Source organism: Polyodon spathula, chromosome 7 (genome assembly GCF_017654505.1).
Source record: "Polyodon spathula isolate WHYD16114869_AA chromosome 7, ASM1765450v1, whole genome shotgun sequence".
Taxonomy (NCBI): domain Eukaryota; kingdom Metazoa; phylum Chordata; class Actinopteri; order Acipenseriformes; family Polyodontidae; genus Polyodon; species Polyodon spathula.
This window is the reverse complement of record NC_054540.1, coordinates 5,462,432-5,750,789: the sequence shown is the minus strand read 5'-3', so window position 1 is coordinate 5,750,789 and position 288,358 is coordinate 5,462,432. Positions and strand designations below refer to the sequence as shown.

General features: G+C 38.6%; 2 protein-coding genes across 9 annotated transcripts in view; both read right to left on the bottom strand.

The window, feature by feature from the left end:
* LOC121318049 (synaptotagmin-1-like) overlaps window positions 1–11,788 on the bottom strand; it is a 193,955-nt gene extending 182,167 nt beyond the window's left edge. For both annotated transcript variants that reach the window (XM_041254284.1, XM_041254283.1), the window contains exon 1: window positions 11,541–11,788. The gene's annotated coding sequence lies outside the window, so the exon portion shown is untranslated. The remainder of the gene's footprint in view (window positions 1–11,540) is intronic.
* A 53,433-nt stretch (window positions 11,789–65,221) lies between these two features.
* Window positions 65,222–224,443, bottom strand: LOC121318047 (neuron navigator 3-like). 7 transcript variants are annotated; one of them, XM_041254274.1, is made up of 40 exons: window positions 224,011–224,443; window positions 172,262–172,379; window positions 171,566–171,618; window positions 163,081–163,153; window positions 160,112–160,295; window positions 154,782–154,850; window positions 146,672–146,814; window positions 134,886–135,921; window positions 131,183–131,298; window positions 126,098–126,206; window positions 123,647–124,036; window positions 121,552–121,671; window positions 98,133–98,271; window positions 97,240–97,507; window positions 96,318–96,996; window positions 94,299–94,772; window positions 93,599–93,640; window positions 91,693–91,853; window positions 91,166–91,357; window positions 90,770–90,822; window positions 89,514–89,537; window positions 89,168–89,245; window positions 83,245–83,328; window positions 81,863–81,974; window positions 80,924–81,045; window positions 80,699–80,719; window positions 79,900–79,923; window positions 78,981–79,147; window positions 76,378–76,531; window positions 75,009–75,198; window positions 74,398–74,495; window positions 73,885–73,983; window positions 73,211–73,379; window positions 71,448–71,683; window positions 70,356–70,510; window positions 69,271–69,342; window positions 68,467–68,663; window positions 67,635–67,753; window positions 66,930–67,133; window positions 65,222–66,310 (listed from the first exon to the last, which is right to left on the bottom strand). In XM_041254274.1, exons 1-40 carry the CDS (start codon window positions 224,254–224,256, stop codon window positions 66,191–66,193), a joined length of 7,110 nt encoding a protein of 2,369 aa, XP_041110208.1. In that variant the 5' UTR covers window positions 224,257–224,443; the 3' UTR covers window positions 65,222–66,190. The 7 variants fall into 7 exon arrangements, with proteins under 7 accessions (XP_041110208.1, XP_041110209.1, XP_041110211.1 ...); XM_041254275.1 differs by having other exon boundaries at window positions 73,885–73,980; XM_041254277.1 differs by lacking the exon at window positions 79,900–79,923.
* Window positions 224,444–288,358: the final 63,915 nt, after the last annotated feature.

Here is a 288,358-nt window from a genome sequence, read left to right as displayed (position 1 = left end):
CAGCTGTGCCGAGATTCAATTACTAATTAATCATTCACTTGAATCTCAGCACATGAAGTCATTTGTGCAATCTCGTGCTCACATACTATTACATACTTTATCTGCACGTAAAGTGATTGTGCAATCCCTGTGCCTAAATACAACTATGTATTTGAAATCACTTGTGCTACACAGATCCATTTATATCCTGTGCACCAATACCTATACACCAGCATTAACACACCACACACAACACATAACGCAAAATACACACATGGTCGGGGCACACTGTCACAATTATGCTTATGGTTTAGTGTTTTAAAGTCATGGATGAACTGCTCGATATTATTAACAAGTTAATTTGATCATTAGTGCCAAATGAGAATACAGAGGAAAATAAACCCTAAAGCTTACAGAGATAAAGAGTGTATATAGAATAAGGAAGTCAGTGCCCCCTTTACTCATAGAGTGAAGCTGCAATCTTCCAATTGCAAAAGGAAAGAAGAGATCTGTACATCTAAAATGAGGAATCCCTTGATTGGAAGACTGAAAGCTCAACGCCTTCATGGTTAGGCTAATTAGTAACACTCCTGTGGATGGGACAGAGGGTGATTTATTATAATGACACCTACAGTAGCAGAAGAATGTATAAAATATGTAAAATATAAAATCATAATTTGTCCGAGGTCATGAGTCAAAGGAACAACATGTATGAAATGCATACATTTTCAAGACTTGTACATGTGCAAAACTGAAGGAGGATATTGTCGTGGACTACATGGTTTGTATTAGCTGCTACCCTAAGAGTACTCAGCCCCACAGAGAGAGTAATGCTCACAATAACGTGAGATATCCAATATTGTTATTATTTCATTCTTTAGCCGATGCCTTTATCCAAATCGACCTACAGAAAATTTAACAAAATATAAAAGTATATAAATTACAGGCAATAAAACTGCAAAGCAAACACATATATACAAAATAAATATAAAGGAAAAAAACAAAAAGATATATAAATAGGAATTTACAAATAAAGATTGAATGAGTGAGTTTTGAGAAGACGGCAAAAAGCAGTAAAAGACTGAACAGTCCTGAGGAGAACCGGTAGCTGGTTCCACTACAGGGGGACAAGGGAAGAGAAGGAGCGAGCATGGGAGGAAGGAGAGTGGAGAGAAGGCATAACAGGTCAGCCAGTAGAGGATGAGCGGAGAGGGTGAGAGGGAATATAAGGAGGGATTGTAGATAGGAAGGGGCAGTATGAGGAATACAGTGATAGGCAAGAGCAAGGGCCTTAAATTGGATGCGAGCAGAGGTAGGTAGCCAGTGGAGAGTGCAAAGCAGAGGGGTAGCGTGAGAGCGATGTGGATGAGAGAATACCAGACGAGCAGCAGAATTTTGAATAAGAATGTTGAAGAGGGCGAATAGCCAAAGCAGGGAAACTATCAAGAAGAGGATTACAATAATTCAATCTAGAAAGAAGAGGAGCTTGGACTAAGAGTTGAGTGAAATAAGTAGATAGAAAAGTGAGGATTCTGTAGATGTTGTTAAGAAAGAAACGACAAGTATGTGTTAGTGAAGAGATGTGTTGAGAATAGGGGAGGGAAGTTTCCACAATGACACTTAGGTTTCTTACAGAAGGAGAAAGATTGATAGCATCATGGGCGACTGAGACAGAGATGTCAGAGGAGCGAGGAGAAGTAGAAGGAAAAAAATGAGTTCTGATTTAGAAAAGCTGAGTTTAAGGTGATGTAAATTTGTCCAAGATGAGCTTGCTGACAGACAATCTGAAATGCGAGAGGAGATATGGGAGTCAAAGGAAGGAAAAGAAAGAAAGATCTGAATCTAAATCAACAATCTCCCTCTCGACCCGTGAGAACACTGTACAACTGGAACTGCGTGCCTCATACTGAATGGTTGGGCAGTTTATTCCAGGGGCAGTCCGAAGCCGGCCATTCAGGAAGGGGACGGCATTACAGTACCAAGATTCATCGCCTAGTATGGTGAGCAAAGTTTCCGTCACTGGAGGAGACGTGATTGAACTAGCTATAGGAGGGGGTGGGGCTGAGGGTACTTTAGGGGGACGTGACGCTGTAATCGGTTCCTTTGTTGTGGTTGATGAGAGGAAACAATGACTGTGGGATCGGGAGTGTTTCACGTTTTGTTTGTTTGGTACCTGTCTAATTGTTCCTGCTTGTTCCTGTTAGATGGCTAAAACATTCGGGAGCTGTCGCTTGAGGTCAGCACGCAAATCCAGATTACATAGAGCAGCATTGGCAACTTGCACCCCACTGCACCATAGTGTCTGTTAAAAGTGCATGTTTTTTCTAGTATCATTTATGTTCGAGACTGTAACCCTCCTTTTAAGCACAGTGTAATTCACATTGTTGTGTAGAGCCCGTGTGTATTATTATTTAGCGTGCTATTGACGCACAACCCAGAAAAAATCAAGCTGTTTGAACTGTGAACTATCTTGTGTTTGTCTTTGTCTAGAGGACCTGCATCACCCTTTCACTGTGCATTGCAAACCACATGTTCACACATCAGCATATAGGTGAAATGAGAACCCAAAAGAGGAGTAACTACTACATAACCTTCATAGTAACCCATTATACCCGCTCACTAGTTATCAGAGTAACTAGTGAGCGAGTATAATGGATTACTATGATGGTTATTTTTCTCATAATTGAACAACATAGGCCGGGTTTCCACACAGTTTAGAAAGTTGTCACTCCCTCCACATTCAATATGTATGTGGTGCTACGGCAGCATACACCACACACATGCCGTGCACTAAAGGAAGTGCACACCAAACACATTGTACGACTGCAAACTTTTTTTTTTTTTTGCATGGAAACATGTCCAGAAGTTGTACATTTTGCATACAAGACTTCAGCATTGAAATCCTGTTTGTGACAGCTAGAACTGAAGGCTGTACCAAGGCTTTATTGACAAGTTTCTTTGACCAAATAATAAAAAAAAAAAACATAGAGTACAAGGGGTTTAGAGAACTCTTCATTCAGTGTTATTTTATGTTTGTTTGTTTTGTTTTGTTTTTACGTGACACCATCATTTCAGATTATTGGCATTTGACTCATAAAAAAACCTGCTTTGTAGTGAGACTACTACAAATAAAAAAATACCCTTTGCAATAAATACATAACTAAATAACAAAGCTCTTCTTTACACTTACTTTTGTTATCTTCCTAATTGGTCATTGCATAGATGATTGCTTTAGCCTAGACTGTTCTGTCCCTTAAATGAGATGCAATTTATTGTACACTAGCTTTAAGTAACATCTATCATTTGTAGAAAGTTGTACGTTTGTGCCAAAATATGTATCAAATTAGCATCGCTGTATTATTGCTGCTGTCTACCGACAACAGTTGACTTGAGCAAATTCATTGAGCAACATTTGTTTTATTTGTATGAAAACTTGAAAAAGAAAAATAAACATGGTTTTAACATCAACTTGCTACGGAGCCCAGGAGGGGACATGAGAGAAAAATTAGCTATCTCATGCGCATGGCTGACTATCTGTGGCCACAAGAGACCACCTCAAGATAGTAAGTCGTGCTCACAAGATATTATCTCATACGCACAAGATAGTAAGTTGTGCGCACGAGTAAGGTATTTCGTAGCCACTAGACAGTAAAATGTGCACAAGATATATTATCTATATAATTATATATATATATAATTATATATATATATATTATATAATATATATAATTGGTGTAAGGTGACCACTATTGGAACGTAACTTGCACGTCCTAAGTCTTCAGATGCAGGGATGTTTTGTTTGTTATTATTATTATTATTATTATTATTATTATTATTATTATTATTATTATTATTATTATTATTATTAGAACATTATGTCTGTTTTTTTTTGTTTGTTTGTTTGTTTGTTTTTTCCACGTGCTTTTTTATTTTGAAAATATGTTTTGGAAACCCAGTTCAAGAAAGCTGTATGATATCAGCCGATTTTAAGTCAGACAGAAATATTTAAATACACCCGCCCGTATTTTAATATTAATTAGGTTATTTGCATTTGGAACGAGAATTTCTTTGGCTAAAAGAAAACTGCATGGAAACACACACAACCCGAAAGTACTGCCACCATAGAGTGGGAAAAAGGTGAGATTTAATGATGAACTTTAGATGACTAAACACAGGTGCAACATTCTTTGTGTAGGTATATGAGAATACAGTGCTTGGTTGTATAATGCAAATCTAACTAAAAATCTGCTGTAAATCTACAATCGGCAACTGCAAATTTCCTGTTAAACAACTACAGCATAGTTAAAGGCATGACATAGTTTTCTCCATATGGTAAAGAGAGAAAGGTAACAGTGGAACAGAGGGAGTGCAATCTCCCTGGATATTTCACCTGAAGCCAATGATGGGGGAGGGAAAGTGGAGCGCGTCTATTTGCATAAGCTCTATCTGGCATCATTGTATGCTTCTTGTATAGAACAATCTGTAGAATGATAACGTAGAATAAGCAAGAGGACTGGTAACCATGGTTGCAAACAAGGATGTTTGCACCAGAACAGAGTGACAAAGATACTCTTTAAAACATATAGCCAAGCAAGAAAAAAGCCTGGTCTCGCTGCTGTCCATTAAAAACACATCTCAACCCCACCTTTCCTCAGATTGAGTATAATACTCATTCCCTGATTAGGGTCGCACCAACATTGCTCCTTGGCTCAAGGAATAGCAGCACTGAGAGGTTGTTAAGACAGTATCAGAGCCTATAACTTAATTATCTGTATGAAGTAGATTGATGCTGCCAAAACGCTGTGCTCACAAATTGCAACTGAAGACCTTCCTTGAGTTTATATTGCAGGATTATTATCCAGATTCAGTCATTTTAAAGAGTTAAAAATACAAGCTGAGGAAAAGTTCTGGACCACCAGTGGTAAATAAATGCTGCATTGAGTACAATACATCAGTACAATAATGGCTAAACATTTCCATTTGAGAGGTAAACCCTGATCATGTCACCTACAGTACATGCATCACTGCTTTACTGTCTGAAAGTATCTCTGCAACACATGGTCTTCTTTTTCAGTTTTGTCCCCTTCCTTGCCGAGATTTGAAATTATTTCAACCCACTTGACCTTCATTACTCTTGGTTTGTGGCATCCTGCACCTGAGCTGAGATAAGCTATAACACATTGCAATTTGAAACGATTCAACGTACAAAAACATTTTCTGACAGTTTGTCCATTGATGTTAACCACAAAAAAATGTGTTTATTTGTGCTGTAGCATCTAAGTGGAAATGTATATAGATGGCTATAGTTCATTCATTTGAAGACCTATGGGTTTGTACTCTTTAAATAGTTTTGTACATCTAGCTACTGAAGAACATTACTGCTTTAATACAAGATGAAAGACAATGTAAATATTTGATTAAGAACTCTTCCGCTGGCAAGCAAGAAGAACAATTTCTGTCATGGGAGTGGTGTAAATTGGTTGAATTTATTACTGGACAGTATTTTTATTTATTTTTTTCATTGCATTTAATTTTTCAGTTTCCTCTGCACCAGGCTAGTTAATTAACAACACAGTAAAACTCATTTTAATTTCTGCTTACTTAATTATTGAATCATGATACATTTTTAATACAAAACTTGAGTTTTAAAATGTGTTTGGTGTGACTTAGCTTTGTTTTGTCAACAGAGCAAGAAACTTTTATAAAAGTTGCACTGTAGATCCATACATTTTCTACAGAATATTGTCATATACGCAGGGATACATGTATCAGGTTATTGCAATTACTCAAATTTTGTTGTTTTTTATAAGTTTAGAGGCTGCTGAAGTGATGGTGTTGGCTCTAACTTACATAAAGACACTTACTTACCCAGTGTACAGTAAATTACTTATCTCTGTAGACAGCAACTAGAACTGAAGATCAGCTTCAAACTACAGCACTGCAGCACAGACTATGCCATCAAAAAATAATAATAATTACATCATTTCAGTAATTGCAATAAATTCCACATTGGGATGTTTGAAAACGTTACAAGATCAGGGTACAAATCTATGATAATGTAATTTGACATTACAGTAAAATTTTACCGTTACTTTTTAACCAAATTTCAATCCCCCAATGTTTTTCGTACTTCTGTTACTGATGCAGCCAAAGAAAATGATTACACATTTATTAACATGAAATAATAAAATGTGCCGTTTTTTAGGGATAGAGAAGAAGACATGCAACATATTGCCTGAAATATATCTCTGAGTTCACCGCTGTATTCCTTATTGCGTTCATACATTTTTAATAATAATTAATCAAAAAATAGCTACAGCTTTTTCATGGCCAATAAACAACATGTGGTGACACTTAAATCGAATAGAATGGCCTGTAGAAGAAAATGTCACAAAGAAACTATCACAGTTGAATCTTTATTAATCTTTTTGATAAAAGCACCCAGATATTGAGGTGCATGAAATTGCCAGAAGGCCCAGTCATTGGCTTGGCCATGTTAACGCAGATATTAAAAGAGGCATGGAAAAAGTAATTTCTGGTTTGAGACGTTTATATTACAAAATGGTGATTGACGTGAAATTGCTCAACTTTTTTCATATTGTCTTGATGATATTTACTTTCTCTATGATGTAAAACATTGGTACAAGACATGAAAAAATATATTACGTTGTGGAATTGTTGATGCCTGATAATTATCTGTAATCACACAATCTTTTTGTACTGTGACTTTCAGGGGTTGCCCTTCTTATCATTGCTCTCTGCGGGAGAACAGTTCATTAAGAAAGGCTAGCAATTCCTTCATGTTAAGTGCCACAGTCCCCATCACAGTGAGTATGGCATGAATCAAATCCAAATACATTACCATACTCCAGTAAAAGGCAATGGACTGCTGATATACTTAGTGGTCATGCATATAGGCAGCCACAGTACAATGTAATGAGTCTTTGATGGAACAGTACAACAGTGTGTGGTATCATTCCAGTACCCGTGCTATTGTGTATCAGGACTACTACAATATATATTTTAAAACACATTGTCCTTGCCATTACTGCTAAAATTGTCTTGAATCCAACTTCTTTACATGTTGCACAGTCGCACTTGAACATAAGTGGACGATACGAGGGAACCACGTATGAATAAATACATTCACAGAACTTGTATCATATTTGGGACAAATCTTCATTGAGTATTCGTTAATTAAAGGAAAATGTGCTGCTAATGAGGTAGCAAACCCAAATAGAAAAGCCCTTTGAAGATCCATTCCATTGCTGAGTGGCCCAGCCATGCAGCAGCACAGACAGCACATTAGCACTAGCCTCTAGCTGTTCTTATCCTCTCTTCCAGAAAGCCATTAATACTGGGGTACAGCTGTTCACCCTTTTAAATACTCCACTACTGCAGGAGTGTCAGAGAAACCAGCCTGGTGTTGCGCCTTTTGTAGTGGGGTTTCAGTTCAAAGGTAACTGCTTATTAATCGCCACCATCCCTGACAGTGTTCGTGAACAAATCCTGTCTGCTGTATTCCCCTATGAGTTTTTGTATCATCTCCAATGAGAACAGTGCCGCTGTTAATAACATTCCAGTGTTATGAAAGGAGTCCAGAGTCGTATTAATTAACAAAGGCTGCCTTTAATTGGGCACAGAAAAGATACTTCGGGTTTCAAGTAATATTTTAATTTGGGTCTTATCTATTGTGCACCAGGTTTTAATGACAGGTCTCCTTGGCTTCTGATAAAGACAACTTACACCCATTTTTTTCATTAAAAAACAAACAAAAAAAACCAGTAAATCTCAAGGCAGGGATAATTACAATACGTTTTACAGCAGTGTCAGGACACCAGTTGATACCATCCTTTTCCTTAGCTGAGGCTAATAATGATTAAATTAGACATTTAAATACCTTTTTCAGAATCTGTTCAGAGGGAAGACAAAAAACATAGAGTGGTGCTAATTAATGCCTGATTGTTCAGATGAAACTACTGCAGATATTAAACACTATATCTTGGTTTATGCTTGACCCCTTTTTCTAGTCTATCCCTTAATATGGCATGGCATAATACCTTAGGGCCTGGCACTTTCGAAAATCAATTTTTTACATAAAACATTTCTGATGCATCTAGGAAGATTGAGTTGCATGTACACTCACTGCATCAGTGAAACATGAATAATGAGCTGCTTTTAGAACAGAATGTTTTTCTGAGCCTTGGCAAATTGTGCACAATAATAATTCTGCATGCTATCTTACTGTATTGTGTGGCTGTTTTCAGAACAGCAGGACATTAGAATTACACAGTTTAAAAGGAAGTTTAAGCAGTTATTTCTTTTTTGTTTTCCTGCGGAACGTTAAATAGTGAGGCTGTTAAATGTCCACAAGATGTGAAGGGATGCTAATCGCTAGTTGACTTGCAGTTTAGATTTTTTTTTTCCCTTGGGGTTGTCACCTAAAATAATGTATTCCCATCATGCTACATGATCTGTTTCTGCATTTAGTGATGAAAACCCCGAGACGAAAACCCGAGACGAAAGTATATATATATAGATATATATATATAATATATATATATATATATATATCTATATATATATTATATATATATCATTATATAGTATACAAAGTGTTCTACATTTGTTTCCAGAGAACATAAAACCCCATTGCTCACAGCTTCTGAGACTTTGGGCGGGCAAGCTGAATGCTAAGGTACCTCTTATTAATAAGATTGTGATTTGGGAAATATGACAACAGTATCAACTCAAATTATGGAAACAACAAATGATTTAAAGCAAGACTAAGAGTGGGGATTTTACTGCCTATTTTTCCTCACTTTAAACCCCTACTTACTAAGCATCTTAATATCTCTGAGTAGATCATCCAAAATGTTCTTGTTTTTCTAGGAAAGCAGTAAAACTGGGATGGGGGTTTGTTGCCGGATAACCAGACTACTTGCTCATTAAATATCTTATTATCCCTGACTAGATAATTGTCTCCTCTTTAAAGATATGCAAAAGACTTAATGAGCTGTCTGTACCACAATTACAGTGGCAGCTCAGACATGATCATGTATTTATAACCTCCTACTGCTGTAAGTACCCAGATAATGGTAATTTGCCTCATAGTGGCAAGCAGGTTTAGAGGAGGACGTTTAGTGTCGTAAATAAGTCTTTGTGGAATATTAATGAAATATATATCAAATAGAGCCTTATGAATTTTATTCTGGTGTAACATAATTATGAGACACTACTAACAACACCATATGGAAACAGGTGAAAATAAAATGGAAATGAATGCAAGATGCATAGGATCTCAAAGACTCAGGATTTCCTGTACAGTGTAAAACAGTGTATCTTTTTTCCTAAAAGTCAGAAGATTAAAATCCTGCAGTCCTTTTATCTATATTAGTCCTCTAACATTGATGAATTGTCCCTCTTTTTAACATCACTAACCAATAACAATGTGATGCAGGTTTTTGAGTGACATGTTGACGGCATTAAGATCTGATCCCCTCTAGATCATTAAAATGACCCAGATGATGTGATCGCACACCTGGTAATTTACAGTGATATCCAATTTGGATAGCAGAGCAGACACTATGAATGGGAGACCAAGAATGATTTGCCTTGACAGATGGAAAATGCTGTTTTTAAAAAAGAATAATAAGCCAGCCATGATTTTGAATTAGGGCAGAGAGAAGCCTGATCCTGATTGACTCAAATTAAACCCAGGGCTTGGCTTTCAGATAGAGTAGAGCACACACACACAAAAAATTACAACAAACAAAGTCAGCCGTAAGCATGTCTGTGTGTGTGTGTGTCCATCATATCAGAAATGACCTTGGAACATTAACTCGGTCTTGCTGTGTGAACATACAGATAGACCACCTTTTCATTAATTTTTTTATGAACACAAATGATGCTCCACAGAGTATACACCATATTTCCCCACACAAATCATATTATTTCAATGTATCCATATCTCATTGTATCTACTACAACGCCAACATCGTACCTTGACCTGAAGTTGAGTTCCATGCAGCAATTATGGTAAATAATTCCCAATTTATCAACCAGTAACAAATTGAGCACTTGTATTCATCTAATAATGAACTGCTGTAGACCAGTGGTCTGTCTTCATACTCGCAAATGGATATTAAGTAAGGAATATAAAACATCCCTCTTGACAATAGAAGGAAATGATTGATTTGGAAGCGAACATCTATTTGATCATGGTGGCCAAGCATACGTTTTGTCTTGTTTTTTTGCTGATTTAGGACTCCACTTGGAAAGAGTGCCAGCAACATTTGCGTGGGGAGATCCCTCTATTGCCTCCAATCTGACAGCAATCACCAGACGGGTTCCAATGAATAACAGTAGAAGGCAGTGTGTATCCGTGCTGATTGAAGTACAGATTGTATAAACTCTCCTTTTTTGGAGCTCTGAATGCTGTACACTGTTCGACAGAAATACGGATGGACAGACAGAAAGTTGCCAATTCCAAGCCTGTCCTGCAGATAAACTGTAGTTTAATTTCTGACTTCATTTTGTTCAGCTAAATTCCATTTGAAGCCACTTTGTTATATATTTGACAAGTGCACAGAACTTGTTAAATCCTGATTAACTTTATTTATCCAGTCACCTACAGTAGCTAGCAACTAGAGCTTTTAAAAGGCTGATCTCTACATAAAAACCTCCCCCCCAAAAACAAAAAAAAAACATACTGACTGCCCTACTGACTGTTTGGTTCCAGATTTCTGTTGTAGCTGCTCATGTAGATGGAAAAATGTGGTATTCTCATGACGATACCATCAAGTTCAAAGACATCTTCATTAGCATACTGTACATACACATATTATGCCGTGTTGCTCCACATTGCAAAGAGGCATATATACTATAGTAATGTTTAATATCAAACCGAGTATACAGTATATTTACAATGTTAATGTAGCAACCATGATTGCTTGTTTCTTTATCTGTAAATTATCTCACCATCTCTATCTACATCGATATCTATTTAAGTGTGTTTCAATACCAGATTTTTCTTTAAACCGCTATAGAAGAAAAAGTGGGTGATTTTCAGTTAACACTGGTGGCAATTAGAAAATCAATAGTTCTTCCAATCTGAGCAAGTCAAGTGAAAGATAAACCCATCGTGTCTGAAAGCTGAAAAACAACCATTGCTGCTTTTATCTGATGGTAGGAACCAAAGGATTAGTTTCTCCGGCTGCCGTGTGCCACTTCCACAATCTCTTCCCACGCACCGTGCTGTATTTGAATAAACATCAGGCAGCAAGAGTACAGCATATATCACACTCCCATTATATGGATTCACCTGGACACAGTCCATTGTGGTAAACTGAATAATCTACAAATCCACCCACACACACACCCCCCTTTAAAATAAATGTATCAATTAATAAATAGACACACACACACAGATCAGGAGAAGCACTTCATTCCCAAGTATTGGGATCACAAGCACCCATTCTGCACAATACAGTTCTGAACACTTTGGTATCAGCAGCAGTATTCTAACTGGAACCTCAGATTCAGTAACTACAGTTCCTTACCTGGAAATGCTGTCCTTCTGGGTATTGGTTGTCTTTTAAGGAAGGCTCTTCTGGAAACATTAAAAAGAATGAGGTGTCTTGTCAATAAAAGCCTTACTGCTTTTTTCTTCTCCGGTCTGGTTTGCAGAAGGCTTCAAATACGCTGCTGTGTTAGCCCCTGTTAAATAAAAGACACTGGCTTCATCTGGAGCTGGGAAGAGGGAGTGAGATACTAGACTGTTTAACAGAGCATCATCACAATGCAGCTTCTTCGGAATCCCTCCAGTGAGAAAGGGCCTGCATCACTGAGCTCTTGCCTTTGATTGGTGGAAAGGAAAGGGAGCTGCCTGGAATATGAAGTCTGGCAACAGTAAACTAGGATGACCCTTTCATCTTGCATTAGCACCCCTTACGTTGTGTACTAAGGATCCCTGCGAATGACAATCAAGGATATCAAATAAACAATTTTCCTTGGGGGGTGATGGGGGGGGGATCCACATTGCAACTCCCTTCCCAACACAGAAACAACACATTGAGATTTTATTAGCGTATGCACATGAATAGGGGCTGCTGTGGCATGATTTCCCTTGGGAGGATAGGTCCATCAGTAATGAAAAACTCAACAAAACACAAACACACACACACACATGGTTGAACACACATCAAATTTTTAAGGGCAGAATTTCTTATCAAAAATGTATGTTTAGTTATGATTTTTTTTTTAACATGGAATAATGGAAAGGCCATGCTAAATTAAAGTGTTCACCTTCCTGTCAGAGTGCAGAAAATATTTTCAGTAAACCACTCTGTTGTGCAAGTGGCTGGCTGTACTCAATAGTTAAGTTCTGGATGGGTTAACCCTAATCCTTCCTGGTACAGTTGTATGAATGCATATCACTTCTCTAGTTAATTTCCAGAAACTTTGATTTGCTTCCGAACATAGACTGGCTATTAATTTAGCATAGGGTAAAAATAGGAGTATTTGGAAAAATGCAATACATGTTGTAGTATTATAGTGATAAGGATATTGCTTCTGATCAGTTTCCTTGTTTAAATAATTAGCAGGTTGATTGACAATATTACAAAATCAATTCTCATAAGAGAGGGATAAGAAGCAAATGTGAATAATTGCAGAAGTATGTACAAAGACACTCATTTTTTTTAGTTATACCTTAATAATTGGTCAACCTCTGACCAATCTGTGTAATTTATTTCATGTATTTATTTTCACACCATAGCAACTGTATTCATACACATTTAAACCTGTTCCTGAGTGTTCCCCACTGTTCTGGTTTGTTCTGGTTGAATGCGGAACACAGCGGGGCATCATCAGTACCTCCATTGTGTCAAACAGTTTACAGTTTCTCATACAACACAGCCTACTGACTGCATGGCCTCTCGTCACTTATTCATGATCTAATAAACAGAGTGGACCAGAGTGATTCACTATACTGTACAACACTACCCCTTTTGTCCAAAGTGCTTGGAAAAAGTTTGTATAAATGAGAGAGCTTATGCACCCCATAATATTGCTAATATAAGTTCAGATAAAAGGATAGGTCAGATAAAGTGGGTTCAGCTTTATTTGTATAATTTGAAAGAAATTAAATCTTTTCAGTCAGGAAGATATATACTCTATGCTACGGTACTGCCCTTTATTAAGAGAGTTAAATTTTTCATAGATATGCACTGTACTCTTTTATGTATATACATGAATACATACTACAGTATGTGATCCTACGATATCTATTGCTAACTGAGTGAATACAGAAAAAGTCGCACAAGGTGCTGCAGTTTAGTCTCACTGGCAAACAAATAAAACTTCTTAACGGATTGTCAAGTAATAAATAGGTCTTGTAAAGGTTAACATGTAAGCTTATGTAGAAAGGAACTACTGCTCCTGTCAAATCCTTAAACAACCCTTAAAAGCATTAGGGTATACCAAAGGAGGTGTGTCTACAACAACTGAAATACCCTAAATGAAAATGGTACAGGCCAGTGCCACTCAATAAAAATGTTTTATCTCGTTAACGTCTTTTGAGGAATATACCATTTCTTAGGGATATTGCCCTCATCTGCCTCTTTGTTGATGTGGCAATTCATTATTCATAAAGGAATTTATTTTAGAGAAATGACTTCCTGATTCCCAATGGGCACTTGCTCATTAGGAATTGATAATCATAGTAAGTGATAAAGAATGGCAAAATATGTTTACATTAGAGAGTGTTTTTCTGGGTTTCAAAGTATTGATCTGTGGAAGGGGTGTGGGTAATTCACTGACTAGGAGACAGACAGGTGTACTTGAAAACACCACACAGGTGCCCAGTTTTATTTTCAAACAGTTCTTGCTTTTTCCGGCAGAGGGCACTGTTGACCGTGGGCTGCCTATCAACGATGATAGACAGCACCACGGAAATACCACAGCTGGTACGTGAACAGCAAGTGCACTCACAGGTGCTCAAAGAAATAGTAATGAAAACAGAAGGTGAAAAGAACAATGGAAAATAAAACAGTAATAAAACTACAAATAAAAGGTGCTGCACTTGGCAGCGTTATCCTGGTCGTCGCTACCCGCACGACCCGGATCACCGTCCTACTCTGTAGGCTAACTAGCCTGTTCTGTCACAATACGTCGGGGTCTGCCCAAGTGTTCCCCGCTCTCTCTGTCTCGCTATGAAACTCTTTGTTTCGCCTGATTCCTGGCCCTGGATCAGTGCTTCCGCACTCTCGTTGCGTCTAAGTGGGCAGACCTGAGGAAACAACGGAGTGTTAATTTATAGGGCTAACAATCTCCCAAGACGCGCCTCTCAGCCATTCAGAGAGGGGGAAAGTCTACACATCCACTTTCCCACCTCCCTGTGTCACTGCCATGACTCACAGGCGGTTGTTGGACGACTGCCACCCTCTTTCTGCAGCCCATGAACACGCCAGCAGAGTCAGCACAGATCTCTCCCTGTTACATGATCATACCAGAGTCACATGTCTTTGCAATGCATTTAAGGAAGTTATATTATGAGGTGTTGATTGAAGAGCAGCTTGCTACCTACTCTGCACTATATAGGAGCCCACTAGTCTCTATGGAGCAAGTGTGCTTTATGGAGGAGGAATGACATTACAGAATACAGGTAACACATTTATGACAATAGTTTTTTTTTTTTTTTTTTGTATTGTTCATTTTACCTCCCGTTTTTTCTCCCCAATTTTACAAAGTCCAATTATATTCCTTCTCCACAACAATTGCCCACTCTGGGACCCTAATGTTTAAAGTTTTTGTTGCAATACTGTACTTAACAGATTTATTATGAGGTGCCATATATGCTGCTTGAAGTGGTTTGATACATTGACACATGACACTTCAGCTCTGTGCTACTGTTTCAAGCACTTTTTTTTAGAACAGGTCATGTATACAAATAAGATGTTTTGGGTCATTGTGACCCATGGTATTTATCTATGTAGATTTGTGTGCAGGAATAAAATAAACTTCTTCAATTTGTTATTTTATTATTACTATATTTGTATTATTATCACTGGAAATTGCTGCACCTGTCTGGAGATATTTATAAACAAAAAAACAAACACTACAAGGCAGAGCCTAATTTTCACTGTCAGTATTGCAACAGCATCTCACTGGTAAAGACATTCTAAAATGAGGAGCTCCCAGGCTGGCAATCAAAGAAGTTTTATCACAGCTCCTGGACTAAAAAAGTATACACAAAAGAGTAAAACCTTTGCAAATAAAAATGGTTAATCAATTTAAAGCTGTTTTAAATTAGTTTGAAATTGCATCAGGTTAATATAACCCAAAACATAACAGATGTACTTAAATTCTGAACATAATAAGAGGGTTAATATCAATACCTGTATGGGTCATGTTTGACACAGCCACTGGTTTGCCAGTCTCCTTAGTGCCTAATCTTATTTGAATACCTTTTAGTTCCTATGCTAATGAACAGAACTGCTTGCTGCCAAGAGAACTTCAGTGGATCTGCCTCCATTCATATGACTTGTCTATTTCTACTAACATTTTTAGATTGCTAGCTTGACTTTTTTCAGTGCCTTTGGATGTTTGTTCATGAAAGCTGCTATAGAAATCAAAATTGATATGTACTGCATTTCATCACTCTTTGTTGTAGATGGAGTCTGGCATCCAATCCATTTGATGGAACTTAGATAGCAGCAGTTCACACATGAACAATTCTTGTTGTGCATGCAGTGCCCATAACATTCTGTCAGAAACTATGGCAAAGAAAAGTGTCTAGCTGTAGTCTCTATTGCTATTGATGCTGCACTCTTTCTGTGGCTTGATTTCATTTATTACTTAGCCATTGTTATACATTGCTCACTATTTCCAGCAAATGCATTCATAATTAGGGCTTCTGATTTTTATTTTTAACCAGTAAAATTAAATCAGTGCATAGCCAATAAACACCAGAAAAGCACTGCAATGGTTACTCCCCTTTCTCATTTAAAAACAAAAACAAAAAACAAACCACCAGTGCTGCTGGGCAATGTCTCTCCCTCCTGACTTGTATCTATCATTGATTCAATCTGAACACTTTAACCCCACCCTACTATTGAGTGGCAGCAAATTCCTACATTTCTATTGGCGATTTGCTTGCTAGATTTAAGATAAAATTACAATTAGGAACAGAGACTTGTTCACAGGATTTAAAGCTATATTACAATTATATACAGAGGATTTAAAGCTAAAAGTGTGGTGAATGTAAAAACATGTCTAGGCACATAAAAACACCAGAAGAATGTACCCTTCACCATAAGGATTTTGTTCAGGAAGACAACAAAGGAAAGAAGCTACAACTTAAAGGGTATATATGAACCTTTTTATTTTATTGTGGCACATGTTCCCAGCTGTTTAAGTAAGATGTGTGTATAGTTTTATTTATTTTTTTACATGTTGACCACTTTTTGTACAATTGCATTCCTTCCCTCAAGATGGCTTCATATGTACTGCATGGACCACTCAGAACTACATCTCATGTGAGCAGGAAGATGATGGGAAATGTAGTTTTGAGAGGTCCCAATAATTTAAACAATACACAAACCTTAAGTAAACTGTTGTAGCAACACATGGGAACATATAACACAATTAAATAAAAAGAGCCTTATGTACACTTTAAGTGTGCAAGTACTGTCGAGTTACTATACATATTGTGTCAGAAAAAAAACACCCAAGAATTTTGGAAAGTAACTGAAAAAAATAATTTCATACAGTATATAAAAGGTAAAAGCAATGAAAAAAGCAATTTCAGGGTATCTCAAAAATAGCTAAAAATAAGCATCAAAAAATGAAATGAATAAAAAGAGAAGCACTATTCGTAATATATGCAGATCATTATGAGTTAATTATTTTATGAAGATTAAGAAACATTTTCATTAAACATGTATTTTCTATACTGAATTATAACACATTAACATTTATTACAACGTATTACATTTCAGTAGCTACATCATTCCATAATACATAAATCTTATATTCACAGATGCCAGCCTTGAGAAAAAAAGTTAGTTTGAATGTGGTTGCCATTGTTTTCTCTGAGCAAAATAACTTGATTAAGAATATTATATATATAGCAGCGTTTCACAGGCAGTACAAAGGAAGGAGAGAACATGCTTGATTCAAGTTCAATTGCTTTAATTACTCAGAGACCACTTCCCTGTCTGCTTCAATCCTGGAACAGTAACCATCTTTCAGAATACACAAACACACACACAATTGGTGCCGCAGTGCCCTCTTATAATGTAGCTCCGCCCCTTTATTCTAATCAGGTACTGGAGCTTACACATATCCCATTGGTCCTCAGCTGCACGCCAAGACCAATGGGCACGGGCAAACAGCAGCCAATAACAGGGGGACGCTGAAAGCACCACACGCGCAGGCTGCATTTACACATAGACACAGACAGTCGACCAGCAACTGCAGGGAATACAGAGGGGGAAAGGAACACAAAACAACGGGAATTACGGTACAGTACACAAGACACAATTACATCGATACACGTATCGCTACTACATATATATGTCAACTATATATATGGCAACTTCTCATTCTACTTCATTGCAGTTTACAGAGAATAAAGCCCATCAAGGTCAAGTGGTAGGCTCAGAGTCAGACTTAGTTTGTGGCTCAGCTGGGATTTGAACCTAAGATCTCTTATCTTGAATACTGATTACAGATGTGCATTAAGCACTCCTGAATTTGTATTCAATTGTTACTTAAAGATCACGAAATGGGACTGGCGTCACGTCTTCTGTAGAGATCAAGTGTGCCGTTTAATCCACAATTAACAAGACAGGAGTTTAAATAATGATATCAGTATTTTTTCTGTCTATTCTCAATAATTTTCAAAGGAGCTTTTGATATACAGCCAATTTTAGATACGAATTTCAAGGCACCAGCAAAAAAAAACCTTGTATCATCAGGAGTGGATGGTTGCAGATACCTGACCAGCTGTGGCCCTTTCTCAGCAGGCCATCTCACTGCAATACTTTGCGAAAGAAGGTATACAAACAAGTGCAATTTAAGTGATATCTAAGTATAGCCCCATTACACTGGAAAAATACAAAAATTGTATGCAGTCCTACGGGAGAGTGATGTCTGAATTGTTTGCTGTTAACACACCTAAGATGTCTTTTACTGTAGTACCCAAGGTTATTATTTTTTTTAAGTGGTCCTCGTTCTTTAAAATCTCACAATAATGAGTCTCACAGGACCTAGGTAGAGGAGCCTCAATATACAATAATGCTTGAATTACAACTATTTATACTTCATCAGATCAGCAGTGCAGCAGATTCTTACAGATGGAATGTTCAAATGTGTTTGCCTCCTTTCCAGCTGGTTGTGTAATTACACAAATAAAATAATATGGGGCATTAATTCCAACACAGAATTACTCACTCTAGTCGATAATAACGCCTATGGGCAGCTACTGTTCATATGCATAATTCAAATTATTATTATTATTATTATTATTATTATTATTATTATTATTATTATTATTATTATTATTACATTGATATTTTAATAATTTAGGAAGATGCAACATTTAAAAAAAAATCTTCTATTCAGTGCACAGTTTGCATTTTAGACAATGCAATGCAGTGTGGTAAATGCAGAGCTAAGGGCACTATACAGTAAGGTGTATTCATACACTAAACACAGGGTTGAATAGATTAATATTATCAGTTTAAAAAGTGCTGTATGATATTAACAAATCTGTATGGCATTCTTTCGAGAAGAACGCTTATAATTTCTTGATAGAGAGAGAGATGGAGAGTTGAGGGGGAAGCAAGTCTTTCTCCGTTCGGAAAAGCATGTACTGCTTTGTGGACACGCATCGTGCACCCTAATCTGTTCTCACTTCACCTGCCCAAAATCAGCAGGCAACTTGGTGCTGAGCTGAATGGCAGGGGGGTGGGGGGTTCCAGTCAGCATTTCAAAATAAATCAATACACTCCAACATGAGTCATCTTGTGACACAGAGAGGTAGAACCGCTGGCACAGATGACTGGCTTTCTCAGGGGAACAGATGCATTGATGGCATGCTGGGCTGCAGTTATTGCTGTAGTTAATTGAATATGCCAACAGAGGAGAATAACATCTTAATATTTTATAAGGTCTTAAGTGTATCACTATAACATGTGTGCTGTGCCCCATTGTGTAATCAAAATGGATGTGCATCACAACAAATCAATTACAGTACCTGAGTGAAATAATTTGATGGTCTTTCAATCTGTTAGTTTTTTTCAAATTGATTCAAGTTCTTGCCACAATAAAGCAGTGCCTCAAAGTGCAAGAGCTTTTTTAAGTAAATGAGTGAATTAAAAATACATTAGATTTGGTGTACTTAGCTAATTAGGTCCCTGTTGCAAGCCATACAATCAATAAATTTATCATGATGAAAAAACAGTATTTTATTTCAATAACAGCAGAAACAAGTCAGTTATGACAGAATCATTAAACCAAAGGACTAATAGTGCCGATATTTCTTTAGACCAGGTATTGAACATTTTCTTAAAGGTTTTCTAAAATGGACATGGACTGTATAGAGTCTGTAAGCGCTTTTTGCACACTTTATTATAAACAACAAATCAAAACAAACAAACAAAACACAGGAACAAAATAAAGGTTTGGACAAAACACTGAACCCCAAAGCAAAACTCCTCAAATTAAACACAGCCAAAACACTCAACCCCTAAACAAAACTCCTCAAATTAAACACAACCAAAACACTGAACCCTAAAACAAAACTCCTCAAATTAAACACAACCAAAACACTGAACCCCAAAACAAAACCCATCAAATTAAACACAACCAAAACACTGAACCCCAAAACAAAACGCCTCAAATTAAACACAACCAAAACACTGAACCCCAAAACAAAACCCATCAAATTAAACACAGCCAAAACACTGAACCCCAAAACAAAACTCTTCAAATTAAACACAACCAAAACACTGAACCCCAAAACAAAACTCCTCAAATTAAACTAGATGTCCCAGTTGCTGAAGGGCAAGCGGAAGTTAGCAACAACAAAAGCCCTGTCCCAATGTCTTCTCGTGTGTGGCAGGTGATCATCCTATTGTTGAAGTTTTACTAAAGGGGGTAAAATGTACATTTATTTTGGATACAGGATTGCAGTTGACTATGATGGCAGCAAGTGAATATAAAAGACAGTTTGGAACAAATGGGAACGAGATGAGTAAAGATCTTTCCTGGCTTTCTTTACGCGCAGTCAATGGTATGCAGGTTTCTTGCATTGCATATGTTTTAATTAATTTTTGTATTGATGGGTTACTAGTCTGCAAAAGGGGTAGATTGCGGCCAAAGACCAGTGTTTGCAACCAGGTCTCTCTTAGGAATTAATGTTATTTCTGCTTGTTGGAAAGAGTTATTTAATCATGACTGTATTCTTTCCCCAGGTGGATACCAAGTCCTATAAAGTGTGGGTGCAAGCACTGGCTGCCTGTCAATGGACCCAAAACTTTGTGGGGAAAGATGATAAGGTCGGGGTGATGCGGCCAGCCTGCTGTCAGCCCATTTGAAGTCCATGTGTGCACTGAATTGATCATTTGGGGGAGGGTTTCTTCAGGCATTGATGTGAAGCCATACTGCTGTATGGTTGAACCAATGTGTGAAGAAGTTGATTTTGAGATTGTCCACACAGTTACTAATGCAGAAGAAGGATGGATTCATGTAGGAGCTACTCTATCCAGGTCCAGAAATATCAAAGACTGGTTAATGTGTTTCTTGTTGAAGGTACAGATATTGAGAAGGCGGGAGGAGTCCAGTTGGTGACCCGAGAGTAGTGGAAGTGAGCCTATGCCAGCTGTCCCCAGTGGAAGCATCAACATTGGACCTAGAGGACCCCTGTATCCGAGAGGACTTGACCAAAAGACAGCAACAGAAGTCAGATGATCTTTTGACCAAGTGCCAGCATGTGTTTGCTATCTATGAGGAGGTCTATGGGCAAACCGATTTTATATAACACCAAATCCAAACTGCTGATGCTGCCCCTATTAGGGAGCGGTATAGACCTATACCCCCATGTTGCAGAAAGAGGTTAAGTTTTTGTTACAGGGTAGGCTAGGTTCTGGTGTAATTTGGAAGAGCTTTAGCCCTTGGGCAGCACCAACTGTGAAAATTAAAGATGGTTAATGGTATTTTTGTGTAGATTACTGGAAGTGAAATGTTGTAACACACAAGGATACCTTTCCGCTTCCACATATAGATGAAGCCTTGATTAATTTGACTGAAGCCCAGTGGTTCTTGACACTTAATCTAGCCAGTGGTTAATGGCAGGTTGGTATGGACCTTCGTGATCAAGAAAAGTCTGCCTTCACCACCCCTATTGGCTTATATGAGTTTGAGCAAATGCCTTTTAATGTAATGCCCTCGCCACATTTCAGCATTTGATGCAGCGCTGTTTAAATAAGCCTCACATTTCTTATTATTTGGATGATGTCATTGTTTATTCTGTAGATTCTGATTCTCATTTTTGTCCTTCAGATGCAGTTTTTGAAAAATTGGGTACTTATGGGCTGAAGCTACAACAAGAGAAATGCCATTTTCTACTGCCAGAGGTTTCCTACCAGGGACATGTGGTGAGTCGACAGGGTGTAAAACCTGATCCATCTAAACTAACAGCGGTACAAGATTGTCCACTACCCCATACTGCAACTGAGGTACTGTATGTTCCTTTTTTGGATTTGTGGGATATTACAGGAAATTTATTCCAAAATTTGAATCTATTGCAGGGCCATTGCCAGCCTTATTAGTTGGAAAATAGGTTGATAACAGAAGAGAACTCTAGGAGCCAGTGCTGCCGACCTATGCCTGTGAAGGAGCTTTTATATAATTAAAACAGATGTTGCTTTCAGCTCCCATATTGGCCTTTGCTGACTTTTCAATGCCTTTTGTAGTCTATACTGATGTCAGCAAAAGAGGGTTGGGAGCTATCCTTTCACAGCTGCAAGATGGGAAAGAACGGGTAATTGCCTATGCAAGTCATAGTTTACACCTGTTCATTGTTCATTAAGACTAGAACTGTTAACATTAAAATGGGCTGTCTCTGAAAATTCAAAGACTGTCTTCTAGGAGCCAAGTTTACAGTATATACAGACAACAATCCATTGGTTCATTTGAATACAGCCCAGTTAGGAGCAACTGAACACATCTGGGTGTCCCTACTTGCCAGCTTTCAGTTTGATGTTCAGTATAGAGCAGGAAAACATAATATTAATGCTGATCTGCTTTCCCGGTTAACAGCAAAACATTCACAAGATGAACCATTAGAGGAATCCCGGGATGGTCTAGAGATTCCTGCTTCAGCAAATATCTGTGGAAGTGGTGCAGGCTTGCTGTTCTGGAGCTGCTGGAGAGAGCAGAACCACTGAAGAGTATCCTGCATCTTGGGGATGGGCCCCAGGCTTGTGGAGACAAGTTCAGAAAGATGGTTGGCTAAGCAGAGTTTGCTATTTTTGATCATAGGGAACTCCCTACCCAATTGGAATACCAGAGGATGATTGCAGAATTGAAGCAAATACTTCAACAGTGGCCTCGGCTGGAATATCGAGGAGTGCTCTGTCGACGTTGCTTGGACCCTGCCTCACAAGAGGTAGCATATCAAATCGTTAGGGTTAGAGAAAACTCTTTCTACCATTCGGTATAAGTTTTTGTGGCCAAAGATGGAACAACAGATGCAAGATTGGCAGTCTCGGTTAATTAAAGAACTGTCCCTGTACCACCCACAGGGAAATGGGACCTCTGAACATTTTAATCAGACTCCCAAAACTTGTCCACACTTATAATGATTGTGTTCATTGCTGAACAGGATACTGCCCAATCTTTATAATGTTTTGCAGGCATGCCCGTGCACCACTGGATCTTGTCATGGGGACTACCGAAGAGGAGAGATTCCGAAGTCCAGATGACTTGGTGCAACAGCACTATGAACAGTTAAGTTATGCCTACGACCAAGGTGGGAAAAAGATGGGAAAAAGAGCAGAAGCTTCCAAGCAGCATTACGACAAGAAAGCCAAAGATGTCCCTTTCTTGTCTGGCGATTAAGTCCTGGTGAGAGCAAAGAGATAGCAACAGTTAGTTTACAGTAAGAGATTTACAGTCAAGCCTTAATAAACACCTGACCAGCTCCCATGGACATATATCTTTCCTCGTAAAAAAAAAAAAAAAGTTTACTGACTAAGGACCACTTGTAGACAATCCCTTGAGTGGTCATAATTGACAGGCTTGACAGTACCCAACACATCACAATCATTTACAGGTATGTTTACAGTATGTAGATCTATGGTGTATTTATTATCCCACACTGCTGAACTATTTTGCCCGCGGGTAATATAGCGAAGGCAGATGTCCATATTGTTTGTATGCATATATCTAGAAAAGCATTTGTTCAATTGTCACACATGATATGGATATGTGTAAACAAGTTATATCATGTATCATAATCTCTAGCATATGGAGGCTACCTAGCGAACAACTTGTCCAATTGTGAACTCATGTTTTTAATATATTACACTCATCTCTGGGTATATGGTACCACATTTAAAAACACTTCTGTCATTTTAAAACATGATCATTTGTGTGTTATTCCCAGTGCTGTAGGAAGATGTGGGTCTCTTCTAAGGAGCTGTTTGATAAGTTAATCTAAAAGCTTAACCAGCATGAAGACACACTTTAAACAAAGTGTAGTGTCAACCACAATGTGTGACAAGACATTGACACCACTGTTTCCAAAGCTGAAATGAGCTAAACTGCATGGTGGAAATGTAGCTCCACAATTAATTCACAGTAATTGAGCAGGGCCCAGGGTGTCTATTGTGCATATAATGACAGGTTTGAGAAGCTACAGGGATAAAAATAGCCACTGGAAACCACTGTACTAGCAAACACATGCCATTGGGGGTATCTGAAGGAAGCATTACATTTGTATCACACATTTGTGTATAGAGACTTCAGAGAGGGTGCAACATATTATTAGTGCTGTGTATTTGCCAGGGGGCATACCATAGTTTTCATATCACAATTCAAAGAGTATATAGAAAAAAATGTGCCTGAACTGATGGAATAACTCTTCTATTTTCTCGTGTTGCCTTGTATGATCTTAAAAAGCAAAAACCAGGTCAGGCGCTATTCATGTCTTCATTTGGGTCTTGAATGCTAAACGGCTTTGACATGTAATGCTTTTCTTTAATCAATGCATGCTGCACCATATTTTACTCTAATCTTTAATTCACAGCAGAAAATCCCATGTCAATGTTACAAATTGAGAGGGGAAAAAAGAATGCTCAGGCATTTTGCCACAGAAGCCTAGGTTTGAATGCAGCTTAGGATGAAATTAGTGGTCTCTCTGGAGTCCCTCATCACACAAAACCCACTACACCTAATTCAGCACAATTGAGCAGAACTGAAAATATATAAATAATGTTGTAATCAAACATCTGTCTGTGGTTAATTACTATTAACAAATAGTTAATCAGAATATTACATATTAATATCAAGAGTGATTAATTAATTAGCATGTTGTGTGTGTGTGTGTGTGTGTGTGTGTGTGTGTGTGTGTGTGTATATATATATATATATAGTGGTTTGATATTTCCATTATTAGTAACTAACAGCAGTAGTAACTGTATAGATGTATTTATTTATTTATTTAAATATATTATGTGCATAAACCCATTTAGATGAAAGATTGTTGTAACCTTAGGGTTTCCCGTCAAAATATCTGTCAATCTCCCTATTTAAACTCCAAGTCACGCCTTTATTCTCTGTCTTGTGTTTTCGTTTTGTCCCGTGAATTACATTTTTAAAGTAGAAACATATTTGAAAGGATTCAAAAATTATGTTTATTTATATTTTTTATTATATGCACAATGCTCTTTTGCCCAGCAGCGCATTGCTAGCATGCTCAGAGTGGGGGCCATCTCTCCCATTAGGGTTTTTTTCCTCTCCACTAAGCAGTGAGATTAGTCTTCCCCCACCAGAGTACAAAAAAAAAAAAATCAAATCAGCTGGACCCCTATTGCATTGATGAATAAGCACCTCCTAATGGCTCCTATGCACTACAACAAGATGTTAAGGGAGCTCCCTGGTCTCTCCTTAGTGAGGCTCCTTACGTAATCTGACAAGGATCTACCTGCACGTGCACAAGTCAAGTATTAGATATCTATTTGTTTAGCATTATATAACCCCCTTTTCTCCCTCATGGTTAGTTCCTGTTGTTACAGTATGCTGGAAGCAGTTGTGTCTATTGTTAGAAGGCAAGATGCTTAAACTTGTTACAAATGGTCCCAACGTTGTTTTCATTAAGATCAAGCTGCTCGCGGGGCCTCTCAATGAAATTAGATGCACTGTAACAGCATCGTTCGATTCAGTGAAAGTAGCATAGAATTGCAATGCAATTAGTGGAATATATATTAGCAGACAAAGTTGCATTGCTGTAAAGATGTTAGTCTTCAGTGCTCATCTTTCTCAGCAGCTTTACTATACTAGAGCCAGCTGCAGTGTAAATGCCACATTTCTGCTTATAGTATGTCTAAGTCTCCCCATACCCAATGTTGTTCCTCTCATCTTATACAGTTACAGAAGGCCGTTTAGAACAAACCTTATGGCTGCAGTCCATTTAATCCAATCCAGGAATCCAGAACTTTGTTCCACCCAGGGGATGCATTACAAGGGTTAATTAGAGACCAGGGTGGAACATGGGCCAGCACAATTCAATAATTAAGGTCATGGACTGAAAGGGATTGAAAGACCTACAAGCGAGTACAACTGATTTTGGCATGTGCCGTAACTGTAAAACAATGCAGATATGTTTAGAATTGTGTAAAACAAAATAAAATTTAAAAAAAAAGTAAATGTGATGTGTATACTTTTTATTTTATTGTGTTACATGTTCCCCAAAATGTAAAAAAAAATTAAAACAATACACACACCTTACTTAAACAGTTGTAGTAACACATGGGAACATGTAACACAATAAAATAAAAAGGTCCTTATATACCCTTTAATGCTGGTTGTCGCAACACGCAAATTATATTTTATTAGATTAAAATATAAATAGGGATGTAATGGGCTTGGTCTGCCATTACTGGAGAGAAAACAAAGCAGTGCAATAGACAGCAATATTATTGAATTGTCAATTATAAAATTACATTTTGCTGCTCTGTGTACAATGCAGTTTTCTTAACTCTGAAAGATCTACTGTATAAAGGTAAAACCCTGTAAGATAGCGGTACTGCTCGGTGTCACTTTAAAAGGAAGCATTTTTGCTGAGTCACTGACTAGCCCCAGCATTTTGTTAATCAAGGGCGGAACAGCCAAGTTAAGTGGAGTTTAAACTGTAAGGCATCATTTCTGTCCAGAAAATAAAGCAATGGGGAATCAATGTATCTCAACATGAACATTTCATAGTGAAAAAAGTGAGTTAATATAATTAACATACTGTATTTGGATTGCATTCAACAGTATAACAAATCTATTTAAAGCTCGAAAATCATGAAACACAAAAAAAAATGCCAAAGACCATTGACCAAGAGGGGTATATTGGTATGAACTGCACAGAATGGGTTAAGAAAGCAATGTGAGGGGGTCCAATGTGAGGGGGTACATTTACTTGTGATACATTTCATGATGGCTGGTGTTCGATTCGCTTTGCTATATTCTGAAAAAAGGTTAATTAGTTTGACCTTCAAGCAAGTCAAAATCTTGCTATGGTTTTCCAGCCCAGTTCAAAAGCCACAAGTAGCATAGTCTGTATCGATAGACATATTTCACTGGATGCAACTGATTTCAAAATTGCTTAATTCATTAAAAAAAACTCAAAACATTCTGTTAGGTTTTTTTGTATTTTTCATCTAGCCTTCAGTTTCCAATATCCACAGTAACATATTTGGATATAAAATTATAGGATTTCTTGGATATTTTTACTACTTCATACAAATATACCATTTGGTTACATTTCAAGGTGACAGGGTTATGTTATGTCAGCTGGACCATTACAATGTAAGTACTAAATTAATTACAGTAAAAACAACATGTTCCACATTACTATCTCAGTGAAGTGCTTATACAACTTTGATCTGTGCCCCTGGGCACATGATCCACACACCATTTACAACGCTGTAAAACCCAACAGTACCCTTTAACCATCCTTTTCAAGGTTTTACAGATTCAGTTTAATTAACTTGCCTTCATAGGTCATTCCCACTGACCCATAATAAGATTTCTCTGTACCTCTTCATGCATAGTAATGATGAGACCAAAAACAGGCACAATATCAAGGTCTTACCAGAGATTTGCACTGTATGTTGTTTATTTGATTGCGGTCCATATGATGCTTCACTAAACTGTTTTTCTAAGATGCATTGCACCCTAAATGTTCACCTTTTTATCTGGTCATGCTGCATCGGTGATCATCCTGAACTACTGTTGTGAATGTATTTCTTGTAGTGAACTACCGGACAGGTATCTCCTTAACTTAATGTAGAGGTATAGTGACTGAGGTTCAAACCATGGCCTCCTGGTTCAGAGACCATCGCACTGCAGTGCCCAAAAGAGCTTAGCTCCTTTTGTAGAGCGGGCAGGCGTCAACTTCCTGTTTTCTTCAACTTTTTTTTTTAATTATGTTTTTTATTGTAATTATTTATTGATATTGTTATTATTTCAATTATGATTTTATTTTGTAATGTTTACAATCTCTTGCTTCTGCAAACTTCTTTTTTGTTTTAACTGAGATACTGTGATATGAAAGGCACTTTATAAATACATAAAATTGAAATTAAAATAGAAAATTGATAATTCAGAAGCTGCCTCGGACACAGACAGAACTTTGGGGGCAATTTTTTGCAAAGGCAGATGAGAGAGGACATGGAGACATTGAAGACATGGAGATAAATGTACTTCTCGTTGAAACCTCTGTCATTTAATGTGTTACATAAATTCTTTAAGAATTTCTAAACAATTGTAACAGTAAACCAGTAACCCTATGAAAAGTATTTCTTTATGCATCCAAAGGAAGTTCCTCTGATAACCATTTTGTGAGACCCCTGAGACAAGCTATAAACGCAGAGGCAACTGGAAAAAAAAAAAACATATATTCTTCAACATCAATGTCCCTTTAGCACACTATCAGTTTTTTCAAATTCATTTAATAAATCTTGCACTGAATGTTGTGATTTTTATTTTAATTACAACTTTTTTTTATAAGCGGCCATTTTTGAAAAGAGCTTTAAAGCAGACTTTAAAGTTATAAGTGTATAAAAGTTGTCAGGATGTTAAGAATGAAAAGAAGAATTTACTTAAGCAGTTGTAGTAACACGTGGGGACATGTAATTCTATAACCCAGCTACTTGCTCTTTAACTAATATTGTTGCAGCTAAACAAAACATAACCCCTGAACATCATGAACAGCAAACAGCTTTTTCCAATAGGACCAGGAGACGATATATGTATATTTCTTTAGAGTTTTAAAGCTATTATGCCCATACATATACTTGTTATTCTGCTGGCGGTGTAAGCTGTGAGGTTTAATTGCGTTTTTTTCAGAGATAATTGTCAATCTATTATCTCCCCACACTGAGGTGGGTTTAAAGAAGAACTTCGTATGGGTATGAAATATCAGCTCTCTTAACTAATGCATTCTTCTCCTCGCTGAAAATCACTTTGCATATCATTTTCTGTTTGAGTCATCACATCCTGGTGACGCTTTAGTTTAAAGCAGCGCTGTGGCCTCTAAGGGACTCTCAGACATGTCTTACTCCCAAGTGCAATAACCGTTATCTTGTCCTCCTGTAACACTTTTGTTGATATTATAAGATACCACATGGAACAAACTATAGAACAAAACTCTTTTGCGAAGGCTATTTATTAATGTAATAATTTTTACGTTAGGGTAACATTACTGTAATAACAGAAATCAAATTAGTTTGAACCAACTCTGAAAAACATCCCTAAAAGTATCTTTCTGAATATTGTGGCAGCAAGAAATAAAACAAAATAGCATTCCACATTTTTTTCCCTTTTTTTGTAAATGTGTATTGTCATTATTATTAGGGCTACAAAACAATGGACACAGTGTATGTGTTGACATTGTGTTTTATTTATTCTTTTATTCTCAACTGTGGTCAGGTCCACAGGTCTTGGAAATGCATATTTTAAGAAATATTTGCAAATGTTTATAACAAACATGATTTTAAGGACTTATATCATCGTCATTTTAGAAAAAAGCTAACCCAAGTGTCGTTCTCTTCTGAGGCAGTGTTTGACTGACAGGTTGCTTTCTACTGTGGTGAGCAGGTATATTATGATTCCTGGGTGTTTTGACAATAAGTCAGTGTTATTTCAAGGTGTACTTTGATGGCCAAATTTTATTTCCAGGATGTAAATCAAAAATGCACAAATGGAGAAATGAGAAAACGGCCAAAAACTGAAGAAAAAGATACATTTCCAGATGTGGTTAAATGGTTTTTAACTGAAAAGAAGTACATAGTACAGCACTATGAAGCTTAAACTACAGTATTATACTGGATCTTTAAGACAGCAAGTTTAAAAGAACATTTTAAATTCATCAAAAAAAAAATAACACAGCATTTGTGGTCCAGTGGTTAAAAAAACAGGCTTATAACCCACAGGTCTCTGGTACAAAACCCAGCTCAGCCACTGACTTGTTGTGTGACCCAGAGCAAGTCACTTAACCTCCTTGTGCTCCATCTTTTGGGTGAGACATTGTTGTAAGTGACTCTGCAGCTGATGGATCGTTCACACACACTAGTCTCATATCTTGTAAAGCGCTTTGTGACGGTCTTCCATTATGAAAGGGGCTATATAAAAATAAAGATTATTATTATTTCCTCCAGGGCAAAGTTTGCATATTTTTTCAGTAAAATTAAAATACAACGACATGTGTCGATCATAGTGAATTATTTATATATTCATATTGTGACATAAAAAATGTTACAAACTTTACACTGGAGAAAATGCTTAGTGAATCTGCCCCATAGTGTATTATTCTCCCAGTGAGGGTAGCCTTGCCATTAGCGTGCCTGACAGGGGTTATCTATGACCTTGTCAGAGTTATAATAATAATTATGTAACACATGCTTGCTAGAACACGTTTCTTTAAAAACTGCACTTGCAGTAAATGCTACTGCAATCTGTTCAAATTGAATCAAAGTTTGGTAAACTGTGGGTGGGAAGATGCAGTAATGGGCATCAGCATTATACTTTAATAAATTGAGTTTAAACTTAAGTGCAAGTGCCAGCTCTCAAGAGCTGGATTAATGCTTCGACAAAGCAGCCCTCGCTTGTGGTGTGAATAGCTGTGTGGCTATGGCTGGAAAGAGAACACATATACAACAATACAGATGGAAGAGCTTGCACAAAGTCTCAGGTCATCATGTCATGTTTTGAAGCTTGAATCAAAGCTTCTCTAATTGCATTAGAAGCTCAGATAAGATTATATATTCCAGTTGGAACAGGAAGTGAAAGAGATGCTGCTGAGATTCCACATGGAGGGAGTCAATTTACCCTTGTGAATCCAATATGTCTGTCATTTCACTGGCTTCTGGAGAGAGAAATGATGCATTAACTTACAAATAAAAAGCCCATTTTATACTGCAGATCATTTCATTAAGAAGAAAGCCAATAGCACCCTGTGCTTGTGGTCGTTATTTTTGTTTATATATTTTTTTTTATATAGCGCCTTTCACAACAGAGTTATTACAAAGCACTGTACAATCAAGAATAAACTATATTGAAAAGGAAAGTTTTTAACCTACTTTTAAAAATCATAAGCAAGTCAGCCTGGTGGATATTCTCAGGGAGTGAGTTCCAGAGTCTGGGCACATAATTTAAAAAAGCTCTTACAACCACAGAGACAAAGCATAAGGAAGAAATAGGGCAAACCTCAGTTGGAGGAACACAGAGAGCGACCCAGGGTGTATAGTGTCACCAGCTCATGAATATGTGAGAAGCAGGACCTTGAGTAGGACCTTAAAATCAATTATCTGCTTTACAGGCAGCCAATGTGAGGAAGACGTCAGGGCTGATGTGCTGTCTTAGTTTGGTATGCGTTAGGAGGCACGCAGCACAGTTCTCGTGTAGCTGAAGTTGTGACAAGGTCAAATCAGGAAGGCACATAAAGAGATAATTGCAATAATCAATATTATAGAAGAGATAAAAGTGTCTCAGGACCTTTTGAAACAGCATGGGCAAAATTCTAGAAATATTCCTAATATGAAAGTAGGACCTTTTGGTAATCGCACGGATGTGAGGATTTTTATAATATCTCTTTGCTAACTGTAAAAATCATGGAAATGGTTAAACAGTACTGGTTTTAAGTAAATGTCTGAACTATGTCTTCCTTTTCAATTAGAATTTAATAACAGTAATTTCAGAGGCATGACAAAATGAAAAGGTACCAGTTGCCTTGTCTCGGTATACTGTAGATGCTAATTATATCATGTTAAATTTAAATTAATTCCCTTTATAACTCTGTTGATTCAGTTTAAATTTACATTTGCAATAATTTATTGTAGTTAGAAAATGGTGCTAAACATGAATTGCAAAATAGCAATCGATATGTAGAGTCAATAATCAAACACGATCAGCTGGTTTCAGGTTGACATTAATCTTGGACTACCTAATGTTACTGTAGGGAAAGAAGTCCAAGATTTGTGCTAGTCCGTATCTGTGAAACCAGCCATATGAAATAAAAATATCCAACATTAGAGCACATCAGAGATATTGATTGCTATTCGCAGATTGGAGGAGTGGATGTGCTAATTAGCTCCGCCCCCTTTCTAGATGTCCGCCTTCCACCAAACCCTGAGAATTAATTGAATGAATGAGTCCAAGGTACTCTGTTCCCTTTATACAGCACCCTCATAGGTCGGGGGGGGGGGGGGGGGGGGGGGGGGATCTAACACGAATTATCATTCGATCTCTGTCATATGGAGATATTTCTAAAAGGGGATTATACAAAAATGTATACAGTCTGGTTGCAGATTGGATAGTACAGCTATCACCAAAAGTTTTGCATCATCTAGACTTTTAGGATTGAGATATGATTTAAAAAATAAATAAATAAATAAAAATGATATGAACATAATTTAGACCTTTCATTTAACATCATGTAAACAAAGAAACTACAAAATCATATTGCAAAATTGTGCAGGAAGCCAGAACAGTAGTAAGGTATTTCTTGTTAGATGTCGAAATGTCACATCTTTCCATTTTTGTCAGGTCTTCGTTAAGTATTTGGAAATGTATAAAGTGGTATTTTATGCAATATGTTAAAGTAACATTATTCAGCAGGTTTCATTGAAATTTACGAAGCAAAATTAGTTAATTCCATAGGGTGAGGCAAGACATTTGGCCATAGTTTTAGAGTGCAGAAGTTTGATTTTGGATTGGGATGGGTGTTTTGCATTTCCATGATGCAGGTGGAAACACAATAGGAGGAAAACTATTTGACTCACAGATCTGAAGGGGAGATGATTCTTTTGTTCTACTATAAGGGAATATAAATGAACAGGACTGTTAACAAGATCAGTCACCTGATAAGGTAGAGGGGAATAAAGGGAAGTTGTAGTGACTTTCTTCTACGAATGGTGCAGAAAGTGCACTTCATGAAATATATTCGGTTCACAGAAGGGTAAACCATAGATACAGTACTTTTAGTAAACAGACACCACAGAATTATAGGATAGTAACCAGCATTAAGTATTTTTAAATTTAACAAAAATAAAATAAAAGTTTAAGGATTTGACTCTGGACTTGAATGACCAAAATTGTTTTTTAACACTGTGAACTGAGAACTCTTTAAAAAACTCTTTAATGACCATCAATTATGAGATTCATCTCATAATTATGATGCTGCCTCGTCAACAATTAAAGCAAAAATGACATGTGACAGATAAAATTAGTGGTGAGGGTTTAAAAAAGTATTGTACACTCACGTAAACGCTTGACAACATATAATTTTCATTTACAGTCCCGGCTGTAATTTCCTTCATTATGCAGCACAAAGGAATTTTTATCTTTAGTTTTCAAAAGTACTAATTAAAATAGTTTTCAAAAGAAAAATGTCGGCAGGTGTTCCACGCCTGAATAGCTTGGCTCATTCAGCACTATCTTTTCAATTGTCTGTAATCTGGAGGATTACTCACCATTATGGTCAGTCCTTCTCCCTTCGATCTGTAAAATACTCTCACTGAAAAAATAATGAACAAGTCCCTCTCCAGCACCCTATCCTGAAGTTATTGCTTCTGCACTCCTTTCTGTTTCGTCCTTTTCTTTAGTTTAAGAACAAACCTGTCATTATGTTTTCTGAGGCTATTGGTGCAACTCAGTTAGATGACAAGTATTTAGATCAAACAAGTTTGTAAACCAATGACTGTGGAGTATAAAAAAAATCTAGCGCTATACTGTACATGGTCCTTGAGCAAAAGAGCAGTGACTAGATGTGTTCCCATCCCCTAAACAAACTTCATTCAAAGTATAGAAATGGTTACAAAGCAGTGACGAGGTAAATAGCAGCTATCTGCATCTACTTAGTTTTTTGCTTATACTATACATCTATGACAAATGTCAAAATGCATTTTTATTTTGGAGTCGTTCAACATTACTTTTAAAGGGTTTGTTTTAATAAAATACTATCAGTACTCTAATTAGTCAAACACAAATTACCATGACATAGTGTTCTCATAGAAACATGTGTCTAATTGTATTACTAATAATTATATTATTTTAAGTGCTACCATATATCATCATTATATACAGAACCTAGATGGAAGTTATTGCTGTATATCTGGTCCATGGAAACTATGTTGAAAATAGCATCCCAGGTCTGTTGACTTCACTCTGTACACGTCTACACAATCTACAAATAAATATTGTGTGTCAAGGATTGTGTGCCAATAGAGACACGATGCTGTGTCTGGGTGGCCCAGAGACATATCATCCTAGCTCTGTGGATTTTAAATGATTCAGACACCAGCTTTGACAACTTGGAAACTTTCATAAATAAATAACCCTTAAGAACAGCTTAATGTTATGCAGTTACTATGGTGCTATGCACAGGAAGCCCACAGCAGTCCGAGCAAATTATATCAAGATTTAACAATCCAGCATAGTCTGATGCCTTCTTTTAAATTAAATATGATTGCATCCTTTAGTGAACGGTTTTGTTTTAGCTGCCTGCTTCTGCATTGCACAGCTGTATTGTTGGTATATCCGGTGCATTTCAAATGAATACCAGATGGAGCTAGGGGAATTTCTAGGACATTTTATTTTTAACAAGCAGGTTTATTCCACTCCCTAGGCAGGCTTTAAAGGTTATTTTATACAATACAGTATAAATATTCTGATTATTGGATTGAAATTCTTACCTGGCAAGTTGAGCATTGTGCATTACACAATAACACATTTGCACTTGCATGGGGCATGTTTATAACGAGCACCTCATAGAGGCTCAGTGTGATATTAACTCTTCACAGAAGGTTGCCTAATACCCTGACTTACAATTCACTAGTGCCTCCGCTTTCGGCTCGGGACACTTAACTCCCATTTTGGTCAACTACCACACAGTAGAGTCTTCTTCGACAGGCACTATCGCTTAAATAGTTCCATCCTTCCAATTCACCTATGTGAATTTTCCTGCAAAATGGACTCGGGTTTACTCCATTAGTTTTATTTTATTTCAGGTTTTCCTCCCAGATCAATCTTCTACCTCACAGCCATAACTCCCACAAGTGCATTTGAATTCAAATGTGTGCAATGACATCAATACAAAAAGAAATACAGTTTTTAACATACTGCATGTTAAGTTTACAAGTTCGTAATGCAATGGTGAGCAAGAATGGGTCCATCACAAAGAGGAAAAGTGGATTTCAGTTCAATTATCCATGTCTTTCCATTTAGCCCACATTTCTTTTGGGGTTTTTATTTTACAATTCTTTGATATTTTACCATGCTTTAATTTTCCCTTTGCAGTGATTTACTATACTTTAACCACGGAATACTCCTGTAAACTTTTATAAGTGAACACCAATCCAAGTAATCTATAATTCAAAAAGTCACCTTATCTTTTTCATCCCTAGCTATCATATACCACAGTTCCCCTGTTGAATTTGCCGGCTAGTGTTTCCTTCAGCACAGAATGCTTTCTGGTGAAGCATAAATTATTTTAGCTAAATTAAATAAAACATCTCATTTACAATAATTGTTCTAGAAGCAAACAATACAGATAACAGATAAATCAATAATAACTGTACATATTTAAACAGATACTTAAAAAAAGTGCTACAACGTCATTAGTAACATGAGCAGGAGCCCATAGCTGGGTTGATGTGCCAAAGACATTTAATTGATTTGTTTTGCTGCCCACGAATGTTCAGTAATAATTGACATTGAGAAGTAAACCGTGTAATTGTGAAAAGTGTAGGGGTCCATTTTCAGCATATGTGGCTGATAGAGGATATTAAGGAATTAGATGGAGACTTGAAACAGTGACCACAGACCCTGGAGACATGATATGATAAAATAAACTGAAATTAAAGTTCTAGTGCCTATTGTAGTTAACAAGGCTGTCACACTGTTGTATGAGCCTGTGACAGGGTAGCCGTGTGGTGACGTCAGGCCAGATGCAGGAACCAAAAACAAAGAGAAAAATACTGCAGTGTAAAAGATACGGCGTGAGCCATTTTTATTTTTAAATACAAAAATAACAACAACAAAAAACACAGCTCACAGAGAAAATAAACAAAACAAAATCACCAACACAAAAAACTAAACACACAGGTCGGGCTAGGCAGATCGCTTTCACTGATCCTATATATCTTTTAGTTTCATTTTTAAACTGCTTTCGCTCTGTTCTCTCCTTTGAACACCCACCCAGAGCAGGGAGAACTGCAGGCTTATGTATCGTGGCCGAGGGGTTTAACTAGCTAGTTATTATTCTATTACCCCTCCACCACAATCCGCACAAGTTTATGCAACACAAAACAAAACCACTCGGCTATGCCGTCACATAAATACAATATATAAATCATAATCCAAACACAAAATAATAAACTGCACAGGGGCGGAGGGGTACCCTGTTCTAAAATAAATGAACAATCTCCTCTCTAATGTACAGATTTATTTACCATTTCAACACTAAGCTTTCTTTCTGTTTTGCTTTTTAAAGCTAATCATTCTATCTGAAAATGTCCTCCACTGTGTAGTAGTACATTGCATTGGAGCATTCTGGCTGGTGGATTAAAGTTGTCAGGGTGTCATATAAGCATTTATGTAGCAACAGTTGGAAACAACTTTTACTCAGAACAGAATGGTGCATGTGAGCCTAATATAAAAAAAATACTGCCAGTTATGTAGCCAATTCCAAATTGTACTGTCCCTAAATGCTAAGTGTGTTCACACCACACTTTGTTCCCTGCCCTGATCAGTCACTGCTTGCGACCGAAGAACATTTAATTGCATTCTGTTGGTGCTTTTTTTTTTTTTTTTTTTTTGAGCCTTTCCAGCATTGAACTGTTCTGCTGTGTGTTGAGGGTACAGTAAGTTATTTTTCTTAGACTGGTCTAGCCATTTACAGTGAAGTTATTTTTCCATAGAGGTCTGAGTGTTGAAAGAGTTAAACTAGAGCCACAGCTCTCAGTTTGTGTTTTTTTTAAATGTATTTTATTTTTGGACACTTCTTCATATGCCAGCACTTAGCCAGCACACAGTTATTCTTTACTCTAATGGATTCTGTCAGTAGCTCTAAGGATGTTTTATGTGAAGGACACAGTTAGATATTTCCTGCTAGAAAATGCTCAGGCTTTGTTTCAATTAGATTGTGCCGACTCATGCAGATCAATAAAAGGATATTATAAAATTAGATGGTAATAAGCGATTTATTTATCTGACAAGATGGTAACTGAAAAGTAGAACCGGTAAGAAAGCAATAAAACAACACATCAAAGTACTGTAACGAAACCATTTAGACAGCTCTGACTGAAGCATTTCAATAGAATTCACAGCTGTTATTTGTGCTGTCCAAAAAGGCACATACAGAAGTTGTGATTAGATGTTTTTAAATTCAGTTAGCAGTAGACTGCCAATGCCTCAGGGTTGATTTTAGTTTTATAGATCCTATTTACTGGTGGTTTAATCTCACTACTTGAATTCACACATACTGGTAGAACACTGTTGACCTTGGAAGGGGTACAGCATCATAGTGGTACATGGCATCTGTGGGTATTTTTTGTTCCCACTAAAGACCTGTAAAGTTGGCCTAAAAGAAGACATAAGAGGTTATGACGGAAAGATGAGTTCTGGTGATGAATCTTCCTCCCGACCTGTGAGGGCGCTAAAGAACGGGAGGAAAAGTATCTGGAAGGGCTGGCCTAACAGTTCGTTTCCGGGTCAGGGAAGTGGGTCAGCCTGGAAAGAAGCGAGACTGTTGTAAGACCGTATTGATTTGAAAGGTAAACGAGAGGCAGCTGCAAGTAATAAGGCAGCTGCAAACATTTACCTAGAGATCATGCTGGATTACATATAGGGGCCAGGGTAACGCTGATCTTTTCCTTCGTTTGGGTTAAACAGTGGGAGAGAGAAGGATTGAGAGAGGAGCTATCAGTGTAAAGGATTTATGTGTTGTGTGTTTATTTTTGTCTGTGAGTCATTGTCTGTCTTTTTGTCACACTATTAGACAGTTAACGCACACCTCCGGAGCTGTTGAAAGAAAAGCACTATCCGGAGCACCACTGCACAGAGCACAAACCTGTGTCTACACCGAGCACCTGCACGTCTGCACGCACCCAGGACTGGTAACCGCATCTTGTGTTTTGTTCGGGACTGTGCCCAGTTTTTGTTATCTCCGCGCTATACACATTGGTGTGTATAGCCGGGGAGTTATTATTTATCGGTCACCAGACCTGGATTACGAATTAAAACACCTTGTTCACTGAATCACTGTTGTCTGTTCATCACTCCTGCACCGCATCACCGCTACACCTGTTCTCCTTACCAACCACTTTGCCACACGTGGTGTCAGATCCGGAATGGACCGCGACGCACTGGCAGAGTTGCTGCAGGCACTGGAGATCAGACAGGATGCAGAGGACAGACGGAGGGAGGAGCGCTATACGGCGCTCATTGAACGGGTAGGGCTGGCCATTGCCTCAGGTGCGACCCCTACCGGAACATCGATGTCGGCCCAGAAGGCACAGGCCATGCAAATGACGGCGGAGGATGATCCGGAGGCATTTTTGGTGGCGTTTGAGCAGCTGGCAACCGCGGCGGGATGGCCGCGGGAGTTCTTGGCAAGCCAGCTGGGACCCTGCCTGGTCGGGGAAGCGCAGGCAGCCTACCAAGACCTAGTCAAGCAGGCTATCCTCCGTCGTCTCAACATCACCACGGAGACCAACCGGATGCGGTTCCGTGAGTACCGGAGAGCCCCGGAGACAAGCCCCAGGGTGGTGGCACAGCGGTTGTGCGACCACATGGTCCATTGGCTGACCCCAGAGAAGAAGACTGCTCAACAAATGGGGGAAGCCATTGTGGTGGAACAATTCTGCCATGTGGTCGGTGCCAAAACCCAGGCATGGGTACGGCGCCACAACCCTGACACCCTGAAGGAGGCGGTCAAATTGGCTGAAGATTTTGAGGACTCGTTGACGTCGGCCCGGGTCGGGATCCTGTCAGTCCCTGCCCTGCTCAGGAACCAACCTCTCTCTCCTTCTCCTCCAACACCACCACCATCACCCTCGTTCCCAGCGCCCAGACCTTCCAGACCGCCGACCCCGTTGGGCCCCCTTGCCTCCCCCCCATGGAGACCGAGGATGGCCCCCAGCTGGGGTAGAAGTGTTGCCCCTGCCCCGTTGCCCTACCAGCAGCGGGACAGATATCTAACCTATGCCCCCTCTGTCCCCCAACTCTGTTTTAGGTGTAACCAGCCAGGACATAGGGCCAGGTCATGCCCCGCTGCCATGGAGTGTGACATGGCTGCGTGCAAATGGACACCTGGAACGGGTGAGCAGGGGGAAAACGGTTGGGAGGGGCCCTGTCTGATTGACGTGGTTTTAGGTAATGTGAAAACCCACGTGTTAGTGGACACAAGGTGTGAGCAAACCTTGATTAGGACAGCTCTCCTGGGCGGTGTGTCGTGGCGGCCACAAGGTCAGGTGGCCATCTCCTGTATCCATGGAGACGCGGCGGCATTCCCCACCCTAAAAGTATATTTATCGGTAGGACCGTTAAAACATCAGCTTGTAGTCAGGGTGGCGGAAAGGTTGCCATACCCAGTTATTCTGAGCCAAGACTGGCCAAAATTCAAAGAATTATGCAAATAATGGCAGTCTCAGCCACACACGTAAACGTGGCGGAAAAAGGGAAAAAGGAACGGATTGGTGATATGTTTCCTTTTCATACTGAAATGTTTTCCCCTCTGTTCCGTCCTAGAAAAACGAATAAGGAGAGACGGACCGCGAAATGGGAGGGAGCGTCTTTGAGACACGGCTGGGGTCTGGTGGGAGAGTGCTGTAATGGTAACAAACGCCAGTCGAAGGGAGTGGGAACGCAGTGCGACCAAGAGGGCGAGGTTACTGGACCGACTAGGGCGGAGGTTATTCCAGCCCCTCTCAATGTACCTGACCCGTGGTACTCAAGCGCAGACCTAGTGTGGGGCCAAAAGAACGACCCGTCCCTGGTGCACGCTTGGGGGCAGGTCCGGTCCATTGAAGGTAAGGATGTTGATGGCGCTGGGCCGCTAGTATATCCACATTTCAGTATAAAGGGGCAATTACTATATAGGGTAAACCTAGCCGCAGGCACAGGACAGCCTGTAACACAGTTATTGGTTCCCCCGTCTTGTCGGACCTAGGTCATGAGGCTGGCGCATGATATCCCTTTTGCGGGGCACCTTGGAGCCAAGAAGACGAGAGAAAGAATATTGGCTCGGTCTTCATACTGATGTGTCGAAATATGTAGCCACATGCCCAGACTGCCAGCGAGTAGCGCCGGGTCGAGTGCGCCCCGCCCCTTTGGTCCCACTGCCGGTTATTTCCACTCCTTTCGAGCGCATTGCAATGGACATAATGGGCCCTTTGCTACCTTCTGACTCTGGGTAAACGCATATATTAGTAGTGGTGGATTATGCAACACGATACCCAGAGGCAGTTCCATTGAGGTCCACTAGTGCAGCTGCAATAGCCACCGAGTTAGTGCAGATTATGGCTAGAGTAGGGATCCCCAAGGAGATTCTCACTGATCACGGAACCAATTTTTTGTCCAATATGTTACAGCAGGTGTACAAAATATTAAAAATACGTCCCATCAGGACGTCCGTTTATCATCCACAATCGGACGGTTTGGTTGAACGTTTTAATCAGACCTTAAAGTCGATGCTGAGGCGATTTGTAACACAGGAGCAGAAACATTGGGCATAGCTTCTTCCCTACCTCCTTTTTGCGGTGAGAGAAGTGCCGCAGAGTTCAACTGGGTTCTCCCCCTTTGAGCTCCTGTATGGCCGGCAGCCTCGCGGCATTCTTGACCTGCTGAGGGAGGGGTGGGAGGAGCACAAAAGCTCATCTAAAAATGTAGTGAAGTATGTGCTCCTACTCAGAGATCGTCTGGATTTGGTCGGTTGTTTGGCCCAAGACAACCTCAGATCGGCTCAGCACCGACAACAGCAGCATTACAACAAAAATGCACGGATTCGAACCTTTCGACCAGGGGACAAGGTAATGCTGCTACTTCCCTCATCTGAATCAAAACTGTGTGCTAAATGGCAGGGGCCGTATGAGGTGATTCGGGCTATAGGGAAAGTAAATTATTAGACAGCCCGATCGTCGAAATGAACGTGAAATTTATCATGTCAATTTGTTAAAGCCCTGGCAGGCAAGGGAGGTCTTATTTATAGCCCCAGGCAATATGGAGGATGATTTAGGTCCCTGTCCAGAGACCCCAAGCACAAGAATGATTTCTATGGGGGAACAATTGGTTCCAGATCAGCAAAGAGAGCTGCATAAGCTTACTGAGGACTTCAGCAATGTTTTTTCTGATGTGCCCGGCAGGACAAACTTAGTTGGATATGACATTATCTCTTCACTAGGTGTCACAATGCGAGAGAGACCGTACCGGATCCCTGAAAATCGGCGAAGTGGCGTTCGTAATGAGGTATGGGATATGCTTGAGCTTGGGGTGATTGAACCTTCCAGGAGCGAGTGGTGCAGTCCGATCGTCATAGTGGATAAGAAAGATGGCACCAACCGCTTCTGCGTGGATTTCAGAAAGGTGAACGCTATTGCTAAGTTCGATGCATATCCCATGCCTTGGGTCGACAAACTTTTAGACAGACTGGGAAGAGCAAGGTTTATTTCCACTCTGGACCTGACGAAGGGATACTGTCAAATCCCTTTAACCAGCAGCTCCAGAGAGAAAACCGCATTTTCAACACCAGAAGGGCTATTCCACTTTAAAACCATGCCATTTGGGCTACATGGTGCGCCCACTGCCTTTCAGAGACTGATGGACCAGGTTTTACGCCCACATCATGAATATGCAGCAGTGTATATTGATGACGTGGTGATATACAGCTCCATCTGGCGAGAGCATTTGGCTAGGTTTACAGCCGTTCTTCAGTCTCTAAGGGCAGCCCGGCTGACAACTAACTTGAGAAAACGTGCGTTTGCCAAAACAGAGACTCAATATTTGGGATTTTTAATGGGGAATGGAAGGGTGAGACCTGTAGTCACCAAAATCCAGGCTTTGGTTGATGCAGCGATCCCCAAAACCAAGACTCAGGTGAGGTCACTACTAGGCTTAGCCGGTTATTACCGCCGCTTCATCCCCGAGTACGCCACAGTGGTTAACCCGTTAGTCGACCTCACCAAAAAGAGTGCTCCAAATTTAATTAAATGGTCAGCTGAGTGTCAGGGAGCGTTTGATAGTATTAAGCGTACACTTTGTCAGGCCCCCACTCTTATCACACCGGATTTCACCAAGAGATTCATCCTCCACACCGACGCATCGGATGTAGGTTTGGGTGCAGTCTTGTCCCAAAAAAAGTAGCTGGAGTAGAGCACCCGATATTATACCTCAGTAAAAAAATGTTACCTCGGGAACGCAACTACTCCGTAGACGAGAAAAAAGTGTTTAGCCATTAAATGGGCTACTCACTCTTTACGATACTACCTGCTGGGACACTCATTTGATCTGGTCACAGACCACGTCCCACTCAAGTGGTTAAGCACAATGAAGGACAGCAATGCCCAGATAACTCGGTGGTATCTGGCATTGCAGCCCTTCATGTACCACATGGTACACCGTGCGGGAAAAGACCACCAAAATGCGGATTATTTTTCCCAGGAGGGGGGAGTAATGGGGAAGGTAGATTTAGCCGAGTGTTCCTTCGGCTCCACTCTGAGCGGTGGGATATGTGACGGAAAGATGAGTTCTGGTGATGAATCTTCCTCCCGACCTGTGAGGGCACTAAAGAACGGGAGGAAAAGTATCTGGAAGGGCTGGCCTGACAGTTCATTTCCGGGTCAGGGAAGTGGGTCAGCCTGGAAAGAAGCGAGTCTGTTGTAAGACCATACTGATTTGAAAGGTAAACGAGAGGCAGCTGCAAGTAATAAGGCAGCTGCAAACATTTACCTAGATATCATGCTAGATTACATATAGGGACCAGGGTAACGCTGATCTTTTCCTTCGTTTGGGTTAAACAGTGGGAGAGAGAAGGATTGAGAGAGGAGCTATCAGTGTAAAGGATTTATGTGTTGTGTGTTTATTTTTGTCTGTGAGTCATTGTCTGTCTTTTTGTCACACTATTAGACAGTTAACGCACACCTCCGGAGCTGTTGAAAGAAAAGCACTATCCGGAGCACCACTGCACAGAGCACAAACCTGTGTCTACACCGAGCACCTGCACGTCTGCACGCACCCAGGACTGGTGACCGCGTCTTGTGTTTTGTTTGGGACTGTGCCCAGTTTTTGTTATCTCCACGCTATACACATTGGTGTGTATAGCCGGGGAGTTATTATTTATCGGTCACCAGACCTGGATTACGAATTAAAACAGCTTGTTCACTGAATCACTGTTGTCTGTTCATCACTCCTGCACCGCATCACCGCTACACCTGTTCCCCTTACCAACCACTTTGCCACAGAGGTTTATTGAGTTAACTTTAGATTTCTGCATCTTCCAAACACTGAAAATTTCCTGTTCTTTTTTATGGTCTTAAAAAGGGGTTTATGCAATCTTTACCCCCTCCCCTCACATTACCCAAATCATGTAATTTCAGAGCTTGCTTGAGTAACTCTCCGGGTGATTGGAAGATCAACCACAGCCGCTCTGTGTATCTAATGCATCCATTTCTATCCCTTGGTGTACCTTGGGAGGCCACATAAGTACCAGGTAAAAACACTTTGGCCTAGTAAGCAGCAGGAGCCTTCAAATAGAGATTGGACTCTGTCCGACCAAATGCATTCAAATATCCATACTGCTGGGACTCCTGATGTGCAGCTGCTGTCTTGAAAATTGGTTTGCTATCCTCAGATGCACCACAGCTTCTTTCCATACATTAGTGCTATCTTGGGAATGCAAGGAGAAGCCAAGATGTGGTCCTGGGGCTTACATGTGGAAAACACAGATATAGTTCTTCTGTCTTAATTTGTTCAAATTACTTCTGCCTAAACAGTTCTGCAAAGAGTACTGCACAACATTACACATGTGTAGATAAATTATTTATAGCAATGCAATGCATTTTTGCTTCTAGGCACTGAAAGATTTACTTGCTGGGATGTGTGAACTTTATTTTTTTATTTAAATCAATTACTGATCTGAAAAAAGATAACAGAAAATCATACAAATCATTTGATCTCAAAAGGGACAAGTCTAGATTTTGGGTAAAAAACAAGCAATAATAATAATATGGATTTATAAAAAGATGCATTTAGTAAATATCTGCATATAGTATAACAACAGTACTTCTCTATAATATAAATCCACTTTTGAAATCGTAAATAATATGCATGTAGGATACAAGGGCAGTCCCAAATAAAGTACATGGTAATTGAAAGACACACACACACACAATACACATATACAGTCACCAGTTCTCAGTGAGTACAGTAGTGCTTGTGGTGAATATGCAATTTATCGTGCTCTGGTGCAGTGATGTTCCGGGTACGTGCTGGTCTCTGGCTACAGTTCCGGAATGTGTTAGCCGTCTAATAGCAACAAGTAACAATTAGACAAACAAACACAACACTCACAATACAATAATGTGGGTCCTTCTGGTTTCAATGCGTTAACCAAAATTAAGGAACAGATTACGTCGCTTTGTTCCCTATTTGTACAGTCACCCCCTTGGTAAACGATTGCAGCCACTCTTTCAATCCACGGCTGTCACATCATTTCCCTTCCGGGTCGATGAGATAGTGCACCAATGCTCTGCCCCCTTTCTAGATGACCGACTTCCCTTTAACCCTGTGAATGAAGTGTCAGGCCAAACAGTCCAGGGTACTCTGTTCCCGTTGCTTAGCGCCCTCACAGGTCGGGAGGGAGATTTACCAACAAAGATCATTCTATTTCTGTCACAAACACATATGATATTTATTGTATTTTCCCATCTGGATACCCAACATCCTATTTTCTGCCTTGATGTTAATGGTTATTTTTATTGGAATGATAAGTACCAGACTATCGAGCAGATTAGCAGGGGCTGGAAAACAGCACTAAGAAAAATATGAAGTATTACAAAAATGAAAAAGTATATTGAATACAGAGACAGTCTGATATAAAATAAATTCATTACTATCAAATGGAATGTTGGTTAAGTTTAAATTGATGACATTATTCGAATGAGAATTATGAGTGATCCAACCAGCATAGTTTATACTCATTAAACTGTCTACAAAACCATCATATCACATAACATACATTGTTTTCTTAATGAATTGAAACAGCAAATTCTGACATTTCTAAATGATATTAAAGGCATTGTCAATTGTTGTAAATAACATGCATTTGTACAGGTGTTAACTGTTTTTTTAGAATCTAGATTTAAACAGCAAATCAATGTCAGTGTTTGTTTTGTTTCTTTTATCTTGCTGTTTAACTTTTATAAAATCTGTTTTTTTTTCCACAAAATGTGTGACTGTTTTTTTCACTGAGAAGGGTTACCTTTACAAAAGCACTTTACTAGTCTGCATTATTAAAAAAAAATTGAGATTTCTTTAAATATTGTATTCTGTTTGATCTACAGTATACAACACTATAAAAGAACATCTCTAAGGGCCATTTATGGTATTGAGCTGCAGGTCATGTGTTTGGATAAAATACTCGCATTAAAGATCCAACCATGTCTTTAAGGAATTTTATAAACCACTTAAGAAATCAACCAATCACAGTCAGATGTGTCACAATTCCAGTTCCAAGTCATTCCGCGCACAGAACATACGCACAATTCTTAGAACGACAACATTGCTTATGTTTATTGGCATTTCTAAGTATGATCTTCATTGATGTATAATAAGTTTCTATTTCATGTGCAGAGTCTCTTATTATAATAGACGCCATTTCGCACAGTATGAGCAGCCTGAGCTGATCAGCTTCACTTCACTAGCATCCTCTCAATAAGAGACACCTGACAAACAACATATTAACATAATATACATTACATCTTCACTGTGTCTAGAGGTGTAACATGTTAGACACAATGGAATGTGATAACCCTAGAGCTTTTTTAATTTCTTTTGAATATTGCAATTTTAGTAATAATTATTTAATCATAATAAGCATGCTATTTTGTTCACATCTAATTGTAGACTATTTTTAATGACCATCATTGATTTTCTTCCATCCATATCATTCATATTAAAACTGTATGCAAGTTATGTTAGCCATGTTCTTTTTGATGTTTGGTTTCTAGCCCTTAGGAGATGTATTCAAATGAAAGAGAATTTGCTGGATTAAAAGTGACAGAAAGAACCCAGTTTTTTTTTTTTTTTTTTTTTTTACTTCTGTGAAGGTTACCTTACAAATGATATTCAGATTCTACTGATGTCTTTTTTTTGTTATGACAAGTATTACCCGATTATTTACTGTGTAGCTGGTGCTGTCAAGAGAGAGTTCAAATGTCACAGGCATTCTCAAATACAGGAAGCAAAAAAATCAATAGAACAGAACACTGTAAGAGCATGAAGACCTGCAAGCAAGATGGCAGTCAGTTAGATTGAGCAACAATGACTCAAATAAGCATTTAATATCAGGTGTCTCTATGTGAAGTGAAGGTTCAACACTTAATTTAAAAAAAGTTAATGTATATAGCAAAGTCTACTGCACAACTGAACCCAGCAGCTGAGCCAAGTGGGGGGGGGGGGTGGGTTGGTTTTATACTATGTAGATAAAAATGTAAACAAAAATCCAAGACTTTTACCTGCCACAAAATATCAAAAACAAACATCCCTCATATCTGTGTCCACAAGGTTTTTGTTTTTTTTGTAAAACTAACAGAAGAAAGCAAAAGAACATTAAGGTATGTTTTTAATTTGTACTGCATTCTAATTCAGAAATAGCAGTTGCACCTTCCTCGTTTAAAAACTTTTCTCAGATAAACTTTGTCAGGTTTTATAACAGGAGAACGTTTCAGCTGGGTCAAAAGGGGCAGCCCAGTCTTTCACGGCTGTTCCATTAGATTACCAGTAGAACAGATCTGCCTGATAAAGCGTTGCAATTAAAGCTGGATACCCATGAATTTCCAATTGCTATTAATAAACATGGGATGGCATATACATGGCTGTATGTGTGTGTGTGTGTGTCATCAAAGCAAACAAAACAAGTAAGCCTCCAAGGCCACTGTCAGCCCAGGCTCCTTAGGCAAAACCATGCTTCTTTCCTTCCAGAGAGCATGACCTTTCCTAATTTATTTCATTAGCTCTCTGGTGCATGCTCACCAGATGCAGTTTGCAGAGGCTGAAAAACCCTTTATGCCACCTCCCCAATGTTGTGTCATTGGGATTGGTGGTGTGAGCTGTAACTCAAGGGATCTCATAGATGAAGGACTTCTCTTGACATTTCACTCGTGGCAGTCAGGTGGTCTTTCGGCTCACTGTGTGGTGCCTACACCTGTCAGGTTTCACTGATTCATCTGCAGTAAATGCTTTTCTTTTACATCAGTATGTGATTGTATACCATACTATATAGAAATCTTAAAACATATATGTAAAAGCCTATAAATAATGAACTGTTTTCAGTCTACTGAACTGAATCTTTGGTTCATACTACATGCTTTTATTTGTTCTATGTCTCAGAAAAATATAATGGTTACTAGAAAGGACTTTATTTAATGCTGCCATCTGCTGCTCATAGGACAGTACTAACTAAAGTAACACATATATGATATAGTATCTTATAAATAACCAGTTCTGTTGTAATAATATAACTTGGATATCTAGGTATGCAGCTTTGTATTGGAAATTAGGTACATGCTCTAAAGAGACTGGTTGCATAACATAACATTCTCTGGGGGTGGAATATGTTTAACAATAAAATGCATGATAAAAGCCTGCACAAAACACAGTACTGTGTTTACCTCATTGCGTTATTTTACTTATCTGCCTGGTTATTCATCGACTCCAATAATTCCCAAACCTTGTAAATGAGATTCACATTATTACAAGTGTATGAAATTCTGCCATGAAAGTGCTTTAAAATAATTTGTCAGATTGGAATACCCATTAACAGTATAACTTGTTGCCATGACTACAATTAAAGCTATTTAAAAAGCTGTGTATAGTTGCTGGGAATTAGCCTAAAGTTTCTCAGTCAGTATCTGGCTGCAAAAAGCATTTTTTATGCAATAAGTTTTATGGCTGCTTGGTATTAAACCAATAAGAATATGACAAAGAACATACATTGTAACTGAATAAAATGTTTCAAGTTGAATGCACTCTGTACTTATTCTCATCTAGAGTAGCATGTGCTGGAATAGTACTGACAGAGAAACAAAGCTGTGCATTATAAAAGTGATGCTGAGTGCTGATGAAAATGTTCTGGTTAATTCCACTGAGAAAACCAGGTCCCAATTTTGTCACCTAAATAAATCCCTACAATTATTTTCTTGTCACTTCATATTAAAAAAATACAGCATGTTTTCTGATAAATTCTTGGAGGGTCAGGAAACAAACCACTGATGTACCCCTGTGGTCCTCAAAATGGAACGAACGCTACACAAAAAACAGAGAACGTTCCACAATACATCAGCTCTTCAGCTCCCTCTTCTGTCAGCTCCAAGCTCCACCTTCTCCAATGACACCTTCAACATAAAGCATGGAATCCCTGTTTACACATTGTATAGGACTTCTTATTGTTGACACTCTAAATATTAACCTATTTGTATCTACAGTTTTTGTATTGGGGGTTCTCTAGTAAACTTCCAATTCAATCCCTAATCAGTTCAATCCAACACAGTGTCTTCTTCATATTTTTCAGTCGTGTCGAACAACAATAGTTAGCAACATTGAGTCCCCACCTCTGTGTGAGGACAGGGCATTTTGAAAATAAATACTCATGTCCAAGGCCTAACATGAATACATTCGCGAACAGTAGAGACATGGCTACAGTCCTTTTTCACCAGCTTGTCTTGCTGTAGTGGTTGCTACATCTGTTAGTCACATAATCCTGCTGCATCCCTTTATAAAATATATTCCTCCTCAGGAAATCTGTCATGTGATTTAAAAAACACAGTAACAAAAGGGAGGGCAATCCATTGCACTTAGATTTTTTATGGAAACACATGGTAGGCTAAGTCCCTGAGGGATCTCAGAAATCTGTTCTCAAAGTGCAGGGGATGCACAATGTTAATGTCATACTGTGTCAATACTGAATCTGGTCTTTACTTTGTTTTTAAACCTTCTTTCAAAACTGCAGATTTGTGTACAAATCTAGGAAAGATATCTACCAACAAAAGAAAAGCAGACTGCTCTAGTAGTATAGGAAAGATAACTAAAGCGGCAGACCAGTAAAATAACCAATATTCAAATATTTTTTCTAAGCCTGTTCTAATGTGTTGTTTCAGCATACGACTGAAAGAGTTCAAATAAAAAGCCTAACTCAGTAAGTGAGTCTTCTCAGTGGGACTGAGCGACTACAAGCTCACCAAGCTGAACCCAGCAGCAGACAGGAACACGGCTTATGGGGGAAATATGGACTGAGAAAACACCCCTCCCTAGAGTTACTACCACTTAGGGATCTGGAAAAAGGATTCTTTCTTATGGAAATAGTAGCTTTGACGTAACAGTATAAGCTGGTTTTATAGCCTTCTATTTATAGAACCATCAGACGTTGCAAAGGTCAGCTAACATAACTAGTGCTCATCATGATAAAAATGAGTGTGCTGGTAGTGCTTTTTGACTAAGGTCCTAGATGCCCAATCTGGACTGTATAAAGCCTTCTTTAAGAGCCTTAAAGAGCATTGGCAGAGACATGATACAGCAATCACTTTGAATATGTCACTGTACAAAGTAATGCCCCTACTCTGGGCTTGGTCTTTTTCTATATCAATTCCTATTGATAAATGCAGGTTGATTTTCCTGTACAATAGAAAAGATCCAGGCCTTTTTACATACAGTTTTAGTGAAAGAATACCAAAGCGCTGCTTGTTACAGCAGCTTCTGATCTACTGGATGAGATCTCTGCTCATGAAACTCTAATGAGGCAGTAAATGTCAGCTGTAGTCACAATCATGACAATTTATAAGCAAAATGGGAAGTTAATCAAAAATGTTAATATAATGAATAATTAGAGAATATTTTCACTTTGTAAGATACCGCAGACTTACGTCATTGGGAAGTAATGAACCGATGGTGCTGTGTTGATGTTTTGCCAATATTAAAATTGGCAGCTACTAAACCATCGATTCTGGTGGCAACTTATCAAACTATTAATAAGGCACATTAGGTAACACACCTGTGATGTGCCTAGCCCAATACGATAAGTCATGGGAGCATTTAAGGTATGAGACAGCTCTTGAAAATTAACATTAATGTTGTCTTCTGTCATAGTTAGTTAACTGTGTTTTAATTTAGAAAAGCCTATTCAATCTCTAGTCTGATTTTCCTTAAGGCAGACTAAGGGAAGGGGTGGGGTTCCAGTTTAAAAACCCTCACCTGTGTTAATCACATATTTGATGTTTATAGAAACAGTATGTGTCCAGACAAAGGCTTATGCACAAATTGTTCTTTTGAAGACTCTTCTGTTCCATCTTCATGTTATTTTAATCAACTTTTTAAATTGGGTTTATTCTACTTATCAAGTCATGTGTTTTATTACACAGACTGGTAGAGGTTACCAAACAGAATAATGATAAACTGGTTGCAGACTGCAATCATGCACCCTGGTACAGTACATGATTAGCCTGCTTGCTGAATAAGTCTTAACAGTTCATAAAGATTGTCTCATTCTCTAAATGTTAAAGTCTATAGGAGTCACATAATCAGTAGGTAACTCATAGGCGGCAAAGCGATTGTAAGTAAGAAATGCCATTTGGCTGGTGTAAAATACACTTCTCCCCTGAAGTGTGGTTTTTTCATGATGACCATACATTAGAGACATGCATACATTTGCAACAAGTAGCATTAAGGCAGATTCATTTATTAGCTTATAGTGCTTTAACTGGTGCTGTGCATTTTACCTTTTGTAATTCTAGTCTCTGTTAAATGTTAACCTATAAGTGGGGTTCAGGGGGTGGAGCTAGGCACCAACAACCTATCATCTCCTGTCGTCAATTAAATCTACCTTATTTAAACATTAGTCACCTCTACCTAGCTGTCTTGTGTTTTTTCGTTTTGGCATAAACCTAAGCGATTTCAAGACCCGTCAACTTTTGTATACCTTAATAATGGAGTACTTACAGCAGCTGTCATCGGATTAAGAACATAAGAACATAAGAACATAAGAAAGTTTACAAACGAGAGGAGGCCATTCGGCCCATCTTGCTCGTTTGGTTGTTAGTAGCTTATTGATCCCAAAATCTCATCAAGCAGCTTCTTGAAGGATCCCAGGGTGTCAGCTTCAACAACATTACTGGGGAGTTGATTCCAGACCCTCACAATTCTCTGTGTAAAAAAGTGTCTCCTATTTTCTGTTCTGAATGCCCCTTTTTCTAAACTCCATTTGTGACCCCTGGTCCTTGTTTCTTTTTTCAGGCTGAAAAAGTCCCTTGCGTCCACACTGTCAATACCTTTTAGAATTTTGAATGCTTGAATTAGGTCGCCACGTAGTCTTCTTTGTTCAAGACTGAACAGATTCAATTCTTTTAGCCTGTCTGCATATGACATGCCTTTTAAGCCCGGAATAATTCTGGTCGCTCTTCTTTGCACTCTTTCTAGAGCAGCAATATCTTTTTTATAGCGAGGTGACCAGAACTGCACACAATATTCAAGATGAGGTCTTACAAGTGCATTGTACAGTTTTAACATTACTTCCCTTGATTTAAATTCAACACTTTTCACAATGTATCCGAGTATCTTGTTAGCCTTTTTTATAGCTTCCCCACATTGCCTAGATGAAGACATTTCTGAGTCAACAAAAACTCCTAGGTCTTTTTCATAGATTCCTTCTCCAATTTCAATATCTCCCATATGATATTTATAATGTACATTTTTATTTCCTGCGTGCAGTACCTTACACTTTTCTATATTAAATGTCATTTGCCATGTATCTGCCCAGTTCTGAATCTTGTCTAGATCATTTTGAATGACCTTTGCTGCTGCAACAGTGTTTGCCACTCCTCCTACTTTTGTGTCGTCTGCAAATTTAACAAGTTTGCTTACTATACCAGAATCTAAATCATTAATGTAGATTAGGAATAGCAGAGGACCTAATACTGATCCCTGTGGTACACCGCTGGTTACCACACTCCATTCTGAGGTTTTTCCTCTATTCAGAGGATTCCCAGGATTTTCTGTCATTACCAGATCATTCTCCTCCAGCTTCAATCCAGGGTCCATCCAGTCTCCATTTTTTCTCCCTTTCTGGTATTTCAGTTACATCTGATCAGGCTCCCGATCAGGCTCTAGTCCAGGTTCCAGTTCAAATGTTGCCTACCGTTCCTGCCACTCAAACATCGAATCTGCGCCGATCCAATCAATTTCAGCCTCAGAACGCCCCTCCGGATCGATTGTTTTGGAAGGACTGGCCCATGAATAAATTAATAAAAACCTTCATTAAAAACGGTAATGCGATTCCAGCGGGGAGTGATAGAGTCTCTTTTTATTCTCTATTGCAATTCAATCTCAGCAGAACCAGTCTTTCCTCCGAAAAAACATAATCAGCAGCGCCCAGCCATTCAGCGTCCTAAAACAGACAGCAGGCAGTCTATTCCAGATCAAATCACCTACACAACTAGCACCTCTAACCAGCAGCTAAGCCATTGAAATCCAACGTTTGCAAATATTTAACGAGATAAGATCACTTATGCAGCCTTTTGCCGATACTCTATCTTCGGTCAGTTCTCAACTGTTGGAGCTAGATAAAAGGGTGTCTAATATGGAACAGGGAAAACAATCTACAGCGCTGTCATTAATTCCAGCATCAAATACTGCAGCAGCACCTACAGCTTCTTCCAGTCCAGCCTTAATTTCAGCCAGCAAAGCAGATCCTCCAATATACGACCTCGCTACTGCATCTACATACGGATCCTCCTCTTCAACTGCAGCTAGACGTCACACTATATCTCCACAAATCAGACGTAACATTCTCGAAGGTAAGGACATTAATCCTGTTTCACTATTAATGACAACTTTGGAATTCTTGGACCATAGAGTAGTGGATTGTGGAGATTTGGCAGTAACTCTAAAATCCAGAGATCCCAGACTGCTTAAAAATCTTACATTAGGGGAATTTGTCCTTGCTTTCTCCATATTCAGAGATGTGTTATGCTCGGTATATCCAAACCACAGAGCTGAATTGGACTCCTATGAATACTACATCATGGAGCTGTCTGTCAGATACGGAGGGAGTGACTATGTTTTGAGTATCATAAAGCATTCTCTGCAAAAGCAGCAGCGATATTGGCAGCAGATAATCACATCATCAATTGTAACAGAATTTTTGGTGGTTTAAGAGCTAACGCATGTGGGTCTGCGCTTCAACAGCTCACTCAACATCCCTCTGCCCTAAAGCTGCAATTGCATCAACTTCTAAAGCACCCTGTTTCGCCGCTAATTCATACAGATCTTCAGTACCTAATCCTATACATTCTTCAGCTCCCCTCGATCAATCCACAAGGAAAGACAAATATGGGCACAGTATTAGATTTTCAGGAGGAAGACAAATCTGCAACAATTTCAATACTGGCTTCTGTTCGAATAGGCAATGCAATCTTATCCACATGTGCAGCAGTTGCGGAGATGCTGACGCTGATACAATCTGCCCTTTAAAACGCAAGTGACTTTCCCCGAGGCTCACAGTCTCTACTCCTATAAACATCCCGGCATTATCAACTAAATTACACAATCATCCCGACAGTAATTTAATCAATTATCTGATCGACGGATTAAAAAATGTTTTTTCAACCGGTCTTACTCAAATTCCTTCTTCCTCGTTCAAAAGCAAAAATCTTTATTCTGCGACTCAAGAACCACAATTAGTGCAATCTCTCATCAAAAAATAAATTATAAAATGATTTATAGTCGATCCATTTTTAGCTCCTCCTTTTCCAGTATATAGAATTAATCCTATCAGCATTGCCATGAGGAAAATGTCAGGAAAAAAGCGTCTCATTATTGACTTATCAGCACCACGGGGGTCAAGCACCAGCAGCATTAACTCATTAATTCCCCAAGATCAATATTCCCTGCATTACATCACTATTGCAGACGCAATACATTCAATTAAATTAGCAGGTCGTGGTTCCTGGTTAGCAAAAGCAGATATATCAGACGCATTTAAAGTAATGCCAATCCATCCGTCTCTCCGTCACCTGTTTGGTATATGCTGGGAAGGGAAGTTTTATTTTGCCAACCAATTGACTTTCGGCTGCTGCAGCAGCCCAAAGATATTTGATACCCTGTCAGAAGCATTATGCTGGATTCTTCTTAATGTCTATCATGTCCCATTCTTGCTCCACTTGCTAGACGATTTTTTTGTAATTTCTCCTCCTTCAGATGCACCACCAGAAGCGATTTCCATTCTTAAAAGCTTATTTTCTGAAGATGGCGTTCCACTTTCGGAAGAGAAATCAATCGGAAATCGAAAACATATCTCCTCATCTAAAATCCACAACTCTGCTAGAGATTTACCCAATAGTAGCAGCTGCCCAGCTATGGAGTCATCTCTAGTCTAAGAAATCAATACTATTTTACTGTGATAATTCAACTACAGTGCATATTATAAATAAAGGACGTTCATCTTCCCCTCTTATCATGCAATTGCTGAGGCGGCTAGTATGGATTTCAGTCCCTATTCATTTCCTAATACAAGCTCGCCACCTACCAGGCATTTTTAATAATGCAGCTGACGCTCTTTCTTGTTTACAGATTTCCAAATTCCACAGTTTGCTGCCCACAGCTACTCAATATCCAGCAGCAATGCCACAGTTCAATCAGCTGATTTTCAACTAAATCCAACTATTAATAAACTTCTTAATTCAGCTCAAGATTACATGGCATCAGCACTTGTCCCATCTACCAGATCCTCGTACTCTACAGGTTGGGCATGTTATGTAACTTTTTGTTTACAAAGCAGGATTAATCCTACTCCATTCAACCAGGACTGGATCATGGCGTTCATAGTGCATGCAAAGTACTCTCTACATCTGGCACCAGCTACAATCAGACTATATTTGTCAGGAATTCAGCATCAATTTTGCTTGATGTCCATCAATTCCCAAATCTATTATCAATTCCAGCAGTTCGTCTCCATTTACAAGGAATTTCCAAGTGCTCTCCGGCTCCTTCTTCTGCTCGCCTGCCTGTTTCTATAGACTTTCTCAGTAACTTGATTTAAATTCTCTGCCATGGCTGTTTTTCTCCATTTGATGATTTAACTATGGAAGTCATATGTCTATCTGCATTTTTCGGGTTTTTGAGATGTTCTGAATATACAGTTCCTTCTATTGCCAGCTTTCCTACCATCAGTATCCGTTGCAGTGACCTCAAGCTCATCCCAGATTCTCATTTCATCTTATTTCTTCGCATTTCAAAAACAGATCAGCTGCGGCGAGGACAATGTATTCAGCTTTCTAAGATCAACTCTCCTCTGTGTCCCTTCACTTCCATGTTGAAGTACATTGCAGAACGCAAGGCCATTTCATCCTCCGACCCTTTGTTTATCAATTCAAGCTGGTCCTTTGTATCAAGGCATTGGTTTTCAATACACCTTTCCACCGTGGTGTCCAGAGCAGGTCTTCCTTCGCAATTCTACACTCCTCATTCATTTAGAATAGGGGCAGCTACTTCAGCTGCAAAAGCCAACATTAACCAGCATTTAATAAAAAATATGGGGTGCTGGACTTCATCAGCAGTTGAAACTTATATTCGTTCTTCATCATCTGAAATATCCTCCGCACATCAGTCCATTGCTAGTATGTCCAGAGTGGGGATGACCTTTCTGCCTGGGCCACCAAAGATTTCCCTAAGAAATAAAATTAAAAGGGTTTTTTTCTTTCCACTGTGCAGAGGGTCTTCACATAGTCATTAGGGTACAGTCTACTAACCCCATTGTCACATTAAGTGTTTGTTTTCTTTCGTGCATTGGCCGTTCTCTCTTTTTTCTTCTTCACGTTGCGTCAGCGGGGAGCTGGGGGTCCATCTTTTGGGGGGTTAGTGATTCCACTTTCTCCAATCCTTTGTTAAGCTCCGCTTCATTTACCTCATAGAGGAGGGTTCTCCATGAGTCAGAGGGGACCCCCGGCCAAACCCTTCCATCTGCATGTATGTTTCTTTTGGGATTCTTCTTTCAGGTTTGATGCCTCTATGTGAGGGTCCCCAAGCGGTGGCATTCCTCGTGTTTGTCGGGTCTCCTCAAAGACGGTGGCCCCTCTCCTGTTTGTCAGGTCTCCTCAGCGATGGAACCCCCCCCCCTTCTATTATGTTGGGCTTTGAAGAGGCGGAACACCACGCATTATATGTTTTAACAAATACTAACTTTATGTTTTCTTTATGGTTCGCGAGCCTCTTCGTATGTAGGGTAACCTCAGAGACTGTGCCCCTCTTTGTATGTCGGGTCTCCTCAGCGATGGAACCCCCCTACTGTATATGTTGGGTCAGGAAGAGCCGGAACCTCTTTTGTGTTAACAATACTGTGATGAGTCAAAGGGTTTTCGGTCTGTGATTCAGCCTCCCGACAGTAGATGGCATCAAACCAACTCGGGACTTCCCTTACCAAGATCTCGTGACCATGGCAAAAGTCATCTTTTGAGGGGCGGCACCTTGGTGAGGGGCGGAAGTACGAGTATGTAAATTCCAGCCACTGGAGTCAAGTGAAGGATAAGGACACGTGTCGGTTGGGGATTGGTGTTCCACTGACTACAGAGGCGGGACATTACATACTAAAGGGAACGTACTACTGTGTTCGGGGTTGGTCCGAAAGTAAAATAGGAGGAGTAACGGGTGAAGGGAGAGACTGGTTTTGTGCAGCGGGATTTTTAAAACACTAACATTTCTTTTGTCTTTTTTTTGTTTATGTATGGGTCGCCACGAAGACAAATTAAAGACGAGTCATCACAGTTTGTTTTGGATCTCACCCCTGCACTCCTTCCCTCACACCATTTTGTTTTCGTTTGTTATTTAATCCTTTTGTTGTGTATAGAGAATAAAAATAAATTATTTTATTTCTGTACACATAAATTACTGTCTGGACATTCCATTTAATACACTCTCGCCTCACAAATACTAATTCATGTTTTTCTTTCCGGTTCGCGAGCCTCTTCGTCTGTCGGGTAACCTCAGAGACGGTGCCCCTCTCGTATGTCGGGTCACCTCAAAAACGGTGGCCCCCCTCCTGTTTATCGTGTCTATCGATCAAGTAAATGTTGGGCCTTGAAGAGGCGGAACCCCTCTCTCCATGTGTATATGTTTACTAACTCTGTCAATAAACACTATCAGGGGCCATAGCTCCGCCCCGTGAATTAGTATTTGCAACAGAGTGTTTCATACAGTGTAGATAGATATGATAAATATATTAGCTGATGCTGTACTCCTCTGACAAGTTTGCCAAGCTGAAGATGAGTTCTGTGTTCTGATAAGACATGCTTACCACCGGTCAGGGCACAGCAGGAGCAGAGTGGCATTCCGTCTAGGAAAGGATGTGGTATGCTTTTTTCATGTCAATAATTTTTTTATTCCCGTCACATGCGTTTTGCAAATAAGAATATCTATGCATTAATTTAAGCCTTTCAGTCTTTCTTATGTTATGAAATTAAGACAATGGTAAAAAGATGACCTTCCTTAAAAAAAAAAAAGATGTATCATTAATGTAAATAATATAGAATAAAAGCTTTTGATCGAGGTGTCAGGTGTATTTTGATTGAGTTTTGAATTAAAAAGATATCTTTACAGCTGAGGGGAATGCGATTTTCTTAGCCTGAAAAGCAGCCAATTGGTAACAGCGCCAATTAAGAGAAAATGTATCTTCCGACACTTCAGCAAGGCGCTTTATTACATAAAACTCCAGGGAATCGGCTCTCTAAGAAAGTTGTCAGGTAATTTATTTTCTTCTGATAAGAAATGTTAAACCTACACAAACATCTTGAATTAGTCATTTTAAGCTATGTTGTTCAGTTTACCTTCACACTGAAACACCTGCATGAAACACCTATGGCTGCAGCGTTACCATGGGGCGGAAGCCCTGCCAGTGCACGTGTGTATGTTGGGGTGAGGAATATTGGGTTGGCAGGGAGGCAGATACATTTCTCCCTGTCAAAACACACACCCTGTTCAGCCACGGGTGTGTAAAATAGGTGTTCACGGGTGTGTAAAATAGATGTTCACAGGTGGTTATTATAGTTGATGCTGGTGATAGAGGTGAAGGGCTGTGTTCGGTGTTCTGTGTTCCGTGCTGTGATGTTTCTTTATTTTTTTGAGTTTTTGTCAAACCTTTTGTTTTGGCCAGTGTGGTTTTGTTATTGTTTTGTCCATTTTGTTTCTGTGTATTTGGTTAATTAAAGAACACATTTGTGTATTTAACCATACAGCTTTCTGTGTCTGAGTCTCTGTCCCTGCCTAAACCACCTCGGCTAGGAGGCAGGTAGATTGAAGGGAATTTATTTCTAAATTAGTTACAGGTCCAGCTTGCCACAGAAACCATTAAGCTTTTAAAATCTATGCTCAGACTAATAGCACATAAAAGAAAGTGAATTCCACACTGATTGTGCATTTGGCATTGCACGCTACTAACAGTTATAATGAATATAACCTTTTGTATTTGGCAAGTTTCACTGATGTGTGATTTACCTGAAGCTACCTGCATGTGGCTAAGACACCCCATGCCATTCAGGGAATTATGAAATGTTGTAGGGTAAAGCAAGAATATGGTTCTCCTTATTATCAAAGCAGACCCATGCTGAGCTGATCTGTTACAAACAACACAACAGCTGGCATTATACCTTTTGTTCCCTGGGGAAAAAAAACATCTTTCTTAGACCTGTGCTATTGACACCTCAGGGTGTAATATCTAAGGCTTTAAAAAAAAAAAAAGCCTATCTTACCCCTTGTCAGCATTTATTTATTTATTTAAAATTGTATTATCTGGAAAAGTCACACAAGCTACAAACAGCTAATTGACAAAGGCATCCCAAGACAAATCTCACATTGTTTTTGCAATATAATTTTGGGTTTTGACACTGACTTAGAGAGAGAGCCCACTTATCTTGCTGAAACACCACAGTATACATTTGCAGTACCATTATTCTGACCCCACCAGATATTTTATATTGTAGCATGCCAGCAGAATGGCACCTACAACAAAGGATGTAAAACAAAGCTTGCCCGCCACACTGTGTTCAGGCTGATTGGCCTGGCCAGTAGCCATTGTTATTAGCATGACAGCTGCATTGACAGCACTTAGAGAAAAGCCCTGCATGCAAAGCTGATATCGGAGGTAATTCAATACAGAGAACGATTAGAAGGTAACGTTGCTCAAAACCACATTCACCCCAAGATGAAAGTAACATTACTCAAATCCACATTCACCCCAAGATGAAGGTAACATTACTCAAATCCACATTCACCCCAAGATGAAGGTAACATTACTCAAAACCACATTCACCCCAAGATGAAGGTAACATTACTCAAAACCACATTCACCCCAAGATGAAGGTAACATTACTCAAAACCACATTCACCCCAAGATGAAGGTAACATTACTCAAAACCACATTCACCCCAAGATGTTCCTCCAGTCCTGTGTTAGGTGACCCTGCTAGCTAGCTATTACGCTCCCGGGCCCCCAATAACACTTTTATAGGTAAATGAATTACAACACTTTGGCCCCAAATGCATTTCTACCACATATAGATGCATTACTACATGCTAATCTACACCAGAACCACAGCGCTAAATGCTGCCACCTGCTGGCAGACCCCTGGGTGGTCACAATATCACTGATTAACAAAAAAAAAAAATGTTTTTGTTCCTGGGTAGTAAGTGTTATTTCCTAATTGCTTATGCCTCAAAAGTATAGAAAATGGCTATTATTCCCCACAGACTTTGCTTTTGTGACCAGGACAGTGATATTTCAAAATATCACTATTTCCAATGGGAAAATGGGCAAATGTGTGTCTTTTTGTTCACATAAAGTCAGAAAAAAACAACATATGAATCCAAGTTAACATGTATTTATATTAAAGTAACACAATGATGACTACAAAAGATTTAGAAGTGAGAAGGTTTTTGAGATTTACAATTATACTGTATTTACCATTTGGCCAGTATAACTACTCACTTCTAAATCTTTTGTAGTCATCTTTGTATTACTTTAGTAGAAGGCAGGAACTGGCAGCAGTGAATGCAGGTACCATACACAAAACAATGTAAGGAAGTAGACAAGCTGAACAGAACACTCACCAGCACCATTGTTTTGTTTTCAAATCTAGAGTGTGCTCGTTTGCTTTAAAGTTTTGGGGCAAACCCTCACATGAAAAGGTTTTATTCTATTTGTTCAATAATTTGTGTATTGTCACTAGGTGGCAGCAAATCTCACATAGAGTTCATTGTACTAACCTAGGCAAGAGCTACACAGTGCATAACTGAATAATACATATAATTTATTTCTATAGTTAATAAAAAAAAAAAAAAAAAAAAAAACACACATTATAATACTTGTAGGAGAAATACAATTTGAATGAAGTTGAAGTTCATTTAATATTGAGAAACCCAAAGGGCAAAATGAACATAGATTGAATTTGAATAATTTACTACCTACAGTAGTCTAATACAGTGTGACTAGGGTGGACTGAGGTACAAAGAGTTCAAGTGACCTTCCCATGATGGGTTTGAATTCTTAATCATTGTTTTAACCGCTGGCTCAGGGTCACACAGAATAGGGCTTCATGAATATTTTCTGAAATCAATTGTCAGAAATGATCCAGTGAAAAAAAAACAACTTGAAGATCAGAATGCTAAACTCGGTTGTTCATATTTTAACCTAAATCTTAACCATGTTGTGTGTAAAGAATTGATGACTACACAGGGATGTACTTGGTATTTAAAACTTATAAAGCTATTGTTCTAGGAGAACCAAAACCTGTACATCCACACTGTCTTCATGTATTTGCAATTCCAAATACATGTATTCACATCATCACACAGCTTGTTAAATTACTCAAAATACACAACATATGGCAGCTTTTGGCATTGGGCTCCAAAACAAATCTGTGTTTGAGTCAGGTCAGTCAGCAGCATTCATTTCGATGACAGCTGTTTGTTACTCTCTGTTTGTTGTGCAACGATGTAATGAATGACCCCTACTGGCCGAATAGGCACATTGTATCTGTGTATAAAAGACAATACTACAAACCCACCTGGGGGGAGATTCCCCTTTAGCAAAACTGCGGCGTGTCTGCCTTTAGTGCCAAGAGTCAGCGGTTCAAATCCAGACAATAAAAATATAATAAATAAATAAATAAAACCTTACAACAGTACAAGTGATACAGTGAGTTGCAGCTCACTGTATCAAATTATCAACCATTCTAAGAAGTCAAGCAAGCTGTGAAAAAAGCAAGGGCATCATAATCTTCAGAGCCTAATGGAGTTCCATACAAAGTGTACAAGAGTGCTTCTGGAGTTCTACAAATCCTGTGGAAATTGATGAAAGTGGCATGGGGAAAAACAGGTTGTACCAAGAGCATGGCGCCGAGCAGGTGGAGTCTTTATACCAAAAGAAAAGGATTCTACAAGCATTGATCAATTTTGTCCTATTTCCCTATTAAACACAGAAGGCAAGATTTTCTTCAGCATTATTGCTCAGAGATTGTCAACCTACCTATTAAAGAACTGCTTCAATGACACTTCAGTACAAAAAGCAGGCATTCCAGGTTTTCCAGGATGCTTAGAACACATCAGCATAATCTGGCAACAAATGCAATCAGCAAAAAAGGAGAGGAAGGAGCTCCATGTGACATTCCTGGATTTGGCTAATGCATATGGTTCAGTGCCACATGAACTTCTTTGGGCAGCATTTGATTTTTTCAGCGTACCGATGACAATAACAAATTTAGTGAAAGCCTACTTTGGAGATTTGCAATTTAGTTTTTCAACTTCAGAATTCAGCACTACATGGCAATGCCTAGAAGTTTGAATAATGGCAGGATGTACCAATTCTCCACTGGCTTTTACCATGGCAATGGAAGTAATTATTAGGGCATCAAAATGGGTAGTGGGAGGAGAGCGCTTGGCTTCTGGAATGCGACTACCACCAATTCGAGCATACATGGATGACATGACAACAATGACTACAACAGTAGCCTGCACTAAATGATTATTGGGCAAATTAACCAATAACATTAAAGACCCCAGAGATTTCAGCCTTTTTTATTCCCCTCTGAATGGAAAGATCAGTTTCACTCATATTTTATTTGTAGGAGTCCACGAGGTCAACCAGTCTTGCATGTTAAGGTTACAGTGCACTCTTTGAGAATATGAATGCCTTGGTTCCATGTGCCACTGAGATTGGGTTGATCAGATCAATATGGGGCCAGTCAGACTGCCATCAGCCGTGAAGAATTCAATTAAATAAAAGTTCACGTAACAGTATTGTGATCACCTCTGAAGAGCATTGCTGTGTGCATTGATCATCTCTGAAGAGCACTGCTGTGTGCATTGATCATCTCTGAAGAGCATTGCTGTGTGCATTGATCATCTCTGAAGAGCATTGCTGTGTGCATTGATCATCTCTGAAGAGCATTGCTGTGTGCATTGATCACCTCTGAAGAGCACTGCTGTGTGCATTGATCACCTCTGAAGAGCACTGCTGTGTGCATTGATCACCTCTGAAGAGCATTGCTGTGTGCATTGATCATCTCTGAAGAGCATTGCTGTGTGCATTGATCACCTCTGAAGAGCATTGCTGTGTGCATTGATCACCTCTGAAGAGCACTGCTGTGTGCATTGATCATCTCTGAAGAGCATTGCTGTGTGCATTGATCACCTCTGAAGAGCATTGCTGTGTGCATTGATCATCTCTGAAGAGCACTGCTGTGTGCATTGATCATCTCTGAAGAGCACTGCTGTGTGCATTGATCATCTCTGAAGAGCATTGCTGTGTGCAATAATCACCTCTGAAGAGCATTGCTGTGTGCATTGACCACCCCTGGACAGCATTGCTGTGTGTTCTGACCACCTCTGAAGAGCATTGCTGTGTGCACTAATCACCTCTGAAGTTGACACTCCTGATGAATGTCGTCAACCTCTATGGTCAGCTCCTGCACAGAATGGAATTGTGTTATTTTCTTTATCGTCTTTTGTTACATCTTCATCCAAGCTACATATAGAAGACAACTGAGGCATTTGTTTCAATAAATAATGACTTTTAATGGCAAAGTAATAATTTAGACAGATACAGTGTGCACATCTGCTAAAAATATAGGGCAACCGGTTTACAAGCTAGAGGTATAGCTTAAAAAAAAAAAGAATAGGAATACATCATCCAGTTTACTCTGGTGACGTCAAATACTATTTATCAGGGCTTTATAAAGACTACAAAATTCTTCAGATGACTGAAATCACTGTTTCTGTCTATTTACATGGTATGTTACATACAAATGTACAAAATATAAAACATTTAAAGACAAATGTTTCACGACAAACTTTTTCAAAGTAGGAAACTCTATGCACTCACTGAGATGTATTGGTTGAAGTACCCACGATGGCCTAAACAGGTTGGTTTGAATGGTTCACACGACTGATCATTAAGATGTTGAGAGAAGGCAAGCCAGCAGGCTCTTCAATAACGCTGTTTCGCCTTATTGTTTTATTTTTTTTTTGTTTTAAACATGGTGGAAAAAAGTAGCCAATTACTGTTAGCTCTTACAATGTGTGACATATGTATTCTGTAGGTCTGCCGGCTGAATTAAAAAAAGGACTATCCTGAGGGATTCTGTTAGTTTTTTTGCAATCTTGTATTTATTTGTTTTGCCCAGCAGCAGCAGCATCATGTTTTTATAAATGGCCAGTGGTTGGCTGAGATAGTTGTTAGCACCTGTGTTTCACAAGTCCTAGTTAATGCACTCAACCTAGGCAGCTCTACAGGATACCACTGCCAATAAATGAACCCCTACCTCTGTTAAGAAATATAGGTTTGTAATTGCAGGGAATTGTCACTATATTAGAAAATATGCTAAACATTGCACACAGAAGCGAATATAAGATTCAGTAGAATATTGGAGTAGACTATAGCATAGACCGCTAATGTGTGTGTCTAATAAATCAATAGAAGACAACCACCTTTAAAAATAATCCACAGAAAGAGGCTGGGATTATCACCATGAACTGCAACTGCTGGCCAAAAAGTGTTCTTATAAATTCAATATGCACCCAGATGAATTTAGCTCAGTAAACCCTTACAAGTGAACAGAATGATTTGAGTAGCTTTCTTTGGAAGATTTCACTTGTAATAGGGTCTGCTGCATAGCTCTCTGTGGGTTAGGGTTAGGCTCGCCTGGAGGCCAAGGTTCATATTTCGAACAGGCTCAGTATTTGTTTTGCTTGCTTTTGTCATTGAATTGTTTTTCTCTTGGCTATTTCATTGTTTAGATTTTTTTGCTTCATTTCAACAGAGGTATTAAAAAACATGCTTGGCTTCCTTAACAGTGTATACATTTTTGTTTCAACGTAACATTATCAAACTGGCACATGCTTCTATATATTGCGAAGCCCCTGCATAGGCAAGACAACCAATCGTTACAGGACACCGCACACCTGTTGTACTAGCTTTTAGGTTTGCATTTTTCTTTAGAATCTTTTTTTTTTTTTTTTTTGCAAAGTACAATAAATCTCAGCAAGTTAAGCATAAGTTGACACCAATAGGGCAGAATGCATCGTTGTTTCACTGTGCAAGACTTCTTATTTACACCCCACCCCAATAAACTGTGCAAAACCAACCCGCATTTATATATTTATTTTCAAAACTAAAATGCAATAAACCTTCCACTCCTTCTTCTACATTGCTTCATTCGATTTGTAAAAGTAAAATTTTCATGTACATATAGAAAAATCAAAACAACATGCTCTGGAGCTATAAAATCAAACTTGTGCTCATGCTGATTCAAGTGCTCCCAGCTCAGCTGGGCAAAAAAAAAAAAATCAAAACACCCCTCCCTTCAAATGCTTGTTTTTAAAAGAAATCTTAACGTTTTAGTTATAGCCTATTTCAGATTCTAAAGTAAAAGAAACACATAAGAAAAAAAAAACACGTAGCATAAAACATGTAGCAGTAGATGTAAATTCTGGTAAAGTGTTGCTTCCAAAACTAGGCAGCCAACCCTATTCGCAAGGGTTGAAAAACCTTAATAACTACTCTCTCTTTTTACCTTTTTGTTCCTCCTTAAAAAACATGAGCTGAATATGAAGTTATTCTTCTGTGACACACACTATATATATATATATATATATATATATATATATATATATATATATATATATATATAAATATATTTTCATGACATAAGGTTTTTCCTAAAAAGAATAGTGGACACCATCTGTGTTGAAACATAAACCACAAGTTCTTAGAAATTTGCTAGGAACTTTAAGGCAGTGAGAAAGCACCATTATCAAACTTCTTCCCTTCTTGCTTAGGTTTTTAAATAATAATAATAATAATAATAATAATAATAATAATAATAATAATAATAATAATAATAATAATAATAAAGTGAATGCTGAACTGCAGCCTTTCACAGCTTTCTATTGGTATAATGCTATAAATCTGTCAAGGTTGGGTGGATGAAATGCATACCACGTGTGTCATAAATTATCAAAAGAAAAAAGAAAGAAAGAACAATGTCTGTTGGTAAACTACGCAGCAACTGTGGGTGTATACATCACTGTGCACTTGACAGCTCTAATAAGGTACGATTGGCACTTGTCCAGTGTTTCACAGTAGTGGTTGTTTGGGTTTGCACAATGCCGCTTGTGCTTGTCATGAACAGGTTGCATGGATCTCTGAATGGGCGGTGGTGTAAACCAAAGACTGGTATAGTCATGTGACCAGCACCATGTGGCACAACTGAGGTCCGGATTGGATGAGAACAGCGCAGGCTGTTCAGGTTAGACTGCACTCAAGAAAATAAACAGAGCGCCCTGTAAACGTTAGCAGTCAATAACAAACAACAGGAAATTCTAAAAGAAAAACTAATTCCAGTTTGTTCTTTTGTTTTTTTTAAACTGTATGTGCAGCCGTTTTTAAGTGCCCTTCATTTGGGCTTTTTTTCCAGTAGACAAATGGAAGTCTGTCATTCCATTATTACGGAAATACCTTGAATTCAGTGTGAGCTTTCAAATCTACTCCTCTTCTCTGATAAAAGCTCATGCCTACCTGCAACACCCAATTCCCGTTTCAAGTTTCTGGGGTGTTGCTTTTACTTGCACTGGCAGTGGAACAGGTTTTTTGTTTTTCTCTACGAACTCCTCAACCCCATTACTTCTCGCTTTTCCTATAGAGTAGACTCCAGCGACGAGTCCAGTATGTCATCGTGGTGGCCAGTGCTGTCACTGTCACAGCTCTGTGCACTTGAATAATTGGCAGCCTCTTGCAGTCTCATTAACATGTTCATCTGGAAAAAAATATATATAAAAATGGGCCACTGTATAATAAGCAAACAAAAAAATGTAATCAACAACTTGTGCAAGCTTCATTTCCCTTTACTGTTCTTTTGAATTTAAGATGAACCCATTCCAGAAGAGAGCTATATATAATTGCACAACTATATATATATATATATATATATATATATATAATATCTATATATATATATTAATATATATATATTATATATATATAATGAACGTGTAACTATTTTTTTATGTGCTTCATTTTTCTTTCAACGCCCTTGCTGTTACCAATGGGATCATAATGCATTATGGTTGAGGAGTTTTTCAATCTCACATAATGAGTACACAGTCATGAGAGAAAGCGGTCCAATAGAGAAAGGTGATTTTGTCTTGTCAACAACAAAAAAAATGTTTAGCAGCAAACTTTTTAAAATGAAAGCTAATCTAGTGATAGAAATAAATGGCTGCTTTTTGTCACAAGAAAACACCATAGGAAAAAAACAAACACATCCAGCCTGTTTGTTGTGGACATGCAACTAGCCAACCCTGTTGAGAAGTTTTTGCAATGCAAGGAGGTATCTACTAAGCGCTGCAACCCTTGGCTTGGCCTGTTGGTCTTACCAGTGGATCGCCCTCTGTGTCACTTTGTGAAACCTGCTTGGAGGAGCCTCCCTCTTTGGCTGAGGTGTACCCTTCATATCCCACATCTTCGGGCCGGAGCTGAAGAAGTGCCTGCCAGTCGTGCTGCAGGGATGCGGAGCTCCATGGATAGGTATCAATGACCCATTTTGAAGGGTCTTCCCATGCAGCTCTTTTACCATACAGCTGAAAAAGAGGAGGATGAGAAGTAATGGGGTGGTTGCAACTTTTTATTTAACATCAGCATGTGCAAGTAAACACAAATGAAATAAAAAAGATACGTTTGAAATGTACAGCTTTGGCCAAAAGTTTTGCATCACCCAGAATTTTAGGATTGAGATATCATTTAAAAAAAAAAAAAAAGTATATGAACATAATTGAGATATTTTATTTAACATTATGTAATCAAATAAACTACAAAATGATATTGTAAAAGTTTACCGGGAGCCTGTACAGTAGTACAGTATTTCATGTTAGATTTAAAAAAATGTTATTTATTAATTTTTTTGTCAGTTTTGTGTTAAGTACATGGAAAACTACAAAGCAGCATGTATTTCAATATGTTAACATAACATTATTCAGCAGGTTTCTTTCAACTTTTTGAAGCAAAATTAGTTAATTCTATAGGGTGATACAAAACTTCAGGCCACAGCAGTACACAGTGAAGTACTTTCTCTGTCCTCTTACCTGAAGCCCCTCTCTCACAGCCTCCAGCAGGTACGGTACCAGGGAATAGTTCCATAGGTCTGTGAACCACACTCTGCAGCCATCTGCATCCATAGGACAAGACAGGAAGAGTCTGGGACCTAGAGGGAAAAAGCATTAGAAGACAAGGGGGAACAAGGGCACCTCCAGTTTTAACCACTTAAGGTAAACAAGGAATTAAGCAGTTGTTGTTCCAACGATTTCTTCTTAAAATAAATTTGAGAGTGACTCAAGTATCGCAAGGAAAGTGACAATTTGGATGACCAGATCCAACCTCTCAGTACATTTTAAACCCTGGTTTGTGCACCTCCTCGCTGCAAAAATAATAATGTTAGCATTATTTTTATTTGTGGGACACATGTCCCTTGTACCTTGAAGGGTTAACTTCTCCCCTTATTCTTGTGCAATTCATTTTATATACTCTGAAGGTTCAGCTACAGCACTTGCTGTGTCAACACACATGCTGTGCCCATCCTACATTACTGAAACTACAAGCCATGATTACTACCTGCAGACTATCAGGGAGGAGGTGATTGCTCTAAAGTACCGGAATTTTAGAGAAGTAATAATAGATTACCATACATGAGAAGCTGAACCAAACACAAATGGGGTTAGTGAAACTGCTGACGCTGACAATAAAAAACCTTAGACATGGTCTTATTACAAAGAGCAGTGACATGATCAGAGGGGATAAATCCCACCACTCCCGATATAATTCAATCTTTCAGGGCTTTCTTAGCTCAAATGTATTATAAAAAACTGCATTCTGGCCTGTCGTGTTTTTTTTTAACGGTTCCTCATTTGAACGGCTTACCGATGGTGACATCGGAGGAACTATGAGCCTCGAGGAAGGTGTTGAGGTGCTGCCAAGTTTTGGGGATCCAGTCAATGATCTTGATGAGATCATTGTTCCTCATGTTCTTGTCGATCTCTGTCTCAATGAGTTTTCTCCTGAGGTATCGGCCCAGGAACCCCTTTACTGGTTCTGTATGATTGGTACACAACACCCACCTGCAAACCAGATTGAGTCATTACCACCTGTTAGCAAAATCCACAAGAGTCATTAAAAACAAGAGCACAAAAAAACAAAACAATAGTCCCCGGTAGTCAGGCTTGATTTTCTAACGTGAACACATGTTTTAAATCGATAACATCAACTGAGAAACAACTGACATTAACTACATTCTGATTTTACTGCATGATCATCACTCCAGGTACTGCAGGGTTTCTTAAGTGAACCAGATGGGTTCAGAAGTGAGATGAGGGGCTGGGGAGTATGAGAGTGGTGAAGGCTCAGTGAAGCACAAGTCATGGATTCCACTCATATGAGATAAATCCTGAAGGCTAAATCTGTGTCATTAATAGAGCTTGAATAAAGCAATCAACAAACTGACAGGCAGACACAGAAATGTGGAAAATATAATCCTTGTGTGAGAAAATGTGACTTTGATGATGAAAGCTTGTTTTATGAGCCTGACAAATGATAAATCGAAGAGACATAGCGCCTCTTTGCAAACAATTATGACCCAGTTTACATGAAGTTGTGGTGGAGCTCAAGGTTTGGTGATGGAGACATAGAACATTACAAGCCTTTGTCAACAACTGCGACTCAGTTTACCTGAAGTTGTGGTGGAGCTCAAGGTTTGGTGATGAAGAGACAGCCTGGTTCATGGTTCCAATAACATAAGGACTGTAACAAAAACAAACCACCAAATAAAATGCATAAATAAGGTAAGAATACAAATATATTAGACATTAGCATGTTACATTACTTTATTGCTCATTTTTTACACAATAACGCAGATAAAAGATCTCTTGTTGAAATGTTTGTTTGTTTAATTTTATTTATTCTCTCTGTCAATACTGCAGTGGGGCATATTTAAAGAGTCAATTCCTATTTTCTGAAAATGGTAAAACATCTCATTTTATAAAACTAGAACAAAACAATATGGGTTACACACACTGTGTATAGTATTCTTACGGGCTCTTCCTTTTCGGTTTTTATTTTTGATCACTTGATGTCCTTGTTTTTGAGCCAGATCCGGAAAAGTGTTGATTGTGAAACAAGTTCACTTTAGTTTTTTCTCCTGTAACTTGATTGTGACTGTGTTTCTGTTTCAATGATAATGTAAAAGGCAGCTCCTTATTTTTAATTAAAAACGAACGCAAATATTGAGTGAAGTTAAATTGATTTAATTAAATCACAATGAAGAGGAAACTATTCCTCTTACAACAAGTCATTAAGATGTTCAATCCAGGAAAAGCAATTTAACTGAATTAAAAACAAGGAGCTGCCTTTTTCTTTTTTGAGATTATCAATGAAACAGAATCAATGTCTGAATCAAGTTACGGGAGAACAAACTAAAGTGATCTTGTTTCACAATCAACACTTTTGAAAGAGTTTAATTAAGAAACCAATTTCGTTTAATATAACTTTAAAAGGGACATCACGTGACCAAAAATAAAAGCCAAAAACTAAGAGCCCTAAGTATTCTATATATTATACTACAGTGTTTTTGATAAGGCACTATACACAAGGAAAGCAATCCAAGGTTGCTGAGTCATGTGACTTATACACAGGGTGCACGTTATCCTCTATAAAGTACTGTAAAAAAGTCCTACTCTCAAGTTCATTAAATTCGGCTGATGACATAAGGAGTGCTTACACGAAGGCTTTGTGTTGCAGAATCACACAATACTTACCATTTATGGTATTTACAGTTCAGGAATCCATTAAAGATGTCATTAAGAGAACCAATATGGTGGAGGTTATCAAGTATAACCACTACTGGAAGATCAGCTTCATTTCCCTCAGAGTTGCATTGATCTGCAAGATTTGATAAGTACTGCCTCAACTCCTTAAAACAAGAAAAAACAAACACATATTAGAAACAGCTAGCCCTGCTGATGACATCATTATCAAATCAAATCAAAATGTGTTCATAAAGCTCCTTTCATGGCAAGCCATCCAAAGGCGCTTTTAACAAGAAAAAGGACATTCGGAAGAACATTTAGTACAATAAAAACCAATATAAACAATAAAAACAGCAAGAGATTCACAATATTTTAAAATGAAAGCAAATAAAAGTAACATATGAGGAACTCAAACTGAATAAACATTAATAAAACTACATAAACAAGATATATAATAAAGATATAAAAGCCTTATTATAAAAGTATGTTTTCACTTTTTTTGTGCATGGTAGAGCATTCCAGAGTTCAGGTAGATTCGGAGTGGCCGGCCAGGGCCATACGGGACTAAAAGATCCTTCAAATAGGCAGGAGCAAAACGGCGATAAGAAGAACCTTAAAGTCAATCCTGGACAGCACTGGGAGCCAGTGGAGGGCTGCTAACACTGGGGTAAATGTGCTCGCTTTTTTTTTTTTTTTTTTTTTTTTTTTTTTTTTAACATCCATACCATTCTGAAAAATTCAGTTTGTTAACAATTTATTTGTATTATTATTCAAATAGACTACATACATGTTATATCTATAGAGACAAAAAACGCTGACCTTCAAAATTACTTTAAAACACTTTTTAAAATCTCACTTGTATTTAGATTGTTTTTTTTTCTTTTCTTGTCTTTGTAAGCTGCAGTGGAATGCATTGCATGAAGGGCACTATATATCTGTAATTTGTATTGCATTTTGGTTATATCACATTAAACACTCTACCTTTATTGATTGTGCTGACGTTGCCAGCTTTAGGCTGGTGTTAAGATCCATCACTGGTCATGACATTCTTGTTTCCTATATAAGCCTAAGAAATGGTCCCCTCCATTACTTTTCTCTCACCTTGCTAGATTTTTGGTCCACATTAAAGCTTGCTATATTTCCTTCTCTGCTTTCCCTCCCTGATTTGCACACTACGTATTCTGCAAGCTTGTTGGCCAGGAAGGTTTTGCCGGTTCCACTGGGTCCAGACAGGATTATTCTTCTGTGTTCTATTAACAGGTTAAGGTATCGCTGTGAAATAGTTTTGGGGATTAGTGTGTCAAACACCAAACTGTCAATACTGTTCTCTTTAACACCTACAATAAGAAAAACAAAAAGACACAAAGAGATTATATTTCACCAGGTGGTATAGCAGCAACTATGATAGTGGCATATGCTAAAATAATATCCTTCTGATTTACTTGACTTGGAAATCTACTCTCTGTTGAAACCTGTGTGGAAAGCAAATGTTTTATACTGCCTTGGGAATATACTGTGCTCAGAATATGTATAATGAATCAATCGAGGTCTAAAATGTAGGTTAAAACCAGTTTTCACTCCACAGAATGTAAGGGCCCATTCACAAAACTTTAAGGTCTGTTTTTGGAAAAGTGTTAATAAACATTCTCTAAGCTTCTAACCCTTTCTAAAGTTGTAAAATCCAGTTAATTAATTGCAAACTAACTGAATTATAAAAAATGTGCTGTAAAAATAACCCTTAACAAAACATTCCTTAAAACAGTCTTGGGAGTAAACTCTTTCCAGGGAACAGTACAAAACCAGCTTGAGGTGGCAAAGAATAATCTGTCTACTGGCAGCGCTAGCTGTCTGGGCAAAGACCCAGCAGTGAGACTGGCAGCTGTATGTGTATCTGATAAGGTGGAAGGGTAATGGTGCTGAAACCTGATAGAAATAAGTGCCACAGTAATTGCTAGTTGATCCCATTATGACATGAATAATGGCTAACAGCTACACAGCATTACAATCTACTGACTGCGTAAAAACTCAATTAATTAGAGCCAAGTCCTCTCACATTGCATTGACGGGGCTCGTATAAATCAGGGCTCTGTCTTGTTCTCATGGAGGGTGCTTGTGGGCAGCATTCTGTGTTTGGGTTTATGCAGTTGAAACACTCCAAGCTTAATCTTTGTGTTTCTTTACACTCACAGAAGTGACATGAGAGTTAGGTGTCTTTTGGTATTCACACCCCATGCACAAATACCTGTTTTAAGACCTATTTTATCATCACATTGAAATCTGATTGATTGAAAATATTGAAACTGGTTTTCTTCTTTTTCAGTGATCCACCTTGGTTTGCAAAACCAGGTCCTTTATTTGGATAATCAAAGCAATTCCATATTATTAATATGCTGTCCAGTTTTACAAGACATATGAAACCACAGCACTTCCATCCACCAATCAGGAAGCTCCATTGCAGGGCATTAGCACACAGGTAGATGACCATGAACAATTCAGATAAAATGTTTATATTTAAAGTAATGAAACGGTAGGAAAGAAAAACATTGAAAAGGTGGATACATATCTAAAATGATCTATATAACAGTCAAGGCACAGTTTACCGGTTTTACAATTATACCCTGTTCATAGGACATTATCTTGGCAGTTGAACTTGTCTGTATGATAGTACCCTTGTCCTTGCTTGGGCTCTTACCTCCCAGACACGTTCAATTGCTTAATTAAAACTAAAACTAAAGGGATCAATTAGCTGCTAGGAAACGGACAGGCATCAGTGAGTCAAATGGTATCGTTTTCATAGCGTCTACATATGAAAAAAAAACAGGCTTGAAATATACAAATTTAATACGTGCAGAATAGGCTCATACCTTTGAGGTTCACAGCAATCACATTATTGACACCAACCAAGTATCCACATGGCAGCAATTCAGGGATTTCTACATTGTGGGCTCTGACAATATCCCCTATTCTGTAGCTCTCAATGCTGTCTGAGTTCAGGCCCAGGGTTGTTAGAGGATCCACACGCAAAATGTATTCCTATTCGACAAAGCAAACAAGTAGACCAGGGTTACAAGAATTGTAATAATTGCATTGGTTCTAGAAGATAATAAATGAGGGGCATATTAAACCCTTTTATTACAGTAATCATTCCATGTTTTGTTTTAGTATTAGTGAAAATAATTTTTAGCCAATTCTATTTTTTTTCTTTTCAATTTTTGAAAATATTTATACACATCTCTGATGGAAGGCTGGTGAAAAAGGAAAAAAAATCAAGTTCTTTCTTTCTTTCTTTCTTTCTTTCTTTCTTTCTTTCTTTCTTTCTTTCTTTCTTTCTTTCTTTCAGTCAGTTATGGGGGCAGGTGAGACTTTTAGAGGATGTTGACCATTGTGACCAAGAAGTGGAACTCCAAAAGTTGATATAATATGTGATCTTCAACAATCTTAACTACAGATGCTTAGAGGACTCATACTTCAAAATGGTAAAATTTGATCAACATAAAAAAGTTACATTTTTAAAGTTAAAAGGAGTCCCTTCAGGTACCTTGAATAATCGTCGGATGACTCCATCAAGTACATCCCATTTGGTCTTCCCACTGACACCTATCGACCCAATGAGATACTCCTGACACTTGACATCCTGCTAGCAGAAGAAAAAAGTTATTTATTCAAAAATAAAATACATAAAATAAATACAAATAAAAAGAGCTGAAGAAATTTATTTTGTAAACCAACACTAGGAGTTCCTAGTCCCAGAACAGTACTTGATCTCTTCCATTCATGCTAATTCTTGCATGAACTACATTCACACTGCTGTCAAATCTGATGCAGCTGAACCGAGCAGACAGCACATTTCACAAGTCATTTATTTAAACAGGATCATGAGCTGACAGTCAGTGGTTGAAGGAGAGCCCACAGCTACTCTATTCCCATCTGACCTTATACTAGAGGCGCTGCTGCCTGCTGATCGCCTAATTAATGGAAAACGGAGATGGACATCTGGAATGGTTTTATTGTTTCTATTTTTAAAAGTTGTTGACATGGACTGGCTCTTTACCTTTGTGTTATTTGAACCTTTATGGATTGTAACGACAATCCTCACGCTACGGCCTTCTTTGCGCATCGTTCCTTCATATCCATCATCCAGCAGAACATCTGCAAAATAAACAGATTGGCCTCCACAACTTTAAACGCTCAGTCATGCACTCTGAGGCAAAACTAGAAGATGTTAAGCTGAAGGAATTAGCAGACACCTTTCTTTAAGTTAGTAGTATTAGTGTACAGGAATACTTTATATTACAGTATTATGTTCTGCTGGAGGTATGATAGGTATTTCACCTATATGGCATTACTGAATTAAAGCTTTTGCTTAAGCCCATCATTATTTAAACTAATATCTGAATGCCAGACTTTAACTGGTAAATATTGGAATGGCAAACAGTCCAAGCAGCTATGGGTCTACCTCTGCAGATTGTACCGTTGATAGGCATGATATCCCACACATTGCATGCAGGCAGTGAGCAAGCTGTATTGGCTAGATCATGAGTTGGGAGTTTTTAACCAAGGACTGGTGATGTGGCCACTTTCTTAGGAACATTAATGTGTCACATTGTTTAGTGTTGCTCAACCGTCCAAGGTAACTGACGACCTGCGCTACGTTTGACTTACCCGACATGATGTTGTCTGTGACATTGAGGTTGTTGAGAGACAGTCCCAAAGATAGTCGGGAGGAAGACGAGGAGGAGGTGCTTGACGTTTCTGAGGGGGGGCGTCCAGTCTTTGACCTGGTGGCCGCAGGGGTTGGGCTTCCACTCAGCTTCAGCCTGTCATTCTCAGCTTTCAGTAGTTCAATTTCATTCTGAGGAAAGTCAGGCTTATTATCAGTTTGTGTTCTACAATGTCTATACATGAGTCAAAGCTAGTTGTCATAATGGGAGTATATGAGAGGGTACTGCAGACAACTATAAAAACCACTTGGATTTTAATATACCCTACTAGCACGGCTTCATAGGACTTCAGGGGTAAGCTCAGCTGTGGTAAACTACAGTGATGAAGCTAGAAAACTGGATCAAGGAAAGACAAGCAACTGGTGGATAAGGCCAGTCTGAACCTTGAAAGGAAAAAAAAAGTTCAAGCATTGAAAAAAGTCCAGAGCACCAAACTAGATTTTTTAATATGATTTGTATTCATAACTTAATTTAAATATCTACATTTATCCAACATTGACCTTTAAATCTGTCTGTTTTTCTCCCCCAGATGGGATCTTCTTGACACTAACGGTCCCTGACAGCTAAGTAAGCAAAGCTCTGGGTTTTCTGTTAAATCCTCGACGGTGCCAAGAGATTACTGTTCTTGTGCAGTTCAAATGAATAGACAGGCTCAACAGAGCCTAGCACTAGCTAGCTATGACCTCTCTGTCACCTCTGCCTCATATCACAAAGCATTTGCTTATTTCTGCAGAATCCCTGCACACTGCTTTAGATCCGTATTTAGGTACTACAGGAGTTGCTTGTCACATTGTCTTTCAAAATCGAATTTCCACCCTATTTACCTTTGTGATAGTGCCAACTCACCCTTTTAACCGCTGATAAGTCTTTTGAGTAATGACACTTTTACTGTCATGCTGTTAGAATACAATCACCCCCACCCCCCATCCCCCACCCAAGCAAACCCCAATATAGTCTCCATTTACTGCTTGACAACCTGAATGTGGGAACATTTGAGAAACAACTTGAATCATTTCTTCCTTGCAATTAATTTTGTTATATATATACACATACACACACACACACACACACACACACACACACACAGAAATAGAGCAGTAGGGGGATAGATAGATACATAAACAGTTACCTATAATTATTTAGTTATTTAATTTATTTGGTAGGTGCCTGTTTTACAAGTCAGTTGAGTGCAGGAATGCAATGCTAAAGCAAGCCAGCTTCACTTCAAGCCTTGTCAAAAGGTAATAATTTCTGATCTTTGGGTCACTGGCAGGAGATGAGCCTCGTGTGGTGATTGAACCCAGACAGACCTGCATTCTGTTCATGGCCTCCCGGATCTGGTCGAGGTGGTGTGCTGAGCTCAGAGCCTCTAGGCGGATGTCAGTCAGCTTAAGCTCCTTCTCTCGAAGCTCGTTCTTCAGCTGCAGAATGATCTCAGCCTCGGCCTCTGTGCACTCACACAGCCTGTGGCAGACATACCCAGTTCAAAATAAGAAATTACACAAGATACAATTCCTTCACAGAACCATCAGGGTGAGTTTACACTACAGTTGAAGATGCATTAAAATAGCACACCACAAAACAATACAAGGAATACTAGTAACATACATACATCCCCTAGCAAGAACATAAATAACACACACACAAACACACACACTTCAGGTGTCAGTATCATGAAAAAGTCGGTCACCAGGATGGCGAATGCCATCTCATAACAAATGCCCATGCATAGCTTTTATTATGTAAATGTTAATTTTTAAAATCAATCCTTTTCAGGCCTCAGTCTGCAACTTAACTGGTTTTATTTCATTCATATACATATTTACCAGCAACATACATTTTATATATATATATATATATATATATATATATATATATATATATATATATATATATATACACACACACACACACACACACACACACACACACACACACACACACACACACGGTGGCTTGCAAAAGTATTCAGACCCCTGACCAATTCTCACATATTACTGAAATACAAATGGTACATTGAAATTTTGTTCTGTTCGATATTTTATTTTAAAACACTTGAGAAGCATCCCCACAGCATAATGCTGCCACCACCATACTTCACTGTAGGGATGGTGTGTCTTGAGGCATGGGCAGTGTTAGGTTTGCGCCACACATAGCGCTTTGAGTTTTTGCCAAAAAGCTCTATCTTGGTCTCATCTGACCAGAAAACCTTTTCCCACATCGCAGCTGGGTCACGCTTATGCTTTCTGGCAAACTCCAGACGTGCTTTCAGATGGTACTTTTTGAGTAACGTCTTCTTTCTTGCCACCCTCCCATACAGGCCAGTGTTATGTAGTTGATATGGTTGACTTGTGCACCATTACTCCACTCCCAGCCACTGAACTCTGTAGCTCCTTCAAAGTGATTTTTGGCCTCTCTGTGGCTTCTCTCACAAGTCTCCTTCTTGTTTGAGCACTGAGTTTTAAGGGACGGCCTTTTCTTGGCAGTGCCTGTGTGGTGTGATGCAGCTTCCACTTCCTGATTATTGATCCAACTGTGCTCACTGGGATATCCAAACACTTGGATATTATTTTGTACCCTTTCCCTAATCTTTGCATTTGTATTACTTTATCTCTAACTTCTGTAGAATGCTCTTTGGTCTTCATTTTCCTTCAGATTCCCAGTCTTACCAATGATCCTTCAACAGTGTGGTTTTTATCCAGAAAATGTGACAGCAACTTTATTGGTTCACAGGTGGAGGCCAATGGTAAGGTAATTGTGTCCTCATTAGGGCAATTTCTTTCATCAGTGCAAACTGGGAGCTTCCACAGCATAGGGGTTGAATACTTATGCAAGCAAGATATTTTAGTTTTTTATTTTTCTTAAAAATATTTCCCAACATAAAACCAATGTCACCTTACAATAATTGATTCTGAGTTTCAGTGTTTAAAAATAAAATATCAAACAGAACGAAATTTCAATGTACCATTTGTAATTCGGTAATATCAGAGAATTGGTCAGGGTTCTGAATATTTTTGCAAGCCACTGTATATTCAGAAATACCCTAGATTTGTGACCAACATTATCAGGCTGTTTTTGTGTTTTCAAAGGGTTAAATAAAAAGGTCAAACACATAGGCACTCCACACAAAAATGCTAGGGCATGCAACTCCCTGTGCTTTACCGAGATCTGTGCTTGTAGCTCACATGGCCATTTTGCCTTTTCTTTGGTATCCAAATTAAAGAGGATTTAACACAATCACACGCACTATAGACAGAGAAACAGACATGGGGGAGATGACAGCTTCAAAAGGAAGAAATTAATAATTTAATACAAATTGAAAAAAGAAGAAAAGGTTCATATAGAAAAACAGACACGTGTATTTTTTGGGGAGAAGGAACTCCTATACTTTTGAAATAATGGGTCAATAAAAATTATTTAGGCTGTTGTTAAAGAAGACAACAACATTCTAGAACAATTTAATAATACTTAAGTTGATTTACATAACTTATGTGTTTAAGCTTTGTGAATAGGGTCCATTGCATAGAATACTGTAGTAGGGTAGGCTACTTTAAAAAGGCTACTTTATTTAAAAAGAACACAAAACTGTGACAAACTAATGAGCAAATAATTTGTTCAAATCCCAAGGACCAATGTAAACTCTGCAATAAATACACCTGCAAACTTCCCTTTTTACTATATGTAATTGTAATCCTTTTTTATTTATAATAATCTTTCAAGGAAAGTATATTTAAATTGGGAAATTCGAGTCACAGATATTAACCATCAGTAAAAAAAAAAAAAGAAAAACATTTTTTAAAATGTAAAAAATGAATTGGATCAGGTGGGAAATGGAGATGTTATATATTGCAGTGTTAGGTGATGGCATTTGCATGACACATGAATTAGCCTTAGTCACCTATCAGAAACTTACTCAGATGCAGACTGGGATGTTTTCATTGACGGGCCCTGCTTTGAGCTATGGAGCAGCTTGGGCGACGACGGAAGTGAGTGGTCAGTGAGCTCTTCAATGTCTGAATGTGGAGAAGGGGGCTTTGCAGATTTCTTTTTACCAAAAGCCTGTTTGAACGAGCTCCTCAGCTGAAAGAGAAACCCGTATTTCAGTCAGTTGGCCACGTGCTCATTCGTTAATGTTAACAAAGCAAGTGCTTCTTTGAGGGTTAGTTCATTTGAAGTTGCCATTCAACATTCAGCCTCAGGTCAGTAAAAGGGAAGCAAAGTTTAAAAAATGAAACCGTGCATCTCAGATGATGAGCTGCAGAGTTTTGATAGAGTGCTTTTAATCAGCAACATTGCAACATTATGTATGAAGTTGTTTTTACAATACCTGTAGATTTAATGCTTTGTTTGCAGGTTTTAAACTGTAAAAACACGCCTCAAATCTTACGCTTTTATAAATGTATCATCTCGTTTCTATACAATGCAAAACGTTGTGTTGGGGGTTAATTGGATGTCTTTATTAAAATATATCAATTTTTTTTACATAAACTTAAAAAGTACAGGGAAAAAATATTTGCATTCTTTTTTCATATAAACACATTCATTTTTTTTCTAGTTCTCTTAAATGGTGTCGAACTGAAAGCAATGGAGACTGAAGTTCATCTATAGCACCTGCATGTTCTTCAGCCCTGACTGTGTTAATGTTGTTCAGCACTGGGAGTGGGTTCAGTTACCATGGCTTTGATCTCTCTGAGACTGCCAGTTAGTTTCAAATGGGATGGTGGTTTTATGATGCGGACCCCTGTCCACTTCGAACAGGGCTGAGCCCACCGCAACTCATTTCACACAGGCCAACCACCACCAGTTCAAAATGACTTTCAAACACTACTGACCTGGGCTGGAATGGAATCTGCGACCTAGAGGTAAAACACACTCACTATTACAAATCCTGTCTACACATATGATCCCAAATGAAAGCAATAAACAGCAGGGGTCTACAGGATTGGGAAATGGAGTCAAATGACAAACAGGCAAGGAATTTGATGGGAACACATTGAAAGTTTCCCATTTCTGAATCCAAATCTTGCACACCCTTAAAATCCAGTAAGGTCACCTAATGAATGCAGATATCGCATGTCATACGCACATTATATTAAACATAGAATCATATTAAATCGTTGGGGCAGGTGTAGGGTGTATGGGAGGTATTGAAGGGTATAGGACTAATCACTATGCAACCCTTCAATACTTTATAACTTCCAGGATTACAAATGTATCACTAGGAATGTGCTACCATTATAATCAAAATGAATCAACCTAATCAACACGAACGCCATTGCCAATGACAGCTATACTATTTAAAAGAGTTGTGCATCTTTATACAGTACAATTATGAATTAATTTGTAATCACTAAACAGTGACAATGTCGTGCGTGTTTGTCATTGATGGACATTAAAATTAAGCGGAAGCCATTTCTTTTAGGTAAAGGGAGACAGAAATCAGTAACCTGTTTAGAAAATAAGTCACAAGAGCTCTTTCATACAGAGGGAAAAGCTCTATAAAAGGCAGCGAGAGGCAGCGAGGCAGAACCACACCTCTTCTCTCAAAGCGCTAAAGGCTAGCAGCATGCTTGTCTGTAACATTTTGTTCTGTGACCCACATGCTGACCTATTAATTCAGTTCATATTCACCTTGTGTCCTTTTGCCTTTGCCTGGCAGGGTGATATGAAAGATGAAAGAAGGTGGAATTACAAGGCATGGAAATGAAATTTATGACAGTTTAAACAGGTAAACAACAACAACAACAACAACTGGAATTTGTCTGCATGTTATTAACACACCACGCATCTACGGTTGATGTATTTGGGGGGTTGTTTGCTTGTGAAGGGGGCATGCAGCTCTGTGTAAATTCTTACCCAGCTCTTCTTCTTCTTCTTCTTGGCTTCAGCATCGTTTGTGCTGCCCACACTTGAGAGACTCGTAGCACTGTTCATGCTGGAGACGCTGTCCGAGGAGTGCTGCCGTCTGATTCGCAGGTCTAACAAACATAAAAAACACATATGGGATGGCTGTAAAGGATGTGTGGTGAAGCACCTGACTGTTTTTTTGAAAGAATGAATGAATACTACTACTACTACTAATAATAATAATAATAATAATAATAATAATAATAATAATAATAATAATAATAATAATTACAAGAAGCAGTTTTTAAAACAGTATTTAAGAAAGTTGTTTTCTATGTTTTTCATTTATGTACAACGTTAAGGGTATAAAGAAAACCAGCATTTGGAGAAAAAAAAAGGTTGTTATCTTTTTTCAAATTTCTGCTTCTTGAGCGATGATAGCACTTGAATATACTATTTTTAACCCTCCTTCTTCTGAAGGAAACTGTGGAAGACTGTAGCAAACATATCTTAATTGACTTTTAGATTAAAATTAAACACTGCACATACAACTACAATAGTAATCTCTAGTAGTAGCCTAAATAAACATGGCTGTATACTGCTACAGAACACTATTTTTTTCTGTGCAGGGAATCCTAATTTACTTGCAGTGGCCTGAGGTTATACCAGCATTGACAGTAGTCACAACGCTGTCTTCATTTTGAAGACATCTGGAAATAAAAGCGATCCCAAGATTATCAGCTTAAATGCTGACATCTGGTTGAATTAGGAATCACGAAACAGAAGGGGAACCGACGGTATAACGCTCTACATACTTGCACAAAGAGGTACTGCAGAATCAAACAATATCACAGATGAAACTGACAGTTTTTCTTCTGCCAAAGGGACGTGAGCAACATTCTCTTGTTGTGTTTGGACCCAGTGACATGTTTTTTCTTGTTTACGTACCTTTATGTAAGTGGTCAGGACCGTTCAGCGCTACCTGGATGGCCGTCTGTGCATCAGTATTCTGTGTTTTCAGACATTCAATGGTTTCTCTTAACTCTACCAGCTCCGACTCCTAAAGAAAATTGCACAAATACAAAAGATTACTTCTGCTCACATAGAGCAGAGCCCGCAGACCGTATGTAGCTCAGTTATGAAAATACAGACAAGCCTCTATGGAAAAAAAGAGACTACCTAGAAAAATATGCAGTTTAATAGACAGTGATATAACAAGAACATATATACTGTAAACACTAGGATTCTTATAAAGATTCTAACTTCTATAGAGAGTGTCTAAAGCAGGTTTGATTGAATGCTGTATAGATACTGTAGACTCTCTCAACATTAAGACATCTCTCTGTCAGCACCTTTTCATTTGAAAACAGTCTGATTTGAAAGAACACTGTTAAGTCTAGCTTTCTATTAGACCCTATTAATCAGTACCTAGAGCAGTGTTTGGATATTGACGGATAAAAGGCAGCAAGATGTACTGGACTGATGTTAAAGAAAGAACTGACTAAAGAAAGAACACATGAAACAGATGTTGGCTTTTTTGTAGTAGGTCATGTACAATACCTGCAATATGAAAAATCAAACATGCGTGCACATGTACACGCACACACACACACACACACACACACACACACAGACACAGCTGTTATCATTTGTCCTAAATGAATGCAGTCATCAGTCCTGAGGTTCACAGTCAAACCACTACGTTGTTAGTTTAGGTAGTGTTAAAATAAGCTACTTGTATATTAGGATCAAGGGTAACTTTACTCAGTCAAGTAGGACAGCCGCAATCCTGACTCTGAATCACTCACAGGCCGGGAGTAAAGTTTCATTTTAATTAAAAGATGGTCACCCTTTCTTGCCTTCTCAACAGAGATGTCTTTCAAGAATCTCTTTCGCTTAATTTAATACGGATTAAAGCTGCCAAAGTCCATAGATTTCAGCAGTAATCTTGTGGAAGCAGGGAGATGCAGCAGTAATTTTGTGGAAGCAGAGAGATGCAAGTCGCAGATTATCTTCAGTGTAACTAACACGGCTGCTTTAAGAGCTCTGTTCCAGGTTCATGGAAATAATCCCCTTGTAATAACTTGACTCTTGTTTTCATTGAGTTTGTTAGAACAACTACTTCTTGCATTACAGAGGAGGGTGAAACGCTTATTTAAAGCTGCAAAAACTGAAAGAAACGTCATCTGCGCACAGCTAGTTTTTGTAGAACAGTCGACTAGAAATGATATCTGGAGAGGAAAACTGCTTTTCGAATGAAATAATTTACTCATATTGAGGAAGATATTGTTTAAAAGCTGGGAATGAAGTCTGCCCCTGATGAAACCCACCTTTTGTTCAGCTGTCGTTGTCAGGCTGTGCAGGCGGCAGGTCATGTTGCTTAAGCTCTTTTCAAAAGCAGCTACTAGATGAGACTGAAAATAAAACACAAATAAAATGTGGAGAAAAATACATTATCTAAGGCACCGATAACAAAAAGAAAATTAAACAAAAAAAGATATTTCATGTCAAAACAATACATTTCTTTTTTGCACTTTCATACAGTAAATGCTATGACTGAGTGTTTCTTATGGATGACATAAGCAAAGGGATCAAGTAATTTCCTCTAGAGACTCTGAAAAAGGTTAAAGCTAATTATTTAAAAAGTAATTTATGTTTTTGTTAGTGTTTTATGTTCAAACCATTCAGTACTGTGCTAATAAACACTTTGTATACTGAGTTGTACTGAACCTAAGAGAATAGTGCCTAACTTTAATCATTTTCATAAGATTCAGGTTGTTGCTTCGTTTAGTGATTGTGACCTACAGCTCAAGTAGATTATTCTATTTCAAGTGAACCTTGCAGTACAATTAAATTAACCTTTTCTGTCTTCTTCCCCTATGCCTCAGTCAGCACTTGCCCTATAAAGTCTGATGTTGCATAGTTGCTGAGCAATCAAAGCTGTACTTCATAACCAAACAATACGGCTTTCAATTCAGAAGTGAGAGAAATCCGAGGCCTGGCATGCATTAAAGCAATATGGCTTTCAATTCAGAAGTGAGAGAAATCCAAGGCCTGGCAAGCATTAAAGCAATATACATTTCAATTCAGAAGTGATCAAAATCTGAGGCCTGGCACGCACTAAAAGGGTCTGTTTAATGAACACTTGCCACCAGTACCATAGCAGTATTTAGAACAGTCAATTAAGCATGGATTAGCTTTATTTCAGTGTCAATTCTGTTTTTATTTACATTTTTTACCAACATTTTTAAAAAGAAGCCAGACATCTTGTCTATCAGTTCTTCAAAATACTGTAGCCTCTCACTGGTGTACAATGATAGCCTTGAGGTAGTTTAATCGTAACATACCATGCAAAAGATGAGTGTGCACAGAACAGAAATTATTTTGTGGAAGACACTATCCCTATTAGAAAAGTGAGTCACTGGAAAAGCCAACATATACTAAAGTACAAGTAAAAAATATATATATATGACAGGTAGGTTAAAATGATATTATTAAAGAAATATATGACACAAAGGGGACAGTTTATGCCAGAAAGGGATGTATTCAAGTCAGACAGTCTTTTTCAAGGATGAGTGTAATTGTATCAGTCTGATGAGAGAGTAGTGTCTGCTCTGTTTGGGGTATGGCCTATCTGCGTGTCCCTGTCGACAGATCATTTCAAACGAGGCATGCAGTTGAGCCACACATCAGGCAAAGCCGATGTTGTACCCCTATTTGTTTCATACAATTAACTGTACTGCACATTCACAAATTATAACAATTAAATCAAATTCTGTTTTAAAAAATGGTTTAAAAAGAATATGGATGGCTAAATATATAACTAAAAATCATGTATATGATTGCATAAGTTTACTTGTATGGCCTTTTTATATGCTTCCAAACAATGAACCAACATTAAAAAACAAAATTTTCTAAATGCATGTCTGTAGGGTAAAATAGGTGTTTCTCAATGGAATTAAACAGAGTCCCGTGTCTTTACTGCTGTAGTTCATTTATAAAAGTGAAAATACCAAAAGGAAATCAAATCACAATAAAAATAAATGATGCTACAGCCAGAAAGCTTACTTTACAATTCATGATTACTCCAACTATACCTGCAAGTGTGTATAGTCTTCTGATCTTAAATTGATCTGATCTTAAGGTTTTTTTTTGTTTGTATTTTTTTTGTCATATATTTGATTTTTTCAGTACTGTGTACTTCCAAAATGACTGCATTCTCTTATTTTCTGTTCGGGCTATCGAACAGATATAAGAATCTCCTATCCTGATAAGAGATATCTGACACCTACCCTTCTTCAAAGCAAGATTGAAAGTTTTAGTTAGCCACATTTGCCTCCTCTTGCAATCCGTAACCCCTGCTATCCTCCATGTGGCATTACAGCAGCTGGGATTGAGTACAAAGAAATCCCCCCACCTGACAGGCCTGGTGAAAGGGCTGTGCAGCTACCCAGATGTCCGGACCGTGAGTGGCAGGCCCAGCCCTGCCTCTGTTGCGTCTCCCTGACCGCTTCCTGCAGTCCTGCCGCTTCGCAGTGGGATACTGATTTAAAGCTGGCCACACCACAGACTCTGCCAGAGAGCTGCCTCTGCTTTCCACTGACATTCTCTCTCTTCGCATACATAGCAGTCCACACTCAGAAATCAACTATTGCCAATAACTACTGAGTGAGAGAGCGAGAGGGGCGGGGAGAAGAGCTGTGATCCTTTGACAGTCAAAAACAACCTGAAAGCTGCTGATTGGTTACCTGTAGTTTGTCTGATTAGAGCCTCAGTCTTTCCTTCTACAGTTACACAAGTACAGAAAAACTTTGATCTTGCAAAACTGTAAATGTATAGCTTTTTGGCTTGCCTTTGTTTACATTTTAGATCACTTGAGCCACAATACAATAGGACCACTTTACAAGAGGTAAAAAGATCAGTGCAAAGGGTTTCTGCTAATTGAGTACGCATTCCTGCTAATGCAGTGAAGTCCAGTCCCTTCCAGTGCAACACAAGGAAACAGACCAGAGATTCAGTAAAGTGACCTGTAATCAATCCCTGCGATTCAGTAAAGTGCCCTCTTAGCAATCCCAATAGACAAAACAAAAAAAACAGATACAACTAAACTAAAATAAAATCCTTTCAAGGCTAAATTACAATAAAACTAAGACACAATTTGAGTCAATCCAATTCATTGCTGTTTCCTTCTTGAGTTTTCTACTGCAATTGCAAATGCATGTGCATTTCAGCTCACAGTGCTACATTATAGCATGCAGGTGGTGGTGGAACATTTAGTCTTAATAGCTGAAATTAGAAATACTAAAGGAAGTTAAAATGAAATAAAAATGGTTAGCCCAGAAGTCTTTTTGAATGAAAAAAAAAAAAAACACTAAAAAGTGTTTAATAAATAGGGATGAGATTCTACAGAAAGCTAAACTATGGAAAATGTTGGAAACAGACACCAAGATCATTTATTTTCAGTAAAAGCAGACATGATTGTGCGCCGTTTTAATGTATGCAGCTGCCGATATGCACATGTCTCATTCCTAGTCTCTTATCTCATCCAAACCCTGCACTGTTAGCTTACAGAGGTCATATCTTATCATAACCTCCAGAAAACTGCATCAGCTTTTCACTCTTGCAACTTGTTTCCATACAGCTATGGTCAAAGGTTCTGTACCTCCCTATAGAATTAACTTAATGAATTTTGCTTCATAAAGTCAAATGAAACCTGCTGAATAATGTTACGTCAACATATTGACTTGCATACCACTTTGTAGTTCCCATATACTTAACAAAAAACTGACCAAAAAAAATAAATAAATGTGACATTCGAAATTTAACATAACAAACTGTACTACTACTATGGCTTTAGGTAGACCTTTGCATCATAATTTTGTAGTTTATTTGATTATATGATGTTAAATAAAAGACCTAAAATATGTTCCAATAGTTTTCTTTTTTTTTAATTATGTCTCAATCCTAAAATTCTAGGTGATGTAAAACGTTTGGCCACAGCTGTAGAATAATATCATTTATCCTGCCCCCATCGTCTTCTCTTCCAGCCTAGAGCAGTTCTAGAGAAAAAGCAGTGTCTTTTTTTAAAGGGAATTATATGAGAGGGTCCAGGAGTTCAGGACAATAATGGAGGTATATTAATGACATTTAAACTAAACTCTACACACTGTGCATAATGTTAATTCCTGCATCTTTATATTGCACAGTAAAACATGTAAGCCAGTAATATAAAAGCTGTTTTATACAGTTTACAGCAGTGTTCAAGATCATTTGTTTCTTTAAAACTATCTGAGGCACCAAATCCTTTACTGGATAAAGGTTTTGACCTTGTGTTCCTTTACAAATCACAGTGCAAACAGATACAACTCGTTAATATCTTTGACAATAATCAAATTGTCTAAATCTTGACATTTTTTTGGAATGACATCATTAAGAGTGGAGTTTGATATTTTATTAACTTTGATATAACCTTCATTTAAAACGCAACTAAGAAAGTTTAGAAGTGTGGTCAGATATCCTGTTTTTTATGATTACTAAATAATTACACTTATAATTACGCTTTACTGTAAATAATTACACAGCTTTACTGTATCATCTGATTGTTTGCTTTACATAATTACAGCCAATATTAACACATTACCAGATACACATTCTATTTATTCAGTCCTGTATTTCACCTTCACCCGGTGTATTTCACCTTTGTTCCAGTGAACAGTCATAATCTATTTTGTACACTCAGGGGACTGTATAAGAATTGTGATTTAAACAAGGCTTAATCCATTATTCTCTTCCCCTGTGGTCTGAGCTTACAATGTCAAATTGCATGTGATTAGTATTAGTGGGGAAGCAACATTGTGACGTCTGCACGAAACTGGTTTGTGGCCCCGAAATTCTTCCCACCTACAGTCCGAGAGAGTTCTACCAACCGCAAACATCACACTCTCTTGAATGATCAACTGTACAGCTATGGCCAAAAAGATTTGCATCACCTAGAATTTTAGGATTGAGACATAATTTAGATCTTTGATTTGACATCATGTAATCAAATAAACTACAAAATGATATTGCAAAAGTCTACCGAAAGCCACAAGAGTAGTACAGTATTTCATGTTAGATTTTGAAATGTCAAGTTTTTGTCATTTTCTCATTAAGCATAAGGAAAGATACAAAGCGGTAGGTAATTCAATATGGTAATGTAACATTATTCAGCAGGTTTAATTTTGACTTTTTTGAAGCAAATGTAATGAATTTTATCGGGTGATGCAAAACCTTTGGCCCTAGCTGTAGGACAGCGGCAGGCGTAAATACCAGCACGCCCTCAAATGTCTTCACCTGCTGTGACTCGCACCTTTCAACAATACTGCTGCTTTATTTAGCAATGCAAATAATAAGTGCAGCCATAGACAATAAGTGCTGCAGTTCAGATCATTAAATCAGACTGGTTAAAAAAAAAAAACCCAAAAACTATATACTTCAGTGAACTAAAACAACACAAAAAATGTAATTTTAATTGAATGTTGACACATTACTACTCCCAGTGGAGATACTATGAACACAATTTGTTTCCACTAGAGATTTAACTTCTGACATTATAAACAACTGGTTTCTTTGAAATGAAGGCGCACACCATTCTCTTTGCTTCTAAGTCCTCAGAACCTCCCTCCGCCCAGCGCATTCTTGACTCTGTCATTCGGTGATTAAAAGGATCTGCGATAAAGAATGGCTTCATTTCTCCTTTTGATCAGCCCTTTCTCAGAGAGGCAGCTGATGAAATTAACTTGGGATGGAGCAGAGTAAAAAAAAAAAACATTTGGGTTTTCCAAACTCCACTTCAAAAACCTTCTCATTGTTGTCACTCTGATTAACGGTGTGTTTGGTTTCCAGTTTCTATCAGCTCTAGCAGTCGGAGCACCAAGGGTAAGTTCATTCCTATCTGTTGGTGTTACACGTCTTCATTTGCCAATGTCACAAGGATTAGAAATGCCCAGGGATGCACCATATGCATACAAGTTTCAAAAGCTATTTTGAAGAAAACGTTGGAGAAAATGTTTTACTTGGTATTTAAAAACTATAAACAGTGATATCTGTACTGAGCAAGGACATCAGGTAGTACTTGCTTGCACTGAACTTTATATAGAATTTCTTTTAATAGTAGGTTTGCTTTAAAATGCCCATTTTGTCTCCCAAGCATGCAACCCTCCAGTTCAGCTGTTTCTGTAGTTAAATCTCTTTTGTTTAAGGGAATATGCTTACATTTGATGACATCTGAGAAGTTAATGTGGCAACCTTTTCCTGGGAGGCATCAAGCTCTCTTCGCAGCTTTCTGATTTGCTGTTGGCAGAAAAGAAATTCCAAGTCACGCCCCCATTGGAACCTGTCAGCAGCAACTACACATAATATGGCTGAGAGTGCAGATCTCGCACTCAGAATGTCAATGAAAAAGCATTCTAGACTTCCAGGTAAAACTTCAGGTTAGAAAAAATGTACCATCATAAAATGGCAATGTACTGACAAAACGTTCATGTAAATGGGGTGTTAGTTTTGTTGGTTTTCGGGAATGTAACTCCAACCTTTAAACAAAGGAAACCAATGTAATTACCTCTGAATGTGCCTTTTCTTCAGTCTGCAATGAAAAGTAAATGATTAGCAGCTTATAAACAATGGCATATTGTACTGAAAGTAAAAAGGAATCACTGTGGGCTAAGGAGTCAGTTTAACCAACATGCATTGCAGCTACCACCCCCAGGCTGTATAATGCTCTAAAGAAATCCAGGGGTAACTTATCCCGTTTGGGTACAGGTTAATAAAATGAACCCCTAATTCTCAAACAAGTGCCTGCAAGTCAAACAAAAAGTGAACAGCACACAGTCCAGCATAACAAAAACATGCAGTGACCACAGTATCAAAAACTCCTGGCTAAAGTATATTGATCCAAGCAAGCTCTCTGCTTATCTGCGTATTACCACTTTATTACATTCAAGTATTACATTGAAATTAATTTGTTTATGGACAGGTTAACTTTCATTACATGCCACGGAGAGCTCAAAACACTCCTGAATGAGATTACTGCCAGCGCTGGCTTTGAATAAGCAATAAGGCACTGGCTCGCAGCCCAGCATGTCAGCTTCAAAACTGCATTTGTTACACTCTGATATTATAAAAGTAGCATGAACGTTACCTAAAACTAATGCAAACAATCAATTATTTGTGTTCTTCAGAACAGAAGTGGTCAACATGTCAATGGTGGCAATGGTGTTTCATAAAGGTTACTTCAAGTAACAAGATTTTCAAAGAGCTCCTTTTGAGATTGCATGTTTAAGAATCTAAATTAAAACTGCTGAATTATGATAAATCGCCTTCTGAAATTAATAAGCAAATTCAGAATTATGACAAATTCACCAGGAAGCAAACTGGAAGTAAAATACCTTTAACTGTGTGTGCTTTTTGCAGCAGACTGTGTGTCAATACTATTCCTTGGTTTTAAAATTAGAACATGTTTAAAAAAAGGAAGATCTGTTTTGAAAAAGAGATATTGGCACTTGACATGTTTATGAGCTTTCAGACAAAGGCATATGTCCATAATGTATCTTGTTAAAGGTAATCATTGCAGTTTAATCTGGCAAAAAATAATGGAATAAACTCTCCATGATGTTAAATGAAACTTCCTTTGTTTTCAAAGCTGCATGGTGTGTCAGATATCTACCACAACAACAACATACAAGCCTGGCTGAGCAACAGCCTACTACTGCCAAAGTGAAGAGAGGAAAAGCAAGTTATCAGATATACCATGTGCTTTGTATAAAAGCAATTAAAACTACCAAAAAAAAAAACACATTTTCATAGACGTATACTCACAGCTGAATACAGGGATGACGTACTGGAAACCAGTGACAACGAAGAGCCATGGACTGCAAAATCATAAGACAGGATTAATTACGAAGACAGCTTCAGAAACCAAGCTAAGCGTGAACATCCTGCAGTGAATGACAGCTTGATACAGCTGATGCAATTATTGTCAGTCAAGTTAAATGCAACAAAATACTCTGCTAAGTGACAAGCACTTTCTTTAAAACCTCTTTAATAATTGGCACTAGCCAATTACTAAAAATGACACTTACAAAGCCTGTCTTTATTCCTTACACATTCTCTGGCAGTATTCTCAGTGCATGTGTTTTGTCTTGAAAATGGTTGATTTCTAAATGTTCTGATGTCAGAATTCTATTGTTGCTGTGCACAGCAGCACCCCCCTACCTTCCTCCATGCTGTCTCTGAAAGACTCTGATCGGCTCATGCCTCTGGGCCGCTCCTCCAGAGACACGGCACTGCCACCCAGGACGTGTGAACCCCCGTACAAGTCAAAAGAAGACTCCTGTGCTGGAATACTGTTTGAGCGCATCATGCTGGGACCAGGAAGGTTAAACTGGGACAGATTTGTAGGGCTCACTGAAACACAGTAATGACAAAGATTATGGCTATGACAAATACTACTACTACCAATGCTAATAATTTAAAAGCAGAAATAAAGACGCTATAAAAGGAGTATGTTAAATTACGATTCTGACATGCTCAGATAAAAATATTTTATATTATAGATATTGCTTTACAATAATTTTATATATAAAAGCAGAGAAGTATAAGCCAGTGAAACAACAGACTTTTTCTGCAAAAACTATTGCGTTTTTGTTCTTTGGAGCTCTATGATACTAATAATACTATCATTGACCCGAAATGAATTCTGTTTCTCTCTTTCAATTTACAGCAATGCTCGTGTCACCCACCCAGGTTGGAGTAATGGTACTTCCCGGCTGTGGAAGAGGAGATAGCCAAGGGGGAAGCCAGGGGAGACTGGCTGCCTGTGTCCTGCAGTCCTCCGGTTGAGTGAGAGCGCAGCCACTCCTTCCCCTCCTCCTGTGAGGTCTGCCGAGACGATGGGGTGTACCTGAACAGCACACAAACAGAACAGTACTCACACACACACCACAGGGGGCACTGCATTTTAGTTTTAAGCAGGTTATTGTAAGACAGCACATGCAGATAAATCAAAGAACATGTGTTTGGTAAAAAATGATTATAATTTTGAACAGTAAAGCACAACATTGGCATATAATTTCATAATAATTGTATACAGTATGGTTTGTTACTATCAGTTTACCTACAGAGAACTATAGAGAATTTGAATATGAACAATAGCATACACCAACATATTTGAAGACTCTCAACACTGTTGTATTTAACTGTATAAAAAGATAATCACTCAACCCCTTGCACAACTCGTAACTTGGTTTGTATAATTGATTTAAACTTCTTATGCTGATATAGTTATACAAGTTCTCTACATGGGCAAAGTAGGAATTTTTTTAACTGGCCTGGTGTGTTGAGGCAAGTTTTCTTTTTTCTTGACTTCCGTACTCATCTGCGTAACTTGCAACCTTCATCTTACAATAGATAACACAGAATCTAGAAGTACACTAATGTAGGCTGCACTGATTTTGTAGGTTAACCAGGCCATACAATCTGCACTCTGAGCCATTTCTTTTAAAACTACAGTACTTACATCACCAGAAGGCAGACATCTGCTGTACTGAAGTCTGAATCCCATTTTAAGAATGCAACCCATCCACCCTAATACCCACTCACTGTAAATAAAGTAACATTATTTCTTCTGACATTGAAGGCTCCAAATTGCATCGGCTATAAAAAAATGTCTTACTTTAAGCCCCTGTTAAAGGAAAGGTAGCAATTTAAGATCAAACTGAATGGCTGAAGGTGACCGATCATTACCAGGAATGGAATAGCTGCTTGAAGAATCACATTACTGCTGCTTGACTGTCAACAGCAGAGAACTGTATCCTTATTTGCTGTCACTTTTCAATTTTAGAGGGCACTAGAAATGCAGTTGTTGTTTTATAGGACACATAGTGCCTCATTTACGAAAGGACACTACATGCAGCTGTAACGTGCACTTTAAGTAGAGAGCCTAACGTGCACCATCAATCTCAATGTACTGTCCCATGTGCAGAGAACGCATTCATTTATGAGCACGCGATTTGGCTAATTTACATACCATAGCGTGCACACTGCATGAATTGTGAGTGATAATTTAATGTGCACGATAATGTCCAAGACTTACCCGTGACCACCGTGATATAAAAAGCCCCAGCAGTCCAGTCTTTTGGTCGGTGACTTATTGTGAAAGCTGGAGGTGGCTTACAATGACCAGAAATGAGCAATCAACAGACACAGCACTCAGCAGGAGATAGGCAGAGGCAACACAAACTAAAACTGCACGCAGAGGAGTTAGAAATTCTACTGGAGGAGGTTTTAAATAAAACCTGTAGCCTTTAACAGCTGGCTGTATTTTGAAATGATTTTCCATGAGCGAGAAATACCACATTAATCTAAAAGTGGTAGACTCTAGATAAAACCTATAGACGGTGTCTTGATCGTATTAGGTTAACACGGTAGATGTAGCACTCATGTAGCATAAATGAGTAAATGAGTCATATTATTTGTCCACCGGCATTTATCCATAGGTTTTAGCTGATATATCTATATATAATAAGATATATTATCTATATCTATATATATATATAGGCATAAGTGGTTAAGGTACTCAGTGCGATATATATATATATTATATATATAGCTATATATAATATATATTATATAGTATAACAGTAGTACCTTAGTCCCTTTTTGGGGAGAGTGTTTCTGTCAAGCTGCATGCTGTTAAAACAAAGAAAACAGACAAAAAACAAATAATTATAACACATAGAACATATAATTTGCCTTTGGCTATCAAATATTCTTGAGCACTGGTGCCATTTATAACACAGCTGAGACGCCATGACTGAATACAAGTGGGGCTTGTCATTCAGGATTGGTCAACAACCGATTCTGCTGTCCTCGTCAGTGTGCCTACAGATAGACCACAGATTTCAGCTTGATTACAAAAACTAGATAGGGAAGAAACACAGAATATGAAGAACCCATTCTTAGTCAAATGCATCATGATTTCCATTCTGTGTTTTATACTGGGTGTTCCAATCACACACTGTGCCAGTCCATTTTAATGGTAATGTAAGAATAAAAGGGCTGTTTTACAAACAAAAGATATCACACAAATTATTAAGGTTACAAAAAAATCATTTCTTGTTAGGTTATATTTCAGTACTTTTTACAGTACAGTGAAACCCTGCTATTAAAGCAATCAAGGGACCAACAAAGTCTAGTCAGGGGATGGTTAGGGGCAAAGAGGTTCCAGGTACAGAACACGGGTTGACATTTACGGACTTTGCATGCTGTAGTTTCTTAATATTATTAGTGATGTTTCTCTTGGTTAACAAAAAGAAAATCAACACTCAGTAAGAGCAGTGCCACATACCCCTCTGAGACAGTGGACTTGACGCTGCCAGTTCTCATCAGCTGGCTGTGCACCTCTTTGGGAGACGTGGTCAGTCCACTCAGGGAGCCGTGGTGGCCGACGGGGAGGTCGATGGACTCGGAGCTGGTGTGCAGGCTGGTCAGAGACTGGTAGCTCAGAGTGTCTTTGCTGCCGGCCGAGGAGCTGCTGAGGTTGGTGGACCACTGTTTCCCCCCCGAGGTCAGGGAGTGAACGGACGCAGGGCTGGAGGCCAGGGACTGGCTCAGGCTGATCACGTCTGTGGTCAGGTCTGGGGGTTTACTGAAGAGGGGGCTGCTCCCTCCGCTTTGCCCACCCACACTGCCCATGCTGCCTGTGCCCGATGAGGGAGACTCCAGGCTTCCTTGCCATGTCAGTGTGGCATGAGGATTGCTGATCACTGTGGAGCTTTTTGACTCTGGGCTTGGCTTGCTGCTGGCTTTGGTGCCAAATAATCTGAAAAGAATAAAGAAACACTGGCTTCATGTAGCTCATTCACTGAAATTTAGCCTTGATGCTTTTAATGTTTTTTGGACCAATGGTATTTTTCACCCAATGGTATTATTTCATAGACTAAGCAGCAGCTATAATGCTTACACAATGCTTTATCATGACTATCAGTGATTTACAATGCTTGCCTGTGTACTTTTGCTATGCTTTAATAACCTTTGCTATGCTTTTATTGGGGGGGGGGGGTAGAAATAAAACTAAACTGAGTTCAGGTGTGACAACGTGGCCAGATTTCCTCTACCAGTAAGAACTTCACATTAGGTTTTATCAGTTTGAGTGCTTGTTGTAACCCTGCCGCTCCAATATTCCAGACAGCCGATTTAGCAGCAGCTTAATGAATCCAGTGGAGGCTTAACCTCAATGTCAAGTCAAGATTAATAACGCCAGAAGAAAGAGACATTAGTAGAAGGCTGCAGCACCTTCTTAAACTTTATTTCTACATTATTCAACATATTAGCTGCAAGTCCTAAAAGACGCCACAGGAGGGCATTCCCATTGCTGCTGCTCACTGTTCTGAATGCACCACAGCAGAAACTTGCACATACGAACATCTATACACAGTATTTATTTTCCAACAATCAGTCCTTAGAGAGTTGGCAGAACAACAAATAACATTCCTCTATATTTAGGACATTCCTGAGTTGTATATTGTTCTGCTGTAAAAAAAAAAAAAAAAAAAAAAAAAAAAAAATCTGCTTCTTATTCCATGCTGAATCACCTTATTCAAATACAAACCACAACATCCAATGAAAAAAATGTCACTAAATATATTTTCAGCTTTAAGCAACTTCAGTTCACCTTCTTGTATATTAATGAGTGTGACTGTTATTGATTTTGTGTGACCGTCCAGACAGTACAGGTGGCCAGAGGCCTATGTGTGGCGTGACACTCGGAACACAACATATAAAGCTGTGAAAGCCACGCCTTTGCTTGTTGGACACCTGATACAAAATGCTAAACGTCAGTTCTGTAAAGAAAGCCCACTTTGAAAAGTTTTAAATCAGTTTGACTAAGACAGCCATTGGTGATAAAAGCCCTGAGCAGGCTGACCACATCTCCCAAAGAGGTGCACAGCCTGCTGATGAGAACTAGTGTGTCAAGATAGCCAACATGCTTGAAACTTTTTTTTTTTTTAATGCCATATTGAAAAGTGGACTTCTTATTTTTAAGAGCTTCTGCTTTAGCGATGTGCACCTTGTAACACTATGCATGCTTGTTATCATGTCACTATGAGCCCTAATCACAAAACTTTAAGGACTGTTTGAAGGAATGTTTTTTTTGGTTTGTTTTTTTATGTGTTTCTAAGCATTCTCTTGGTTTAATCAGTGCTTTGAGATTTCATGAAAACATGTTTTAAAACAATCAGCTAGTGCTTTCAGCTGTGTTAGAGAGGGTTTAACAGTTTAATCTTATTTTTTTAAAGCATGATTAAAAATCTTTAGCAAAACTAATTTACTAAGACAGATCATTTCAAATGAGTCTATCTCTTACCTGCGGAAGGTAGGGGAGGCGATGTCTGGGTATTTGCAGCCTGGCTGTCTCAAGCTTGTCTGGCTGGTGGAGGTGGGACTTGATTTAGGAGAGCTAGACAGAGAGACGCTCTCCGAGTCCGAGACGGCCACTTTTTCTTTATCGGTCTGGTTGATTGTTACGGGGCTGCATCGGCCTGAACCCATCTTGGTGGGCTCCCTACGCTTGGTACTGGAAGTGGCGCTTGATTTGCTGCTAACATTGGAGTCAATACTGCTGGAGCTGGAGCGGTGCCCTCCCCGGGCCACAATCCCGCTGGAGCTGGACTTGGCAGGGCGAGGAAGGCTGCGGTACTGCAGGGGGCTTTTCGAGCTCACCAGCGAAACCCCATCATCCTGGTTCTGGGAGCCATCCAGGCTGGTTTTGCGCCCTCCGTTTCCCTTGTCGGAGATGGCTGAAGACTTGGGGATTTTCCCCAGTGTGGCTGAACCACTGGTCACGGTGGCTCCACTGGCAGTAACCAGAGCTCCAGACCCTGTCTTCTTAAACCCAAAAGAGCCAGTGGTGGGCAGTCTGGCTATGCCAGAGGGTGGCTTCTTCCCTTCATCCCCGCTGCTTTTCCCTGCATCAGAGGGAGACCGCTGTATGCTTTTGGAGGGAACCTTTCCTTTTTCAGAAGCCTTGGCATCATCTGTTTTACCTGTAACAAAAAATAAATAAGCCCTTCTCTTGAAACAGTCTGCAAGTAATGAAACTGAACTGTCCGCTACTAATAGGCTGGTACAAATATTTGAATATTATCATTGAAACAGCAGTTTAAAAAGAATGTTCAGCACCATTGGTTTCCGATTGAAAAATAAACATTTTTTAAAAAAAACACACTGTGCATTTAATCTATTTTTCATCATTATGCTCGAGACTGAATGAGCAATGAAAATCCTACCCGGTGTTTTGAGAGTGCCAGTTGCAGTTTTGGTCCGAGGTGGCGTTATCCCAACTTGTGCCGTCATGCCCCTTCTCCAGGATCCTGTCTGAGAAACAGATAAGGTTGTCTTCTGCCCTCCTTTCTCTGAGTCTTCATAATGCCCAGAGGAGTTACCCTTCCACTTGTTACTGGAATCCATACTGCTGTCAAACTCATCATCTGCTTTCTTCAGATCTTCAGGACTGGCCCAGGTATTCTGATTGTCTGGAACGGAGTCTGTCTTTAACTGAGAACATTAAAAAAGACACGCCTCTCATTATCTCATCACTATGTGATGATCACAAGCAGTACACATGAAACAAAACATACAACAGTAACATGCGTTTAACTAAATTAGGCTTTGTTTACAGGTTTCACAAACTCAGTGTAATTAAAGAATATGTCTAAGATGCAAATACTGTAAGAAGAAGAATATACTGATAAAGAAAACATAAGTAAAAATAATATCCTGAAATAATAACATAAAAAAGAGGCAAGAGGGAATTGAAATGAGGGACTGACCCACAGCCAGAATATTATCCGTCTCCTGAATTAGAGCGTATGATGTTTTTTATATCAGACAGAAAGGTTAGAGTCTAGCTATTCTGTATAGCAGAGCAGTCCTCTTGATTTAGATGTGAAAGCTGGATATTCGGTAATTTTTGGTAGAAGCAAGTCAAAGTGCAAAATGTTTAAGTGTCTAAACACATCAAATAAGCACAAAACACCTAAAAGCAGTGTGTCATCCAGTGAAAAAAAAAACTTTCGACACGTTAATGGCCTCTTTAAGAACTCTCCGGTCATGGGTCCCTTTCAAAGAGGTGTGGCAGCTCTGCTGTACAGGTGGATGGTTCAGTAGAAAGGTACGATACCTGAGGGTCCTTGTTCTTCCGTGGAGATGCAGCGATGTTGGAATAGGAGCTGACAGACGATGCTGTGTTCAGGTCATCAGTGCTGATGTTATCCAGGGTGTCACTGAGACCACTGCTCACCGAGCTGCTGTCATCCCAGCTGCAAGGGAAGACAGGAGAGATCCGAGCTCACTCTATAGGGTTCATCATGCTGCCAATCTATACACCCAGGACAGATGGTTCAGCTATACTATTCCATTCCCAATTTTACAGCTGAGAAGGCTGAAAGGTCAAGTGTGCAACATATTATATTGCACTGTACATGGTCATGTTAGAGGTTAACATTACTGGAGGAAAGCAGCATTGTTTAATTAAGAATATAAGAAAATGGATGAACGAGAGAAGGCCATTTAGCCCATCTAAGCTCGTCCACTTCCAAGTAAGTTGACTGATGTCAAAACTTTGTCAAGTTCGGTCTTACAGGACCCAAGTGGTTCTGCTTTAACAACATGACTAGGAAACCCATTCCATACCCTCACACTCTGTGTCTCTTTTCCTGTGCCTAAGTCTATCGCTACTTAATTTCCAATTGTGTCCTCTGCTCCTGGTTTCTGTACTGCACTTAGAAGTACTGGTTATTGTTAATTATGTACACTTAAAATTTTAAAGACTTGAATCAACAACCAGCTCCTAATTCTTCTTTGTTCTAGGCTGAATAGATTTAGTTATTTCAGTCTATCTTCAGAAAAAGAAAAAAACAGCAGAATAAAAGCAAACAAATTGATGGAAACCTCACAATGTAATTGGTTTGAATGACTAACGACGGAAGGCCACAGGCATAAAACACTAATTCCCCATGTGAACAGGTTATGATGAATTCAGCACTCAAGAACATCACCAAAGACTCAAGTATATTGTTTATCTGCATAGCATGAATGACACAGTAAATAGCAGTGCAAGACACCCCCACACACACACATCCACACACTTGCTGCTATGCCAACAGGCCTCAAACCCAGCCCTGGAGAGCCTACTCTGTGAGGCAGAGAGAGTGTCATTCAATCTCCACCCACTCAGTCATAATTAAACATGCGAAGGGATGCAATATTCGTTAACTTTTAATGGTGACAAGAAGCATTGACCTCCCAAAGAAAAGTACTTCGTTCCCACTAAGGATCAGGCTTGAGTAAAAAATTCATATTAACTCTGATTAAAAAAAAGGCCTAAGACTTTCTGCTGCACTTCCCCCTCTCCTCAGCTAAGAAACATATCGTCGGTAAAAAGCTACTTGATTCTTAACCCTACTGTTGCCCCAGTATCAGTCACTACAGGTTGTTGAGATGTTCAATCAATGTTGTAAAAATCTACTACACTTCAAATAGCATTTTATCAGTGCTGTGCCAGTATTTTAGAGCTACAAACCACAAAGGAAATGTTTTGGAAAGGTGTGTACGTATATAATGATTTGCTGTTATGTATTTAAAAAGCAATGTCAAGTTTGCCAACTTGAAGGTTTATTACACTCAGTGCAGTTTAAAAGCATCCGCCCCCCACCCCCCCCATTAGCTTTTTCAACTGCGACTGCATCTCTGATGTATTGTTAACTCCTTCAGCACTAACAGCATGCAAAAAAACAAAAGATAACTAACTAGTTTCAGAACCAGTTATGCTGTTGCTAGGCAGCCAGTGGGCTCTTTACTACAGTTGTTTCTCCAAACTGACCGCATCTTGCTATGCAGTATAACAGCATTTGGAGTGCCAATGAAAGTCAATGACAGAAAGATAGCCACATAAGATTATTTTACAGGTCAGCAGTTCTGAATATTCACCAACTGTATACTGCAACAGTAGTCTGCATGTTTTCAATGCAGTTTTCCTAAATGTACATACAGTGTTGAAGGAGCTAATGCTGGCTTTCATTAAAAATCCATGTGGGAGAGAGTTAACTCACTGCTGGTGGCATCAACAACTACAACAACAACTTGGGGCCTTCCTGATGATCTCCATTAGTTTAGTCGATGTTACTGTTTTTTCGTTCCCTTCCCCACCTGCCAGGCTCATAAGGGGCGAGGGTGGGGGAGAATATAAAGCTATAAACGACATGAATCTCATCATGGTGCACTGTGATGTTTCTACAGCCTTCCCATGGCTTTTCTGAGCAGCCCTTTTCTAGTGTCATTTGACTGACAACAGCTTTCAGCAAAGGAAGCTAGCAAAGGAAAACAAATCCTATTTACCCATTTCTCAGACCACTATTAAAAGCTGTGGCTTTCAAACCCATACCACGTAATTATGGATATGTTCAAAGAAGAAGATACAGTATCGAAGATCAAGAGACTCCCAATTTTGTTTTTAATTTAACCAAGATGTTAGGCTCTTTTATTTGTTTACCTTTTCAAAGGAAACTTTTTTTTTTTTCAAAATACTGCTGGCAACCAAATGTGATAATATTAAGTGTGGATTTCTGTACTCTGTGCCAGCTTGTAAAATCCAGATGAAGTCTGCACAGCTTCAGCTAAATCAATAACAAACCATCTGAAATCCTTATACTGTTTTCTATAATAATGTCCTCCTGTATGCAGTTAAGAAGTGTGGATTAAAGTCATATTTCATGTCTTGGAATTGTTCTGTATTTGCAATGTCTGCAGTAATGTATGTTCCTTTCTTTTGCAGTTTGCAAGCTATTCTCAGTCAACATCTGGTACTGCCACAACTACTTACAATCAAAAAACAGTGTGCGGGCCTATACTGTAGATGCTCCTTGAAATCAAGTTATTTTGTAACTGAGCAAACGCTTTAAAAAAAAAAAAAAAAAAAACACCTTACCCATCTTAACTAAACCCAAGATCTACTGGGTATAAATAATTTTTAATTGGATATTTTATGTATTTTTTATGTATGTATTTGACAGCGACAACGTACAATTTTTAACATTTATGACATTTATGATAAGATGCACTGCACCTGATTTAGCTATTGGGCAAACACAAAAAATAGAAAGTAATACAAAAAAAGCAACATTTACAGAAGGGAATATAACTGAGCATCAGATAATTGTATATGACTTGTGTATGATAATGGTGGTGTGACTATTTCAGTCCCAGGGCTTGCACAGTGAAATACATAGTTACAAATGAAAGAAAGATCCTTTACTGTATTCTCTCTATATTCTGTACAGAATGGTCAGCTTCAGTATCTGCCTATAGTTCAGATGATAGACAGACTTTAGATTAAGGACACATTCATGAAATATCTATAAATGTGTTTTTCTGATGATTATTAACACTGAATAATAGTTTATTACACAGTAAATGCCTCTAATACATGTTCTTCTAACACTACATAATTATAAAATGTCTAATATCATTTATATTTTATAACATCTATTAATTGTCTATAACAGATTACTACTACTACTACTAGTAATAATAATAATAATAATAATAATGTAATTGCTAATGTAGTCATTTTAACAACAACATGGAGGTACTTCATTTTCGTGATTCCTTTCATCTCTGTGTGTGGGTTCAAGTTAAGAGTATGGTGGTCTCAACTTAGCGCCCAGTGGACCACCACACAACTACATGATTTTCCCAGTTCAGGATTTAGATGTTGGGCAGGATCTACTGTATACAGTATGTCTGAAATATATAATTAACAATTGAAAGTCTTGTGAGCCGTTAGTTGTGATGCCAGGGTTTCTGGTTACGCTGCAGTTTGGCATGGTCAGAATTTGAGATTCCGCTCTAAGCTCTGCTATTGCAAACAAGCAAAATGTTGCCAGGAAAGCATAGGATCCCCCTCGTCCAAGCTGAAAGGCACTTTGTTTCAAGGTGTGAATATTTATTTTTATAGCTACAGAAATAGAGTGTCGTTCACTCCACTTTTCGTGGTGGCCTTGCAAAATAAAACAATGACACCTTTCTGTATTAATTTAAACCCTTCTATACCCCTGACTAATGAGAATAGCATTGTGCATTGTTTTCACCATTGTTTTTGGTCACAGTTAGAGCTGCTTAACCAGCTAGGACTGGGACAATTCAATTTAAATACAACATGTGTTTATTGCTCTTGTAAAACTGAACTAAAACTGGAAATTCACTGCAGTTGCCTTCCACGTTTTTTTTTTTTTTTTTTTTTTTTCTTGAACGTGATCCAACCCATAACCAAATTGACTCACAAGTCATTTTTATATGGTTCAAACAGATTCATTTAGAACAGATTACAGTTTTGAGGTAGGCGTCCCAGGACTTCAGTACGCTTTCCAGGCTTATACAAATGAACACCTGCCTAGAAACCAAGACACAAGGTACAGTTTTTCTGTAACAAACATGAATACAGATTATCTGAAGAGATCTTTTGGATGCTTCTTTTTGTTTGCCTCAGACCCAAAATACTAGACATGTGGAAGATTGAGATTCTATTGATTACACTATGTAACACAATTTTTGTTCCTGGGTAGTAAGTGTTATTTCCTAATTGCTTATGCCTCAAAAGTACAGAAAATGGCTATTATTCCCCACAAACTTTGCTTTTGTGACCAGGACAGTGTTATTTTGAAAGTTACCTATTTCCAATGAGAAAACGGGCGAATTTGTTTCTTTTCGTTCACATAAAGTCAGAAAAAAACAACACATGAATCCAAATTAACATGTATTTATACTAAAGTAATACAAAAATGACTACAAAAGATTTAGAAGTGAGTAGTTTTTCGAGATTTACGATTATACTGTAAATCACTTTCACGAATCAGCCCCCAAATGTAGTCTCCCATCATGTTCTCGTTATACTGTCCTTGGTAGCGGCATTCAAAGTCCAGTATATCCTGGTGGAAGCTCCTCCGAGTACGCTCCCATGTTCTCCTTGAATTTATCAAGATGAGCATCAAGGATATGGACTTTGAGGGACATCCTACAGCCCACTGTGCCGTAGTTCTTCACCAGAGTCTCAACCAGCTCCACATAGTTTTCGGCCTTGTGATTGCCCAGGAAGCCCCGAACCACTGCGACAAAGCTGTTCCAAGCCACTTTCTCCTTACTAGTGAGCTTCTTGGGGAGTTTATTGCACTCCAGGATCTTCTTTATCTGTGGTCCGACGAAGACACCGGCTTTGACCTTTGCCTCAGACAGCTTAGGGAAGAAGTCTTGAAGGTACTTGAAGGCTGCCGACTCCTTATCTAGAGCTCTGACAAATTGTTTCATAAGGCCCAATTTGATGTGCAGTGGTGGCATCAGCACCTTCCGGGGGTCCACCAGTGGCTCCCACTTGACGTTGTTCCTCCCCACAGAGAACTCGGTCCGCTGTGGCCAGTCCCACCTGTGGTAGTGCGCCTTGGTGTCCCTGCTGTCCCAAAGGCAAAGATAGCAGGGAAACTTGGTAAAACCGCCTTGGAGACCCATCAGGAATGCCACCATTGCAGCCTCTTGATGCCATCTCAGAAAAGTACAGATATGTATCCACTTAGGCAGCTGCAACTAAATTGAACTGGTGGGCTTAAGGCCCCTGTATTTATACTACTATTTATATTACTGGAAAGTTCTAGAAAGTTCTAGAAGTTACTCAGCACTGAATCTATCTGGAATGTTATGGAAAATAGGTAAATTTCAAAATATCACTGTCCTGGTCACAAAAGCAAAGTTTGTGGGGAATAATAGCCATTTTCTATACTTTTGAGGCATAAGCAATTAGGAAATAACACTTACTACCCATGAACCAAAAAAATAATAATAATAATTGTTACACGGTGTTATTATTGGTATGGTGTAAATCAGGGACCCTTTAGATCTAGTACCCCCCCAGTTTAGATCCCAGATTGAGATAAAAATAAAAAGTATGACAAATCATTTTCGTTTTACATTTTTTACAAATTAGTACCAGTAATACCCCCATTCGGAACCCCCTTTTCACAGTATGTAATGCTTTCTAATACTGTGGTGCAAATTATTTGACTTGGGTGACCTTTTCCATAATGTGCCCATCCCTCCCACCCCCGTAGTGCACTCTACTGCCGAACTTGGTGTAAATAATCTAAATATACCACATTCAAGGTGGTGATGAACACAGCCAAAATGTTGACTTTGAATCAGTTTGTCTGTCTAGATATTAAAGGCAGAATAAATAGGCAAGCAGACACAGCACCACTGATGGTTTAAAGCTGAAGATGCACCACTGAATTCACTACATATTTTATTAAGTTGACATCCCGAGACACTGGCAGCTGCCGAAATCAATCTGTAATGTCCAGAACAAGCATACTATTCATAGTCTCGGACATTACATACTGTATAATGTAAACACACTTTTCCCTCCTATTGCTACAGCTTGCCTTTAAATGGCACATCATACGAAAATCAACAACTGCATCAAAGAGTGAGCACTCCAGGCGCAGTGTAAGGAATCACAGCTGCAGTAAACTGGGGAAGGGTCAGTTACCTGCAGCCACTGGCCAGACTGCTGCACAAACACATAAAACTGTGATGCTTCCCTCACCCTCTTATTACTCAGCCAGTGCTATGCTTCATCTGTCAGACTCCTGCCTTCCTCTAAGTGCAGTGTGAATGGTGCTGTTACTCTGAACCAGCTCTTATAAACATTGTCATATTTTTTTAATACGTTTTTATTTCATATTACCATGTACATATAATCATTCCACTTCTGTACAGAGAATTACAGGGAAACCAAGTAAAAAAAATAACACATTAACAAAATAAAGGAAGAAAAAATAACAAAATAAAGGAAGAAAGAAATGGAAAAAGTATGCAAAATTCAATACCAAAAATGTACAATTTTCTTTGGGGAGATTATTATCTAAGGAAAATCCTTTATCTTTATCTGTGAAAATCCAAATACGCCTAGCCCATGCCCCATAAATATGATTGAAATTGATAGTTATTGGACAGTAGCATGGAAGACTAATTCACTGTTTTGGTAATTGTCAAGTTGCCCTGTTATTGATTATACAGTACTAAGCATCTTTTAGAGATATGTCATGTCATAAAATTACTGCATTCTGAAAAAACGAAGTCAAATGGACAATCAATAGATGAAAAAACCCCTGAAAATGTCATATAAAAGAAAAGGGCTCAACCTCTACCACATGAGCACATTAAAATATATTTCCAAAATCACACACACACACGTTGCTCTTTGAACACCACTAAATACCAACCTGAAGACCAATAAATAATAGCTTAACAGCTGTATGCAAACAACAAACATTTAAACAACAAATCATTTAAACAAAGAAGTTAATTTCTTGTTATTTTAAGAAATTAAAAATCTAGACCACATGCTGACACATGCAATTATCAACCACCAACATCAGTTATTGCACGACATGTGCAACCTAATTTATCACACACACCACCCTTACAAATGCAGGTCAACCTCATTGATCTTCAATTATACATCACTTGATGCCTAGCCAAACCAAATCCTTACACAATCGCTTAACTTCCATTTACACAGTACACACTAAAAAGAACTTAAGGAATAAAGACCACTCCTTTCATCTTATTTTTAACCATCTTGAACTAACATGCCACCCAACAGAACACCACAACAACAGAATCTAACAGAATTCTGACAGGTTTTTTTTTTTTTTTAAGAGCCTCTAAATAAAAATGAACTCACCTCTCAGACTGATCTATGCGTTCTCAGTTTTTGGTCTGTTTTTATTTTCACAGCCAAGTGAAGGAGCTCTAGAGCGAGACAGCCCACCTGCTCCTCCTCAGTGGAGGAAAGCAGCACCACCTCACCACATCTCCACACTGGCTGCCCACGAGTCACTGAGCTGCAAAAAGTGCCGGTGTCACAAAAAGCCAATCAAAGCACTCCACATGCATTCAAGTGAACTAAGAAAAAAAAAAAAATACTCTACTTGAGAACGTCGTTCACTCCAGTGATTTACAGCCATCCTACTCATTGTTAATGGAAGATGAAATTCTGTTGCATTGTCAGTCAATTAGTAAACAAGTACACTGAAATACTAGTATGTATTTATAAATATTTAGATACTTTGTGAACACCTTTTATCAAAACATAGCTAATGTTGCTGCACTATTGTACTTGTAAATGAGTTCATCCCATTAAGGCCAGGAGTGGAAGGGGCAACTTTGTCCCTGTCCCTGAGGGCCCCCCCCCCCAATTTAAAGGGGAAACCTTTGCAAAGTTTCAACTTCTGCCTTAAAACTGTAATCGAATTTTACAGATCAACAGCCGGTCACAGTTATCTGTTTAAGATTACATTATTTGTTATGTAATAAATATTTTTTGTGTTGTAAAATAGGTAGTGAGTGATCTTTACCAGTGGTCTCTTTTCATTTAGAGTTGTCGATTACTTGAGCTGAGCGGTTTGCAGGCTTTAGTCCACTAGGTCTGTGGTTCCAGCGCTGGCGCCACCACAAGAATAAATATATTTGATTAAAAAAAAATATCTCAGCTGTATTTCAGATGCCTTGGCACGAGGCATTTTTTTCGCAATGACTGTATATAATGCATCCTTATCTCCTCCTATGCATTACGCTCTCAAATAAATACCACATATTTGAAACCATATGGGGAAAAAAGATCCAGATAAGTAATTACCATTTTAACAAGAGAGAAATCAACAAAAGTATTTAATAACTCATTCATCCTTCCACATGCAGCAGCTGCCTGATATATGAATAGTCTTGTAAAACAATAATATTGAACAAACTGCATTTAATTCAGCTCAGCAGTTTATAGGATTCTCGGTGCTGTATGTGATTTTTGCAGACCTCTCATTCAGTACAGTGGAGTTTTTTTTTTTGTTTGTTTGTTTTTTCGGCTTGCCCAGACTCTGTTTATTTAGTTTTGTAGCAATTTATTAATATCAAAGGGTTAATGGCATCTTGCAATTACTTATGTCAGAGATCTGAAACAGTCCAGTGCATGCCTTTCTGACTTCAGAATTTAAAAGGGACACTACTGAGTATATGTTTTTTTCTATATTGTTTTATAAAAATGAATGCCTGTGACACACCCTGGGATATATCATATTTGATATTATATATATATATATATATATATATATATATATATATATATATTATATATATTTTTTTTTTTTTTTTTTCTGCAAGCACTGTTACAAATGCCCTTCCTCTACAGTCATAAATAATCGAGCAAAATGAAATATTTAAACATCCTCGGCCTCTATACTATTTTTTATCCAAATGTTTCAAGGCAGCCTGTGTTTGATTTAATGAGGCTTAGATCTCAGCGGAAACCTTTAAATCAAATACAACAATATGCATTGATTTTATCTAAACACAATACAAAACACTGACTGTGGCGCAGACACGTGGACTCTTTGTGGGGTACTAAGGTTCGTTAGGAGAGCACCAAAGTGTTGGCTACTCTCTTAGATCTAAAGGTACGTGTGGCAAAGTGGTTGGTAAGGGGAACAGATGTCGCAGTGATGCGGTGCAGGAGTGATGAACAGACAACAGTGATTCAGTGAATAAGTGCTTTATTGCTCTTTTCCAGGTCTGGCGACCGTCAAAAATAATAAATCCCCGGCAATACACAACAATGTGTAAAGCACGGGGATAATGAAAACAAGGGCACAGTCCTGAACAAAAACAACGGTACGGTCACCAGTCCTGGGTGATCGAAAACGTGCAGGTGCTCAGTGCAGTGGTGCTCCGGATAGTGCTCTCCTTTCGACAGCTCCGGAGATGTGCGTTAACTGTCTAGTGCTGAATACAAAAACAGACAGTTACACGGACAGACACAACAATACAAAACACGAACACAATCCACTCTGAGAGCTCCTCTCTCAGTCCTTCTCTCTCTCCACTCGTTTAACCCAAACGAAGGAGAAGATCAGCGTTACCCTGGCCCCTATATGTAATCCCGCATGATATCGAGATAAACGGTTGCAGCTGCCTTATTACTTGCAGCTGCCTCTCGTTTACCTTTCAAATCAATACGGTCTTACAACAGAGTCGCGCTTCCCTCCAGGCTGACCCACTTCCCTGACCCGGAAACGAACTGTCAGGCCAGCCCTTCCAGATACTTCTCCTCCCGTTCTTTAGCGCCCTCACAGGTCGGGAGGAAGATTCATCACCAGAACTCATCTTTCCGTCACATATCCCACCGCTCAGAGTGGAGCCGAAGGAACACTCGGCTAAATCTACCTTCCCCATTACTCCCCCCTCCCGGGAAAAATAATCCGCATTTTGGTGGTCTTTCCCCGCACGGTGTACCATGTGGTACATGAAGGGCTGCAATGCCAGATACCACCGAGTTATCCGGGCATTGCTGTCCTTCATTGTGCTTAACCACTTGAGTGGGGCGTGGTCTGTGACCAGATCAAATGAGTGTCCCAGCAGGTAGTATTGTAAAGAGTGAGTAGCCCATTTAATGGCCAAACACTCTTTTTCGACTACGGAGTAGTTGCGTTCCCGAGGTAACATTTTTTTACTGAGGTATAATATCGGGTGTTCTACTCCAGCTACTTTTTGGGACAAGACTGCACCCAAACCTACATCCGATGCGTCGGTGTGGAGGATGAATCTCTTGGTGAAATCCGGTGTGATAAGAGTGGGGGCCTGGCAAAGTGTACGCTTAATAGTATCAAATGCTCCCTGACACTCAGCTGACCATTTAATTAAATTTGGAGCACTCTTTTTGGTGAGGTCGACTAACGGGTTAACCACTGTGGCATACTCGGGGATGAAGCGGCGGTAATAACCGGCTAAGCCCAGTAGTGACCTCACCTGAGTCTTGCTTTTGGGGATCGCTGCATCAACCAAAGCCTGGATTTTGGTGACTACAGGTCTCACCCTTCCATTCCCCATTAAAAATCCCAAATATTGAGTCTCTGTTTTGGCAAACGCACATTTCCTCAAGTTAGCTGTCAGCCGGGCTGCCCTTAGAGACTGAAGAACGGCTGCAACCCTAGCCAAATGCTCTCGCCATGTGGAGCTGTATATCACCACGTCATCAATATACGCTGCTGCATATTCATGATGTGGGCGTAAAACCTGGTCCATCAGTCTCTGAAAGGCAGCGGGCGCACCATGTAGCCCAAACGGCATGGTTTTAAAGTGGAACAGCCCTTCTGGTGTTGAAAATGCGGTTTTCTCTCTGGAGCTGCTGGTTAAAGGGATTTGACAGTATCCCTTCGTCAGGTCCAGAGTGGAAATAAACCTCGCTTTTCCCAGTCTGTCTAAAAGTTCGTCGACCCGAGGCATGGGATATGCATCGAACTTAGCAATAGCGTTCACCTTTCTGAAATCCACACAGAACCGGTTGGTGCCGTCTTTCTTAGCCACTATGACGATCGGACTGCACCACTCGCTCCTGGAAGGCTCAATCACCCCAAGCTCGAGCATATCCCATACCTCTTTGCGAACGCGCTTCGTCGACTTTCCAGGATCCGGTACGGTCTCTCTCGCACAGTGACACCTGGTGGAGAGATAATGTCCTGCCGGGCACGTCAGAAAAAACATCGCTGAACTCCTCAATAAGCTTACGCAGCTCTCTTTGCTGATCCGGAACCAATTGTTCCCCCATAAAAAATCGCTCTTGTGCTCGGGGTCTCTGGACAGGGACCTAAATCATCCTCCATATTGCCTGGGGCTATAAATAAGACCTCCCTTGCCTGCCAGGGCTTGATATGAAAATTGATATGATAAATTTCACGTTCATTTCGGCGATCGGGCTGTCTAATTTCATAATTTACTTTCCCTATAGCCCGAATCACCTCATACGGCCCCTGCCATTTAGCACACAGTTTCGATTCAGATGAGGGAAGTAGCAGCATTACCTTGTCCCCTGGTCGAAAGGTTCGAATCCGTGCATTTTTGTTGTAATGCTGCTGTTGTCGGTGCTGAGCTGATCTGAGGTTGTCTTGGGCCAAACGACCGACCAAATCCAGCCGATCTCGTAGTAGGAGCACATACTTCACTACATTTTTGGATGAGCCTTTGTGCTCCTCCCACCCCTCCCTCAGCAGGTCGAGAATGCCGCGAGGCTGCCGGACGTAGAGGAGCTCAAAGGGGGAGAACCCCGTTGAACTCTGCGGCACTTCTCTCACCGCAAAAAGGAGGTAGGGAAGAAGCGATGCCCAATGTTTCTGCTCCTGTGTTACAAATCACCTCAGCATCGACTTTAAGGTCTGATTAAAACGTTCAACCAAACCGTCCGATTGTGGATGATAAACGGACGTCCTGATGGGACGTATTTTTAATATTTTGTACACCTGCTGTAACGTATTGGACAAAAAATTGGTTCCGTGATCAGTCAAAATCTCCTTGGGGATCCCTACTCTAGCCATAATCTGCGCTAACTCGGTGGCTATTGCAGCTGCACTAGTGGACCTCAATGGAACTGCCTCTGGGTATCGCGTTGCATAATCCACCACTACTAATATATGCGTATACCCAGAGTCAGAAGGTAGCAAAGGGCCCATTATGTCCATTGCAATGCGCTCAAAGGGAGTGGAAATAATCGGCAGTGGGACCAAAGGAGCGGGGCGCACTCGACCTGGCGCTACTCGCTGGCAGTCTGGGCATGTGGCTACATATTTCGACACATCAGTATGAAGACCGAGCCAATAGAATCGAGCCAATATTCGCTCCCTCGTCTTCTCGGCTCCAAGGTGCCCCGCAAAAGGGATATCATGCGCCAGCCTCATGACCTCGGTCCGACAAGACGGGGGAACCAATAATTGTGTTACAGGCTGTCCTGTGCCCGCGGCTAGGTTTACCCTATATAGTAATTGCCCCTTTATACTGAAATGTGGATATACTAGCGGCCCAGCGCCATCAACATCCTTACCTTCAATGGACCGGACCTGCCCCCAAGCGTGCACCAGTGACGGGTCGTTCTTTTGGCCCCACACTAGGTCCGCGCTTGAGTACCACGGGTCCGGTATATTGAGAGGGGCTGGAATAACCTCTGCCCTAGTCGGCCCAGTAACCTGGCCCTCTCGGTCACACTGCGTTCCCACTCCCTTCGACTGGCGTTTGTTACCATTACAGCACTCTCCCACCAGACCCCAGCCTTGTCTCAAAGACGCTCCCTCCCATTTCGCCGTCCGTCTCTCCTTATTTGTTTTTCTAGGACGGAACAGAGGGGAAAACATTTCAGTATGAAAAGGAAACACATCACCAATCCGTTCCTTTTTCCCTTTTTCTGCCACGTTTACGTGTGTGGCTGAGACTGCCATTATTTGCACCAATTCTTTGAATTTTGGCCAGTCTCGGCCCAGAATAACTGGGTGCGGCAACCTTTCCGCCACCCCGACTACAAGGTGACGTTTTATCGGTCCTACCGATAAATATACTTTTAGGGTGGGGTATGCCGGCATGTCTCCATGGATACAGGAGATGGCCACCTGACCTTGTGGCCGCCACGACATACCGCCCAAGAGAGCTGTCCTGATCAAGGTTTGCTCACACCCTGTGTCCACTAACGCGTGGGTTTTCACATTCCCTAAAACCACGTCAATCAGACAGGGCCCCTCCCAACCGTTTTCCCCCTGCTTACCCGTTCCAGGTGTCCAGTTGCATGCAGCCACGTCACACTCCATAGCAGCGGGGCATGACCTGGCCCTATGTCCTGGCTGGTTACACCTAAAACAGAGTGGAGGGACAGAGGGGGCATAGGTTAAATATCTGTCCCGCTGCTGGTAGGGCAACGGGGCAGGGGCAACACCTCTACCCCAGCTGGGGGCCATCCTCGGTCTCCATGGGGGGGAGGCAAGGGGGCCCAACGGGGTCGGCGGTCTGGGAGGTCTGGGTGCCGGGACCGAGGGTGATGGTGGTGGTGTTGGAGGAGAGGGAGGGAGAGGTTGGTTCCTGAGCAGGGCAGGGGCTGACAGGATCCCGACCCGGGCTGACGTCAAAGAGTCCTCAAAATCTTCGGCCAATTTGACCGCCTCCTCCAGGGTGTCAGGGTTGTGGCGCCGTACCCACGCCTGAGTTTCGGCGCCGACCACATGGCAGAATTGTTCCACCACAATGGCTTCCCCCATTTGTTAAGCGGTCTTCTTCTCTGGGGTCAGCCAATGGACCATGTGGTCGCACAACCGCTGTGCCACCACCCTGGGGCGTGTCTCCGGGGCTCTCCGGTACTCGCGGAACCGCGTCCGGTGGGTCTCCGCGGTGATGTTGAGACGACGGAGGATAGCCTGCTTGACTAGGTCATAGTCAGTGGCGTACTGGTCGCTCAGGGCTTGGTAAGCTGCCTGCGCTTCCCCGACCAGGCAAGGTACTAGCTGGCTTGCCCAGAACTCCCGAGGCCATCCCGCCGCGGTTGCCAGCCGCTCGAACACCACCAAAAATGCCTCCGGATCATCCTCTGCCGTCATTTTCATGGCCCGTGCCTTCGGGGCCGACATCAATGATGTTCCGGTAGGGGTCGCTCCTGCAGCAACGATCAGCCCTACCCGTTCAATGAGCGCCGTATAGCGCTCCTCCCTCCGTCTCTCCTCTGCATCCCGTCTGATCTCCAGTGCCTGCAGCAGCTCCGCCAGTGCGTTGCGGTCCATCCCGGATCGGACACCACGTGTGGCAAAGTGGTTGGTAAGGGGAACAGATGTCGCGGTGATGCGGTGCAGGAGTGATGAACAGACAACAGTGATTCAGTGAACAAGTGCTTTATTGCTCTTTTCCAGGTCTGGCGACCGTCAAAAATAATAAATCCCCAGCAATACACAACAATGTGTAAAGCACAGGGATAATGCAGGTGCTCAGTGCAGTGGTGCTCCGGATAGTGCTCTCCTTTCGACAGCTCCGGAGATGTGCGTTAACTGTCTAGTGCTGAATACAAAAACAGACAGTTACACGGACAGACACAACAATACAAAACACTAACACAATCCACTCTGAGAGCTCCTCTCTCAGTCCTTCTCTCTCTCCAATCGTTTAACCCAAACGAAGGAGAAGATCAGCGTTACCCTGGCCCCTATATGTAATCCCGCATGATATCGAGATAAACGGTTGCAGCTGCCTTATTACTTGCAGCTGCCTCTCGTTTACCTTTCAAATCAATACGGTCTTACAACAGAGTCGCGCTTCCCTCCAGGCTGAGCCACTTCCCTGACCCGGAAACGAACTGTCAGGCCAGCCCTTCCAGATACTTCTCCTCCCGTTCTTTAGCGCCCTCACAGGTCGGGAGGAAGATTCATCACCAGAACTCATCTTTCCGTCACAGTACCGTACTTTGAATAACAATCAAAGCTCAAATGTTTCTAAGAACAAGATAAATGATACAAGTCAAGTTTGGTCTATTTTATAATACCTGCTAGAATACTTTAAAAATGAACTGCTAATATTTTTGTATTATTGTTTTCTCATGATCGAGAAACCATTATAAATGATGCATGCACTGTATTAAATTATGGAGATGTCAGACGTGGAGCTCTGAGCTTTCAGGTCATTTATGGATTTCTTCAGCGTAACAGGATTATTTATACTCTATTAACAAAGCTGACCATCTCTTTAGAAACCACAGCAATGGCTGTAAAACATGTAGACCCTGCTATTGATTCTTCAGTTACTCTTTGTCTGCAGTGCGCAACAGTGCCTTTATATCGCTTATTTTTTCATGCAGGACAAGGTTTGGGACAGTTTGGGAGTTTCAGTAATAATCGTCAGTAGAACATATCCATCTACAATTAAACTGCGACATGCAACAAAAATAATCAAACAATCCGTACTTCTTTTCCTTTCAATGATTTATGCCGGCATCATGGTACCTAATGATGCTGACAGAATAATCATTCATTTGAAAAAAAAAAAAAAAATAGATTTTACGTATAATATTTCTTTCTAATTTCCTTAGGGTTACTCTCGCTAATGATGTAGAATCTTAACAGCCCCACCTAATAGCCGATTTTATATTTATTTTTTGGAGAAGCTTTCTGATTTCACGGTATTTTTGGTTTCCCTATGTAATTCTATATGTCATGCTTAAATGATCCACCGGGTTCCAAAACCCTGATATACATGTCTGTCACAAACAATTACTGTCTTTTCCATTGAATGCAACCAGTACAACAATCTTTGTTCTAAAATCTGGACTTGGGGATTATTTAAAGATTGATGAAGGTCAAGGGGGGTCCTGAAGGCTCCTTGCGTTTCTCAGTCGACCCCTACAGTGCGGGGGTCTGGAGTGCTTTCAAGCTAGAACTAGTGCACTGCAGGTGCACACAAGATTCGCTTTATTAGCTCATGAAAATGATTTGTCTTTTTGTCTTGTTTCGATTTGTTTTAATGAAAGGAGGTTGCAATGATTGGACACAATAAATGTAAAGTCTGCATTACAGTCTGTTCTCTTGGTTAGCAACATCCACCACCTCCTTTTTTTCCCTCCTACAGATGCATTCATTCTTTTCTTCCTTCACAAAGGCTGGCAATGGCTAGTTTATGCAGGACGTCTGAAACATAATTTGTTCTTGAGCTCAGTTACAGAGTCCTTCAGGTTTGTTAAGGCAGACTTTGGTTTTTTAGCTGGTAACTCCCTTCCACATCCGTTACCGTACCGTATAACAACGCATCATAAAAGGCCTGTCAATCTCCTGATTGTATCTGTCACGCGGAGCCCTGTACAGTATATCGCTAACTGAATCATTACGCATTTATAAATGTATCAAGTAAAGAAAGTCCCTGAATTATCCAAGATTAATTGGCCATTGTATATAGTTATTTTCCCCTTCAATTCATATTCTTTTTTTTTTCAACGGCAAAAAACAAACAAACCTAAGAATGCATTGAGTATTGCTATATCTTGCTAGCCTGTGTCACAGTTCTTAAACAGTTACTTTTCCAGAAATGTGACTTCCAAAGGCAACTCAGCTTCCTGCCACTACAGTGATGAGAGTTTGGCGTTTATAATCTGCGGGCAGGAAGCCTTCAGTTTAATGACCTTGACTAAATGAGACAGACCATTCGCCAGTTAATGGGAAATGCATTTGATCCCTCCCCCCTCCTCTCTCTGTCCCTCTACACTGGCCACATCAGCTTTTCTTTGAGGACTTCCACTGGACTGAGATAAAGAAAGTTTCTGAGGTACACAGCAGTAAAACCTTTGATACAGATAAAAGACCTAATATCTAACTGGCACACTTATTGCATGTAACACCCTTACCGGATACAACCAATTGACTTTCAAATTGTACTGCAGTTTCCCTATTTAATAAATACTAGGCACAGGAAAATTATAATAATGTATATGCAGAATTTTTTTTTGTAAAACGACTTGAGATGGGTTTTTTTTTTTTGTTAGTTTTGGCTATTTCTATTATATATCTCTACTGCTGTAAAGTTGTGAAATGATATTAAAAACTAAAATCAGGTCAACAAGAACATCACCTACCAACTGGTTGTGGCCAACACTTTACTTCAATAGGAATAGACCAGATACTGTATTCTCTACACTGATATTTTGATGTAATCGCTGAAGCCCACACCAGGTTGTAGCTATAAACAAACAATACTATACTGCCTGGACCGCAATGTATTTCACCGTCAGGTTTTTAAAAAGCTTGCGATTGAGACACACACTTTTTTTCTCCTTATTAAATCTCAAGACAACTGCACAGCCCAAGTCAGATTCTGTCAGAGTCTCTACAAAAGGGATGCTCAAGAGGCTTCTAAAAGGAGAGGCTTTTATTAATTCATAACTCGAGAGGGAAATGCGCTGCTATATTTTCAAAAGCAGTTGTTAATGCTTTACTGAATTTGCCCATCAAAAACATTGAAAAACTTTGTACTGTCTCTGTATCTATAAAGCATAGTGGATATAGTTAGAGAAAGGGGTGGGTTAGAGTACTCTAAATAATTATAATTACTCAAACATATATACATTAAAATAATTGTAGCAAAAGTTATTTTAAACTTAGTTCCATAAAATGTGCCTGCCATGCACACCACTTACTTCTGCAAGGTGCAGTTTTAAAAGAAACACACGCTATAGCAAACATGGACTTTCCAAACTTGATATCTGGTACTACACTAGGTTAAAGAAAACTGCACAAAACATGCTTTTATACTGTCTTGTATTTGCTGGGTCATTTCACCTGGACAATGAAAGTGTCCCCACCCCGTCACTGGCTTCTTTCTTGATAATAACCAATCAGCTGCAAATAACCAATGTACTGATAAAATATAATTTAAATGATTGTCCAGCATTTATTTTTTCATCATGCATTTAATTAATTAACTGACTGCATCTTTTGCACATTAAGCAACATGGTAAGCTTGGTCCACCCCTAACCCTCAATCATGAATTTGGAAGTAAAAACAGAAGCCTTGACTTTCTCTGAGTTCTACTCCGCCCTATACTGGTAGCAGTACAGTATTCTTTTTACTTGACTCTGAGTTCTGCTCCACCCTATACTGCTAGCAGTACAGTATTCTTTTTATTGCTGCTTGTTTTACAGTTCACTCTTCATTCCCTGGGATTACAGCTGGGATTCCCAATAGTGTTGATGTCTAGTGAAGTCAGGGGGTCTGCTAATATCACCGTATTAAATATTTGGATTAATCATTTTCAATGACATGTTGGTTCACTTTAATTTCCCATCTGCCCACCTGGCTCGGGGACAGGGCAAGAAACAGGAGCTCTGGCCAATCCTCTATAAGTACACCTAACATATTTTATATAAACTCTCTAGCTCTGGAGTTTCCTCATCCTGTCAGGTGGCATATTTTAACTCCCAGATAAATTTAGCTCAACTAATACAGATAAAATTGCCTTTACTGATCGCCAAGGGAGGAGCCAGGCAAAAGCAGCCATGAAAGATAAAAGCTCTCTGCAGAATGTTTATTTTAAATGAGCTTTCATTTTCATGTTTTTATGTGTCATTTACAGCACCGCATGTATCGTGTATGCCATCTAGTCGAGAAATGGGAAACCAAAAAGCTAAATAAACATTGCCTTATTTAATATTACCCTGATGCTAAATGTTACATAATATTACACCCCAAGAGCTCCCCCAAACAAGCAGTCATAGGATTAGTATCTGGGATTTAGCAGGGTGTCTTTTTCAATATTTTCAGAATAACATCGTATTTAATAGGTGATGGTTGTAGCCTTGGGCTATATTTGCTGCATAACCAAAATTAATCCAGACCCTCTCAAAAATTCTGGTTGTAAGTTAAGTGTTCTTACAAAAGTGTTTGAAAAAGTGTTCACAGCTTCAGTAATGATGTACACAGACAAAAACAAGTGAATTCACAGCTTGAGGGAAAAACAACAACAAAAAAACTCTCTCCAGTAAATTATCCACAAGAAAATGAAAGGTTTTGTATCAGGTCCTCTGTATCAATGTTAAACACCTGCTTGAGCAGTGAGATGTGAGGAGCCACTGTAGTAAGATTTTCAGTACATAATTATCTTTCATTTACAGCATCCGCCCCACTCCCATCAGCTTGAGCTCTGAGAACCACCTTTGCTGTATTACACCCCCCACAATGACGCTGAATTTACTAGACAGTTTAACAGGAGATCTCTGGCAATAATATCAAGATGGGGTTTGTAAGTGTATGTGAGATTCAGTGCCAGTTGCATTATGTGCAAAGAACAATGAGAAAATATATTTAACAATCAATGTTCATGATGTAAAAAGAAAACACAGCATACTAACCTTGAGAAAATCAATTCAAATGCAATCTATTTAGAGCTATCCACTGATGGCAAATCAGACTAGGGTGTTAGTTTGAGCATTTGATCACACACAGAGAAAACAGAATGAAGCTTTTCAGACAAGCTCTGCTAGACCAGAACAGTATAATGCACGCATTCCACAGCCTTTTACCAACAAGTACTGTGCTCTCCTCTGCTGAGAAAGCACTTTTACAGTTTAGGTACAACCTTCTACAGAAATCGATTGAATTTCCCAGTGTAAGGTAGAATCGAAGACAGACTTCAATGAGCTCAATCCATTTCTAAAGCTAGGTTTGTAATGAACTGATAATAAATCAGGCTTCATGGAAACAGCAGACTGTAAATGAATTCCGGGTTAGTAGATAAAATGTCATTAGGAAAAGATGTATGCTAAATGAAGCTGTGAGAATCTCACACTGTAGAATTACAACAATGACTGAAGTGAATTAAGGTCATCCCTAATCACGAGTTTAAATGAAATGGTGTTACTAGGCTCCATTTCTTATTAAAGGGCTCAAGAAACTACTGACAAAACTGGAAATGTATATTTTTTGTAAACATGTTTTGGAAGTGCATGTGAAAGGTGTTTGGCCAGTTGTCAAAGCGGTGTGCCCTTGGTAAAGTGGTTCCCACGATGGCACCTGATAGAATCATGGAAACTCATTACAGTCTACTTACACTGTGCGCTTTGCTGTGATGCCAGTTGAGAAATGTCTTTTTATTTAACATTTTGGGAAAAGTAGGCTGCTACATATCTCAAGTGGAAATTGACCATGTCCTCAGACTTACATGTGTGCCTGTGGCCCAAAAAAACTTTGAGGACCACTGTGCTAGATTGACTTGCACTGAACACTGTTCTCTACTTATCCATAGTGCAGGAACAATTTACCCACAATCTCCCATGGATGTGCCCTGACCCCACCCACCCTAATGCCTAGCCTCTCTGAAAGGCAGTATTTTGTTGTTTGCAATAAAGATTACTATGTAAAAAGGAGCTTAACCTTTATCAATAACCAGAACAACTACAGATTACTATCTGGATTTGAAACAGTTCAGGGCTTGAATTTAAGCACGGGATCGTGAGAATCGCGCATTTTCCAAGTTGCTCCAGCATATCTGCAACTTTCAGTGCGGGAATATCCCACAGAGATATTTTAAGACTTCAAGCTACTGTATTTTCCACCCAGTTTAGAATCCCTGAAACGCTACAACAATCTCTAAGGAAGTGGGTGTCAGTGATGAAAGCACTGTGAGCCACATTGAGTAGTTCTGCTTAAAATAAATAAATAAATAAAAGTAGTGCTGGATATTTTAAGTACCGCAAGACTTTATTCTTTCTCTTACATGATTCTCAGCCGCTATCTTTAAGCATCACAGAAACTCAGTACACTGCAGTAAGTAAACAGCTTTGAAAAAAAGACAATATTAAAGTCAATCTAGGTGTTGTTTTGCAAGCAGTGACTTTCGCTTTAACTCACACATACTACTCAGGCATCATAAAAGCCACCTATCTGGTTCATGTCTTGTTTAAAAGTACAGACTCTGGGTTTTCCAAAGACATATTCAATGTATGTATGCGGTACTCCTAGACAGAACTATGATCACCTGAAGTTAAGCCTCTCATCATGTGACAGAGTTCACAGCTTAGGTTTCGTTTTGAGTTTATTGCTCCATCATTGTAGCAGACTAGACTGAAAGGGGCGGTATCGCTGGAAAGCTTAGAAGATCAGTCCCTCACCCCATGTTCATTTCATATTGAGGTTCAATGGTGCAATGGGGTTTTTTCATATCCAATTAATTTCCAATGCAAATCCACTGAGCCAACAAGCTCCAGATCTGATTTACTACTGCAGAAAAACCACTGAGGGGCTGGGGAAAATGTAACCTGGTGCATGGCCTCTGTCTCTTTTGCTATACTTAAACTTGATAACAATACATATGAAACTCTTGTAAACTTCTGTTTTATTATACCATCAATGATCCCACACACACACTTAATGAAAGGAAACCAAGTTAAAAACAACACAAAAAAATACAAGTAAAGCATCTGACATAATAATGAAAAGTTTTATCAATTTATATTCCAGCTGTTCAAATGTTTGTAACCATCAAACAAACTATGAACTATTTAGCAAATCATCTGAAGCTCTATATGTAGTGCCCAGCAAACTGGGTAAAGCATGGGTTAACAGCGTTATGAACTAGAAACATAACATATCAGAAATAGGACTTCCGACACACTAACAGATTAAAACATGGCAATCTGGACCACCACATTTAAAACTGAGTGCGCGGGATGCAAGCAACGTAGACTGGCCTGTAACCCTAAAATAAATTTGCAAAATAAAATTTAAAAAAACACTTTTATGCAGATGCACAATCTAAATTGGCCACCATTTGTCACTTAATCTCTTGACACCAATATATTAATGTCTATTGCCACCCGCCATTAAATCAGACATCTGCTGCTTACTGTATAAGGTATAATGTATATCTTAAACACAGCATTACAGTCACAACAGAGCTTTTAAAAGGCAGCCATGAAATATGGCAACATTCATTTGCAAAGCAAATGTGAACTTCTAATTTCATCAATCGTTCATTTAGCTGACACCTGCTGTATGTTCCAATGTATAGGTGTATTGTTACAATGTACAGGTGCATTGTTACAATGTATAGGTGCACTGTTACAATGTAGTTTCCAATTTTGGTTTTATTGACAATCTATGCAGTCCTTCTACAATTGCAGAAAGCAAACATTGTTGATGGTCCAGTCTGAATTACATTCTAAAAAGCAAAGGTAGTTTTACCTGCAGATAACGTAAGGTTAATTAAGACCCACCTCTATTTATATTCATATTTAAATTAATTTGAGGTCACAGCACTTAATAAAGAACCGTGTATGATTTCAAGCAATGGAAATTGCATCAGTTTACAGTAAAATGCAGACAGGGACTGTTCACACAAAGATACATATCTGTAAAAACTACTAATTCAACTGTTTTAAAAACTTTAACATTTGTCCTTACTTAGATACCATGTCCCTTTATTTCAGGCAAGAATAGACTGAAATGAGATGAATGAATAATGCATGGTCTACCTGACTGAAATGTCACTATTGTTAAGCATGCAATTTGTCCTTACTTTGACTGCATGTCATGCATTTGACTTTGCATTTCGAAGAGGAATTGGGATTTGAATTTAGTCACCGAGGCAAGGAATTAAAAGGGCAAGGTCCTACAGGTTTCTCCGATGCATTTCTCATTTGAATGATTTGCAGATTCCTCTAAGAACCCTAGAAGAATCTCAACACTTATCTCTGAACAACAAAGAGGTACCATTCTGTCAACAGTTCTGTCAATATGTTATAATGAAAATTGCATTCAAAATAAAAGTGAGTGATTTAAAATAGCAACAAAGGGTATTTGGTTGGGGTTTTTTTTTTTGCCTTTCTGACAGCACTGAAGATGAATGCGGTACATTTGTTCGTAAAGTGATGTTACCTTATTAATTACAAACGTTTTTTCAGTCATTTGAAGGGTTTACCCCTTCTTGGTTTGATATTACTGGACATTATTGCATGTTATTTATTTTTCTCTTTATTCATGCTCTTCCACTATGCATTAACCTTGCTCTGGGCGTGACATCATGCTCATTTAATGTCTGTTGCTAAGGTTACAATCACTGCCAGTTGTTGCTGCAATTTACTCCTACCCGTTCAAGGTGAATAAAAACCAACAGCAGTATTCAGGCCAAGGGAGCGGTTGATACTGTATAAGACAGTGGTTTACTGTACCTGTCTGTCTCCCCTATCCCCTCATTCACCCCCTTCTGGATCACATCACGTGAGGCAGCCAGGTCTGGAATGCGGTTCATATTGCGGGAATACAGACTGAGCCCTCCATCAGTCAGATATCTGAAAAGGAAGCATCACTTAGTATTTAGTAATTGTGCCATGTTGTTAAGTTTCCTATCTATGTATCTATTTTATAATGCATATATGTTTTGTTTTGTCAGAATTACGGCAGGGCAACTTCTCAAACTCCCTAGGATTCACACAAACTGTTTAATTAAATGTGTGACTGAAGGGGTTAATTGACATCTATTAATTAGCAATTGATGTTTACAGAAACAGGTTGTTTTGTTGTTGTTTTGTTTGGGTTATTTTTGCAAAACAAATAAAAAATCTCATGTTTTCAATGAAACAACAACCCATTGATGTCCATACAGTTTTAATGAAATCCTAATATAGTATTAGGGACGAAGGGAGATACAGGTGAAACATGCTGTTTGCACAATAAACAAACAAACTACACAAGTATCGTGCTACTACTGCAGAAGTCGAGGGATTATTATAGTGAAACAGACTTCTTTGATTGCGCTCCACAATCATTTATAACTGGGAGAGATGGGCCAGAGACAGAGTACAATGACATTTTGTCTTTTATACTATTAGCACACTGAAGCTCAATGTTCTCTTTTCAGCATCTCAGAGCAGAGCACTGAAAATTTGTCTGGATTCAGTCAGATAGGTATTTTAAATGTTTACACCTCATTGAGACACTGTACATTTACCTATGAGTTGAACTGTACTTCTCAATGCAGATTGGCTATCGGCTTGTGATTCTTGAGAACAATGGACATTAAATTGCAAACAAATTTACATTTAACTCACCCAGACCTACACAGTAAAAAAAATATGACAAGTTTCCCTTCGTTTTACTGAATGGTTGATGCAGAAAAGCCAAGACTATAGTGCAAGTGTTCCTAATCAGCACATATTACAGTTTTAGCATGTCTGGATAAAGTCACCAGTGTATTTTATCATTGTAGTAAAATAATGAGTTTGTCAGATAATTTCCACCTCTAACAAACTCGCAGCTTCAGTGGTGAAGAAATTACCAGTATGCTTTTCTAGTGGTCATCTCATTACAAAAACTACTCTTGCTCAGACAAGCTTAAACATGGCAAATATCCATGAATGCTAAAACAGTAATAAAAGATGATTGGCTGAGTATGTAGACAATTATTAGTGGTTCAGCATGGTATTAGCAACTCACAGTGTTTCCGTCTCTCTTCCATTTCTTTGATATTCACACATTTCAATGTACACACTAAAGAAAATAACACATGAATTACCTGTTCCTAACCCTGATTGCTTTAATATACAGAAATGTTATTTTTGAAATTGCAGGTTTTGCATGCAAATTACAAAAGTACCTCAGCAAAAAAGAAAAAAAGTGGGAATTTCAATGTTGCTGTTTAATAGAAGTGTAATCCAAAGAGAGTAAGAGAGAAAGAATGTGTGTGAGAGAGAGAGAGAATGCGAGAGAGAATGTGTGTGAGAGAGAGAATGTGTGTGAGTGTGTGAGAGAGAGAGAGTGAGAGAGAGAGAGAGACAGGAGAGAGAGAGAGCGAGAGAATATAAGACAGAGAACATAAGAAAGTTTACAAACGAGAGGAGGCCATTCGGCCCATCTTGCTCATTTGGTTGTTAGTAGCTTATTGATCCCAGAATCTCATCAAGCAGCTTCTTGAAGGATCCCAGGGTGTCAGCTTCAACATTACTGGGGAGTTGATTCCAGACCCTCACGATTCTCTGTGTAAAAAAGTGCCTCCTAGTTTCTGTTCTGAATGCCCCTTTGTCTAATCTCCATTTCTGACCCTTTTTCTTTCAGGTCGAAAAAGTCCCTTGGGTCGACATTGTCAATACCTTTAAGAATTTTGAATGCTTGAATTAGGTCGCCGCGTTGTCTTCTTTGTTCAAGACTGAATAGATTCAATTCTTTTAGCCTGTCTGCATATGACATGCTTTTTAAACCCAGAATAATTCTGGTCGCTATTCTTTGCACTCTTTCTAGAGCAGCAATAACAGAGAGAGAGTTACTTACCCACTGCTGATTTCATCTGTCCTCATGTTCTTGCTGAGGAGGTCACCATCGCTCATGTAACCCGTCACATCCACCTCCTCAGGCACTTCAAGGTCCCCTCCTCTCTTCTCGCTCAGGTCCATGTGAGCCAAGTTCCCAGCCCGGGCTCCCCCCGTAGCTCTCCGCAGGGGGGTCGTGTACATGAAGCGTGAGGGGTCCGTGTGCATCAAGCGACTGCTGTTGCTGCGAGGTGGGTATCCACTGGGCAGCGAGGGGGCGTCGCCTGCCTGCAGCCTGGGACTTGACTGACCCAGCCTCCAGGCCATAGGTGACGATCGGTTGGTCAGGCTCGGTATACTCCTGCCGTTCACCTCCGTGGTGACTGTGCTGTCAAATGTCGTTTCCAATGTGCTGTCGGGGCGCAAACCCGAGAAATACAAGCATGAGAGTCACAACGATGTAGTCTAGTTTCACAGATCAGAGAACTGAAGAACAGTATTGGTTTTTATCTGGTTTTCTGATTTCTGAATATTTTATTATTCATGTTGTCACAAACTCTAAGACCTATGACTAAACTTAAAACATAAACTGATATTCTTTACAGCTTGCAATAATTGTTTTTTGTACCGACTGTGCTTTTTAACTTTTGTATTGTATTTAGTTAAAGCAGATCATATTCCAGTGCTTTGTTTCTTATTATTCTATTTTACTATTGCAATTAGACTAGTGTGCTGTTCAAGCTAAAATCAACCAATTGCCACAGATAAAATGCCTTTGCAGAAAATATCTGTTGTGACTGGCAATGGGAGATAACATGCCACCTGCTCATGCAAAATAAGTGTTCATCTCCAGATTCCATTATGGTTTACTACCCACTGGTGCCCTCCACAAACATTTGGGACAAATGACACTCAATACACTCGCAAAATGATCAGACAATGAGCCAGTGATTGCACTGGTAGTTCTAACCACTCACCTGCACACACAAAAATTATCCAGAAGAGTTACATTATAAAATAGCATTATAAAATATTCCTCTTGGTGTGAAATGGAGCATGCATGGGAAGCTACTACACAGATTTCTGACTCTAGTAACTGGATGGGTTCCACAATGTGTAACATGTCTAGGAATTTAATTTTGATTTATTACCAGCGCAAATGGTGTTTTGTTCAGCCCCCAATCAGTGACCACATATACCTACACCTTAGGTGACGACAGTGAAAAGTATCAAAAGAAGAATGCCAATGAACAATAGTGTGCTGAAATGAGTGTGTGTTCTTCAACCAAGCAGCCAAAACACAACAAGCTTGGGAGACATCGCCCATCTTGCAATGCTTTTCCCACAGATTGTTCTTAGAAATATGCTGGATAGCCAAGATATTGAATTTATGCAGTATCAAGTGACTGACAGACAGATCTTAGACAGGAACTGGCAGCTGATGAATACTGGCACAAAATTACACTCTTGTCTACACCTAGCAGAGAGACATGTTTTCCTACACTTGCCAAGTGTCCTCATTAATGTGTTGGCTTTGCCACACTGCAACATTAGAAAAAGTTTTTTCTCAAATGAACCTTGTAAAAACAGACATAAGAAATCAACTCTCTACAGACATTCTGGATCAAATTCTGTCTGTCAAGGCTGCTGTTACAAATAGCACCAGATTCAGACCAACAAAGCAAATGAACCAATCTGCAAATGTGTCCATGTATGACCATAAGTAAAGACCTAAATAAATCTAAGTACATTCAAATAACATATTTTATTATGTATTTTATTGTTTCATTTTTTTTTAAATTGATGTCAGTAAAAACAATATAGTGTCAATAAAAACCCTGGGGTTTATATGAACACAACATATGTGTGTTTCTATTTAAATAGATGCTGCTGAATTGAAAGTAGCGCACTGCAATCTGATCAGGCAGCTCAATCAATATTCATACATTATGTGAAGATGACTGGAATGAAAATATGGGCTTCATGAAGGGAAAGACAAGCTTGACAAATTTTACAACAATCAGTTTGATTCATTGTTTGATGGTTGTAACATGACGGCTTGCAAATGGTCTGCACAGAATTCCTCCACACAAATAAGAATGATGGGTCTTATGAAATTTCCCCAGAGTTAGTTGTTAATAAACAAATAGATTGACAATCCCTACACTCTATTTTTTATATCACTGTGTCCAAATCTATACTTGTATTAATACAAAGTCATACAGCTCAATTATATTCAGTGAGTAAGAGATAGTTAATTGATTACTTTAGAAATATGATGTCAACGAGGTAGTACTGATGATGCAGCAAGTGTTGGGTCCCACAGCACAGTATCGGCTCCTGACCTACTTCAGCATAATACTCCTGTAATGTTGTTTAACATCAACAAAGAGATAACACTTGTGTTTCCCCCCTACAGTCTCCCAGTGTTCTGGTTTCAACACTGCTTGGAGGTTTATGTCTGGTACAGTACCTGTGACTGATCTGGGTCCCTCTAAGGCTGGACATTGTCTCTTCTAAGTTTTGCCTCAGATCTGCAATGTTCTTCACTGTTCGCATTCTTCTCGTTTCAGGGTCCTCCCCTAGAAAACCGAAACAAGACAAAACTGATCATGTTAAGTAAAAAAATAAAATAAAACACAACATTGGTACCTCTTACATATAACAAACAAGTCATTCAAGTTAACACCAAAAACATAAGACAGCATTTGCAGTTTGTGACTTTGAATAGGGGAGTCAAGTTAAATATAAGTCTCAGTTTATACAGTACTGTGTAGCAATTCACTAAATGTGTAATCATAAGAAAACAGAACAGCCACCTCATTAATTTGGGGTGTTGTTGACGTGTTTTCTTGTTGCATGCTGTCAACCCAACTCTAAGATAATAATGCATTGGCTAATCCCACTGAATAACATAAAAAAGATACATGAACAACAAAAATCACCACAGTCATAGTATGCACATGTAAAATATGTGTAGCATGCAGGTACAGAATGGACAGACTGCATCTTTATTCTGGAATTTTCAATAATTGTGCTAAAGAATGTCTGGAAGCTCTTTAGATTACTGAGCATGACTAGTCATGTAATTACATTGTAATGGATGGGTAATTACCATGGACTACTACTCTTCCTTGGTAACTACTGTGCAATTACATTATTCACTCATTCCACCAGCAGTAAAACTCGTGTTTGATGTACAGGTGACCCCTCCATGCATTCACTAGCTTATGATACCCTTTGCCTTTAGCAAGCTTGAAAATAACTTGGGTTTGAACTTTGAAAAAAATCTTTGTTAAAAGGATGTGTTACTGCAGCTTAACAAATAAAGCTGACGCAAAGAATCGAATCTCTTACTGTGTCAAAATCTGCAGTCCTAAGAGACTGTCTACATTCAACAGAACACATCCTGTTCATGCTTCTCCTCCTACAAATACAGTTTTACAGATCAACTAAAATTACCCATTTCTGGTGTGACCAAGTACAGCTGGAATGACCAGATACGGACTGTAGTCAAGTCTGCATCACATTCAGTATTGAGAGACTAACAAAAGCTACACAGCACTGAATTGCTGTTTAAAATTTCGAACGGGGTACAGTAATTACATTCTGCATATCAAAGCATGCCAACGCATTCTTTCATCTTAAAAATGACAACCACCAATGTATTCAATACAGTACAACTTTTCATACAGCAGAAAAGAATGCTTTGGTTAAAAAATAAACACATTTAGACAGAGAACATTTAAATAAGTAGACAAATGGACATATACATCTAATGCTGACTGAGCTACTGGATAAAACATGCAAGCAAACAAAAAAAAAAAACACATCATTTGCACACAGTACAGTGTCTTCCGCTGGTGTAACGAGGAGGAAAAAGCTTCATCTCTCCAGCAGCAACACTGACTATGCACTGCATTCTGTTTACTTCATACAACTGGGGTTTGTTGTAATGGTGCTGGATCATATTTTATAAGACCTGAACAAAAATGCTGTTATGCTTTATTATATTTAAATGCTTAGGCTTCAATTAAACATGAGGAATTAAATATCACAAAAATACAGTAAGATGGACGTCACTTACCATTATCTGCAAATAACTTAGCAATGCTTATTATTTTTAGTAGTAGCATTACAGGGAAAGCTTCCGAATGTAATTTATATGGAAATATATTAATATGTATTTTCTGACAAAGTATTATGGTTTACAGAGAACAAAGTGCATATTATTATTAAAAACAAGTTCTGCATTATCCTAGAGAAGAAGGATTCCTAACCATATGCAATGTACTAAGCATAATTATTAGACCAGAATGTGATGTATACATTAGGAGAATTGTTCATGCTTCATCACAGACATATGAAAGCTAAAGCATTCCAATGCAACATCCACCAAAGTCACACAACAGCACTTACTCATTATGTTAGTGTACAGGGCCTGCTCTAGGTCCCCCAGCATTGTCAGTATAACCTCCTGATCTAAGTGAGCGGTCCCCTCACGCTGACAGCCAGCTTCCTCGTCTGCCCAGTACTGGCTGCCGGTAACATTAGAGCCACAGAACAGGGCAGTATCATCATCTGACCTGCTGCTGCTGCCGCTGCCTTCCTCGTCCGTGACTTCACAAACTTTACTGGGAGCTTTTACTTCAGCCCACTGGCATCCCAGACTTGTGCTCCGCTTTCTGCTGCCGCTGCTCACAGCACACAGATCCGTTTCACTGGCTCTCTGTGCTGCTGCAACCCTGGCAGGGGGGCTACCGTGGAACAGAGAGTGCTCGGATCTGGATAGAGTCCTGGATAAGGAGCCTGCCCGTTGTCTTCCATCCTTTTTGAGGAAGTTGCAACTGGTCTGCCTTGGAGCCTCAGTCTCTTCCAAATCAAAGGAGTACACCCTGTGCTCCCCCTCACTCAGGCGTGTAAGGTTAGTCAGTGATTTCTGCTTTCGGAGACTGGACTTTCCCCTCCCCGAAGGGTTCCTGCCTTGGAAAACTGATAACTCTGTGCCTTTATGCATCCTCTGAGCTATGATATATATCCACCTGTTTTGTTTTCACACGTTTTTCACTGCAGTAACAGCAGCAGCCTGTTCTGGCAGCAACGGATCAGAAAAGAAGCTTGCTTCAACTGAAGGGCTTGCTCAAAGCAGTGCTACAGCCTTCGGGGTTTCCACCTAGGTGTCCTGTGCAGCCCATTCAACATTGTTCACAACAAACAGCATCCTAACTAATTGCAAAGATCAAATATCCATCCAGACTTTATTTTACAGTGTATACTGCTGCTTTACCCCAGCACCAACAGCACTAGAATAATCCTCAAGCCACAGCATACTTATGGTCACTTTAACCAATAACTAGCAAGCTCCTGTCCCTCCAGCTGCAAAATTTTTTCAATTTCCTCTTTTTTCTTCTTTTTCTTTTGCCATTCCAAGGATTTGATTTTGATTGGGGAAAGATAAATATAATATTATCTTTCCCTTTCTCCAGTTCAAGTGAGTTTAAAAGCACAGAGCCTCTCTCATTTCAAATTGCTGCTACACTGAAGCAAATGGGTCTTCCATGTCAGAGCTCAATAAAGAGCTGAAATGAGCCAGTGAAGCAGAGCTTAGCACAAAATTCGCCTCATTTTTAGTATTCAGCCTGCATTCGCAGATCTATGTCTCCCTTCTCCTGCTGCAGAGGCTGCTGCTGCTGCTGCCGCTGCTCCTGCTGCTGCCGCTCCTGGCTACCATGGCAGCAAACATCTTGGCGAATTACAAGAGCTGCCCAGTTTGTTACAGACAACAACATGTCTTCCCAGAGTCATGACTGCTGAGGCTACAAAGGTAAACCAGGAAGGGATAAAAGCAAAGCCCTTAAGCATATGTTGAAATATGTTACATGACATGAGGCTATTTCTATCCACGCTGTTACACAGTATACATATATTTAAAAAAAAAAAAAAAAAAAACTTGCATACGGATTTATATGAACTTGAACACAATATTAGTAAGCCAACATGATGGTTTTGATATGCTAAGTGAACAGGGTACTTGAGAGTGGAGGTGATAAGGTTGAAAGCAGGCATAATAAGGAGATTTTGTTAATGTATTTATTTAATTGTTCTTCTATGTAGGATAGCCAAGCTAAGATGCCTGACCTTAACTACTGCCCAGTGAGGTCCTGCTTGTTTCTATTTATTTATTTTTATTTGTTTTACAGTTGGGTGGGACCTGGGCTCAAAGATGTAAAGCCAATTCTGACTGTGGGAACTCAGTCAGTCAGTGGCTGTTGGAATGGCTTTATAAATAGGGCTTTTAAAGCTCCCTGTCCTCAGCTCTAACCACCAGTGCCACATGCCAAGGAAAACTCAACAAGTGAGGATTTTAACCCAGGCCTTCCCATTGATGTTTGATGTAACTGTGGTATACTTAAAGGGATAGGTTTAGTTATCAGGAACAGGTGTTTTTAAATACAGTGATATAATATTACAGGGATGGAAATGTCATATTGCATAGCAGTTTCATGGATTCCAGGTTTTACTACGAGCTGGACTGGCCACAGTGTATAGGTAACAAGCTCAAGTGTGTCTGATTACATTTTTTGTAGAACCCTGATGGATCAAATCGCTATGCAATGGGAGTTTTATTTCCATCTCTGTATTAGAATACAAGGGTTAGCACTTACATGTTGAAAATACATCCATGTATTTATTTTAACAGTAAAATACAACCAACTACAGTACACAATACACACTGTAAAAAATGAACATACTGCATATATGAACATAGCAGGCTTAAGTATAGGGAGGCTTGGGCGTAGTCTACTCCATAAATAAAAAGTAAAAACAATACACCTTTAAAACAAGGGCCCTTGCCCGAACGCTTAATAATGTGCAACAGAACCTCCATGTTAACAATTATATATATATATATATATATATATATATATAGATATATATATATATATATAGATATATATATAGATATATATAATTGTGCAAACTCAAAAAAAGCCAACAGATTGATTATAGATTGTCAATCAATTCCATTCTATCAGAAGATTAAAAAAGGCTCAAATAAGCAGTATCAATTATACACGGACAGAATTGGAGAGCACAAATACAATGAACAAATACAGAGAAACAAAGACAGACAGACAGACACCTCCTGGGTATATCTGGAATGGCAGCGTTAATAGAAAACGACCAGTAGAACGTAGAACTCTGGTCACCACCAGCCTCGGAGCTCACAGACGTACGAAGCGTATTGTGACAATCAGCAGGCCCGCTACAGACCCAAATAACACAAACCTTCAACACTGGACATGACACACCTGTATCTACCAGTACAATATTCCACAGGCTGTGCATTGTGGGCTGTAGTAGGGGGTCACTCTCATTTTGCAACTGCAGTGTACAGTGACGACACAAGAGGTTATGCTCAGTGTAAAACTCTGTAAAACTCAATAAAACTCTCGGACATTTCTCTTGTGTCACCTTTACACAGATCTGAAAACCAGCCAACTAGTGTTAGTCAACAAGTAGGCCTGTATTCCTGCTGTCAAGTGCCATTACCTACCAGATATCTCCTCCAGGCACTGTTTGGCAGTCTTGTTGTAATACTGATCTGCTTTCGTGGGGCTGACACAGCCGTCAGCAGGGCCAACGGCGGTACAATCATTTTCAGAGTAGGTTCTGAAAGAGAGTCACAAAACAAAAGCTTTACATCTGCAGCAATACCTTCAGAGGAGGAGGTTAACAATGGTCAACCATTTTAAGGGTTAAGCTAAAGGAAAATGTAGACATTGTGGCTAAAACCACTTCTCCTTTAAGATGATAATCTTTACCTTTGATTCCAATGTGGATTTGTATACAGGTAGTCATTGTGCTTATTAAATGCTTTTCTTAACGAGAAAGTTGCAGATTTCCATTTCTGCACATCTCTGTTTCTAAGTTAATATCTTGTTCACATTAATTTTGGCTGGCTGTGGGTTAATGCTGCAAGTGCAGAAAATTATAATACCATACTTACAAAATGTAAGATAATAATTCTTATCTACAAATGTGTTTGTAGCAGAAAATCCCAAACCTGCTGTAATATGGGAGGCAGGGTTCCCATAGCTACTACAGAACAGTCCACAGGCACCTGTCTATTTGAAGATAAATATTCTTTTGTGGATGATGGTCTATAAAATGGATAAGCCTGCACTATTATGAAGCTTTGGAAATTTAACCGTGCAGTAAGTAAAACAGTGGACTTCCTCAATGTCAAAAATACTGATACAATGAAATGTGTCACAAACAAAGACTGTGTATAAAGAGGTCATATCATCACAGGTTATATACATTATATTTTGAACTCCTTAAGCAAAATGTTTAATCGTATTTGAGGTCAGTAATGTGCGCTCTACAGTGGTGCACAAACACACGTCACACAATATGAAGCTTGACACTTTCTTTTATTAGCCTCTGACATTTATAGGTGTCAAAGATTTAATTTCCTCTCCCACGAAAAGACGGAAATAAAAAAAAATTAAGTAAATATGGGCAAACTTGTAAGACATTTAATTACAGAATATGTGAACCTTCATGACACAGCACAGCCCTCAAACTTGTCGAAACCAAATCCATTCACTCAGATTTACTAGGAAATGCATTTTTTTTCATGGCATCTAGATATGACACTGTGGGCTCTATTCAACTGATCTAAACAAAGGCAGATACTGCCACTGGTTAGATAATTCATAGGGAGAAAACAAACCATGCGAGTCTCTTGTTTTTAGTGTTGTGTTAAGCCACATAAAAACAGTATATACAGTATGATAAATGAGGCACATACAGTATGCACATTCTACATGGGTAGCATATAGGGATAAGGAGAAGTGCTTAAAAAACTGTATATTAAGTTTCTTTAATGCAGATTTTTTTTTTATTAAGCTAACAAATGCAATGCACGCTAACGAAAGCAATGCACACTGTAAGCAGGATGCAGCTGATTGTGTGCATATGGTGGAGAATCTGACTCCAGATGTTCAAGTGGCAAAAATAGAGATGCTCTCCCTGCACAATAAGATTAATAACCCATTAATTTGTGGATAAAAATATCAGAACAGAATAAGTGACAGCGTTAAAGCCTGCACAGTGAAAGCCTTAGCGTAGGTAATGTAGCATAGTTAATATATAAACCCAGAATCTTTGCGCTTTTAAGAGTTTATCTTCAAACAGGAGGAGACAGCGTTATGTAGGTTTAAAAACACATAAATAAAAGCAATTCACAATTCATTTCTTCAGGCATGAATTACTCAAGGCCCATGATGCTTAATCAATGGAGTGCAATTTTGCTAAGCCTGAGTGGCAGGTCATGGAATAAAAAGTCTAATTGCTACTGGAATGACACTACATTGTGAAGCAGCAGCGGTTCTCTTTCCTAAGAGAGGGAGTTAACAGTTTCTCCTGGAGTGGGGGGTTGTAATTATCAGAGACCGTGTGCAAGAGACAGGGCTAGAATGTATTATATGTTATATACTGTTACTCTGTTCAAGTGCAACCAACCACTAACTACTATATTTTACAAGGTTACTGTAGCTAATTGTTTACCATATTTCCTCCTTTCCCATACATTTCTGCACATGCTTTATCTTTCATCATTCTAGCAAACCTCCAGCAAACTGGTTTAACTTTACATGTTCACTACAGCATTAGTTACTTAACTGCTGTCTTCTTATGATTTATAAAAGTTTGAGTTTTGTAGGTATGAAACTGTTCTAGGTGATTGCTAAAGAAACCAACAGTACAGTTTTAAGAATATCAAATTTGATTAACTCCATCATAACAGGCTTTACCACCTACTGTATCTATGCTGGGCTTGCTGTTGAAGGATCATGTCTGTGGTTTTCCACTGAAGTACTGTACATTTCCTGCAAGCACATTACCAGAATAGGTGTGCTTTGTGTGGCTTCTGAATCTTTTTATCAAGGCCCACTGTACGCTACCTCAGTGATTCAAGGTCTTATGGGCTTTTTTGAAAGTTTGCCAACCACTTAATCACAAAACATGTCTGTATGCCAACCCCAATGTGTTGCTTTGTAATCAAGTTTAATTTAAGGCACCACTTCTCCTGCACACAGCAGTAGCTGCTTTCCCTATTAGTAGGCCTCTTGTAAACAGGACAGAACACACAGTAATGAAAGGGGGATGACACCAACTCATGGTTAGTGGGCAATAGCATGGAGCTTCATTCCCAGCCGTGATTGGCCAGATGTCAGCATGTGGTTTTTCAAAATAAATCTGGTAAAGCAGTTATTATCATAATACTACGTGTGACTTGAAAGAACTGGAATAACAATATGTAAACAAATTAATTCTAGCGCATGTTACATGACGTGGCTACTCAGGCTGTAAAGGGAGGCAATGTACTGACCCATATTTGCCAGATCTGATTGCTTTTTGTTTCTCTAAATGTCAAATATAGCCTTCTTGGGTTTAAAAAAAACCCCAAAAACTACAAAAATCCAGTTCCTTGTTATTTGGTTTCTTCTGATTACACTTAACATTTTCCGTCTTGTAGATTCCCAGAATGCCCTTCTGCAACCGTACCCTTTTCGTCTCTTAACCAAGCTGGGCATGCCAACTCTTTCATAATCACAACGAGCCGGAGAAAAGAAAAAAAAACCTACACACATTCTTGGACAGAAAAGGTTAAGTAACCACTTTTGAACAACGTAAAGACAATGCTATGTTTTTCATTCTTTATGTGCTTTGTTGTTTTGTGTTTTAACCAATAGCATATGAGTGGAAAGTTACATCACAGTGAACTCTAGAATGCACTAATAAATTGTCATGTGCATCGGTTTATGTCGCCATTTATTGTACAAGGTTAAAAAGAAAAAGCCTCCTATTTACTAATGGTTTTGTTAATTGTGTAATGCATCATTACATTACATTTTAATAAATGTATAAATAATTTCAGTCAGTTGCCTTGAATAACCTTATTTATGTGCAAGGAATGTTGTGTAATCACGGAACCTTTTTTTAAAAAATCTGAAACAAGAAAAAAAATCAATGGGTATGTAATTTAATTCAGTTTTTTTGAAAAGCACCTGTTAATTGTAAATAGAAAACAGCTGAGAAATACATTTAACTCTAAAGCTGTTTAAACTTTTCTTTGTTTCTTCTGCGTTCTCTTTTCAAAATTATATGCTAGATTAAACATTCCAATGTTGTTTGGCAATATCAGCAATATACTATTTAACAGAATAACACTTCAAAATACTTCAGCTTACCTGTACATAAAGGGAGCAACTGTGGCCGTGTTGGGGTGGTTGTACTGCTGCTGCTGTGGGAGCTGGACAATGCCGTATCCCCCCAACTGTCCACATGCCATCACCATGGCAGCCGAAAGTGCGGAAGTGCTTGTTGATGAAACCATGCTGGTCCTTCTCCCCTCCGCTGAAGCCAGGCTGCCTGGAGTCCTGCCATCAGACGGGGATTTCTGAACATAGAGGCTCTGGTTCGCTTTCCCCATCCTTGACTTCTCAGTATCTTTGGCCCCCATGCTGGTAGGGCTGGCTGCTGTTTTTCCCGTGGGTGCAGCCACTTTCAATCCAGGTTTTGGTATTCCACTTGAAGCAAGGAGGCAGTTTTCCTTCTTGACTGCAGAGGCCTTCCCTCCCTTTGGGATGAGGCTAGCAATTTTTGAGGTTTTCTTTGCAGGTTCTACAGGCAGTTCTTTCTCCTCTTTGCTTGGTGTGCCAGCCTTTCCTTTGCTCTTACTCTTATCCTCTTTGTCCTTAGGTTGGGGTAGAGACTTCTTATTGCTCAGAGTTTTGCTGGAAGTCTTTGAAGGTGGTGTTGTCACCTTGGTCGGCTGCTTGGAGCTGCTACCTGTAGAGCCCCCACTATTCAGACCACTGCTGACACCATCTGTCTCTCCGCACTCTGATAAAGCACTGTCTTCCCTGCCTCCTCCCTCCCCGCTGGGCCCCGAGCTAGGGCACAGGGGTGGCCTGGAAGCAGTCCTGCTGTTGATCAGTTTGAATTTCTCCAGCATGGATTTCTGTCCAGTGTTTGAGGCCTTGGCTGCCTCAGCAATGGGTGGTTTGAGCTGGTCTGAGGCAGGGGGTGGTGAGGTTGCCGGGCTGGGCTGCTTCACGGACAGCATGGAGGATGTGGCTGTGTGTTTCATGTTCATGGATTTGCTCCGCCAAGGCTTGTTGGCGCTGGGAGAGGGGATGGCAGAGGCCTGCTGCTGCCCAGTGCTGGTGGGGGTTTGGACGTTCCCATTCATGCCTCCTGGCTGTGGAAGTCCTTTCACTGATTCTGAAAGAAAGGAGAGTAAAATAAAGGTACTCAACATGCAGTAGGAAGGCTAAGGTCACTATCGCATTTTAAGTTTATTGATCAGATTTACAATAAAAACTAAAAGTTCTATGGTATTGTGAACCATTGCTGCATCTCTGCATTAAAATAAAAAGTTATTTCTATTGCACAGTAACAAATATAGTGTCATATCAACCCAAGTTACATGTGAGTATATTAAAATGTTAGTAATATTTTGATATACAGGGAAATATAATAAAGACAGTATGTAACTTTGCCTTGTCGCTATAAAAAAAAAAAAAAAAAAAACACAAAAAATATAAAACAGTATGAAGGATGCCATCCGTCAAGAGGCTGGGTTGAGCATCCTGCTGGTATTAATGTCATCTCAACGATGGAACCCAAAGAGTGCCCACAATAAAACACACTGAATGGTGATAACCACAGAGTGCCACCGACAGCCCAGTTTGATTGCTCAGATGTGGATGGGATTTCCACAATCGCGTTACAAATGTACCAGACATCTTTACAATCAACCCGTGTTGTATCAAATCCACAATCGCACTGTTCTTTAGTTCCTTTAAAATACAATGAATAAAATGACTACGAAACTAAATGAAACATGTACCCTTTGATTACACTATGTAACACAATTTTTGTTCCTGGGTAGTAAGTGTTATTTCCTAATTGTAAATTTACAGTATAATCGTAAATCTCGAAAAACTACTCACTTCTAAATCTTTTGTAGTCATTTTTGTATTACTTTAGTATAAATACATGTTAATTTGGATTCATATGTTGTTTTTTTCTGACTTTATGTGAACAAAAAGACACAAAAGCGCCCGTTTTCTCATTGGAAATAGTGATATTTTGAAATTTACCTGTCCTGGTCACAAAAGCAAAGTTTGTGGGTAATAATAGCCATTTTCTATACTTTTTAGGCATAAGCAATTAGGAAATAACACTTACTACCCAGGAACAAAAAAAAAAAAAAAAAAAAAAAAATTGTTACACGGTGTTATAAGAGCTCGCTCTCCTCCTCTATGGCTGTGTTTCAGTGCTCTGATGCAATACTATAAATCTACTCAGTGTTAAGGCCGGTATAAGGACCTGGCCCCTCTAGGGAAAAATATGCAAAGTAAATCTATTAGTTCCCCAATGGGACCATGCACTTATTAAAATTGTATGACTGCAATCCTCTTGCTTTTGTTTCACATGACCGTTGCTCCACTCAGACAAGCTTCTGTGTTAAATGATCACAAATTGCAATAGACACTTCCAAATTCGCAGAGGTTGTAGAACATGGAGAAAGATTCACAGGCAAAGTCTATTTTCTTCAACATGAGGATAATACATATATATATATAAATATATATATATATATATATATATATATATATATATATATATATATATATATATATATATATATATATATATACACACACACACACACAGTACTGTGCAAAAGTTTTAGGCAGGTGTGAAAAAATGCTGTAAAGTAAGAATGCTTTCAAAAAGACATGTTAATAGATTATATTTATCAATTAACTAAATGCAAAGTGAGTGAACAGAAGAAAAATCTAAATCAAATCCACATTTGGTGTGACCACCCTTTGCTTTCAAAACAACATCAATTCTTCTAGGTACACTTGCACAAAGTCAGGGATTTTGTAGGCATATAGTCAGGTGTATGATTAAACAATTATACCAAACAGGTGCTAATGATCATCAATTCAATAGGTAGGTTGAAACACAATCATTAACTGAAACAGAAACAGCTGTGTAGGAGGAATAAAACTGGGTGAGGAACAGCCAAACTCAGCTAACAAGGTGAGGTTGCTGAAGACAGTTTACTGTCAAAAGTCATACACCATGGCAAGACTGAGCACAGCAACAACACACAAGGTAGTTATACTGCATCAGCAAGGTCTCTCCCAGGCAGAAATTTCAAGGCAGACAGGGGTTTCCAGATGTGCTGTCCAAGCACTTTTGAAGAAGCACAAAGAAACGGGCAACGTTGAGGACCGTAGACGCAGTGGTTAGCCAAGGAAACTTACTGCAGCAGATGAAAGACACATCATGCTTACTTCCCTTCGCAATCGGAAGATGTCCAGCAATGCCATCAGCTCAGAATTGGCAGAAAACAGTGGGACCCTTGTACACCCATCTACTGTCTGGAGAAGTCTGGTCAGAAGTGGCCTTCATGGAAGACTTGCGGCCAAAACGCCATACCTCCGACGTGGAAACAAGGCCAAGCGACTCAACTATGCACGAAAACACAGCAATTGGGGTGCAGAAAAATGGCAGCAGGTGCTCTGGACTGATGAGTCAAAATTTGAAATATTTGGCTATAGCAGAAGGCAGTTTGTTCGCCGAAGGGCTGGAAAGCGGTACACGAATGACTGTCTGCAGGCAACAGTGAAGCATGGTGGAGGTTCCTTGCAAGTTTGGGACTCCATTTCTGGAAAAGGAGTTGGGGATTTCGTCAGAATTAATGGTCTCCTCAATGCTGAGAAGTACAGCCAGATACTTATCCATTATGCAATACCATCAGGGAGGCATCTGATTGGCCCCAAATTTATTCTGCAGCATGACAATGACCCCAAACATACAGCGAAAGTCATTAAGAACTATCTTCAGCGTAAAGAAGAACAAGGAGTCCTGGAAGTGATGGTATTGCCCCCACAGAGCCCTGATCTCAACATCATCGAATCTGTCTGGGATTACAACTGAGGCTGCCTAAATCCACAGAACTGTTGTTAGTTCTCCAAGATGTTTGGGCCAACCTACCTGCCGAGTTCCTTCAAAAACTGTGTGCAAGTGTACCTAGAAGAATTGATGCTGTTTTGAAGGGAAAGGGTGGTCACACCAAATATGGCTTTGATGTAGATTTTTCTTCTGTTCACTCACTTTGCATTTAGTTAATTAATATAAACTAGTTGATAAATATAAACTATTAACATGTCTATTTTTGAAAGCATTCTTACTTTACAGCATTTTTTCACACTTGCTAAAAAAACTTTTAAAAAGTGTTTTTTAACGATTTTAAAAACGTGTCGATTGACACACACACCACCACACACAACTTTACTTTATAGTTTATAATATATCTTAAGATATAATATATTATATATATATATATATATATATATATATATATATGTGTTTTTATTTTATTTACTGATAGTAGCAACATTTAGATATCTGACCCATGAGAGAGAAAATTCTGTATTTAATCCTCAGATGTGGAATGCCAGTATAATTACTATCTTACTTGATATTTATATGAAGGCTTTTTCAGCAAAATAATAGGTAACCATATTTTTTTAAAATATTATTAGAACTAATATTATAAAACAAAACTTAAAGTATACATCAATGAATATCTATTAATACAGTGCTAGAAGGAATGAACTTTCAATAAGGAGCAATGAAACTGTATACAGTACTTTAAATAAAATACATGTAGACAATAATTTGTAATCATCCAAATTTGCTAAAATATTTCTCATGGAATAGATTAAATGAAACTTGTAAAATAGAAATATTGTCCCCTATTCTTTACCATACTTCTATATGCATATAGTACAGTATACAGCAACTGTGATATGTATTAATGCGGCAGTGTAGGTGATACTGTATTCAATGCATAGTGCTTCCGAGTTATTGGCTTTTACTCTATATGATGTGATTGTCATCCAGTTTTAAACTGGATGATCAATGCTTTGTTATTAAACCTTGTTCAATATGTGATGCGTTGTGTGAATCTGTGTCCTCACTACAAGCGTCAATGCTGTGGCATCTTTGGCATGGACCTGCAGAGCAGAATGCATGCTATCCAAATCTTTATTTTACTGTCTGAGATTGCAAACAGCTAGAACGCACATTTATAAATTCAGCGAGGCAGAAAATGAACTGCTCTCAGAGCAATCTCTAAATATTGATGCCTTCCAAATAGCAGTTTGGAAATGATTTACCCTTGGTGCTTACCTCAGTGGCCTGTATACTGTTCACTAGTATAAAATCACCTTACACTAAAGGATCAAACAACAAAAATAATTCATGGAAAAAAAATAAGCACGCTCTGTCTCTTATCCCGACCTTACTTTAGTGTTATAAATTGTGTCTGACGCACTGTTCTCTATAATCTTTTTTGGCTGAATTTTATTTAAAGACAGTCCTACTGACTAATTCTGTTCACTGTTCCCCATATCCTTGTGTACTTTTCCTCCCATCGAAAATTCAAGTTAAAGGGGAAATACTTTGGTCTGCACCTATTAGAGTTCCACATCTTTCACAGAGATGTTTCAAAGAAATTATAAGTTCAACTAAGCAATAATACGGGTGGTAGTGAAATGCATACTAAAGCTATTTCATGGGCAAGAACACATGGCTACAGGTTTTATTTATTCTAAAACTTAATACAATTGGGTTTTATTTATTCTAAAACTTAATATAATTGAATGTAATATATATTAACTGGCATCTTATCATACAAAAAATAAGCGTTTAGTTTCGCAGTATCACAGCACAGCAGTTAAAAATGACCACTGGTTCAACCATCAATGTAGTTAAACAGCAGTTCAACTTCAATGTAACTGCACCCAAAGGCACAGTAACTATACTAAAATCTCAGTGAACTAGTCTTACTACAAATCATGCTCCTGTTTGGGAAGCAGAAGTATGAATGGGCTCATTTTTGGATTGGCACAGCTACTGCACAGACTTCTGTTAGTTGCATTGGCAAAACTGGATGAATTAGTTGGGTCGGCTGGAGGGCATCCACCAAATATTGGTGGCCGTGCCAAGCTGGCATAGATTTCAGGTAGACGTCATAAATAGGAGGCATACATTACCCTGCACTTTCCTTCTGCCCACAAACAGTCATACTGTAAACTGTCAAAACTCACAAATGAAAACAATAATAAACCGAGTAAACCATCAACCTAGATTTGTTGAATGCCTCGTTTCAAACCTCCCAGGTGTATTATTTAAAGCGGAACAGAGTGATGACTGTACAAGAGCAGCCTCTGAATCCAATATGCATTAAAAGCAATTTATTTAATACAGTCAATCATGTCAGGTACTACAACCAAAATGAGAAAAAACAGACATTCTAACCATGTAGCCATTATCTCCACCAGTCAAATAAATCTAACATGTTAATAATAATAACACAAATAAATCCCTCGCATGCATGTATATAAGTTATGTTTTACAAGAACACAGCAATATAAAATAAACAGAAAAGTGAATTAACAATATTGCATTGGGATATGAATTGGATGGGATATCTAACAAGGTCTTTGGAGATTGCAGCCACTGTAAAATAATGTGTCCATTGACTGGATTACAGGACACTAACACACTTTTACAAATAGAGCAATAAAAGGCTGGCATTATAAACTGCCATGTTTGTAATGTGCAGTGAACCAGTTTTATGAGTCTGACCCATGGAGTCAGAAAGGAAGCTGTTAATTGGAATCCTAGGAATGCCTATTTAGTAACTATTCAAAATCACTTCAGCAGTTACAATACATCACTTCTAAAAACTTACCATGGTACTCTGTGTTTACCACAGTTTATTGTTCATCATCTGATTTCCTTCTTCAAGAATGGATTATATAGACACAAGCAGCCTTTATACCTATCTGTCTGCCTCTAATGATACAGTCATTAGGTTTCTATGGCAACACAACTGAGCAAAACTCATTCTATCTAGTGAAAATAAAATGTCAATTCAGCTATGCAGAGATGCCTTTATATGTATTCTAGGAAGTATTACTTATCCACTTGACTTAAACTGCCAGATTATGCTACAGTTCTGAACTTTAAATTTGCCGAGTCTGCTACGTTCTGAGTAGAGAAATAAAATTACTGGGGAAGTCCTCAGGGAGTACCGTACCAATTTAGCCAATGAATACGGAAACTTACAGGCATTTTTATCTCAACGTTACTGCAGTTGTTAACTGACATATAGCATATATATATAATATATATATATATATATATATATATATATATATATATATATATATATATATATATATATATATATATATATATATATATATATACACACATACACACATACAGTGCCTATAGAAAGTGTACACCCCCTTTCAAATTTTTAGCCCGGAATTCAAATGCATTAAAACTGTTTTTTTTTTTTTCCATTTATCTACACATCCTACCCCACAACTTCCAAGTGAAAAAAAATATTCTAGAAATTTGTAGAAAACTAATTAAAAATAAAAACTGAAATAGCTTGGTTGGATAAGTGTCCACCCCCCTTGTAATAGCAATCCTAAATTAGCTCAGGTGTAACCAATCGCCTTCAAAATCACACACCAAGTGGGCTCCACCTATGTTAAACTGTAGTGATTCACATGATTTCAGGATAAATTCAGCAGTTCTTGTAGGTTCCCTCTGCTGGGTAGAGCATTTCAAATCAAAGATTCAACCATGACAACCATGGCGCTTTCAAAAGAATTCCAGACAAAGTTGTTGAAATGCACAGACCAGGGGATGGGTATAAAAAAATATCAAAGGCCTTGAATATCCCTTGGAGCACAGTCAAGACGATTATTAAGAAGTGGAAGGTGTATGGCACCAACAAGACCCTGCCTAGATCAGGCCGTCCCTCCAAACTGGATGATCGAGCAAGAAGGAGACTGATCAGAGAGGCTACCAAGAGGCCAATGGCAACTTTGCAAGAGCTACAGGCTTTTATAGCCAGGACTGGTCACAGTGTGCATGTGACAACAATATCCCAAGCACTCCACAAATCTGGCCTGTATGGTAGGGTGGCAAGAAGGAAGCCATTGCTCAAGAAAGCCCACCCTGAATCCCGTTTGAAGTAGGCAAAAAAAAACACTCAGGAGATTCTGCAGCCATGTGGCAAAAAGTTTTGTGGTCTGATGAAACTAAAATGGAACTTTATGGCCTAAATGCAAAGCGTTATGTTTGTAATAAACCCAACACAGCGCATCACCCAAAGAACACCATCCCTACTGTGAAGCATGGTGGTGGCAGCATCATGTTATGGGGATGTTTCTCATCGGCAGGGACTGGGGCACTTGTCAGGGTAGAAGGGAAAATTAATGGAGCAAAGTACAGAGAAGTCCTTCAGGAAAACCTGCTGCCCTCTTCAAGAAAGCTGAAAATGGGACGGAAGCAAATGTCCTTGAGTGGCCCAGTCAGAGGCCTGACCTAAATCTAACCTAACATTTGAGGCATGACTTGAAGATTGCTGTCAATCAATGCTCCCCAAGGAACTTGACAGAGCTGGAAGAGTTTTGTAAAGAAGAATGGTCAAATATTGCCAAATCTAGGTGTGCAAAGTTGGTAGAGACCTATCCCAACAGACTCACAGCTGTAATTGCTACCAAAGGTGCTTCCACCAAGTATTAACTCAGGGGGGTGGAGATTTATCAGATCTTTCAGTTTTGTATTTTTAATATATAATTTTTTTCTCAATAAAAACTTTTTTCCCCTTAACAGTGAGGAGTATGGTGTGTAGAGAAGTGGGAAAAAAATCCTCATTAAAATGCATGAAACTCTGAGGCAGTGACACAATAAAATGTGAAAAAAGTTCAAGGGGGTGTAGACTTTCTATAGGCACTAATATATATATATATATATATATATATATAGAAAGTCTACACCCCCTTGAACTTTTTATATATATATATACACACACACACACACACACACACACACACACACACACACAGTACCATGAAAAAGTATTTGCCCCCTGTCTGATTTTCTGCATTTTTGCACATTTTTCACATTGAATTTGGTCAGATCTTTTTGTGGGTTGTAGTAGTATATATAAAGAGAGTCTGAGAGAAAAAATGACACCAACGTTTGGTGCTTCTTTCTTTTGTTTTGTGTGCAAGGTAATCAAACATGCAATCTTCAGGTGTGAAAAGGTTATTGCCCAGCCCAGTTAACTTAACCCAATTAAAGGGTTAGTTAGGGTCAGCTGTTTGAATACTTTGGTTAACAATCAGGCCTGATTTGGGCCACCCCTGCCCAATATAAATCTGACTAACTTTGGCCCTTACCATCAGAGTGAAGTTGTCAGCACACAGGTTCTAGAGGCACATCATGCCACGATCAAAAGAAATTCCTGACGACCTCCGGAAAAAAAGTTGTTAATGCCTATCAGTCTGGAAAGGGTTACAAAGCCATTTCTAAGACTCCGGGGCTCCACCAAACCACACTCAGAGCCATACTGTCCAAATGGAGAAGGTTTGGGACAGTAGTGAATCTCCCCAGGAGTGACCGTCCTGCCAAAATCTCTCCAAGAGCAAGGCGTAAAATCATCCAGGAAGTCACAACTCTATGACTCCACCATCAGAAAGACACTGGGCAAAAATGGGATTCATGGTAGAGTAGCAAGGCAGAAACCACTGCTCACTAAGAATAACTTGTCTCAATTTTGCCAAAAAGCACCTGGATGATCCTCAAGATTTCTGGAACAATGTCCTATGGACAGATGAGTCAGAAGTGGAACTTTTTGGCCAACATGGGTCCTGTTATGCCTGGTGAAAACTCTGCATTTCACAGTAAGACCCTCATACCAACGGTTAAGCATTGTGGTGGAAGTGTCATGATTTGGGGATTATTTGCTGCATCAGTACCTGGACGACTTGTCATCATTGAAGGAACCATGAATTCTGCTCTGTATCAGAGAATTCTAAGGAGAATATCAGGCCATCCGTCCATGAGCTGAAACTGAAGCGCAGCTGGGTCATGCAGCAAGATAATGATCCAAAACACACAGGCAAGTCTACATCAGAATAGTTGAAGAATGAGAAATTTAAAGTTTTGGAATGGCTTAGTCAAAGTTCAGACCTAAACCCCATTGAGATGTTGTGGCAGGACCTGAAATGAGCAGTTTATTCTCGAAAACTCACAAATGTCACTGAGTTGAACATTGCTAAACTCTAAAACAGTTATTAAATTGTTCATTGTGTAAATTAGTCATTCTGAACTGCAGTAAGAGCCACAAATCTGAACTTATAGCGTAACTGTACAAACTTTTACAGTTTGCTCTGCATATCGAGGGAGACATAAGTGACAGAATATCATTAATCACAATTTAGGATAGGGTTAATATAAAGAGTAGCTTGAGAGAAGGCAGGACAGTCTTCCCTCTGCACACACATATTCATCAAAGGAAGCTGTCTCAGAGCTTCCACACAAGCACAATATCTTACTTTATGTTGTCTGATTTTGTGTCCATTGAGTCATTGTAAAAACATTACTTAACAAAAACAGTGAGTGTAACAAGGGATTACAATCCTGTATAAATCTGGAGCACTGGGACTGCCAAAACAAACTCTGAGATATATTTTATTCAGCTGGGCCCAATCACGTTTATGTTTTTTGGTTTTATTATGTTTTCTTTCCTTATTATTCACACCACTAGTTTCTGCAAGTTGTACAATGAAAACTGAGGACAAAATGTCAACTCTAAAACAAAATCTCCCGCTAGACAATTTCTGAGTCATTCTTTTCTATGAGTCAGGGAAGAGGAGTCTCACTTATTCTACAAATTTAGCATCAGAGTAAGAAATCAATCCCTATAGCTATACAACAAAGCACTGAGGGTGCAGTTCAATTGACTTTTAGCTGGGGAAAGGGGTATTAGGAAAATGCATTCTATTTTAATTCATCAATGATGTTGTGTGTAACAGGGCGGAGGCTGGGCACAAACTAGTGACCCGCACACTGCAAGCGAGCATCTTAACCACAATGCAAAAGAGCCAAGCTTAGAGCTTTTAACCTCATCTCACCAACAGGGGACAGAATCCATAACGGAGATGGATCACACAACACTGCCGTTACACTTCGGACAATCAAAACAAATAAATTAATGTAAAACTGGATAAACATTCACTGGATTCCTATTTTCCTAAAATGCATTCCCTCAGGTAAAAGTTAATTGCATTGGGCCCTGAGTTCATATCAACAGACCGAGCTGAAGGAAGACATGACTGACAATATCAGTTTAACTTAATAGCACCTATTTATAGGAATGTCATTTGTATGCTATGACACATCATCATAAGCAGCTTCTTGACGTTAACCGTTGTCCATCCTTTCTGTATATGCACTCCCCCATCATCACCATACAAATATTTCTTGCCCGTTACTAAAAAGTAGCGCTTTTTTAGACCCAGGCCCAAGCACCAGAATGCAAGTTAGAACCAGCTACTGTTATCACATATCCATGGCAAAGCGTAAATGGCAGCAGCCAGAGATTTCATAATGCAGACTGTCAGCATTCGTAATAAGCATTTGTGTAGCCTTTATTCTGACAGTTGTGTTTTTGCTCTAACCTTAAATGTCACGTCCTCGGATTGTGTACCAATTTAGGCACGCATGCTTTTGACTATCAACCCTGTCCTCACATCACTTGCTGCCTACAATGACACTCTTGTCTTAGTCAAGGTAATACAGCACTGTAATGTTTTAAATTGCATAAAAACACAACTGACTGGACATCTTTTAATTTTAGGTATCTGGTCTTGGTTTAAAGAAAAAAAACAAAAAAAACAAAACAAAACAGAAACGTATCCAAAGGCTGTTCTCAAATCTCAAATATTTATTGCCTTTATCCTTTGAGAGCTAATCATTTTTAATTCTCATAACAGATTGAGTTTCATTGCATTTCAGCACTACTGTCAAATTGAATTACTTACAGTGCTACTGTCGTTTCCCCATCCCTTACCTTTCTCGGTGCCGCTTGCATATTGGAGAGGCTTGCTTTTGTCTATGCTGTTAAAGCTCTGGCTCCTCCTGTTCAGGTTTGAAGCTCCTTGGACCTTGCTGGTACTGCTGCCTGCAGCTGGCACCCTTGAGGGCCCAGGAAGCCTGGGAAGCAGGAAGACATGTATTAGGGTCATCAAGAAAAACACCATTCCTGTGGGGCAGCGAGATTCAGGTCAAATTTTTTTTTTATATTATTCCGCTTCATATATATTGAATAAACAAAGCTGGCAACAGAACAAGCCATATGATACAGCAAAGTTCTCTTCATTCGGTCACGATTATTAATGTGCACAAGTTATGTGCCGTTACACAAACGTAAGAGGCTTTTCAAACCTACTTATTGCTGGCTGCTGTTATAGAACGAATCAGCCATTGTAAACCTGGTGCTGCTAATTTAAAGTAGCATAAAAACCTGGGTGTATTGATTTGGCTCAACACTACTAGCATTAATATTTTACAACCTGTGATTCAAAGCAGGATTTTGCTAGGGGGTTTAGACACCGCCAGGTACTTATGCAAGCCCCAGATTACAAAGAACAGATGAAGTCAATAAACCGTTAACAGGTATTTCTGCATTGTCTGTTTCAGTTTCTCATTTGTAGACTTAACACAGGGATGTTTGCAAGTTCTACACATTAAACGTGTGTTAGATAACATTGTCAAACCTGTCTGGAATATTAATTCTGTAGGGCTCATCCAGCCCTTCTTGAAATGCATGTCTTTCATGCCTAACAATGTCTGATTGAATGGTATCAGATATTTTTGGTTAGAGGTGGAGCTGGGTCTACAGTAAATCCAGTTTCAAGTTCTTAACATAAATGAAAATGGAAACTGACGATTTTGATGAATGCGAGAGAAATTTAAAAAAAAAAAAAAAAGTGAAAAAAAGGTGTGTGCACACAAATCCTCACTCTCTCGAAATCAGGGCCTGTCAGCTGAGTATCAAAAATAATTCAGTTACATTTAGTTGTCAAATACTGCCACCTGCTGAGAACGCGTAAAAATGCTCTCTACTTATTCTATTAAAAAACAAGAGTATTAAAACACTGTAGGGGTGGTGTGTTATTATTTGGGTTGAATTATTTAGCCTTTTTGAAGGCAGAACATTCTGAACATTATTGAGAAGATGGATTGTTTTTATATATCTTTATGCAACATACTTCTCTCTTTTTTGTAAGTGACACAATATATTACATACTATTAAAAGGAGTTACTAGGCTCATAGTTCTGTAGCAACAGATGGGACAAAATAGATTTTGCTTGCAATTTAATGTGGCTCTTCTGGTACAGACAGTTTAGAGCACACTTTCTAGATGTCAGCATCTTCACTGTTCCTTAATCAGCACTGATGCAGGTACTGAGCGTCTTTAAATCTTACTGCAGGTACAGCAGGCTGAAGAAATCCTGAACAAAAACCAACGTGACCCCTTGCACAGAACCGTAAAAAAAAAAATATATATATATATATATCAGTACTTGGAAATTCTTGGAAATTACAACATTATCATAGCAGCAAAAGCAGATTGAACTACTGCCCTAACGACCACAATAGAGCACGTAATAAGGATTACTACAGATGCAGAGGAAGCATTGAGCAATAGATCAATACTTACAGACATTTATAGACACTCATAAAGCACATGATATGGTATGGAAAAATGGCTTATTGTATAAATTGCATAAAATGTGATTGAAAGGGAGCATGTTTTGGTGGATAAGAGATTTTTTAAAAGACACAAATTTTAAGGTTAAAGTTAAAAATACACAATTTGTAGAACATTTCAGATGCAGAATGAAACACCACAAGGTACTGCAATTTTATTTAATATAATGCTAAAAGACGTAGTACATGAAATAACTGGAAGTGGAAGTAAGATGGGTCTTTTGACTGATGATGGGGTAATATGGTTTGGGTTAGGATTATAACATGATAACAGATAAGTGTAAAGGAAGATTACATTTGTTGAGAGCAATAGTAGGTACCACCAAACGGGAAGCAGGTCAAAAGAGTTGTAGGGAGAATGAATCAACAAATGATTTTTGATCAAAAATACTTTATATGCATAAAAGAAACACTGTTAATACAATCATATAAACATTGGATACAAGCAAGCAAAGATGCGCAGGTCACAGCAGGAACCAATGCATACGCTTGCATCAAAACACAGACGTCATGTGTTCAATTCAACGAAGTGACTGACAATTAAAAAAAAAAAACATTACATTAAACACTATGAATATTAGCAGTCCCACCCCCATTTCTTCCAATCAATATGGATCCATCCTACTATCACACACCTTCAACACATCTGGTAAGGAGGGGAAACTCATCCAAATCTATAACATTCTATAGTGCATCACATCTAAGCATTTCACAGACTGTCTTAACCTAATCTGTTCTTTGTTTGCGGTGTTTTGTTTTCACACTGTGTCCACACATCTTGATTAGATACCTGCTAACACTGGCTATCTGCCCAGACGCCAAGATATGAGAGACTGCAAATGTCTTGCTTAGCTAGTAACACGTGCTTTAAGCTATATCAAAATATGAAAATAACATATAAGTAAATGTACTTATAATCAAATACATAATTAATACTTTATGCAGAATGTCATCTGCTACAGAGTATTTTAATGATATACAAAGGTAGAATAAGAAGTGTACTAGACTATGGAAGCCAAGTTCTAGAGGCAGTGAGTCAAAGTCAATTAAAGAGTTTAGAAGCAATTCAGACACGGGCATTAGGAACATGTACAGGAACAATGAGGTCATCAATCAAGGCTTTGCAAGTAATGACAGGATGCCACTAAGATTAAGGAGGACATTACTGAATATAAGATAGTGGAATAAGATTAAATCTTTTAGTGAGGAACATCCTGTGAGGGGGAGTATTGGGACAACTGGTATCATGAATATGAAAAGGGGAGATGGGAAAAAGTTGGTGGAACATTGGCATTCCATATGACAAATTGGGAAAAATAGACAATGACAAAAATAGACAATTTATTTAAAAATAAATAATGAGAAAGAGATAAAATATCGATACCAAAATGGATGTTTAAGAAACCAAAAATATGTAAACTGTGAACCACAATAATTAGCAAGAAATGAAATTAAATGGAAACTAAGACAAAAGGACAGGACTATGTTAAAAATAAGAAAGAGATGTTACAGATATACACAAATGGATCAAAAGACCCTAGATCTGGGAAAACAGGATATGCTTGCTATATACACACATTTGAAATTTGTAAAAGGGGAAGATTATCAAATAATGCACCAGTATTTACTGCAGAGCTGACTGCAATACTTATGGCCATAGACAAAACAAAGGAATATAAATAAAGGAATATTGTGATTTTTGCAGATTCTCTAAGCTCGATACAGGCACTACAATCAGCAACAGGAGATATGATAGATATCACATATGAAATTATTCAGAAATTACATTCCAGCTATAACAATTGTAAATATTCTGGATTCCAAGTCACTCGGGTATCTTAGGAAATGAATTTGTGGATTTTGAAGAAAAAAGAGCAACTCTACATATACAAATAGAAATAATAATAATAATTTTGGAGTCCTGCAGAGGTGAATGCTGTGGCTAAAGAAAACATAATGCACAGTATATATATAAAAAAAAAAAAGATGTAATGAAAAATTCTCATATCCTTAATTTCATTACATTAAGATGCCTGTACAAGCAGCTTATTCTATAGCCTTCTCGATATTAGCCTCCGAGGTCTCATTCATCATTTATTTTTATGGCCCTTGCTGGCTGCTAGCCTGCTCTCCCTGTGGGGACCTCAGCAGGCTGACACTGCTCTGCAGCTGCACACGTCACAACCTTTTGCCTGACCCATGAGTTCTACTGATCTCCCGTTCCCCCAAAAGAATCCGCCAACCGAAACACACACTTAAAAGTCCATTTGTTCTATTTCATTAACTTAATTTGACAGGCTCGAGGAGTACTTGGTTCACTCGTTTTAGGTAATGAAGGAGAGACAGTAAGAGAGAGGGGGGGATGATGGATTTGTGAGAGTCACTGTACTGAAAAAATGATAACAAATCAAAACAGAAATTGACTAATATCCTCTTTGTCATCAGTTTGTCTTTCAGGTTTTCTTTTGTGTCTTAAATTACAAATATTACTCATGTTTTTACTGCAAGCTCCTAAAAAAGGGGGTTTTATTTTTATTGTGTAGACATATCCACAGCAACAAAATCTATGAGACACTAACTTAATATTACTAAGGAAACATTTTTACAAAAACACATAGCTTCACCAAGATCAGTTTCCTCATCAGATCAGCATATGATGTTCTCCCATCACCACAGAACCTAAACCTGGGTGGGTGAGGATCCCTCATGTCCTTTGTGTTTATCACCTGCAACATTAAGGAACATTTTGACAGGATGTAAGGTTGGTCTTAGCCAAGGATGTTTTACTTGGCGCCATGATGTTTGCCCTTAGCACTGGAAGACAAGCATAACCTGACCAATACGTTGCCACCAGTTCCATCAAAGCATTACACACAAAAGACAATATTGCATCAAGACATTGTCTTGTGGTCTGGATCAGCACGCCTTGTTCATCTGGTAGAGTGAACAGTGCCATGGGAAGATACTGTGGATGAGGCGTATGAGAGGAAGAAACTTCGGTATGCTCAACTAGCTGCTGAAGCGGAACAGCGAGGATGGAGGGTCCGGGTTTACCCAGTGGAGGTGGGTTGTCGAGGATTTGTGGCACACTGTACAACCTGGTTTCTCACGTCGGGTTCACTGGCCAAGAGTTGCGTCGCACAGTGAAGAACTTATCTGAAGCAGCAGAAAGGAGCAGCAACTGGCTGTGGTTGAGATGGAAAGATTCTGGATCTGGATCTCAAGCACAAAAGAAAGAAAGCAATGCTGATGTACAGGTAAGTAAGCTGGGCTGAGCTGAGTGGGGGATGCCAGAATCACTGTTGAGCCCTCTTGAGGTGTCGTGGGCTAGTCAATGAAACACCGAGGAATAGAATTTACCCACAGTTGAAGAATTGAAGACCCCAGAGATGTACCCTACTTAGCTCAATCCAGATGGTTGTCATGCTGATGCGCTGGGGAGACCGCACTGGGTTGATCCCCGGAGCCAGCATCGCAGCCGTTGTGTGTGCTGATGTGCTGGGGAGGCAAAATGAGCTGATCCCTGGAGCCAGCATTACACTTCAGCAATCAACACCAGACAGAAGGATATCTACGTCATCAAATGGAAAACAACGCAAATGGATGGAGATGCAGATGGATCACATTAGTCTACTGCAAAGCTACGTCTTAGTTGGTGCTTATCTTGGCGAGAGCCTAGTTCAAATCAGCATGAAGTTCAGCATCTACTCTCATGTAATGGAAATCAATCATGACCCATATAAATAACATATTTAAAAAATATGTATTTTTTGCATGGGTACCCTGCGGAGCAACTTGTAGATTAATGAAAGACAGTGGTACTGACTATTAAGGTTATTGAATTTGAAAAATTTAAGCACTACCACATTATTTTCAGGGCAGATTTATTTCCACGAACAGCAAATGTGAGACATTCAGCTGCTCTGCTGGTAATTTAAACTCAGTGCTATGTAGATGCACAGTGTGTAGTTTACCTGTAACTCCCTGTGAACAGGATGGCTGCAGTGGAGACGTCAGACCAGAAAGGAACACACACAGGCAGCACAAGTGGGTGAAACTGAGACGCTACAGTGTTCAGTTTTTATTAAATAATGAAACAAAAAGTCACGCTGGCAAAACAGACAAACAAACAATAAACAATAACAAGTATCATGCAGGTTTATTAACCAGCACATTCACCAATTGTTATTTTTCTGTGTTTACTTTAGTACCTGCTCTCCACAATTGTTCTCCACTCTGAACCTCTTTCACTATGCAGCCAAAGCTGCAGGTTCTTATAGTGCTTTTTAGAATATAAACAGAAAACAATACCATGGAGGACAGCATCTCGCTCGTCCGGCCAAACAATAACTCAAATACAAAATATTGGCTTTCGCCATCAGGATAATATATATATATATATATATATATATATATATATATATATAAGATATATAGTTATATATATAATTATATATATATTTGCAAAAAGGCAGGACACTCTGCCACACATGCACCCACGATAAGGATTTAGGTCTGGGAAGGTGGGTAATGGAAACATACTACTCTTCACGAGTTCACAGATTCTCATAACATAAATCTGTGATTTATTCCTCATACTCTACATTGTGAACTCCCTTCATACCTCAAACAATACTGAAGTTCACCATGAAAACCAACCCTAGAGCAGTTCCCTTATGTGGCAGAGGAATGAGATGCACTGTAATCTGGTCAAGCGGCTGCTAAAATATCACAAACTATTTTCACTATCACAACAGAAATATGAATCAAAATACAAATATTAGATATACATTTTATATATATATATCTTACTTTTCTAAATCACCCTGTGTATATATATATACTGTGGCAGGAAAGGGCTTTGCGGTTTCGTCAGGCCAGAAGGCGTAACAAACACAGACAGGCAGGTACTGCAGGTCAAAGACGCGGCATGCGCCATTTTGTTTAGTTAATAAAACAGTTAAACAAAAACAAACACTTGCTCACAGAGCACAAATAAAATATTTAAACGAACACAAAAACACAAGTCAGGCTGGGCAATCGCCTTCACTGATCCTATACATAGTTTCATTTTGTTCCCCCCCCCGCTACCCCTCCCTCCCCTAGAGCAGGGAGAGCTGCAGGCTTAAATACCGTGGCCGAGGGGTTTAACTAGTTTGTAATTATTCTATTACCCCTCGGCCACAATCTACACGAGTTCATTAATTTGTGTGACCGTCAGCTAGTTTAACAACGCACTAGCCGACAGCCACACATTAACCCAAGGTTTTTAATGTGGATGGGGCTTTCCATCCACGCTACAAAACATATACAAAACAATAACACACATTTTTCAAAACAAAACACACGGCGTTCGCTGACATTTACATAAATATTAAATAAACAAACACAAAACGCAGTACAGGGGCAGAGGGGGAAACCCTGTTCTAAAATAAACAATACTGTACAGGGCTGCTCATCCTCATTTGTCATCCCAACATTCTAAGAAAGCCTTTTTAAACAGTCAATGAGAAGAAACTGTACTGCCATACAAATAGTAGTTTTGGTCATTTATTCCTAAATCGCTGCCATCCTTTACCAGACAACAGCATCACCCACTATGTCTGAGACCAGGTTAATCGCATAAACTTACAATCTCACATTGTTAAATCTCACTGAAAATCAATAGAAGGCAGAAATAATGCCCAGTCAGAGAAATCAAATCCAAGCCAGTTAAAATCACTCAAAACAAATAAGCACAAAACAGAAGCCTATGTTTGTTTACTTATCCACAGAAATGCCCTGCTAACAACTTGTTAAGCTAATACAATTGGTTATGGTATTAAAACAGTTACAATTCACATCACAGTAGTTTTAGTTCTGAATTATTCTCTGTACCAAGTGCTAGTCAGTATTTTTTGTCTACAGTATTACCTAGAGTTTTAGGATTGAGAAATAATAATAAAAAAAAAATTAAAAAGCGTCATGTAATCATGTAATCCAAGAAACTACAAAATGACATTGCAAGTGTCTACCGGAAGCCACAATAGTAGCACAGTATTTTATGTTGGATTTCGAAATCAATTAATAAATCAATAGTTATTTTATATTGCGCCTTTCATAGTGGACAAACATCACAAATCGCTTTATATTCATATCCCACTTTATATCATATTTTCCAATTGTTGGCAGATTTTCATTAAGTATATTGAAAACTACAAAGCGGTGTGTAATTCAATATGTCAACATAATATTAAATCAGCAGATTTAATTTGACTTTATGAAGCAAAATTTTTTAATTCTATAGGCAAAACGCTGGTCATAGCTGTATGTCAAGAACTAGGCAGCATGTTTTGTTGACAGCATTAAAGTGAACCCATACACACTTACTTACTCACTGGGATATATCAAAGATAAAACACTTTACCTTGTGTTCTTTTTCTGACTGCTTGCTATCCCACTGTGGCTGGACTGAGTTGCATATCTGGCTGCCATACTGTTCAAAAAGAAAAGAGGGATACAATTTAGCCTTAATAGGTTTATTAAATCTTGGCTGCAGATATATGTTTGTGAGGCGCTAATGTAATAAAGAAAAGTCCATGATTCAATCTTAGGAAGATGAACACAAGAACAGTAAGCACAGCTCAGTTACACAGTACAAACAAAAAACAAAAAGCACCAAAAAAAAAACAACCTCACATGTTCTATTGTGTTGGGATGCTGTTGCAGCACAGCTGAAACAAAAACCTTGTAAAAGATAAAACATTAGAATCCACCTCTTATAGTTCCATTTTCATTTAATTTGATAGATTATCAAACCACAGTGCGCACAAACAGATGCACACACGCTAGTAGCTGGAAAGAATACAAGTTCTGTATCCCAGAAGCTCCAGTCATACACACAGAACTGTGTGTTCTGAAGAAAAATGCAACCCCACTTCTGAATACATTCAACTCCAAACAGGAAAAGGAAATACTTCATAATGAAGTCACTGTTCTCCAGTGACTAGTCATTCTTAGTAATTTTGATGGTTAAAGTATTGGTCTTTTGGACATCTTATTTTTCAGCCTTTGCACAACATGGTACAGGGCTTGGTTTCAGTGTGGGATTGTGTCTACAAAAACCCCTCTAAAATGATGAACCCCAGAATAAATAGTGTCAATTGTGACCTCAGAAAAAAAGATCTCTTTTTGTAACCAACAGAATCTATTAAAAGCATCTGTAAAGTGGTGGCAGTGTAGTTGTGGGTTTCATCCTCAATTCAAGAAAACCTCCACACACCAGCTGGTCTCCTAGGCAACAACCCTGCATGTTCGAAGGATAAAATATGAACAAACAGTAAATAAATAAATTAAAGGAGGTATAAATGAAAACCATTAGCCTATATCTCATGGTTTACTCCTGCAAGGTTAACCTTGTTAGGAAGCAAAATGGAATTTGACCTGCCCACAAATATTCCTTCCCCCTTGTCTATTTCTATTTCAGTGCTGCACACAGCTGCACACGGTAGCTAATTCATACTCTCACTGACGTATACAAAAGTTGGTGGGGTAGATACAAAAGGCTTCATAGACCGATGATCTTTTATTTCAGCTCTTGATAACCAACTCTGTCAACAAGTTAGGAAGTTAACACTAATCATCCAAGGTGAAGTAGTCCATTGGATCTAGATTACTGTCTCGTTTAATATGTCTTTAATAGCTCGTTGTCTGGGGGAATGGACAAGGCATTGGAAAACTGTGAGTGTTAGCTGGTGGCAAAGTAAAAAAAAAATCTCTGCAATTACTACACTTGCTAAAACATAAACCTCATTTTTTTTTATCAATAAAAAAGCAGTGTTTTTTAAACCAAAATCTACTGTGATCTGAATTTTGTGACTACACTGGTGGCCACAAAGTCATTCATTATCCCCACTACAATGAGGCCTGCTATTTTGGAAATGAGTCTAATGGGTTCACTCTGCGCATACAACTTTAAATAAATAAAGTTTTATGGAAGACCCAGTATAAATAATTATTATTTGTGGCCATCAAAGTACGCTCCCGTTCCTCACAAAAATAATGCTTAGGTCCTTAGGTAAGCAGGCTCTCCAATACAAATGGAGGCTCAGGAAAAGTGAACATGCTCATGCAGAAGAGTTAAACTTTCACAAAACCTGTTACAAGTATTATTTCAAAACAAGACCACATCAATATTATTAAACCAATAACAAAAAAAAGCACTGAACCACAATATCCAAGACTAAACCAGTTAGCGTTATAAGTCATATAAGATTACTGTTTCCACTCTTCGGATGGATCATGGCTTCAGATAAAGGCTGTGTTAACGGTCTCGTATAAGGCGTGGAGCTGAGAACCCTGCTTAAACATGCAGAAATAATTAATGTTCACTGGCGTTCCATTTTATATGTTTGACTCCTTTAAGCACAAATGAAACAAGGCTGTCGTTGGCTTTCGCACTCCAGATAACTTGTTGGGAATTGATTAATGAGTCAAGCAGGTCATTGAATAAGATTATACATATGGACATAGCAGCATAGCTTCTGAGTTGAAGGTGAACGTTTGTGCATTGCCGGTGGCCTACTTTTTTTTTTTCTTGAACAAGAGTACTGCTGGCTTTTGGTACGTTATTGGTACATTTGTACACCACACTTTCTTTTTTACAGCTCGTGATCATAGCAACATAAATAAACAGGCTGTGGTGATGAGCTATGAACCTCCCAGCTGGTAACAGAAAACATATGTAAATTAATGCTGGAAATATGTCACAGATACTATAGAGCTATTGGTTTAAGAGAGCTGTTAGCTACATTCCAATACAATGATCTCAAATGAGGCACACCGAGTTACCAAATGTAGAAATGACAAGCACAGGTAGAAAATCTTTTATTTAACAATGGTACTGGCTTCCCAAACCCAGATTAAATCCCCTAAGTGACCTTATGAAAATAATTTTTTCCATTCAGCAAATCAATGAAATAATAGTTCCAGCAAAACTTTGAAATGGGAGACAGTTTGGGTCCAACATAATAGTTATCCTACCTTTCATACTATTGTCACCCATTAATTGTATTGGAGCAGTCAGCTTCATTTTCAGTGGTTTGACCTCTCAGTTCTCCTTCTTCTTCAAGGGAATCTGCAGTCACATTGTGTCCAGCTCAGAGAAAGTCTCCCTTGCTTAGGACTGTACAGGAGAAGGATGCTTTTCTATACTGGGAGTATAACAGCCTCAGATGTCTGAGGTAGTCTCTTATCTAATAATAAACACATGCTCACAGAACAACCACCACAGAGACAGCTTGCTCTTTACCATTAGTTGTGAATGAGGGCAGCTGAATTTCAGCAGTAACAACATGTCAACAGTTTTTTTTTTTTTTACCCTTTGCCCTCTGGTCCTGGTTTGTGCATGCGCTGTCATCAACTTCAATCAAGTCTCCACTAAACCATACTTGTTCTATGATAAATATATTCATTTCCCTTAATTTATATTCATGATTCATTTCGTTTAGCCATGGGTTTTATTTAGTGAATCAAGTGTTGGTCCCTGTTCATGTGGAACAGAGTTGGAAATAACCTTGTAGAGGGCTGGGGGTTGGGTGTGAACCAGTGACCCCATACACAACAAGTGAGCATCTTAACCGCAATCCAAAAGAACCTGGGTCAACTACTATTCGTGGTTTTAGAGCTTTCAACCTCTCATCTCACGACAGGGGACAGGACAGACTCCACAAAGGCAGTGTATCACACAACACTGCCCGTTACACTGGAAATAGTCTGCAATACAAACTAAATACCCACTTGCTGTTTGAAGACTGCAGGACTGAAAGGGTTAAGCACTGAACAATGAAAAGGCTGCTCCTTCAAAATCAAAAGTAAAGAACATTCATAAAATCTTGTGCATACACTATTTAAAAGAACTGTCACCACAGAGGTGATTTAGACATGTGGTGCTGATGTGCTAATCCACTATCTAGCATATTTCGAAGACTTTAAACCACGCTGTTGAAAGAAGACGTTGAGTTGCTCAGTAGGTTTCATTCAACTTTAGGAAGCAAAATTAATTAATTCTATATGGTGATTCAAAGCATCTGGCCATAGCTGTGCATCACAGCATGTGAAATAACTTTGCGTTGGAGAATAGTCCTTAAAAGAGAAAAGTATAAGTGAAAAATGAATGCCAACATGACATAACAGGGATTTATAGAAGCATACATTATCATTTGACGGCACATGATTGTGCACAAATTGACAACTGGGTTAAGAAGGTCAAGCTATTTGACCTGGGTGACTGAGTCAGTGTGTGGGACCTGTTGTATTCCTACTTCCAAGTTCTTCTATTTCAGCAGTTAGACTCACTGGCTCCATGTGTCTGGTATACTGAAGTAGAACTGTGCTGGCCTCTGGTATTGTGCACAGACTAGCAAGTGCTGGTTATTCAGTAGAGAGGCCTATTGGTAACTAAAGTCCTGCCCAGTTCAGTATTTATTTTAAATTGGATGGACATACTGTCGATTCTGCACGACCCCAGGCCACTGTTAATTGATAGTGTTAGCAGTATCCCAAGCCAATTGTAAAGATGCTTAATACACAACAAGGTGGCATGCCGATTAGAAAAGCCTATCGGTTAACAGCTTCCATCAGCACAGTCTAAAGACTGACGCTCATTTCTGTATCGTGACAACGTCTTGTTAATGTCACACTTCGATTAAGTGGTCTACAAGTTATACTATTTAATTGTATTACTGTATATTACTTTATTTTTAAGGAGGTGTATCTTAATGTGCTCTAAGTGCATGTGACATTGTCAGTTTGTTGTCTTGACATGAAAAAAAAGGGTTTTGACTAATTGTTCAATTAATTGAATCCATCAATAATAGACGTTGAAGAACATAATTTAAAAAAAAAAATGTTTTTTTTGACAGGGTCACTAATATCTCTTTACCTTTTTCTGCATCATTCTATCTCACAAAGCAGGGAAGCGGAAATGGGAACATATTAGAAAACAAGTCAAAAGAATAGTAAAATAAACACAATGTTCCTCAACTCCACATTTTCTTACATCACATTTAGGACTCACATTTGACTGTCTCCTCAAGGTTTTTATTTATGCTAAGCTAATCCAATATGAATAAAACCAATGACCTCCTTTTAGTCGACAACACAAGATCCTGGCATCACACTGGTAAGCTGCTGCATACCTCCATAACATGTTTCAAATATTCTACTGACATTGCTTTTGAGACATACTCCAACCATTCTCAGCAGCAAGCTTAACACCTGTCGCTGACTATAAAAAGGCGTTATATAAGGAATGAGGCAGCTGCATTGACTCACAATTTGACAGAGAAACACACCAGTCAAGTCAGTAAACAGCGCAAAGCAGCGTTGTCTGAAACATTGAGCCTGCATAGTTTGCATGAAAACCACAAAGAGGAATGGGCTTGCATGCTCAGGACTCATTAGGATATTAGATGCCGGTTTATTTATAATCACACAAAAACATTATATATAATAATCCAACAGTATTTAAATACAGCAAGTTAAAGTAGGTCAAGCAGCTGTTGTGCTAGCTAGTTCCATTTTTTACTTGATCTTTCACCTCAAAATTATGCTAGATTAAACTAACCTGCTAAATCAGGCCCTAGTCAGCGCTTCTTTAAGAGACTCTTAAATCCAACCGTAGCTCTGCAGATTTGCAGGAGTGAATGATTTCTTCCTCTGTAAGCCCTGCAGAAGCTTCTGGCTCGGGAGACCCACCTGGATTGCATGTCTTGTGTCTTTTGCTGGCTGCTTGGAACAGCACCTGAAGACTGCTGGGTTACTTGCTGCTGGAGTTCCACCAGGGACTGATAATACTGCTGCTGCTGCTGCTGCTGCTGCTTGTATCGGGACAAGCTGAAAAAGAGCCCTAAAATGGCTTTCAAATTTCCATTCCTTATTTCTGCAAAAAGAAAGAGAGGGCCAAAGCACAGTTCAAAATCAATACCAGTAGCCTCTTGTAGCATCTTCCATAAATCTGCAGATTTTGTGTATTTTTGGCTCTGTGCTGCATGTACTGCTTTTTACTTTGCATGAAGGATTTGCAACATGTGTGCAATACAAGTTATATAAAGCATATACTGTTCTCTAAAGTTACATGATTGATTGAAGGGGAGTTTATATGAGTTATATTATATAACCCTTTCCTGAGAAAATGTATAAATCTGTATAGAAAATACCAGGGGAAACCTCTGTTTGCACACAGCCCCCCTGGACTTGTAACCTGTTATTTGGAGACTGTAAAAGCTGAGGTAATTATATATTATAGTGTATACTAGAAAGCAATAAAGTATAACCTATGAGGCTTGAGAAAAACAAACCAGACTTGTAAAATGTGACCCACAGAAATACCACAATACAGTATACTGGTCATTCCAATCCAAGGTAATGTCCGTGTGCACTAAATGATGACATTTTTGTGTGTGCAAGTCATACCAGAACCACACAGTACTGCAAAGCAGGCTGAGTAAAGCATTCTAGCATAGACATTGTGTCCTCATTATCGCTAGGACTCAAAATGCTCAAGTTGGTATAGCTGAAGGAAATATCTGAAGTTTATAATGCAATAGCAATTTCTTTACACTGTATATAGTGAAGCTTTCAAATCACAGTTAATTTTAAAATGTAATTTCAGGAATACAGACAAACACCCATAGTATATACACATACTGTATACACACCAAGCACATTTCACAAACAACACAGACAAATACCCTACAGTATATACATAATGTATTCACTTTGAAAGAGAAAAAGTGGCACAAAAAAGCTAAAAGTTGTAAAAGGCTTTTATTGATTTATTTTTTACTGTTTTGTTGGTAGTTATACAAGCTTGTTGAGTTTAAGGGGGATTCATTTGGCCTGAACTTCTCCCAGTGAATCTTTTCAGGATCGTAACTCTTTTGTGTCCATACTCTGTCACAGTACCCCACTGAATTGCTACTCTACCCCCTAACCAGGATAAAAGCTACTTTGGGCTTACCATAAATCTATTTAACCATAAGGGCCACACAGTTGACATGATTAAATACACATTAAAATGGAGAGCTGGAAGGCTTGGCGCTATCTTGGCCCTGAATGCATGTGAGCAGCATTGTAATGACCAAAACTGAAAGAAATCTACAATCTGTGCATTCATTTGATTTCACAGCTATATCCCTGAAGAGCCCCAGGTTAGCATCATTTAGATCCATGTCCTTCAGTAAGGAAGGACAATTGTTTATTAATATGTTGGCTTTGAGACCGTCAAACTGAAATGAATGAAAAAGTTTCAGAACATGTTGGGATTTGCTTTGTAACATATTCCTTTTATTATTTACCAACTTTGGTAACACAGAATAAAGGGGGAAGTTTAAATAAAAAACAAAAAACAAAAGCACTGGAAGACACAAGTATTCGCAACTTCTAGGGTTAATATATTCTGCATGACAACAGTGGATATGATTTTTGGGCAAAGACCTAAATCTTTTGGAGCATCAAAATATAGCAAAGCTACTTGCATGTATGAGAAATCCTTAGCATGAAGCCGCGCTGCTAATTTAATTGCAAGTCGATTTTTTCCAGCTTGTGAAAACAGCACATTCCGTTAAGCTGAAGAACACATGGCTCCTAATAAAGCATGCTCTATATAGGATACATAGATATCAACCAAAATAGAATTTAAAAGTAACCCTAGTGTCTTTATAATAAGAAATCTCTTAAAAAGGTCAGTCTGCAAAGTTGCTTTACTTTCTGCCACAGTTACGAGGATCACTTGCTGCTCCCGCTGTACGCTTTACTGTATCCGAAACGTGAGAGGCGAAAGGGTGCCCTACTCAAGCAAAGTTAAACCAACATGCTCCCGGAAGACACAGCAGCCTTAAATACCATTCGGCTGTCAAAGTTAAGCCAAGAGCAAACAGAAAAAAAGTTTAAACAGAGCTGATGAAAATCCCCTGGATTCTGTTATTTTTAACTCAGCAATCATTGCTGGATTTAGACTTTCCTTAAAAGATGAGGCTTGTGTAAAATTATGAGAAAACAAGTTTTCAATTGCAATATGAAAATAACAGGGTTTATTTTAATGATCGACGCAGTGACTATGAATACCGTCGTCTGGCGTGTTCCTTCAATCCCTTTCATTCAATCCCTTTATTAACGTCAATAAATATAATACGGTCCATGCTCCAGCAGGTTTGTAAATTCACAGTATTGCAAACTTAGATAAAATCATTAAAATATCCCCACATTTACTGTAAAATTATGCATTTACAGTAATAACATGTATAATCCCAAATTTTAAACAATCAATTGCAACTTCCTTTTAGTATTGTATGCACATGTACACAATGAATATACACATTTAGACATACATACATATGTATATAAAATTAAGAAGAAAAGTAATTGATACAATGATAACTCACTGTTTTAAGTATTAGCTGCAAAGTTTCAGGCTTCTAGACTGATGAAACATTGTAGTGATTTTTTTTTTTTCAGTTAATTCAGTTAATAATGATTGATGAGTAACCTGTTGAGTCCTGATTTTCACTGGATATAGAGCTTTTAGTTGTTTTTGAATTCTCTGTATATATAAATACTCAAGCAGGCAAACGACACATATTTTTTTGGGAAAAATATACAGCTTATATACAGTAATATATGACAGGAACTTTACAATGCAGTGTGGTGATAACATGATTTCTTACCTTCTGCTGAAAGTCCCTGTACATTCACCCCTCGGGCTGCCAGAAAGCTGAGGCAGACATCAACATTCTCAATCTGCAAATGGACAGAAACAACAGGAGCCTTAGAACTGAAAAAGTGTCAGGGAGAGAAAGATGCATGAATACTTCACATTCATCACATACTAGAGCACTCTGCAAAATTTAACAAGAATGATTACTGCTAATTAGGGGATTGCTATAAAGCTTTCATTGTCCACTTGCGGTTGATGTCCAACAATTCATAAAAGGGCCCTATCCTGAACGGCATGCCAACTACTCAAGAACCCACCTACTTAACATTATACTTGTGTACTACAAATAGGGGGGGCAGCATGCATACAGAATGAAACGGCAGGGCGTATATCTAGAGATGCGGATCACTGCCTCGGTGAAAGAATGTGATGAAAAAAGAACATTCAGATGTGCCGACATACTGTACAGAGAGACTGTTTTTGGTATGAACAACATTTCTCAATTTCTAATGACAACAGTCTCTTTGCATTTACATATTTATTACTTTCTCTCCCTCTCTCTTGTTCTGATACACTGTGCTGAAGAGCTCTTTTGTATCAGTAGTGCAGACAGTCTGCTTAGACAAGGCACCAGCCAAGGAAGCTGGGTAGTGTAATGGGCTCTCTGTCTACACACACTGGCCTGTCACCTTGAGGGACCTTGGAGGCTGGCCAGCTGAAACATGACTGGCCGCTGATAAAATGAACTCACAGACAAGCACTCAGGTTGGTACAGGTTTAAATGGATCAGGCCAGTGGGGCGATCGTACTTACAATGTGGAGGGATAAGCTTCAAGGAATGATAAAATGATTGTATCTTCATCATCATAATGTAGAGATGCCCTCTTTGCCCTTACTTATTGCACACAGAGAAATCACTGGAGTTGTTGAGTTTTGAAAATAAAAAATAAAATAAAGTCTGCTAATAACTTTATACAGTCGCAAACAAAAAATATTTGGGCAATTTAAAAAAAAATAGTCAAAGCATGAAATTCGTTTTTTCATTTCATGCATGTTATGTAACAAGTTGTTGTTTTATTATAAAGCTGAAGCTCTACTTTATATCTTTCAACAGAACAATCAGAAATTGTAGAAAATCATTTTCTTTGTGACTTTGTGCCCAAATACTTTTGTCCATAACTGCAAGTACTGCAAATGTGAATACACTCAGCCACAGAGGTGCTTATACTCGCTTACAGTATACAGTACACAGAAGCAGATGGGCCTATATGTGAAGAATTGCTTATGATATAAAACAGAATAAACCCAAGTGCAGTATAACATCAACGGTATACTGTAATGCATTCTAACTATGCTTCAGCATATGCTTTTGTCTGATAGACAAATATAATATTCACTGTTGTGTGAACATATTCTGTACATATGCCACATATTTTGTCACAGCAGCTGAATGTGTAAAAACCAACAGACACGTGCTGATTTGGAACTGTATTTTTTCCTAACATGTGGCTAAACTCACATTTTTTATCACATGTGCTGAAGGTCTAACAGCCTAATTGTTCAACATCATAAATTGCACTTAACTCGCATACATATTTCTAAACATCTCATTCTTCATGGCACAGGAGAAAGATCAAACGTGTAGAGAAGCTTTCAAGCTAACTGGAGGCGAGGGAGAAGAGAGCTGCCAAGTAAATCATTTAAGAATGGTTTCTAATAGTGTCGTGTGATGCCTGTAGTAAAGAACACTTTGTGACAGTTATGTTTTTTTAAGTTAAATAGGAACTGGTGCTTTATTAATTAAAGCATTATGTATCTTTCATTGAATTCTGGGTTGACATCAGTGGGGAATGAAGTCCTCTTTATGACTAAGAAGTTACTAGGTATTACTAACTTCCCAGCACACATTGCTGGCAGTGTGCCTAGACTATGACTAGTGAGGGCATCATAGTTCAAATTACTTATTGATGCAGAGACAGGGGCTGGTTGTGAGGTTGGTTTTGTGAAGTAGAGCGCAGACCTCGTCTTTGGCCATCAAAACTCAAATACTTTCACTACCAACCTCAAATGGAATTCAACCAACAGCCTAGAATTCAAAGGACTAAATCTAAATGCCCTGACAACCCTACAATACTTCTTGAAACAAGAACTGGCAGAAGGCACTGCTGTCATCCAACCTTTGACCGTTGTTCTATAGTCCAATTTCTGTGTTCTTGCGCATATTTTAGCCTTTTAGTCTTGTTCCCCTTTCTTAACAGAGGTATTCTTACTGCAACACATCCTTTAAGTCCTGATTTCAAGAGTGACCTTAGTACTGTTGATCTGATGGACAACAACACATGTGCAATACACAAGTATTGTGCATCCTTGTTAGACAGCTTTTTGTGTCTTCCAGTCCTGGGTTTGTCAATTACAGATGATGTTTCTCTGTACTTGTTGATTATGCTTTGTATACCAGACCTTGAAAATCGAGTGATGCGAGCTATTTCACTCAATGTTTTTCCTTCTTTATGCAAGTAATGTTGCTATAATAGTAGAAAACACAAGTGGCTTTGAGTAAATTGTTGATGCTCATAATTCATCACAGTAGAGAAATAAAACTTTTGCACAGCATTATATATATATATATATATATATATATATATATATATATATATATATATATATATATATATATATATATATATAACATTAAGTAATTGATGTATCACAGTAAAGTATGTGCAGTCTAAGCAATATTCTCCGATAGCATGTGGCAATATATATGGTGACAAGCCAAATATGAAAATAACCAAGGAAGTATTGAGTTGCATCAAACTTAAATCTGATAGTATGCAGATGGAAAATGTTACTGGACAAGTTAGCTGAAGAGGCACTCTAGAAATTCTCTTGAAATGTAAAACAGCCTCTTACTCCTGGTTCCTGGTTTGAATCCAGACCTTCGTTTTGGTGGTCCACATCACAAAAACCGCCATCAACGAAAATAATGATATAAAGGTATGTGACAGTTTCTATTACACAAAAACATATTCCTCTCATTTACTGTGATACTGCTGTTAACGCATAATACACATAGGATTACAACATCATGAACCGCTTTCTTGGCTGGAAATTCTTGGGATCACTTAAATCTAATTAGTAACCCACTCATTTATATTAAAACCTTACATGTTGCAGCGTTTTTCTTGTATGAAGCCATTTTAATGACCCTGAGCTGAGCACAGTTGCTCTTTGAACCCAAAACATTAACAGCCCTGATTCCCAGTGAGTGAAGGTTTCTGCTCTACTTTGTGTAATAAAACCAAGGCAAATTGTCACAGGTAGTGGAGTGGAATTCTGGCAATTACTTTTGCTACTCGAGCTATGCCCACATTTACCTGCTGAACTTTCTATCTTGCAGTAAAGTTTGCTGCTCTTACAGTCCACCTGCTCGTTTCCTTGGTTACCGAGATGCCATCTATTTCATATTACCCTTTGCTCTTCCTTCTCTTATGCCTTCGTCCATACAAAAGCGTTGTTCATCACAACAGACACCTGCACCCTAAAATGTGACAGGCACATGGTCCATTCTCAGGCCTGTGCTTTGCTATTCTTATAGGCCCACAGCACACTCTGCACAATAATGTTTACCTCATAGAGGCTGCTTATTGATTATCTGTACCGTGCATGTTAGCTGCAGTGCTCCCGGGATCCCAAATACAATAGAACAATGGTTACAAATGCAGAAATGCATTTCAATTGATTATTTTGTTTATAAAATATATACACTGATGGGTCTCAATGTTGTAAGGCTACAGGAGGCAGGGCTTGAAAAACCGCACACACATAATTTTTTACCTCTTATGTGTGCCATAGTTATTAATAACACACAGCCAAAATGTTGTTTTAAAAATAAATTTAGATTATCTACCATACTATCTACTAGGCAAATATGGAATACAAAAATCAGAGAGCTAATGTTTTTTTTTTTTTTTTTTTTTTCTTTTTTCTCAGAACAAATACATTTTTTCAAACTGTCATCAAGAGATAAAAGAAAAGGAGTGCCCCTAATTGGGTATCTGCATTAGTCAGAGATGCAAGGGTGAGGTCCTTGTGTAGGCTAGCTAGGGTTGTTTCTGCATTTTCCTTTATCTGCTCTGTGAATTCGTGGACATCTCTAACAACTTCTGCTAAATGCATCCCAGGGTGATAAGCGCCACACCAGTCCAGTTAATCAGCTGGACTACTGTATAACCTCTTTGAATTAATCTAACCTATATCGATACCCTCAATGCCTGCCTATAAATGAAATTATCCAACCCAACTCCTGTGACTTGTTTGACTTATGGAAATGGGTAGAAGAAAGAAGAAAGCCCTAGGAACTGTTCAATAAAATGGCACTGTCCAGTTGACAGATTCAATTTGGAACGCGGCAATTCCACTCCAGCAGAAACCTGAACGATCATGACAAGTTAATCATTTTAACGAGGCGCAGAAATGTCATTAATAATTCAGCCCACTTCTGACAAAACTCTAACTAAGGTGCCCAGTGACAAGTACTTGAAGTGCATAAGGTCATCCCGGTGACCTCGACTGAAACTCTTACACCCACCCCTTTTTCATTCTAGCAGTTCAAAAGAACAAAACATAGTTAGTACCCTTTAATTGATGACAGATAAACTCAACTTAGCATCAGACATGAAAGTCTGCCGATAGTCCTTTAGCTTAATATGACCTTCACCGCTGCGAGGTTCCACATAAGCAGAGCTCATCAATGTCTCTCTACCTTCTACAAACCAGTAAACGAACTTGAAAAGCTATTGAGCACAGAGAGCTATTGAGGACTTCAGTGCATGTTCGCACTTGGCTTTCCTTTACTGTTACATGTATGGAGATGAACGGTTTTAAAATGAGGGAGATATCCTGGAAGTAAGCTTTCATACAAGCTATCAAGCCAAGTAAAAAAAACAAAACTAAACACAAAAAAGGAATAGAAAAACAAAGTCAGGATGCCTTTTTTTAAACTGACCAACTTCTTTACCTCAACTTTGCAATTCTGTAGACAAACCACGTTTTATTAAGACTTGTGCGGCACTCGTCAGATGAGTACAAAAAATATATTTTAAAAGCTCAATAAAATCGATAGTAATGTGTATCAGAGAGCGGTCAGACACCGTGTGGACTGTTAACAGATGGAATACAGATGATTTCTTCTTCTCTACAACTAACGAACACTTACTTCCATTAGACATCACATGCTGTGCATTACAAGGAGGACACCAAGTGAAAATGTAACGCTTCCTGCCAACTTGAACTTTTGCGTTTTACAAGAACCACTGCATTTTTATTACTTTCTTTTACATCGTCCCACCTGCGGGTAGCAGGAGGAGTAATAGGTTTAGGACTCCTTATAAAACAAACACTCTAATAAGTTGAGAAACATTTTAAGCAATTAGGTTTAGTACATTGTCCTCCACCAAATCTGAATTAATCATATGTTCATTTAGCAGATTAGTGTTCTTTTATTTTTTTTTTTTAGTTTTTTTTTTGCTAAACAACGTTTTTTAAATAGAGTATGTATAGTAACTCCTTCCCAGTCAGAGAAAAAACAATTGAGAGAACTTTTCTGTTCCCAGAAACGGATTGCAAGACGTTGCAGTTGGTGTCCAACAGCTTCAATTGTTAAGAGGACGTAGTATATTTTAAGTCCAATTGTCCATTTTGCATTACTTCCTTCAAGAGAGTAGGAGACACTTCTGTACACAGACATTGCTGTGGTTATGGAATGTGTTATCTAGTCATGCTGTTGATGCTAAATCATTGGGGTCCTTCAAGACGCGATCAAACAAAAGTTTTGAGATCAATCAGCTACTAGGAACTGATCAAGCACTGATGGGCTGAACGTGAAAATGCAGATTTTTGCAGTGTGTAATGTTACCTTGACTATGGATGCTACTGCCAACAATACTAAAATTACATGATCTGTGCTAATAGTATTACAATGTGGTTGCCTGTGCTGTGGTGCCACCATTTCCCAAGTTTCATGGCTCTGTAGTGATTGAGAATGGCAAAGTGGTGAACAAACTTTTTAACCATCTTCTTGGTTTCTACTATAGAACTCATTTTGTGACTGAGTAAAATCCTGGATTAAATAGTTTTAATCATCAAATTCTTTGATTCTTTTTCTATAATGTCTTGTACTTCAATAGTTCAGCTCTGGTGTTCTTATTATACAACTGTTTGCAACATTACAGTACAGTAACTAAACTGTATGAAAATATAAGCTTCCTCATTATGGAAACGTCTTGTTCTATACAATGTTTTGCTCCTCAGTGGAACCAGGATGGTGTACAGTAAAGATGTTAAATATCAAAGCTAAACCATTTTTGATTTGTCATTAACAAAATCTTTATGTACTTATAAAGCAAACATTGTGGGCACGCTGTGGCTCAAGCTTCAATATATTAACATTCGTCTTCCAATACCCATATCTCACTGTAATTTCAGTTTAGCTGCATATTCTAAAAGGCATGCCTACTATCCAGTAAATTAGAATGCGGCTGGAATTAGAGCAATTCCTTACATGCAAGTTATTTCCCTCTGCACAACTTTGTGTCAGACCTCAAATGAAATAACTGACTACACATAGCACTGTAGAAAGAATACACAGTACAGGGGCAATTTCACGTCAAACTAAACTACACTAAAGGAAAAATACTAAAGAAATCAAAAATGCAGAAAAGTTTGATAGAAAAAACATTAAGTTCTTTTATGGTTACTGCACTGAACAACACAAAATACTGTAAAACTTTTAAACTCAAGATCAACATTATGTATTAGTTATCGCCAATTAAAGTACTGATATTACTTTTCATTCTCAAATTGTACACACATGCTGTAGTAGCATGAATTCATAGCATACAAATGTCAATATAAAAAACTCATTCAAAGTGTGTATGCCCACGTACACTTTAATTACAGATTATGGTGGTTAGTCCAGTGCTCTGCCCTTTCACACAGGTGCACACTACGAAACCACAAATAAAATATTGTACTCCTGTTGCAGTTCACATATTAGCCGGTATAATTAATTTGCTAGACCTAGAACCTAGACTGCCAGCATTAGAGTTTCTGCTGTTCTCCTCATTAAATAGTGAAAGGAAATATATTCATTAACATTTCACTCTTTGAGATGATGTTGTTTCATCTGGCAATATCTTGACTTGCATAGATACATTTAGAAGACGAACTTGTTTTGTCATTCAAGTACGATAAGTCAGCAAAGCATAATATAATAGTATCTGAAGCATCAACAATGTAACCAAATGAATCTGCCTTCCTTAATGTGTATGGAAATCCACCCACAATCCTAATGCTCCCATGCCTAGGGTGCTCTGCAACACCTTCCACCCACACACCACACTCGCATCCAACACTAACAAACACAGGAAACAACACTTCATAGCAATCTGTCATTACCTTGTAGCTGAAAGCTCGCTGGTGACAGACTAGATAGCCCGACGTTCAGCACAGGTGTGCAATAGCAATCCAACAGGACCACAGAGCCACAGCACCAAAAAATGACAGCGTGCTGACAGTACCAAATAACCCCAGGCAAGATCTGCATTGAGCTGCATTCACTTCGAAAGCTGAAGTCAAAACATGTGAACAGTTCTCACTTCCTTTTAATGGAGTCTCATAACGCTCAGTAGCAAAGAGGACAGTGTGAACTGGAGGGTATACCTCTGTTTCAACTGTAAACAGGTTGCCTTTTCATGAAAAAAAAAAAGTTAAAACAAAAAGAAAAAAAAAAAATGCTTCTTCCAGTCCAGCCCCACAGAGGTGTGTGCTGGCTCCTATGAGACTCCCAGTGCTATTTGTGAAAGCCCTCAGTGGCCGGAATGGACTTGTGGATAAAGTGAACGCTATGAATGCTGCAGCAGGAGTCCATAAGTATTGCACCCTACTGTTAAGTCATTTGTTCTGAGACACAAATGCAGCGTAGAAAATCTCTGTTCAGAGAAAGGAGTGGGGCTCTTGAAGCAGGAGTTTTGCCATCAAAGAGCAAAACAGGAACACTTTTAAACCCCCTTTAATTAAAAAAGGACTTCTGACAGGTGGCCTGGACCACAAGCACACCCCCACAACAATTCTGCCCTGCCGTAAGGATTAGGGTGTTTGGCCCCTGTGCAGATACAATAAACAAAGATGCAGAGAAATAATATTTGTGTTGTGATCTGGCTTGATAAATATCTGTATCATTAGGACATTCCGTTCACAATGAATGGTGCAGATTGCACTTTGGTATACAGAACTTGACAGATATGGCCTTTTGGTTAAAAGATATCAAAACTACTGAGACACAACTGACAAGCAAAACATTGCACCTTTGGGCCTTCATGTCAAACAAGAGCAAGTATTTCAACTGAAATAACAACACAGACTAATTGTACAGAGGCAGAATTCTAACCCATAGACAGCAGAATAAACCTTCAAATAATAAATATATAACTTACCATTTGAGATTGACTCCCTGGACAGCCATTGATGTCTTCAACCTTCTCATTGGCTAGAAGACACAATAATAAGTGTTGGAAATAAAAATCTATACATACACACACTATAAATATTAGAGAGAGAGAGAGAGAGAGAGAGAGAGAGAGAGAGAGAGAGAGAGAGAGAGAGAGAGAGAGAGAGAGAGAGAGAGAGAGAGAGAGAGATCTATATATACATACATTTCAGGCTCAACAATGCACCCTTGCTGTGGCTGCTGCAGTACTGAGTTCAGCATGTGTTAGGAAATACTAGTCTCAGAAGCACTGAGTTCCAAATGCAGGGGATATAGTAGGAGGAAGTTAAAAAATAACTGCTAATACATCAACCATTGCCAAATAACCGCTAACATCAAATCCACAGCAATTGTCTTTTTCAAGGGCTGGAATAAAAAGTTTCAAGACAGCCCAGAATAAAAAAAAAAAAAAAAAAAAAAAAAAAAAAAAAACTAATAAACAAGCTGTATGAACCACTTCAGCTAGCAAAACACACACATGGGAGGCACATGGTTTCATAGAACTTTTTTGTTTTTTTTAACAACACAGCTTCACGTGTTGGACGACATATTGTGCCATTGCTTGAGTCAGCTAAAAAAGGGCACCTTCTCCTTGGATTGAAAGATTCTCAAGACATATTAGTATATTTACAATGATGTTTACCAATGATCTGGATGATATCTGCCAATAGAACTCCGTCTGCAATGTCCTGCTGTAGGTCCTTGATCAGCCTCTTGTGGCCGGACTTGGCAAGGTAGTGATTGGCCCAATCAGTGTAGATCTGCATTGGGAGAATAAGGAGGATAAAGAATGATGTTTCAAAAGTGAAAGAGGAGGTTATTCTGGATTTCATTATCCAGCTATTGCTGAAAAGGAAACCCTGTGCTAAATAGATTTTTATGATTTTCCTATTTTAGAAATGAGTCACTTTTGTTTAAATACCAGGGCCATTCTGACCACACACGAAAACAAACACAGCGTTCTTTAGGAAAAGTGCTGGTCGCAAATCAGTCAGCCCCTACTCTCTGCAAGTATAACTCGCAAGAAACAGGAAAAGCTTACCACAGTACAGTGCTTAGGGGAATTGTAATTCATCTCAGACTCTGGAAACAGCACACTGTTTAATGACTAAGCAAGAAATATTTATCAACTTGTTTACAAGATCACTTCGGAGTACAAACATTAACACCTGTCTGGAAACCCGCATGCAACCTCCAAATTCTGATTTAAAAAACCAACACCTAACGTACTGAAAAGAAGACAATAAAACAACCTCATTTAATTGTATAGTATGGTTCATATGAGGTTCAATCTGGACAAGTCGAATAGGCGTAGTAGAGCTTTCTGAGGTGTGTAAACTAATGCAAAATTACACTCATATTTCCCACAAAACCCAAGTTCCACAAATATAGGGTATATAAACTCTGCAGATGTGGTAGCATGGCTCCAGGGTTGCAATAAAGTAAACAATATATTGTATATGTTTTCAATTCCTGTAAAACTACATACCTTTTAAGTCATATCACTCGTTAACGTGAGGGTGCTAAGAACCCTCCCTTCCAATCCCACCAGCGATGTTCCTTTATTTTTGTGTTAATTTATTTATTTATTTATTTAAGTAGCAGAGAATACATCCCCCTATGCTACCAATCTTCTTGACCGCCTTCAGAAATATGCTGGGATCTCTGGAACCTGTCCCTCCTGGATGTCCTCTTACCTATCCGGATGCATGCAGTCTGTTTTCTATGCTGGTGTTGCAAACCCAGGTCACTTGTGGTGTCCCCTAAGGATCTGTTCTTGGGCCACTTCTCTTCAATATCTACATGCTTCCCTTGGCTCACCTCATCCGCCAACACAGCCTCATGCTTCACTCCTATGCTGACAACACCCAGCTCTACTTAAAACTCGACCCTGGTAGCCCATCTGCCATGGTCCGGATCACGGCTTGCATTCAAGACAGAGACCTGGATGTCTGACAGTTTTCTTCAGCTGAACACCAGCAAATCTGAACTCCTTCAACCTCTCCTTTGATAACCAACATGGTCAAATCTTCCTTCTACCATCTTTCAAACATCTCCAAAGTCCGTCCCTACCTTTCCCTCCCAGATGCGGAGATACTTTGTCATGCATTTGTCTCCTCTCGACTCGACTACTGCAACTCTCTATATAGTGGTCTCCTGGCACGCACCATAAACAGACTGCAGCTAATCCAGAATCCAGACCCAGACCCTTACTAGATGTAAAAAACGTGATGACATCACCCCCCTATCTTGGCCAGCTGCACTGGCTACCTGTAAAGTTCAGGATTATTTTTAAAACTCTCCTGCTCACCTACAATACCCTTCATCACACATGTCCCGAGTACCTCCTCAATCTGCTGACCCGCTATGTCCCTGCCCATAAGCTGAGGTCCTCCAACTGGCCTGCTTGTTATCCCCTAGGAAAAGTGTATCACCCTTGGAGAAGGAGCCTTAGGCTTCATAGCTCTGACTCTCTGGAACCGTCTCCCAGCTTTGGTGTGTGATGCTCCCACCATCGCTCGCTTTAAATCAACTCTCACTTGCTTAATGTGCTCTTTAAGCCTGATATCTGCTATTAGCTGCTGTGTTGCTGTTACTATTTCATGTATTACGTTACTATCATGTATTATGCACTTTCCACTGTATTTAATGTATTATGCTTTTTTTTTTTTTTTTAAACTGTACATCATGTATTATGCATTTCTCTGTATTTAAAGTATTATGGATTTTCTTCTTGTTACTGCATCTTGTAAAGTGCTTTGTGATGGTGGTTCACGACGAAAGCCGCTATATAAAATAAAGATTGACTGATTGATTGTTTGAACGTCCTCTACTGATCATTAAAGGCATGCAGTGTAAATGTAATCCACTGCTGCAGTTAACGCTGGCTTCTTCAGAGAGCAGAACTCGTGCACTCAATACATTTTACAGAAGACTAACTCAAAGTTTCAGCTTACCCATCAGACCAAAGTAAAAGTTAACCCAAGCTGGCGTTCCAACTGATGAAAGGCAGTGATTCGTTTGTGGTGGGTAAGCATTTCACACTATCTCATAAGACATAGCAGGAGGTTTAAACAACTCTTCATCTGGGGGACTTGATTACGAAATTTGGGCTTCCAGTTTCAATTCACGGTGTCTGTGAAGTTATCCTCTTCGGGATCCAAACAGAGGCCTGTGGAGGTCCATCAGGTGTCTGAACAATAAAATCTGGGTAGTCTTGCTCTGCACTTTTCGGTTGTTGTGGTCTTTAGATTAATCCAAATTGCTAACCAACTGTTTACTCAGTTCCCACCTAATCTGTTTAGCTATGTGGCAGCCACACCAGTTTATTTTAGCTAGTTTAGTTTATAAAACAGGAAAACCCACTTCAACGTATACAACGCTGATTCAATAAGGAAACACTAAACAGCATAAACAATATCAGTTAGCAGGATTGCTTTTGGAAAAATCATTTCCATAGCTGAAGTTGGTTGGTCACTCACTGTTAACTGTTTTCTGTTACTTCTTTTTCTTCTTACTTTAATAAAACAGACATTTATACCCCCTCCATGTCTAATTAACGGTATCCCTTTCTTTCTCTTTTGATAACGTATCTCTGAAAAGCTTCAAAAGGGCACAATTTCAAAGGCTTATTTGTTGTGGTTTTTTGAGCTTTTTCCATAAAATTGAGTTAAAAGGAACAAGTGAAGTGCCACAGTCACACACTTCTTACATCAGAACAGCTTCTAAACCACATTCATACAGTCTCATTAACTCTACGCTGCCTGATACTTCAACACAGATTTCTCAACTTCCTCCAAAAAAAAAAACCTCTGATGCATTTTATATACATAGTTTTAAATGATCTGTTCATGACTAATCTGTCAAGTGCAAGGCTAAGATGATTCGACAATGGCAATGCCCCGGCACTAACACAAGCTTAAGGGCAGGAGCTTCATTCTGGCGTTTGTGTGGTCCTGTTTGCTTCCACAGTCTTTTCTAACCTCAAAAGGCACAATAATTAAAATTGCAATTTGAAACTGCTAAAAAATATAGATCCAAGCAGGCATTTCTGGGAAAGGAGCAGTCATTCAGCATTGCTATGGTGTCCTTTACACATTCTTTATTCACCCCATTTATTATTCACAGAGAAAGGAAGCAAATTAAACAGTGTAGCAAATACCCAAATATAGCAATACACTTCTCTGGCATCTACACGTGTGCTGGAAGAATAGTGCAAGGCACAAATGAGCCGGGTATACTGTTCCTTTCCAAATCATTTTCTGCTTGTTTAACTTACTAATTGTTTAAGCATAAGAATACTTTTGATGTGACTTGTAGGAAATTGCCACTAATTATTGTTAAATAAATTAAGTGTTGTCTTTGAAATTCAGGTGAAACGGTTATATACTGAAGAGCATTTATTTTTTTCTTTTAGGTTTGTTTGCAGGCATTTTTTGTAAATATTTTAAGCTAATGTACACATACTGTATAGCTTTGTTCTCACTTACGGGGGCCACATTTCAAGTACAGCATCCTATCATGTGTTTCTTTTTACTGAAACATAATCGAAAATAATGTACAAAGTACATTTAAAAAAAGTAGTATGCACTCCAATCAAAATAATACTTTAGAATTAAATTATTTCTGATATCAATACAAAGCTATAATAGTATATATATATATATATATATATATATATATATATATATATATATATATATATATATATATATATATATATATACACACACACACACCCCCACACACACACACAATTAAAGCACCACAGAAGCACAACAGCTGCATATCAAAATGATCTACAAGGCATTTCTAAAACAAATAACAGAAATGCATCTGACCCTGTTTCCTACGCGACCCAAAACATTCATAAAATCACTCCAGCATCTTCAATTCCAAAGATGGGCTTTTGTTGCAGCAAGAATCTGCAGCCTTTTAAACAAAACTGATCCGGTCTCTCAAGTCTCTGAACTGTGGCTTACTCAGTTAGGAATGTCATACTGTACCCCACTGTCTCAGTCCGTGGACTCATTTTCTGTTCCTGGTAATAAGCATGACTCGTTTTCTTTCTAGATCATATTTTGCCCTAACCCTGCCTCATTTTTGCACAGCACGGCCGGCACAGAAGTCAAACAGAGAAGCTAAGTCTCACTAATCAATCAGCAGTCCGTCCGTCCGTCCCCCCCCCCAAAAAAAAAAAAATTAATCCAGCCTCCCCATCCATCTCATTGTACCTTGCATGTGCAGAAGACAAGTCATTCTTCAGCATACTCTCTAAAGAAAACAATCTGTTCCACGCCAATGTGACTCGGCTTTGCAGATAGCAGATGGATTGCTTTATAGTCTAGTCACATTGCAGTGCCTATCGGTTTTGCAGGTAATGTAAGTAACGTGCAGTAGCTCCAAACTTCCATTGGGAGGTGTTAGCTAACTGATGGAAGTGAGAAGCTTCTGGCCACAGAACATGCTAGTGCTGAAAAAGAAGCATATATATATCAGCAAGGCCAATGCACGGTTTCAACGCAAACGAATAGTTTTACAATCAAATTCGCAAAATGATCATTGCATTCATTGCCACCAGTCTCTTTTGTTTGTCCCTTCTTTGCAGTAGGACATGAAAGAAAGACACACACAACTACTGTATATTGAAAACAGATGAATTTAGTTTTACTGTCCACATTCAGACAGATGCAAGCAGTTTGCAAATACAGTAAAACTTACAGTATGAGCCACTTTTAGAAGCAAAGCTTATTGATAATCCAGTTTGTTTACCTCAAAAGTAGTTTCACCTCTAGCTCCCCTCCACCCTAGTTAATGCTTCAGGGATGACAGGAGGTTATACATGACTTCACAAGCTCTGTTTTAGCTAAGCTGGCTTTCTGTGTCTACAAAACAGCAGCAACTGTTTAAACAAAGTTTGTTCAGCTATAAGCTGACTTCAGCAATCAACTCAAGCAAGCCATGCAGTTGTTGGAGTGTAGCTTGTGGAGCCAGGCTATATCTTACACACGCAAGTCTTTATTTTCAGAGGAAATGGAAGCGGTCCATCAATATGTGCTTACTGCATCTTAAGTGGTCCCCCAGCTACACTCCATCACTAAAGTAGCCTGCTTTCGAGACGTTCTTTATTGGAAGCCAACTTGTATGGCAATTACAGTATCCAGTTAAGAAGCTATAATTGTAACGAAGTGAAAAATCTGTATTTTCTTTTTTTTTTATTTGTACAAAGTCCTGTTAGACTATTAATGTACCATGAAGTTAATGGGCTTGGTTTATTGAGTGGCATTTTTGATCCAGTGCAAACAAGGAGAAGAGTAATGTCAATGTAGCAAAACTATAGTCCTAGCAAACATTGAATAACGTCTTAGGGCTGCAAGTAGTTTATGAAAAGTTCAGCGACATTAACATTTATTTTTTGATTTTTTTACAAATTGTATACAAATTATAACGGTGACAAAAAATAAATAAAAATAGGCTTTAGCATTTTTTTAATACAAAAGTATTAAAGCAGCTGTGAGTCTCATATCTCTCTAGTGTTGATTTAAATCCCAGGGGCGAAATTCCATAACCTCAGGGATAACATAGTGACTGAAATGTATTAAATTTCATTTTTAATACATAGTACTGAATAAAAACACAATAAACACCTATAATAACTAGTATAGACTAAATATAATATGACACATACATATAAAAAGAATAATACATGTACAAGCATGTACAACACATGCTACCAGTCTAACAATGTCCAGTAACAAGCCTCTATTTCCCTGGTTTTCCCAGAAAATGCTCAATATTCAAAATACTACAATGCAGCATTCAGTAAATGACACTATAGTTGGAGATGTACAATCCTAAATGTTAATACCACCTTAAGCAGTTTGGTAGCAGTGGGACACAGGGAGCTCTTATACCCAGAAGAATATCGAGGAGACGCAGTTCTTAAGTTCCGCTCCGGTATACTTGCACAAAAGGAAAGTAGGCCACAGATCAGAAATCATATTTTCATTTGTATTTGTTTAAAACTGTTTAACCAGGAACACCTCAGTGAGATGAATATATTGAATCGTTTTCTGCAACACCCCAGAAGACGTGCACAACACTTTCAAATGATATCCATATTCATGCATGTTAAAGGAATTCTGCAATACAGAGAAACTATATTCCCCAGTGGGCTGAAGCAGCACTTTTTACTGCACTGTTTAAAGGTATACAGTCTTGTGTATATAGAGTGTAGAGTGTTTTATATATTTCCTTATTTTAAATAAAAGTAAAATATAAAAAAAAAAAAAAATTGCTGTTGGATTTATACTGTATATATGCAACTGAATTATAATTTTATATTGCAAAATTTAAAAAGAGAACAAAACCTGACAGATTTTACTATTAATGCATACTTCATTCTGCAGCCTGGATGAGTTGCTATGCCGATATGGGCTAAGCCTGAGGGCACTGAAAAGACCCCTATAAGCAAAAAAGAGCATTGAACACTCAGAGCAACTAATATGATCTCCAGAGTATCCTGTGAGGATCCCTCAAGAGCAGACATATGAATTCCTTCACAGGCCGAGGGAGAAACAAAGCTGAAGATATGCAGTGCTTCCTGTTGGTGGGCTGGAAGTACTTCACAGTACAAGAGTAAACAGAATGTGTACCTTTTTCACCTTACCCAGGCAGTGAACACAAAAAATTCACAACTGGACTTGGCATAACTGGCATGCAAGCCTTGATACAAGTGGCCTTACCGTCTGTGCCTGCGAGCACACTTTGCACATTTTTGGATTTTGTGTATTTGATGAAAAGCACTTATTGGCACAATCGATGCATGTGTTGTGCACATCTGCCCCCTCCCCTCCCCCTCCCAGTGTAAAGATTAATTTGTGGCCTCCACCTGCTATGACCTCAACGCTCCTCTAGGTCACATCATTAGCTAAACCAGCAGAACCGAGATTCATCCTTGTGACCTGGAGCACATAGAGAGGGATGACATATATTAAAATAGCAGTGGTGTGCTGAACAGTATCCATGCTGGCTTATGCAGGACGAACTCACAATCCAAAAGTTAAAAAGCTGCAGGGTAGTTCCCCCCGTTCCACTCCAGCAAAATCAATCACATTCCAGAACACTGCATTAACGGGGCACTACAAAATTTGGACGTATTTTCTTCAAACATGTCAGTCAATAGTGCGTTGCACACTTCAAAAGACCCTATGAGAAGCCATGCTGGAGCACTGAATATGACTTGCTTGGCCCAGCCAAAGTCCTTAATTAGGACCAGTTACTATAACGGTTTCTGCTGGCAAGTGGATCTTAAGTACTTAACCACTTCAAAATGAGAATGGCCGTGGAACAAGAAACCCAGACAAGGACATTTATCCGAGGAATAAACACCACAATGGCCTTGGCTTTTCATTAGTTCATTTTTTCTCTGAAATGACACACTGACTTTGGGCAATGCAGAATGTTTGAATAAAATTGTTGCGCTTCATGATTTTATATAAGCAATCCTCATACTGCTAGGGGACAAAGGTCACACCACTATTACCCTTTATATAAATCTTACAGAACGTCTTGCAATTAGTATATAAATTACTCTGGTATTTAGTGTGCGTCTTTCCTAGAACAAAGCACCGATGCAAACAGACCCTGATCATTCTTTAAAAGAAATCAAATGTCCTGATTCAAACAGCAATCCTACTGCAGTCTGAGTTTTTACACTACTAGCAGAAAAAAAACATTACTATCAACTATGATACTTGATGCATTTGAGGCATTTGGTTCTTCTCTCACTTGGTATTCTGGTTCATATAGTCAAAATATGAAAAAGCAGTAGGGTCATTCCGTGTTAACTCAACCAGAGCTTCCCACCTCAAGATTTAGATTTTGCTTATATTTTGTGTAGTAGAAGATACAGGTCAGGTATGAAACCAGGCCAAGTATTTAAGTCCAATGATGAAAATTTGCCTTCAAACGCTCATCTATAACTCATGAATGCTTGTTTCAGAACTTTGCAAGAATCCATTTTTAAAGATGATAACAAAGAATAAATAAGAGGTCAACCATACCTCTGTAGCCCTATGACAAACCACTTTTATACACAGATTATACACATTTTATGGCTTTAGTTGTATGGATTTATTTATTTATACGCGTTATGGTTTCTCTTGGTTTAAACTAAAACAACATAAATGCGTGTTGTTCATGTTTGTACATTTATTAAACTGTGAAGGAGACAGAGTACAAAGTCAATTATTTTACCACAAGTCCTTCAAATCCTCATCTATAAGCCCACCAAAGGTCAGTTTAACTCTTGTCTCACATGGGATTTCAGCCCTTCAGCCCATTTTCCATACTTTCATCCTGAGGCCTTTTTGTGGGGTCATTAAATCAGACAGTAAAGTAGGTAGACAGTAGCAGAGCTGTATATAGAAAGTCAATTAAATTATGAGCACATCTAAGCAATGAAAAGTGATATCTCTTCTACTTTAGAAGGAACATGCCCTTAAAAATCACTCAGGAATTTGACAATTGGACAATCTTTCAATTTTAAGCCCCCCAGCAACACAGAAATACTTAAGCAGTGGTACTTATTTTGCATGAATTCTACAGAAGACCTACCTGACTATCTGTACAGAAGCATTCATAGGGCTACTGACAGTCTAAATGTCATTTTTAGATCCTCAAAGTCACTCCAAAATGAGGCGTTTCAAGTATGACCAACCCCCCCACCCACCACCCACCACCACCACCACCACCACCACCACCACAAAAGGGGGTGTATCTCAGCAAATCTTCACCATTGAATTTAAATATTTGGTTTGGATTCATATCTCACCTGTATCTTCCACTACACAAAATATAAGCATAATCTAAATGCTGAGGCAGGGATTCTCCTGGATTTTGGTTTGACACTGAATGACCCAGCATCCCCAACGTCGTTAGTAGTACAGTAACAGTTACAGGACTTAAAGAAACATGGAGTCTTTAGACTAGAGGAAGCTTGTTTACAATATCCAGAGTCTAGCAGAGAAGCAGCAGTGTAAAACCATATATTTTTATTGCATTTTAAAGCTTCCCTTTTAAGTTATACACTTCTTATGCTTTCCTAGTTAGTTTCTCGTGGTACCAAACTGCATGTAGACTCCCCACCCTAGCTCAGAGTTGGCTTAACTCCCTCCAGTTTCTGTCTCAGTTAAAACTTTAAAACAAACCTCTTTCTTGGCTGGCATCCTCGATGTACATACGATGTGGCTTAATGTGTAACCCCTCTTTGTTCTATTGTTGCCAGAGTAAGCCTTGTAATGAGAATGCAGCAGTTTATAGACCTCTTGCTCTTAATCACAGTGAATGTGGATTGTGCAAGAGAACAGAGATTATATCTCAGCGCTTGTTGGTCAGTCTAGGTGAGCCACTATAATACAATTGCGTATTGGGTAATTTCCTAATTTTCCATATCAGGGAAAACAAAAATAATTCTATGTCAGATAACTTAACTGAAAAGGGACTGTTCCAAAACCACTAAATATGCATAACGAAAGAAAATCCTCTTCTGAATTCAAATAAATCCTCTGATGATACAGGGAAACTACAGTATGGTAGCTCAACATTATTATAAAAATGTCAACTAATACTTATTTAAAAGCACACAGAGCTAAATAAATCACAGTAATTCTTATCTAATATTATCATAACGCCACTTTGTACATATATATATACACACACACTTTTTTAAAATTTCATTTAAGAAATGTTCATGACAGGATTGGTAAAGAAAGAATGCAAAACTAAAATGACAATGGTATTCAAGGGGTGCTCTGTGAATGTTGCTCAAGTCACTGTGAAATACGTTTGTTAAAATTTACTGGATTTTTTTCACTACCTTTAAGTCCTTTAAATGAATATTCAGCATCTTTCTCTGTATAGTTAACACCATGGATGTCTTTGTACATGTACCTGTGTTGCAGCACAAGTGGCACAACGCATGTCAGACCTGTTTCAGTTCTCACATTATTGGTAATTCCCTGAAATCTGGTTCATGTAGAAAGATAGAATACAACAGTGCAGGTAAAGTGGTTCCCAAATTTGAGACTGCTCCGAGGCCACAAAGAAAAGAAGAGATCGAAACAAAAAAGACACAGAATAAAAAATATGTCTCAATGGATGCCAAAAACAATACAACCAAAGTTAACAGTACCAAACCAACAACTTGGTGCTGAGAAGTTACAGGCATTCCTTTTTAGCCAATGATAGATCTTTTGGGCAGCGAGCACACTGTAATTAGTAGCTTGCTCGGAGGTTTGTGCGTTTTTCTGTAAATAAATTATGATAGTGCAATATGGAAACAGAAAACATGCAATTTGTGGTCACGGTTCCACAAAGGCCTGCAAACCCCAGTGAGGAGAAAAACTGGAGACCATATGTAAAAAAAAAAACATATAATAAAAAAATAATAAATAATAATAATAATAATAATAATAATAATAATAATAAATAATAATAATAATAATAATAATAATAATAATATAATAAACAAAAATCTGACATTTTTTCTTGGCATGATTCCACAGGCAAAAATAAATCAATAAATAAATAAAATCTTGTAAAATGTGGTGCCTGTTTTTCTTCCAGATGATATACTCAAAAAAACAAAATTCTGTGCTTCCTCTATCTGGCAGCAATATGCTAAACGTTTCAATCATGGGCTTCCACAAATGAAACAATAAGCTCTGTGTCATAAGGTATGCATGATAAAATTAAAATGAAACCGGCAGGGTCTTTTTCTCCTCATCGTGCTACAGTGAACCCTACTGGCCAGATACCGAGCACATTCAGAGTGGATACAAAACAGGGCTGATCTCTGTTCTCCGAGATCGGTAGCCCACCCACCTGCATTGCTCATTGTAAAAGCGATTCTGGCTTTAGGCGTGTGAGATCGGAGGACGCACAAATGCCCTCAGCACGTCTGGGCTGTGTGGGGACCCGCAGTGGTGAGATGAAAAAATGTAGTTGGACATTCCAAATTGGGGGAAACAGAAATAAAAAATAATAATTGGTCACGAAATTTAAAAAATAAATAAATAATGTGTGACATCAGTTTATACCCACATGCAGAAATTATATGGCTAAAGCTTCCGATAACGTGGAGATTTGGAAGCACATTATCAATTCATCTTTATTATTACTTTATTATTATTTATTATTTCAAACACCTTGGATGCCAGACTATATAAAAACTGGAACCCATAATGACATTCTGCTGGTGGAAGGTGGGATGGGGCTGTGTACATGGCCTTCATTATCACTGTAGGATGTGTTAAAATATAATTGCTTTTTCTCACACAAAAAAAAACCCTTGTATTTTAACAAACCATGTCTTGTATTTTTAAACTATGCCTTGTAAATATTCAGAGATTGTCGCGAGTTGCCTTATGTGTCACTTGAGTTCCTGTCGTGCCTCCCAAAAGCGCTAGACTGTCCCTCTCCTTGACTCACAAGTCTGAATCTCAATTCGAGCTGGCATCTCAACAGTCCCTCACATGTCTTTGGAAGCATTTCAGTTGCCAGCTCTTAACAACATAAAAAGAATACAGCATCTGATCATAATCCACAGGGGGAGAGAAAGGTTTGCCAGTACTCTTTCTCCAATTGTTCTGTCTTTATGTATTACCCCTTCTTAATACTCAATACAAAATCCCATTGCTCTCAGAGCACACAGGACAAAAAAAGACCATTGTGAGTGCAAGGTTACCCCATGTTTTTGTTTTGTTTTTCTGTGTTTTTTATCTTCTTAAATGCATTGAAAATTTTAACTGGTAAGAAATAATTCAGAGCTGTAATTTAACCATTCCTACCAGCAACCGAGTTGTGAGGGCTACTAGCTGTGCTTTTCTGGTCATAACAGGATTACCAGCACAATCTGTACAGAACCATATGGGGTCGCACCATAAACTTCCTAAGAGGAATTAGTATTTCAAAATCTCATTGAAACTGCAGTTAAGATCTGGATGAGCATGTGCTCTCTGAAGATGGTACAGGAGCAGTGCCAGTGTCTCCACAGATTCAATTTGGCGGCTGATGTAGCTAATGCTCCCAAATGGAAGCTCCCCCGTGGACTGGGCCATGGCTGGTTTGCAGGGCAGCAGGTGGAGAAACTGCGTGTGCCATGTCTCATCTGTAGATGAAACATTAAGACTTTGGGTTTTCAGGGCCGTACATCTTAACAGTGATGTATTCATAGTAATCTTGCACTTAAGAACCACATATGTCACAGAAGAGCTCAGTCAGGTGACCAGTTAATGGGATTCCTAAAAACATCATCATCACCAAACATTTATAGCCTAGAACCATTATGTACAGCTATGGCCAAATGTTTTGCATCACCCTTTAGAATTAACTAATTTTGCTTCATTAAGTCGAACAAAACCTGTTGGATAATGTTACATTAGTTGCGCACATAAGTTAATCATGAATTCTTGACAAAGTCCGCCCTTATTCATATGAAAAGCTTTATCCCAGACCCTAATGATGTGAATTGTCTATTGTGTTCCCATTCATTGCCTGAAGTGTTACCATCAATTAATGCAATTACATTTGAAATATAAAAGGGAGGCACAGTGAAGTCATACAGCATTGTGATTCTTGTTACAGTGTCACAGCAGTCCTAAACTGTGATCTTTGTCCCAAGAACACCCACACACATGGCCAGTGGATACTCCCCCACCTTGTGCTCACATCACACGACTCTGCCACAAACTATTCAAAAGCTTCCCCAATTACACAAACATAACACACAGCATTTCCCTTGAGATCTTAACTTCCCCTATTTAGGAAGGAGCATGCCATGTCTGTTCACCAAACAAAGTCGTGGTTCCTATTTTTCTTTTACCAGCTGTGAGCATTTTCAAACCCTTGCAGTCCAAAGCGTTTCAACCATCCTCAGATGAATCGCAAGCAGCCCTTCCAAGCTGAAACACTGCTAACGCATTTAGCTTTCTGTATATTTCAATCTTACCTTTCTGTCATCTGGAGAGCTCAGTTCTTATCTCAGTGAGGGCAAATACAACGCCTCTAAATGTTATACACAGCCTCAAACCAGCAAATGGCCTATCAGGAATATGCACAACTGTTACCACCCCCCTAACCACCTAGCTCCACTGACTAAAGTCTATTTCTGACAGCTGTATCAGATTTCTTTTTTTTTCCTATGCTGTCATACACAAAATCTGAAAAATAAATTGTTGTAAAATGATGTTAATCATTCTATACACTTGTAGGATGGAACACATGTGAATATAGGGGGTGTTTTAGGCACTGTTCTTCAAGTAGATAATTGGCCTGCTGGGGAATTATCATGATGGCAAAACCAGCAACAAAAAAAAACAGGGTCTTTGATCACCCTGTGTAAGATGAGGTAATCTCCTCTCAGTGTCAGACAGACCCCCCCCCCCCCCCCTAATGGTACCGAAACTGTTTGTGTTTTTTTGACAACACAAATGGACCAAGAAAGCAGGTATAACGTACGATGTCTTGGTCGACCCAACGATGTGCACACCAAAAGGAGTTATTTCCATCAGTCGTGTCATAACAATATATATATATATATATATATATATATATATATATATATATATATATATACACACACACTCTGTAATTTCTTATGATTACTTACTTTTGAAGGCGTGTGACCATCTCTGGGGCTGTAAATCTTATTATCAACAGTTCAAAGTTTTTGCTAAACTGTTCATAGAAAATAAATCAAACAAACTGGAAGCACTGTAGCAGCATATGTATATATAATGTACACACACACACACACACACAACAGAACTGGCAGAAGAACACAGAAATTGGACAATGGAACAATGGTCAAAGGTGCTTTGGACTGTTGATTTGATGGACAACGACAGCTGTGCCTTCTGCCAGTTCTGTTGTCAATTCAACACTTGTCTTCTTTCTTTTCCTTAAGGATGTTATCTTCAAGTACTGCGCCTCCTTGTTAGACAGCTCTGTGGGTCTTCCAGTCCTGGGTTTGTCAATTACAGATGATGTTTCTCTGTACTTGTTGATTATGCTTTGGATACCACACCTTAAAAATTGACTGATGCGAACTATTTCATGCAATGTTTTTCCTTCTTTATGCAAGTCAAGATTGTTATAATAGTAGAAAAAACTAGTGGAGGCTTTGAGTAAATTGTAACACATCTAAGACCTTTGCACACACACTATAAACATGGTAACATTAAAATAATGGCTGCAAATTCACAACGAACCACATAATGAACGCAGGTCATTAAATTCACATGACTTCACATGAAGTTATTCAGGTGTTATTCAGACAGAATTCATTAATTTGCAGCCATTATTTTAAAGTGTCACCATGGAACTGCGGGTGTAGTCCTGATAAACCTCCAGCAGGGGGAGCTCAATACCTGCAGACAGAGGCGATACAGAGCAGCAAAGCCAGACAGCTTTCCTGGTACTAAACCAGGGTTCACTGTGTATCACAGCTCTCTGAAAACCCGGTGTTTCATACCAGGTACTTCTTGCACAACATCAGCATGGTGTTTTAGATTCTGAGTCTAAACTTATGGCTTCTATGTAAAAGACCTTGCTGGAGGCGTAAGCTGGCGAGAGCTGACAATTTTCAGAATAATTTATAAAAAGAATTTGTGTTGAATACAAATACTTATATCGATTCCACTTTGAATGCTGCCTGTAAAACAATAAAGGATCTTGTAAATTCTCAGAAATGAACTCTTTCACAGCTTTAGCAAATGCCATCACACCAAGAAACACAATGGTCAGGTGGAGATACGGCATCAGCCTAGGCCACAGTCATTCAGGATTTCCTTTCGGGCCTTCTAAAAATTCCCCTCAAAAAAGTAACAGGGCTGACTGAGGGAAGCCATCCTGGATGTGCAGCTCTTTGGAGACTTCCTCCTTGCGCTTTTAGGTGAAAAGTCACCTTCCTGTTTATGTTCCAATGTGACATACCGCAACAGTTTCGAATTAGTGCATACAAGTGTGTCACTGAGAACGTAGACACCATAAAGTGGTTGCTACTCTCTCAGAGCCATTGTATAGCAGCAATAGACGAGTCAAGGAAATGTGCTTTTCACAGAAGGAACATCATACTTTCCAGCTGGCAGTTCTTATATGCTGGATTCTATCCGTTGAACACAGGATCGATTTCAATGGTAAAGAAAGATCCAATTTCCAGGAATATTCTATTCCCCTCATTTATGAGGATAGAGAAATCTGAAGAAAGTTAAATTTGCCAAGGAATTTGTGAAGGACAATGAGGCTACCATCCCTGGTGTTCTTTTAAAGAGTGCCAGTGGATCTCTATAAACATTAGTAGACCTTGATTTTAACAGCTCATCCAAATGGGGCATCTAAAACAGCGTGGTGCCCCCTAAAAAAAACTTTTCAATGAAGAAACCAATTTTCAAGGGCACTACAGTATTAATGTTAAAAGAGCCCCAGCTGTTTTAAACTATTATTAGGTTTATTAGGAATGTGTCTTTATCCAATGCAACTTACAGGTGTAACCATTTTAGGATTTTTCTTACAATATTCTTATTACAATGACTCAAGTATTGTGTGCTTTGAGTTCCGGAACTGCTGTTTAGTTCTTGTTACCTCCATAGATATACATTATATAGGTTAGATCATCCATCCATCTATCCATTATCTGTAACCGCTTAATCCTATAGAGGGGCACGGTGAGCTGGACCCTAACCCAGCACACACAGTGAGCAAGGTAGGACTACACCCTGGATGGGACGCCAGTCTATCACAGGGCAACTAAGAGGCAATTTAGAGAGGCCAATCCACCTAGCCAGCATTTGGACTGTGGGACAGTCCAGCTGCAAGACAGCAGAGCTAACCACCATGCCACCGTGCCGCCCCAGGTTCGATCAGCCGAAGTGAATTATATCTGTCGTGTGGTGCTGGCTCTAACTGTGCTTCCATAAAGACGCTGGGGATCTAACCAATATAACATATATCTATAGCAGGTAAAACAAAATTAAACCAAATTGAACAGCATCTTCAGAACTCGCATCGAAAGCACCAAACACAGATTTATACAAAGTTAATCACTGCAGTAATTTTAATATGCACTGTGGGTAATCCCTTTGTATTAAAAAAAAAGGACTGTCATAAGTACGGACGGATCTAAACTGTGGTGTACTAGCCATCCACAGACTAATACTGAAGACACTGTCTCCATTCCTCTTTAAAATGTCCTCCAAGAAACAGGCAAAGGCCTAAGCTGCAATGAAACACATTTTCATTTTGGGGCTGCTACTAGATCAGCACAATGCACGTTACTATCTGGATTTATGAACACTTATGAACAACACACAAGTAATTTCCTGCAGAGTTTCCAGTACTCCCAAATTTGATCTTTTCTGTGCCAGGTCAGAATGACAATACAATATGCACTCATGTTGGCGGTCTGTAGAGGTTAAAATGAACTATTTAAACGTGAGAACTCTTTCAGGTTTAATGGTATCAACAGAGAGACAGAACACCCAGTTCCTTCCACACTACCACCTTTGATCATATAAGCGGCCTACAACATTTCCAAGTGATTTTTTTTGAAAGAGCAAGACAACAGATCCACTGCTCTTTTTCAGCAATGGAGTCTTACTGTTATATCTTCCTTCCTATTGATTAAAATGATATTACCAGAGATGGTTACAGAGATTATTATTATTAATTTGTCATTTAGCAGATGCTTTTATCAAAAGTGACTTACAGACTAGGGTTGAACTATGCATCAACAACTACTGCAGAGTCACTTATAATAGGGCCTCGGTTTTATGTCTCATCCGATGGACGGAGTCCAAGGAGGTTAAGCGAGAAAACGCGGCTACTTTTGCTCTGATGAGGAGACTTCACTTTTATTGAGGATTTCAAAGCCATAACTCAGCTTGATGGAAAGAAACAGAGATGTGCAGAAGTGTTTAAAAGGATGGCAGAAACAATCATGAAGGGGGATTTAAAAGATCTGTGGATCAAGATCGTCATCAGTGTCATGTTTTAAAAGCACAGCACTATAAAGCAACAAAAAAAAAAAAAAAAAAAAAAAACCAGAAGTGAGGCGAATCTATCAATTTTTCTTAGTTCAACCTTATGAAAATCTGGGTAATTGCCCTTTGTTTTCACCGGGTCTATCTCATGGAGTGCACTTTCACACCAACATCAGGTTTGAGTAAAAGGTTACTCTGACCAGTTGACTGAAGAGACTGAAGGAAAATAATTATGTCAGTATGTCATCACATTATAATACATTAACCATCACATACATATTATCTATTAATTTATTTTTCAAAATTTCTAAAGTGCCACTCACAAGGAACAAGTTTTTATCGTGGCACTGTCATCCCATGCACCGTGACATATCTCGTATATTCTAGTAGAAAAAGAAACTCATGTTTTCTTATATATCTTTTATTTTAGTTATGTATATCTACTATATATATATATATATATATATATATATATATATATATATATATATATATATATATATATATATATATATACACACACACACACACACACACACACACACACAGTATTTGCTTTATTTATTTATTTACTATGGTTATTATTCTAATGTACATGTGTTTACTGTACTCTGTTGACGATGTGCTTGGCTAAACAGGGGCAACTCATCTTCACTCTGTCTCCTTGTTGTATCAATAAAGACATTAGCATGCATGTCTGCATGAACATATTCCACTGAATTAAGACCCACAAGCATCTACACAATCTCAAAATATCAGATTCCATATCTGAAAAAAAACAAAACAAAAACAAATAACAGAAATATACAACACCACCAGCTCTTTACAATAAACTATTCCACTACAATCAGCACTCTTTTGGTTTGCAGTGGGAAGCAAGGCATGCATGCATTAATGGTATAAAAGGAATATTCTGTTTACCATGTAAACGCAGAATATGAAAAGAACAAGAGAATTCCGCCTGCAGGTATACAGAGAATTCAGAATAATTACAGTATTCTGAATACTTGTCGATGTAAACGTACCAATTGATAAAGTGGCAATAGATGCATATTCCAGGTTCAAATTGGGGCCAACATACACCTGTATAGAATACCTGTGCACATAAAATGGAAAAGTGATTTGTTTGGGAGCTCTCTCTGGTGTGTAAATATCACTGAAGTGCATGAGGGCTTTCATTTACAAGCCTTAAATGTCTACTTCAAGCTCTGTATGTGGTCACCGGGCAAAAAGAACCAAAACATTTAAAGCATGTTGAGTCTGCAAATATTCCCTTTTAAGTGCTGCTATGTGCATCACTCGAGTCGTCTACAGGCTGCACACTCATTGCTGGACTCCCAATTCTTAATGGAAACCCACTTTACTATGACTCTCTGAGATAATGTAAATGTGAAAACCTGGTTAACGTTACTTCTTGCATTTCAACACACTATGCCGACCACACGTGAGCCGTAGAGGAAGCTGAAGCTGAAGTACTATTTCATTGACATCTTTATATAGAGTACTTGCATAGTCAATGTACTGTAACATTAATTGCAGCGTGGTCACTCTGGGACACACAGCACTTCTTGAGAATGAAAGCTGTGCTTTTGCTGGCACTAATGTCTTCATCTTTTTTCAGTGACTAGGATTTGTAATTGAACTGTTTCTGCAGCTTATCAAAGTTTGAGTGGAAGAAATAAAAACTGACAATGTGGCAAAGTCAAGGGATACTGTTCATAAGATGCTGAAGAGAAAATAGGTCCTTGAACAAACTCACCTTTTTCATAAGGTTTTGTCAGACAGATGTAGGGTCTCTCACAACTCACTACATTTCTCCTCACTGCTACAGATGTCAATTTCCCTGGGAAAAGTGATATGATTGTCCATGCCGAAGGCTTTTTGACAGGTCAACAAAAATGTCCACCGGTCCAGCCTGCATGTCTAATAATAGCAGCATGCTGACAGACCAGGAAAGGTTGATTATCATTCCGCCTGTGGCTGTATCAGCACAACATGCCTGGGAAAATCACAAAATTAATCCATAACAATTACAGCTCACACTTTCAATAAGCTAGTAAGCTGAAGGCCTTCCAAAGAAAAACATAGGCAGTAACTGCATGATGCAAACTTTTGCAACTAGCCAGAAATCTCTAATCAGTCAGCTAGAGTGCTTTGGAAGTTTCAGTGTGACTAATCTTTGATATTAAATACGCCGCTCACATCTGATGAGTATCTGTATACATCACAAAACACTCTTACAAAGAGGGACTAATGGTCTACCTCTACTGTACTGAAACCCATTTTTCACTGTCAAAGACTTGCGTCAAGTTTAACTAGTATGCTACTTCTATTACTGTATTTACTCGTCCACGAGGAACCAAGTTGCCATGTATCGGCAATACTTAATTATTACTTAACTAGCATAAAGTGCATTAAGCAACCAGGTGATTTGCAATTCTACATTTTACTATAACAGTAATCCGTCGTGTATCTGACTGCAGTGGGACCAGAGCAAGGGCGGAAATGTAAAAAGTGGTGATAAATGAATCCTGTTTTAAATACCATTATGCACAGTTGTAACAATTACTATATTCACAAAATTATTGTTTTGAGATTCAGCTTTTATTAGGGAGCTCCCCTAAACCCCTTGTTTAGAAAGATACAAGGTATTAATGCTTGTGACAGGGTAGCTGTCTGTCGTGTGGGTGGCTGCATTCACTGCTGAGTGACAGGCATGATATGTCCCACAGGTGAGCAGCTCACGTGACAAAACCAGCAATTGTAGCACATGGGAGTACATACAACACAGTGTGCTAAAACTCTGGTGGTATCTACACTCTTTGAAATAATCTTCTCTGTTCAATAATAAATGAACTCCTGCTACTCGCCCAGCTGTCGGCGGTTTTGACTTGGTTACTCACTCTTCGGTATCCAACTCTGGTTCTGGTTCTCTCTAGCGCACACACACACACACTCTGCGGAAGAGCTTGATCATGGTGGATAAATGGTTAAGGAGGATATGTGATGGGCGGATACACGACGGATTACTGTACTGATATTTCTTCTGCGTGGCAGTAGTACTTAGGTACTGTAGTGACTAGAAAGTGCAACCTAAACACCCTCCATACATCACCGTACATCCTCCATGGTGTGTAATGGCAGATTAAACACTAGAAGACCCATATCCTCTGCAGGTAAACAAACACTTTAAAAACATAACTTCAATGACTGGCAAACGGCTGAAGCACTGGAAGACCAATGTCTGAACTAAAGTGTTTTGACGTCAACAGGAATTCATAAGATGCTTGGGTTGAGCCTCATGATCCGGTCCTTCAACTGTACCGTCATTCTTTTAAGCACCAATACATTAAGCCAGGATGCTTTTTTTGATTCTCATTTTTTTAAATCAATTCATACATCTGGTCCTGCTAGCATTACCCCTTTTGGGCAGAATTAAATTGCCTTCCGTATTCCAGCTGTTTGTCTGCAGGATTTTTTCTTAATAGACTTCAGAAAAAAAGGTAAAACATTATTTTAGCCATATTACAACTATACTGCTGGTTTCCTTCATCCACAACACTTAATCCTCCCAAGGCTCTACTTTGGTTCTGAACAGTGTACTTTATGTCTTTGTTTTGGTTACCAAGCTTTCATAAACCAGAGGAGATGTATCTCATAGGCTGTGGAGTAGGATTCTCTAGTGATCAGTGTGAGAATAATCAACACGGACAATAGGAAGGGAAACCAAACACTGCGCATAACCTGCTGGCACACAAAGATACATCAGATACTGCAAATGAGGGGGCCAGTCCATCCTCATTAAAATGAACCGTCTGTGCCTCATACAAAAATAGATATTTCTAACAAAAGGTTTGCCACAGAAAAGGGTTTCTGAAGCATTTCACCCGTGGTTTCGGTTGCGTGTCTCCTACTGTTGTGAAGCCATCTCGAGTCTGTAGCTGTCTAGATAAGGTTATTCAAAAAAGAGAATGCATTCTGAATAAATAAATCTGTTGTTAACACTGTGCTGTCGCTTTCTAGACAAAGGGTACTGCTGAGTGAATTAAGTAAACAGCAGCTCTCAAAGACAGTAACACAATGTTTTTAATACTCAAGAGAGATTACGTCATGCCTTTTGTGTGGAGTTGTGTGCAAAACTGGGCTTTTTATTTTGTCATGTGTTCCTACAATACATGGCAGCAAGCCAGAAGACAGCCCAACAGTGTAATGTGCAAAGATAAACGTAAACCTGGCATAGGTACGTTGTGTTGTGGTTTGTGAGCCGTTGTCTGGAAACTTTACAATATCCGCCTAAATACAGTATGCCAGACCCAAAACTAAAGGCAGTAACTTTGAATGTATCACACAAACACACACACGTGCACACTACAATACATCTTTACTGGCAATACAATAATGTATTCTTGCTTATGGACTACTATAAATTGCCAGGTGGATGATTTTAAAGGCAGGTTATTCCACAATATAGCATACATCCTAAAGTCACATCCCACAGTCGGAATTCTCAGCTTCATGTCTGGAAGAGCTGGGCTGATGAAGAAAGCAGGTGCACCACACTGACATAATCTAATATAAAAATCAGTTTAGACTACAGTAAAAAAAAACACAGGCCTCCTCTGAAGAACTGTTATAAAACTTGATTGGACGACTGGAAACATTACCCATTTAAGTGCAAAATTGATTTTGCAGCTTTAAAAAAATAGCATCAGGTTTTACATATGATTTAAACGCCTGTTACACCAAAACAACTATATATATATATATATATATATATATATATATATACACACATATACACACACACACACACATATTTTCCTCCGTTTTATATATGAAAGCTCTGGTGTATTTTAACGCTGAGCGGCTGATTGGATGTGCTTCTGCAATACGCCTCCAAACCTTCCCTGATGAACAAGCACTCTGCAGTGAGCTGACCTTCACATATGACCTCCAAAAATATAATCCCCTCCTGAGGAATCGTACACTGTATTTTCTCAGGCTCTGGCTGTTTCTCACAGCAGCCCCTAGATCATAACATTGATTTCAGGCCCTCTTTCATATCGCCTGCCTCTGTACATATGGGGGACTGAAAAACACATTAGGAATATGCCATATGCAGCAGAGCATCTTGCAGATATAGCTATGCAATTATGTATTCCGTAGTATATGAAAGCTGCATCTCCCTGATCAACGATCACGATCAACAGCTGATCTGACAGACTAACACAGGGCTGCTAGTAGGTGCTCTATTGCTAGGTTATTCACTATTTACTGCTCTAATTAAATTAAAAGATTTATAGTGTTAGTTCCCAAGCCTTCAATAAAAGGTGTGCTGTACCTTTGTCGCAAGTGATCACATGCAATTCTGTATTACTTGCATGCAGCACAATGCTGCTATCTCACACTGAAACAAGCACAGCAGCACAGCATACAGGCTAATCCCACTTGTGAGTTGCAGAAAGCTACAACACACTGGTGAGGTTCAAGCACTACAAAGTGAAGTGCAAGTGAGTGGCCTGTGGAGGATAAAAGGTAATAAGGTCTGTAAAACTGTAGCAGCTTCAGTTCATGCTCCGGACTTAGCAGACTGGGTGTTTATATGGATCACAATCCACTTTATACCATCAAAATATGCTTCTAAAAAGATTTCTCATGGCTAATTGTGAGGAAGCAAATTATAGTTACACAGGCTAATATGTAAAGTTTCCCACAACTAGTTTGGAGTCAAACAATATATGAGCAAGTCCAGTATTGTTACAAACACTTCAACCAGAAGAGTAATGCATATTGCAGTTGACATTTATAAAAACATAAAATATAGTATACTATTGCTCTGCCAAAAATTACATTGCAAATGTTATTTAATAAGGGGGCCTGACAATGCTATACCACAGTATACTATTGTTTCATATGGGTATTCTAAGTACCTTTAAGCAAATGTGTTGTTAAATCTATCAATCTGAGCATTTCCTTGGACAGAAGCTTTTGATTTAAAATGAAGTGTCATATTAGCTCTTTAAAATGCAATCCTGGGGAACGCTTTGTAAATGATACTGTGCTTTCAAATAAAGGTTTAAATCTATGGCTTGAAATTGAAGACTCCCTGGTGAGGTGGCATGTGTCAGTGATTCTCCCTACTCAGGGAATGGGATATTTTGCAGCCTTAGGGAACGCCACCACAGACTTATCCTTGTAATTATTACAGAAGATTTGCGATTTCAGGAAAGACTACACAGCAACAAAAAAAAATAAAGAATGTTCTCTTCTTTATGAATTATGCTTACAGGCTGCCATGGCTGCTTTACATGTGTTAGTGTAGCATAAGCTAAGATGATTCCACCACACATTGAACTTCAAAAGACATATCTTGTCAGCGCGCACACGGTGCTAGTCTGCATCAGACGACACAGACAGTTTGTAGAATGTCTATTAATTTTGCATCAATTTATACGCCACGAGATATCAATATAGTGACATTTTAAAATTGAGCAGCACCTGCAATATTACTTTCCATAATTCATGTTGTCAGCATAATTTAGCAGATGTGTTTTTTTTTTTTTTTTTTTTTGTCTAAACCTTTTTCTTCTAGTATTTTGATGTGGAGTTATTGGCTACTATCCAGCAGAAAAAAAGTCTCTGTACTCAACCCAAGTGCCTTTATCTGTTCCTTTAACCATTAGATCTCATTGGCTTCCAGAATGTCTGTAATTACTGCAGAATACTGGAGTAAAAGCATTGCAGAGTGTAAAATACAATGTAATAACAGGTGTGGTAGAGGAGCAGCACAGTGAAAGATTTGTAAAAGTTTCAGAAGCATTTCATACCCTCATCAGAACCTGATAACATACTCTGTACTGTAAACAGGCAGCGTGAAAGGATGCACAGTAGAGAGGGTCGAGGTGACGTTTTCTGGCTTTTGTATTCTAATTGGTTACCACAATCAAATATGGAGAGGTCAGTTAGACATGTCATATGCTCTCCTGGTAGATTAAACATTGCTGAGCCCCAACACTAAACTATAACACTGATCCCAACTGAACTCATTCCAGGAGACAACAGAGCGTGAGATCCAAAGGGCTCAATTTCAGCTCTGGTCCCAACGGCACAGGCCAGCAGGTAATAACTGCAGACCTCACAACACAATACAACCTTCATTTAGAAAGGATCTTTTGTGAGCCTTACAAAGCACTTTCCAGATTACAACCAAATACACAACATGCAATAAGGCAGCAAATAAACATGAGGGCTCAGTTAGTTGTGACATGCAAATGAGACTGGCAGTAAGGGAAGTCGGTTCACTAATTGCATACTGTTGAAATTAATGAAAAAGCCATCTAATAGTATGCAAAAAAAAAAAAAGGGGAAGGGGGGTTAAATGGTGGCAGTATTAATTATGCCACTGTTTAGCTAATTAGTTAAGTAAAGTTTTGAAAGATTTAACCAATATTAATTTCCAGATATCTTTGTTTCCCACAATTATGAAGTTATCAACCCAGCTCTTTACATACTTCCCTAGTACCGCTCTGGAAACGGGGTAAATGGCCACAACCATCTTTAATCAAAAGTCTGTTTAAAACAGGAGATTATTCTTTCTTCGCTGCATCGCTGGTCACTTCCAATGATCTTTAGTCTTTGTTCATGTTCAGATTAGAACTGCAATAAAGAGCTTGTGATTTCCTTAATGTTTGCTAGCTGTCAGTAGTTGAGTGGGGGCTCTCTAAATGCAAGCTGCTCACACGACACGACCCTGCCCTAAAATAACTACTCTGGTAGGTTAGACCAACACCGTTCCTGTAGGCAAGTTACTCAACCCCATTGAAAACTGCCTAGACAAAAAATCTAAAAGCACTAGTGTAGAAATAGACAGGGACCAGGTGACATGCATCATCAGCAACTGTGTCACTTGTTTATAATTCACAACTCCAAAATCCAAGCAATGCAAAAATGTCAAGAAATATAGATGTTTTTGCACTGGTAGAAACTCAATGAAAAGTGGGCCTAATATATTAAAACTTGAGAATGCAAGTTGAAATCTTCCGGTCTAAAAACTATAAACTACCTGCCATAAACTAAGTTTCTTTTTTGTTGATCCTAGACAATGAATTTGGCTTTGGTTCAGTTACCACAGCACAATGAAATATGTACTGTAATGGTTGAAGACTACTGACAGGATGAACTCTTTAACTCGTTTCCTCCAAAACACAAATCAGGAGCACTGCTGTTCACATGACCTCTCCCGTGAGCTGCTCAGCGCTCTCAGCACAGTCCCAGACACCCTTCTGAAGTCTTGGATGGGCTGGCGCTTTGAACATGCACTGGAAACATCGCAGCAGGAGAGGCTAATCAGCCAGGGTGAAGAGCAGCTGCTCATAGTTCCAAGTGGGGTTTTTTATACTGCAGGAGCCAGAATAAAACACAGAGTGAGCAAACCAAGATCCCCTGGGCTGTCTGTGGAGGCCTGCAGTTCTGACTATGAACAGGGGTGATGACACGACAGGATGTGAACATGGCCAAACACTGAACTGCCATGGCCCTCTTACAATTATTTATGCATGTGTGGTCTGCACACAGCTTTTGTTTATTTATTTATTGATTGATTTTTTTAAGGAGGAGTGTTATTCACAAAATAAAAAAAGACAAGACAGCCCAAGTCATTCCCATATTTAGAGAACAGTACTACAGATGCTGTGTTACTCAGCTCTCCGTAGTTAGTGCCGAATTACACAGCACATTAAAGTATTGGGCTTCAAAACATAAACATTCAGCAACCCAGCTTACAATAACCCAAGCAGCCTACTCCCTGACACTCACAAGCCCCCTATTTGGGTATACTATTCAATCATTTTGCCAATCCCTTTTTTGCAGCCTACAGACTGGAGGTTTACTACCCTGGAGAAGCATTCCCAAAACTCCTAATGCTGATCTAATATACAGAGACCAGTCAATAGCAGGGCTTTCAAAGTTCCGATTACGCAACTGCAATATATATATATATATATATATATATATATATACACACACACATACACATACAGCTCTGGGAAAAATTAAGAGACCACTGCAAAATTATCAGTTTCTCTGGTTTTACTATTTATAGGTATGTGTTTGGGTAAAATGAACATTATTGTTTTATTCTATAAACTGCTGACAACATTTCTCCCAAATTCCCCCAAAAATATTGTCATTTAGAGCATTTATTTGCAGAAAATGACAACTGGTCAAAATAACAAAAAAGATGCAGTGTTGTCAGACCTCAAATAATGCAAAGAAAATAAGTTCATATTAATTTTTAAACAACACAATACTAATGTTTTAACTTAGGAAGAGTTCAGAAATCAATATTTGGTGGAATAACCCTGATTTTCAATCACAGCTTTCATGCGTCTTGGCATGCTCTCCACCAGTCTTTCACATTGATGTTGGGTGACTTTATGCCACTCCTGGCGCAAAAATTCAAGCAGCTCGGCTTTATTTGATGGCTTGTGACCATCCACCTTCCTCTTGATCACATTCCAGAGGTTTTCAATGGGGTTCAGGTCTGGAGATTGGGCTGGCCATGACAGGGTCTTGATCTGGTGGTCCTCCATCCACACCTTGATTGACCTGGCTGTGTGGCATGGAGCATTGTCCTGCTGGAAAAAACAGTCCTCAGAGTTGGGGAACATTGTCAGAGCAGAAGGAAGCAAGTTTTCTTCCAGGACAACCTTGTACTTGGCTTGATTCATGCGTCCTTCACAAAGATAAATCTGCCCGATTCCAGCCTTGCTGAAGCACCCCCAGATCATCTCCGATCCTCCACCACATTTCACAGTGGGTGCGAGACACTGTGGCTTGTAGGCTCCTCCAGGTCTCCATCTAACCATTAGACGACCAGGTGTTGGGCAAAGCTGAATGGACTCATCAGAGAAGATGACCTTACTCCAGTCCTCTACGGTCCAATCCTTATGGTCTTTTGCAAACCTCAGCCTGGCTCTTCTTTGCTTCTCATTGATGAAGGGCTTTTTTCTAGCTTTGCACGACTTCAGCCCTGCCCCTAGGAGCCTGTTTTGAACCGTCCTCGCAGTGCACTTCACCCCAGCTGCCGTTTGCCATTCTTTTTGTAGGTCACTTGATGTCATCCTACGGTTGCTGTGTGACATTCGAATGAGTTGGCGGTCATCCCGGTCAGTGGAGAGTCGTTTTCGCCCTCTGCCGGTCTGTAGCTTTGTTGTCCCCAATGTGTGCTGCTTGACCTTGTTCTTATGAACTGCCGTCTTTGAAATTATAAGGATGGAAGCAACCCGACGCTCACTGTATCCCTCTGCCAGTAAAGCCAGAATTGAACCCTTCTTTTCCTCACTCAAAACTTTCCTTTTCAACTCTTTGGGCATGGTCAATAGCTATTTTTTGATTTCAATTACTTTTGAGGTACTACTAGCACTGTTTTGCCATCCAGTTGGTCCTATTGCAAGAGGATAGTGATGACCACAGGAGTGGTTTTTATACTTTTCCTCGTTAAATAACATTTGGTTCAGGTGATCCCCTAATCAGTACCTCATTCAGCAGAATGAGGTGTGCCTGTGTTGGAATTCAACAGACACTGGAATGGAATGGCTGCCATACATGTAGAGATGCTGATTTAAGAAAAATTTGCAGTGGTTTCTTAGTGGTGTGTCTGTATGTGTGTGTGTGTGTGTGTGTGTGTGTGTGTGTGTGTGTGTGTGTGTGTGTTGTGTGTGTGTGTGTGTATATATATATATATATATATATATATATATATATATATATATACACACACACATACAGTATAGGGTTCTAGTTTTTTTTGTTAAAAATCTATAACACCCCATAAAACATTTCAATTTCAATTTTGTGGAGGTCTATCCCTGTGCAGGAACATAAATATACTACTTACATTATTTGAAAACATTACATTCTAATCAAGCTTTACTCATGTAAAATATAGTACAGTAAATGGAAAATACCTTGCTCAGTGTGCAATTATTCAGGTGCAAATATGCAAACATTCCAATAAAGCCGTCTATTTGATCTTGCTTGATGTTGCGACAAATCAAAAGATGATAAATGAAGCTTTTTGGCACAGGGCTCCATTGGATGTTAAACTTCAAATGCTGACTTTCGAAAAATAGGAAGGCTGACATTGACAGAAATGCATGTCTTTCCTCACCTCTTTATGTACTGTAAACTACCAGGTGGCCTTCAAATCGTATTTACCACAGGCAACATCAGAGCAAAGTGACTGTTACAAGTGAAACCCATACATGCTGCTGATAAGATCACCCTCTCAGAAAGCACTGTTCCTCTGATGTATTGGGCTGTAAATGTACTGCTCATGACCTCGAGGATGCCAAGAAATGACAATGATGATGAAACAAATACGGCTGTGGCTTTGATGGGTATCCGTAGCTTTATCTGGCAGGCTTGACTTGGAGTTGCAGATAAAAGTTCACTGATGTGACAATCACCCAACTAAGGGAGGACGATCCTTTTTTATGCCTTCTTAGCCCAGTTTCCAGTTAAACCACCTAACTCTGTCCATTTGCCAAAAAGATTCTCTCCACCCATGGGGAAATAGTGTATAGAGGTCTATGCAATTCACATTATCAGTGGTGGGTCTAAAAACAAACATACCTGTAGTGCTTGTGAGACTCCTTGGTGGATTTCTGTCTAAGAATGTGTAACAGGGACGGCCACATTTTAAAGAGTAGGTAGCAGGATTCAGAAAAATATAGTGTTGCACGCCCCCACGTGTTGCTACAACTGTTTAAATGACGTACCTGCAATTTTTCTTTTCATTATTAACATTGTGACAACGTTTTACACTTATAAATGTAAAGTCTGTTTCTCAGGTATTTTCAAGCGGTCAGCCAAGTGCACTGGGGTTTGAGAACGGTGCTCTGGCTTTGTGTTCTGTGTGACATCATGGGATTGCTGTGTTACCTGTTTGGCAATGTGGGCAATAACCCTTACACTATCAGCTATAATAATAATAATAATAATAATAATAATAATAATAATAATAATAATAATAATAATAATTATTATTATTATTATTATTATTATTATTATTATTATTATTATTATTATTATTATTATTTTCTTTATTAGTTTACTGTACACATTACGGTGTCTGCAAACAAGCAAAACCAGCTTTCTGTAAAAATATATATGCACCACGTATTAAATTTGTAGCAGGAAAGGTTTCTTGCATATGTTCAGGCCTGGGCTTCCTATCTGGTAGCAGGTTGATTCATTCAGGATTAATTCTAAAGATCGAGGTCCTGTCCCAATCCAGCAGCAGCAGCAGCAGAGACCAGCACTACTCCTGAGGCTCTGCCTCAATCCAGCAACAGTAGGGAGCAGCACCATCCTGGTCCCTGGCTCCAGGCAGCAGGAAAGCTCTGGACTCACAGAGGCCTGCAGTTTGCCAACACAAAACTGTTGCATTCTACTGGAGAAAGGGAGTTTTACTCTCAGTTGCTGACTGATTGTTTTGCCCTCAGTAAAAACACAGTTTTTACAGATGTGACAACAGCACTGAGGCTGGATCTGAGGCCTGTTCTCCAGCATCTTCCACCAGCAGCAGCACTGAGAGGCTGGATCTGAGGCCTGTTCTCCAGCATTTTCCACCAGCAGCTGTACAATAAAAGACACTGTGTGGAGCGATGACGTCTTTAAACCCTAATCACAAAGCTGTGCAATGTACTTCATGCTCTATGTTTACTGTTGTTAGCTGTAATGATTATCTGGATACCTATGTGTTTTCAAACTACAATACCATTCAGGAATTAAAATCGGTAAAATAACAAATCTAGAAGAACAAATTTTCAGCCTCAAACAAATTGCTCAACTCGAACAGTTTATTGATAATTAACTTACTAGCACTACCCACAATGAGACAGTCAATATTACAAACAAAGCAGTGGAGGAGGAGCATGCCTGAGCAGACTTCACATCAGATACAGGGGTACCCTCCCCTCCCACCTCTCTACCACCACACTTCCAAGACAAATGGGTCTATAAAAAAAAAAAGTCGAGAGCTATGATGTCCACAGCTATGTCTTCAAAAATCAATATTTGCAATAGATTTAGCCCCCTCACCACAGAAGATAATTCTGATACCACCTCTAGTGAGGTGCGCCTGATTGGAGACTCCATTATTAGAAATACCAACATGTTGTTTGCAGACAGCCAGAAGGTGTCTGTTAAGAGCATCTCAGGTGCTAGAGTTCTTGGCATTTCAGCCAAACTAAAAAACTTGGTCAAAAAACATAGCAAGGTTCCAACTATAATTATTCATGTGGATACAAATGACATTAGATATAGAGAATCTGAGACCCTTAAAAAACACTTTGAAACTCTATATTTTCTGGCCCCCTACCTGTTATCAGGAGAGGATGCAAAACTATTAGCAGACTATTTTCATGAAACAACTGTCTAGCAGATTGGTGGTACTCTGAGAATTTAGGGCTTGTTAATAATTGGGAAAGCTTCTGGCAAAGACCTGTGTTTTTTTTTTTTTTTGTTTTTTGTTTTTTGAGAGATGGACTGCATCCTAACAAGAGTGGCTCAATCAGACAAGCAGGAAATATACAAAACTGTTATAAAAACCTTTGACTCACTAAAGCTTCCAGGAGACTTTATTGTGAATTCCCAGCCACGCATACAAATCCCAAAAACATGCTGCCCTATCGTTATAGTATCACTTCCTTTTTATCTATTTCCAGCTTCTTTCCAGGGATCGTGTTCAAAAAAATGCAATAAAAATTTAAATTGACAGCTAGTGAAAATGTTATTAATTCAACAGCAACCTCTTTTCGCGAGGCATTACTGAATAAATGATCTCTGGGCAATACAGCTCTCCAAATTACTGATTTTATTCTGGAATTAGAAATAGACATCCTGGCTCTGGTTGAGACATGGCTAAAATAGGAAGAGGCCTGTCCATCCGGTTTCTCCTTCTACCAGAAGGCGCGTAACCAAGGCCAGGGTGGTGGCATTGCTACCATTTTTGGTGAGGAACTCGCTTTTTAATAAAGATAGTACATATGGTTATACATCTTTCCAACTACTTATTGCTTCTGTAAAAAAAAAAAAAAACTCAATCTATCTACATCATAATTATCTACCAACTGCCCAGACAAAATTCTCCTTTTTTCTCTGAATTTGCAATGACTGATGACAGAATGATACAATACTGAGTGATTTTAATATACATATTGATTTGGCTCTAGATCCCTTTGCTAGGACTTTTAGGTAATTTGGGTTTTTCCAACATGTTACTGGTCCCACCCATATTCATGGTCACACTTAAGATTTAATTCTCACTCATAGTTTAAATATTCAAAATGTAATAATTACAGATCTTGCATTCTCTGACCACTCAGCCATCCTTTTTTAATTATCACTGCCTAGCTCTATTAAAAAATCAGTGAGCTTTGTTAAAAAGTTAGCCCTTATAACTCACAAATTACTGATTTATTTCTGGAAGCACTGCCTACTCAAGCGCCCATCCATGCAGAATCAGGGGATATGCAGGTGGATTACTATAATACTACTTTGAGCACTATTTGTTATACTATTGCCCCTATTAAAACCAAAAGAATTACTGTCACAAGATTTTCTCCATGGTTCAATGAAATTACACACGCACTTAAATGTGCATGCAGAAAACTAGAACGCAAATGGAAGGACACCAAACTGCAAATTTTTCTTCTCACTTGGAAAGATAGTATTCTCAAATACAAGGCAGTCTTGTCTTCAGCAAGATCAGCTTATTACTAAAACCTAATAGAAACAAATAAAGAAAATTCATGTTTCCTATTCAAAACAATAGCCAAACTAACTAATCATCAGAAAGAACGCTCTCTGGGTGCACCAGCTTCAGCTAGCAGCAGTGATTTTATTAACCATTTCAACAAAAAAAACTAATGATATAAGAAATCAGATTTCTAATACTACTGATAACTCAAACTGGCTGCTCAGCAGTAAAGACAGTGATTTGCCCGGGTCCTGCTTTATCAGACCACACATTTGACTCTTTCATTTTAATCAAATCAACCAGATCTTACTGATCTAATTGGTAAGACTAAAACAACCACGTGTGATTTGGACCCCATTCCTATGAAAGTGCTCAAAGATATTTTTTCTAAAATTCACTGTCTTAAATATAATTAATAGCTCTCTCTCTCATCTGGCACTGTTCCTGAGTCTTTCAAGGTTGCTGTAACATGACCACTGTTTAAAAAACCTACCCTTGATCCACAAACACTGAACAATTTTAGGCCTATTTCAAATCTTCCCTTTCTATCTAAAGTCTTAGAGAAAGTGGTAGGTAACCCATTAAATTCCTTTTTAGCAGCCCATGACATATGTGAGAAATTCCAGTCGGGTTTCCGCCTGGGACACAGTACTTAAACTGCTCCAGTGAGAGTACTGAACGATGTCCTTATGTCCGCGGACACGGGTTCACCTACAGTCCTTGTTCTCTTAGATCTAAGTGCAGCTTTTGACACCATTGACCATGCCACCCTGACTGACCGTCTTGAGCATCTTGTGAGATTGTCAGGCACTGTATTGTCCTGGTTTAAATCATATCTCTCAAATAAGCAACAATATGTTGAAATTGGGGCGATGGCTTCTTACTATCTGAAGTTACTTGTGCTGTTTGTTACTCATGATTCAGTTCTTGGGCCAATTCTATTTTCATTATATATGCTGCCCTTGGGTGACACTGTCCATAGACATGAGGTCAACTTTCATTGCTATTCTGATGACGCCCAGCTATATCTGTCTCTAAAACCAAGTGGTATCTCATATATACAAAATGTGATCAGCTGTGTTGCTGACATCAAGGCATAGATGTCTAATAATTTCCTTATGTTAAATTCAGATAAAACAGAGAAAATGATTTGGGGATCAAAAGATTAAAAAAAAAAATCTTAGATCTGTCCGCCTTCACAGAGGATAGTTTCCCATACTCTCAGACATGAGGACTCTGGGTGTAATTTTTGACCCTGACCTCTCCTTTGAGCCACATATTCGGAATATAATTAAAGTATCTTTCTTTCTCCTTAGAAATATTGCCAAGGTGAGGAGCTTCCTTTCACAGCACGATGCTGAGAGACTGGTGCAAGCCTTTGTATCTTCTAGGATTGATTACTGCAATGCCCTGTTCTCTGGAATCCCAAACTTTTCTGTCACAATTGGACCTTGTACAAAATGCTGCAGCCAGGGTGCTAGCCAAGACAAAATAAAGTGAGCACATTACCTCAGTGTTAGCAGCCCTCGACTGGCTCCTGGTGCTATCCGGGACTGATTTTAAGGTCCTTCTTATTGCCTGTTAAGCCCTAAACAGTTTGGCTCCGTCCTATTTGAAGGATCTTTAAGTCCCGTATGCCCCTGGCCTGCCACTTCGATCCCAAGATGCAGGGCTGCTATCTGTCACAAGGATTGTAAAGCAAAGGACAGGTGGTAGAGCATTCAGTCACAGGGCACCTGAACACTGGAATGCTCTACCATGCACAGTGAGAGACGCACCGACACTGGCAATTAAAAAAAAAAAAAATCCTACTTTTATAATAAGGCTTTTATATCTTTAGAATATTTCTTTTTTATATAGTTTTATTCCTGTTTATTCAGTCCGAGTTCATCATCTGTTGCTTTTATTTGCTTTAATTTTAAAATGTTGTTTCCTCTTGCTGTTTTCATTGTTTATAGTGTTTTTATTGTATTAAATGTTCTTCCGAATGCCTTTTTCTTGTTAAAAGCGCCTTGGGATGGCTTGCCATGAAAGGAACTTTATAGATAAGATTTGATTTGATAAATGCATTCAGTTAACATTATAGACTCGATGCAGTATAATTTATCAGATATGCTGCTTTTTAAAACGCTACTTCAGTAATGGTAACGTAGTTTACTCAAGAAACGTGAAGTGCTTGAGCTAGTAAAAACTTCATAAAATCTGCAATAGTTTCCATGTCTTCAGCAGAAGACTAAAGTCAAACGTTTGTTGTTTTATGAAGTTTTTATTTGCTAGTATAATGAGTATTGCCCACGTTGTCACACAGCAATAACGACTCATGATGTCACACAGAACACAAAGCAACAGCGCTTGTAGTTTTTTTTTTTTTTAATCTCAAACCCAAGTGCATTAGAGTTGACATCTTAAATACTTTTGAAAGACTTCAAACGTTTAAGTGTAGAAAGATGTTCATGAAAGAAAACTACAGGTATGTCATTTAAACAGTTGTAGCAACTCTTAGAAAGCTATATTTTTCAGAACACCACTACTTACTCTTTAAGACAACAATTAAACAATATAATATTATATATAATAATAATAATAATAATAATAATAATAATAATAATAATAATAATAATAATAATAATAATAATACTATATCTTTATTTTTATATAGAGCCTTTCATAGTGACCCACTATCACAAAGCAGTTTACAGAGGTAGGCTGTGAACTGTTCATTATATGCAGAGTCACTTACAACAGGACACTGATTTAACATCTCATCCGCAGGACGGAGCGCAAGGAGGTTAAGTGACTTGCTCAGGGTCACACAGTGAGTCAGTCAGTGGCAGAGGTAAGATCATTAATATAATTGACTAGACCCTACAATGCGAAGAAGGGGACACAATAACCCAGACAGAATATGGAGGTTAGTTTTTTTTTTTACCTTTCTGTAGTGTAGTGTACCGTACCTCCCTAAAAAAAATGTGTTGTGAGAAAACAGATTAATTGAAAGGGTCCAGCCCACAAAGTTAGTGGGTGGCATGGTCTCATCACATTGTTAGCCAGCCCCACACCCTATCTACCTGTCTAACAGGATTCCAATCTGAACATGGATTTGAATATTATACAGTTACAAAGGAGTGGGAAAGCACTTTGTTTGGTTCATAAGATACATTACGTGGTTGCTTTTAGACAGTAATTGCAAATCCCTTGCATCTAATGGTACTGTATCCCCACTATTGAAACTTACCAATCAACTCTTTTTCTAGCACTCTTCCAGGGCTTTCTGATATCACTCCAAATTACAAACTGATTTCTGGCTGACTTATACTTTTGTCTCCACTAATTCTTCACTATAATCAAATGCGTGCTTCTGATAAATGCTTTGGTCGTAACCCAACTGCTACTGAAGTCTTCCAGCCTTCAGAAATGCATACAGTAGTAGACAGGAGATAGCAACAGTACATAGTGAGAATGCTGTAAAAGTCACATGTTATTTTCTGACACTTATCAAAGATAAAAAGCTACGTCTACTATTATTTGTACTAATTTACTGCTGCGTAGAGTGGTTACAGCTAATGGAATCGTGTCGCATGTCTACCCCTTTGTGTGCTTCTATTTACTATGCTGACCTCACATGTTTTTTTAATGTTTTTTTTTTTTCAGGCAACTACATCTGGTATTTTAATTTTAATTGTTAAAAGCAGCTCTCATTTTGCATGCCTTACTTTCAGGTAGTTCCACTTGACCTGTCTAGGTCATTTCTGGGTCAAGGCATGTCACTGGCAGCAAAGGATATTTTTAGGAAAAGCAGCTGGTTGTTTAATGATAGGAAAGAAGGTGTTATTGGATGGAGATAAATTTCCCTGCTCAGGTAAAAGGAGATGCAAGTGCAAATGCTTGTATTCATCCCACACTGGTTCACCCCCCAGAACAGTTACTGTAGGACTAAAGATGCAGGAAGTTTAGGAACATGTCAAGTGTAGATGTTGCAGTATAATAAACATTTGTGAGAGGCGATGTCATAATTTTGTGGCTTAGCCATTTCTCCCTAGCTGTTGTGCTTATTCTTCAGAAGAGATATCAAAGCGCCCAGGTATCTCCCTGCCAAAGCCCTGAGCTAAACCTAGACCTTGCATGATTAGCATTGCTTCGGCACCTCAGCCCCCATTCCAGCCCTCGCAGTGCAGCAGAAACTGGGGGGAAAAAAAAAACAGTTTCCTTCTCTCTCTAGCTCACTTGACTATTAAAATAAAAAGCAGTCAATCAAGATTGTCAATAACACATCACAGAAGATAGTTGATCAAGGCAAACTGAAATGAAAGAAGCCAAGCTATCTAAAGTTTTGGGATAATTGGTTAAATTAATGAAGTCCTTTGAATTATATTTGTTGTTAACATGTGATATTTTGCTGTCGCTGCCAAGTCCAAAGTGCAAACAGACACCACTGCTATTACAACACCTGATGGTGCATTGGTGTCATGAGATGCAAAAATACACGACTAGCTGGTTCTGCTTTCCAGGTCACAAGTAACAGGTTGCCTTCTGCCTTTTTCAGATTTCAATTGTACAGAAGCCCCCTAACAGCTGATTGAGACTCACAGGTGAAGAACTCAAGCGCAGAATGAATGCCATCTCTGCATAATTCTACCGAATGCCACGTTCACAACTTATTAAAACAACCACACCTGCAGTTTCCTTAGTATTGCCTTAAAATACAGCAGGCTTTTCTCTCAACAGTTGTGAGCCGATAAGGAGCTTTTCTTATATATTCTGACTATTGTAAACAGTAAGCACTCTGGATAAAGAGAACTGTGTCCTTCACTTTTAAAAACAAGGAGAGAGCACCGCAAGCAGCAGTCCACTTCACTCACATTTCAAAGCATTTTAAAATTCATCAGCTCAGGGACAATACAGTTACACACAGGGCAAAATAAAAAGACAGTTGTATACTTTTTCTATTAGTGTAAAAGTGTGTTATAGTTTTGTTTTGTTTTCTGAACACACTGCAGATGTTAAACAAAAATATAAGAAACAATGTGGTTATTATTATATTAAATAAAGAACATTAGAAGAAGACTAGTTTTACTCTTGAACTGTCTTAAACAAAAAGAAAAAGAAAAAGGCTGTATTGAATCAATTCTGCAACAGAAACCTGCCTCAGTCTGGTCTGTGGAACAAGCAAACATTTATATGTTCCTTACGTAGGATCTGCAAAGCCAAGTCTGCACTCAGAAAGGGAGCAGGTGGCGTCTAGCGCACAGAGAATGCAGTGACGAGCAGCTGATTGAGTAAGCAGGTCCATGCCGATGAGCATTTACAATACAGACATCCAGAGCAGTCCATCTACTGGCACACTCTGGGGTGCTGTCTGCTGTAACCAAAACAAACACTGGCCTCTCATGCATTTTATTAAACATCAGGTACACGCAGTAACAGAACAAGTGCTTAAAAGGAGCACAAAAACTAAATAAAAGCTTAATGATGGGTACAAAATGTAATGTGGTGCCAGTACAGGGTAAGCAATGCCACCTGAAAGGGAAGCAGCTTTTTTTCCCCTCTATGTACTGAAAATAGCTTCTTAAAAAAAAAAAAAAAAAAAAAAAAAAAAAAAAAGACATCCGATGTTTTGGAGGGAAAAGTTGTAATTCAAACTGCTGCCGTTGGAACTCTTGTGACTGAAGTCAGCTGACTTGGTGTTTACATTAGCCACATGTAGCACTGGACGTGTTACGTTGATTGTTTTGAAAAAATCTCTTTCCAACATCTAGCTCCCCGTGGATCACATGGCAATGTGCCACCTTTCTCATTGGTTAAAGCGGTTCTCTTTGTCTAGAAAAGCTTTCTTATGTTTCCTGGCTCTCTAGGAAGCTACAGTTAAACACAGAGACAGTTTTTCTAACATTAGACCATTAGAAAGCATGACTTTTCCAGAAAAAACCGAACACTTCCATGACAGTCCCATCTTCACAAACACACAGGGATACCAGAATAATGCACTAATTTTAAAATAAAGCAAATGTACTCAAGAATGGTTTGAAAGCATTATTGTTTAGTTGTGTTGGGCCCAGAAGGAATGAGTTATTTGTCCTTTACATTTCAAGGACAGTCACTACCAGATCTGCCCTGCATCTATATTATTATTCCCATATCGTACATCAAGAGAATTCCATGATAATGTTTAAAATTCCTACCCAAACTATTTGAGTCATTAAACTAAAATTTTCATGCCCCGGCCAACATAAACATTCTCAAATGATTTGCCAGACTGTGTAGAGTCTGGCTGCTCTGGCATCTGTACTGTACCTCCCTTTCGCAGATGGGTGCAAATCTACTTTGTCACTAAAGGCTCTGAACTGAATACAACCGAATGCTCTCATTAGGACCTGACTCATTTGGCTCTGTAACATCGTTGACTCCATTAAGTTTACCTTTAGTTGATCCGTTCCGCAAAAGTCTGAAGACTGCAACCCCACAGAGTTTTCTCTTTTAGTCAGAACCGCATGTGAAATGAGCTAACGGCTGTCCCTGCTTTTCCACGCTACATTTTACTGCAGCAATGAGTCTTTGCTCAGTCTAGTGTAAGGAAGCCAATCAGTCGTGATGGTCTCTGTCTTTCTTATACTCTCTTTCTGTCTCTCACAGCTCAATCATGACTTGTAAACCTCAGCACAATTTTAAGTTGGGAGTCAACATCTGGTGAGGCCTCTGAATTGAACGCCAAAGTGCCCTCTAAAGAACTTGTGAACCTGCACTTAAGTACCAGGTTAGCAATGGCGAAAAAAGCACATTGCTCTATTGTGTCCTCATAGTGAGGTTATCCAAGGTTGTTCTTAAGAAAACCGACTGCTTAATTGTTTTCTTTAATTTTTCTCAGATTTAAATGACCGTAATTTATATTTATATATACAGTGCCTTGCAAAAGTATTCAGACCCCTGACCAATTCTCTCATATTACCGAATTATAAATGGTACATTAAAAATAAAATATCAAACAGAACGAAATTTCAATGTACCATTTGTAATTCGGTAATATGAGAGAATTGGTCAGGGGTCTGAATACTTTTGCAAGGCACTGTGTGTGTGTGTATATATATATATATATATATATATATATATATATATATATATATATATATATATATATATATATATATACATACACACACACACACACACACACACACACACACACACACACACGTTTATATTGTCAATTTATGTAAACAATACTAGATGAAAGATTTTTCAGCAAGAATATTAGTCCCTGGCTATATTTATTTTGGCAAAAACAGAAAATCTAACATTTGGCAGGCACACATTTCCTTTCATCACCTCATGTACCTGATTAGGTCTGTAAATCTATACAAACCGCTTACATACTACATGAAAAGCTCTTTGATACTGGTAATTTCATGCAATCGTCTGGTCTCTGTATTTTACATAGCCAACAATATCATTGATTTCCAAAATAGTAGTCATTTGTTTAGTTTACCCAACAGAGTACCTGAAGTTTTTGCATGCAGCCAAAATTCCCAGGCACAGTTACATAACCTCTAGCTATACTAAAATGGCACAGTTTGAATGTGGGTCGTAAAGCCACTTAGCGAAGGAAAATTAGGCATGCCATGCAATAAAAATACCAGGCCGTTGCCAAGAGGGAAACGGTAACCTCCCCAGCATTGGCTGAAGTTACGATGTATAAAAAGAAAACAACCGGTGTGTTAAAAGGTAACAGCTTTGGTCCTGCTGCCATGAGCTGCTAGAATGTACAAAAATCTGCAAAAATGACATGCAGAGCATGTGCAGATCCAACAGTCTGCACCCACTCCCCCTGGCCTTTCTACTTCATTTACACTAACGTGGTTTTTGTTTTTATTTTATTTTTTTGCACTAAACTTTCACAATTCATTTTGTTTTCTACAATTTTATGTTACTGTTTTTACACACATAAAATAGTTTCTATGATTTTTGCAGTGCCTGCTGGATACCAGCATTTTTTATTGTGTCAATTTCCTTACAGAATCTGCCTTTTCATGAGCTTTCAACTAGTATGTTTAAAAAAGAAAAAGAAAATGAAAAAGTTGCTAACTATTACACCCACCTCTCCTCACAATTCCTATGTACATGCACATGTGTTATGAAGTAAATTTTATAAAACTTTTTTAGGTTCTTACATTCCTAGATAATCTGAATGGAAGCTTTTATTCTAACATATAAGCCAAGTTGAGGGAGGGCAAAAATTCCAAATGTTGTACTGTATATTTCTTGGAGCTATCTCATATAAACATCATTAGGGGTTCCTCTTGACCCCCTCCTGAAGCACAGAAGACTCACCACAAGAAGCCCCGGCAACCCTAATCCCGGAGCCCCCTCACTGGTACTGCAACAAGGGCAGGCGTATTAGACACAAGGATATTATTTCAGGCCGACTACAAGGAATCAGTTGCTAAAACATAATGACCTGCTCACGGAAGATGTGTTTTTGTTTTCAGTTAGTGTGCCTCAGAAATCATTTCAAGCTTTGGCAGGAATGACTGGGCCATGCACTTACCAGTTTTTTTCTGTATGCATACCACAGTTCTTTATTGAATCTGTAGCCAACGTAGCTCCACGCAAAAAGGATCACAATGTTTTAAAAAAAAGTTTTTGTACACTGGAAGGCCCAAATTAATTTCAGCGTGAGCTTATCCTCGAACAAGGAAAAGGAAGATATTTTACAACCCTTTCTACACTGTGACGGCGACTCCTGCTCCTGTACATTTCCCAATAAATATAAGCTCAAGGCTTGTTTAGATCAAAGCCAAGGAAAACAGACCAAACTGATCAAATAGACCCACTTAAAGCAAGATGTTTTCAATTCTCAAGCCTTTCTTTCCTTTGTAGCCTAATTAAAACAGTTTGACTTTAGATTACTGAAATACTAAGTTCCTTAGCATTCAGAGCTCTAACTTACGATCATTGCCAACATCCCCCCCACCCCCCCCCCACCAACATTCCCATCTAAAAACCATATGCTGTCCTATGAAGGGTTTAAAATCTGAATTAGGTATCTGCAGCTGCTTCTAATATTTCGACAGTTAAATTCTCTGATCCACATCTTCTTTGAATGAAGTGCTGTTTAACGTGCCAAGCAACACAAGTATGTCAGTCCCGTACTCAAAATTTGAAAAAATGTTTCTCGATATCAACAGGTTTCAGTGGAAAGGTCACGTGCAATGGAACGGTGGTTACTGTATCTCTTAAACATAAGCGACTGCTGCTCATGGAAAACAGCCAGTGAAGAATACAGCAGATGTTTTAAAGCACCACCAATCGTGTGCTACATGTTATAAAGAGATGAACTACAACTGAGGTCAATGTATCCATGCTCTGAAAGCTGGAAGCAATACACAAAATCCATTCATTCATTCTCAGAGGACATTGCACCCACTCTCTCACAAGACACTGGACATCTAGATTGAATATGAGAGTTTGTAAGAAGCACTTCACATTTCAAATAAGTCAAATTAAAGACTATGGGGACAGAGTTGGAAATGAAGTAGTGTTGGACTTCAGATGAACAGTTTGAGGCAGGGTCCTCCCCCCCCACCAAACAGTGGTGGTGGTATGGAATGGGTTACCTAGACATGCTGTTGCTGCTTAATATGTTTTAAAAACCTGCTAGACAATTTTGGGATCAATCGGCTCTTTTGAACCAGATAAGCATTTGGCTGAAGGCCTCCTCTCGTTTTGGAACTCTTGTTCCAAACAAAAAAAAAAGTAAAGAAAAAAATGGAGAGACGTGGGAGCACAAATTCACGTATCATTACAGCTATAACCCGCTTTAATGGCAAAGTGATTATGTCAAGTGTTAAGATGGAAATTATATTCTCTGTTTAAGCGTTCGAGATGGAGCACAGTGTAGAAAACAGTGGAGCTGTGTGATTTCCGACAAGTAAACATTAAGAAAAAAAAAAATTATCCAATTACTCCAGATGCCCTATTTAATGAAACATATACTTTCACAAAATGATCCATGTCTAACAGTTGTCATTTATCCAATGCAAGCAAGGATCTGCTTTGTGTCTAAACAACACAGCCCAGCCGTCACGCTGCATTTTCAAAGTCAATAGCCCATTGTATCTCTCCTGACCTCTGCCCCGACCACAGACCATGCATAAAAGGGCCTAGATTTGTCAGCATTATTGTTAAACAGCTGGTAGATTTCAACAGTAAAGTGGTCTGAGATAAATATAGACTATTCCAACATTGATGATAACATATGTTGTACGGGTATTATCATTTGTGCTTCAGAATGTTTTTCTTCATTTTAAAAAATCTAATATGACCTGTTCTGAGAAAACCCAGCCCAAGACAGGTGAAGGGATTAACTTTTTCACCTGCCAGTCCTGGTTATTCAAACTGCCTTGTGATACTAAATTGAACAATTAGGTGCCAGCAATCTTGTCAAGTGTTCTCTAGCCATAATAGAGTTACTATAGGACGTAATTAGTCACACCTGACTGTACAGTAGGTCTTCAAGTGATTGCTTAATTAAATGCAGGAATAGCTTGAGGGGTAACTATGGGTGCGTTTAGCATGATTAACGCTCTTAACAAGAGGAGGCCATTCAGCCAAATGCTCATCCAGTCCCAAAGAACTGACTGATTCCAAAACTGTCTAGCGAGTTCTTAAAATATACATATTAAGCAGTATCTGAGTTCCTGACCACCTTCCGGCTCCTCCTCAAGACACATTCGTTCAGAGAGCATGTGTAAACCTCACAACTTTCCACTTTACTGGACTATATGGCACCCAATTGTACCAGTACTTGCATCAGCTTGTACTTGCACTGAACTGCTCCATACTTTGGCGTATTCTACTACTTCTCTTATTTCTAACTACTTCCTATATCTTGTACTTGATTTTACTCTTATAATAATGATAGTAACACTTCAACAAACTAGTTCTAAAAACCCAGACTGGGTACAGAAAAAGCAGAATCAAAACCAATTATAAATCTTGTTCTTTTTTAATATACAGTACACATGTAGTTCAGCAGCTTTCACACTGAAGCTATAAAGTCACATGGACACTTTGCACTACTGCTGTGGGGGGAAAAAAATTAACCACAGATCAATAAAACATTTTATTTCAAGCATGAACATGTCTTTTTTATGTAGGAGAGATAAATCAAAAAAACTAAAATGTGTCTTTTTATTGTGGATAAGTGTGTGTGTTTATATTCACAATAGCATGTGTGTGTGTGTGTGGATATAGGGAAATTGATCAAATGAGTCATCTTGGAATCTTGGAAGTTTTTTGGCTGCCCCTCTTTACATTGTGTTTTCTAGTCCTATGTTTAATATGCCATGAGAAAGCTGTTTATGGTGCCGTTCAATGGCCAGGAAATCCCATGATTGTTTTTCTGGCGAGTAACGCTACATACTGTACATGCATTCCAGCACACAACGTCTTACTCAGCCCTGACCAACTTTCTGAATGACTCACACAGTCCTTTCCCGCTTTGGTCAGTTTTACAGCCTGCAGTGTAATGTCAGCTATCTATTCCAGGCCTGTCTGATTACTAATTACCCCTGTACTGTGGTTTTACAGATGTTCCCTGCAAATCAAATCCTGATGCATAACAGGAAGAGCCCGGGACCAAAAATTCTCTGTGAATCTATTACATTACTGTGCAATCTAGATATAAACAGACCCAGGTGTGAGTCTTTTGTGTTAGTTTAATAAACAAATCTTCAAAGGAAAGACTAATGTTTGGTGTACGAGACCTGCAGCAGCTTCAGTCGAGCGCATGCATTAATCCATTACGCTCTCCCTTTTAATCGAACAAGAATGTTCCATACTATGAAGCAAGGAGTACTGAGCATTAGCAATTAATGTTTTCCCCTTTAAAGTATGAACAAATATTATTCATTTAACTATTACCTTAAAAACTAATAGACACCACCAAGAAACAGGAGCTCAAAATGCCATTGCATCAGTTTAGTACAGTCCTGAATATTAGCAGTAGACTTGTAATATTACAATAACCATTGTGCATTTTTATCAGTTGGGGAAGCTTTGCTGTTAGATTGTAGAAATGTTAAGGCTGATATTCTGGAGACATGGTGAAGTGGCAGTGTTTATATTCACTAAGATCCAGAGAAAATAACAGTTAAGCTGTTCCATGCAATCCTTGGAGAGAAAGCATTCTCATACTGTGCTCCGTGGAGTTGGAACAGACTACCAGTGGCCTTGAGAAATACAAAGCAACAACGATATTTTAGACAGTATTGCATCAATAACACAATGACCCATGTAACAGTTAGCAGTGATCATCCAGTATCCTGTTTTAACCATTATATGTTTGGTACAGTGCCTATGGGATGTTTTCACAGTTTGTGTTACAACCTGAAATCTTGATGTATTTAAATGGGATTTTTTCCCCTTTGATTTACACAACATACTGAACACTTTCAATGTGTGAAAAAATGGGGGTGGGGTGAAAAAACAAATCAATTAAAAATAAAAATCTGAAAAGTCTTCGTTAGATAAATATTCACCCCCTTTGCTATGACACTCCTAAATAAGCTCAGGTACCACCAATTGCCTTCAGAATTCACACAGTATGTTAAATGGAGTCCATCTATGTGCAATAAAAGTGGTTCACATGATTTCATCTGTCTCTATAAGGTCCCACAGTTGGGTAGTGCATTCAAAGCAAAGATACTACCATGAAGAACAAGGATCTTTCAAAACAACTCTGGTAAAAAGTTGTGGAAAGGAACAGATCAGGGGAGGGATATAAAAAGTTTTCAAAGGCATTGAATATCCCTTGGAGCACAGTCAAGTCGATCATTAAGAAGTGGAAGGTATACGGCACCACCCAGAATCTGCTTAGAGCAGGCCGTCCTCCCAAAGTGAGCAGCTGGTTAAGAAGGGCATTGGTCAGAGAAGCCACCAAGAGGCCAATGACAACTGTGAAAGACCTACAGCATTCCATGGCCGAGATGGGAGAAACTGTCAATGTGTCAACAATAGCCAAGGTACTCCACAAATCTGGCCTGTATGGAAGCGTGTCAAGAAGGAAGTCATTTCTGAAAAAAAGCCCATGTAAAATTTGCTTGGAATTTGCAAAAAGGCATGTGGAAGACTCTGAAAAGATGTTGCAAAAGATTCTGTGGTCCGATGAAACAAAAAATTAACTATTTGGCCTAAACGTGAAGCGTTATGTCTGGTGCAAACCCAACACAGCACATCACCCAGGTAATACCATCTCTACTGTGAAACACGGTGGTGGCAGCATCATGCTATGGGGATGCTTTTCATAGGCAGGGACTGGGAAGATTGTCTGGGTAGGGGCAAAATGGATGGCGCTAAATACAGGCAAATCCTTGAGGAAAACCTGCTTCAGTCAGCAAAAGACCTAAGACTGGGACGGAGATTCACATTTCAGCAAAACCCCAAGCACACATCCAAAGTGACACCGGAGAGGCTTAAAAACAAGAAAGTGAATGTTCTAGAGTGGTCCAGTCAAAACCAGGACTTGAATCCAATTGAGAACATGTGGCAAGACTTGAAGATTGCTGTCAACCAACGATCCCCATCCAACTTGACAGAGCTTCAACAATTTTGCCAAGAAGAATGGGCGAATATTGCACGATCCAGATGTGCAAACCTGGTAGAGACTTACCCCAACAGACTCGCAACTGTAATTGCTGCCAAAGGTGGTTCTACCAAGTATTGACTCAGCGGGGTGAATACATATCTAACCAAGACAACATTTTTTTTTTTTTCAATAACTGTTGTTTCACCATAAAAATTTTCTTGCCTCTTCAAAGCATTGAGTAGGCTGTGTAAATCAAAGGGAAAAAATCCACTTAATTGCATCAAGATTTCAGATTGTAACACAACAAACTGTGAAAACTTCCAAGGAGGTTGAATACTTACTCTAGGCACTGTGTGTGTAAGGAAATGCTTAATTAAGGGATATCCAGGTGACATAAACAAATAAATAAATAACACAATAAAATCACCAGGTCACCTGAGGCTACGCTCTTCTGAATCATATTTTTATGAAAATGAGTGTAACTAATTAAGTGTGCATTATTTTGCCATCAGTGAATTTCTCCCTTGTCTGGAGGCCATCGTTGTTTTTTACACTTTCCTTCGATGGTGATCTTGTGTTACAGATTTCATTTTGAAACAAACAACACTGTACGTGTCCATCCTTATTAACCACAGTCTGACGTTTGTTCTGGTCGACAGCAAGGCTTACACCTGCTCGTATTTAGGAGTGCAATGTTTTTTTGGCCTATGCTGTACAATTGGTCGAACAAAGATAGCATGTGTGTCAGCTTGAGTCCTCAGGTATTATTACAGGTTGCTCTAGGAATGTTTAAGCCATCAATAAAAGTGAACGCTTTGGACTGTTTGTGGTATTTATTTAAAACTAATGGGCTGTGCTTGGAAACTGTGAGGCACTGCTGAACGCTTCTGGGGATTAACCATACTGAACAATGTTCACAACCCATTCAACGCCTATCATAACTATCTTAGGTGCTGTACATGCTATCTCTAACAATCTGTCAGCATGTAGACCAGGGTCACAGCAGCTATATCAAGTTGTACCAGAGTGACAGGAGAAACATCAAGTCCCGACTGAACACTGCAACATGTTCGGTGACACTAAGGTTCTTAAGTGCCCGTCTCCCCAAATCCTCACTTACCTATCGCCCTGTGGATTATCAGCAAGGAAAGTGATCATTCCATCAAATCATATTTCATTTGATAAAATAATTGCAATTCAAATAGATTAAGCCCCTATTAATGTATGACAATTGAGGTGTTTTCAAAAGGTGTTGAGAATCAGTGTGTAGGAATAATCTTCATTTTTATATTTCAATAATAACATTACATTGTATAACTGTGTGTGTGTATGTGTGTGTGTGTTTAAATGCACATTCTACAGTTCTGTAACCTGCTTCACTTCTATAACTTGCAGATAAGCCATATATGTTAGTAAATGTAGACAATTGTGCTGGGTGCCAAGACAAGAAAGGACAGGTCAAGCCTTAGGAATGACAGGTCAGCCTTTAGGCCACCCGCACCCACCAGTGTTATAAAGGGACCAGGGTGGCTAGTTCAGGGAGCTCCTGAAATCGAGGAACACGGACAACAGCAGAGTTGTCAGAGGAGCTCCTGGGACACTCAGTAAATATTTCCTTTATTCTGTACTAGAATATTTACTATAGACCAATATGTTTATATGGTGTTGCGATTTTATGTACCGTGCCTACGAAGTTAATTTTTAGTAATAAAGTGGCCTGAACTGAACACCATGTGGGATTGTAAAATTGCCTAGTCCATGATTTTTTTTTTTTAGTTTATCACTGTTTATCATACTTGTAACTGTTTTGTATCTGTTACTTATGAACTTGAGACAGAAAGTTGAACTGGACCAATCATAGCAGATAGCAGAACACATTATCAAATTAATCCAACAAGTGTAACATCCTTTTAAACTATGGGTTACAGGTGTGCGAGTTGAATTTGCCTTTAAGGAAAACGTGGCTGGGCTCCAGTATTATGGTACTATCTTTAGCTGCCCAAGCTATTTTCAGAAACATTCCCAATACCACTTATCTAAAGTTTCCTCAACACAAACATTAGCAAACACTCTCCTCTAGAAATATTCACAAATTACAAACCGGACCTTTCTAAAATCCTCTATTAACACTGCACCCTGCTATGAGCCTAATATTTTCCTTCCTGTCCTTTCCCAAAGTTTCCGTCTGGCGACACAGTTTCACAAGCGGTATTTACCCACCATGGCCACTCTATAAACAAGATAATCTCCACATTTTCCCTCTCTCCAAAGCAAAACACTATTTCCGAGTCACCGCCACTCATCCAAGAACAACACTGTGCAAAGAAGTACGTTAACATTAAGAAATTAACCTAGAAAAGGCCCTTGCTGTCCACAGTTTTTGCTCTCACAAACAACCATGACTGAAAAAAACAGCAGCTCTTCACAAAAGCCTTCAAATACAACCAAAATCATGCATATGCATATTACTATACACTTAAATAATACACGCACTGAGAAAACTTAAGCCATGCAGATCAATAATTAATTAATCAAAATAAATTTAAAAATATATAGATTGTACAGTTTTTCAGCCATCTAATTAAAGAGGCAGTGTCCCACATTCATGTTAAAAAAAGCAACAGTTTAGCATGTGCCTTTGCTGCCTAACACTGGAAGCTTACTAATCATTCTGTGAGCCGCACACATACTGTACTCCAGCTGATATTCTCAGCATTGGCAATCTGCTTTTAATACCATATAGTATTCTCTGAGCTTTTTACTCACACTTCCATTTTCACCTGGAGAGTGAAATGATGTTCAAATGCCTTGTTTTCTATCATCAACCAACTAGTTGCTTCCACTAATGATGTGTATGCTTTACTATTGCTGAGGTGAAGTGACCCAGGAAGAGCAAAATGTTACCTGCAAGTAAGGCATGCAAACTCAGATCTTTCCTTAGTATGTTACAAGACATGTTTTTGGTATTAAAACATACATGTAAAAATGAAAATACACATTCTTTCAAAACAGCACATGTGAGATGAACAGTACATTGCAAGTCAACAACAGGGAAGACAATGGAATTAACTTGCTCGCTATAACCCATTTTTAATAAGTCCAGAATGCTCAGCATACTGTCATGTACAGTAGGGTTAGCATAGATTAAGTCACCAGTTTGATACAATTTAACTGAAATGGCATTTTCCGTTGTAGCACAAAAGGATCCTATGGCAAGTCAATAGAGCCCATCTTTTAAAGTATGTTATAGCTGCAACTCGGCTTAACACTGGGTCATGTTAACAAGAAGAAACAGAAACTGTTTCTAGTTTCACAGTATAGCTGTGGGGCAGAATAATTAATCCAGGGATACTAAATGTAGAGACAGATGGCAAGTAACACAGTTAATCCGTTTCTGGTGATGGGGAGAAAGGAGTGTTATCTCTCGGCTACAGAGAATTTGTCATAACACATGATACCCAAATCAGCCAAGACAGCAAAACGAAAGGCATTCTGCTGCTGAAAGGGAAGATTTCATCCTTCTCAAAACCACTCTCAAAACAAGGCAGCTTGTATTCTACAAATATCAACCCATTCATTCACATTCATCCCATTCACAGCAAACTGGCTGCAAACGCAGTGTGTGCATCTTAGAATAGCAACAGAGAAGTGATTCGCAGCTGTCCCACTTCGCGGAAAGGGCAGATTGTTAACACAATGCTGCTGATTAAGGAGGTCTGATTTCAATAGTATTCGGCACATTACTAAAAGGGAAATCAAGCTCGATGCAGCCCGTGAGTGTCTGTGTCCACGCTGTTCTCAATCTGTGCTGCAGTTAGAGCAAGCAATAGCTGGTGGGCTCTCATCTCTATCGCAGGTGTTCTTTCTTCTAATAAGACCAGGAAGTATGGCTTGCAAGAATAATGCAGGTGCTGTACAGGACTACCATAGAAGAGTCTTCCATTTAATATTTATACATTACCATATAAGGCTCAAGACAATAGTGATCCCTGAGTTTGCTTAGTTAGGTAAACTGGCAGAGCACCTATTGAAACTGTAGGTACAATGTCTACAGTTTGAACAGCTTTTACATTATTTCTTAATTCCTGGGCTTGTTGTCCTTAAACACTTACTTACTGCTCCACTGCGAGCGAGGGTCAGGTCATGTTTGGCTCATGGAGTGATTTATTGGCAAGCAGCTACTTACAATTATAACTTATTTTAGGGAATATCTACAAACTGGACTGCCTTTTTTCTATGTGCTAGAAAAGTAGGCTAAACTATGGAATAATGTAGTGAACAGACATTTAGGGACTGTATTTTAGTTGTATTTTACAATTTAACATCCTTTAACACACTTGGTGGGCATTGTTCCTGCTAGGGTTAGGGTTAAAACAGTGAACAAACAAGTACTGTTAGCAAAATCTCACCATACACCCAGAGTAGACATGATATAATTACAGTGTGCAATGTGTTAACAGCACTAACTGGACAGTTGTGGTCTAAAAATAACAAATACATGTTCACTACAATGACAGTACACATGGTACACATCACAACAAAAATACAGGTCTGCCATGCCTTAATAGGATTACTGCAAAACAAAGCATACTATAATTAATGAATAATTGTCATTTTTCTTCTCCTTCACCACAGGCTGGACTGGGAAGTGCTAATAAAGTTCACTTTTAAGTGTATTCAAGATGAATGCATTTTATAAACAGTAACTAAAACCTCACCAATGCCTGGGGTAGTAGCCTCTTAAGTTCTGGAAAATAACCCAATACGTTTCCATTCCCCCTCCCACTGCTTGGAAGAAGGAACAGCCTGCCTCTGCAGAGGCTTTGATGTTGCACACATTTCCTTGAGGTAAAAATGAAGCCGTTGTGCTAGCTCAGTTAATGCTGCGAGGTCGTGAACTCTCCTGGAATCAAAAGGTAAATGAGACAACCGCTGGGGCTGTTACATAAACAGGAGAGTCTGTTTACTCTATCAGATAAAACACAGTACACCTCAACTGAGAGTCAGGGTTAGTCCTCGTCTCCTCCTCACCCCAATTTCACACCTCTGCTCACAGCTCTGTGGCTACCCCCTCTGTGCTACCTGGATGTCGTACAATTCTTTTTAAGAACTTGAGTACTTGGCATCAGCAGTCTTTTACATGGTAGAGTACTTAGTAAAATGCTATGTGCCTATCATTTGTCAGCCACCCCTGCTATGAATGTTAAATACATGCGAGTGAGTAAAATGGATTAAGAATGAGCTTTAGGGAAACTGATAGCAATTCATCTGGAATAGATCCTCAACTTAGCAATCAGGATTCACCAGGAAAAAAAAAACAAAAAAAAAAAAAACACATGAGTGGTATGTTTGAATTCCTGCCAGGTAGTATGCAAAATGCTTTTCACATAAACAGGTTTCGGGAAGAGATGATTAGTATTTACTGCACCCCAAATATACACTCACATTTTTTTCTCCTGACCATTCCACAGATACAACTGAATAGCTTTTGCACTGTTTAGATGTTGATGCACACACACACACACACACACACACACATACATGCAGGACCTGTCACAACACTGTCCATAAGAAGCAATTTAAGGAAGCAACTGCCTACACAGTGGCTATCAGTCCTCTATCAAAGTCTGTCAGATCTGCAGTCTTGCCAATTATAGACTCCCTATGTATAATATTACCCCCTATTATTATTATTATTATTATTATTATTATTATTATTATTATTATTATTAGTGCAGTAGCTGTTGTGAAGATTCTTACAATTTTACAATAGCAGCAGCATTAGAATCAAACAAGTTTTGAAATCTGTTTAGGGTGGTGCAGTGTTTTTAAAAAGGCTATAATCATAATCTATAGCTAAGTGTATTTATTAATGAACCCCCTTGTATCACAATTAATCATACTAATAACATTATATTTTTGAAGTCCTGTGTGTCTGTACATTATGAATGTGCCCAGGGGATCAAAAAACTAAGCTCCACAGGGTGCAGTTTGCACTTCTTACAGACCTTACTGTCTTCAGCCTCCTTGGTTTTCCCCTGAGCTTCCTTCTTTTCCCGAAAGTCACAGATTGATTTTAAGGACAGCTGGCAAGACATCATTGAGTTGTCTGTCCCTCTCATCTCCAAAGTCCTTGGCAAGTACGGTTGTGACACAGCAGCCCTGCCAAGACTGGGAATCGGGACTGCGGTGTGAACAGGCTTTGACCCCCCTCCCGGCTCTCTCAGCTTAGAAGCAACCCCAACAACCGGCATGTCTAGTTCAAAAATAAATAACTGCGCTTGACAAAACACAAACACAGCTGCACAAGGAGGAGAAACAAGAACTCAAACAATCCTCTTGAAGTCCGACAAGGAACAAATAAAAAAAAAATTACATTTTTAAAAATGATTTAAAAGAGAGGAAGCAGCAGCAGTCCTTCTCGAACGAGTGTTCAGTGAGTGAGACTCTGAGAAGCAGTGAGTCCCCCCCCCCCCCCACCTACCTCCACACTCTATCGCACACAGCTCAGTCAGGGTTTCACTACAAAACTAAAACACTCCTTTGGGGCGTGAACTTTTTCTTGAAGGTAACTGGCACAAAGCTGTCTGTGATTAGAGAACTCATAAGTTTGCTTTTTTTCTTCTTCTTCCCGCTAATTGCATTCCAAAGCCGTGTATGCTCTGAATGAGTTGAAAAACAAGCCTATACTCCAACTGTCAAAACACTGCTGTGAGCCTACAATACTGGAAAGAGACATCTCTTCCAGACCACTGCAATAGCAGCCTGCTCTATGAGAAAAAAAAAAAGATTCTTACTAAAAATGGGACCTGAGCAGTGGCCAAAGCAAACAGCTGTTGGGAAGGATTTCAGCCCGGAAACAATCCCTTCACTGAAGCTGTTTGTCTGATTCCTGACTTTTTTTCACTGCTGACAGCTATGAGGATGAGAAATGCTGCTTCCTTTTCTCCAACCCATCCCTGTCAAAGTGCCTTGAGTCAAGCTCTGTGTGAAGTCAGTATCTTCTGTTACAGGATGCAGAGTGTTTTCAATTACAATACAGGCATTTACAGTTAGAGATTACTGCTTTGCTCATCTACACCTATTAAATAACCCCAAATGTTAATTACCTTTCTTTTAACAGACATATATTGTTGGAATCTTCTTGGTTGCAGCTATTTTACAAGAACTATAATAAAGTTACATAAAATGAAATACATATAATGAAATAAAACAATTAAAATGAAAAACAATAAATAATATAATTAAGCCAAAAATAAAATAGACATAATTGAATAATTTCAGCTGCTGAGAAAACAGCCATTTGTTAGAAGTTTACTGGAACTCTCTCATAGCCGAAGCACATTTCAAACAACATTTTAAAAAAGGGGGAAAAAAATACAACACTAAATATATTTAAGTAATTAACTGAATATGCGCCAGAAAAAAAAGGAAAAAAAATAGTTTCCAACCTGGTGAGAAACACAAAAAGCTAGTGAAAGTTTTATGTGGAAAGAGTACATCTGGTCTGAGTTAAGCAATGAAATGTGTGAGAGAACACACAACTATTAGGCTACACCACAACAGGAGGATCTTACAAAACGTATTACTCACTGCACAGTATTACTGGTGTTCATTCATGTAGCTTATAAAAGATGTAAGGGCCGCCCAGGTAAGAACTAGTGAAAAATCTACTTACAAATTTAATTCACGTCTGAGTTTGGAAAAAACTGTCTTGCCATATATTAACCACTAGGTGGAGTATACCTGGTGAATTATTGCTGACTGTGCCCCTATTTGGGTTGAGAGCTTGCTTTAATTGCCCTTGTCCTTTTGTTTGCTTGTTTGTCAAATATAAAAATAGGCTTGCAAGGACATGTTCAACCCACAGAAGGTTTTAAAGACCAATCTTGTATATCACTGAAAATAGCATGGTGCAGATTACTTAAAAAAAATAAAAAAATAAAAAACAATACAGCAAAGAAAACAACCCCTTATGTTTAGGAAGATAAAACAAGAATTGACAGAAAACAGAATTCACAAAGGCTGTTTTTGTGTTATATACTGGTCTTAAAACTTGCGCTTCAGCCAGAATCATACTGTGGTCATGCTCCGATAAAACATTCCTGTGTTAATTCCTGGTTCCAGTAAAGACACAACACAGTAACTGAACAGCATAGCTTCTGAGAAAAGCACCTGTGTTGTGGGAGTACAGGGACCTGAGAACTGCATTCCCACAGAGAAGCATGGTACAGCATATTACACTGTGGCAAACTAAACACATAGTATAACCATAGGATAAGCATGGGGACAATGCAAAATTACCAATTTACTGTACTAACAATATAATATCTTTTTTTTTATATATAGCGCCTTTCATAGCGGACCACCATCACAAAGCGCTTTACAGAGGTAGGCTGTGAACTGTGCATTATATGCAGGGTCACTTACAATAGGACACTGATTTAACATCTCATCCACAGGATGGAGCACAAGCAGGTTAAGTGACTTGCTCAGGGGTTACACAGTGAGTCAGTCAGTGGCAGAGGTGGGATTTTAACTGGTGACCTTCTGGTTACAAGCCCTGGGACTTTAACCACTGGACCACACTGCCTCCTACTGTAGTAAACGTTTATAAGTGAACTGATACTTCACGAAAATATGCAGATATAATTAAAAATGTACAAATAAAATGTACAAATACATTTCAGCACCAGGTGGCTCTACTGAATGTTCAACAGTAAGTAAAAATCTAATTTGAATCACTGATAAACATCTTTAAAGGGTTTTCCTTACACTTTCCATGTTTTGCAATCACTGTAAGAGGTCCGTGCATGCCAGAAGTATGTTACAGAGATACTGAAAACAATGACTGGTATATTGCAAACTATTTTCTGTTGATTAAGAATGTCCAATCCTGGCTTATTGCCAAATCCATTTGGAAGGGAGCTTTTAATACAGGACCTTAATATACATAACTTTTTGTATAGAAATGTTCCTCAATCATTAAATCCTGGATTGTTATACTTCCTAAAAGTGATCAACTCCTGTCTGATCTTGGCAGCACAGGTAGGAATCTTTGAATATCGGCAAGCAACAACTCTGTTGTTATGACAACCTATGGATGACAGCAACACATGATGTCCCAGCATTGAGCTCCACATCTGAACTAACAAAACAAACACCGTCTCTGCTCTAGAGTAAAGCTATGGACAAATGTCATGTTAGAGTTTTCAATTTGTTTTTTTTTCGTTAAGTATATGGGAAAACTACAAAGCGGTATGTAATTCAATATGTTAACGTAACATTATTTGGCAGGTTTCACTCCACTTTATGAACAAAAATGAGTTCCTTCTACAGGGTGATGCAAAACTTTTAGCCATAGCTGTAGTTCTCCCAAGGCCTCCATGTCATAACAACATCTGGGACAGAGCGCTGTGGTTGTTTGGCGTTTTTTTTTTTTTTTTTTCTCTTAACTTCTGACTAGTTCACTGAAACTAAAAAAAATGATCATGAGAAGAAAAGAAAAAAAACACCACCAACCCTAAGTCTGTTGATTCACGAATTCCAAACAATTCAAATTTTTTTTTTCTGCCACATTGAAGCACATTTAACACCAGCAAAATGTTTAAAAAACACTTCCACCGGCTGCATTGTCGTGGTGGAAAACTGTATGTTTAGAGGTGGTTGACGAAATTGTTAATAAGGACGGAAGGGATAGTTATAGCTCAAATTAAGACTTCCTTAAGAGTAGTATAATGGTTTACAGCCATGTTGTTAGCACAGTCTTAATGATGTAATTTTCACAAATAACTTATTACCTTCTGTTGACTGACAGTGCAGGGCTTTTTATTTTATAACTCAATGGCATGCTCACTTTGAATAAACTTAAATGCAAATTAACAAGCTGTCACTGAAGAATAGGAAGAGAAGGTGCATCCTGGTTCTGAGCAGGAAATCCTTTTGCTCATCTCCGCAGAACTTCGTTCATATCATATAGTGGTTGTTACTGTATACAGCTGAATTTAAAGTACCGGTAGTGCCCAATACATTTTAACCCTGTAAAGGATTTTTTTTTTTACAAGTGAAAAACAGAGTACTGTACTATTGCTGGAATAGGTTCAAATGAACACATAAATGTGTAGCAAGCCAATTCAGGTCTTGGAGATGAAGAGATATGACTTGGTCTGTGTGCAGTACCATACTGCAGATCAGATAATTACAGTAGTAAACACCATGGTATGCAAACCTAGTTTGGGAAATTCAAACGTAGTTATCACATGACTATTATGGTCAGTGAAATAAAATTAGCAGCCGATTAGATCAGAAGCATCAAAGGAAACGATAAGAGGCTGTTTCAGTATTCTGACCACGAAGATCTATTCAAACCCTCAGGAGGTCACCTTACAATCTGTGAAGGAAGTGTTTCATTTCTTTCAGATTTACTTTCATACATTTTCATAGAACAGGCTAATAGCTAGTCCGCTGCATCCCTTGAAATGTATCAACAAAGCTGTGGGAGGAACATGCATTTCAAGTGCTCTGTCTCTGTCCAATTCCTTCCTATACAATAGTGTAATCTTACAGATGTGGGGCTCTTTGCCAGTGGTAAAGTCTTGCAGGCAGAAACTAATGAAGCTCCAGAACAAGGAGGTACCTGGTTACTTTCCCAACAAAACTATCCTTAAAGATCTACCTGGACAGGAGCACAAGACACACAACACGAGCTGCGTATCATACAGCAGATTTACTTCGCTATGATTTGAGGTTTCATAATCAACCATATTATTTTTATCATAGGGGCCGTACACTGGTACAGTACTGTATTTAACTTTTTTTGGCATGTTTTCATCTAACCAGGAGTGCTTACATTACAGACGCAATTAATGCCAGAGATAAAGAAAAAAAAAAAAAGATTACACTGTGTAACAATTTTTTTTTTTTTTTTTTGGTTCCTGGGTAGTAAGTGTTATTTCCTAATTGCTTATTCCTCAAAAGTATAGAAAATGGCTATTATTCCCCACAAACTTTGCTTTTGTGACCAGGACAGTGATATTTTGAAATTTACCTATTTTCCAGAACATTCCAGATAGATTCAGTGCTGAGTAACTTCTAGAACTTTCTAGAACTTTCCAGTAATATAAATAGTAGTATAAATACAGGGGCCTTAAGCGCACCAGTTCAATTTAGTTGCAGCTGCCTAAGTGGATACATATCTGTACTTTTCTGAGATGGCATCAAGAGGCTGCAATGGTGGCATTCCTGATGGGTCTCCAAGGTGGTTTTACCAAGTTTCCCTGCTATCTTTGCCTTTGGGACAGCAGGGACACCAAGGCGCACTACCACAGGTGGGACTGGCCACAGCAGACTGAGTTCTCTGTGGGGAGCAACAACGTCAAGTGGGAGCCACTGGTGGACCCCCGGAAGGTGCTGATGCCACCACTGCACATCAAATTGGGCCTTATGAAACAATTTGTCAGAGCTCTAGATAAGGAGTCGGCAGCCTTCAAGTACCTTCAAGACTTCTTCCCTAAGCGGTCTGAGGCAAAGGTCAAAGCCGGTGTCTTCGTCGGACCTCAGATAAAGAAAATCCTGGAGTGCAATGAATTCCCCAAGAAGCTCACTAGTAAGGAGAAAGTGGCTTGGAACAGCTTTGTCGCAGTGGTTCGGGGCTTCCTGGGCAATCACAAGGCCGAAAACTATGTGGAGCTGGTTGAGACTCTGGTGAAGAACTACGGCACAATGGGCTGTAGGATGTCCCTCAAAGTCCATATCCTTGATGCTCATCTTGATAAATTCAAGGAGAACATGGGAGCGTACTCGAGGGGGGCAAGGCGAGAGCTTCCACCAGGATATACTGGACTTTGAATGCCGCTACCAAGGAAAGTATAACGAGAATATGACAGGAGACTACATTTGGGGGCTGATTCGTGAAAGTGATTTACAGAATAATCGTAAATCTCGAAAAACTACTCACTTCTAAATCTTTTGTAGTCATTTTTGTATTACATTAGTATAAATACATATTAATTTGGATTCATATGTTGTTTTCTCATTGGAAATAGGTACATTTCAAAATATCACTGTCCTGGTCACAAAAGCAAAGTTTGTGGGGAATAATAGCCATTTTCTATACTTTTGAGGCATAAGCAATTAGGAAATAACACTTACTACCCAGGAACAAAAATCGTGTTACATAGGGTTATGTCACAATTCACAAGTGTTTCGATACATGTGGAATAAAATTTAAAACTATTTTATAGTACCCTGTTGTCCCTCAATAAAAAAAAAAGGTTAATCTACAATATAAAACTACTTTTTTATCTGCTTGGCATTCCTTATTACTCATCAGATTTCAGAAGAAAGCAAATCCGAGCCATGTCAATACTTGGAAGGATTAAACTGATTTAAACTGCTTCCATGCTTAGTTTACTGTGGTACACCACCATAAAAGCACAACAAAGGGTGGGGAAAGAATAGTGTAAAGATGGTAATGCACAGATTAGCATGTCAGTCACAGGTCAGTGTGGTATTTATAGCATAATAAAAAATAAAATAAACACATAAGCTGCAAAGCAATACTGGTAAATGTACTGTATATACCCCTGATCAAAATGCAATGCATTCTGTAACCTGCCCAGATTTAAAACACAACTGACATGGTATACGTCAAGCACTTACCAAATTCCTAATTTGTATCCTTTTTTAATCTTCAGACAAGTTCCTCAAGTAAACTTTCTAATTGCTACCAGATAATCTTCTGCAACAATAACTGGCATTATGTCTTCATTGGACAGCATCCTGTCTGCTGCTGACAAGTACTTCCTGTACTTTCTCGGCTGCCATCTCTATTGTCCATCGCCGCCGGATAGTTTGTCACCACACTGGGTCCTTGTGGGCATCTTCATGGCCAAAGTCCTAAAAACATTCAGACAGCAGAACTCCCTGAAATTCATGTGTTTCTATTTAAACACTTTTTTTTTAAAAAAAAATTTAAAAAAGGAGTTCAAGTTTTGCAACATGTCTGCCTTTTTTATGCAACGATTCCAACTTTCCAGAATTGTTAGCCTTAGTAACAGTATTAATCACCCCGCTTTTACTGAGCTGGTTCTTAACTAGTGAATATTTCAAACACATGGCAATAGATGCATTGCAGCATTTTAGTGCCATTGCAATAGGAATAGAATAAGAAGCAAATAAGTAACCTCTACCAGAAGAGGGCCAGTGAGAATGAAACTAGAGTGATGTATAAAAGGTTCTTCCAACTGCTCTTTTAATACTTCTACCAGCAATTCAGGAAATGTGAATACCTTTGTTTACCTTTATTAGCCTGGCGTTATAAGTAATTACAGTCACACAGACAGACAGCTCATCTAAATGGGTGTTTAGCAGATCTTTGTTTGTTAAGCCAGAATGCAGTAGGGAAGGGTACAGTGTTTCAGTGCAGTGGCCTCAGGTGACCTTGGCTAGGTATATCAGTATTGTGTGAATGCCACATTCGCCTGTAACTATTAAAACCTGAAAAGGACAATGGTAATATAGGTACACACTCAGGTTGCACAGGCAGTGACCATCTGAATAGGTCAATGGAAGAATGGAGCAAACGTCTCAAAAGGTACAGTTTGCAAAATCTGTAGACAAACAAGCAACTGCTATTTCATTTGATCACCCATTACACTCTATATATTACACATTATTATTATGTTTGCTGGTGGTTAGGTTATAATGTCTGAATTCAAAACCTCTTTCAACTCCATTTCACTGTTTCACAATACCCTGAAGCACAAATCCAACTCAATTATTTATTGATTTATTTATTTTTAATACACAGACAACATCATCACATTTTTAGGCACTAAAACCAGGTTAGTTCACATTCAGAAGAATTAATTTACATCTAAAACGCCCAATCCTTGATCCCTTATTTCCTCATTTATCTCTGCATTATGAAATGAATGTCTGACCTTTCGGTATAACTATTGAATATATGGAGATATGAGCTCTATTATAGTTACAACACCCACTGCAGACCGCCCTATACAGTAGGTGCATTAAACAGAATAACTAAACTAGAGCGGATTTTGATTCGGATTAAATCCAAGTTATTTGTCTGTATCAGCATCTAATGCAGACAAAGAGACTCAAGTATTGGTGAACATATATTATCTTAAGCAATGGCTAAACACACATTATCTGAAGCAGTGCCCAGGCCACGTTTTTTGACAATGGTATAAAAGAAGGATTTCCATTGAAAGGGTAGAATCGAAGCTACTGTACTGGTGCCAAAAGGGATTCGGAAGGCATGCCCTCCATGTCAGGAACGCACTTTCTGTTTATACTCTGGTCTGAAAGCAGGGTTTCCAGCTTATCTCTGAAGACATGTTGACAGTTTATTTGTATTTGTTTTTGGTACACCCACATTTATTTTTCTGTTTTTTTAAAAGATACACTTTCAAGTTCTGAGCTTGTTCTTAAAACTATTAAACAGAATTTCAATGGATTTACAATCTGCTAATCCCTGTAATCACAGGATCATGGCAGTTAATCACACAGTGCATACAGTGCTGTAGGGACTGTATAATATAGAATTTAAATGTGTCTATCACTTATTCGTTGATGTTGTGAAAACTGTCCAGCATTTGTTTAACAACTCTCTGTGTGCTTAAACAAGCATGAATTCCCGCTGACACAAATTGTTTGGGTGATTATGTAGTTTTGAGATCACTCTTTCCACGGTGTTAACCGTTTTTGTTTCTCTTTGCCAACCTTTTGAAACACAGTGTGCATCTGAAGTGTAGGGCTTATTATTATACCTAACCACTTCACACAGCTCTACTTATAAGAGGTAGCAATAACAACGTCCTCTCATGTATTAGCAAGATTTTCTGTATATTTTGGCTGTCACGTGTTATTATTTAATATCTTCAATGTTTTCCTTTCCCATGTTTGGCACAGGGTCCAGTGATGTTTACATAGCAGCACAATACATTTTCAGCAACCCTAACAGTGTGGCATTTGGTCCTTCCCCTCCTGTTATTCCACTTCAAATGTACACACAATGACCCTTGTATAAGAACCAGCCCCAGCCCCAGCACACACACACACCCCCACCCCCCATGCAATATCCGATTCAAAGTCCATGACATGCAACCTACAGAAGAACCATGTCACAGCATTTGGAGCCCAGCGACTCAAATTCTATTAACCCTCAATATCATCCCCCATTTCCGCTCCACTTCACTTGAGATTATTAAAGATCTGTTTCCCCCTTTCACCTGCTACTGTACATACTGTAATAGGACTTCTCATTCACAGAGCGTCACTGGAAAAGTCTTGACCGCAGAGCAACAGCACGTGGTGGATGCTGGTACTAGAGACTAGGCAACAAAATTCTAAATGTAAAGATTGTAGCTTCCAACACCATTGAAAACAGGTACTGTATGATGTCAGTATGAGAGAAACCGAACCAAGAACCTCTCAGAATCACTGCAAACATCATAAAATACATGGACGAAAAATGTTGGTCATACTTATCGGCCATGTTTCCTATCTTTTCATTACAGGATTCTTTGTTTTGAAGTGAAGGTTTATCCACAGTAGCATCAGCATGAAGTGCCCGAATGACTTTTCAGCCACCCTGTAATCATTTTGATTACCAAACCGTGTCTAAATTACCTTCTATGCGCACATGGAATTGAGGGATGTTTAAAATGGCAGTTCACCAAGTTCTAGATGATGTTTAAAGTAACACCGAGTTGGTGGGTTTTTTTCACATCAAAAGTCTAGTCTAGTAGTTAATAAGACAATTATTTCACATTGTTTAAACCCAGCCAGTATCAGCCATCATCTGCAAATCATTTTGTCTTTATGTATTTTTTTTTTTTTGGTCTCCAGTGTTTCCTGGTGAATGTCTCAATTGTTAAACATTCTGTTGCAATTAATTAATTTTGGAATAACACAAAGCAGCACACTCGGATACCAGCTGATAATTGGTTTTTAACTATTCAGAACTTCAAACGCTCACTCATAAATTCAAATGTGAAAATAACAATGAACGCTGGGTCCTAATCTGGACATTAATGTAACGGCTCCTTCCTGAAATTAAGTTTTTGGGGATTTTTTTTTGTATTTTTATAATTTAAATCAGGCTAATTCAACCCAAAAAAGCACACAGGTCTTACAGATCATCATTTCATAAAACAACTGAGTAAAAACAATTTACTTCCCATCTCTACAACAATCCCTTTCAGCTTGAGAAATACTATCAGTCATTCCAAAAGTACTTTAAACGTCTTCAAATTCCCTTTTCAACTTCCCTCCCAAGCCAATGTATTTTTTTAATGTAAATCGTTATATTTATTTTAGTTTTAGTACATTGCTAGTCAAGTCAAAAAAACAGTATTGTTTTCCTTTACTGCACCTATTGAAGTGTATAATACTGTATAAGCACGTATAAAGATTTAAATAAAAACAGAGTATAATAATAATTCAATAAAAAAAAAAAAAAACATGTAACATAGAAGATATCGTTTGAGGGTCAATTTTGCTGCCTTTAAAATTAATGCTGTTTAACATTTTGCCTAAACAGCTACATTAGAGCCTATTTTTATGAGGCTGCCACCACAATGTACTGTATAAGTGCCTAACAGTCTCAAAACTTGACAACCCAGGACAAAAAATAAAGTCTAGGCCTATCTGAATATAGGAGCATTATTTTAAGAGCCACATATCAGTGGCATGTGCTAACAGTATAATAAAAGCAGTCCAACTCACCTTTGATCAATTAATTACATAATGATCGATACTATCAATCCATCAATAAATTGGGAACCTCCACTACCAAATTATACATTAGTCTAAACAGCATGGAAAGACATTTTGGTTTTAGTAGGCTTCTAGAATACACATATTTGACTGGGGAATAACACCTCAAATTGAAAAAAAAAAAAAAAAAAGAAAAATTAGAATTAAAACACTTTTCTTATTTTTGGCAAAAAACACCTAATACAAATAGAAAAGTGAAACAAAGGGCAAGGCCTCTTTGCGTTATGGCCAACAATATCCATTTCTGTTCCACTGGCTCCTAGCCCAAACATAATAATTTAAGCACGAAGACCCATGCAAAAATTATATTTGCTTAACTTTTAAATTAAGATGAACATGCTATGGTTATATAAAGTGTTACACGTTATAAAGAGCTGTGCTATACGCGGCAAGATAACAGAAATTCACCAATTTCAGCACAAATGGCTTGTCACAAATGTCCATGTCCCCAGTGTTATTTTAATGTTCTAACATCTAGTCACAGCTGCGCTATTAAGCCTAACTGCATGGGATTAGCACTTTGCAAACTAAGTGGTCATTACAAAATGACCTTGGGTGTCGATCTAATCTTACTTTGGTGTGTGTTCGTTGTTGAGAATAAAAAAAATTAAAACACACACACACACACACACACACACACGCAAAAGTCTTAGACATGTTGCATTTTTCTACTTGATTCATTATGAGCATCATCAATTCACCCATGCCTCCACTAGGATTTTCTACTATTATAACAACCTTGGCTTGCATAATGAAGGAAAAAGCATTGCGTGAAATAGCTTATGCCACTCGGTTTTCAAGGGCGTGATAGCTTTTTGGATCTTAGTGTCCTGGGTTTGTCAATTACAGATGATGTTTCTCTGTACTTGTTGATTATGCTTCAGATACCACACCTGGAAAATCGAGTGATGCGAGCTATTTCATGCAATGTTTTTCCTTCTTTATGCAGGTCAAGGTTGTTATAAATAGTAGAAAACTCTAGTGCAGGCTTTCAGTAAATTGTTAATGCTCATAATGCATGAGTAGAAAAATGCAACATGTCTAAGGCTTTTGCACAGCAGTGTATAGGCGATCCCTCAATAGAATATTAATTTGAGATTTAAAAGGACCCCAAAGTAGTAGCACATGACAGCCTCTTGCTATGGATAATGCTCATTGCTGAAGTAACTGCACTGAAAGTAGCATTTTTCTAGGTTTTCTTTTTCGTAATGCAGCCTTTACTCTGTCATTTGAGAGTAGTGCTGCTTTGTAAATTCACTTGTATGAGTCTGCTGCAGATATGCCTGTATGTACAGTATCAGCCCCATTAATAAGGGCAACGGCTAAATAAACCAGTATTATCAGAATGGGTGCTACATGTATGGCTTTTCCTTGAAGTCAGAGTATCTCCAAATGCCAGCAAATTTGTGGTCACAGTTTCAGGTTAAGCTTCAGAAAGCTTCAATATCACAATTTTTAAAGTTATTGTTGTTGTTGTTGTTGTTGTTGTACAAATGCATTTTCACTGCTATCACAACACAAGCGGCACAGTTCTGAGAGACACGACTGCATAACTGCATAACAAATAAAACTGCATGCATGCTTGAAAAAACAGAACCCCATGAAAACAACAATTTTACATTCCTGTTGCACACCGGAGTTCAGGCAGGTACTGTAGCAGCCCAGCCAGTTATTTAGCTATACGTTTTTACATCACAAGACAGGTCACAGTTACGTGACCCTTAGCCATGAAACAATTCATACAGCGCACACAGTGCATTTACACTTACAAGCAAGTGATTGCATTACAGTTTGGACCACCCATTTACACGCAGGGCTTTAAGCCATCTTTGGTCTCCAAACTGAAGTACGTGTCTGATGACATCATATCTCCATATCTCAAAGCCAGCTTAAAACTGACTAGTGTAAATGGGGTAGCAGAGTATGTCTAATTGGCCTTAGAATCCTTATTCCATGATACAAAAACCCATTCAGTGAGAAAGATGTAGAGGAAACATTTGCTGACTCCCAGTGAGGAGCACTTTTCAGTGCATACGTCTGAAAGAACAGCATCTATCCTCACAGTGTGAGACGGGACTCCTTCTCGGATCAGATAAGCTGAATATCAGAGCACAGCCAACCATGCTGGGGTTCATGTTGCTATAGTGGTCCCCATGGGAACGGAAGGACTTTGCTGGTTAGGAACACCAGGCCGGCTTGCCCACATTGTTCTTGAGGTATACTGGCTTCCTGAAACAAATAGCCTTAGGACAGATACAACTACAGGAGAGGGAATTAACTTTAAAAAAATGGTTTAATAAATGATGAAGCATTGAAGACCAGTTTCTATATGAGGAAATATCAGTTCACCATATCCAATGTGCATTGTTCAAACATTGAACATTTTAAAATAGATAAAAATACCTAGAAAATATTTTATTTTCATCCTTTTAACGATGGCGGAATTTAGACATAGTTTACATTAATTAAATAGATCCCCCATATAGAACATAATATTGAATTAATCATCACCTGAGGATCAAATAAGAACATAAGAACATAAGAAAGTTTACAAACGAGAGGAGGCCATTCGGCCCATCTTGCTCGTTTGGTTGTTAGTAGCTTATTGATCCCAAAATCTCATCAAGCAGCTTCTTGAAGGATCCCAGGGTGTCAGCTTCAACAACATTACTGGGGAGTTGATTCCAGACCCTCACAATTCTCTGTGTAAAAAAGTGTCTCCTATTTTCTGTTCTGAATGCCCCTTTTTCTAAACTCCATTTGTGACCCCTGGTCCTTGTTTCTTTTTTCAGGCTGAAAAAGTCCCTTGGGTCGACACTGTCAATACCTTTTAGAATTTTGAATGCTTGAATTAGGTCGCCACGTAGTCTTCTTTGTTCAAGACTGAACAGATTCAATTCTTTTAGCCTGTCTGCATATGACATGCCTTTTAAGCCCGGAATAATTCTGGTCGCTCTTCTTTGCACTCTTTCTAGAGCAGCAATATCTTTTTTATAGCGAGGTGACCAGAACTGAACACAATATTCAAGATGAGGTCTTACTAGTGCATTGTACAGTTTTAACATTACTTCCCTTGATTTAAATTCAACACTTTTCACAATGTATCCGAGCATCTTGTTAGCCTTTTTTATAGCTTCCCCACATTGTCTAGATGAAGACATTTCTGAGTCAACAAAAACTCCTAGGTCTTTTTCATAGATTCCTTCTCCAATTTCAATATCTCCCATATGATATTTATAATGCACATTTTTATTTCCTGCGTGCAGTACCTTACACTTTTCTCTATTAAATGTCATTTGCCATGTGTCTGCCCAGTTCTGAATCTTGTCTAGATCATTTTGAATGACCAAATGTTGATACATGGAAAAAAAAAACTTACAGAAGGATGATGGTTAACTTAAGAAAAACATAATAAGATAAATGGCATAGACAGACAGCACATCAAGTAGAACGATGGCAACAAATGCCGGGAATGCTTTGTAACCTATATTTTTAAATAACGAAAGAACTGTTAGCTTATTTATTTGGGTACAGTATATTGGTTACACCGCCACAGTAAGTGCTATGGATATTGTTTTGCAGGCAGCACCATAACATGAATTTGACAGCAGGCTAAGGTAGAGGAGCTGTCCCTTAAATGGATTAAATTCAATCTGGTTTGCCATGACAAAGGGATCGACTCCAGGATGATTACAGTGTTGCTAGTGCAATTGAGCTGTGCTCACAGCAAAAGACAACGAACAGGGTTTATGTTTGGGTCATGAAGAGCAGAGAGGGGGTCGATTACTCATTTGCATTTCAATAAGCCCTGTTTGATCAGTTAATTGTCTTTAATACACCAAATCTGCAGAATAATATGTTCTTGAAAATGCTGGTTCCAGTGTATTGCAAGGTTTTTCTTCACAGTGAAAACGCAGTTAAAAAGTACATATTCTATTGCATTTCTGTCAGTAATATCTTAAAACTGGACCCAACTAACATAGAAAAGGAATTACTAAGAAAATAAAGAGTCAATTTCCAGAACGTCACTTGAACCCACAGTTAGGCGAGTGGGTCCCCAATGTAAAATATTGGCAGCCCAATATACTACAAATCTTTCTACAGAGATACGACTTTATAAAAACTATTTTTTCATGCATTGCACATTTAATGAACTCAAATGTCCTCAATGTTAAGGGTAATTTTGTGTAAAAATGCTGATTATCTTCATTATACACGGAGTTGCATTGCAGTATATTGTTTACTGAACTCTTTCAAAACTAGGTAACTTTGCAGAAAGGAGACACTATGCTAACTGATTAAATAGTTTTGGTGTTTTTACACTGAAAATAAAAAAAAAATTGCATAGATATACATAATAGGATCTAATAATAAGAATAATGTTTCTTCTTTTCAAGTCTGCAGTGTTGAAAGAGTTAAGTAAAACGATTTCTGTAATCCTCAATGCAACTTTTTAAAAATAAAATGGTAAATTGTCTTCATACCTTTTTAATTGAATATTACCTCAACTCTAATGTTAACAATATGCTTGCTATTATGCTAAGAATCCGGTTAATTTAAATGTTATGATTTCCACATATTCTAGCATGTGCCTCTCATCTGCCAGACATTTATTTATGGGGCACTTGTAATAACTGAAGGATACAGATGCAGAATGGTGTACAATTTATTTTCCCCAAAGATGAGCAATATGGTTGTTGTAACAGAGATAATTTATGATACAGAGCCCAGGGGAAGCTATTGCATCCTTAATACTTAACTGCAAGTAGGATGATGTGTTTCCTGAAGCGAGTATTTGTTCAGACATTGTAAATAAAACAATGCTTTCCAATGTTTGCATTACACATCAAATATCTCTCAGGACAGCCACTGTATTGTGACTCATGCTTGCTTCCTAAGACAAAGTAAACATATTGCAGGCAGGTGCATCACACAGGGAGAGGCAATCCACACACAGGCGGAGGGCAGACGCAAACCCAGGGCCTCTCGCACTAAAGCACAACGCCGATACCGCTATACAAAAGAGATGGCTCCTTTGCAAGGTGTGTAGACCAGGCTTATGTCTCTGTGTGTGATTACATCACCTACCAACCTGCTGCTGCCTTCCCCCGTGCATGCTGCAGTATATTTGGTATACAAACATTCCAGCTAGTGTCTTCATCGGTGTATCTAGCAGAAACATTTGTCAACTTGACTTAATTTCTTAACCTTTCTTTCCCTGACTTCATTTCTTACCTTTCATTCATGACAAGACACCTGTCATTATGCTCTCTTCAGGGACTCCCCAAGAACTTGACAAAGCATTTCTGTCTCTGATATCCTGACAAGCCCTTCGCCACTTATTGCACACCATATAATGTTATTTATTCTAGTATTTATTACAAAATGCTTTCCATGTATTTCCTCTATCATAGCAACTTCAACTTCTTCAGACATGGCCTTGCTCCCTGGTGTATGTACTGCAGTTGTGGTTTCTGGACACTTTCTAATATTATGAACACTATGTTGTGGCACCCACTCTATTGTTCTGTATACACAGACAAAAACAGGGCTGTTAATAAGTCAAGTGGAAATATGCAAATGTGTGACTACAATAATACTATGAAAATGTTACAGATATTGTAGGTGAATGCATTTATAAATGGTAATTACATGAAACATGCTGCAGTATAACTATATATAGTCTTGTAGCTTATAAGGCACTTTGTGATGGTGGTCCACTATGAAAGCCACTATATAAAAATAAAGATGATTTTAAACACACACACACACACACACATATATTTTTATTTGACCTTTGTATAATGTTGCTGCAAGAGTTTTAACTGGGAGTAAGAAACGAGATCATATCACCCCTGTGCTGGCATCCTTGCATTGGCTCCCTGTTCGATTTAGGACAGATTTTAAGGTGCTATTAATAACCTATAAGGCTCTAAATGGCTTAGCTCCACCCTATTTAAAGGCTCTTTTAAAACCATACCTTCCTAATCATCCGCTTCGAGGCATTAGTATATATATATATATATATATATATATATATATATATATATATATATATATATATATATATACACACACACACATTATATATATATATATATATATATATATATATATATATATATATATTTTTTTTTTTATATGTGTTTTATTTGCTGATTATATATAATTGTATGTATTTTTTATCATGTAAAGCGCTTTGTGGCGATCCCCGGTACAAAAATAAAGACTGATTGATTGACTGATATAACTGATAGCCAATGAGTTGTACAGACAGGCTTGACTGTGCAGACCAAAAGATGCCATGAATCAAATGTATGCAATTTTTTAAAAGTTAAAGTTTAGTATTTTTATTTATTTATTTGTTTTTAACCACAATATACAAAGTGTTTGCACATCTCCAGCTGTAGGAAAGTTCAACTGTAGCTAGACAACAGTGCACCACAGACTGTTCCAAAAAAGCAGACACTCTATTAAGATATGATTTAGTTCGACATGTGGCAGCAAGCTTTTCCAAATGTCAAAAAGGCAAAAAGAGGGGCTACCAGTCAGTTCATAACACTGGCTGATTAAATAAACGTCCACTATAAGCTTTTTTTTTTTTTTCGGGCACTTAATTAGTCTTCTTCAATTGCACTTTTTTTCTCCTCCAAATAATAAACAGTCATTCCAGAAAAGAACAACCAGGTGCCAGGGTCACAAAAGTGGTTCAAACATTAGTTCTGTATAATTTGGACAATTATCTCAAGAGCTTCAGTCTGCAGATCATGAGTGAGTAGCAACAAAATTATATCACAGAACTTATGACTGGTATTGCACTAGAAATCCTTTTAGCGTTGCCATTATTCCCGGTGCAATAAATTGTTTATCATCATCTACTATTTATTTGGTACCCTTCTTGAGAGGGTGACAGAATTAAAATCCTATTAGTGGGATGGGATAGTTCACCTTTCACCAAACTCACGAGACAGCGTTCCAAACTAAAGCATGAGTGTGATTTATACAGAAATAAAACTGCATCCATTTTTATATGTGCTGATCTGAATCTTCCTGCCCTGTGTTTTTGCTTTGCTGTGACATCACAACTTCTTCTGTCTGTCCTAAATTAAAGTTCCACCTGCAACAATGCTGCAGCGTTCCTGTTCTCATAACACAAAGGGCCTTTTACTAAAATGACATCATTTTTTGTTTGTTATATCTCCACAGTAAGTTTTTGGAGAGTTTTTAAGTGGTGGTACAACAACTGTTACAACTCTAGCCACCAAGACAATCAGAGATTCAACTTCATTATCATCTTCAGCTATTTGTGTTATGGTCAGTCAAGCTGCAGAGTGATGCCAAGGGGTTTAGCTGGACTTCTAACCCTAACTGAAACATGTCATAAATAAGGCAACCTTGAGGTACAGCGAATTAAGTTAAACTGCGACTCTATCATTGTGTGGGTCTGTTGTCTGTCCCATCTTTCTGGGCTGTTGCTGATTTTATTAATACCACAATTACAAAGATATGAGATATGACTTACCTTGAACTATTCATCACGGATGTCAAAACCACAATATAGGGTTTCGGAATCAGTAACAGGCAACACAGTGATGAAAGATACAGTGATATAGCTGTTATACAGGTCTCAAAACAGGTTTAAACACCCTCTCAAGAAAAGATAATACTAAATTTCAGAAAATGTGTGATACTGCAAAAAAAAAAAAAAAAAAAAATCATAACATCCAAACAAAATATACAGACTCATTCTCTAAGGGTATTATGTGAATACACAAAAAAATCACACCTGACATGTCACACACTGTCTGTATCTCCAGCACATTGTCCCAGAGGGGAAGGGGCTGTGTGCGAGACAATAGAAAGGCATACTGCATAATAGCTGTGTTAGCCCCAAGCTCTATCAGAATGTGCATTCCCCGGGATTTAAATTCACGAGGAACGGGAACGCTATGGAAGAGTGACCTGTACCCTGCATTCTGCCTCACCTGGGACTACTTCTGCTAAATTGCTCAACTGAGCACAACAATGGAAACACAATGCTAAATATGTGTGCAGGAATTCAAAGCCATGCCACTATTGCTTTCCTTTAGTTCAGAGAGATGTTATTGCACCCTGTGACTGCTGCTTCATAGCAGGGCTTTCATGAGTTGCATTTCACACATTATAAACAGACACTGTATGCTGACAGATGGGAAGATGTATAGGTGTTTTGCTACAGTAATTCAGTACTTCACCAAAGGAAATGTGTCATATGCAACGATTAACTTACCTCACATAAAAGCACTACCAACAGATAAATGCAGTAGACGACAGACAGGTATACACTTGTCATAAAATTATGTATATTGTATTTATAGCACTTAGATAATAAGACTGGTGCAGCCTTGTGTGTAAGTGCAACCTCTAACATACTAACATTCACAACGTGGAGGAAATATATTTAGAAACACAAGCAATATCATTCATTTCATATAGATCATCATTTTATGAATATGGTAATAACTGCAACACCATGCAGCTTATAATAAAATCTATTTGCCAAAACCTTTCTTGAAAAGTGACTCAATCTTTGAGTTTTTCAAAAAAGTTCAAAAAATAAATTAACATCAAAGTACACATTCAGTTTGTCAATCTCTTTTGCGTTTGTCAAGACTTATTTTGTCACGACGTCTGTCAAATACACTACTGCACTTAACTTGTTAGTGCCATTGTATAATTACATTTTTTAGGCCACAAGTGGATTATTAAATCAAAATATGGAAAGATAATAGCAGTCTAAAACGTAGTTCTAACTGAAATCACCAAGTTACAAAGAAGTTAACACTATGACACAAAAATTTATCAAAAGGTTAAACTGCTCTAAAACGTCTCCACACTTGTGCTTCAGCTCTTTAAAAACAATAACTTCTGAAGTTAAGTTATTGTGTTGTGTGTGTTTGTGTTTGTTAAAGCCCAGCATCACCTCTTGTCACTTTTCGTCCTCCAGTCAGCTTACCTGCTTGGCGGACATCTCTCCCCTGGAGTTCATGCTAGGACTGCCTGCTGGGCTTGAGGGGGCACTCAGGCTCCCGGTCAGAAGCGACCGTACTGTGTCCAGCCATTTCATCCTTGTGCCGCTGATCAAAAAGCCTCTTCAAAAATGAAAACAAAAGCCTGCCCCTTTACATGCCTGGGTAACTTTAAACTAAGCCCTGGGACTTAGATCCCTTTGTTTCTCTTTTCTCTCTCTCCCCCCCCCCCCCCCCCCCCCCCCCCCGATCATAATTGTCTGCAGTCTGCTCTAATAAATGACTAACATTATCAGTGCCAGCCAATTATGACAGGCTCAACATCCCCTTGTGTGAGCAGGTGGAAATTGTCTGGGAAAGGTCTCAAATCTGAGCCTTATCTCAGATGATAAAAAAAATACCAAAGCTGCTAGGCTATTAAGCACACATACAAGCCTGCCACATCCTTAGTAAGTAAACCTCATTATCCATTCATACGGTGGGCATTTTTTTAGCAGGAGTAAATATCTGTATTGTCATGAAAATTATTTACTCCTCTATAACTAGAACACAACAAGGACAATGGATGTGCAAACCCATTACATAAATCCATATACATTTAGGTATTTTTTATTTTATTTTTTTTAATGCATATTGAGTAACCTTGTCAGGAGAACAGTGTTGGACTTTTTAACCTGCATCGCTCAAGTTGCTAAGCATAGATTTCCATTCCCCTGTGCACCCTTTCATGCACTGTGTAGAAAAACATCAATTAAAAAATGTCACCACCCATCACGTCAAAATGGGCCCAATCCCGACATGCCAACACACCTCATGCCATAACACCACTGATGCACGTCAAACCAACAGACTATGAAAAGAATAGGGCTGAAATAAATGCAACTGTCATAGCTCATAAGGAAAGCTATTGAAATATAAATTGGGTATATAAATATTAACATTTACACTAAAAAAAACAGTTTTGCCATATCTATTAAATGTTGTTGCATTGTACCTATTGTTATTACAACAGTGTTCTGATAAATTCATTACATTCCATAGAGGATAACAACTGCTTAATCAGAAGTGTAGAGCCCATAGTGTAGACCCCAAAATGCTTGCACTTACAATAATACATGAATAGTGAAATATTGTGTTACTGACACAAAGGAAATAAAAACAGCACTGTTTTTTTTACTTAATTTTGAATGATGTTCCGAAAATCCATTAAGATTTAGAAGGTGTCCCGTGCAAATACTGCCTCATGAGCACATAGAATGAGACGGAAATGGCCTTCACCACATCCAAAGTTAGAAAGATATCTATACCACAATGACTCATTTCCTATTTTGGACCTAGCTTTATCAATATTCTCCAGCTATGTGGCTACAAAAAGCAAAATATTATGATAAAGACTAAATGAAAGGCATTTTCCAGGACTGAATTCTTGCTTATATACAATTATATATGTTCCCGATAATCAGCAAGCCTGCATGTATCTGACCACCTATTGCCCACTGCCACTACAAAAGAGGCAGTCTACAGGACAGGTCAGTTTGTAAAACACATCACCTCACAGTGAATTCCACTTTTCCTGGGATTGGATTTTTAGTCTGGGCGCACACACAAACACACACACACACACGGATTGTTCACTGTCTGACTGTTAAACCCCTTTAAAATGTTGCAATTTGCCGGAACACTGTGATAAATGAATTTTTTTAGCACGGCTATTATTCAGCTGTCAACAATGTCTGTTATCTTGACTATTATAATAAATACATCCCCCTTTTAATGTCAGCAAATCCTACGTTTAATTCACTGTGCATGAAAATAATTTCAATTCCTATAACTCATGTCATAGATTGTATTTAATGTGCTGCATCAATATTTAATTCCAGAGAATAATGAATAGGCATTTACATGGGAGGGAGTATGGATAAGGTGAAAGGCATGCTGTACTTAGGCTCTGCCATTGGCCCATTTAATACTCTTTAAAATAACCTTTGCATTGAGCTTGCTCTGTTTATGTTGCAGATGTTTTACATCCCATCACTTGCCAACAGTAATAAGCCAACAACAGCCTTTCAAGGACATGCTTTGGTGAGAAATTCTCAAGCAGATGGGTGTAAACAATTAATAAGAAAATGAACATGACAGCAAGAACAGTAAGCATGGTAAATCAAACGCTGGGGTATAAAGCGAGTTGAAATGTTTCCAACTATTTTAGGCAAAGTTTAACACAAAACCTGTTAAACACAGGGAGGTATAAACAACATGACAAGACAGAGGGGATGTGAAACAGAATGGCAAAACAAACTCAGAAACCAATTAAATAAACAGAAAGAGCATGCAGATCTCTTAATCTACAGTATATTAGAATGATGCACAGTATAGGTAGTGTAGCTATTCTTAGGGGATAATGATGGATTGAAACAGTGCACATTTTACGATGCCAATCTTGTCTGTCGAAAAATGCAAAGGTTACCTTACAAGGTTTATTAAAAAGTCACTTGACCAGTTCACATATAAGTTTGAGGAATCCAACTTGTCAGGTACTAACGCAAAGCATGGTTTGGTTGACACCAATAATATTGCCTTTTTGCATAATTAAAAACAAGGAGATAACGTTTTGACAGCAAAGCAAAAATTAGACCTTGTGTAATGTAGGCTTTCAAAAAAATGCTTTTTTTGTTTAGATGAGAATTGAATAGAAAAAGGGCTTTGCAGACAAGTCCAGCACAGAGTTTATTCTCTTTGTGGCCACATGGTCGGCACAGGTACATCTCAAAAGTGCAGCACTAATACAAAGAGAGACCTAAGTAGAACATACCCAGTAATAAACAATACAACAATTATTATACATCCAAAGTAATATCAATACAAATACACATATATACACACACATATACATACAATACACAAATACATTAAAAGATAAATACATTTATATTTTAATAACAATTTAATTACAACTAAAACAAGTTCACCTCAAAACGCAGATGACGCTGAACAACAGTTCAAACCTGGAAAGGCTTGACAATGACACAATGGAACACAGAAGGGTATTGCAATAACCCTGAGGCTGTGCCAAAGAAAGAATAACGACACAATTGAAGGCGATAAGCACTGATGGACAGAGCAGTTCTGTGGAGACCTCACAGGCCAGGTCTTTTACAAGCACAGACTGACACAGAGGCAGAGCACAGCGAATGCAGAACCTTATAGAAATGAATAAGAATAAAATAGGACCTTCTGCCACTTAATGGTTTAACAGAAGAGTGACTAAGAAGGTTGTCATAAGTATCAATCCTACAAGCACATTTTTTCACACTCAAGCTTCTTAGTATTGTATTTGTGAAATGGGTCCCAGACAAAACAGCTGTACTCTTGTCAAACTCTTGTAAAGATGCAAAACACCTGGAGAGGCCTCTCTAAAGGAATGAAAAAGAAACCCCAAAATTTCTCGCTTTGTCGCAACAATAAATCGGCATGGTGTGACCTGAGCAAGTTAGATTCTCAAACCGCCAGGAGTTTAAGAGTGAAGGAACCGCTCTAGTTTCAGACACTACAGCCAGATATTATTGGTTAAATTTATAGTGAAACATTTAGGTTTTGCTTTGTGTTTAAAAATAATAAAATGACAGGTGCCATCTTGTTTGATAAAAACAACGGCATGTCCCAAATTACCCATTGCTAAATCTGTACTGGCGCAGACGAGGAATCACTTTCAAAGCAGTTTAACACAACAGCCTGAGAGACTCGATCAGGGTTGTTCAAATCTATTTTTGGGATGTGCCGATTGCAGCTTTACAGAGAAACATTTCAGTTTTGCTCTGTGTAACCTCTGCACCAGCTTCAGTTAATTCAAATATCAACCATATATATGAGAAAAGAAACATTCTATCGTAATAGCATTATTGCTTGCGAACCCTGAACTTTTGCAGATGAAAAGCGAAATATTCTTATTTTATATGATAAGCTTACATTTTGTTTAGAAACATGTATCGGTACTGGCTTACAAACACAGAAGTGCATTATACAGTGGGGATGTGTAACACTATATTTGTCAGAACCCCGCTACTTACTCTCTAATGACAGCAGAAAGTTTGTTTTATGTTTCTACATCACAAACAGGCATCTGCCAAGCTGTAATGAAGAACAAAAGTAAACTGTAAATTATGCATCAGTTTGGCTTGCCACTATTGCAAAAGCCACGCCTCAATAGAAAACTACAACCTTTTATAGAAACCATAAAACAACTGCACTGAGTAAAGGCAAAACAGTCTGGGCAAACAAAACTGCTAGTTAAACAAATCCAAATTGTATGGAAACTTACACACGTTCACAAAGGCAGAAAACTAGGCCATGTGCAAATCATACTAAGGCTTCTAATAAATGTTATAATACTACATTTTTAAAAGCTTTTCAAAAATATTAACATTACAAGTCAGAATTAGGTAAAATTATTACCCTGCCGTCTGTATATTCTTTTGAACATGATCGTTAAGGATCAATCGCAGGAATACCACTAAGTCTACATTTCTGCTAACCCCAGGGTCATGTCTACCAGGCAACTAAGCTATCTGTTTCATGGAACCCAACCTGCAAAATCTTTGATGCTATGAATTATGGCCATGAATACCCAGCCACAGGCTGCAATACAGTTAAGCACGCACACCAACAAAGACACGCATGCTGTAGTTATTCCCTTATGACTAAGTACTTCACAGCAAAAGTATACTGTACTTAAGCATCCACACTCACTTAAACACAAACACAAAAATGTTTTAGTAACCTTACAAAGACACCGACATAAAATTACAGCTACAAAAGGGATTGTTTTATTTTATTGCATTCCATAACCAAACTTGATGGGTCTATTCAATTGATCTAAAACGGCAATGGAGCTAAAGATGGCCATTGTTAAAACCGTCAGGGACTCTCCCTCCTCATCGCACTGCAGCAAACCCTGCTGGCCAGGCACCCAGTGAGCTCAGACGGACACTTGCTGGGCTGGCCTTTGTACTCCAGAGGCTGGTAGCTTGCTGACATTTGCTCTCGAGTTCTTGGGTGTAAAGGATGGCCACTGACCCTTCGGTTCTCCTGAGCTGTGGGGAACTGCTGTGATGAGGGGGGAAAAAAAATAATTGGACATTCCAAATTGGGGAGGAAAAAAGGGGTTAAAAAGAAAAAATTTTTTTTTTAAAAACTACAGTTCAATTATCGCTCTCTCCCTCTCTCTCCCTCTCTCCATCTCTCCCTCTCACACACACACAAACACAATTCTAGCAATCTTTGGAAAGAGGAAAGTGCTAAAGCAATACTTAACAAATGTTTTAACAACCAAAAACGTTTGTGCCAACATACTGTTTGAAACCCACAGACTGAAAACCAGTCCATGCTGCTTATAAAAAAAAAACACAATCCAGTAGAAATCAGTTCACATTTCTCCTGCAGAAGAATCCGTCTTTTCCCGGATGGCGATTACACAACACAGACACACTAAATGATCTGTATGTTTGTAATGCAGAGATGGTTTTTCAAACCGGCAGCCAAACACATTGTGTGGGCCATGAACGGAAACCTGTCTTTAATGAAGATTACAATGGTAAGCCAGTGACCAAATCCTTCAAAAACATGACTAGTCCTGCTTTTCCCCCGAACAATAGACAGCCGCCTGGATCGCTGATATCTTACAGATGTTAGCTTGGACACTGAACACCCACTCCAATTTGATATATGCTAAAAGCTTATAGTATTTGATCCCCTTCTGTCAGACGCTGGAAAGCTATAAGCAGTCCATATCATATACTATACACCGGTATACAGTATTCAGTAATATTCTGAGTATATAATGAGCAGCACAAAAGAGACTTTGATAAAGGACGCATTTACCCCCTCAGTTGGCATGTGTTTTCTTATCTAAATCACTGAGATTTCACAGGTTTCTCAATATGCATTGACTGGCCAATATGGAGAACGTACTTCACTTGTGAACACAGGGAAGCACTTGTTCATCCAGAACAAACTGAAAACCTTGTAGTACACCTGCAGTACAGTAGCTGCTCAAAGCGTCCCTACACCCTATTGAAAGCACTGTGGCAGGCATTGTTTCACACTTTGATCCGACTCAGGGTGTATTAATGTCATTTATCCTCATTGTTTAAATATGTTTGTTTCCCCAAGTTACAGTTTGAGAGTCAAGTCCAATAATGTTGCTGTCAAATATTTGTAGATTACAGTGAAACATGTTCTTACTTTAGACGAGCTCATTATCAAAACCACACAGTCCAAAAGTAAAAGCCTCTGTATATCCAGTACAGTGAAGATCACCTACTGAACCTGACCAAAGTCTACTCAGAGTGTATCCAACCACAGGAATCCACACCACTTACAAAAATATATAAATCGTGTACTCACTTATTTCACTTCACCACCCCAGATTTATTTATTGATGACACAGTGATATTGAACTTGCTTGAAAGCAAATCCCATACTGTTAATCCTTGTTAGCACCTAATGTATTCTATATACACATGATATACACATGCATATATATATATATATATATATATATATATATATATATATATATATATATATATATGTGTGTGTTTTTATACTAGTGTTATGCGCACACACATATCATTATCAACAAGCAGCTGAAATAAATCACGTTTATTCCCTATGTTTACATTTACAAAACCTTTTTTATTTTATTAAATATACACTATACATTATTACACATGTTACAGAGGCAACAACAAGTAACATGGTATAATAGCACAATAAATCGATAACCTCCCAACCCTTGTATACCTAATTATCACAATCCTCAGGCCAGACCACCAGGTCCCACCATTCAGCAGTATTACACTCCTAGAACGAAGAGCTGAGACACTGTAAGGAAACGGGATGTATTTCTTAGCTCCCTAAGTCTGTAAATGGAGAGGACGGGGTATTGAACTGGTGACCCGAACACAGGGGTGTCAAACTCCAGTTCCAGAGCCGCAAGGTTTTCATTACAAGTTATGCTCTCAAGTAACATAATTGGTCTAATTATATAGCAATTGGACATATTTAATATTTTTACAGTTGATGAGTTAAACAATACACTTGAATCAATGTACGCTACCTGTGAAACATTGATTAATTTGACCAATGAATCAAACAATTAGACCAATTAAGTAATAGAGCGCTCGGGTGAATGAAAGCCGAAAAAAAGCATGAAAATGACAGTGCGGCCCTCCCAGTGTTTGACACCTCTGCCTTAAAATGAATGCAGGCTGCTCTAGTTGAGCAAGCCTTATACACTGTCTATCAACATCCAGAAAGACTTAATGGTTAAGGTATGGCTCAGGCCCTGCATGTAAAAATTGATACATTGTGTGCTTTGTTGAAAATAAAGTTTTGAATGTATATTTTGAATGTAAGTTTGGCAAGGATGGGGTTAAAATCCTATCCCTACCAAATCCATGTGCGGAATGTGACTGGGCATCAATTGGTTTGTATTTTGTATTTGTTCGTTTAAATCTTTTGGTTTGTCTTTGCGGCCGTGCTGAACTGCAGTCTTCCACCTCTGTGTCTGCTATTCCTGCCGCTGGCCAGTCTTGACCGCAACCCTACCCCACTACAGCGGTTCAGTCAGTTAGCTGGTATATGAATCTTACCCTTCTTTTCAGCAGTTCAAGAAGGGTGATTCAGAACCTCAGTATACTCCTCTCTGTCTTTCTCTGTGCACTGTGGAAGCCAGAGCTGTATTTAACAGAGCTGAGGTCTATTACAATTACAATTACAGTACAATTGGCTGCTAGAATTACAACTAAAATGCTACTGTGTTAAATTACAATTACAGTATGAGTATGCTGCAGCAATGACAATTATCACTACAATTACAAAAAGTAACATAAACAACTACACACATGATGAACATGTTAACTCTATTTCCACTAGATAACCCAGCAATAATCACAGGTACACATACAAAAACATACTACACAACTTATCTTTTTTCAAACAAATGAGGGTCACCAAAAAAGTGGTTAAAAATACAAGAATAATGATCGAATGACAAATAAATGCGTAATGGAACAGTAATCTGTCAATTGTATGGTGTGCCAGGGTTCAACTACAATTACAAATATATCGTTACTGCAACGAATTCTGAATTGCTCCATTCCTATTGACATTTACCCCAGGTCTGACATTTACAAACTAAAACAACATTTCAAAATGGTTCTGAGGACCTCCCATGGCTACACTCCTCCCAAGCCATGGCGTATCAGCATCACTGCTGGAATTGAGAGAGCCATGGCGTATCAGCATCACTGCTGGAATTGAGAGAGCCATGGCGTATCAGCATCACTGCTGGAATTGAGAGAGCCATGGCGTATCAGCATCACTGCTGGAATTGAGAGAGCCATGGCGTATCAGCATCACTGCTGGAATTGAGAGAGCCATGGCGTATCAGCATCACTGCTGGAATTGAGAGAGCCATGGCGTATCAGCATCACTGCTGGAATTGAGAGAGCCATGGCGTATCAGCAAAAAAAAAAAAAAAAAACAACTGTGTGGGTTGCGTACCAATCTGTTTTGAACTTTGAGAAGCTCTAGAGAACATTTCCTGGTGGTGCTTTCCTGGTGGTGCACTGTGCATAACAATCATTGTAGCAGTGTCTCAATAAGACAAAACAAGGATTGGGTGTGCATGAGGACTGCTCAAGTGTGTGAGGCACATTAGCAGAAGAAGGGGCACCACTCCCTGGTCTGGCACCTCTCACAACCGCCTTATTTACAGCAAACTGAAAACCAAAGAGCCGACCCAAATATACACTTCTAATTACATTTCTCAGGGTTTCTGACCTACTAGTTTGTATTTAATAACGTTCGTGGGTATCTTTAGTACATGACAAAACAAAACCTAGAGGAATTGGCAGTATGAAACACATAAAACAACAACAGGGATGCTTTATGGATGAGTGATTAACAGCATGACTTTACTTCCTTTGTGATAGATGCTGTGATGTAGACCGACTTAGTACTTCCTTGAGCTGTACTTTTACTGCCCTGGCCACTGCCAGTAATCTGATTAATATGCAATGAGTCAATCAAACCTCTAAGCTTTGTTGTGACCAGTGTGTCACAACACAAAAATGTCCTATGTAGTTGTAAAGCTCGGTGAGTTAATTATGAATTTCCCTTCATATCACATACTGTAGGACCTACAGTATGTAAATGAGCCTAAGCTCTTTCAAGTCAACACTTGACACACATCTGAAAGCCTAATGAGTTATGATACACTTTATGTAAGAAGAGATTTTCTACAGCACTTATGTTTTGTTAAGTGTTGGAAATATAATCCAAAGTTTAAAATGTATAATCTCAGACCAGTGAATAGAATACAGAAAGCACATAGGCAATTAAGATCAGTAAAGCACAGTCTAGTGGTAGTAAAAACACATACTTGTTCAGAAAGAGGTACAGCTGTTCTTTTTGTCTTTGAGTTTGGTGGCTCCTCATTCAAAAGTGCTTCTGGAATTTAATCATTTTCCCCACTGGGTTTTTCTAACACTGACATCCAGACCAGTGCCAAAACCACATCCGTACTTATGCAGTCCAGTCATTTTGAGGGACAGTGTTTTGTGAACTACAAAAAATTGTGAAATGCAAAAACATGCCATGGATTCTGCAAGATTTTTTTTGTAAGATCAAAAAATCTAAATGATAGCCCTTGATAGCAGTTGAAAGTATGTGTGGTACAACATCTATCTCAGGCTCCGTCTGAGGAATTTCAATTATAATAATTTGGTGGTTGTTTTTCTTACATTGATAACTATATTAAAATACTGCAAATACATTATTTTGTCTGGAAACATGAAATGGGATGTTTATTAACTCTGCTTTGCACTGATGCAATATTCAGAATGTTTAGCTACACTGTAAGCAAGTTGAAAGTGAGTGAATAATCCAGCTACACTGATTTGAAATGCATCTTTTTAGATCTCTCCTTGAATCAGTGCTTGCACTATTGGGATGCACAGCACCTGTGCTGGCCTTGGCAGGCATGAAAATGAACAAACTATAAACTATAAAGTAAACTGCACTGTAAATAATATGCACACATTGTACAATACTTACAGGTACAACTTGAGGACAAGTGTAGGACATATTTCCTTATTTGGAGGATGCCTTTATCCAAGATGACTTACAGGAGTTACAGGGTCACAGTTGTTTTACCCAATGTCTTCCCCTTTCTTGAACACAATCACTATGTACCGGTATATCATTTTCTGTTTCATTCACACCCTGTTTACTTATGATAACTGAGAAATTTAATGCACCGATACGGCTGTAAAAAGGACTCCAATGACTTACTTTAAGTGCATCATTGTACTAAAACCACCTTAGTTATTTGGGTAGTCTCATCTTGAGCACATAAGCGCCCTTGTGCATGCACAACCTCTACAGCACCACTGTGTGGCCAACCTTAGCATCAGTCTGATCTACATGAAAAGCAATTAAATAAGCGCATACAGTAACTAAAAACAGCTTGATCCAAGACATTGGCTGCACCTTTAATTTAAAGCTTTGAAAGTGCCTCACTCTGTTTGTTAAATAGGCATTATTTATAAAAGCACCTATGTATCGTGTTTCAGTGTTTGCCTACTGTAAATATAATTACAAAAGCAGCTGTTTATATCAGCGTATGAACATTAAAAACAGGGTCTGCACAGATGGCTATTAAAATGTCTTGGAACCATCTGATCAATCCACGATCAATACAGTTTATAGTGCACTCAAAGGCAAAAGCCTTTTAGCTTGCTGTGCTCTGCGTTCTGCCGGGGAAAATGGTTTGGATCACCTTCACCGTGTTCCATCAACCATACAGTACGGTGATGCAAACACAGGGAAAATGCTGTGGCTGAAAAATATGTACGTTTCCATTATAGTATTTTACCTCCCCTACCAAAAGATGCGCTACAGACTACTGCACCATCCCGTCCAGTGGAGTAGCAGACCTTATCTGGCATTTAAATACAATCTCTTCCCTGCATGCGTCCATTTTCATTTGAGCAACTGATCACTATTAAAAAGCACATACAAGTTCTGACCCCGCTGGTGGGAACAGGGGCTTTTCTAAGAAACAGGAGTCCTTTGTCAGCCTCTGGCAAGGACATGCGTAAAGGATACACAAGAGGAAGCAGGGAAATTATGAATAATAATCCACCATTGAAAGGCTGTAATAAAACAGAGACTTAAAAAAGAACCAACTGATAATAGCCCACCACTTTGAAGGTTTACAGTATACTACTACTGTAAATTGGTATGCCAAAAAAAAATGCGGCAACAAAATTAATGAATTTAAAAAGATACAAAAAGAAATGCAAAAAAGCATTCCAGTAATTCTGAACCAATGTACAAAGTCCATGCACTAATGCTTAGTAACATGAAAAAAAGTTGGTTCTGCAACCCTTTTGAAAAGTAAACCCTTATTAAATCTGCAGGATATATGGTCCACTGAAACATGCCTAGAAACACTGAGTCACAAGGCAAATTAAATATTAGCCGACTCATATTTACCAAGCCACATATACCAAAGCTTATTACTATCCCTGATTACATTTCCCTAGTTCTTAGAATTTTAGGACAAATGTCTGCCTAAAGCAAATAAAAAAAAAAAAAAAAAAAACTCTCTTCAATATTACTGAAAAATTCAGTAATCTTAGTCGGTTAAATTTAAACCCCATGCTGTGCATGCACTTCACTGCCAATACTCTCTGTTACAGGAATGGGCACCGTTCGAGGCAGGGGCGAAGTCTGGAACACACCTGTCAGCAGCAATGCCCCGACCCACAGCACTGTCACTGGGTTCACCTTCACATGTATGGGGCCACAACAGAAATCTCTGCAGGTGACATTTTGAAAGTGTACAGTAGGTGGGTGCATGTAACTGATGCTGCAGAGCCCTGCAGAGTAGGGGGAGAAGGGGTATGATATCAAATATTACAAAAGCATTCATAGCTTTGTATAACACAAAAGGTCACAATGCATTGCTAGAACATTCACTTGGGGTCATCATGTTGCCAAGGAAGCAGTGCCATGCTTACAGCCAAGGTGATCCTGGGTTCAAATCCACAAGAGACCAATGATCATGAGTCGGTTATGTTACAGTACGTGAGATCATACATAACATTTGTGAAACTTCTCTTGTATTAAGAGTGGAACACACACACTGGCTTCGATTTAACATGATCCCTGCGACATAAAGCCACACACACAGTATCATAACAATGAAAAAATTGTGCCTTGGTATTCCAGCCCATACCACTAATTAAAAAACAAAATCAGATTTGAACAACTCAGCAGAACTGGTTAAACCCACACACATTTAATGAGGTGTGATAATCACAGGCTAGTCCCCCTCGAAAGACTGTTAGATGCAGTGTTCTGTCTTTCTTTTTAAATAACCCACGTGTTACACCATGTCTGGGCTTGCCACAGCAAAAAATTGTGCCTGAAATCCCTTTTATTACAGCTGAAGGCAATGGTATCTGATGTGTGGGTCAGCCCAGTGTACTTTCTAGAGAACATGTATAACAATAACAATTGTATTTTATTAATGCTTTTAACTAAGAGCTGTGCAATACTCACCCTGCTTATCAAAAAGTATTTTTTCTATGCAGAAAAACAACAAATTATTGTTGCATCTTATAATATAATATCTTATCATAGTATGTACATTATGCAAAGTACCTGTATGTATAGGCTGTATAAAACTGCTAACTAAATACATTGTATTGTTATAACATTACACATCAAAAACTGCCCCAAGCCATTTTATATTTGACTGTTTTTTAAACATTGTTAGCTGAATAATGACCCTAGACTTAGGAAAAGGGAAACATAATAAAAATAGAAAACCTTTTACTCATTCTTGGCCAACAGTTGCAAGTGCATTAACGCAAGCTAACACAAGGTGGCATTGTCCAGTTTATAAAATAAAAGGATGCTCCAAATAGTTACCATTTACCCGCTGGTCATCTGCTCTTCAGAAAATTATAGTCCTGAAGGATAAAAGCCAGGAAGCACCCACTGTAAATATTGGTTCTTAACGATGTAAACTATTTCTGGGAGGGCATGTTGTAGTTTCCAGATATTAATTTGCATTTGATTTTAATAAGGAGAGACAATACCTATATTACACTGTTTGGCATTCCACACCTAAGAAGAGGACCAAAAAATAAAAATAAAAAAAAAAAATCTGCAAGAGGCTCTTTTGTTTATTTTTAGCACTTTGAACTGATGACCTATTCTGACAAGTGCATCAATCGTCTTCCCTCCTTTACATATAAATATGAACACTGTTGTTTACCCAGAACTCCTTCTCATGGTATAATTTGTCATTGGAGACTGTGCAGTGAATCATCCCAGAGAAGTGGAGAATGAGGAAGGATTAGGCATAGGAAGGTCAACTGCTTTCATCAGCACTTCTTAATAATCAGGTTGTAACACCAACACAAAAACGCCTACCCAGTTTCTTAACTATGCTGCATCGTATTTAACACCTCGCCAGAAAGCAGAGAGAGAGAGAGCTACGACCAACAGCATCCAACCAATAGCAGTAGACAAATGACTGTATAAAACAAGATACAGAGCAGTGTGCAAAGGACAGATACAGTTCTGTACTTCAATACCAGCACATAAAACCAGAGAAAACAAAGAGGAGGAGGAAAGTACAATTCTGATGCAATTAACCCCAGGAGGCCAGCGACTGTACATGAACTATCAAGCTGTGACTCATGTCACTAATCGAGTGTGCTGGCTTTACAGTGGTCACATTCGAGCTGAGCCTTTTCGACACGGTATGGCGTTCCTGTTGAGAAGACCTCTGTTAATACATACTCTTGCAGGTTCTGGAGTTAAACGCCTCCTGCTCTGCTCTGATAGAGACATCTTTCTAGCAGTATACATGAAAAAACAAAACAAAAAATGGAATTCCAAACATTCAATTCTGCATGCATTACAGAGTATATTAAAATACATTCTCAATTATGACACCTTTTATCCTATCGTCTTACATGCTGAAACGCTTTAGAATTATCCAGCTACCAAGTATACAAGTGGAATGCTTGCCTTAGATTGATTTAACATTCACTATATGTCTAGTTAAAATCAGGTAACTTAAATGGTGTATTTTAATCAAGAGTCTCTTATTTGATCCCAGTACTGAAATAGTTTGATACCATCAAGTGCAATAATTGAACTTGTGCAACACGATGTGATCTACAACTGCAATTGTCTTGTACACAATTAAGGTAACATTAGGAAGATGATTTGAGTATGTTCTTTCTACAGTGCAGTTTAACCAGTACTGTGGCAGAAAGGCTAAAATCAAGATATTAAGCCATAGTCTTTATAAGAAAGGAAGCCAGTGCAATTACTAGTTTTAGCTGACAGCTATGGAGTGAACTTACAGCCCTTACAGTGCTCTAAGGTTAAGCCATGCACCGATACGGCTTTGATGCAATTTTTAACAGTATTTATTTTATTTAAATGTCATGCTTACGCGATGAAAGAACTAGAAACAAGAGCAGATAGAACATAGGCTGCTGCAGTATAAGCTGCGAAAAAAAAAAAAAAACATCTTTGAGAGACTGTCAGCCAAAGTGTCAATTATAGCCACTGCAAAGACAGTTTTGTGATACAGACAACCATCTTCCAAGAACTTTACAGCCCTGAAACCAACAACCACAGGGGATTTTGACAACTGACTCTTTCAAACTGGCTCCATACAAGAGCTTTGTATCCACCAGACATTAACCCTGTGACTGTTCCACAACTTACTTAAAGGATGTTTTGTAATCGACTCGAATCCCCTTTCGAAAAACCCATGAAACAAAGCTACAGCATTGGTAGAGTTATCCAGAAAGTTATCCATAATCTAACCCGTGTGGAATAATTTACGGGTATCTGTAAAATACTGAGGGTTTTGTCAATTAGCTGTGCATACATAAATCAATATTGATACACATGGGTGTTCAAACATAATCATATTATGAATCCACAGTTCAAAAGCCAGCAAGAGGATAATGGCTATTCTGGTATGTTTAATATAGTAAGGTACTGCAATATGGTCAGAGGGAATTAATCCATTTAGAACACAATACTTATCCAAAGATGTGCAGATTTGAGCTCAGACGAGCACTTCAACTTCCTCCTTACCACAAAGAGCGTTTTTCGCTGAATTTATTCAAATGAAACTTAATAACTCTGTGCTTTGCACATTTATATGATAAGCTTGAGAAATGTAAAATGGCTCAGGCTTGAGTAAGTATAGCTGACTGATATGATGTCCTGCTAGGGGGAAGCAGCGCTGAAGAGGAGCTCCTGCTCTCAGTCCATTTTTTAACAGTTTTTACACATTTCTTCAACACAAATAATAACAAGCAGGCTGAAATCATATCTACTATCTCAGTGAATGCCTAAAACAAAAGCAATAAAGCACTAGCTTCCATTACAAGTGAACCTGACAACACCGATAACCAACAACAACCAGTGTAAGTGCATTCAAAATGGACGACACAGCAGGGAAAGAATTCAGGACAGCAGAATTAATGAAAGAATAGCTGATTGAAGTATTTCAGCACATTGAACATTGTACACCATTTTCACTCTGGGAATACCTACAAGAACATGCATTGTTCATACCTGTGAACAGTATGCTTTTAAAGTGACAGGTAGTTACATGCCTTAGCATCCCCAGAGCTCCACGCTGGACACGGGGCACCACACGAATCACATATTTCCATTGGGATAATTCTACCTGGTATGATAGTCCCAATTGATAACTCTAATCTAGGGCACCCGGAATGCTAAACAGCCTGCTTACTGGCACCGAGAAGCATTCTAGAGAAGATGCAAAAATCTATTAAAAAGAGAAGTAAAACCTCAGTCACAAAGTGCTAATTGATAGGCTACCAGCAAAACGGTTTTTGCAGACGACAACCGTTCTTTCCTTCATTGTTGTTTACATATGTGATTTGTTTTTAATGATTCAAAAGGAATTAGATTCAAAAGCTATTAGAACTCACTGAAACATTCATAAAACATGCTATAGGACAAGTCTTCTGTAATGCTTGCCGATTTAAACAGATTACATTTAAAATTCAGCATGCAGTAATGAGCTTTAACTGCAATTACTCTGTGTCAATGGGGCTGGACAATTACATTGAATACCATGTCTAGACTGGGAGAGGGAGAGACAGAGAGAGAAAGCGAGATAGAGAGAGACAGAGACAGAGGCAGAGGAACACATGAAGTACAAACAAACAGTTAATCAATGAATTCCATCTGTTTACCCCAACAGCATGCTTCAGTTGAAGGCTACCTAACAGGGTGATCCAGTCAGCTGTTCCATCCCCATCACAAATTCCTATTGAATATCTATGGCTAATTGAGTAATTATAATGAAACAAATCGGCTGATCTAAGTGGCATCTCACTGGGCTGATTTAAAAAGTCCAGGGCACCGTAAGAGTGCATCGAGATGAGATAAATGCAGAAGTTGACTAAGGTTTGGTCAAGTCACGGTTGCTCTTGTTGCAGTGAAGGCACTATTACTATCAACATCCTGCGCACTTTCTTCCTGTTTAAAAAAAAAAAAAAAATGTTTTTAAATTGTGTAATTGAGTAATTGAATGAGCATAATTCATGAGATTCTGCTGCCAAATTACTTTCTGATTAAGGAAAAGCTTTTGGCCTGTAGCCTTGCTTTTACACAGCACTTGTGCAGCCTCCTAACTGAAGTACCGTATGTGCTGACATATTCAGTTTGTATACGTTTTCTCTCGTGATAAATAAAAGGAAGTTGCTGTTGTTTCAGGTTGTGTACCTTCAGTATTAAGGCCGCCACCACAGGCAACGTTGTGTTGCTCCCTTATCTGACCTGACAGCAACGTTTCACTGGTATTTGGAAGATACTACACTATAAAATGTAAGCATCTTATTGGTCTACTCTGATATTCCAGACATGAATGCACCCGTTTCATAGTTTATTAAAGAAAATTGTCTAACCCATTTTAAACTGACACAGACACGTTTTACTGTTGTAATACGTGAACTGATTATAAAGTACTGTATAAAAAGAACTTCAAAAGCAGCATTTCACGTCAGGCGCCGAGAGGCACAAATCTTTAGCTTCAAAACTCAAATTTCAAAAGTGTTGAGGATAAGGAAAATAAATATATTGACGGTAAAATGCAGATAAGCGTTTATCACTCTAATCCTTTGGCTTCAGGAAGTACAAGAGCACATTACAACATCCTTTACAGAGTGACAAGTTAATTACTACACCAGACAAGGCTTCGTTTGTGGGAGCACATTAAACTGTGATACCATCACCTCGGCTAACAAAGTACCCTATGGGACATTTTGATCGCATTAGGAATATTCATGTGACAGTATATCAAACCAACCTCTATAAATGTAGCATACTGGTACATGGTCATTTAGTTTTTTTCAAGATTTTACATGAAATCTATAACAAACACATAACAAATCCAAAACAGCAAGGATTTTAACATCTCATTAAAATATATTTAACATAGTATAATTGATTAGCCATTTCATAAGAAACAAATGTGTATGTTCATAATTAGTCAAAGAATGCAAAATAAAAACATCCTTTCAGTGACCCAGAATAGGTTGTAATGAAGGCATCTCTAGTCTAAAAAACACTTACATTATACCCGAGCTGGGGAAATTATAGGGTTTTGCCAGAGCAATGGTGAGCAAGTTCCGTTTAGGTTAATTGTCTCCTCTATATAGCAGCAATTAAAAACACTGAACAGTGACCTCTGCATCGACAAGAGACCTGGCTGCTTCTGTTCTTACAAATCTAGTTCACGTTTTCTCACTTCCTTGCTTAGGTTTAAGGAAATGTTTATAAAACAATACAAGATTATCAGGTTAGATGCAGTGCACTTAAATTTTAAATTAAACTTTTCTCCTCTACTCACTGGACCTCCTACTGTTTTTGATATTGCATTAATGCTCAATCTGATTATGAAAACGGACACATTAACTGTGACTCAGTCATGCTGTTAAAATATTACATGGACCGTATTTAGGTTTTGTGTCCCGAATAACAAGTTGTATGACAGAATCCATCACTTTTATTGTTCCTAACACAATACATGTTTCATTCTGTAGACATGCTGTTGAATTGTTACAACTGGACCATATGTATAATTACTGTGTAATTTCAATGTAGTAACAGTATAGTTACAGACACAATGTCAAGTGCTACCAATGTCCTTTTATGAAGCAGTCTTTTTAATTTAACCTATTACAACTTCTGGGTTTTAAGCACTCCAGAATGTTTCTTAATTTCACCTCTTGGATGTTTTCACAGTTTATTGTGTTACAACCTGTACTCTTGATGCATTTAAATGTTTTTTTTTTTTTTTTGATTTACACAACTTACTCAACACTTCCAATGTGTGAAAAATGGGGGTGGAGTGAAAAAACAAATCAATTAAAAATAAAAACCTAAAAAGTCTTCATTAGATAAGTATTCACCCCCTTTTTAGACTTCTAAATAAGCTCAGGTGCAACCAACTGCCTTCAGAATTCACACAATAAGCTAAATGAAGACAATCTGTGCGCAATAAAAGTGGTTCACATGATTTCAGATTAAATACACCTGTTTCTGTAAGGTCCCACAGTTGGGTAGTGCATTCAAAGCAAAGATACTACCATGAAGACCAAGGAGCTTTCAAAACAATTGTAGGATAAAGTTGTGGAAAGGCACAGATCAAGGGAGGGATATAAAAAGATTTCAAAGGCGACCCTGGGAGGGGTAAGACAGCTGTCTAGGTCCTGCTACCCAGCACCCTGTAGAACTCAGCTGCGGTAATGATGCTGAACCCTCCCACTCTTGTTTCGCTCCTAGCCTTGTACGGTCACGCTGCATAAACAGAATCCTGCCCCGGCCTCCTTGTGCCTGCTTCTCCGGGGGTTAATTGGGAGACGGTCATGCTAATTGCAGCTGTGGCCTTCTGACTGCAATCTAATTCCCTGTTTCCCATTTTCAATGGCTCAAGCTTGGATCCAGGTTACAGTGTTGAATGGTTGATGCATGCTCCTTAGCCGAAATATAATAGGCTAGGTTACCTTGCCAAAGCAATAATTTATGAGGTAAAATAATTAGGGTATCTGATGTAATACACTGATGCAGTCCAGCAGAACTATCTTCACACATTGTTGTAATGATACCAACTACTACTTGTGAAAGGGTGGTGGGTAATTCTCTGACACACGGGAGACAGACAGGTGTAATTGGAACTCCACAAAGGTGCCCAGTTTTATTTCTTTTCTGACTCTCGTCAGTGTTTTGTTTTAGCCAGCAGAGGGCGCTGTTGTCCATGGCCTGACTATCAACAATGATAGACAGGACCACGGGAATACCAATTCTGGTACTTGAGACAGTTGCGGGTGCACTCGCAGGAGCTCAAATAATAAATGGATAAACAAAAGGAGAAAGAAAAAGGGAAAATAAAACACTAATAAAACTACAAACAAAGGTGCTGCACTTCGCAGCTTTACCCCGGTCGTCGCTACCCGCACGACCCGGGTCACTATCCTACACTCCCCGCTCCCTCAGCCTTCTACACACACAGTACTTCGGAGTCCTGCCCAATGTTTCTCCACTACCACTACGACCCTCTCGTTCCTTCCGGGTTGGTTTCCGTTCGTAGTCCCGGAACAGCACTTCCATACACACAGCACGTCTAAAAGGGCAGACCTGAGGGAACAGCAGAGTGTTATTTTATAGGGCTAACAATTCCCCCAAGACCCGCTGCCGTGACCGCGGGGCGGGTGTTGGTCAAACGCTGCCCTCTTCCTGCAGCACTATGAACACGCCAGATCTCCCCCTGTTACACTACTGCATGTTCAACACAGTTGCAGATTTTTCTTAACATGTTGCTTGTGAATTTAGAGGTTTATAAATGGTGACAATGGTGCTGGTTACAGCTTTCACCTTACTACACTGCAAGTGCACCCCAATTTTGACCTGAGAGCCCTTTGACATTGAGTAACAAGCCACTCAAGCAAAGTTTACAGCTGGTGCTGAATTGCATTGAATTGTGTGCTGGTTTTGTGATGTGTATCAACGGTCGACTGGCACGTCAAGTTGACACCAACAAGTCAGTTTCACTCGTGTGACTTGAGCAAGATTCCAGTCCAGGCCACCAAGGCAGAAAGGCAAGAAAGGCCAGTGAATGAGCTGCACGACCTGGCCGTGCCCTATGCGTGTGTGACGATTATAAAGCTTGGCCAGGGTGTCCTCGGCTCACCGCGCACCAGCGACCCCTGTAGTCTGGCAGGGCGCCTGCAGGCTTGCTTGTAAGCTTCCCAGAGCTGCATTGTCCTCTGACGCTGTAGCTCCTGGGTGGCTGCATGGCGAGTCCAGAGTGTGAAAAAAAGTGGTCGGCTGATGGCACACACTTCGGAGGACAGTGCGTGTTCGTCTTCGCCGCTCCCGAGTCAGTGCAAAAAATAATTGGACATATCAAATTGGGAGAAAATAATAAAAATAATTGGCAATGACTAAAATAAAAAAAAAAGAAAGCTGCAGGCAGGTTTCTGAGAGGAGAGAGCGTGCATTTCTGTAGCTGGAACTTCCTTTGGAGAACATAAACCAACTGGGTAGTCTTAACAATGATTTCTTACAAGATAATACCTTTTTTTTTTTTTTTTTTTTTTTTTTTTTTAAATTACCCTGTTGTGTAGGTACGTAGTTTGAGCAAATAAGGGGTCAAAACAGAAGCCTGCTGGATCAGTGTCAGCATGCAGTAGATCAGTCCTTAGCAAAGTCTCACTGTAATTAGCATGAGCAAAACTAACCCATATTGTGACTAAGCAATTTGCCAAATCAAAACTAAATTACCTCTTTTTGTGTCTTAAATGGCTCACAGCGTGTTAAAAATCACCAAAGAATAGTATTGAAGTATTTCTTGCCCTTGGTTCTGGAAACCCACAGCTTAAAACATACTGATAAAGTGAATGCATTTGGCAATTGTAAACAAGAATTATAGGTATAGCACCGGTAATTATTATGTTAAAAATTAGTAATAATTTTTTAATGGACCACTATCATGTGCAAGACACTCAGAGCAACTTACCATTTGAAATCCTTAAGAGATTAAGTGAGGCGTTATCTTGTAAAAGTATATAGTATATTACTTGATAATGTGTTCTATACCATTCCCAGTTGAACAGTGCCACCACACATTGAATTTAGGCGCTATTTAAAAATAAACAAATTATTATTATTAGTTGTGACTGAATATTGTGTAATGTTTGGGAACTAAATATCTTGCATTAAAAATGTGCCAGTTATGGAGCGAAAGTAAGTAATTATAAAGGTCACTCTGCGTCGCACAGACACAGGATAAAATGAGCCTGCAGATAGTATTGTACAGTGTAAGAAGCAAGAAAAGATGCCCTTTTGATGCTGTCATGCAAGATACATCAGTAAAGATGCATTCTACAGTCATAGAAAAAGCGGATTAAGAATTCTGTTTTGGTTTGCTGCTCACAATAAAATGGGAGGAGCAGTTTTTCAGGCTTCTGAAAATGAAATTCCTTTTCATTGCTTGAGATTAAAGTGTAGCATAACCTCTCGTAGTGTGTTTATAAGAAATGCATTACTTCACTTTTGATGCATCTTGTATCACAGCAATATATTTTAAACAAAATCCAGAATAAAAATTGATAAATGTATTTCCCATTGGAAACAATCAGGAATGTGTTGAAAAATATATCGCTGTGAGACAGATAACATGGCCTACAGCAATGGTAAAGTAACACTTTGCTTGTAATGCCTCGGGAGCGCTGTAACACTTTAGAATCCTATGCAGTCAGCAGCTTCACGTGGACTTCACACACAATGAATTCAGTCTCAGAGGAATCAGCCATCACAAGTTAACATTAGGGGAGGTCAGCATTGAAACAAATGGGATTCTGTCCTCAATCTAGATAACCTCCTGGTTCATTGTGATGGGAAATGACAACATTATAAAAGGCTGCTCCAGGGATAAGTTTGAAACAAAAGCCCAATCAGCAGTCTGGCGCAGACAGAGTACACTGAACACTGAAGGGGAGATCTAACCTTGTCTGACATTTTGGACGTCGCTTCAGGATTTTCAGGAGTGCATCAATATTTCTGTGGAACCGGAGCTGCTATCAGCAACATATTCTTTCAATGCAACACCCAGGGTTATCACATTCATAAATGAAGGCTAAGTGAGGTCAGCTGCATAAGCAGTATGCCTGCATGTAGACTACAAAATTCAAGGGGGTGTAACCTTTAGGAAGTGATACAAAATGTCTGAAGTTTGTCTTGTGAATAAATGGGATAGACACAAACCCCTGATCCACCACTGTCGAACCACAAATCTCACAGTCAGCAAGCTAGGGAGCTTTATGCTGAGCAGGCTCTCCTAATTATGCACAGGATGCAACTGTAAGACATTAATCAGTATGAACTGCTGCCAACCTAAACTGAGCACAAACAATTCCAGCTCAGGTGCATGGTCCTGTGTGAACAAGCTTTTCAGTGTGGGAGAGCGTTAAGTCTAATCAGTTCAAGCAAACATTACATTATTATTGCATACGTAGTGATAAATATACAGTAAGTGTTGTGATTCCAGTTTGCAGTTGTGCCAGTGTGAAGACGTAGAGATTGACTGGGATGAGCAAAACTCACACTGCAGCGTTATTTACCCTGGACTTGAAGCCCTGTGCGCACAACGCAAAGGTCCCCCCTTTCACAGCTTTATTACCATTTTAAAATGCTGGTCGTTTCTGCCTTTACTCCCACCAGCTACCTGAATATACCCCCCTCTTGTGGTGTACAGGGGCGGGGGGATCCAAACACTACAAAAATAACACATTTTTCACTCAAATGAACCTATTAGCTTGACTAGTCAAACAAACTTCCAGCTGTTACTGAAATTAATCTCAGTGACGTTTGCCAAATCCAGGAAGGTGAGACATCAATGAGCTTGCGATTGCCTTTAAATTCTTATTACTGTGCGTTTTTGTTGGTTGAATGCAAATGTTTCTTTTAAAATACCTCTGTTAAAGTACGTCACCATCGGTCACAAAACAGAAGCCGAAATGTAAGGGTTTTCATGAAATTGTCCAGTGCGTACCAATAAAACACCACGCTCTTTGGTGGAGTGAATAACCATGCAACATGTTGGGCTCACTTATTTGGAAATAAAGCCATCCAATTTTGAGGTAAATATAATGCAAAGCCCTGGAACCATGTGACGTCTCACTTTAGCTGTTCATTATACAAGGCCCAAAGCAGTCAGAAAGCAGTTAGCTGGATGTAAAATGGAAAAAAGAAAACAATGGCCTATTCTCACATTCAATTATATGTACTATATATGTTCAGTTTCCGCTTGTTATTTTAACATGACCCTTATAAAGCTTCACAGATTTAGGCTCACAGATTTAGGTTCATTCTCAACCTGGCAGTTAAATGCAAATTTCAACAGAAATCCTGACACAGCGAACCAAAAGTAAAAATCTAGCAGTTTCACAAATGTGCTTGAACTCTACTTGAGATAGACCACCCTTTCACAATAACAGTATTAACAATTTCAACCTAACTCATGAAGCCATAAGTAAACAAACGTTTATAAAAAAAAAAAAAAACGGTCCAAGAATCATTTAACTCCACAGAGATTGAGACATTTTCAAGAGGACTTTTAATGTGTTCCTAGTTTTTCAAATGTACATAAATTGTGCAATTGCTTTTTTGTTTTTGTTTTATGAATGTAGAGTTTACTTTATGATGAGAATAGTCAGAACATCACATCAAAGATCTTTTTTTTTTTTTCCAGCCTTTACAGTTTGCATTATGGGAAGCTAGTATAACCACTAGTTAGAAAAGGCAGCTTAAAACCTGCTACTCAATACAGAGAAACCGCTTATTAATTAGTCAAATGTAAGGTTGCCTTTATTGTTTGCCAACAAGAAGATTAGCAACAGAAAAGCATTCCATACATTCCTGTCTCCTCACTCTCAACACACTGGCACAAAAAAGAAAACCCACTAATTGGTTGCAAGGTGTACTGTATTAAACCCCTTTCAAATATAGATGACCATCGGTGTGAACACGGTACCATTTCTACAATTGATTTACAGCTGTCAGAGGTGCTGGCGGTGAAAACTAGCTGTCTGCAAACTAAAATCAATCTATGACCCTTAACATGCACTCCATCAAAAATCTCCTGGACAACATCTGTGTAACTATCCCTGTTTGGAATGTGAGCAGCTTTGACACACTGTTGAAAGAGGAATTACATTCATAAGAAAGCAGTGGCTGTGCTAATGAGCAGGAAACCGGTTGCAATGAACTAATTAGAAATACAGTGAGAACCATAAGAAGTATAGTTACGGTTGTCTGGAACTACAAATCACTGAGCAATGCAGCTTCCATGTGATTTTGCTCTCCGAGTCTGCAGAGCAAAGACACTAGCGTATCAGATCCAGCGGGATGCACAGAACGTAACGTTACAGTATGAATAGTAGAAATGTAATGTTCCTTTTTATACAGTATGTGTTACATTTAGCTTTATCAAAGCAAAAACATTTTAACCCTGTTCCAAATACAATCTCTACAATCATAATCATATACAATATACTATAGTCCTTTATTTCCAGTTTCAACGAAAATACTGCAACAAATTAATTGCCATACCTCTTAAAGTCAAAGGTAGCTCAGGTAGCTTAAAGTCAAACCTCTTAAAGTCAAAGGCAACTTCTCATTGTGGCAACATTTAATTTACTCTAGTTTCTAAACCATTGAAAGACAGCCCAAAGTGTGGCAAGGCAAAGGGACTTGATTAGCAAACCAGACAGACACACAGTATTACTTTTGCTGTTGAAGAAGTCCTCCTTGTCTGTGCTAATAAGACAGCTCTACATCTAAAGAAAAGTTCCAAATGTGGATCCTGAAGTTAGACTTTTTTTAAGATTCCTTATACAAATAATTACGTTAGCTTTAATTTGATAGATGAGGCTATTTTCTATTCAAATCTTTTGCTTTTCTATTGTACTGTACCTGGATAGCTCTGCCCGTGGCACTATTAAGTTTCAAGATGTTTCAATGAATAAACCCAGTGAGTTCTAAACGATTATGTTAGTCTAAATATATGATGTATTGTGGCTTTCTGCGAGCTTCTCAAAAAATAAAAACGGAGAATTATGTGCTTTAAATATACTGCCTGTTTTTGAACCCCAGTGAGTCAGACCATTGGTTTCTTGGAGGAAGGAGTTCTTTCATAATCTGGCCGCACACAGTAATTGCTGATCGCTGTGTTACTCAGAATCTTGATTCAAGTAGTAAAACAGCAACTGCTGACCTCAGAGAGACCCCGCGGGAGGGATGTATGCCAGCAGGTTGCCAAAATAGCCAGAACCCTTGCCTTTCAGAGTCTCTTATCAACTCTCGGCAAACAGGCATAATGCCCTGAACCATTTGATTCGTCTCAATGTGAAACTAACTGGTAAGCACTACGAACAAATGTTGGTATATGCAGGCTGGTTTTTGTTAAGGTGTTATTTTTATTATTATTATTATTATTTTTAATCCAGCTGTAACCTAGAAGTTTCCAGAACATTTGTAAAATATTTGCCCCATCTACAAAAATGTACTATAGTGTGTTTGTTAGTTGTTTTGTAAATACTGGTACAATGATCGTATTATGCAATAGCTGTTATACTCTTTTAGGGAACTGTCAACATTTGCAGACAACAGGCAGGCACTTGTAATGTGTCGGCTACTGCATAGTTATACAAAGGTAGTGATGAGCAAGTCAACAGAGCTATTATAAAAAGCCTTTGTTAGGCACGTAATAACAGTACAAGATGTAAAGCTGATAACGAGGACACTGCAGTCAACATGTCTGTTGCACTGTGTGCATGTTAGTAGACCCTGATTTTGAGGTGATACAGCCATCTGAAATTTATCCCACAGGTACAATCGGACAGCTTTTATCAGATGGAAATGATGTCCCATTAAGATTTCATTTGCCATTTACACATTAAAATTAAATGTATGCGTTACTGTTTGAATAGTCTTATTTAAATGTGTTTTATAAAAACTATAACACAGGGTTGCAAGTTTAGAAAGGTCTGTGGCTCTGGCCCCTCATGCGACTGATAGAAGCCTGTATTGTCCAGCCCCATGTACAATATTCTACTTACATGGCAAACATTCAGGATTTTTCTTGCTACTGGGTAAAACTGATATTACCTGGTCTCTGAGTCAAATGTGCCACCTCTTTTGGCCGTTGACCACATCACATTGGGTGGCACTAACAGATATTATCACAGATCAGCTCTATTTTACTCTCTTTGCAGTCCGCATGGCAAGACAGGATGGGAAGCCATTTAGACGTTTAATCTACAATTAGTCATTTCAGATACGGAGTTGTTCCTGTTTCTAATAGTACGTGTTCTGTTGAAAAAACTAATCTACTGAAGCTGTAAATATAAGGTAAATTTAATTGTGAAAGATTAAAGTACAGGTTTAGTGTTTTTGGTTTAACATTGTTTCTAATTGTAATTTCCTTAATTAATGATTGTGTTGAAACAGATTGTCACACTCCCCCACATGGTCTGTTTTGGCTCCAGTGCCTTTTGTATTTTTTATTTTTTTTAATTAACTTACTGCCTCACAGCTTAAAAATAAATAAGATAAAAAAGACAGGTTTCCCAAAAGCCCTTTTTATTCTCTACAGACCAATGACAGTCAGTACCCACATTTCACCAGAGGGTCGCAAGAGACTATTTGGCGGATTTTGGGTAAGGTGACCAGAACAGTCCCATTTTTGGAACACTGGTTCCAGTGTCCCCAGAACCTTTCTTGTGATGCTCATTTAATACTGTTTCCCCCCCCAGGAGCATCATCTCGCTGGTAACAGAAATGACAAATTATTGTATTTTCATGCAGGCTGCTTGGTTTCTACCATATCTAACGTATTACAGTACAACACTAAAGAAAGTTGAACCACCAGTATCATTAAAAAGCAGCTGTACAGCGGCGTGCAAATCTGGAGAATTACTGAACAGTCAATGTTCATATTTGCAACCAATCACAGAAAATTGTGGGCGGGTCTATCCACTGACTGCTGCTAAAAGCAACTGGTGGTTATCCTGGTCTGAATCACCACTCTTGCTGTGTGAAGAGGTTAGACTACTGTAGTCTAACAATAACGGCTCATACAGGCACTATTGTATTGTGTTGGAATTATTCTCTTCATCCCTAATATATGCGTGCAAAAGACTTTGCTCCATGTGTAGGTATAGGAGACAAATCAACGCTGTCATGTCACATTTCCTTGCCATGTTTACAACGCAGTGCACTGAAGCTCTTCATGGTTTGAACACTAAAATAAAATAGCCCATCACTAAAATAGGAGGGGCTGTAAAATGTGGCAAAAGTATTTGGGAACATATTTTCTACTGAAATTATTCTTCACTTTCAGTTTACCATAGGTACCCTTTAAGAAACATACGTTAGTGAATAACACAAAATAATTCATGAATTACAGTGCTCCTTCGCTATAAGGCTCTCGATTATAACGCGCCTTGGATATAACACTCTTACATCATGTCCCCCAATTCCCTATACTAATGATTCATCCAATATTTCTACAGTAAATACAGTACCTGTGTTATTTGAACTGTAAACAACTTCTCAATCTAACTTCTGTTTCTGTCTCTCCCTTTTGATACAGTATCTGAACTGAAGAAAAGCTGAGCTGGCACTTTATAAGACATCTTATTCAGCATTCGTTTTATAACTAAATAAATATTAGGCCTATTACGTGGTTATCTTTCCTGATGTATTTACTTTTTTTACTGCGAGAGGAGCTGCAGCTTCCTCCAGGAGACAAGACGCTTGGGAAATAGTTGTAAGCAAAGCATAAGGCCTCCAACAAAGACTAAAGCCTCCCTGGTTTCCTCTAACATCAATGAATGTAGTCCCTGTGAACACATTTCAAAACACCAGAAGAGATGCAGCAGAAGAAATGAGGCTAGATACTAGCCAGCCATTTACTGTGATCAAGGATGCTGTCATCTGTAGAGTGTACAGTAGAGATACGCCAAATAATAAAGAACTAATTCACAGATAGTAATAAGGGTATACTTATTTTGTATTTGATCTTCCCTCAATTTGATTATTATTATTATTATTATTATTATTATTATTATTAATTCAAAGCAAGGTCTTTCACATATGTTTAGAAAATGGGCTACACATTTATTCTGCTAGTACCACATTGGTTTCAAGGCTTTTTCTTGTTCAACACACCAGGTGATCATAAATTCATATTTGGCAGCTGACAGAACAGAAGAGAGGTTGCCACAGCAACAGAAAAAAACACAAAACACCTAAGCCAGAAAACTAACACTAATTATGATCACCATGCAAAAGGAATCTCCCCATGTACTGCATATTGTTTGCAGAATAAGAAGTAGATTTTGGGGGTTTTCTGGCTACAGGCAACATTTAGAAATGCAAAAATCTATAGGTAAGGAAAAGGATCAAACCTAATCCAAATCCCTCACATGTCTGAAAACACCCCAGAGAGTTTCAATCCAATTAAAATTTCTTTCTGCTCTATTTCTAATTATGGGTTTCCAGCTACATAGATCTGGTTCAGAAAAAACAGTCCTCAAGCATTCTGCATCATACCAGGAACCTGAGACTCAGTATTCAATAGTCTTGTCAACCTGACTACCATCAGCTTGCACAACAAAACAGCTTGAAGCGTTTGCAAGTCAAGGCTCCTAGTCTGGTTGTCAAGAAAGAAATCCTGTCAGTGTTGAAAGGTAACAACGACATAGCTGGTAACAACGACTGAACACCACGAGAAAGGAGCTCCGTGCCACCACAGTGCAACGCTTAAAAGGAAGCAAACATACTGCTTTTTTGGTTTGTTTTTTTTTTTTTAGCATTTTACTGTGATTGAGAGTTTACAGTATTTACATAGTTTGGGTTGGATTTTTGTCATTGTTCGCCAATTGACTGTCAACCTTGAGTAGATGCAACAATGAGTCGAATAATCAATTATTGATCAACCTGCCTTTTATTTTGAGAGCCTCGATTTAAATATTCATTGATCAATTAATAGCCCAGGTGTCCTATTTGGGGCCTCACATATATACTATATTAATAAGCACATGCATGCAGCTTTTCAGTTGGATTTGACCTGGGGTCAATTATAATTACAATTATAACTAGAACTGCCAGGCAGTTTTCGGCTTCCAAGCTCAGTAGCAGTTGGACATTTTGGCAAGCTGTAGCATTGCAGCGCCAGTGTCAGCAACAAATCAGTTTCAATTCAAAATACTGTATTAGTTAATTCTCACACAATGCTTTATAACTTTAAATACCATAGTAACCATGGTCCAATCTACACACTAAGGACTAATTTTACATTTAACTTTAAGGAGAGGTCAAAGGTCACGATGAAGGTAATTTTTGAATTGAGCATATATGGGTGCCTAAATGTGTTGTATAATACCCATAACCCTGTGTGCACTGTAAGGAGTTATAAGCTAGTTTTACATTTGACCTTAAAGAGGTCAAAGGTCACAGGCAAGGTGATTTTTGATAGAGCACATATGGGTTTCTATATGTGTTCCATAGTAACCATTAATCTATAAACAGTAAGGAGTTATAAGCTAGTTTTACATTTTAACTTAATGATAGGTCAAAGGTCGCAGGTAAAGTCATTTTTGGATAGAGCACGTATGAGTGTCTATATTTTTTCCATAGTAACCATTAACCTATCTGCACTTTGAAAAGAGTTATAAGCTAGTTTTAATTTGACCGAAGGCTTTGAAAGGTTTTTAAAGAAATGCGTCAGGTGGCCATCTCGCTTTACGCACAAACACCATTTTTGAAAAGTCTATCGTATTGACACAAGGATGATGCTTGTCAGCTTTGGAGTTAACCAAATAAACAATGTTTCAACTGAAGCGGTTTTAAATTTAAGAAGAAAATGTAGGTGCTGCACTGTCCCCAGGTTGATTGATGCTTACCAAGTTCAGAGTTAGTTGGTTAAACAGTTTGCAAACAGAAGCAGTTTGATTTTTGGGGCACGTTTTGGCGAATTTGGTGGCAGCCATTTGACAGTAAAATTAATCGCAGCAACTTTGCAATCTTGAAGCGGGTTTGGTTGCTGATGACATATGCGAAGTTTCAGATCAGTTTTTTTTTCAGATTTGTTTTTCTCTAGAGCAGTTGCCTTAGATTCAGTAGGTTTCTTATAATTAGCAAAACCGGGTCTACTGTACCTACTGTAAACTGTAAGTGCATTACACACTTAACACTGAATAATATCTTTTGGAGCACCACACAAACCATCAACCCCCAGGGCCAATAATAAATTCACATGTTAATGAATAGTGTCCCCCACCTTTGAATCAAACCAGTCTACAGCCTTTAAAACTAAATACCTTTGCATTGCGTAGAAAAGCAAGAATTCTTTACCAAACTTTAACGTGCAACAAATGTATTCCCAATGAAGCTTCTATTGGAAAGCATTGTCGTCCCATTCCAATTTCAGAACACGTGTTGCAGAGCCTAGAGCCAAAAAACTGATTGCTGTAGACTCACAAGAGTATTGCAGATCATAGACAGGCTCTAGAATATGTGCATGATCACAACCAAACTAATCAATTACACAATGCATAACGGGAAGTGTTTGGGTCACTTTTGCACAGTGGTCAAAACGCCCACTTGCAGTGTTCTAGTCGCCAGTTCGCATCTATTACAATTGCATAGTACTTTTTAAATGTTTTTAATGGAAAATGTAAATAAGTGATGTACTACATACAAAAAAGAATTATCAGCCCAAATGGTTAACTGTTATAGTGTGTAACTTGCCCTTTAAACCCCATTATAAAATATAATACAAGCAGACAGTGTTAAAGTAACTGTGGGAAATAACTTTGTATTAAATCTAACTTAAGGCTTGCTTCTGATTATATTTAGTTTTTACTGAAACCTACACTGATCCAGTACTGACTGTCTGTCTGTTGGATTGTAGTCTATTATAATGACCTGAAAAACTCTAAAACCAGTTGGCAGGGAGCCTATGGCTGAGACAGTAAGAAACCTCAACATGTTAACAGAAGATAGGTAGTCTACACAGCAGCTACTACATGGCATAAACGTTGTGCTTCTGTGTTAATGTCTTCCTCACTCACTGTTACCCACGTAGAACCATTGTGTCTCCTATCTGGATTTCACATTTACAAAGGCTATCAATTTATTTTAAGCATCACTTCTACTGGAATCGCTGCTGCTGTCTTTCCAGAATATTCTTGAAAATGACACTTAGATATTGTGGCGTTTGATAAAATGATTTGAACCACACACCCAACAGCGTGTATCAAATGATATAAAGTGGTACTTCAGTCTGAGGTTCAGGAGAGCAAAAGTAAGGTATACAAGTGTGGATGCAGCTACAGTACAGTAACTGGAGGCAAAAAGGGAAAAAAAGTAGTAAAAAAGACGTTACTGCAAACGGACATCAGCCTTAAGGTTCTTCCGGATACACAAGGCTGAAAGGGGAATGCATTTTCAATTTGTGCAAGGGAATAATAGTCTAAAGTACTGAAGGCTTAAAAAAAAAAAAAAACCACACATAAAAAACCATATAAACTAGAAAAGCTTTGTGCAGTGACGCTGTGCTACATGCATTGCTCTCCGACAGTGCAGACATTTTACTTGTATAACAGTCAGCCCAGCCCCAGTCCAAAAAAGGGAAATGAAGCAGGTTATGCATTCCTTTAATATTTATCAATAAATGTGTACCGTAACATCATGAACCTGTCCATTAGTATTAGCTCGAACGTTAGAGTTTACAGAGTCTGTGTAATGAACAGATTAACAGTAAGTTCTTCTATAGTTTATTTATTTATTTAATTTTAAACAGATGGCACCATTACCTCTCCACCTCTTAACTGTTGCCTTGGAAAGCAGAAGCTTGTCTTTCCAGACCAGGGAGGAGCTTTGAGCCAACAAAATGAGCATTGCCCCTACCCACCTGGCAACATCACAGAAAGAGGCAATGTAATGTAACTGCTTCCTGATCTTCACGTTTCCAGCCGTTTCCAACCCAACAACCTATGAACCCATTCGACACCTAGGCCGGAGATAAAAAATTAAAAAAAAAACTGTTCTGTTTGGTCTGATGAAAGCAGACTCTTCTACAGCAATCCCAGTGTTTGACATGATGGGAAAGTAATTCTGGAGCACACTACCTGAAATGACATTTTCAGTAACAGTGACAACAGGCGCAAACAGTGTAAAAAAAAAAAAAAAAATAGCCTGAGGACAGGATGATCAATATTTAATAGAATTGCTGGTGAAAATAAGGGGCACTGTGTCGACATTTGAAGGAAACCTTCAAAACGCAATCAAATCCTTGACTCAAAGGGTGAAGATAAATATAATCTGTCCCCCCCCCCCCCCCCCCCACTAACGCAATTTTAGCCTACTAAATGAAAGTGACAAAGACATTTTTTTTCTATTTCATAGATATATATGCACACTAAAACCAGACTGCACATTCTGTCAGACTTTCATTAACAGCTGTTAATCGATTCTGTGTACAGTACAGCCTTACTGCTGATTAGTTTAGTTAGAGGCTGGCAGGCAGTAAGATTGACTGCAGGTGGTACAAATTAAATACGCCTAATTAGGCTAAATCTACAAAAAAAAAAAAAGGTGTAGTGCATTTCTATCAAGTCCTGTTGGTTGTGAAAGCACGGACAGTTTCTGAGTGTACAGTATGTTTGCTTATGCTAATGAATAGTAGGAAATAGAATAGGCTGCTGGAGGGTCAGTGTGATAGATCAGCACCTTACTACAAACTGTAGTCTTATTGTATAAATTATGTGATAAGAGGGGTTATCTAATTTGGATAAATTGGAAACACATTTCAATCAATTGCTAATATACTGAAAAAGAGTAATTCTTCAGCGCTTTTTTCTAGAGAGGCTTGGGAAGAGTTTACTGCACCTGCAGACATGACCGTGCATAAGCAGGAAGTCCTGTTTTTTTGTTTGGCGGGGGGCGGCGGACAAGTTTTGCTCCCCTGCTGACAGCACTCATCCTTTCTCCCCTTAGGTTATTGTTTCACACAGTAATTTGCACATTAATTAAATTATCTATTGTCTGTTCCCTGCCAAGTATACACAGCAGTCTGAGTTGTTGTCTGTTGCACAGTGGTTAATGGTTTGTTTGTTAAGTGGAAGCTCTTGTGACTCCACTGTAGCCCCTTGGCATTTGGAATCAGAAGGTGAAAATTGCCGTGTACTATGACAAATCATTTTAACACTATTAGTAAATAGTGCTGATGGGCAACAATTAGATGCAGTAAGTGCATGAATACAAGCGTGGTACTGTGCTTACTCTTCATGCCTTGCTTGTGGCTCACGGACCCCTGAGTAAATCCCTAATTTAGGGTACTGCATCTACCCATTCCCACACACCCAAACCATTAGAGCAAATACTGGTATGAGTTGTTTTACTGTCCTCTAAACCCTAAAGCTTTCACCTGAGTTCATGAGCTGCACTTGTTTCTATGACAGGCACCTAGAATGGAAGAGTACCTCAAGTTAAAAGGACCTTAACGTGAAAACTGAAAGCCACATATACCAGTATACTGTATATACTGCATTTAAGAACCACTAGTGATTGCAAACAAAAAAGCATGCAACTGTTACATATTTTGTGTAATTACTTTAAAAATTTTGTAAAAACATTTTCAAATTGTGTTCTTGAAAGTTTTGTTTAAATTGCATGTTACAATGAATTGTTATTTAAGACACCAACCCCTGATGCTCGCGTATTCCTGCACTTACTGTAACATGCTTATCTTGTGTTACCAGAGTCACAAGCCATTCTTTCACTTGTTCTTGCAGCGCCACTATATTCCATCACTTGTATGATTGCCTTTGGCAGGCCGCTTAGCAATTCATCAATACATTTGCCAAAAACATTACGCCAGCATGTGAAACAGAAACCCACGTGCGCTCTGCATGTAGACTGGGCTTCTGTGTTTAATACAGCCATGTCCACCCTCCGGGCTACAATGCAGTGTGGAGTGAGAACAGGATCACAATTCTCTTAACTTCGACTGTGACAAGCACTTTTACAGAGAACAAGACAGAAATGTGCACTTTTTTTAGTTTGGATTTGGGTATTTTTTAAGTTTACAGACCAAAGTAACTTCAAAACCTGGTTACAGGACTCTCAACACTCTATAGACTTATAGTTTTGTATTGTTTGTTTTTCCTTCATTTATAAAAAATATTTGACCACCAGCAAGCCTCTTTGAAATGTTTTCTTTGTCACTACACTATATGGAACCATCAGATTATAAGAACACAAAGGTAGTCAAAATGAAGGCGTTGAATTTTATTTTATTTTTTATTGTGTGTCCACTTGACACAGTCACAGCTGAATGTTTTACTGCATCAAATCCTCCCCTTAATTGGTTACAGCTTGTGATTGAAGATAGGGATACCAGCAGAAAGCATTCATTAGCAGCAGACCTTCGATACCACCCTGAAACACCTACAATACAGTACATATAGCTGTAAATCAATAGGACTCAGAAACACAGTACAACGCACGTACAAAAAGATTTCACTCAACGTGGGGTACAGAGCCTACTTACTGACCAGAATAGAAAATCTGATCAATTGTAGTTTTCTATATTATTTTTGAACGCAGTGCTGAAACAAATGCCACCTCTGTTTTAAAGGTTTCTCTTGATGTCCAAAGTGCAACGCGATTCAGAGTCCTGTCGGAAAGCTGCCAGATCCAATAGCTACAAATGTGCTGCTTTACATTGTTTTGATTAATAGGTGTTGACTTACTCACACTAAATGCATGTAAAGGTTGCTGCTGTGACAATGGCGACCTGTATTACTGTTGATGGTGTGCCAGCAACACTTTCCAAACGTTACCTAACCGAGGATCTGTCTGTGCTATAAGCATAGCGGCCAGTTTCTATTAGCCAAATTTGAGCGAGTGCCTATATCAACACTTATTTAGTGCAAAGCAGCTGATTAAATGATAACGTCTGTAGAAAAACAGGCACAGACATACAAATGAGAATATTAGATATTAGAGTAGGGAGTTACCAGGTCTGGAGTGTTGCATTTCATAAATGTAATGACAAAAAGCCAACCACTTTAACAGCACGGTTACAAAAAAAATAAAGTCCACTAAATTACAGCATCTATTTAATGTACTTTTGAACCCACAACAAAGCTACAGAACACCTGTTTTGAATGAACCACTAACTAGCAAAAGTAGTAATTGCCCTAAGATGTTGAAGGCAGGGGATTACATTTGTAATGCATCCTAAAACAAACCTAATGTATTCAAATAAAATCCAAGATATACGTATTTATTTTACAGATTAAAAAAATAAAAAATACAACATATACTTTCTAATAGATTAAATCTTTTTAGCATTCTGTATGAATACAGAAAGATAGAATTACCTTATGATGTAGAACTCTGCTGTCCCCTTCGAGGCTTTGTGCTTCCACTGAGTTTCTCACATGCTTTGGCAACAAGTCTCTCTGCTTTAAACTTGCAATGAATTTAGTAAGAGTGCAGGATTTGTGACAGGAGATTAACACACTGGCTTGGCTTACCAATTGAGTCTATTCTTGTTTTCGTTTACATTCGAGCGATTGCTCTCACTTTATCACCTACCTAAATAAAACATGACCCATTTGGAAACAAGGCAGGTATAGAGCCTCACAAATACCCATCAGGTAAAACATACCTTGCACTCACAAGAACTAAAACTGCACAAGACAAATCAGCCCTTCCACAATGAGTAGCTTGAATTGCAAGGTTTTCATTGCCATGTCTTAGACAAGACCATTCCTACAGTACCCAGTTACAGAAACACATCAGGTACCTTACAGTACATGCTAATTATTGTGAGTAAAAACACTTTGCACAAGTTTACTTTGCATTCCAAAGACTGACATTCTTCTTTGTCAGCACTGTACATAGATTACCAACTGCTTATCTACTTGAACTGAGGGAGAAAATGTTACATGCTGCAGGGTTTATAATTTTAGCAGGGCAGCATAAGTCTAATGTCATATGATAAAGTGACTTTCCTTGGAATAGCTGTAGTTACATAAAAGCTACTGTATACATTTAAGTCCTGGCTATATAAAATATAAGATTCCTAAAACTGTTTCCACACATTGCACTGTTGCAGTTGTATGACCAGCGGTGTCTCTACCCATCAAATACAATTTCTCAGCACTAAACGTCTTTTCCACAATTCCCTTGGATGCTTGCTTGTTGTTGTCATTTTAATAGGATTCATTTTTTGAACAACACGCACCATGAAATTTAACTGAGCAGCACTGCTTAATTTGATAATGCTGCAATTGCTTTCTCTACACTTTCATGCATAATTAAGGCTACACACTGCTGGCTGTGCTTCTGAATTGAAAAGGCGGCAAAATCAGCATCACCTGTGGAACCCAAGTTATAATTGATAAAGCTCAAGCTGAAAGAACCCGATAATGATGGCAAATTGAGTTTTTATCCGAGTTGAACGTCAATCATTAGTGTGCAGTCCCATGGTGGTAAAAAGCACCTGACAATGAAATTGATAACAATGCATGAAGAGAAAACACACAGATAACAAGCAGACATACTGGGCTGTTGACAGAAAACCACCAACCTCACAGTGAATGGTATTTAACTCTCTGACAGCCGTCTGAGACGTGGAGCAATTAGTGGTTTATGATTATAGGTATGATAAAGCAAGACAGCTGCTCCAAAAACATGCACATCAAATATGCCTTTTAAAGCACAGAGAGCTTCATTACATGATATAAACTGCCAAAGGTTTATGTGCAGGGTATGTAATTATGTACTGATAATAATGTTCTACTGTAAACCTTTTAACTTTACATTTGCAGTTGTCCAGCTGTTATCCATATATGATTAATGCTCATTATTTGTATACATCTTGTTTGTACATTTGTCCTAGACTTAGGAGGAGACCCATTTGTTGAAACTGTGGACAGTTGATACTATAATGCTGACCTGCCAAAACGGAAAAGCAGGACTTCACAACCTATATTAGTCGAGTGTTGTCATGTCCCAATGCTCCTTAAACCCAACAAATTCAGCTTAATTCAGCTAGGATAGAATTACAACAACATGTGAGGATAACATATTCACTTTGGCATGTGGGTATTCATCAATGAGATACGTTTGGTCAGTTTAAAATCTTGCCCTTGTCGCTGGTCAACTGTTGTTGGCACTGTTGCAGGAATGGTCTAGCATCCCTTCCAGAGTGCACTGGCACCTGGGGAACCCTGTATCTTGGTGCCTGCTTCAGCCATTATCTGTACATTTTACAGACTGGTTATTCCTAATAAAAAGTGCCTGGACAGCAAACAAGGTAAATACAAAAAAGATGAAGAGCCACTGCCTGCATTGTGTCTGACTCTACAGAAGAGATGTAGGCCACAGTGAAGAGACACCAAACAGAAGAGTTGCAGGCAAATACAAAAAACTACATTTTAAGTGGCAGTAAGAGCTGGCAAAGCCTAAAAAGATGGGAAATTGTCAAGTAAGACCACCACTGTGCTCTTCCTTCACCCATGTTCTGACAAGGCTTTCTAGCACACACTGCTTAACTGGTACATTAAGTGGATTCACTTCAGACAACACAGGTAGTCACCACCACTGGGCAGGTCAGTGGGTTGCTGAGGATTCAAAGGTTCTGTGAAACAGCCTAATATGCCTTAGATCAGTGTTTCTCAATCCTGGTCCTTAAACTAACAATTGGCCTAATGAAACCTGTTGAATGATTTGAAAGATATGGAGATTTCAACTAATGTATGAAATTGAATAGAACTTGAAATCTCCAACTTCTTATAAAGGTGAAGAATAGTTAAAACAATGTTATTAACCAAACTTAGTTGAATTGAGTGTTCATTTAAGAGCCCAGCTGAAACAAAAACTAGCACAAACATGGGGTCCCCGTGACCAGGGCTGAGAACCATTGGGTTAGAAGTGAAGAAAGATCACTGTTCTTTTTGACTTAAACCATTAACATGTGAATTTGAAAGATAATTTGAACAATTACAATATGAACACGTGAAGTGAGACAATGTTTGTGTACTTTTCTTTTTTAAGTATACAAACATTTCTAACAGTAACCTGTTCTAAACCCTTTGAGCTATTTGTATTTATTTTGTTGACTAAAGCCATACTCGTGTTTAATATGCTGGAAAGTAAATTGCATGTATGTGTGGCACAGTAATATGATCAGTTGTCCAGATCTAGGCTATAGTCTAGATCAGTTGGCTTGGCTCATTCATAACAAGAAACAAGGGCGACCAAACTTTTTACTCCATTCTGTAACTTTAAACCTACCGAACAGATTTTCACAATACAAAAAAAGATATATATCCGTGACATGGACACCAAGCGTGCCTAATGGTGTACAGATCGGTTTTGAAGAGGCCGAGAAAACATACCCCTCAAAATCGGGTTTAAACAAGAAACTTTCAGCCACTCTTATTATAGTAAATTTTCATTTTTTCATATCTCATATTATTATTTTATTAATTATGATGCAGAACTTTTGGTCATAGCTGTTGTTTACCCTCTACTGGGGCAGTACTGGGACACTCCATTCCACTCACACATGCACTCTCAGAACATATCCAGGGGATAATGTGCATATCCATGTCACACAGGCTAGTCACTGACATTTCTCAAAGATAAGATACTGTGTTCTGTCAATTGTGCTTCAAAGGTAATTAGATAGTTAATCCAATCAATCACCTGACATGATGGAGACTTCATCATCTCATTCTCATATAAATCTCAACAGCAAACACACATTTCTGCAAAAGCTTCATGACAAATGCTAACTACGACTATTACAGTACAACCACATGAGTCATCCCTTACTGATCTCATTTTCAACTCCAGAACTGAAAATGATACTGCACATGCTATCCATCGGATTAACATTAGAAATCATTTTCAAATTTTATCTAAAGACAGTAAAAAAAAAAAAAAAAAGGCCAACAGATATGTTTGCCTTCAAAGCACATTTGTTTATCAAAGTCTCTATTAGGTTTAATTTTCTTAAAACGTGAACTCAAGGTTATATCTGGTCTTCCTGATTTTTTGAGCACTGCTGTTTTATTTACATTTTTTGCTAAATTGTTCTTTGTAATTCCACAGATACTGGCACTAATACCCAAGTATACCGCTAGAGTTACTTAAACAAGTGAACCCTGATGAACCCACAGTACATTACCTTCTGCTAGTTGACCACACTGGGAAGGTAAGATTTAAATCAGGGCTTTATTGCAATTAGAAATTAGTGAACTTTACTGTTATTTGAAATCTCAAATGTACAGGTTTATTTACCTTTTGAACGTTTTGATTTCCTTTTGGTTGTGCTTTTTAAATGTAGACGTTCTTTCTGAATGTTCCACTGTTATCCTGTAGTGTCCTGCAATGGAAAACGTCTAAGCGAGGCTGTAACCCATGTTAATGTGATTAAAATATGAAGTAGAGAAAGCTGTCTAATCTTAAACCCAGAACACTGATACTTGACTGCTCTTACAATGGTGCCTTCTGGATTTTCATTTGTCAAATTATTTGACAGCTGTCAGGTATTTAACTATATCCTTACATTCATAAGAGTCTGTCATAACTTGCTCACGCTTGCCCTGAGACATCCCTCAAAATATTCTTGCTAACACCAGTAAGTAATATACTGGTTTAACGTGTTAACTATGCATCTCTTGGCATGTTCTGCATCAACTGCAGGAAATTTACATCGCAGCCGATAAAATTCTTCCCCAGATAAGAGCTAACCGAAGCTGTTATGCCAAGAAACCAAAAAAAATAAGACAAATTAAACCAAGCATGACCTGCTTTCGTTGCGATGGCTGTTGCATCATCACCTAGGTGTGCACACTAAACTTGGAGTTAAGATTAACTGATAGCAGTCCATTTAGCATTCTCATATCTTTGGTGTGCTTTATTACTCTATGCTGCGTTGTTTTTTGAGTTCTCAAATTAAACTGGGAGGTGTTTTAATAATGGGCTTTATTAAGGGAATTCCAGCTGGAAGCAACACACTTCATCTGAATAGGATTCTGTAAGTGTACAGGGGTAGAATCCTCAGAATGGTATAAAGTTGACCGAACTCTCTGAACCTGATCTTTGACTACACACCTCACCAATTGTTGATGAGCGTTACACTCTTTATGATTAATAAACTAGGATATTTTTTTCCTACTGATGCTAGCAAGTATATTTTGAGTGATGTCTCAGGGCAACAGGCTGTTAACAGACTTTAGTTATTGACTTTCCACGTGGGCTACACATAGCAGAACACAAAGAGTAATTTTGAGTAAGGTCCTGGTCAAATCTCAACAAAAGCTATTAAACAAAAATACATTTTTACACAGAATTGACGATGCTCAAAGGATTACCCAGGAGACAGACACTGTTCTGGAATTAGGATTGCCCTGTCGTGAAAGACTAATCAGCACGGGGTTAGACTAACGAAACAGCTTTCTATTGTGTCTTCCTACCAAAAGATAAGGACTTGGATTACTGTTTGTCTGTGTAAATCCACTGCTAATTACCACAGGCCGGCTACAACTCAAATCACAGACTTTTTTTTTTTGTAGAAAAACAAATAGTGTGTTAAAAATACACCTCACCATTAGGAAATTGCTTCCTGTGATCCGTATACAGCACCATGAAAACCAACTGTAGTTTTTAAATAGCTCTAAACTCTTGGCTCCCTTATTTCTTAGACACAGAAAATGCTTCTTTTGTTTGTTTGTTTGTTTAAAGACGCTAGCAGAGCTTCTGCTTCACATTTCTCAGCACATGCACTGTACAGATTTTACAGCCATTCAAATAAAAAAACGGAAATATTACAACAAAAAAAAACAGGCAGTTTTTGTAAAGGGTACTATAATATTTACCTAATAAAAAAAAACCTAACAAGTGTAATTAAATTAATTTAAACAAAAAAAATAACAACTTAACTAATTAAATAGGTAACAAATGTTAAAACTGGCTTGTATTTGTATTTCAGTGATATAAATTAAACCACTGAAGTTGGTAGTTTAGATACAGTATATCCCAAAACAAGCCCTGCTAAGCCTATTCAATTATTGGTTTCACCGTAAAGATAAGTCAAGTATGCGTCACATAGCAAAACCAGGTTTTTCAAGGCACACATTACCAAAACAGCTACCTCCATGGTTCAAATAGGAAGAATCTGCAATGTATAGCAAGTCGGTAGTTAATACAGACAGTGTGGTCATGTGTATTATTTCTGAATGTCTTGTAAAATAGTGTGTGCAGTCTGTGTTCTGTTTTACTATTGCTGCGAAATGACAGCACTTGGATGCCAGATGAGTTTAAACAAAATACATATTTATAGTATATATCCCAAAAGCTTAAGGATTGACTGAGAGCAGTCTGATACTCTCCCTTTTGTTTCTGGTTTTGGGATTTTGCAAACGTAAGACCAGCTGTCAATGTAAACTAATGCTGTTTCACTTTACCCTTTGAAAATTAAGAATCATCTTGGGTATGGTTACAATTTTCATTTTTACAAACCAAATGCCACCTATTAAGTGACACACACTCCTCAGATACTGACCGTGCCTAACCTCATCCATAACAATTCAACAGTGTCAGATCTGTTACTAATAGGTATCAGTATGGGCACATCTCAGTATTACCAGGAATCAATGTGAAATTCAAGCCAGCAGCAAAAAAACAATCTGCTCTTGCTGACATGTAATACACGATAACATGCTATTGACTATAGAGGATTTAAAGCATGGGATGACAGTCCTGATGATATCAGGTTCATGACCAGCAAAACAGAGCTGAACAAGGCTTCTAAATCATCTCTCTACAAACATGCCCGTCTCCCAGTGAAAGAAAAGGCTTGGTGCTCAAAGAGTATACCCCTATGTAAATATCGTCTGTGTTCTGTCAAAATCATGCATCTTCCGGGCGTACCTGGAACAGTATGTATTTTCCAGTAGAAAATGATAAACAATCAGCCAGGACTAACCTGACAGGCCATTTTGTTTGGTTCCACTTGTTGATGAAAGAATCAAAAATTGTTCCTCTGTGTGGCAGGGCAATAACTGCACCACCATCCAAATTCCCTCAAGGAATTATAAGCAGAAATTAGATAAGATATACAAGATGTATCCATAAACAATAATGTAAACACCTTGACGACTCGCTGCCATGTTGAATCGGTCCGCCCATGGTGCCCTTGTAGGTCTACCGGTGTGAAACAGCCCTCCAGGACTGGCGGTTCCTACCACTGTAACATGTTGGTTTTTCTATTATGCTACTATAGTACTGCTTTGGTTTCTGCTGGCAAGTGTGCACATTTGAAACAAAATGTAATTATTTGGTCAAGATTTCATTTAATGTGATTAATATTTGTTTGAAGCAAATGCAAAAGCAGGCTGCTTGTCACATCAGTTAAACACTGGCCCAACACCATACTGGCAACATTATGACCTTTATTTTTTTTTCTTTCTCTCTCTCATCAGAAAATTTGGATAAAGATGAAGGCAAACAACTTCAGTGAAGAGAAACAGCTGCGGTGAATGATGTGCTGTAAGGCTGTGTGTCCTACAGTAACACTGCTGGAGAGCTCTGTCAGCATCTCACTTTAGAGGAATACAAGTAAAAATAATTTCAACCTTCATGGGATTATCCCATCACGGGGAGATTTTGGCTCTACCCTTGGGCGCCTGGTAAAAATGAAAATCAAAATATTTAACAGTCTGTCGGCACATCTCAGTTATTAACTTGTCAAAGTATCAAGCCTCATGTGAGGTCCGCGCCCTAAGCATTGTAGCCTGTTGTTCTAGTTTCTCTTGCGCAATATGAATATTTCTATCTAGTTTGTTTTCAAGTTGAAATCTGCCCAGCTTCACAAATTTGACTTTGCAAGCTGCTCGCATTGAACTCTTATGTAAAGCTGTACTGCACCTTTAAGGTGTTATTGTTGAAACCACTCCCCTTCTGCGAACACATCTCCTCCCCACGCTGCATGCAGAGGGCAGAGCAGCTGAGAGAAGTATGAGGGACAGGTAGGGGCAATTGTATTCGGCAGCCAGTAAAAGCAGTAGGAAAGGGTCACATGTAAATAGATGTGTGTATGAAACTAATTTGTCAAGAGCTGTGCATGGACCACAGGATCCTGCAGCTTTAACAATAAACTGGAGGCTTGATGTAACTTCTGAGCGTCTGCCTCCTTCTTATGAGCCTTTGTACACCTTCATCTACACATACTCTTACACATTACGCACTTCCAAGAAAGGGCTAAAGCCCCTTTAGGATCATAAAAGGAGAATCTACAATAAGGCTTTATTATCTTGAGTCTTGCAGTTCCCACAATGCACCTTTCCAGGCTGATTTCCACCTACCACAGGCTTTTGGCACTAACAGCATACCCCATTCCCAGACCACCACTTTATTGTTTTGACAACATGCAATATTTCAGAGCAAGTCTAAATTTCTCATGTCGCTTTCTTTCTTAAGGAAGACAAATTGAAAGCAGGTGTTTATTTTGAGGAGAGGGAATACACTCATCTCCAATTAGTTCATCTAATGGGGCTTTTACGATAGTTTCTGACAGAAAGCAAACCATATTAAAGCGGTAACAGAAACACATAAAGCACGATGCAGCATTATGAACATTTTATGAAATGAGTGGAATAGCTGGCCAACAGTGTGATCAAGAGCAGTAATAGCTGTACTGCACTGAAACTAACAGTGCACAAGAAGGAATAAAACACCCTTTACTGCCTGCAAGCTGTACAGCACTATCAGTTTACTTTTTTAAAGAACAGAACATCATTTAAAAACTATATGCTGGATAACAGTTGAATACTTATATATTTTTTACATTACTGCTTTTAAAGTCCTTAGCGTTCTGTTCCTCGGTGAAAACACTGAGTGAAGTGGTACTGATTGTAATTGAACTCTCTGAATGGCTTTGGATCTACAGTAACTATGGCAAGTAGTGATAAAGTGCCATATATCCTGGAGATGCAGCATGTAAAACAATAATGTACTCATGGTTCCAGTATGTACTGCACAGTTCAGAGTGATTAACTGCTTTTTTGAGGCAAGGGAAATGGTTTGCGACCTAAACAAATGCTCTCCAAGGAATCGCATATAGTCCACCCCAACTCCCACACCTAAATCTATACTACTTGTTGGGTGTTGGAGTTCATTAAAATATGGCTGTCAATGCTTTAAGTGTAGATATACAGCTCATGATGTCCAATGTTAAAAAATAATAAACTAATGCTGTAGGTTATGTTCTGTTTCAATGCTCATCTGGAATTATACTATAATCCGA

What these genes read in the sequence shown, in the direction of transcription:
- LOC121318047 (XM_041254274.1), bottom strand. Translation starts at nt 224,256, where the DNA reads ATGCCGGTTGTTGGGGTTGCTTCTAAGCTGAGAGAGCCGGGAGGGGGG. An exon ending in TGGCACTCTCAAAACACCGG is followed by an intron (nt 96,997 to 97,239) that starts GTAGGATTTTCA and finishes TTTTTGTTACAG; the next exon opens with GTAAAACAGATGATGCCAAG. An exon ending in AGAAGAAGAAGAAGAGCTGG is followed by an intron (nt 80,720 to 80,923) that starts GTAAGAATTTAC and finishes TCACCCTGCCAG; the next exon opens with GCAAAGGCAAAAGGACACAA.